At 37.6% G+C, this 281,098-nt stretch overlaps 1 protein-coding gene across 1 annotated transcript; it reads right to left on the bottom strand.

Annotated features, from left to right (window-relative positions):
* Positions 1-59,167: 59,167 nt before the first annotated feature.
* SEMA5A (semaphorin 5A) lies at positions 59,168-239,150 on the bottom strand. The gene is made up of 22 exons (XM_088528915.1): positions 238,995-239,150; positions 235,856-236,054; positions 219,183-219,282; positions 212,262-212,307; positions 174,914-174,976; positions 169,995-170,093; positions 168,908-169,121; positions 158,624-158,909; positions 156,333-156,468; positions 153,813-154,017; positions 137,123-137,330; positions 129,629-129,746; positions 124,991-125,172; positions 124,008-124,151; positions 117,024-117,171; positions 89,173-89,398; positions 79,157-79,375; positions 69,687-69,857; positions 65,435-65,590; positions 62,615-62,662; positions 60,615-60,826; positions 59,168-59,290 (listed from the first exon to the last, which is right to left on the bottom strand). The coding sequence occupies exons 2-22, from the start codon at positions 235,986-235,988 to the stop codon at positions 59,171-59,173; spliced, it is 3,234 nt and encodes a 1,077-aa protein (XP_088385041.1). The 5' UTR covers positions 235,989-236,054; positions 238,995-239,150; the 3' UTR covers positions 59,168-59,170.
* Between the last annotated feature and the right edge of the window lie 41,948 nt (positions 239,151-281,098).

Genomic DNA, 281,098 nt, shown 5'->3' with positions numbered 1-281,098 from the left:
AAAGAAAGAGAGAAAGAGAGAAAGAAAGAGAGAGAGAGAGAAAGAGAGAAGAAAGAAAGAAAGAGAGAGAAAGAAAGAAAGAAAGAAAGAAAGAAAGAAAGAAAGAAAGAAAGAAAGAAAGAAAGAAAGAGAGAGAAAGAAAGAAAGAAAGAGAGAGAGAGAGAGAGAAAGAAAGAAAGAAAGAAAGAAAGAAAGAAAGAAAGAAAGAAAGAAAGAAAGAAAGAAAGAAAGAAAGAAAGAAAGAAAGAAAGAAAGAAAGAAAGAAAGAAAGAAAGAAAGAAAGAAAGAAAGAAAGGAAGGAAGGAAGGAAGGAAGGAAGGAAGGAAGGAAGGAAGGAAGGAAGGAAGGAAGGAAGGAAGAAAGAAAGAAAAGAGAATTTGAGCAAAAGAGCTTCAAGGCTTTATAATTTGCTAGGAAACTTTGGTAATGCCCCTAAGGTACGCAGTAGTTCCTGGAGTCAGAGGTAACTTAGAGACACTACATAAAGCCTAGAAAATCACTCCACACTGGTTTAGCGAGAAAGATTTCTCTCTGGATGTCTGTGACTCTATTTATGGCACTGGTAGCTGCAGTTTTATCTTCGGAATTCTTCCAGAGAACTGAAGAAAGATGTGATTTCCAGGACCCTCAACAGAGAAAGCAGGAGCAACAGATTTTTGTGCTATCCATGGCTGTGTACCGAGGAAATGAGCGCAACTCAATGCAACTCCTCAGCTGTCCATTGAAGAAAGCACTTTTTCTGCTTGAGGATCATTGGCAGTAGCAAAGCCTAAAAAAAGGCCATTTTAGTCGTCAGTTCTGTAAACTGTTTGTTTCAAACAGAGCACCACAGTTAGGCAGCTTTACTGCTCAGTCTCCCAGTTTCTAGACCATTTCTAGCCCAGGAAACTCTGCAGAGATCCCAGTCCCACAGTGCAGACATTTGTCATAGATTCTCACCTTCTAAACCAACAATCTAGTTTTAATTCAATATCTGCTTCTTTCCTTGAAAAAATAATGGAATGTAGTTCTCACACATATCAAAGTCAATGCTGCTGTTCTTAATATAACAGGTTAACAGAATTACTGTTATAAACACTGAATCAATGTCTTGATGACTAATAATAAGAGAATTTCCAGGCTTAGCTTTGTTTTTCATTTGTTAACAGTGAAGCACTGAACTTCAGCACTGATCAAGGAGTTACTTTAATTAATATAAACTCTTATGCAGCAAGTGTTTACCTGCAATAAAGTTTAGTCCTTTTTTTCTGGTATAAGTACTAATTTGACTTAAGATATTCTTAAAGCCATGAATTACTTGTGGGAGTGAATGTTGCAATTTGCAATATCAAGGGTGAGGAAGAGTGCTGCTTTCATAGATGATTAGAAACTATTTCCAACACCTAATACTTGCTCTTATCTTTGCCACGGTTTCTAACAGCACAGTTCTGAAGAAGTCTGGCCTGTTTGTGACCAAATGATCAGGTAACATGATAACTCCACAACCAGCTTTGGGATTCACAACCAGATTTGGGATTTCCAACACTGAGAGGAAAGCAGGAAGAGAGTTCATCCCATGGTTGAACTGACCTGTAAAGACTGGAAGAAAAGCACATCTTTCCTGGCACCTGAAGAAGTTAAACAGTGCAGTCCTTGAATAGGGAGATATGGAACTCCTTAAAGCTTACATGTGAGTACAAGGGGTGATCTGCGGTAGAAAAGATTTTTGGGGTTTTTTTTTGCTTTTTCTTTTCTCTTTGTCTGAATAAAAATGATCCTCACAGAAAAAGAAGGGAAAGTGTTTTCAAAGAAACAAATCCATTTTTGTTTCTCTTTCCTCATCCTGAAAAAATCCTTTATTTTATAAGCTGCTCTTACATTCCTGTGGCATGCACTGTTTTACAGAGAAATTAATCAGCCTGTGCAGAGTTTCAAAACTTGAGAATAGGTGATAGAATCTGTAACTCCTCATAATTTAGGTATATAACTCTATACATTGCTTCAGGCTACTCCTATTCCTCCATCAAAGTGAGAACAATTATCTTTTTTTTTTTTTTTTTCCTGGACAGTGTGCTTCAAAGGGTATTTATTGATACTCATCTATTCCTATCTCAGTTTGGCTCTTGTCACAGCCTGTATAGTCCTGTATCCTCTATATCTGCTGTCTCCTACTGCCTTGAAGATGTTTCATTTCCACAGCAATTGAATTCTTTTGTTAGAAATGGGCCCAGTTCAAAAATTATTCACTTCAGATAGTCTAAATTTAAAGGAGAACCATGGCTGGAATTTTGGATCAATTGCACCTTCCTACTTACACAGAGTCATAAAGCAAAATGAAAGTATCATTCAGACACACATAAACTTGGTCTTTTTGAAAACTAAAGGAAGGTAAGTCCAGATTTTGGTATTCACCTTTACTTTTCCATTTGCTTCACAAAAATACATGCACATGTATAGGAGGGAGGCATTTCAGGAGAACTAGAGAACGAAGAGCCACCTCTTCTTTCTAAATATATTGAGGAATGTATTTGATTCACATCTTAACTTGCCAAGTGGTGGCAAAAACTAGAAAATCATTGTTGACTGTCTCTGTTACATGATCATTTTGACAACAAGAGGTTGAAATCAGTCCTGACTAAAACATTCGGGAGGGATGAGGCCATGAGCGTTATGACATCCTATTCATGACTCCACTCCTCCTGAAGAGCTACTAGCTGGTGAAATTGGTTTATATGGGGTAAATTCACAATCAATGCATGGTACTGGTCTGATTTGCAGGCACCTGATGCTCATGCTAACAGGGGCCTTTGGACTTTTTAACCTCAGATCTTCTCTGGAAGGGACTTTAGAAGCTTTCCTGAGAATAGGATGCTGCAGCTTTATTGCCTTCATGCTCACAGGTCCAATGTCAGATATTAACTGCTGACTGGAGCATTATTTGATAATCAGAAGGAAAAACACTACAGATAGGGGATGCACATTTTTAGAGTGAAATTTCTGTCAGATGCTTTAGAGATGTTCTTTTGATATATGTCTTTTCATCCTGATTTTTAGCTGTCTATACCAATCTATAGCCATTCAAACTAAGCATTGCTGTTTTAAGTCTATCATTAGGAAATGACATTCTGAGCAAGAGATGGCTGAATTCAGTGTCAGATTCAGTCACAGATTTCAGTGACTAATTCATCAAATCCTAGGGGCAAACTTTAGCCTATTTGATCTTATAAGAATTCACTATAAAAGAAAAACAACACACAAGGCAGAGAAAAAAACAAACTGTTTGACAGAAAGAAGTCCTTGAAGTATTAAAAGTTACTAGATAAGACATACTAAAACATTGTAATACTGCAGCATTAGAAACTATTGGCTATCGAAATGTAATTGAAAGACGCTAAGAACACTTTATTAGCTGCAGTAATACAATACTTTAGTATGTCTTATCTAGTAACTTTTCAAGTCCATATACTCTTTTACATAGTATTTTTGCATCCTGCAATACAACACATACACAATCACGTATTAGAACAGGATGAAGAAATAGCCTAGCTCATACAGAAACAAAAGAGAAGAATGTCATGACACAATGTCACCTTCATAGTACAGAAAGATATCAAACATAAATCAAAACATTGATTGAAAAAAACATTGATGGAATCATTATTTCTGGTAAGTATTCCTAAATGGTTTAGCTGCCTCAAAATGAGCATGCCCAGATGGAAGCTATTTCAAATTGATGAGAAACTAGAGTTCCTCATGAATATTATGGGGTGTGTAAGTCAGTTTACATACCTGAAGCATGAAGTGAAGAAGCAAGGATAGTGAAGATGAGTGTCAAACAGGTGAGAAAAGTAACAAAATAACATCTGTTTCATTAGAAGAACAAAAACAAGTTAAAATTTGGAATCATCTTTTTAACAATATCCCTATATGTAGGTTGAAAAGATCTGCTCAGCAAGTAATAAATGAGAATTAGAATAAACAAGGAAATACATCCTTTTAATTCTGTTAACTTGCTGGAAAGTGCTTCTTCTTTTGCCCCAGATTTTTTACCATTTCCACTGATTTGGTTCAGGTAGAGTAGACAATTTTAATCTTTGCATACTCTTAATCGACTGACAGGATTTTAAAGCTATAATCAGAAGGAAAAGGGTTATTTCACAGGCAGCCTTGCTCGTAGAGTATCATCTTATTTATGCATACTTTCTCTCTCCCAGAAGTTCAATTACTACTTTCATGTCACCCTGGGATGTAAACCTTAACCTGTTAAAGTTTGAACTGTTGATCTTTCAGGTTGCCAAAAATGTTTGTGCTCTGTGTTTTGATTAAAAAAGGACGAAAGAGAAGATTCAAATTTTGAATCTAGAAGAACTAAAGCCTAGCATGTCAGGTATTTATTAATTGAGTTATTTTGTTAATCCAGACCTTAAAAAGAGTTACTTAGGAAAAATGATCTAGAATTGATATACAAATCTAATTTTCTAATCATAGGTCCAAACAAAATCTCATCCCATCTTCTTTATTGGTAAATACTGATTTGCTGTGTAATTTCTAAATTATTGTACTGTCATTCAAAAAAAGTGTTTGGTACCAATCTTTTAGTTCAAATAATACTTAAATGCCAGGCTTGTTTTGATATACTGTTTTCAGGCACAAGCAGATGAACAAGCCATGGAAAAAATAAGTTCAAAACTCTTGAAGTTTGAACAATTTTCTACCTCAGCTGTTCACTAAGTTTGATATCACAAGAAAGAAAAATAGTATAAATCTGAAAGTAGCTGGCTGACTTAGTGAGTTAGATGGAGGTTTGTTCGATTTGTCTTTTAAGCAGAAGTGGTTGTCAGTTTGAGGTAAATATTGCTCTCTCCTTCACAGCAACCGAGGGTGTGGAAGCCTCTGCCAGATTGACTGGGAAGAGTGGGTGAGGAGGGAAAGGCAGGGCCCTCCCAGGGCATAACTGTCACTGAGGGAAATGCTTATTACTCTGACTGACACTATGTGATGCCATGTTTTTCATTTAAAAAAAAAATAAAAAGGTACAAGAAATTCAAACTGAGTGATAAAAGAACTTCTGAAATTTTATGTGCTATTTACATTCTGACTGCTGAAGCAGCTTGCTAATTGAAATGGCATACAAGGCATATTTAAGGATCATGGAAGGGAAAAACAAGGAATAAGATTTAAGTCCTAAATAAAAATTCCATTCCTAAATCTTGCTCATTAGGAAACTTAACATTAGGAAACCATCTAGTTGGCATTTCAAATTTAATGATGGCCAGTTAGCTAATTGTTTTTTAACAGTATTGCCTTTTGGTTTAAATCCTTCCTTTAGTTCTTGGTTTCCTCAGTCTAGAAAATCAGTTGATGTAAAATAAACTTCTAGGTTATCTATCTATCTCATGTACTCTGCCTTGGCAAATGTCCATTACATTATCTCCATTTTCACCTCACCTTCATGAGTTCAGTTATACTTTCCTCCAAAATGTGCAAGCACTCCTTTTTCATCCTGTAGAGATTACATTAATGGTGCCATAATTGTCCTGGTTGTTTTTTTCTCCCCTTCTTATATATAAGCACTGCATTTTCAGTTGTTGAAGTGATATGGTACTAACCACAGTTTTGTTAGAAATTCTTGTTCTGAGACCCACAGCTTTGTGTGCTAATTATAGAACTCTTGGGGGGAAGATTTAGCAGCCTTCCCTGCCTACTAAACTGTTCTTCACCTCCAGTATTGGGTATAGGGATCATGTTCCTGGGAAGGAGTCTTGGAAGAAACTGTTACAGATCAAAGTCATGATGATAACAAGGAGCCATCTGTGCCAGCAGGGAGTAATGAGGCTGGTCCAAGGTCAGGAAATGCAGAATTCAGGTCAGGGTCAGGCTTGGCTCAGCGAAGCCCAGGGCAAGATGCCAGCCTAGCAGCAGCATAAACTCAAGCAAAGAGCAAGGCCAAGAGTCTGAGCTTAACAGCTGCTCCTGAATGAAGGAAGGGCAGGTCAGCACTGAGGCTTCTCAAGGCCATGAAGCTGCATTACCAAAACTGGCTCTGAGCCCAGGCACCCCAGCACGCAGGAGCAACAGGAGTATGTTTGTGTACCTGACACTGACATACTTGGCACTGGAAAAGTTTAAAAAGACTTGAAAAAACCTAGCACGAACTCTTCTATGACCACATTCTAATTTTGCCAAAAATCCTTCTTCCATTCATGGAACCCATGCGTAGAAAATTAGGGTCAGTAGTTAAAAAACAAATAATAATAGATTCAAAAATTATCATTAAACCTACTTTGTTAGCTTTGTCTTTTTTTTTAATAATGTAGTTTTTAAAGTATTGTATTGGCACTCAGAAAATCACAATAAGCATAGACTGTCGATAAAATATTGTTTAAGTTTTGCTGATTTATTCCCTGGAAGCGTTATTATTTTAATCAATGCTTTGCTTCTCTTGAGACTCTAGTTTGCCTTTAGATACTTGAGATAAGCTGTTGTGGATTCCTAAAGAATAAGGTTGCAATGGCTGCAATACAGTCTTTGCTTTGATTTACCAACTCTTTTTTTTTATCTATTACAATTAAGCAATAGATATTGCATGTCAACTGCTTGTTTTTTCTAAGTAATTGATTGATTTGGAACTGAGTATTAGATGTCAGCAATTAGTTCTTCCTTTATTTTTAATGATTATCTTCTGTTTCTGCCATTATCTGATTGTGATCTGAATGCTACTGATTACTTGCCATGAATCACTAATAACTACCATTCTTTTCAAACATATGTATTTCTGACATTCAGCCTTCTGCATTTTGCTTTTGCAAATAACTTTTTCCATGCATTTTGCTACCCTTTTGTTATGCCATTGCTTAAATTGCTTTTCCTTTCTGCTTCTTTTTCTTGTTGCTTCATCTTTCATCACCTATTCCGTCAGTCTTTTTTTTTGTCCACTAACAGATTACAAAAATGTTCATCTTATTTTTCCCTTACGGTTGTTGACATACCAATGTGTGTTTCTAACAAACTATTTCCCTGTGTTGTGTACCACAAGTGTGTTTTGTTAGCTGATGATAAAACCCTCCACTTGCTCTCCACAGCCAAAGATCATCCCCTTTGAATTCTGCACAGTCTGTCTCAGCTGCCTCACTTACCCCCCTTACAAAATCCCTAGAATATTTCTGCCTCTTCGGGGTCTCCCTATTACAAAATACTGACATCTCTTCTTTCAAAGGATAAGTTTTGACTCCCCTCTTCTTTGTTCCTGATTTTTTTTCTTTTTTTTTTCAGTTCTTCTCCCTCTAATCCTGTCTTTTTTCCCTCTTTTCTGTCCTACGCCCCCTAACCCAAGGCCAGTTAAAGTATTCTGTCTGTGAGCGATTTGACACCACGTCTCTTTACCATCTACAAACTGTATAGACTTTCATGCATAACTCTCTACTAATCTCTGCTTAATCCAAAATCATCACCTTTATTGTCTGCCCCTTCTGGGTTGTCTCTCCAATAGTTCTTCTGTCTCACTGCTAAATTCATTTCCTGTCAATCCATCAACAAGTTTTCAACCACAATTTCAAGCAGTCATTAGCTCAGCTATTCCAAATCCTCTGCTCCTGTCAGCTCTGTAGAGCCTTTCCCGGAAAACCTTTGCTCTGCCATCTGAATTCAATGCAGAGTGTGTGTTACTTTCCTTGCTGTTTCCTGTACAGAAAAATATAGTAAATGATACCACACATTTTTTTTTCAGACATCAGCATGAATCTTTTTTATGCTACTAACTTGTGAGAAGTGAAATGCTGTTAAGCAACCTGTCGATATAGGTCCAGTTCAAAAGAGCAGTATCTTTATCAGCAAGCACATCTTCCCCCCTTCCCTACAAGCTTGTCATTCTTTCCCATAGAAAATAAAGTTCCACATCTCATTTTCAGTACCTTCTTCACCTTATGTTTCATATTTTGTCTTCTTCATTTGAAAGCCTTTAGAGATATTCACAGTCTCAAAACACTGTATTATACCCTTCTTGGGGAGTAAAGCTGAGGCAGTTGGAGGTGGGCCTAAACAAATATAGCAAGAGTTACCCATCCATTTCAACCTGATGAATACTCCAGGTATAAAAAACCTGTTTTTTTACTTAAACCTCTTAAGAGGTTTTTACTTAAACCTCTTACATCTTTGGCCTGTTAGACTTGCATGTTTGGAGCGTAGTATTCTCCTTTTCTGACAACAATATGATATATATTGAGTTGAACATTACAAAATGTAATACATGGCTAGCTATAGTTTACTAGTTCAAGGAAAATTCAAGCGATTTCTCATCTTTCTTGAACTGTGTGGACAAAAGGAAGAATAAGTGGGAATTAATTATGTTAATGTTCAGGTTAGAAAGCTAATTTGGTCTTTAAGTTTCTTTTTGATTCACCATCACATGGTGTACAATCAAAGACAATAACATTTTTTCCCTGTGAGTATATGTGTATGGTGGACAAGAAAAATCTTGATAAAACCCTTAGGCTCTTATAGAAGGAGCTGATGGACACTTTTCTCATTTGTAGTAGTACTACATTGCATTTGACATTTTGAGAATAAACTTTGTCACTCTTTAGCAGTTTATGGCAGGAAGCTCGTGTCATGAGATTTGGTTACAATAGTAACACAGGGATAAAAAATAAGCAAAAAATGAAATGACAGTACAGAATTGCTAATTGTCACAGATCTGTAATGTTAACTGAAGCACAACAATGAATTTCCATTGTACTACCATATTTATAATGAAACATTAACACAGTATTAAACCATTTTTATTTATTGAACAGAGCACTGGGATATATAGCAAAATAAAATTATCACTGCTCATTAGCATTTTCAGTTTTCAATTGATTTGCCTCAGGCTGAAAACAATTTGCAAACTTCAGCCCCTATGTGTGATTATTTTAAAAAGATTGCTTTAATTGACAAAATACAATAGTGTGAAACAAATTATTGTGATGCTTGGTAGTGGCAAAATATTTTGCCACTAGTCTCTTGATATAACTGACATGTTTTCTCTTAAAGAAAAATAAAATAAATCTATTCATGGCCACACCAAATGAGGAACACTTTTTTTTTCAACAAAAGTTAGAATTTTGGCAACGTTTTCAGCAAATAAATCACCTAAATCTAGAAATAGACACTTAGTCTTAGCTATACCTGCCTGCTGAGATGCACACTCTTTAAGCAGTGCTGAGGGCCAAGGAAGGTTTTAGAATGTATTTAACTCTCTGGCCACCTCTCTGCACATTAATCCATTTCTGGCAGGAATATTTTGAACACTTAAAACCTCTGAGAAGTTTCAGCAGTATCATTTATTATCACATACTACCATTCTTATTCTCCTTCCTTACTCCCTCAAGCCAAAGAGAAAAAAGAGCCTTCTCACAGTTAAGGACAGAAGTGCTCAATCTTGGACTGCTAAAATCCCTGATGTTTGCAAATCCAGAAAGGTTAAAAATAGGTGAAGTTCAACAAATGTCAAGCAGCATCTACCCTCCACCTCCTCTTTGTAAGGGCATGAAGCACCTATTTTCATTTTTAGTTGTCTCCATATAGCCCTCAAAATTGACATTTCAACATTATCACTTAATGGAAAAATAATTTTCTTCAATTTAACTCTGAATGCTATTTTCCTGTTCCTCTGTAGATTGTACAAGCAATGTTATGGCAGAAAGGCAGCCTGTGAATGCAACAGTTAAAAGCAAATGATAGAAGGCCTTTCCTGAAAATGTGTGCTAAGCTTTAAAATATTTCTTTCAGGAAATGGCTGGTTCAAAAATGTTTAGGAATTTTGCAAAATGTTCCTCTCAAAATAAATTGGATGAAACTGCCTGAAATCTCTCTCAGAACATCATTTCTATGAAAATTTCTATGAAAACAACCCTCCCTTCACCAATTTTTTATATAATACTTTTAATATGTACCTTTCCATATCCTTTCCTTCATTCTCCCTCCCTTTCCTTGTTTTAGTCAGAAGCAATAACCTTTAGTATACTTTTGTTTTAGCCTGCTTCAATTCATGCCAAAAGCAACCTTGCCCGTCTGAAGAGACAGTAAAAGCTTCATCACAGATGAAATTTGGAAAAAGACTGCAGCATTGACACCAGTATTCAAACACAAAAAGAGATGATCATAATATTCTGACTCTTCTTTGACAGATGCATATTTTGCAGCTTAGCTACAATTTTGGCGTGTGTTTGACTGACTGATGTTATCTATTTGCAGAACTAAGAAGAAAAAAAGAACATTTTGAAAAGAAACTTGTAAAGACCGAGCTTTTTTGTTCCTTGTGCTTGACTTAGAGGCTTTGTTTTAGTCCATTCGGTGACTCCATGAGGTTCAGCAATCTAGTCACCGCTGGTTCCTAGGATTGTCTCTTCAACTTCAGAGCTATGGTTGTTAGCTCCCTGCTCCTCTCAAAATTTTCCCTCAGAGCATGAACTGCCCCCCTGTGCATGCTCTATTTGCTGTGTTCCTGCTGCCTTCCTCAGGCAACCACGTAGTGTATCCAGTCTTCTCCAAACTTGTTCAGGGAAGCAAAGTGGATTTTTTATTTTGTTTTGTTATTTTTTAAAAGTCTTCATTTTCTGTGGATATTTATTTTGAATAAAATTACATGAGACACTAGAGGTGGAAGAGGCAGAGAAAAGGGGAAAAGCAACTATTTTTTCAGATGGAATAGAGATCTCTGCCTGAACTAGAACATGATGAAAAGCAGAGACAATGAAATTCTGATTGGCAGGATGATGACTAAGAGCTCCGAGTATATCTAATTGATGGTAGGAAGCTAATAGTGTGATACCACTGTGATACCACTTGCCTTTGTGAGGATGCAGAATCCAGGATCTTTGCAGTGAAGGCCTGCACATTCCTGCAGCACCTGGGAATATGGGTCATAGTTAATCTCATACGTACACGCCAATAAGAGGCTTGCAAAGGAGACTGACTGAGCTGGGAAACATTTAATAAAGGTTCTCTGCTGCAGTAGCCGAGTGCAGACAGTGGAAAAAATCCTAACTCAGTGAAAATGCAGAAAAAGGCTTGAAAGGGTTCACAGACACGATGGAGCCCCTCGGAGATCTTAGAGCAGAAGAGTGCAGACTGCCTTCTAGCAGGTTGTGTTTTGGCTCAAATGCAAAAATAACAACTTCCAAATGAGCCAGGATGAAGGTGCTGTGATTCTGAATGGAAGTTACGGCCCTTCACCCTGGCAGCTCTTTTAAGTCTAAAGAATACTAAAGAGCAGTGTATAAACTGAAAAAGGAAAAAAAAAAGTATTTCTTTCAAAAAAATAGTGACATATTTATCTGAAGTATGCACCTAACATAGGGTCACAGCAAGGTGCAGTGCCTAAGCTCTGTTCATCCCCTTTAGAGTTCTGTAGTCACATGTTCTAGGTAAGACCAAGATCTGTAAAATCCTATATCTTCTCACCAGCCATGTCCAATAGTACTTGATAAAGAAAAAAATAATGGAAAAGAGGAAGCACAGAGTGATATTTCCACAGCATAATGTCCGAGTTTGGAACTCAGGAACTATGAGAGCCAGAGATCTTATCTTGAAGGTTGCTCTGAGTCATATTTTCTTCCAAGGATTTCTAGAGTTCCCTTCTTAACTCATGTATATGCTACTATCCCTAGCACCCTGTGTTTCACAGCATAAGACCATTTTCTACGAACAACTTACTCTTCCTTGATTAATCTTGCCACCTACTCATGAATTTAATAACCCTTTCTTCACCAGAAGAGAGAGTGAATTATTGTTCCTTTTTTGCCTCTTCCAAGCTGTTAAAATCTGGATGGGCTTCTGAAATTCACAATTACGCACAATTCTTACATTGCTAGAGAGATGAAGGAAATTAATCTGCAGGTTTTAGCTGTATTTGGTGGTCATTTTGCTTGCAGAGGATAATCAAAGATAAAAAAGGCTGGAAGGACATTACAGCTAACCCTAGAATAGCATTTGATGGCATTTCAGCAACATTCTTCTCTCTCTTTTTGGCAGCTGATAGGTTGAATAAGGAACATAGCTAGACTTCCTTCCTTCCTATTTCTTTTGACCTTCGTAGTTTTTATTTTTAAAAGTCATTTGGTGAACACGTTTTGTATGAAATAAGACAAGAAATAGGAATAGTATGCCAAAAAGACATGAAATGTGTTCCTATCTTTCATTTGATGTGCCTATACCATACATGTCTAATTGATATCAAAGCTGAGATCCAGGTAAAGTTATGCCAATTCAGAGTCTATTAAACAAGCCTATAAGACAAAAACTGCAGAAAAGGCCTTTTGTTTTGCTAATTCCACCTATGAGTGCTGTCCTTATGGATGCACTGCTCTTATGGATGACAATCAGTGACAAAATCTATTAAGGATAAGGAAGTCCCTAGACTTCTCCATTCCTATCCCACTCTTTTATGGAAAATGCATTGCTGATTTCTTCTAGAAGAAAAACAAAAAACTTTTTATAACTTTTTATAACTTTTTATAACTTTTTTTCCTGCACATAGAACAGAAAAAAATAATTACAAGAATAAAAATCTAAATTTTATTTTCATTTTTGTGTAAGACAGCAAATGACTCCTATTTGCTAAAAAAAATGACAGTGCTGTGGGCTAAATGGACTCCAACACGGTATTGATTAGACCTATTATAGCCTATCAAGGGATAAATGGGATAGCACTATCAAAAAGCTCTAGTGTTTCTTGTGACAGAGAGAAGGACAAATTATTTTGCATAGCAACAGCAGAAGCAATTGGCATTGCAGATGAAATGATAGTAATAAAGATACGATATGGCCAAAAAAACTATGAAAAAGAAATTTATGTGTAATTAAACTGAGATAATTTATTCTCATGTAAGTATTTGCTTGAGAATTAACTACTTGATACATTTTAAAGAACTTTTAAAGAAATCTGAATGTTCAAAAACAAGTATCTGTTTAGAGCTTTTGTCCAGCTGACTAGAATATCCTCAGCTCCTCTAAAATTGCACAAAGACCCGTGCATCCCCTTTTGATGTGCACAGCATCATATGCATCAGAAAGGTACAGTGCTTCCTGAATTGCCTTGGCTTTTCCAGTCGCCACCAGTGTTTTGGCATAAGGGGTATGCTAAGGTGTAAGAGATGAGTCTTTTGGGGACAGACATTAAAGGAAACTATAAAGATGAAAAAGATGATTGTGTGTGCCCCAACTTAATTTTCCTGGTTAAAAAGAGAGAGAGAGAAATGCAAGACGCAATGGATACATCTTTGCTGAGATATAACATTTTTTTAACTTATTCTGCAAAATAGGCATTTTGCTTTTTTTCTTTAGTATTTAGTCAATATCTTCAATGTGCAGCTCTATTTTGAGTGATATAAGACACTGTAAGAAATAATATCACAGGACTATCAGATCTTACAAATGCTTAAAAAATGTTAAGGATGTGGTTTTCCTATGTAAGAAAGACATAAACAAGTAACTGAAGTAGTCTCTTCTTTTCCTCCTCTGTCTAAAATGCTAAAAATATAAAGCAGATCACACTTCATGGCTGGGGCCAAAAGCTCCAATGCGGCAGATGTGTGAAGGGAGTCTTAAGCCTGTTCCTAGCAATAGACTGCACTTGAAGCTCTAGAGCAGATATTGGGTTCCTCTTAAGTTGGTAAAAGGTTCATGTTAAATATAGTAGCAGAAAACAGTCTCAACTGCAATGTGCATCACAATATTTCTTGTAAAAGTAGCACCAGCCATGTGAACTCCAAATCTTCCTTATTTACATCAGCCTGTTGAAGCCTGTTGTCTGTTAGAAGCTTTTTGATAGCTACTTAGCACAACTGCAATCAGATACTGTAAATGACTTTTCTCTATTTGCTAAGTGCTTCTGTACTGCTCAGCTTTGGATCTCAGTTCAAAAACCATGCTGTGGCCTTCATTCATGCTTTGCTTTGGTGATTTCTTCCCAGTAGGCACCAACACTTCTTTACCTCCGAGATCAACAGCTGTGCTTATTGTTGCAGGAAAAAAAGGTCCTTATTTAACAACAACAACAAAAATTGTGTTCATTATGGGCATAATAATTTTTGTCCATTAAGAGTATACTATGCCTGTTCAATTATTAGCCCTTGCCCTATTCCCCAAGACAGAACAGAACAGGATGCTATATAACAGCCACAGCAAAAGTGTGCTGGATCTCCACTGGTGCTACTAAGTCCTACTTCAGTGAATGACCAGCCATAAAATACAAATTATTTGTACTATGGCTTAAACACTCATGCTCATTCACGCACATACATGTTGAAAACTCTAGGCTCAAATAATTGAGGCAATTCACAAGGAAGCAGAAGTCATTCAACAGCCCAGGAAATAAATAGCACGGAAGAATTTCAGACCGGTGCGTGCAACGAGATATCTGGAAAGAGGACTAACGACAGGCAATGTGACTGAAACACAAAATACACCTTTATTCCAGTGAAAGACAGAGAAGATAAGAGGAGGTGGTCAATGAGTTCCCTCTAGATAAATTCTCCAATAAATTCCGTAAAAGAGGCTACTTCTAAACAACGGACCAAATGTCCTACCCCAGAATGACACTGTTGTGTTTTGTTGAGAGCATGACTAATCACCTCGCTTTGTACAGTACCCATGGGGCCTGTGGAAAAGAGGCCAAAAGCTGGGCTGCAGTAAGTGACCCTTTAAGTTTAGTGCCAAACCACAGACGATTGGAGAAACATGTGGGGATTTCCAGGGTACAGTTGACTCTTAACCCCAATGGGCCCCATGGGATGGTTCTGTTGTGCCCTCCTCCAAGATGGGGACAGTACTCCTTAAAGGCTGAGTGACGACAAATTACCCCACACAACGTTTGGTGGTTGTGTGGGTAGCAGACTTCGGCACTGGTATTTTTTTTTCCAACTTTGTGTGTATCTAAAAGTCAGAGCTGCAAGCAATGTTTATGAACTCTACTTGAGAGGAAGTGGAGGAAAACATATTTTGAATTTGTATCAACACCTCTCCCATGGATTAACAATTAGACTTCCTGGACTTTCGGGAATCTCCAGCCCTAGAGAACCTCAAAACCTGCATAGTCATGGCTCTGACTTGGAAGATAAAAAAGAGAATTTTAAATACTGTGAATGTATATTACTTCTCTCTCAAGGAAACAATTACTTTACAGTTGATGTCATAATTTTACCATTTTCCTGTTGCTCATGAAATGTCCAGAGAGAATGAGTGAAAACAAACAAAAAAAAAATAAGAATATTTTGAAAAACTATTTATCTAGCTGAACCAAATCATTCTTACAGCTTGACCATAAAAAATAAGGGGAAACAAAAACACAGTCATTTTTTCTTTTTGCAGTTTGCTTCACATTTCATGCGATTTTCTTTTCTTCATGCTCCTTTTCACTCTCTTTCCTTTGTTTCCTCTGATTGTCTTTTAGAAGCAGTTCATTTACCAATTCCCTCTTCCATCTCAGCATAAATGTATCTTTAATTTTGTACTTATTTTTAAAGCATGGACTTTCCTCTTTATCTCAAATGTAGACTGCTAACCTTTTGGTTTTGTGAGTTTAATTAAGACCTAACTTAATTTCTCCTTGCTTCCTTATTAAACAAGTATTGAATGGATTTGTTCATTTGTACCTTACCTGCTTCTTTTCCTTCTCGTGCCTAATCAATCATTGTCTGAGTGCAAGGGCTGAGAGTAGCATGTGTATCCATCATCCTACTAGTGCTTAAATACACAGGCTCTGAAATGCTGGAGGAAGAAAATAAGTGACATCCAAGTAATACATATTTCAAAGTTTCTATCTTTGACAAATATTAATTACCTAGAGGAATTTGCCCTGAGGTTTATGACATGTCCATTCTGGGATCAGATCTTATCTCCATTAGAAAGAGATAGGGTCAGATTCCACTCAAGTTTCAACAAGATTAAATGGGGTCATTGCCTGAGGTGGGGATGCAAGAAATTATTATAAATTATATTATTCTGTTGACCACATCAAAACAATATGCAGTGCACTCAACTCTGCACAATATAGCCACTCTGCTATTAGTGGATACCAGGCAAAAATCCCCCCTCTTACCCTCACTTCTACTTCCTTGGCATTACAGGTGCTTTAATTCCAGCAATCTCTGCATAGTGTATATCTCAGATTTTACGTTTTCTCTTCTTTCCTATTTACCATTTTAACTCATTTGCCATCTCCTAGTAATAAAAGGCACATAAATAATCCAAGATCCTCCAGACTGCAGAGTCATTTCTTTTGAAAATGAAGTTTGTGTAATTAAACTAGTGGGTGAGTTTGGCATGGAATAAGTTTATAAGCACTAATTCTTCACATGTCCTCCATTAGCAATTGCAGCTCCTTAGCTAAAAAAAATGGATTATGCCTGTAGGCAATTCTAGCAGGAGATGTAAAATGGAATATTTGATGAAAGAAAGAAATTCATTAGGAGTGAACACCTCTCAATGGTCACATAGTCTGTTTGGAGAACTTATGTTTATCTTTGTTGAGTATCATTTTAATTATTTGATTCATTTGTATCTTCCAAAGCATATATAATTGTGTCAGCTTTGGAAAATCTCCTGATAAACTTCCCTTCAAGTAAATGTAGAATGTAACACGTAAAACAATGAATAGTAGTGGATCCAGAATGCTCTTTATAGAACCTTTATAAACACCAGTTTGATATTTGGGTCTCAGTGTTTGCTATTGACCAATTTCACATTCTTCTGATCTGGGAACCTTTAGTTTTGATATGTCATACCCTGTGAAACTGAATTATCTGTATTTATTTCAAATGTTAATAACCCATAGTTACTTTTTTATTATAAAATAAATTATAATGACATAAGTACAAATTATAATGATACAGGTATCGCCATTCATTTTCTTTTCTTTAATGATGTGAGTTGTGAAATATGTCAAATGGTAGCAATAGAGCTGCCTAACAAGACAGGACTTAGGTATTTCTGACATGCACAGCTGACAAACATTTTTTTCATTTTTTGTTTGCCTTATTCCATATTTATCAGTTACTTCTTCCTGCCATTCTCCTGTGTAACTTCTTTCCCTTTTCTTATTGTACAGTAGAGAAGATTATAGAATCATAGAATCATAGAATCATAGAATGCTTAGGGTTGGAAGGGACCTCTAGAGATCATCTAGTCCAACCCCCCTGCATACGCAGGGACACCTAAAGCACGTGGCACAGGACTGCATCCAAGCGGGTTTTGAAGATCTCCAGAGAAGGAGACTCTACAACCTCTCTGGGCAACCTGTTCCAGTGCTCTGTCACCCTCACTGTTAAGAAATTTTTCCTTAAGTTCCTATGGAATTTTTGATGTTTCAGTTTCCGGCCATTTCCTCTAGTCCTATCAGTGGCCACCACTGAAAAGAGACCATCCCCGTCCTCTGCACTCCCTCCCTTGAGGTATTTATATACACTGATTAGATCCCCTCTCAGCCTTCTCTTCTCCAGGCTGAACAGGCCCAGCTCCCTCAGCCTCTCCTCATAGGGCAGATGTTCCAGGCCCCTGATCATCCTTGTAGCCCTGCGCTGGACTTCTTGCCCTCTTCCCTCTCACTTTGCACTAATTCAGTGAGAAAACATCTTGCATCTTATGCACTGATAGAGGCTTCTCTACCACTCCCCCAGCAGCTGGCTATTCCAAAGCATTTCTTTGCCATTTCTTTGTATTCATAGATTTGCTAAAGCGTTTGGTGGTAGCACCTCCCTTTGACTGGATCATAACTTTACAGGTACCAGTGGTGAAGGTGGTGATGATGGTTTTTCCTTCTCCACCCTTCACCTTTCATTTAGTTGATCTGGATCAACATAGATGGATCTTGCCACGACTGACTGAATCTGTCACAAAGGGGAGAAATGCTAGCCTTCTTCCACAGGCAAAAACTGACTTGTTCCCAGCTTTGTTCAGAACTAGAATAAAATGAAGCAAAAGAAGAATCCCATGTAACATGGGAAAGCAATTGTTTTTTTTTCATTTTCTTAGAGCCTCTTCTTATATGACTCTGTTTGTTTTCACATGATATGGTGTTGTCTGTGTGTTTCGTTTTTTCATGTCCTTACTTTTGGCCAACTTGAAGGATTTATTAGTTAAACTAAAAATAACAAATACAAGCTTTTAGCTCAGCATGAAATCTTTCCTTCTCCCTTGAGAAAGAGCACAGCTCTCAGCCTTTTCCCACAAAATGACCTTTCCTCTGAGACTTCATTCTGGCCAGTGTTATGTAGATTTACAGTATCTTACGTACAAAGCTGTCAGCAGCAATATTTGGAAATAATGATGGTTATCTTCAGAAGAAAGAAATGCTCTGTTGCTCTTCCAGTGAGGCTTGGGAGAAGCTGGGACAATGCTACGCTGATTTTGCTGGGAAAGGTTGTGAATACACTGCAGAATGCATAGTCACAGGACAGCTTAGTCAAAAGTGAAGGAAAGCAGACCCCTCTTATGGCCCTTCTGCATGTCCTGGTGGAACATACATATACAGTGGCAGCGAGGTTCGGGAATGAGATGGAAAGCAGACCACACAAAAATCAGACCTACACATATCAGCAGGTTCTGAAAGAGAGGGAGATACAAAGAGATTAAATTACATTTATTCTCCATTACCAGTTATAACTGCAAAACAAACAAACAATCAAACAAACAAAAAAAGGAAGCAAAGGCCGATTCAAGACCCTTGTAAAGCTTAAAACCACGGAAAACTCCTTCAAGTGTTTTTATCTGATAATATAGTACTATCCTCCCCTCATGAAAGCCTGGGGTTGTGCCAGCCTCTGTCCTGAGTGTTTCTTCTCATGTAAATGACAGCAGGAAAGAGGAAGGCAGAAAAAGAAGGAGCATAACTGTATATGTACATCACACACTGACATGGAATCAGCATTCAGCTAGAGTAGACAAAGAGATCTGGAGGCTGGGAAGCATCATCACTGTCTGCAGTTTAGATAAACCTTAACAGTAAAATCAATCTCTTCAAAGCTCTATGAAACAATTAGTCAAAATTTAGCTAATCAAAGACCCCTGTTATTTATGGGAGTATTATAATTGCTAAAAATATTTCAGAGAAACAAAAAGGCTAAGTAGAAATATAGGCTGAGTACAAAACTGGGAAAAGAGTGGTTGTGGTGCTGTACTGCAGCTGAGGAAAAATAACCCCCAAACCAGTACAGCCTGTGAGCTGACCCGCTGAAAAAAACACCTTCGCAGAAAAGGAGCTGGGGACCCTGCCTGACACCAAGTGGAACATGAGCCAGCAACGTACTTTTCTGTCGAAGAGGGTTTATTGCATAAAACAACACACATCATCCCTGAAAGTCTTGTTCTGCAGTTGTCCATTTTCCTCAAGTTAGGCTTGATTTCAAGATGCCAGTCTTGGTTTGAGAATATCAATATACATAAGCATAAGTTAATAGTGCCAAGTCTCTCTGTGCTTACAACTATGAATTTCAGTGATGCTTATTAGTTGCATTTTCACATTAGAGCGGTCTTCATATTTCGAATCTAGTCTGAGTACCTTATGTAAATCCATACAATAAATCTAGAACAGAGCAAAGAGCAGGTCTCATGTGTACAAGCTCCTAAGCAAATATCCTGTACTCCAAGATATCCTTACACTTTGGAAGGAGAAGAAGAGTTTCCTCTCCACTAACCTTGGTATGGAAACAAGGGAAAACATACTGTCCAGGAGTAAAAATAACATTTCTTAATTCTCCTTGGAATGACTTGACCTCTGAGCAAAGTCACATTGTTCTTCTACGAAGACTAGATTAAAGAGTGTTTTATTCTACTATACCACTGTGAAAATAAACCTGATTCTTCTGTTGCTTCATGAGGTTTTTGGATGATGACAATGGGTTATTCTGTAAACAGCTGATCTGTTGCCTGCGTCATAAAAATTCTGAGGTATTTCAATGACAATGTTTGCATTCAGAATAAGAAAATCACAGTCATATTCTTTACACTAAAGTAAAATTAAGAATGAGAAAGAATTTCAGCTTGGATAATGGAAGTGAAGTGAAAGAAGGAAAGCAAATATTAACAAATGAGGGTGTTTTTTCCAAATTTTTTCTCAGATAGCTTAAATATCTTAAAGACATTTATTCATCATTGCTTTCATTCTTTTGTCTCCCTGATGCTTTGTACAACTTGAATGCCCTTCATGAGTTCTTCTCAGGACTGGTGTTGGACTGATTCTGCTTCTACAATCTTCTAGTTAAGAGGGCAAAGCAGGGCTTTCTGGGCTCCTCGTGCTGTTATTGCTTCATTTTCTACAGAGATAAGAGAGGAGACAAGCACTCACCATTGCTTACAACATGGGGAGTCTTTGTTTCCTCACTTTTCATGTTGAGTGTACCTACACCTGCAGCTGCATTCCATGGAAGCAAAATGGAAATAATAACTAAAATGAAGAAAACAGACTGCTTCTATGCCTTTCCTATGGCATGCAGTTCATTTTGTGCATAGGATCAAATTAAGAGATCTGATAGCACAAGAGCTGATTTATAAGACAAGCTTACTTCACTGAAAGTCTGCTCAGTGAGCAGGTCAGCGTGGATTCATAACTACTCTGATTCTTCTCCAGTGCAAAGGAGGTGATTTATCTATGAAGAGATTTTCCAGCATCTGTGCCACAACTTGTCCTTAAGTCAAGTATGATTATCACCAGGGGCACCACCACTGACCCACCTCACCGCTGGCAGTCACCTCCTATTAGCCTAGTCCTGGGAGGGCTCAGCTTTGTGCTCGAGGAGGTGCTGTGGTGGCGTGAGAACATGACATTTTGTAGAGTTCTGTACTTGGTCATCCACAATATTCCTTTTCGGTTGAGCAAGACCCTCAGGTAGCTAGCTCTGTGGCATAAGCCTGTGATCTAGTAACCCTGCCTGTCAGGAAAAGTGTTCAAAATTGTATGTATAAATATCTTTTTGCTCTACAGAGAGTTACTTCTGCCTTCTGTAGTGCTCTGGTGGATCATTGGAAGTGACTGGTACAGTTAAAATTTTGCAGGAGCCTAACCTACTTGGTTATTTGTTTTGGAGAAGCACTTGTGATCCTTACTGTCCAGGTGATGTGTGTTTCCTCTACCATATGTAGTTTTTTGTGCCTAATTTGTCTTGCTGTCACATAGGGCTTCTATTGCAAATCAAAAAATCAGTCTGAATTTAACATGGTCTGAGCGTGAGTGGTGGGCTGCTTGAAGTGATCAGACTGGCAGAGTTTCTGAATGCACCACTGAATTTTCAGGCTAAGCAGCAGGCATTTCCAAGATAGTTGTGAGTGGTAAACAAAGACCAAAGGGAATGTAAATAAAATATAAATATAATTATCTCATTAGTTTCTCTCTATTATTTTCTCTCCCCAAATAATTTTTGAGATGCCATGGATGCAACACAGAGGATTGACGGATCCTACAGGCCCTCCATCTACTCATAACATTGCTTCATACATTACCTTTTCCTTTGATATTGCCCTTTTGCCGTAGGAAAGAGCTCCACCCTCAGAGCTCTCCTTATGTTCTCTTTCATCCCCACCCCAAGCAAGGTCATGTTTTTGGCTGTTTTTCAGCATGAACGAGCAGTCTTTCCATCTTCACATTGACACTGTGTGGGGACAAAGGGAAAACTGACCTTTATACTAGATAATATGAGACATCTTAGGGGGCTGGTCTTGCTAGGATTCTTGTATGTAGTGTGTGATCCAAACAGCACTTGGCAGTAGCCAGTAGTGCTTTACAGATATAAGCTCCTTATAGGCTCTATATTGCTGAAGATGAGCCTCTGAATTTGTACTCTTTCATGAGCTTCCTAAATTGTGGCAAATGCCATCTGGGTATTCATCATGAAGAACATCTCTCACTCATACATTGCCACGTGGTTGTGTTGTCCTTTAGTTAGCACTCTCTGCTTATGTAGCGTTGATTAAAGATGTAAGGTAATACTCACTTGGCAGATTTAGGTAATCTGATCTTAACTTGGCAAGTCCTGTCTTTAAAGTATTGTGAAGGTTTTAGCACAAGTTAAAACTTAGACTTTTCTCTTACAATTAAACCTTTTTTTTTCTTTTGTAATTTGTTAGCAAAGTCCAATTGTGCAGCAAAAGTGAGTGCTCGCTATATTGAGAAAAATGTATTTTAAATCACTGTGACACTTTCTGCTTACACTTTCTGCTTGCACAGACAGCACCATGTCCAGCTTGCACACATGGGAAAGTACTTTCAGAAAAGCTAATTAGCGGTCTTATTAGACCACGCAGCACTCGGGAGTATTCTCCCAGACAAGCCTGCAAGGTGCTTAGCTGAATTCAAATGTCCTCCGAAGTGCCAGAAACCAATTAGTGCTGGACATAGCAGAGACAACTGTGAAACGCTTGTCAGAAAGCCCTGCAATTTTCTCCACAGAACCCAGCAGAGTTAAATCTGCTGCATTGCTCACTGTGTAAAGCAAATTGCAAGTGGGCCTGCTCTGAGCACTTCTCCTAGCCCCTGGGTACATTACGCATGGACAACATCATGCTGAAAGAACACACTGGAGCAGAAAGAGTTTGAAGCTTGTGCTGTATTAAAGAAATTATCTCACTGTACCATTTAGGGAAGCCAAATGGCTCAGACTGAATCTTAAGGACTATTGTCCTCAAAACCCCCTCAGGAGTGAGACACACTATCTTACTTACATGACTTCTTTGCCATATCTGGAGGGATACCAGAAGTGAAAAATAAGCAAAAAGATCTTATGCATCAGCTATAGTTCCTTTATTATTAACGAGTAGAAATGAAACAATACATCTGTTGCTGGCTCTCTCTATATACTGCAAATTAAACTTTGGAAAATGATGTGACCTCTGAGGGGGTATTTTTCTCCACTAAGTCATCATTAGAGTATATTTTATTCAAATTAATGCCTAGCTTCTATTTTAAAGTTTAACAGCACAGTTTGTAGAGAGTCAAGAGAATTCCTTTTAGTGTTGGTGAGTTTCTTTTCTCTATTATGTTCAGTCAAAGGCTTATTAAACCCAGATGGAAGGATCATAAATAAAACACATAAAGTCAAAGGCAGTATTTAAACTTAGTTATTTAGTCATCTGAGGAACTGCTTTGAGTCAGCAAAGTGAATCTGCTGTAAGCCTCTTTACAGAACTTTACAGCCTAAGTTCTTTCGTTGTTCAAGAGGAAAACCTGCTGCTGTTTAATAACACTTTATTGTTTCATTATATTATTAGAAGAAATAGTTAAATACAATCATTGGTGGGATACCTGCAGTTTTTATTCAGGTCTTCATGCCACAATTATATTTGCTTTCCTATTTTCGTCTAAAGGCATTTTTACATTCCTCCTTCCCTAGTTTCACAAGAGGCAAAACCCTTCTTCAGAGCTAACCTGATTTTGCATATGGGCTTTGCCTGTTCGCTTGGAAGCTGGCAATTTCTTTAGTTCATATATATGTAATGGGACACACATGCCTTGTGGCAGGAACTCCAAAAAAAATCCTTCAAATTTTAAGTCTTTCTTGTATTTGTTCCCTTTTCTCAGATATTTCTCTGGATGAATTATCTTTTAACAGAAGCTTAGATTCTGTTCCAAGCTTAGATTCTGTTCCAAGTTAATCCAAACATACCTGCTTTTATAAATAAGTCATTCCGAACACTATGTTTAAATTTGCACGATTCTTTAATGATTCTTTCACATAAAAAGTCCCTGAAGACATACAAACAGATCTTTAAAATTCAGAAGAGGAAAGTGCTGTTTATCTTCCATTTTGAAGGTCAGCTGCATAAATAATGCCTTATAGACAGCTAATTCTCAACTGCCTATAAATATAAATATAATACACTGAAGCAGGTTTTCATACTTATTAGTATTACATGTAATTATTTTTAAAAATACATGTGAGTAGTGAGCATTGTATTAATAATAAGAGTAACAATTATGATAATAATTTTTATAGTGCCTAAATTTTTGAAAGATGTATGTATGTATGTTTTCCTAAAAGTTTTCAAAGTCTTCAGTGTTTTTGTAAAAACAACCATTTTCTAAATGCAGTATTTGTAAATCCTTTGTAAGGCTCAAATTGAATTTTTTATAGTTACAGAAAGCAATGGGAAATTGGAAAAGAAAGGTGTCTGCCCCTCTTCTATAGCTTTGAATGGCATTGAAATGTCATCCAAAACAATTTCTTTCTTCTTATTAGGGATAGATGTTTTTCTCCTAAGTATCTTGCTGTGCATGTAACGATTCTTTCATGTTCTTACCATCTCTACAGTAGCTCTTCTCTCACAACTTACAATTTAAAAAGCTGGTGAAAGTCTTCATAGGAAACTCATAATAACTAGGATTCAGACTACTTAGTAAGTAGACTTATTAAGCAGACTACTTAGGATATTACAGCACATCAGAAATACTAAAACCACTGCAGAATTCCAGAGCCTGCTGCTGGTTCCTGAATTTGGAGCCACGGGTTTGCAGACAGCGGAGACTTCTGGAAGCTGCTGGCACTGGAATCATTAGAGGAGCATGTTTTCAACAAGATTCATTTATTATTCAATTTGCATTAAAAATAGAGTAAATTATAAATAAGTGCAGACTGTTGTCTCCCAATATTATTCATGTACTATTAAACATAACTATTGCTTCAAATTTACTCTAAGCACAAGAGAGTCTGTAATAACATGAACTCCACTGAAATAATTTTGTTTAATTATCATCCTGGCAACAATATTAAGTTTTGTATTTTACAATCCCACCTAATTTACAAGCCTTTATATATCAAAGTTAGCAAGTCTCAGAATATTGTTGCTTGTGAAATCTCAGGTCAGGGTCTTGGTGTTAATGTGTTTTATTAGTCTATAATTGCATCATCAGATATATCTTTGTTCATGCCACATCAGCCCAGAATAAATGATGCCTAATTACTGATGAGCTACTTGTTTTGTTATGCTATGTATGGCGCCAAGTCTTATTTACTTCATAGCATTCAAACCATTCTAGAAAGATGGAAATATCAATTTCTTCATAGCCTGTACCATTACCCTTGCTACTGTTGTCGCCAAATATTCCTGAATATCTCCTGGGAGTCTATCATATTCATCTTTATGCTGCAGAACCAAGGCACGGAGGCATTAAAGTGAAAAATAGCCATTAATTACAGTGGCTAGTGTGAGACTGCAGGAGCCTAGTTTTCCTGACTATCAACCCTGTAAAGCACTTTGCTCAAGTCCACCCCTACCTGTAAACAGCAATAATGATGGATACAAAAATGGAATCATGTGTCTTAGAACAGATACCTCTCTTGGAACCAAACTTTTTGCAAATGAGTTATATTTCAGCACTCACTGAAATTTGATCTTTATGGGAGGAATGAATTTTGAGAATGTCTAAATGCCTAGTTTGAGGTTTGATTTTTTTATGGTGCTACAAGTTTTCAAAAAGTTGATAGAATTATTGTATGTTATAATGTAATCTAAAAATGTATTACTCTGTTTTAACAACCTGAAATTGTTTGTTTAACAAAACTTGGCCTACCAGCAGTTCTCTAATCTGAGGAATATATGCTGGTTTGGAACAAATCCATATTTCAAAATCTTCAAATCTTTTAAATTATAGACATTTTGCATTCTGAATTGTGAGTACTTGGCACTTCTGCAAATCAAACAGCAGGATCCCTGTTCAGACACCAGATTTATAAACACAGCCAGCAAACACCTGCGAGAAGTTTAGCTGACTGACCTGCCTTGCAGCATATTAAGAACTTTTTTTTTGGCAGAAGTGCATTTAAAATCCAATGCCATGAGACCATTATTCATCCTTCTCCTCAGTTTCCTTTTCCATTTCCATTTCCATATACACGCTTTTGCTACAAATGAAACAGGGATCTTTCAGAAAGCTGGCATCCTTCATTACATAGCCTTAATTCATCCCAGGAGTAGGTGTCTGTGTGCAAAGAGAAATTGAAATACAGCAGAAAAAGAGAAATGTTGTCATGCAGTGGAAAACCTTCTCAAGGTGATGATATCCTCAGCAAGCCAGATAAATATGGTTTATATAAAACCACTGAAAAGCAGATACAAAACTTATTAAAAACTTCATCCATCATCTGTGGATTGAAAATACATGTTATAAAAATGGAACAATCTAGATTCACAGGAACAGTCTACAGTTCTCTCCATCTGAACCTTGGTACCTCATCCCAATTCGGCCCAGGCCTGCACTCCCCAGACTTCTCAACTTAGGCCTAGGTCTAATGGCCTAATTGTTCCTACTTCAGCCATTCAGGACCTGATACCTACAGCTATATACATAGGCAGCAGGTATGAAAAGGAGAAATACATCACACACAATCAGTTGGGAACAGCTGAACATTACAACCCCTTTAATTGACTATAAGAAGACTAATTCTTGCTGTTCATGCCTTGTTGGAAAAACAAATCTGTTTAGTGGATTCATTTTTCTTGTGGTAACTACAGTGACATAGAGAAGAGTCTTTGGCTTCTGTTTAGTTTACTGACTTGACACTGAGTGAACATTAATATATTACTGCAGTTTACCACCCATAGTTTAGCGGCTTCAAGGGCAGGCCTTTCCAAAAATAAGTGTAGCTTCTCATAGATCTCCCTTGCAATTTTATGAAATATCCCAAGGCTTTCTGAAATAACAGTAATATGTTAGTCTTTAGACATCCTCCTACCCTTGATGGCTTCCCCTGAACTGAATATGTGTTTGAATAAGCAATAACTTTGATTATTTTTCCCATGCACTTTTGAATACTTCTGACTGCTCTGTATATTCTTGGAATAAAGTGGCCCATTGATTTAAAGGGCTGTCTCTGTCACTCACTCACTTTGCTATTAACTTATGATTGCATTCTTCACTGCAAGGAAGGTCCTTCCTTGAGGATCTGCCCCTGTTTTCTGAAACTTTGTCTTTTGCTGGAAAAAGTATAAAATATTTTTTTACTTTTTAAAAATCTTTGTCAACATCATAACAGTGATAAAGACAACATTTTTACTGGCCTATATACATAGGCCCATACACATACTTCATCAAAACACTGACAGCTATTAAGTGTTTCAGTGCAACAGCAGTTTTGGCTTTTGGAAAATGAAATTCCCAGTTTTTTATGCAGATTCAGTTCAGTTCTCTAGTTAATCTATTACCCTTACAAATGTCTATGTCTAGATAGACATAACCAATGCATACACCCATCAAAATTTGTTTTTGTTATACAAGAAAAAGAACATACTGAAGGATTTATTTTTCATGCTGTCTGATAAAGAGCTAAAATGCCATATAAAGCACTTCTTATTCTAACTATGCAGCATCATTCATTACCAGAAAAGCATTCACACTCACTCAAAAGGAAATTGATTCTGTCATTCAGAAAATCTGCATGATCAAGTGGATAATTAATGCTGGGAGAAGTTCATCAATGCATATTGGTTTTATAGCTAATCTGATAATAGCATTTATACTTACTGTTTCAAAGGATGAGTCTGTAGTCTCTCTGTTCAGGACCTTCAAAGTATCCTCATAGCTGCTGTAATCCTCATCTAAATGACAGTAACTGGATTAGATCAAAGTTCCTGCAAGCAGTGAAAATGAGAACATACATCAAGTCATAATATTTTTAGAAGTAACTCAATCAATGTAGGCAAAGTTTCATCTATTTTTTTGTTTTCTTGACCATTAGAAACTCATCCAGGTTTTTTTTTATACTTCTGATGTTATTCTAGTGCTGTTTCTCTTCTCTTCTCTTCTCTTCTCTTCTCTTCTCTTCTCTTCTCTTCTCTTCTCTTCTCTTCTCTTCTCTTCTCTTCTCTTCTCTTCTCTTTTCCATTCACTCTCAAATACATCAGGATTGGCAACAAAAAAATATTTTATAATTCACGCAAATGCAGGGAAAAGGTTTTTATTGTTGTAGAATGTATATCTTGCTGTGAACTAATTAATCATTCTTTAGAGACAAAATTAAAAAAATCTCTATAAACAAACAAGTTCTAGCTTGTGTTACATGAGGAAAGACTGGTCTGAGTACCTGGTACATTTCTATCCAAGATAACTGGATTGTAACATTATTCCTTGAGACACAATGTGTATCTAAGTTTTTGACTCTCCTTGCTGCAGGAGACTGCGCATGATAAAAGCATACATATGTTCAAAGAGAAACCAGTCAAAGCTGTGGAAGAAGAACCCTACCAAGGCACTACAAGGAGAGCTGTCAGGCTCCCGAGGTCCCTGAGGAGTATCTTGCTGGAGCATGACAGGGCGAGAGGGAAAAGCAGCATCGTATCCTTGCCCTGCCCTTCCGCCAGTCCTTAAGCACCTGTCTTGGACCATTAACAAACCATAACAGGAGCACTAGGGGTAGCTGGTCCTCTGGTCTGACTTTGGTATGACTGCAGACAAAAATAAAACACACATTCATACATACAGAGAGAGAAAGAAAAAAAAATACTCAAAATTAAACTAAGAAATAAATAAATAAATTCTAAAAATCAGAGTCTTCTCTTTTAGGGTCCCTGGTGACTGCTTGAAGGGCAAGCACAGGAATCGCTGAGCAGAGCAGAAGAAGACATGTCTCAGGACAAATTTGATTATTTCGCATTTGAAAAAAAAAAGGTAGCAAAACTGGGTAGATCTATGAAAAGTATGCAGGTGTGGTAGCATTTAAACAATTTCTGAAAAATCATATTGAGACCATGTGTGATCCCTGGCATATAACTGAAAGTTCTTTATGCAAGGGCCTTGACAGGCAGGAATGTATTGCAAAGGGAGAGGCAAGCAGTGTAAATATGTCAAGTTAGCATTAGTGATTTAGAAAAAGAGCAAATAAAAACCATAATGAAATTTGCTTGTAATAAATTGTTAGCAATTATGAATACCTATGAGAACCAATGGGATTGCAGATATACAAAGTGTGAGGAAACAAAAAAAGATCCAAATAGAAAAAAAAATGGAAGATAATGTAGTGAGAAACTACCTGAAACTCAACTAGACAGTCAAAGAAGAGGGAAAGTTGGAAAAGAGTTAGCACACTGCGTTGGAGAGGGATAGGTGCTAAACTGATCTCCCACAGCCTAAAAAAGTCTGCTATTTTTTCCCAGTCTGATACTAAACTTTCATTATAAAACTTGCTTGGGAGTTTTCTTGAATCTTGGCCAAACTGAACAAAGTATTTCTGCTCATCAAAGTGCTTCAACTGAAAATTGACATGGAACAGTGAACATTTTAACCTTTTAAACAGGTTTTCAGTCAACTGAACATGAGCTATTTCCTTCAAGTACAGTATTTCTTTCTCACAATAGTGATCAAGATGTGTTTGTGGAACCACACATGTCGAGCTGGGATGACCTTGGCTTTAAGCAACCAGCTTGGGTGCTGCCTTGCCTATTAAAGGATCAACACGTGAACAGCAATGAGAACACAGACAAAACCCCACCAAGATGTGCAGCTTCAGAAAGCCCTGCCCTTAGTCACCTAGCTTGTTATAAGCCTTCCTAACAGGGCTTACTGAAGCTGTCTGAACAGCAGCGTGTCTGCGGGACACTAGGGTGTCTTTGCAGCCTTTGCTCTTTCATCAACTACTTCTGCTGCTGCAGAAATGTGTGCTTTTTTTTCTCTGCACTGTACTTTCTAGTTCAGTTATGTTCACAGTACATGATTTTTTTCCCCCATTTTGGCCACCTTTCGTAATAACCTCCATAAGGGCCTGATGGTATTTGAGTCTGGTTCGCAAACTACATACAGCAGGATCAAGTAGAGGAGAACGGAGGGTTGGTGAGAAAACAGACACACCAACATCACCACCTCCATCCCTCTGGAACAGCTGATCCAGGTGGAGTTCAGTGCTTTGATGCACTGTTGATAGTTCAGCTGAAGATGTGTTTAAAACCATGGCATGGATAGCTGTAACAAAAATCTGCACTTGTTCATTTCCTCCACTGAACTTCCATGGTGCTTCCATAATCCCACGGGCTCAAAAATGGAGGTTTTCCAGATAACTCAGCAAAATGAGTAAAAAATGGCCTTGTTGTCCAAGTTTTCAGATGATGAAGTATGAAGTGGAGAAATCTGCACTTTTCACAAATGTTAATTACACTACTGTCCTCTGGGCAGCTTCACAAATTTTCTTTTTCATTTTCAAATGAGGTATTAAGTACCTTTTAGAACTTGGATAACTGATATCTGGTGTGAATTAGCTCACATTCCCTGGAACGGATCAAGCCAATTACAGTCTCTAATTTGCTCTCATCAAAAAAAAAGTAAATCACAGCTCTAATCAAACTGGGCCTGAACCAAAGCTTTATCAATTCAACTCCATGAATCTAATTCTGCCAAGGAATGAAAATGCTGAGCACAGTTAGGCAAGGACCTAGTAAATTGCAAAATTTCCATTCTAAACTTCAGTAAGTCCTTTGAAAGAGCAGAGCAAGGAAGTCTAGATAGCAAATTCAGAATAAAAGACTGCACATTTCTTAGCCTCCAATGGATGAGAATGTTGTTGACTTCAAGGGCTCCTTGCATTCCTCTGCTCCTTATTACACAACGTCTCTCTCAGCTACCCTCCTCGCCTAAATATTTTGCATCATCTCCAGCCTCCTCTACCTATTGCATCATATCTATAATTTATTGTTACTTCGGGGTATTCTCTCAGGGTCCTCCATGCTGCTCTAAGCGAAGGCTGGGTCCCTACCATTCCTCCTTCTCGCATATCATGTTCCTCAGTGTTTGCTGCTGCCTACATCCCACTATCAGTCTTTCACTCCCCCTTTCATAACCATGACATGTACTCTGTTTTTTTCTGCTTTGTCCTGTTTTAACCTTTTTCAAGAATTCTGATTATGCGGCATTTTTACGTCCCTTCCTTCTACTGAAGTTTCTGAATCTCTTCCTCCTTTAAGAGAGAAGGATTTAGGCTACCAAATGCTCTGTCTCCTTCTTCCCTTCTTCTACTCTTGGTCCTCCTTCCCCTCTTCCTCCATGTATCCTTCCTTCCCTGTTATGCTTCCTGCTCTCTGAAAGATAATCCTTCTCAGTATAGCATATTAAGTGCTTTTGGGAAGATGAGCAGAACTAAAAGTTGAACACCTTCATTGCAAAAAGCCATGGCTATACTAAGTATTTGCAGTGGCACATTTCTTTCCTCCTCATTTTCTCTTTTTAGTGCTTAAATTGCTTCATCAAGCTCAGCAGGTTTCTGCTGCCCGCTGAGACCTAGAATATCCTCTGAAGTGTGGAAAAGAGCAGCGTGCAGTGATAAAAGTTATCCTGTCACATCCGTTTTGACAAAGAAATGCCGCAAAGGTTAATGTGAGGAGGCCTCCCGGACTTGGCCAATGATGCACAAGCTGGTTTGAGCCAGTGTCATCAGAGCTGCAGAGCCAAGATTCAACATACTCCTACACCTGAAATGATACTCCCAGCTCGGAGTGCCTCCTCTGTGGGATTGTGCTGTCAGTGCAGGGAACATGGAGAAAAAATAGTGAAAAGGGTTAGGGTTAGCAACCTTGAGGGGGGTGATATGTGAAAATAGCCTGATCAGGAATTAAAAAGAGAGACTTCAGAGACCTGAGTAAAATACTGATATTTCCAAAATGCCTTTACAATGCATTAGAGGCCTATTTACAAAGCAATAGATGGACCAATTGTTCTGGTGGGTACTCTTCTGTCTTAAAAACCCTTTGGCCTTATGGCCTAAATGTCAGAAGGCTATTTGAGGTAGATTTATGCAATCAACATACAATGACCCAGGTTTTATAAATTTTTAAATTTTTATTAAAATTATTTAAAGCAAAATTTTTCACTAGATTCATTCTTTTCCCCTCTCTGCTTTTATATAGATTACATTACTGCACTTAAATTTATGATGTATTCTTGTATTCCCATATGAAACATGTGACATTAAAGGTGATGATTGTATATTTTGTACAGTGTTAAAGTAGATATTGTCAAGGGATTTACTAAGGCCTTGCATACCATAATTTCCAGAGACCACTAGAATGAAAAATCAGTGAGAACAAAGCACTTGGGCATCCATTTTTCTAGGATAATTTGGAAGAAGAGTGGTAGACACGGTATCTGCTGTTATTAAAGAGAAGCAAATACTTTGCTCCTCATTCACTGCAGTTAAAACTGTCCCCCTAAAACCCACCCTTACCCTGCTTTAACTAATAGCTTTATTATTATCAGCTGTGGAAAAATATATATCCTGCATTACTAATCCGTTAGTGCTTTCAGAGGAAATGTCAGCATAATTAAATTTCTCAATGATCAGTATTCCCCCTTTTTGTCAGCTCTTTTGCATACTTATGCCATGATATGCACTGCCATGACCTTTTGGAAAGCAAGTTCAGCTTCTAAGATGAAAGTTAGTTTTGTGTTAATCTTTGCTTAATGGAAACTTTTGAGCCTCAAAAAACACTGGCATTTAATAGAACCAATAAACACAGTATTCTTCAGGCAAAGAAAATATCTTCAGTGAAGATTTTGGATAATGACAAGACAGTCCAAAAACCAAAAATATCAGCCTAACTTGTACACATGAGCACTTCCCTTGGCAATTAAGCATTGCCAGTGAAATGTGCAGATGTTGAATGGATTCACCCATGCTCTTAGTACGCTTGTCTTTTGGGCTGGCATTAGATGGGACGAATCCAAGCCAAAGCGCTCAGTCACAAATTCCAAGTAGCTAACTCCAAAATGTAAGAAAGCACTTTTGTTTTTTTAAATAAAATTTTCTGTTATTGAAAACATGTAAGCATACTTTAAATATGTATGTAAAAACTACTAAACAAATGTTTAAAAAGATTTAATAGATAAATAAATCATGTCAAGTCAACAAAAGATGAAAAAAAAACTACTGATATGGAAAAACTATTTCTAATTTTGCAAAGTAAAAAATGAAAAAGAAATACTGTTGCTTCCTTAAAGCCAGGTCAGTTGTCCTTCCAATGCCAAGTAGATGCTGTATCTTCGTGTCTGATTTTTCTTTACAGATTGATCTTGTTCTGATAATTAAGGCACTGCTGTCTATAGTGGTTGTATAAGAATATGTCTCCTTGTTGAATTTTATGAAGTGTTTTGACCACATTATTGTAATATTTTTATATTGGTCACTATCACACATGCTAAGAAGCTTCATTTTCTAGATTGGACAAACTTGATTGCACTGTATTGTCAGTATTGAAGCTTGGAGTAAGAAAACAGTAGATTTCTTACCCACGTCTCTAGTCAAGATGCTGAGCATATTTGCAAGTGATTTGAAATAATCTGGTTATTCTGAACGCTACTATTTCTATGTTCCCAATAAAATCAAAGTGAGAAAACATGTAATTATGGACAGAAAAGCCCTAGGACTCCATCTATGGTGGTCTTCTATCCGGAGATCAAAATTCAGCCTTGTGAGAAGGGGAATCTAAAATACTTCTAGCTCCCTCTTTACCTGTTATATCACTAGTTATTCATCCTTTTTTTTTTTTTTTCATTTACTCCCAACAGAAATCTACATGCTGAAATGGAGCCTGCTGAAACCATGCCAAAGAGGAGGAGACAGATGTACCAATATCATTGCTTAATTCAGCCAAAAGATTTGGGCTGACTGCAGGGTACAGGTGTGCAAATGAAGACACTGCATATCTACCGTTCAGCTTGCTGCCTGTGATTGATGGCCCTGGCCCTTTATGCTGCTCTTGGCATCTCCTACTTTATCATCCCCGAAGGGAGGCAAGTAGAAGCTTGAGCTGGGTCTCTCATCATGCTGCACAAACTCCATGACCTGCTGTTCTGGCATTAAAACAAGTTAAAATACGCATATACATCCATACCTACAGCTCCACACAGATATATTGCCTGACCATAAAGCAACAAGTAGAATCCTGTAAAGAAAATGTGAAATGCTCATAGCACTTTCTAGCAAGAAAGAAAAAATTGGTAGTTTGCAGCCACTGGCAATTGAAGTGTACTGAAGTGTATTGAAGAGACTGAAGTGTATTTAGGTGGCCATTAATTATCAAACTACTGAGAAGGACCACTAGGCACAAAATATTAATTAAACTTTTTTTTTTTTCTTATTTTTAGCTCCCAAATAAAACAGACTCTACAGATTTAATGCTAAAAATAAATAAATAAATAAAGCAAAATCCTGTGGGAATTTATGGGAGACAAAAGTGGGGAGAAAGGAACAGAAGGAGGGAACCCTGCAATTGGAATCAATCAATACTGTTCTTACTAGTGGGCGTAAATCATAGTAGTACTAATTTGGCGACCACAGTTTGCGCATAAAAATACCTGCACTAGTGACTACTACCGCTGTACAGCTATTTAAAAACACAGAGATGAATAGTTAGACCGCTCATCCAATGATTACATTCTTTAAGAGATTTTGGCAGTTTTCCATATCAGCAGTTTTTGATCACACAGGTATGTCTCTGAAATGACATCATGACAGAACTAAAGTTAATAATTGAATTTCAGATTTTTTTCTGATGCCTCAAGGCTACCAGCTCATATTTTTGTTTCCAGTACAGGCTACCTTAGTTTGGAAACCAAAAATACATTCTGAGCTTTCCCTTTGAAATAAAGAAGAGCAGTAACTACTTTTTTACACTAGTTACTTCTGGGGTCTGGGCCTTTGCAATTTTCCTCTCTTTATTCTAAAAAGTTATTATAAAATGCCAACCACTGTTTGAAAAGGAGGTAACAATGATCTAAGAACTGGGCCACATTTCTAGAACTAGCCTGATGACTGACAGAAATCTCTGCATTTTTGAAGATGATCACCTTCCATTCCTGGGCTTTATTTAAAGCCCTTTGAAATGCCTGAGAAAGGCTCCCATTGACTTCAAAGAGTGACAGACTAGGTCCCAAAACTGTCTAGGCTCTTAAGTTCCATGTCTGAACATTTACTGGAACACCTCCTACACTTGTATTCATGGGTAAAGAATATAAACACTGAAACCTCCTTGAAAACAGAAACTTGCCACTGACCCTGAGTTGCCTCCCTCCTCATTTCTTCTCTCACAGACACTGCTGAGTGCCTGCCAAGAAGTATAAGCACACTCCAAAACAAGTGTACATAAACAAGACACATAAACTGTAAGATTTTGAGGCAGATGTCTAACAAGTTACAAGTATGTGTCCGGAGCTTCTTATCAAACAAGTGCTATTGACCTGCAGCTAATGGGTAATGCAGAAGATGGGAGAGAAATAAATTAATCTCTAGCCCATTACCTTCCTTTTCTTCATTTTTCATTTTTGTAGATCTCAATGATAGCATGAAGATTGCTAGAAGAAACAATCAAACTCTTAGTCATTCATTCCTTTGATTTTACTCAAAGAAAGTTGAAATTCTGACACCTCTATACAGTGATGTTCTCATCTCTCTTTCCCACTCTTAGAAGTGGCTTGCTGTTTGCAAAATGAGAAATACAGCCCTTTACAAAAAAAAAAAAAAAAAAAAGTTCAAGAGAAACTGGAAAAAAAAAAAGGGTCAAAGTTATTCAATTCCATCTAATGCATTGGGATAGGAAGAATCAACAGCTTCTCTTAGAGAAAATCTTCACAGTGTAGTTACTGCTTAATGCTTTCAGTAACCATTGAGGTTTCTCAAGAGTTTTCAGGGGCAAAAGTGTATGTTGCCGTAGATGCATGTATATCTATGCATGTTGCTGGTGCATGAATGAAGATCCTTTGCAAAACCCACTATTTCTACACTAATCACTAAAAAGGCAGGAGTGATGCACTCTCTTCCCTGACTATCTGGAAGATTGCTGAGCTTTGCAGCTTGTTGGTCTGCAGTTACCCTGAGAGCTAGAGGAAAAAACAAAATCTCCCTGAAATCTCAGGCAGTGACATGATCAGTTGCTGAGTTTAAAAAACAGAACAATAAGAATGGAGAGGTTCTACTTACAAAGGTTGAGGCTTCTCATTGATGACAAAATGATTAGGAAATCTAGAGAAAAACAGTGATTTGTTAAATGGGAATAACATTCTTGTTCTACATTTGCTGATTGATGTTTATGATTTTGTTTCTGCAATGAATTTCCATAAAAGAGCAAAATGCAATGGATCAGGTTCCCCTTGATGACAGACAGATGTATTGCAAGGTAACATAAAATATCTGCATATTACAATGCATTGCAAACAAGAAAATGGGCGTTGCTAGCAAAAACGTATCAGACTTGCTTCTTGAAAGTAAGAGAGGCTGCACCGAAACTTCCTTGAGAAGAAGTCTCTGTGCCTTCGATGTGGCATCATTATTAGGCCTCTTTGACAACAGTGCCCCTGGATACAACTATCTGTGGATGAGGTCTTGAAATCCTGGAGTTAATATTCAGTCAAGAAAGAATCCCATTGGTTTTATGTGGAAAGACATACATAACTAAACACGCCATGCTCCAGTCACAAATGAAATAAAGTTATTAAAGTAGTATGACATACATATAAGATAATTTCCTGTAAAATTAAAATGTTGCTGAGTAGCTGTTTATTCACTTATAAAAAAAAAATTGTGAGAATAGCTTCTTCGTTAAGTCTGGTCCCATTCCTACAACCCCTATGTCCTATACTACCCTTCACAGATTTCTGGAGCTGCCTATGGACTGGATTGCCTATGAACATGGATTATGTTTACTCACTTAAGTGAAAGCTTTTAATTGCCAAGAAGTAGAATACAGAAGGCTGTTACATAAGATTTAATTAGCCAGTCTACAAAGACAGACTAATGCAACTGCAACTCCAGCTAACATGTCCACCAGATTATTAACACTGCACTGAGATGGGGAGAGACAGTCACTCCACAACTGCTCTACCTACTTGCATCTGATAGCTACAAGTATTCTAAAACCTCTGTTTTTTTCCCTGCTTGCAATCTCTAAATTCAGAAGACATTAATTAAATATATTACGTGAATTAATTAAATAGAGTTTACTTGTTTGTGTTTCAGATTCCAGAACTGTTCCCCAGACTGAGATTGTTGTATTCATATACAGATTCTAACAATGCACAGTCTAATATGGCAAAAACTCATCAAAATAATTTCCATACAAAACAAATCAATATGCAAATAGCATGCCCCAGTCCATCCATTTAACCAATACCCCGAGTAATCAAAACAGGAGAGGTATATGCCCGCTGAATACAAATGAATAGAAACAGCTGGTGATGCACAGTTGCACTTGGGCAAACTTTTCCCATAATGTGTTTTCTTTCATCATCATATTGTACAGAGAGTACTCTGAGTTGGTTGTGCTTAAGTCATGTAAACTTTCAAAGAGATAAATAAAAATTACCTGTAGTATTGTTTACCATAGACATAAAATACCAGAAATTTACATATGCTAATATAGGGTACTGCAATTTTGACACCTCAAAGAGCTTATTATGAAGCTAAGAATTAATATCTGTGATTTCTGGTTGTATCAAAACTATACTATATATATATATATATATTTCATTTCTTTTGCCCTCATACCAGATACCCAGTGTGTTTCAAATAGGACTGTGGCCATATGGAATGTCATCTGGCAAAGAAATACCTAAGAATTGTCCTTGGAAGGTGCTATGTGAGCACCTGTAGGAAGCTCCACTTGTAAAAGTATCATCAGGACATTACCCAGGCCATTCTCCTGCTCTAAGGTGGCATTGAGGCGACTTTCAGCTCCTTCGCAATGACAGTGTTTCTGGCTAACATGTGAGAGAGCTGAAAAGCTTTTTCAGCCAGCCAGTCTCTAATTTACCCAGTGCTGGTTTAGCTCTCCTACCTCTTACCTTACTCTGCATGAGCATGCAATACAGTTGAGCCTGTCCTCTTCCTTGGCATATTTTAGATATTTGAAAATTGTTAATCGGTCTACCACTCATCACTTTTTAAACTTACTATTCTCTGGCAGTTTCTGCAGCTTTCATCTTAGAAACAGACACTACCCATCCAGATGAGCTAATGCTGATGATTATATCAAATATCTTCACAATTTTTGTGTTTAACATCTGTTGTGTTATTCAGATCATTTTCAGTCTCTAGTTCACAGTAAACTTTCACACTTTCCACATCATCTGTATTCTGACCTGATTCTTTTTTCTTGTTTTTAAATGTACTATTTTGTATTTAGCCTCACTAACTATTTTTTCAATGGTTTAGAGCTCTCTCTCCAAGTTTTCAAGATCACCAGACCTTTTTGTTTTGTTTTGTTTTTTTTCCCTCCAATTCCTTACCCCTTTGGTGTCATTTTTTTCATTAAAGAAAGTTTTTCATAAACACTAAAAAAAAAAAATCCTTATGTTACGTTATGGTATAGTATTTCTGAGGCCAATGCTAGAAGAATGTTGATGGGGATACCACATTTAGTATAAAATATCTCAGTAATGCTAACCTCTGTGAATAGATTTTCCACAGTAGCAAGGCCCTACAAAGCCTTCGAGGAGGTGATGACTTTGGCAGGACTGGGAGGCAGCAGAAGACCAAGTCCTGGGGGACGTGCAAGTCTTGCAGCCAGAAAAACAGCTGCTTCCACTTCTCCCACTTATGTCTTACCAGGTACATCCCCTCCACACATGTCGAGAGCAGCACTTGGGCTCTGCTTTGCTGGGCTGGGAGCAGACACAGACCAAGTCATCTATCAGGTCATCATGATGTGGCGTAGTAAAGCACACTGCCAGGTTTGGCCCTTCACATGCATTTAGCCTCCTCACTGGGAGATCTGAGACAAAAGTGGCGAAGAGTTAAAGGCAGTTTTTGAACAGCTGGGATTACTCAAGAAAGTAATTTTCCAGGAACTTTTGGTGCATGTGGCTTTATCGCATGGCTGAATCACTACAGCTGTGAAAGCTCCATAGTACATTAGCTGTAGAGATAGCTGAGTAGCTCCATGAGGATGCCAGAGAAGTCCAGTTTAAAATTTACCTCCCTTTTGCCCTGGCTCTGTATATAGCCCAGTACTAATGGTTTTCAGGTTATGGGCTGTGGACCACAGAGATTTATGACTGCAGATGATAAGACATCTGCAAAATATTGCTAAATTTATCTGTCAGTTCTCTCTCCCCTCAATTAGATTTCTTGTTAGTAGCCTTAAGTATGCTATGTGACAAATAAATCTAGGTATCTTGCCAAAATATTGTTGAAGATGTTTAAGGTGCTCATGAATGAATCTATGGCCAATATATCATTAGAGCAGCTAGATATCATTACCTCAATTTATCTTAATTATATTGGTTATCATAGAGGGATATGAAACATCTTTGTTTTCATTTTAAGATAGTTCAGGGCAAACAAGCTACTGGCACAGATAATACTATTTTTAAGAAATGTTATTAATTCCTTTTAATGACAATTAAATGAGCTTATTTGTGCTTTCTCAGAAAATGACTTTCTTGTGCATTCAAAGAATTTCGTATGTTGGGCAACATGCTTCCAATAAAAAAGAAAATAACTCACCAAAACTTGCACTGCATAAATATTCTAACTATGTTTTTATTTTATACATTTCCTTATTCACATTCAGTTAAAAATTTATCTTACTGTTTCACCTCAATTTCAAAAACTTTTAAAATATTTTCAATGGCATGCTTAATGTTTATCAAGAAGAAAAGGATAGAAAAATATCTTTAAGCTAAAAGAAAGAAAAAAAAAACTTTACTGTGAAGTCTTAACACAACTGAATCTGCAAAGCATGAAAGGAAATAGAAAGCCAGGGAAAGTGAAACCATAATGAAGTTCAAATTGTTATAGAAGCTTGGAAGATGGAGATCCAGCTAATAAAATGTGGATGAAATAAGATCCACATAATAAATCTATTGAGACAAAAGGCTGCCAAAAAGGGAGGGTCAAAATATTGTAGAAAAGGTTAGAGGCAGATTCTACTGCTTTTACTGGAAAGTAGTAGGATGTTAGTCAAATAGGACATTATCCTGGGAGCAACATCTTTTAGTTCAGTCTACTACTTGCAAAAAGTAGTAATAATACTACTAAAATAATAGAATATATTAGTAAATTAAAGATTAACAGCAAACCAGTAAGGACTGATGGTATTTGTGCAGAAATTCGAAAGGCATGCAAGAATTCTGTCAGCTCCGCTGTGAATAAAATAAATTTCTCATTAAAGATACTTTGTATACTAGAGGAATGAAGGCAAGTGTTGTTCCAATATATGCAATTATTTGGTCTCTGAAACATGTAGATGAGCTAAACTCATTGAAATAATCATTAAAAAAAGAATGATAAAACTTCATACTGAGCATGGTATCCATGATTTCTTTAAAGAAAATGCTTTTCTCTTATACTGATTAAAGTTCTTTGTATGTATAAACAACCAACTACGAGGATATTAAAAGGCATTTATGAAATGATGGTTTCCAGACGAATAAACCTATTTTTATATTTGGAGATTCCTATGTATATCTTTTTTCTGTTGTTCTGGTAATAACTAGCTCATGCTAAATATATAAATAGAGGCAGTGAACCTCATTAGACCTTAAAGAATTTCCTATAATAACTTGTATGCAACTTTTTGAGAATTGCAGGTGTTTGTTATGAACAAAACGTATGACGATGCCATTTATCCACAGAGATGCTGAGATTCAGTTTAGATGATCCACAGACCCCACACAGAAGTTTTTAATGATGGACTTGTACTGTTTTGGCTAAGGTTATTTCAATAAAAATCTTTATTTCCCTTACCACATTTATGTCTTACCAGGTACATCTTTCTGAATTTGAGGTAGTACCATATTTTGGTCAGAAGGCTGATGATAAAATAGTATAATAAGGTGCTTAGACTTTATTTCACCACTCTCTTCCATTAATTTTGAAAAGGTAGAGTGCTTTTGCCCTTTCTTTTGATACGTGACCATGTCTCCCACGGGCTCTTCTCATCTTCTCAGGACGGCTCTCTGCATTCTTGCTGGCACTGGCACCCAGCAGGAAACCATAGGATACTCTGGTTAATTTAGAGCAGTCTAGATGTGGGGTGTATAATAACATGCAAAAGACACTGAAAGGTTTTGGAGGAAAAGAAGAATAAAAACAATCATAGGTACAAGCTAATCCTGAGCAGCTAAAACAGTTCAGAGAGATATGCTACCAGAACAAGTGAAACCAAACTCTTTCACTCTTAGCCTTAGTTGTTAGCAGGATCAACGAGGGCAAGTTGTCATGTCTTTTCCCCTCATACTAGGTTTTCTTTTTACTAGGAATCCAGTCTGTGGAAATGTTAGACCACTTGACAGTAAGTGGGGGAAGGGATTATGGGAAGAGAGGAAGGAAAAAAGGCAGATATACAAAGCAGGAATTTGGAATACCATCCAAGCAGCACTAAAGTAGAATACTGGTTTGGAAGAAGGCACAGGGAGAAAAATGGAGAGAGAGAGTGAGAGAGAGAGAGAGACAAAAAAAAAAAAGTGTCTTACTTCTTGTCTAAAACCCTTCACATCACAGTCAACCTTAAAACTCCATTAGCTTATCATTGCTTTTATACTTCCCAACTTCATCAGTAACAGTGTGAAAAATAGCAAAGCTTCTGTGTACAGGTCATCAGTTCCCAAGCTATCTGTGTACATTTCTGGATGTACAAGTATCTCACCCCCATTAGACTCAAGCAAACTATGCTAGCAGAAGAAAAAAAAATGATGTTACCAGTGCTTTGCTTGTTTTAGATGTGTTTGCCTTTCCAGAAATCCAAGGATTTGCTTATCTTAAATGAGGTATTACATCGTGTTTTTTTTTCTTAAACCTTTCGATAGAGCATGCTGATTCTGGTTTTAGCATCTTATGCAATTAAGATGATAGTCTCTAAGGCTACAGTTTGAGGATTTAGTTCCTTCTGCTATCTTGTGTGAGTGTGAAAATGTTAAATAGATATAGACAGGCACAAAGGAAAGAAAACAGATTTGTTTTTATTCAGGTTAAAATACTGAGAAATATGGAGCATATAGTTTCCAGACCAATCACTGCCACCTGCCTCTAAATACATTTGGCAAAGAAAAACTTCCTTAAATTGCTCAGCTGCAGTTCTTCATAGCAGAGAGGCATATTCAGTAAGTGAACTTTCAGACGATCGAAATATTAAGGTGGTTATGCAGTGATGCAGTGCCCAGCTTTGCCAAAGAAAAAGAAAACACATTTTTACTTTTATAAAGGCATGTCCTGCTGCTCAAAGCTGCTTCACCCTCTGTGCTGGTCATTGATTTTTTTTATCATTTATCCTCCCAGGGAGGTTGAAAACAGCTTCAGTTAGGTGAAAAAGCCCCTTTGGACTCCCTTCAGTCTTAAAGTAACTTAGTGTTCTCCTAGTGTTCTCCTGTTCTCCTCTTTATAACTTTCAGAATGAGGGCTTATTCACTCTAAAAGACTGAATGTGTTTCTTGACTGAAGTATTTGTACTCAAACTTTTCTCTCCCTTACTTCAGCGTCTTCTTTCACAGCCCACCCTGACCAATGCATCCCTCAGTAGCTGTCAACATTTTCTTTCTGTCCAGAGGAATGAAAAAAATAATAAATCTTCACAGTCAGACCAAGCATCTCATCCAGCTGCCTTCCAAAGGCAGAAATTTACAGTCCCCATTCTGCCATATTCCTTTGTAAGTGCTGCACTTGATAAAGTGCAATGTATCGACCTTTTCCCATCAGGTGTGCTGGAGCTCACAGAAACTGTAGAAATTTGGCATGTCCCTTAGGAAAACATGAAGGGGGTTTTGAGTGAAAAAGATTGAAAACTGAAGCTTCCCTTTTGTTCTTCCTTCATTTGTTCTAATAACCAAACCAATTGTGTCATCCAGTGCAGGTGAGTGATCTCAAATACTTATAAGCCCTTGAAATAAAAGCAATAAATGGGAAAATGTAATGCTGAGAAATAAATTCTAGACAGAAATCCTTCCCCTCTGAAGAGAACTGCCTTTCTTTATTATGAGGAAAACCAAAAGCAATTCATTTTCCATTTGCATCTTTGCCCAGTATTAGTTCTGTCACCAAAAGTGAAAACCGCATTGTCTCAACTTCTGTAACAGATGGTGGATTCAATCTATTGTTTAAAGATATTCTGATAATTTTAAACCTGGTAATTGAGATATTTTCTTATCATCTACCTAAAGATTTCTCAGACAGAAGATTAAACAAAAAATGTGTATCACTGTTGGCACATGATAAAGAGTAGAGAAGCTTGAAAATGTTGAAGAAGTTGGCTTAATGCACGGTCCTTTTATAATGTTTTATTATGCTCAGCAGATATTCCTGTTTAAAAAAGAAGGCCTGTCGTAAAGAGGGAAATGCTTTTCATTGCAACAGCAGTTCAAAAACTGGACCTGCTAACTGTGCACTGGTTTTTGTAGGAGAAAGGAATAAGGGCATGAATTCCTCTTCAAGATTCTCATGAAAGCTGTGAAATAAATACATAGTCCTCTGTCCTCTGTCTGTAAACCATATCAATCTTGAACATCAACCCTGTTCTTGCTGCAGAGCGGCAGTGGCAAGCGATAACCGCTGGGAGAACAGAGAGCTGCTGTTGAGCAGTCAGGTAGGACGTGGGAAAATCTCCTTCAGGGAATATGAACCGCAGCTGGAGCCCTTCGCCAGGACAGACCTCAGAAGAGCTGGAGATCCCAATGTGAGTGAGGTGCTTCCTTCTCAAGACCTGGAGATCTCAATCTGAGCTAGGTGTTTCCCTCTCATGATGTAGCGGGAAAGCAACTGGCCAGTTGGAGAGGAACTATACCTAAGAACAGCACCACCCGAAAGTCACATTCAGGTAAATGATGCAGTGCACTTGCAGTCATGTACCTCTTTTTGTCTTCTCTCTCTTTAACACACAGTTCATTAAAACAAACATCTTCCTGGTTTCACGTGACATATAAGCTCTCATAGCATCAAAATTTTTAGCTTATATTTTCTCTATAGGGTTTGAACCAGTGTTTCATTAGTAACTTAATAAATATGGATGAATATGTTACAGAGAAAGGATTAACTGAACACAAAACTCCTTTCCCCAAACAAAGTGGAGTCCATCTCTTGACAAGTGGAACTATCTCTGAGATGAAATCCTGCATAAACAACAGCAGACACTACAGAAATAAATGTGAGTAATTTTAGGCACAGACACACCTAAAATTAGATTAAAACAAATAAGAAAAAAGGTGGCAGATAACAAAAACAACTTCTTTTTGCTCTAGCAGCCTCAGGTGAGTGGATCTTAGTGCTGTAACAAAGATTTTAAAATCCTAAATGGATTTAAATGATGACATTTATATGCCTTTATGATAGCTGTAAAAAGTCAAATGCCTTTCCATTCACAGTTTCTAAGAATTCCTTTTCTCTTCTACTTTGCATAACTCTGGCCTATGGCTCGTTTGAGGTTGTCTTCTAGAATTGTTTGTAGCAGTAAGAGGGGTTTCACTGTCACATTCACCTGTTCTTCTGCAAGACATAATATTTCCTTTTGTCAGAAAATGTGAATTCCTGAACACTGGAAAATATCAGGTCAGAACTGCTGCAGTTCCTGTGCTACAGGTCTCCACCAGGAGTTGCACTGTAACTAGCTGGTAAGAGCTGACCCATGTACAGAGCAAAGAAGGAGGACGCAGACCTAGATTAATCATTTTCAGGATGCAATAGCCAGTCAGTATTTTGATTTGTCATACAAAACTTTCCAACATAAATATTTCTGTTTTTTGGGAGGGAGGTGGCAGCAGAGAAGGGTATCAGGAAGGAAGCTGGCTGGATAACTGAGATATCATATTATCTACTGTCTGACTCCCATTGCAGATAAACCTTAAAGTGCGGCTCAATTCAAAATGGCAAACTTTGCCTGACTCCGACTTATCCCTAGCTTGGCTTTAGATACTGTTAATGTTTCGAGGAAGGATTATAATTATCATGTAATCTTTACATAAATGCAGACCAAGTTTCAGAGCTTATTTCCAAATGTCCCGACCAGTCTTACACAATCATATCCCCCTATTACATTTATGCCAATTCTGGGCAAACCAGTATAAATATAGAAAATAGCTGGAACCTCTGTTTTAACATATATCAAAAATTTGCCACGTTTTATGGAAGACGTGTTGTTTGCTTTGGCAAGGATTTTCCACTCCCTGTACTCTCTGCTCCCAAGCGAGATAGGGAAAAAGAGCAGGAGGCTAACACAAATCCAAATATTACACATATTTGGGAATGATGGTAACACCTACCTCCCTTACTTCTACTCCTAACAAGACTGATTTGTTTCTAACACAAGTTTCCTGCAGACCTCAGCCCAAGAGTACCAGAGACTTTGGGTCTACAGCAAAAAATTATGTCTTTTCAATTTATAAAATTCAATTATTATATAATATATCATGCATTATGTATCACAGAACTTTTAGAGTATTATTAATCAGTAACTGCATGTACAACAAATGTATGGTTCAATTAATTTAATTGATATTATTCGATGTTATTGAAAAGAAATGCATTTGGCCATCAGTGGAGCTCCCAGGAGTGGCTGTTGTTGCCTGGTTGTTAATCTCAGGTTAGGATGTGACCAAGAAGAGTGTAAAATTATACCTGAGTTACTGCAATTTCATGCAATTCTCCTGGAGACTCGAATCTGTGTATTTATTGCAATTAGCTTGGGAGTGCAGGACAAATAAGCTTTGGGATGGGGGACAAAGAAAGCTCTATGAGGAATGTGTGATTCTGTGAACGACTCAGAGAGAAACATATGTTGTAAGCTTAAAAACAAGGTCTTTTCTTGTATATTTTTCTTGCTTTCTTTTTTAAGTTAAATATATGTCCATGTGGAGAAAGGAAGGGAATATGCATTGCATTTCATCCATTGACAGCTCTCGAAAAATGTATTTTAAAATTGATAGAAGTGGCTTTTCTTTTTTGCTTTGCATTATGACTAATAACTGCATTCTTTGGTGAACTCTATCCCAAACTGAAGCAGAAGAATGACATTACAGAAGGAGCTGCAACTACTAGTCTGTAGGCCAGGCTCTAACGCTTATGAGCAACGTGCTGTTGGCTACTCATTTTTAACAGCAGCAACATCAGGCTGGCTGTGTCCACAAAACCATTTCAGCAGCACTGACTGCTGGTTTCGGCCGTGATTCACCTCTCCATGATTTGTCATGCTGAGATTTTTCAGGCACACACAAAAAAACCTCACAGATCAGAACCCGATGCCCGTTTTTTTGTTCCTTGAAGAGCTGTATGGAGGAGGGCAGGAGAGGTTATGATCTGCCCGACCAACCTAGTACTCAGCAAGGGTAAAAGTGCTGTAGGAAATTTTTGCCTAGGAGAGAACTCCCAAGTAGGGCTTGGATTTGATTCCACAACCCTTCAGGGGAGGATAGACTTTATTGTAAAGTTAATGAGCATGCACTGCTTCATATCAGCACCGACACGAGAGGCAGCCACAGAACTGGCAGCCCCACCTCGTTTTGCCACACGTGCAGATGCGTGTTGATGCCTATCACTGATTTCACAGGCTGCCACCCCCTCCAAGAACATTTCCCATGTAAAATGGGCAAAACTGGAAGCTGTGCATGGAGACACAGGGCAAACAGCAACAGGACTGACCAGTCGCACTGAAGCAAAACTCTTTCTGTACAATCTTAAATGCACAGTGCAAGCAGGCCAGCTGAAAAAGCAATTGCATAAGCAGAAATGAAATTGGAATTGAAAGAATTTGAGAAAACCAAAACCTAAGAGTCTAAGTCAGAACCAAACTGCTATTCTACTTCAAATCTTCTTTTCTGTGTCAAATTATTTCTTCACAACTGATGTTAGCCTGCAAAAGACTTTGATTTTGCTGCTGCCTCTGTTCCCCAAAAATTGCTCCTTCAGAAATTTGAGTGTGTGTGCTGAACTCAGGCTACTGCTCCCAGGGAAGAACTCGGGAGCCATAGGATTACATGTGTGCTTGGAATGAGTTTTCCTACATATCTGTCCAAGTACCTATTGCGCTGGTGTCTCCTATGTGCCTTATGTAGGTTCAGCTGATACTGCCACAATGAGGGTGCAGCTGACAAAGTCATTGTGCTCCCACTGAATGCCACTGATTTTGGTAACTTCTTGTTTCAATATATCCTCAGAATAAACATAGTTGGCATCCTTGCCCCCAGTCCCTTCCTCTTTGGACTCAGTGGGGTACATTTACCACAGTCCCCAAAACCCCATGGATGATGTAGAATTGTCATTTATGAATGACTGCATCTGACATATTGTGCTATAGGAAAGGAATTTATATATGTATATACGTATATATGTTTTTTTTACCTGCTAAATACCGATAGGCTAGTTATCTCTGGAGCTTTGAGATTTTTCAGGGGTGGCAGGTTTCAGAGTCTCTCCATGTAAGTCTCCAGTAATTCAGACTTTGCATGGATAGAAGTCTAATGACTTTTTCCTAAGAACAGCAGGAGCTGGTATTATATTTATTTTAACTGTGGGGGTTTATGAATAACCCCTTTCCAAACTAAAGCAGGAATAATATTGAGACCAAACTTGGGCAGAAACAAGCATTCAGAATGGTTATAGATTTCATCTCAGAACTGCTTTTATATAAAGGTTAGTAAAATTTAATTGTCATATTAACATGACACACGTATCTGTCCACATAAGTAGCAACATGAGATCTGCTGGAGGCAGAATAAAAAAATAGGCCAGTCCTTGTTATGTTTTATTATACAAAAGTCATGCCAAAAGTCTAAGTGACATAGGAAATCGCTGTAATACATATGCATGGCTAATTAGTCTGTTTTTCCTGATCTGGTCACATATAAGAGGGAATCCTTACAAACCCCAGCAATCTTGAGCAAAATGGTGAAGAAAAAAGCCAGCTCATAGAGGACGTCTCTGCCTTTGACCTTCATTAGTTCAGGAGAAATTTCATTCTGACTGGTCCACAGCTGATAACCACCATGCCTTCTGCAGACTGAGATTGCCACTTGCTCCCTGCACTGACAGCTCTGATCTGGGTCTTCATTTCTGGAAATGTGCCTGTTCCTCCTGGTGTTTTTTCACATTTGTTAAATGATCCAAGAGCCAAGCATACATTGAACGAAGACAGACTCTTCGGAAAAGCTGGAACATCCAAATTGCTGCTAAGTCTTATGAGGGCAACAGTCTCCCCCTCCTTCCTTGCTTGACTCCTTTCTTGCTTTCTTGTTATCTTCTGTCTGTTTCCACTGATTTCTCTCACTGCCTTTGTTGTATTCATATTATGTTACTCCTACAGATCTGTGAGAAAAGACTGAGGGCAGGGACAGAAGGACCAGAGACCTCTGTGTCATCTGCTCTGCTCAGACTCACAGCACCAATGTTTGGCAGTTCTGTAAACTATGTTACATAAAACAGTCACCACCAACAGTCAAAGGGAAAGAGGTCTAATAGAGTTCCCCAGGCCCCATTACAGGCTGCTTCACATGGTCTTTTCCAGCTCTTCACAGCAACCACTTTTACCCCGTGTGTGTGTAAACCTCTGCATGGGCATCAGAACAAAAGTCGATTTCTCAGTGCTGAGAAGCAGGACAAACTCTCCAGAGTTTGAATGAATATAAAGCTGAATATAAAGCCTTTGCATTTGAATGCTAAGTGTTGGGCTGCCTCCACCAGCTCTGTCCAAGAACTTCATAGCCACTCCAGGGGCCTCCTTTCATTTTCACTTGGATTTCCATTTCTGCCTGTAGCAAATACTTCTGCCAATCATTTGCACCATCGCTACTCGTTCATCACCTGTTGCCATTGACAACTGCACAAAGTCACTGAAATCTGCTGCCAGATCAGACTGGCAGAATTTTATAGTCAGCCACGAGGCTAACTATAGGTCAACCCACTTAGCAGGAGCTTAGAGAAGCCTGTTGCATGGTTGCCTGGCTGAGGGGAGAAAATCTTGGGTGCTAAAATTGCACGAATACCCTTGTTTTGCATTTGCATATATTTGAGAATCCAAGGCTTCGGCAATAAGAGTTGCATGACTCCTCTGAAGAGTTGTATGTCTTAGTAGGAGTTCTTGTTGAGAATTTCATTGCTTGGGGCATCCTTTTCTCTTATAGCCTTTCCAGAGCTCTTGGATGACTACATTTCTACCTGTTCTGCCCAGGACTTCATTTTTGGTTCTTTTATTTTGTTTATACTCAAAGTGTATTAATTTCTACAATATACAGTAGTCAACTTTTAATTCTCCCCATTGACCATCCTTCCCACCATTTCTAACACAGTTTCAAGGTTTCTAAATAGATCTTTCTGAAGGTCATTTGCTATAGAACACCTGCATTCCAAACTGACATCTTATCTCTAAAGGTATCCAAAAAACAGTATGTTTTATAGACTTACCCATAACATTGATTGCATCTGCAGTAAGGAAGAATGTTAATGGGGGAAAAAAATGTGCCTCTCAATTTCTTATAGGATATCAGCTTCACATAGCAGAGAGGCAAATTAAGGACATAAAATAAGGACATACTCATTAAATAAAGCCAAAATGGAAGCTCAGATTACAGTCTTGTATTGACAGTATTTTATGGGGTACCATCTACCTCCGTGTGAGTTCTCAAAATGAGTTAACCCATTAGAATGCTGAATGACTCCACAACTCGGTCTACAAGCCTCCGATCTGGGTCTTCTTAACATGTTACTTAACAAGTTATATTAATTTCTATGATTTATGCAATTGTTATTACAAAAGGAGGAGACTCAACGAGAACATGATCAGAGCTTATAAAGACCTCCAAGGTTGCAATATTCCCTATGGAAAAAACAATTCATTCTTTTAACTGGAAAAAGGGTAAAGGCAAGGGATAAAATAGCTAAGATCTCAAGGAAGCATTTTTTAATAGCACCTTTGAACATTTCTGTTTTATCGAAGCATTGGATAATCCTAGTGTCAAGAACACCCAGTTCTCATCTTCCCATTCCCCTCTGATGTGGTATTCATATTCCCTCGGACACCCAGGCACCCACTGACCACGGATAGTCACTGGATTTCATAAGGAGAACTGCAACTGGTCACAGCTTCCCAGGGACCTCTGATTTCACATCTAGGCACATTCAGGTGCAGTCATCAAGCTCTGACTGCAGGTGTGAAATTGTGTGTCCAGGGCTGTGCACGAGAAACTGCACACAGCTGGCACTGGCTTTCTAACCTGTCCTGCTTTCAAATACAAAATCAATTTCAAAGTTTTTCTTCTTTTTCTTTTTTTTCCCACTGACTGCAAGAAGCCCCTTCACACTATCTTGTCAGGACTCAGAAAGCACGCAAGAGTTTTTGTCTTACGTGCAGGCCACACTCGTAAAAAGTTTGCAAATTTTTGCATTAAAAATATATATATATATAACTGACATCTAATTTTTTTGGTGCTGTCTTTGCAATTACTTGGTCCTGTATTACTGCTCATCTGCTTAGCATGGACTGTCACGAACAGTTTAGTCATTTGCTTATTAGGGAGACCAACAAATTATAAATAATTGAAGCATATGATTAACTTTATTGATAATATATGCATGGCTCTAGCATCATGAAACCTTCAGTCTTAAATTTGACAATAGAAAGAGAATTCAGGAACAAAACATTAGTTAATGTACACACCATAAGACAGGCAAATATTAATGTTTTGCTACGGGTGAAAAAATAAGAAGCTCAAGAGGCTTCTTCAAGATGGCAACATCAAGTTTTGTGTTCCACCTTTACTTTTTTTGAATTTATTTTTTTCTTACATCAGCTACATTTTGGCATAAGTAAAGGTTGTTTCCAGTGCCTCATAATCTTGCCTTGAGATATGACAAGCAACTGGGCTTTCACTGTAACGTATCTGAAAAGAAGTAAAGGAAATTCAATAAATTAATTAAAGAAAGACCCGAGTTACACTTCCCCCCTTTGCTGAAAATATGATATACAAACCCAGAGAAACACTGTGGTCTTCTGATTTCTATATAACACTCTATAGGACTGCCTTTTGTTTGTTTGTTTGTTTGTCATTTTCACTCTATTTCTTACAATTGTACCTCCCACCAGTACAGAGCTGCAGCAACAGAAAATGATGCATGAACACTGATGCATTTTAATATTTACTTCAAACTCTATTTCAGCAATGCTCTTTGCAACCAGGCAATCAGTGTATTTAAATGGGCTTTCACAATTTTTGCTCAGTAAATTAAACAAGTTCTATTTATTTCAGTTGTTTGCAGAGAGAAAATTTCTTGACAATACCCTGTTTTGTCCCTTGATTTGGCTGAAGCCCAACATATGGAGACATCATTCTGAGCAAATACCTTCTTCAACAGGCAGTATCTGCCTGCAGTTGGAGGGAAAAATGGGATGGTAATGGTAGTGTCTGTCCACCACCACGGGGCTCATGCTCCCAACAGCTGTCCACTTTTTTCATGGTAGCTTTAAGGCCATTTTGCCACGTCTATTGTAAACTTGCAAGACTTATGGTTTAGCACCCGCAAAGGAGAAGTGTCATTGCTGTTGGGTGGCTTTTTTTTTTTTCTGCTAAACCACTATTTTAGCTCTGGTTCAGTGTCTAGGAAAAGAGATTTCAGGTACTCAGGGAAAAAAGGTTTCTTTGCAGAGGGAGAAATTGTTCTCTGCTCTAAGACAGTGGTCCAAAAGCAGCAAAGCATGGTTAATATCACAGCTATAGGAAAGGAAAAATCCAGACATCCAGAAAGATGAACAAATAAATAAATAAGGAAGAACTACATGATGCCAGGGCATCTCCTAAATATTTAGCTTTGTTTTCCATCCTCACACCCAACCGAGAGCTAAGCTGTTTACACAGAGTGTAAACACAAGCGTTGTTCTCCAGCAAGGGAAAAGATCTGGCAGGCCCACACCAGGGGAGCTGGTGCTCTAAGCTGCCATCTCCTGAAGTCTCCTGGGTACAGGGATGCTTCAGGAGGCAAGTTTTACACAGGGCGCTTTAGTTTCTGTTAGTATCGTTCTTTGGCTCTAATTTGAGAAGATAATATTGGAGCAGAAAGCCATCCAGACAGTTTGCCACTGGTCCATTTGACAACCCTCTCAATGGTCACTAAGTGACCCTTGCAAAGCTGGAGATATTTTCTTCAGTGGAGAAATCAGGATGATATTTAACTCTGTATAGACAGGCTGAGTAACCCTTCAACACCTTTTGGTCAGAGGTAGTAACACGTTCTTTAAGCCAAAGGCTGCCAGCAGTTTAATTTCTATGAAAGGGAAGCTAATATTATGATTACCATGTGTCGGAGTATATTGGATGAACATTCCTCTCATTGTTTCTTTTGGCCTTGTTTTTTTTTTTTTTTTTTTTTTTTTTTTTTACAAAGCTCCGCTATGAATTTTTTATTGAGCTCTACTATGAATCTCAGATATGTGACTGCAATTTTACTATATATATTAAGGATAAGTATCTTGATCTGGGAAAAGCGTTAAACAAGCACGTTGGGATTCAGCTCAGGTAATGCTGACACTGAAGACAGGAAAAAAGGAGCAAAGTATTACTGAAGCTGAAAGAAGACAATAAATGTGGAAGGAATTATGAATGATAACCAAGGCAGTAAAACAACAAAATGAATGATAGAGACTAGAAAAGTGAAAAAGCCTCAAGCTATAATCCAACTTGTTAAAAAAAAAGCTATCAAATTAAAACATTTAAACTAGCCAAAATACCACTAGAAAGGGAAATGCAGGGTATGAAGCATACGTTTGAAAAAAAAATTCTGGTCATTGTGATTTATTGCCCCTTTGGAGTACTAAACAAGCATTTGATTTTCAGAAATAGCAACACTGGTAGATTGGCAACACTAAACAAGTCAATGAACAATTTAAGATTACACCTTAGGATATATCTTGTGTTATGGGTCTGTATAGGTTTAATTTGAAAATAAACCTTATGTCAGTGGAAGGGCTCTACAGATGTAACTGGCATTTGACTGAGAACCCTGCCTTCCTGATCCCATGCTTTGGGCACTATATCAATGTTTCTTCCTAAGTATGGCCATTTTCAGCCGCTTTCCTGGCAAGTTTTGCTAGGAGGACTGGTTTTGAAGGAGCTAATGGCAAGAAAAAATCATTCCCTGCAAAGTTCTGGACACGGAACTTTCACCTCCATTATTGCAATAAGCAATAGCATTTTCCTGAGAGCAAACCAAAAACGCTTGCTATTTCTGAAAATACGTGAGCTGTGTTTCAATTACTTTTACCTTGGGTACATCACTTCTAAAACCAATCTTTCTGCAGTACAGGCCACTTCAGCACTCTTCGGCACATGAGTATAAAAGCAATTCCTTTTGCAGATGTACTTGTTTCAAATTTTTTCTTAAAAGTTAGAACTTTGAACGTCCCATTTATTTGAAATTTGATACTTATATTGCTTTTGCAGCTAAGAAAAAGGAAAATGAATCCAAAACTATGGGATTAGGAATTAGCAAACATGACTGTTGAAGCCTGGGACATGTATTTTAATGTTAATCATCTCTCATTGCATTTTTTTAAATGAAACTATTGCTGGATAAGGTTTGTGGATAAATCCTTTGGAAAAAACAAAAAGCACAGATAAAGACTTACTGTTGTATCCTCTGCCTCCAAGACCGAATTGTGAGAAAGCTGAAAGTTACATTGATTCATTTGTTTTCTGAAATGATATTATGAAACTTGTATCTCTGTTGAGATGTTCCTTTCAGTTGAGGAATGACTACATTACACAGAGAAGAATTAAAATAAGCCTGACTAGGTCTAATAGTTTTCAGTCTTTCATCTTAATCAGTTTTGTGCTACATATTTTTACAGACTTTTGTACTGGTTTAAAACCTCACCTTTGAATTAACTTCTCATGAAGATAATCCTCAGATGGGTGGCACTGTAAGCACTTCTCCATGCACAGAATAGGTGAAAGAAGAAGGCAGAAAAGTGGCTAGCCTAGAGAGTTAATTGGAAACCAAGTTAATTGGAAACCAAGTATTTATCTGTTCCTGGTGCACCTCTCGCTGTGCTTTCAACTGCATCATGCAGCAATCTCAGAGGGTGTGAACTGGACTTACTTTTTTGATTATTTATTTTGCCCTGAATGCATGCATGAAACTAGAGGCACACTCTAAACATGTAAAGAAAACTTTCTCTGTGCCTGTCTATGGGACTAGGCTGACACTAGTCAAAAATCCATGTGCTGAGCACCAGTTCTTTTTCTTTATAGGTCTGCTCCTGTTGCCCTACCTTACTGTCAACAGAGATGTTGCTTGGATCTCACCTGTGCTATGCTGCTTGCTGCTGGGAAAAGCATTTCATTCCCTTCTGGTTAACTGGACATGGAGAATGTTTCCAGGTCAATTCCCTCCTGCCTCCCACCTTTGCAGAAGACCTGTTGGAATCTGTCCGGCATGCCCGTTGTTAGCCTGCTGTTTGCTTGAGTAACCAATTAGTTGGACTATTCAGGAGTTCCTGGGTGCAAGGCTTGCCTTACTTGTTCCTAACCAGGCTGAAGTATATGTGTAGTTTTACTGATTAATTTGCCAAGCCACCAGTGAGATTTTTCTGCATTTCTATTGCTCCCGTTGGAGCTGTAATTTTTGCCAAACCTCCCAGGTTAACACGTTTCCCTTTTTGTCCTGTCCCACTTGCAAAACTCCTGTTGCTTGACGATATGATGGAAAGCCTTCATTCAGTTACACAGAACAGTCTGTGTAAGGAGACTGCACAGTCTCCTTAGGACATTTCAACCTCACATGGATTCACTTTGGTGGAGAAGGAGGGGAGAGCAAGGACAGAAAACACATCCAAAAACCATTTGCTAATAGGGAGAACGGCTTTTAAATGAAATCAAGCAGTGTCTGGTTTTATCATTCATTTATTTAGCAAAGAAAAGAATGAATTCAAATACCCCACATAATGAACACTTCTCTATTCCCTGATATTGAGATGCAGATTTGCTTGTGAACAATCTTAAATGAATTAGTTTTGACACTACTGCAGTCATCTTGTACTGTGCATGGATTTGTGCAGAAGCTATAGATTTTGTGCTCAATCCTGTAAACACACATTATAAAAAGCAGCTTATTACCTCTGTACCTTTGTATTCTGTGTGGTTACTTATGTAAAATCACACTTGGCCTCAAGAGCCAATCTAGATTTTGTCAACCTAAATTTAGGCATCTAAAGAGCCGCCAAAATTAGGAGTGTATCTCTCCAGGCTTCCTATACTGTTAGTGGAGAGACACAAGCCTTCTCCAGGAGTCAACTCTGGCCACTGAAGAAGGATACGCTCCTAGATTAGACAAGAGAGAAGGGTCCCATCTCCGTCAGACACAGAGGGTGCTGATGGCAGCTACAGCTGTAACTTGGCCAGATGCCTCAAGCAGAGTGAGATAAACGCAGACTCAAGTGTTTACAGAATTGGATCTCGTATAGCAAAGCCATTACGCACACAATTAACTTCAGGAATGTGATTATGTTATGTTGATTTTAATAAAACTGGTCCCACATTGAGGGATAAGGAAGTGCACATATATATTCTACATTTATGAGGAAAAAAAATATTGAATCATTTTTCTCATTGATATTTTTGTTGCACCTGGGGCCTCTTACTTCCTTTTCTGGTTTGAACAGCTATGTGGTCTCATGATCTGAGAACTCTTTTTATTTCATGTAAGTGCTGTGGTAGCTCTTGATTCATATATTGGCATGGTATTTCCCTCAAGGTTAGTGTGGAATTCTGATAAAGCAAACTAAATACAGACTGTCCTACACCAATCTGAGCCTATGCCAGTTTTTAAAACTAATGCAATCAGTGCAGAAATAGTTTAGGATTATTAAATACTGGCATCAGAGGTAATATAGTTACCTATCCAGAACAGATCACTTTCCCCATGCCAAAAATCCATGCCTGCTACTATCACAAGGCTTTTAAGGGTCAAGGGGGTTAATTCTCCCTTTCCAAGAGCTACTGCTGTAAGAACTAATTTTTCCTCTTGTACAAATCCTATTGGCTTAAATAAGATGTGCACTTTGTTACATTTTTGGGAAAAAAAAATAAAAAAGAGTTATCATGCAGAAAACTACTTTGCCCCAAAGCATGTGCAGCCCGTTTTAGGAAGGAAAAAAACAAAAACAAAAAACAAAAAACCCTACTAAATAAAGTAAATTTAAACCTAACAGAAAACTGCATTTTGCATGGTTCCATGTGTTAAGAAAGGCTGTTTCAAACCACCTGGACAGCTGTGACGAAGTCAGAAGGTGCAAATATTGACAATAGCACATCTAAAATTATCAAAGACACAAAAATCTAATGGCTTTAAAACTTGTTGTCTAAGAATCTAGCTTGAGAAGGACATCCTGGGATCAATATTTCTCATTGAAGAAGTGTTCACATTTACCCTGAAGGAATGTGAAAATCAGACCTCAAGCAGCATCTCTGCCCGCAATTTAGAATTGCATAATTCGGGAAGCTAAATGTCAAAAAAAAAAAAAAAAAAAAAAAAAAAAAGACACTTCTCTGACAAGATGGCATGATCTTTAAACGACATCACACTGGAGTTAGTCAAAGAGTTGGAATTCCAGAAGCACTCCTTTGAGAGATGGAAGCGTGAGCAGACTGGGCATCTGCTAACTGCACTTAAGCCTTGTGCGGCCTGTGCAGACTTAACCTAGGGTATTATCACCATATATATAATGTGTCTCTAACATATGAACCAAGCTGTTCAAGGAATGGAAAACAGATAGATGTAAAGATAGGCACACCTCAGAACAACTGAAGAGTTAAAAAATGCTCATTTCAGATAATTTTAATTACAAAAAAAAAGATTAAAATCAAAATACACAGTTTAAATATTTTAAAAATATTGGACTCATAACTAATAGTCTAAGTATAAAATCCAGAAGCCAGACTAATGTGCTTTTAGTACAGTGGCAGAGAGGAATAGTTTTTTCTGCATTTATGTGTGTGAATATACTGGTGTATTCCCTATGTTGTTCTTTTTCTTGGCACTGATAGTAATATAGTTTTTATTTTCTTTATACTTTTTTAAATTTAGAATTTTAACTTTTGGCATGAACAGAGCAATTCAGACACCATGCTGGTTACCATTTGGAGAGTTTTTTCCTTCTCTATCCATGTCACTGACTTTCCTTGCAGAGAAAATTCCCTCTTGCCCAAAGGCAATTGGCAAGATAATCTGATAATTTCTTCCCGGAAAAATAAATCTAATGTACAGTACAACCACAAATTATAGACAATCAGCATTATCATACTTTTTAATATGGATTGGTGTGAGGGGTAGAAGCTCTTTCTTTTGACATAGTTAACATTATCAAGGGTAACTGTTCAGTTGCAAAAATTGGAAAGATGCTCTCAATTACTTTGATAGATGGTAGATGTGTGGTCACTTTGCAGCTTTTCAGAGAACACCCATTTTGCATTCTTCTCATTTTACTGCAAAAGAGAAGTACGAAGCATAGTACCACACTGGGAGCTAACCCCACTCAAAAATGTTACTCACTGCCATAGCTAGATAAGGTGTTTATTTTTAAGTAAATTGCTGGATCACCAAAGTGATACTCTGATGCTGTCTCACATTGTCCGTGTTCCTTGCTACTTATTGCAATTTTTCACATAGTTTGGAATTAGTATAATTTATACATTTTTTTTTCTGCTATTTGCCTACGGTAGCATAACCTAATGATCTGATACAGTGGAAACATTTGCACTGTGCTTCTCCTTGCATACATTCCTGATATTCTGTGGTTATGATCTTTGTACCAAATAAGTTCAAAACCCAAAACATCCAACTCTTTAATCCTTAATATTCATTTTTAATTTCTTCTTATGAGATTCTGAGTGGCAAATGCCACCTTACTAAAAAATATTCTGTAAAATCTGCCCCAAATCTCTGCCCTTACTTTTTAATTTTACATGTGGAATTTCAGTTCCAAAAATAATAATGTTATAAATGAGGATGAAGACTGAGAGAATAAAATGAAATGGTATAAAAATGTGAAGATCCTTTGTGTTTCCTCACCTGCCACTAGGAAAGAAATTAAAACTGATAATTTAAAACGTAACCAGCATTTAAATATTTACATCAATAAGGTCCAACAAGAAATGCACTTAAAATGCCTTAACAATATTCCCTCACAGGCAGATTAATTTGGATCAAACACATTGGTAAGATGAGACAACGATTTGCAAACGCATACGCATTTTCTGATTTTGCTTTGCTTTGTCAAAAACATGTATATGAATCCAAAGCTGGAAAGAGAAAAGCAGTTCCAGAATAATGCCTACATAACCCCAGAAAGCTTGAGGCAGTAGCAAAACATGGTGCAATCACACCTTTCACTGAGCGGCATGACGGGAGTGTTGCAGCAGGCCAGACACGCAGGCTCCGTATGCACATGCTGAGGAGAAGAAGCCTCTGGACCACCATGACTCATCCAAATCTGCATGCTACAGTGACTCTGGCTTCCCAACAACATGCAGAAACATCCCAGTGTGCCTTTCCTGTGTGTCCTCCTTGCCTCTCTGACACTGTCCCATAAAGTAAATCAGGCATAGGCTTTAGGTCACTTGACTCGCAACTGGAAGCCATCTACCCTGAAAGTTTTGTGCTTCACCACAATATCGTATCACTTGTATGTCCTTACTTGTCACACTCTTCACACAGCTGAACGGAGCAAAGAACCCTAGCCTGTATGATTTACAGTCCAGAACATGAACCTGCTACAGGACATCACTGAACAACCAGATTTCGTCTTGACATTTTTCTCAATGCTCTGTGAGCTGGTTTTGGTGGTAGGACTTTCAGTGAGACTCCACAGAGGGCTCCATTGCCAACTCCTGGAAATTATAATGTAATGCCCAAAATAAAGTTAGATTTGCACCCCTGAAGATTGTGCCAGGGGTAACAGATTTTTTTTTCTAAAAGCTTTGAAATCAGCTCGCCCCTTGTTAGAGAAATCTGACTGAATGCTTATGAAACTGAGTGAAGCAATGCCTTCCTCAGGAGGGGTTCAGAAACATGTAGGGGCTAGAGCTGCAACCTGTACTGAAGGCCAACCTGCAATGAAAACATCAGGTCACAAACAGGTGTTTGGGGGTTTTGGCAGCAATGGGACACTGATGGCTTGGATCGTGCTTGAAATGTCTCTGTGCTTCATCTCTGAAGCCTCAATCACATGAGCAGTCATGTAGCACAGGCCTTAGGGACTGGGGAGTTACAGAAGGCCAAGAAAATACACAAGCCCCTTAGTATTCATCATAATTATTGAAATCTGTAAAATAGGCGTTAGAATAAGTCTTTGCAGTAAGATGGGGATTGAAGTATTTATTTCTCTCCTCCAGAATCAGGTTGTTTTTGTTAAATGCCTGAAAAAAAAGGAAGAAAAGAAAATGGAATAAAGGAAAGATAAGATTACATACTACTTTACTAAGCATACTACTTTACTTTAATCTTGTGGCAAATATTTGTGAACTGTAAATCAATCAAAACACATCCAGAAACACCCGTACTTTTGCAAAAACTTGCATTTGTCTGCTCAAAAGTGTTTTACAAAAAGCAATGCTACTCAATAGAATATAGTTATGCATATAGCTTTTCTCCAGTATTATAAGACTCTATATTCTTTTTAACCATATCTATTCAGTTCTTCCATTATTAGAATGATTCAGTCACTGTATTTTTATTAAGAACTTTTTACTGCATCAGTATATATAGGAATATGTAGGAGAAAAGTCTGAAAGTTTTAAGAACTAAAATATCATTTTATAAAATGACTTAGGTATTTAGAGAAAGATTTTTAAAATATAGCTTGCTCTTGCATGGATCCAGAGAAACATTAAGTGGGATTTGAAAAAGCTTTAAGATAGGCACAAACTCCTCCACTGATGACAAAACCTAGGCTTTTCTTACCATTTCTAATAACATTTCTTAAAATGTCTTTAATTAGCAAGAAAAAATGCAGAAACTGAAAACTGGATTCGCTAGGATTTATGAAAAATACTCATTTACAAAAAGCTTAGCAGCTACACAAATAAACTGCATAGTCTGAAGATGCTCAGCCAGGTATTTTTGGGATGCCTGGTCTTAATTTGGTTCAATAGATCTAAAAAGGTGAGCTAGTTAAAAAGGTCACGACGAGAAACAGTATTTTAGGGACAGTGGTTACATAATACAGGTACAATGCCAGTGTCTCAGCTAATGTATATCTGCACTGCTCATTTTTAGACTACTCTGGGTATGAACAGTAGCTGATAATCCGATGCATATTCACCAAATAAAATCTCCCAAATAGACATATCACCATGCTGTGAACTATACATCTATGCCAAAGTAGGACCATCAGTATGTGTCATGATGGTTGTTAATGGCCCTATTTACTTCTTGAACAAGCTGCTAGGGATTATGACTATGAAAACAAGCAAATAGACACTAGCGGCCTGGTTTCTTTCAGAGAACACTGTATAAACTGCACAAAAAACATAACTTCCTCTGTAATAGGGGCTGACCAAGCAAAGGATCTGCAATTATGATACTTCTAGGGAAATCTCCTTTTTTTTTTTTTTTTTTTTTTTTTTGAGTCAGTAAAATCTGACTCCAAATGTCATTGCAGAAAACCAGTTGGTAGAATTTTTGGGAAGCTGTATAATCGTATATGCTGTGTGTGATCGGGCTCCCAAACCCCTTGCTCACCTTGATGGCTTCTACAGAGTCATACTTGTCCAGTTTGTTGATATGGTTGGTGATGCTGGTATTCAAAGGAGCTGGAGACACAGGGTGGATTACGGTTGCGTCGTGGGACTGCTGCTGATAGCGTTGGCAGTAGGTGTAAACAAGCAGGGTAAGAAGGCAACCAAGGATAGAGCTACTTAATCCCACTGCGATCATATGAAACATGTTGAACTCTGCATAGTGGACAGCAGAAGAGAGCCTTAGTTTTAAGTGACAGCAGAAGGTTCAGAAAAAAAAAAGCAAAAAAAAGAAAGGTAGGGTAGTGCTTGACTCAAAAGGAGGATGAGGAAGATTTCCTGAGTTTCTCAGAAATGTCTCAATTTTTAATTCCAACCATTTATCTCTACAGAATCAAATGCATTTTATTTCCTGGGATGGATCATTATGAAACTCTAAGATATCATGCATCTTTCTGAGTAGTAAGACTGAGATTGTTGAAATGTGCTTAACAAAGAATGCAAATAAGATAAATGCTAAATCCTAAGTGTTGGAAAGCTCATTAAAATTTCTTCATGCACACGCTATAATGTGTTATATATATATATTACGTATATAAAGTACATACGTGGTTTATTTTCAGTGAACTACAGCATCTGCTCCTATGATGTATGTGCACTGTGACTTGAAGCAGAACAAAGCAAACCCCCAAGTCTTGGAATCACAGGTCTTGCTTTCCCTGAGACATTTTTAGTATTGTCTTTATCTGGAACACACCCCAGGCCAAAAGGCCTACTTCTTTTCCATCCCCTGCTTTGTCTCACTGACTTTTTATCTTTAAAGCATGGCTGATTTGCTCACTTCTCCAGTCTTCTGATTTTTTTTGTCTATGTAAGGGGAGAGTATGAAAGAAATGGCAGCATTTAAGGGGAAAATGGGGCGAAGAGAAACTCCGTAGGAGTCTCTCTCAGGATGCTTTTAACCACACCAGCCAGAAAGGGTAAGCAATTGAGATTGCAGCAGAGTCCAGACCTGGGACTCTCCCATCTGTTCTTCCCTTAGGAGACACTATGGCAAATTCTATCCACATATGCAAGAAGTAAAACTAAGAAAGCTCACTGCTGCATGAAATTGTAGAAGGACATCTAAAATGAACCCTCTGAAAAGGGTTCAGTATACAAGTGCCAGTTTTGGGACTCAGAGTCTAAGTTAGAACTTTTACATGCCTACTGAGAATTTAGGAACATAAAGGAAGACTTAAGTGAACAGGCACATTGCCCTATTATGTAAAATATCTCTGAAATATCTTTCTATACTTTTACAAATGTTTTCCGCTGTCATGTGGAATGTTTTCAGAATTCCACTTCTAATTAGGAAATCAAATCGCATTACCTTGATAACAATAGGATAATGCATGTCATGTATGCTCTTCATAACCATGCATATCCCTACATTGTCCATAATTAGGTTAAAAATATAGCTTACTTGTGCATGGAAGAATCCTAGAACCGGCCAGAGTTATAATCACAATCACACAGCCTAGGGTGATAGCTCAACACGCACAAAAAAGGTCGTTTTAAAAAATTATCATTTTTGTTCTGATGCAGTCTGATCTATTACTGGGTTAGCAAGATATTCGCTTGGAGTCCTAAAGAGATTTGTGAAATTATTATCCTGGAAAGGGTACTGCAGCTCTACAGCTGTTGATCTGCCCATAACTAGCTTATGATATGAATTTTCTCTTTGAGGAAAAAAAAAAGGGTGACTGGCATAAGGAAAAAGAAGCAAACAAAACCATATAGTAATACATGCTCTTGTCTCAAAAGTTGGCAATGGCAGCTGGATGTTTAATGAGGAATCATTTAGCAACTATATCTTTTTCTAGGCAAGTGAAAATAATAAGAATGTGACATTTAAAATGTGGGATAAAACTACGAGAGTGCAAAAGGTGAAACAAATGGAAACCAGACAGAATCAGTAATTCAACATTTAATACATAGATAGGAGAGAACTTAAAAGCTTACCGCCACATCGTTTCTCTTCTATGCTGCTGGATCGTGCCACTGTTATTTCTAGAAAAATAAGTAAGGTGGTTATGCCATGGAGTTAAAATGTTATAGACAGCTACTAATTTCATTAACAGAATAAGAATTTCAAAAGTTATTCTACTGTGTTTACTCAGAGTCAGAAATACATAAAAAGGATTTTCACTATGTGATGGAATTAACAGGAAGGTCCCAGGACACCCTCAGCTTTCTCAGATTCCCAAGTAATACCAGCAATGTATTTTTCATCCTTGCCTCAAAGGATCTCCGAAATTAAACAGATCATGTGAAAATGAGCATTTTTTTGGGGGGGTAGGAAAAACATGTTGAGAAAGCACTGAATAACTGAATGATAAAATTAATGTAAATTTTATTATTTTGTTCAGAGCTGAAATGGATTCATTACTTCTTGGAGTCACATGTATTGCTAGCAGGAAAAGATAGAATTTAAACATCTTCACAAAAGACGACTGTTAATTTCATAGGTTTTGACAGTAAACTAATAAATTGTGATTCCAGTCTGTGTCCTGACCACTTTTATTTTGGAGGGATTCCGAATAAACATTCCAAAGAAACAAAGTAGCCTTAAGACATGAAGGACAGTAAACAAAATATGAAAATAGCATTTTATAAATCCATGGCATTGTTCACACCTTGAACACTGTGTGCAGTTCTGGTTTTCTCATCTCAAGAATGCCTCTAGCAGAACTAAAGAGAGTTTAGAAAAAGGCAAAAACGATTGTTACAGGTATGCAATGGCTTCTATATGAGAAAAGACAGACAGACATTTTGGACTGAAAAAGGAGCAGTAGATGAAATCTGATACAAAAAAAAAAATTAGTGGCAGGAGAAGCCAGATAGCAGTTGAAGGTATGCTGCTTCTTATAGTACAAAAAATAGGGTCTATTAAATAAAGATATTAAAAGCTAGGACTAAGAAAAGAAAAGGATAAAAAGAAGACATTGTTTTCATTAAATAGAATCCCATTGTCAAAAGATGAAGCAAGAAGATGAAATATATGCAAGAAATTCTAGTTCTTATGAGTGGTTCTGGCATAAAAATTAATCTCTTCTCCAGCTTGAATTTTTTGCTGAAGGATGCCTTAGCATATTACCAGATGTGAAACAAAGCGCTACGACTTTTGCATATCTAGCATACCACAGACTATTTCTGCTAAAGCGAATCACAAAGTTTTACCCTCTTTCAACTACTAAATCAATGCAAACTAATTTCAAAGTAAGGAAGCATCAGGTCTGACAAAATAGACTGATTTAGACTATTACAGATACTTAATGGCTGGGAAACAGTTAATTCACAGCGCAAACAAAAAGTAGAGAGGAATGGATGCAAAGACAGTAAGGATCCAGAAAGTAATGTTGATATGGATTAACTCAAGAAACACAGTAGTAGCAATGATGAGAAAAAGTAATTTTTGCACTGAAAGAAGGCAGGAGGAGGAGGAAACAATGTGAGGGTGGACATGCTAGGCCACTAGCTGAGAGAAGGAGTGAGCTGAATTGGAAGAAGTTGGGAGGGAAAGAACTCTGAGGAACATTATTTAATAGGGGAGTGAACGTGAGCTGGAAGATCCCAAGAAAAAAAAACTACTTTGGCCAAGGTGAGTAGCAAACAAACCAGAAGGCCTAGAGAAGAGGTGGCTGCTGTATATTCCCCTGGCATTCCTCACTTCAGACTCTGCAAACGCATACTTTCCAGAACAAGATGTAGAGCTTATATTGGATTAAGTGGAGCATTTGCAGAATGTGACTATTAACCAAGCTCCTTTGAAACCCTGAGCAAAAGGAGAAAATACAATGTGGGAGTTATTCTTTTCAACCTGAATTCTTTAGCAGTGGTTTTAGAGGAAAATAAAAAAGGTATTCGTGAGATAAAGAACTTATTCCTATTGTCTATGCACCATTCATAAAGGCAGTTTATATTTGCTGATGTCTTTGCAATATTGCACTGTATTGTACAACATTGTCACAGAGAAAAAGATTGCTGTGCTGAGTAAACATAATTTATTTCAAATGATACATGAAAATGTCGATTCTTCAGCCTGTGAATAGGCTACTGTTTTTCTGTAAGTACTCAGATGAAAAGATGATTGCTAACAGCAGTACAATGTGTCAACCTTTCTGTGAATGACTGCTATGATTCAAAGAAAAGAACTCGGGCTTGGGTTTCAACAAATACTGTGGGGTGATGCATGACATGACTGTCCATCAGGCATTTAGTGGTCATGTAGGAGATATGGATCTGCAGCACACCTGACAGCATTTAACTTTCTAATCAGCTATTAATATAAGAGACTCCATGAAATGATTTCATAACTACTGTGCACAGCATCCAGTTCTGTACATGCAGGTCATAAAAAATAGAGGAACGTTTCTATAATATCCCCAGAACCTCAAAAAACAAACGGACACCCTCCCCGCACCTGCCCCCCCCCCGCCCCCAAAAAAATAGAATAGGATAAAATAAAATAAATAAAATAAAATAAAACAAATTAGTTCTCCTAACTGTCTATTATCAGCTCTGCACCTTTTTATTAAGTAGAGTGGAAGGACCTGGGGAATGCTGTTATACTGAGTAATGAAATTCCCAACAGATCTTCATGAAGAGACTGCATCCAGCAACATCTGCTCTAAAGAACACACCAGAAAAAAGGTTGAGAAAAGGCAAATTCTATTTAAATTCTTGGCTCTCTGCACAGTGCAGCATGAGGAGATAATCAGCCCTGTTACTGAAATGTTCTGAAATATATCCCTTGTGGTTGATGGAGAATCTGGCTCTCACCTGGTATGAAGTTAGAGCTGAAAGCACAGGCTCGCGTCTCTGTGGTGTTCCCAGAGCACTGGCTGCCCACAGGGAAGAGGATAGCGCACTGGCGAACGCGGAACTGAGCTCCGGACGCGTCACACTCAGACCACTCGGACCAGTCCGACCAGCTGTCTGCAGGGAGCAGAGAGAGACACAGGCAGTGGTATTAAATGCATCAAGCAAACGGAGTGAGAGTGAATCATAGAATGCTTAAGGTTGGAAGGGACCTCTAGAGGTCATCTAGTCCAATCCTACTGCACACGCAGGGTCACCTAGAGCACGTGGCACAGGGTGGCATCCAAGCAGGTTTTGAAGATCTCCAGAGAAGGAGACTCCACAGTCTCTGGGCAGTCTGTTCCAGTGCTCTGTCACCCTCACTATTAAGAAGTTTTTCCTTAAGTTCCTGTGGAACTTTTGCTGTCTCAGTTTGTGGCCATTACCTCTAGCTCTGTTGGTGGCCACCACTGAAAAGAGGCCAGCACCTCCTCACTGCCTCCCTTGAGGTACTTATAGACACTGATTAGATCCCCTCTCAGCCTTCTCTTCTCCAGGCTGAACAGGCCCAGCTCCCTCAGTCTCTCCTCATAGGGCAGATGCTCCAGGCCCCTGATCATCCTTGTAGCCCTGTGCTGGACTCTCTCCACATCCCTCTTGTACTGTGGGGCCCAGAACTGGACACAATACTCCAGATGTGGCCTCATCAGGGCTGAGTAGAGGGGCAGGATCACCTCCCTCGACCTGCTGGAGACGCTCTTTTTGACTGTGCCAGGGGGCCTAGCCCTTAGCTTCTGCAAAGCAACCAGGGACAGTTAGTAACATAAAGAGCTATAGAAATATGTATGCCCACTCTAAGAGAGGATGTTTGTTCAACTAAAAAAAAAAAAAAAAGTATGTTTCTTTCCTTTTCTTTCCTTTCATTCTGTTCTGTTTCCTAGCTGTAGATAGAGAAGGCTACTTTATACCTTAGATGGGATCTTGTTCTTTTCCTTCTGCCATGTATGGTTCATTAACAGTTTCTATCATTTCTTTGGATTTCTTCCATTGCCTATGTAGATTTGATTAAGACATTTCTAATTCATACCAGGCAATGTCTTTGTGATCTCAGAACACTTAAGTGAATTGACCCAAATGCCATAAGATGCTGTGAGCTTGCGGAAGTCACCTTTCTTACAATTCAATCACGAAACAAAACAAAACAAACAAAAACATTGGCCTAATTTGTTTCAAGTTAGATTGGCAAACACTTAAATTTGTGAATAATTTGAAAGCTCACAAAACTTTTATGCATTTATTTATGAATTGGTTGGCATATCAGAAGAGTCTTGCCCTACTTGGGCCTCTTAATATATGGCACAGATCTAGCACACATGGTTTGTATTTGCACTTTAATTTCTCCATAACTTTACAGGAAAAGGCTAAAACTAAACCTCAGACTAAGTGGATTACAACAAGAATATTCTAGACTTCAATTTTGAAAAATGTCAAGCAGCAAATGCTTTCTGTGACAGTGTTAGCCATTGACTTCCTAATTAATACCATGGTAAAAAGAAATGGATGGGGCAGATTGAAACAGCTTCAGCACGGAAAGTCTCCAGCAGTGGTCCAAGGACCATTTCCTCCCGCGCTGGAATCCCAGGTGCATGGCATGGGTAGTCAGTGGGTCGCTACCTGTACCTTTATGAAGAGGTCAACCCCATGCCTCCTGTATGCACTTAAATAGACTCAGTTATTCTGTCTCTTTCCTTTGATCTCTTTATCTTTGAGGTATCCAAGCCTGTCTTGAACTCCATGCAGATTCCTCACACCATTTTCTGCTTTCCACCTCATTAAGGCTCCTCTCAACTTGCTCCTGATTTCTCTGCAAAAGTCACGAGGACAGAAAAGAGAGGAAGGACTGGAAAGGTGCTTAACCTGGCACTACCTTTCATCTTTAACACTGCAAAGTTTACTTGGATGTCTTGCCTTCTGCCTTCAGCATTTTGTCTAGGCTTTGAAGTCAGTAAGTCAAGCAGATCCTTTGGGTGAAGAAGGTACCTTGGAAATATCAGGCCACCAGTCTATAAGATCATAAATTTCTTTCATGCAGAACCAGAGCATATTTTCTAAATGCTCAACTGCTTTATCCTTTATTTCCATGTGTGAGCTAGAAGTTCAAGGACAGAGTATATTTCTCCCCCTCATGGAAATTACTTTAAAAAATAAAATATTGCTTTACTCAGGATATTACAGACAGATTATTACAGACAGAATTTTGACAGATTAGGCATACTGATTAACAGTGTATAAACACTACTGATCAATAGTGCAGCTATTTCATTCATACTAATGGGGCTTTCTTCAGATAAAACAAAACAAAACAAAACAAACAAGCAAAAGAACCCACAAAAACATACAGTGATACAGCTCTTAAAATGAAGGATAAAAAAAAATGATGTATGGTGAAGCCACAGGCCAATAACCACGTTTCAGCACACACTTTCAGCTGGTTTTGTTATTAGCCCTTCATATCCTCAAAATTCCACAGCATAAGAACTTTTCAAATTTTAGCTTTTTTTCCAATTTTGTTTTTGTCAAAAAAGCACTATTTCAAATGCCAAGAAAATTATGCTCTTTCCATAACTTAATAAATCTTTTAAATAGTTTCTATTTTTTCATGTATATTTATGTGTTATTTGGCAGTTTCTAGTTTCACTGATATACCTTTCTTGTACCAAAAATCTCGTTCAAACAGCAAATGTCAACAATGGTATTTCCAGATCTACAGTAGCAGGTCATGATCCTCACCACAGTAAAATGCCTCTGCAAGGATGCAGGAATTAGTCCAACCTCAACCTTGTGTAGCACTGGGGTCATTTTTGTCTCCTACCAATGTGAAATAAGGGCAGTGAAGCAGCTTTTGCAAATGAACCCAGGGCTTCATTCTCACAGCTAGTTGTTAGATGGGTTATTTCAAAAACATGTGGTAAATTTTCAGTGAGGCTGAAAGATAAATAAGATACCACAGATGTGTAAAAAGTGTGTTTCACTCTGAAAGTGCATTGCTTTACAAAAATATTTACCTGCCTGAAATAAAATGAAACCAACTTCCCCATTTGCTGCAAAACTTGGTTAATAAGTAGGTTGAAATAAGATGTAGAATTACGTGTGCATTTTTGTAAATTGTCATTTCTAGAAAAATGTTTATAGAAAATAAATGCAGAAGAGAAGTAGCTATAATGCTAGTAAAATGAACATTCCAGTTTTGACCTTTAAACAAGTTTCTAAGTATCCCAAGTCAGCTAAATAACTTCTATGCATAAATATACACTATTTGGTTTGAACAGTCAAGCCATCGATTTGTATCTTCTTTTTCTAAACCCAATTCAGCATGTTATACTTGTTTTAATTTTGACAAAGTAGGTACTTCTGCTGCAAGACATGCAGCATTTGGAAAAGGAAATTAAGTAAAATTGCAGTTCTGTGCAGGTAATAGGATCCAGAAATTCACACAAATGGAGCAAGTGCTTTCCTGTACTTGACCTCATCATACAAGCAGAAAACTTTTGCCATGCAGTTTAGCAACCTTCTGTGAAGCAAGTAATATAATGTGATGACAGAACTACTTGCAGGCACTTCCTTTTACTGTTGTCTATAACCTGATGATAAGCAATAAATGAAAACAAACTTTCCCAGTGTCTTTTCACTCATGATTTTACCTTCTTTTTTATGTTTTTACTCGCTACTTCTGACTTTAATTTCCCCAGAAGTTTTATTCCTTTTATAATTCTCAAAAGCCAAGTTACAAAGTCATGATCTGTTATATAACTAGTAAGAGAGCTGAGACGTTTCATTTGCTAAGCACTTTAGAGTCCTTTAAAAGATAATTCTCTGTTCCTTAACATCTGAAGTTCAATAGCATATTTTGCAAAGATCATTTCTGTTGGTTTTATATGAAAAGCAGCTTAAGCAAGGGTTCATACAAGACAATATACACTTGAAAGAGTGATACTCGTACTGTACATGCCTCAGCAACTTGTTTGCTGGGGATGAGGTGGTGTCCAGGAGGCAATATTCTTCTCTTAATGAATCCCTTGTGAGTGTAGCATAGAAGAGCTCAGTATACATTTAATAAAGGAGAAAGATAATTTGCTAACTAAACAATAGATTAAAGAGAAAGAAAAAGTTGCAGTATTGTAAATGCCTCATTTTGCACAACAGGAACAGCAAAGCCGTTTTTTTTTTGTCATACCTGGACATGGTTGTGTGTTGCACAGTGCTTCTTCAGTATGGAGACCGAGACAAATATCTCCCCCGTATGCAGGAGCAGGGTTTGTGCACGAGCGGGTTCTCATGTAATGCCCTCCTCCACAAGTTGCTGAGCACTTGGACCAAGATGACCAACAAGACCAGCTTCCATCAACTGGAAAGACACAGGATGTCACATTGCTGCAGGTTGACGTGGAAAAAGATAATACAATCCAGTCTGCCTTTCTCATATTCTGTGGATATAATTCATAGCCTTTTAGCTCCCACCTACCAGAGGCCTATGAATTGAATCAATCCACACAAGTAAATTTAAATTTTTATGAAGCCATTGGTATACTGCGAAGTCTAACATTTTTGCTCATCCGGATGACATACCTTCAGAGGGACAGCATAATAGTATTCATGTTAATGTCCAAAAATGTTTTCCTTTTTTTTTTTCTCTCCTTCATGAGCAAAAAAATACCAGAACGTATTTAGCCAAAGTATAATAAGCCCCAAATAAATTTGCATTTATAAATAAAATTTAATCCAATAATATATAAGAGAATCTGAGTAAAGTCAATTTTATTTCCCAAACCCAGGTGAGATTGCCTTGGCTCCACAATCTGTTTCAATTGGTCCATAAAAGTTGTCGGGTTTGATGGGCCAATACAATGTTACAATTGTAACTCATCTCCAGTTATAGCAGAATGATGCCTGTTCAAAACAGCAATAGAAGGATGATCAAAAGGAGTTGTCGCTGTAAGCTCCAAACACAGCTTGTTGAAGAAACTCCAAGATTTTTCTCACTATTATTTACTGCTTCAGGTTAGCCAAATTGTTTTGCAGTTGTGGTTTGAGTTTTCATAAAGTTTTTCTGAAACTTGGAATGGATTTTACAGGAGTCCTATTTGTTGAACAGCTTTTGATACTTAGCCAACAGACATGATGCTATTGAGAGTTTGCCTTGTAGCCTGCACTTGACGGACTCTCTTGCAGCATCTAGCTGTTTTCTAGACAATATTTCTGGTAGGTAAGGCCATATTGCAGTATATCTGCCACAGGTTTCCAATATGCAGCCGCATAACAAAGTCAGATCTATTTCTTCCAAATGTATAACATGTACTCCAAAGACTCTCAGTATTTGCATTTTCTTTCACTAATAATAAAAAACTGTCAAATATTCAAATCCTATAGAAAAAGGATTCCTTTTCAAATCTCTATTTAATGTGTTAAAACTTTCCCTCTCAATACTTAAATAAAAAGTAATTTTTACTTGTCTACATGTCTGCAATTTATAACAAACAATATAGAGTGCGTAATTAAGCTGACGCTGGCAGATTAGGGAAAAAAAAAAGTACAAAGAAACCGTCCATGCAGTATTTGCACTAAAATGATCTCAGAGGCATTGTAAAATGTTAACGAATATCATTGTTGTTTAGATGGCATTGTATATCACATATGAATCTAGTGAATCAAGGAGAATAATATCTATTGAAATATTGTAATTGTTAAAAACTGAGTTAGGAGGTGATTATTTTGATATTAAAATCTATATGTGCGCTTAAGCATGTAATTTCAGATCCAGTATATCCTCATATCTCCATGTGCAAATCAAGCAGATAACTTATTGGTGTATACCTAAGGTTATTAGCTACCTAGTCCTGAAAGTGAAATTGTTGAATAACTGATATTTTATTTTGTATAGTTTTTACAGTATTATTCTATAAATCAAGAAGCCATAAAGTTGGCATTTCCTTGCCGAGAACGTTAATCGTAATAACTGTAAGAAAAAAAGATATCTGGCTTTTGAAGCCTGACTGGACAGAGAGGATTCGAGGAACTTTTGGTGCCATATTCAAAGGATCTAATCTTAAATAAATTATCTCCAGTATTGAGAAACAAATTATTGTTATCCTTTTTTCCAGGATAGATTCACTTAAAACCCAGCCGAGTCATCTAGCTATACAAATACATGAGGTTTACACCCATGGTAAACAAGACTGCATCTCGGTGCAGTGTCTGACTCATTCCCTTATTGACATAACCACCAGAAACAAATACCATGACTATTTGCCTGAAAGGATTCTATTAATTTAGTATTACAGAAGGTGAGAAAGTCATAGTTTATTTGTCTTCAGTGCAGATAAAAATAAAACCTGTAATCCTCAAGACATGGTATCTCTTATCCAAATTTGCATTCCTTTCATTTTTTATTTTTTGCAATGATATCAAATAAAAGCAGAAACTGTTATCTAACTCTTCAATTCATGGGATATGAGATCAGCTTCTAAAACATCCTTCCTTCCTCTCTCCTTTCCTTCCTTTACACCTTCAAGAGGCAGAATAACAGCCTAAGATTGAGAGGATTGACAGATGATACTCTGTCTTATTTGCTGAGACAGTGACCTCCAACACTTCTGCTTATTTATCAGTGGACTTATTTTAATTGAAAGGATTCAAAATACGCTTGCATTTCATATGGACATATGAAATGTCCACAGGTAACCAAGAACAGAGACCTAAAAATCCCAATTTCACATTACGTCCCACAAATACGGGTATCGTGGCTATGCATTTGGATGTAAAGGGAGAAAGGGGTCGGTGAGGGAGATGGGAAAGGACAGATATAATGTAATAAAGACCGTTATTCATAGTTGAGCTAGATGGTACAATGATAAATGTTTTTCTTACTGACTATGTAGTGATAGACTGCCATTCTAAACCTCTAGGCCTCCCAAAGACCAACGTAACTATCTCTTTTATTTGTCCCCAGAACTTTTTCTTTCCAACAAAGGAGGATAATAAAGCATCACCACAGTTAAAGATGATCAAAGGAGTGGGTATTTACTACGTGAGTTTTTATAAAACCTAAACAGAACTCTGTCGTGTCTTTCATCTTTCTTTAAAGTTGCTTAGCAACACAGCACTATCTGTTTTGAACTTTTCTTTTTCTTTTTTTTTTTTTTTCCTCATTTTGTCATGGACTCCTTAATGTTATTTCTGCTTCGTATAGGAAGAAAAATAAAGAGCAGCTAGTAAAGCTGCAGTCACTACAGTTTTTTACATAATACTTTTTTCAAGCTGTTGGACAAAAAAAAGTAGCTAAAGTATTTCCACAATGAAAGTTACAGTCTTTAAGTTTCCTGGCAATTCCTGAGGTGGGTCCCTTTTCGAAGAAGGCCCCATTGGCAAGCAGGCTGCTTGCAAACAGTGCTTTTTCCTTTGTGGTGTCTTCCCAAACAAGCCAATTTTTGCCTTTCTGCCTGTTCTTCTGGATAATAAATATTTAACCACAAAAATGAAAAAAAAAAAAAAAAAAAAAAAAACATGGGGAGGAGAATGCTTTGGGAGAAACCACGTATAGGAACAAGATCTCCTGGGGACGTGATAAAACATCCACACTACTGGAGAATTTACAAGAGACTCTTAATTTAACTGGATACCGTGCTACACACTTTGGGATTTAATAGAAGAAGGAGAAAAATGTGGACAGACATAGTCATGTCCCTTGCTTTCATGAAAGCAGAGATAAGACATGACTGAAGGCTTTCTCATATACTGCCCTGTCTGATTTCAAATGTGCATATAGGATTCTAATATTTATTTTGTTTGTTTTTTGTTTTGTTCTGTTTTTTTTGTTGTTGTTGTTTTGTTTTTTTTTGGTGCGTACCTTTAGGTTTATAACTTTTCATGTTTTGACAGTAGCAAAAGAGAATAAATAATACTGAGAGAGATCAGAGTCTTTTCTATTTGCAGGCAAGAATACAAATAGAGGGGCAGTAGTCCTCTACATTCCCAGGGGATGAGTCAAAGTAAAATCTTGTTGGGCAACTTTTAGCCCTACCACAGTGCAGCTGCTTTCTAGACCCCCTGAGATCACCCCCTTGCACACCACTTAGCCTACTGCTCTTCCCTGCTCCAGTGGGACATCGCTGCATATTTTTTCACTGTGGGAAAGTGCAATTTTTACATGCAAATTTGAAAGTTTTGTTTCTGTGATGCTATAGTTTTATTAATAAAAATAATGTTGGATATACGGCTAAGTCAATCCAGTGCACTGAAGAAACACAGAAAGCAAACTAATGCTTCTTGTGAAATCAGAGCAAGAACTGAGTCTGTAACAGAGGCATCTAAGCTAGCTGGAGTCAAAAAAGAGCAACAACTACTTCCAAAGGGCAGTTCAGCTCTGTCTTCACTCGCTATATAAGAAACTTAGAGAGATCAATGCAACTTAGAGAGATGGTAGTGCAATGGGTAGTGATTTCAAGAGCTTCAGAGACAAGCTTTTTTGACACATTAGTATTTTTTCCCCCTGATTTAGGACATTACTGCAAAACAAGTTTGGTTCATTTCTTTAAATATAATTATGCTTTCTCATGGCCAATTATGACTGCAAGTAAAGAAAAATGGAAGAAAAAATAGTAAACAGCAATAAAGAAATCAGCAAGTAATAACTGGCTCCAGGAGTTGCATAAATAACTTAGTCTTTCAGAATGCTTTCTGATATTTGAAACGCTCTTCATTGCTATTAACATATTTACCAATATGTGGATGCCTGCAGCTATCTGAGTTTTTCTCAGCCAAAATGTCAGAAACAAACCAAACTAAAACTATTAAAAAATTGCAACTAGTTGAAGCCTCAAACAAAATAGCACATTTTGAAATCAAAGGTAGAAACTGTCCTTTTTCTCTGAGCCAGCAATACAATCTGAGAAGAGAAAACAGAAACTCATTAACAGATGATCATGTAGATATGCTTTAACTCCTAATTAAGTTACTTCAGCAAGGGCCTCTATGTGCAAAAGCATAAAAGAAAAGGAGTAAAAGAAAAAAAAAAAAAAAAGAAAGTAACAAGAAACAAGACATAACAAAAGCTAAGAAAATGCTATCTTTTGTTCCAGTGTGAGCCAGGAGAGAATTCCTTTGATTTGGTTATTAACATATTCAAGAAAACAAGTCTTTCAGTTAGTAAATTATTGTTTGTTTTTCTTAAATTAACAGAATTTATCATTCAAACACTACTTCGCTTTATCATGTATTTCTTATCACCATGGAAATATCCCACAAACTCCAATCCAATCTCCAATAATGACTCACTACCCAGATGAAAATATTAGAAAACCTTATTATATAGAGATTCCTTTCTTCTCATATTGACCACATACTAATTACTGATACAACAACAAAAAGCAACATCAGCGAATGTTCACAAATCTTCTCTTTAGTCCCTGAGACTGGTCAGTGTTTGACAGTTCAACTCTATTCACTGCATCTGAATCCTCTTTGGCATTAATCACAAAAGGACCGTATTCTGAACTTTCAGCCATTTGTTAGCAGCTGAAAAAGTAAAGTATGCATGCATGGTACTGCTAGAATGTAAAGGAAGATAAGGGTAGATTCTTGCAAATTGTCTTCCTGGTAGATACAGTAATATGTGGTTTCTCAGATTCTTTTTGCTCTGCAAAGTTTCACTGATCTTACCAAAGCACTTAGCCAAAAAAGGTAAGACTCCTTTTCTTTTCTTTCTTAATTATTACAGGATCTAAAAAGAGGAGTTGTTGTCTAATAGATTCAAATAGGAGTCGAGACTCTTATGACCTTAAGACAATCTGTCTTTTCTCCCAGGTAACTTCCCTAGATAACCTCCCTGTACATTGTTTGAAGCATCTCTAAGCAGTGCTGGTGGGACAAGCACATGAATCCAACCTCACGGAATACTCTGTACCAGGAAAAACCCTGTTGCTGGCACAGAGACCAGTTGCCACAGAAGAGCATACCCATACTACCAAATTCTCCTCTTTGAAGCATTTGGCCCCATGAAGACCAATCTTGTCTTACACTAACTCCCAAACTACTTTTGTAGATTATTTGGGAGAGTGCTAGCTAGCCCTAGCCAAAATTGTATGAGGCATCACTCTAAAACTTGTTCAGTAGAGACAGATCATATTCTCTGGCCTCAGTTCAATTTCTAGAAAATTTCTGGCACTGTTCAATTTATAGTTATATATTCAGCCTTCAAATATAATAGTGAAAAGTAATCTGTTCGGTGGTTCCTACCAACCCACACTTTAATGGATCATTTACTTTGCTAAGAGCAGGAAAAGTCTTATCATTTCTCTCTTATCCCCTAGACTGCAGAAAGATTTAAAAGCAGCTGCCTAAGTCAGGTTCTAGACAGCTTTGGTATTTTTTGTAATTTATGGTATCCTGCAGTATATTTAACAATACGTTACTGGGTATTAATAAGCTCATTTAAAACTAAGGCACAAGACACCCAGACAAGAGTCTTGTACAGTTGGTGATTGCTACCCTGACTTTTTCATTGCAACAGTCCTTCAGAGAACTCCGTATCTGCCAAAAGGCACTGAGCCCAACTTCAATGATTGAGAAACATAAAGTCCTACTGACTTTCAGCAGGACTTAAGAACTGTTGAACATATATCCCTATTAATCATCTTTTCCAACAAGTTAAATTACAAGGGTTTTATCCTCTCTGATAACAGATGTAGCATTAGGCAGTCAGTAGAAGAGCTGAACAAACAGAACCTGAGATTGTGTTTACTAACAGAAATGTTTCTTTACAGATGCCATCTCACGCCTTCTTACTGACATGAATAATGGCTAATAATTACTGGACAGTAACAAAGTGGTTCTGTACAAGCAGGGAGCATGTGAAACTGTGCTTATGTCAAGGGAGCTCAGATATATCTTACAAAGCATTTTTTTTAACTGCATATTTATTTCTAGTACTACAGTCTGTACATCAGGGTTGAGGTGAGACTAAAAGTTCCTCAAATGCCTTACATGCTCAGTCTACATCTTGTTTACTTGGATGGGCAAGAATCGACTGAACACAGTCCCTGTTTTTATATCTATGCCCACAGTGTCAAGAAGGGATTGAAACATTTATTCCTACTTAGTCGCTACATGGCCATCTGCTTTGTCTGTCGAGTAAGTCAGATCAAAGGCTCCTTACCCATATCTTCACTTTTCAGCAAAGAATGCGGGAATCTACCTCAGACTGTCTACAACACATGAATTTCAACCTAATGGTTCTCCATTTTTATCCACCCATTTAACTTTCTGGGATTAGGATCTAGAAAATGAAAGATTTCAACAAGAGAAAAACAACAAAAAACAAAGCTACACCTGCCACTTTCACTGTTTTTCTCTTCAAATTTATCTGAGATCTGACTTATATTTCACTTCAATTACTGACAGATGATAGATCTGTGGCTGAAGATCTTTGTGATTACTTGAAGGTTACATCTAAATACTTCATCCAAACTGTACAGCTTTATTCAAATCAAAATTGCACTAAAAAAAGAAATTTGTCTCTTAAGAAAAGTATTAAATATATCCTTGCTTGATTCAAGAACACTTTGTTCTAACCAATCTTGAAAAATTTCTTCAAATGCAGGAACAGCTGAATTGCAAATCACTTGGAAACAGAGCACAACTTCAAGTTCTATTTTACTATTTTGTGCTTTTAGTTTAGGGTGTTGGCTTATTTGGACAACATATTATACTTCCATATTCCAGCTATGTCTTTTACCAGTTTCCTTCTAAAATGTAACAGGGTACTAGTTACAGAAGTACCTGACATCACTCTGAAAACTTTAAAAACTATAAAAAAATCCAGCACAGCATTTGATTTAAGAATCAATAGCAAGGGAAAACAAGAAGTCTGGACCCATTTTAGAGAAGTTGTTACAGCATGCAACAGGGCTGTGCAAATGTGTGAAGATTTGAGTCACTATCAAATGTTGTTTCTCCTTGCTTTCATCTGTCTCTCACATGACTTGGTGTAGACAACATGTTCACTCTCTACTTATCAAAACATATTATTGAGGTTCAACTTAAGCAGAAAGCATGCTTTTGAAGGAACTACATACTCTTGAAAGGGAAACTGTGCCTCCTGGACAGAGTTCCAACTTGGTTTCTGATGTAGAGAAAGGAAAGCTCTTGTCAAAGGGCTCAGAAAGCTTAGAGAATGCATCTAAATGATAAAACTGGGCAAAATACCAAAAAAAGATCAATTTAAACTCATAAGTACATAGATATGTGTATATATGTTTGTGTTTTTATGACATTAACCATATAGATGTGTGTATGCGTGTTTGTGTATTTTCTACACTAAACCTTCATGTTCATACCACAATCCCACAAGCTGAACCTTCAATAATATACACAGTACTGCTAATGCATGCACAATCAATAGGATTAAAGATGTATGAAAATATTTCTATATTATCTATTGATTTTTACATACTGATTACTTACTGATACAGTATTGAGTCAGTCATTATTTTTCTCCTCTACTGTTCTCAATTACTTTCTACACCTTGCATTCTCCCTTCGTATTTTAATTACACTTTCTTTTCCTCATGTGTTCTCTTGTATCCTTCTTCTTTCTTCTTCTACAAAGCATTCTGCAAGGTTCAAAAAACTTTGAACTTGCATGTCTGCTTTAGGAAGGGTGAGAGGTGACTAGAACCAAGTTGTGTTTTTCCCAAATGCCAAAGATAGCTCAACGGTTTATAACTCAAAGTGGTTTCTTGAAAACATGTGTCTTGGCATTTTTTTTTTTTTTGTAGCATCATAAACCACCTGTTAGTGAAGGAGAAACTCATGATTCCAAGAATAACCTTAACCTCACAGTCTATTTGAGATACCAGCTATTCTGGTGTTTTGTCCAGAACCTTATTTCTTATTTGCTGGAGACTTTATGCTCACAAGTTGGCAAGAATTTAATTTAGCAGCCTCAGCAACCATTGTGATGAAAATTATATTTTCCATTTAAATAAAGACTAGACGAGTGTTCTTATAGCTTTTATTTTCCTTCTTATGGGCTTATTTTTTAAAAGTTACATTTTTATAATCAAATTATCTCAAATGAAAGAAGACATAGCTACATTTATGTTGTTGCCGATAAAATGACTGACATTACGTCGGCATCTTGCCCAAATCCAGTTACGTAAATAATAAATGCAACTAGCTGTCAGGATTCCAGTTGATATTAACACATTACTAAGAAAGCTTAAGAAAATCCCTCTTGCTAGAAGCCAAATCATATGATTTCTTGAAAAGACAACAACAAAAAAGAGACATTTCCATTTAATACTTACCCTTAATCATTCATGCCTGAGATGAATACTAAACTTAAAAATATTTATGCAACATAAAATATAAGAGGTTTCATTGCTATAAGCAATTACCATGACTGGGTTTCCTAATATAGCAAATGATCATTGAGATTTCTGTGTAGACTCTTGGCAAGCTCAGTTGAAACGGGCTAATTTGTTTCCTTGGAAATAAAAAAGGCCAGCAAATTCATCTTCCTGTGCTATAGCTTATTTAAAAACAAACAAACAAATTGAGCAACCAAGTAAATAAAACTATTGCAAGATCCAGCTTTGAAAATAAGTCCAATTATCTTCATATCCTTCTCCCACTTCAGTTGACTCTTACCTGGACAAGGCAAAATGTTGCATTCTTGGTACTCCAGAGATGGGCCGAGGCAAGGAAGTCCCCCATACTTGGGCTCGGGATTGCTGCAGACCCGTTTGCGGTTCCGTATTCCTCTGCTGCAGTCACGACTGCACTGAGACCATGGAGACCATGGTGACCAGGCACCATTGATAGTATGAGCAGAGTATCGTCCAGAACGCAGGAAATCTCCTGACAACCCTAATAAATAATGATTGAGAAAACAATATTGAATTAAAATAGTATCTCCCCCCCAAAACAATCTTTTCCTCTTCAAGTTTGCTGGTAGGCTATTAATAATAAGAGGACAAGGAGCATCACATCCTTTAATCTCACAATCCAAATTCTAGTTTTGTCTCTGCTATAATGGAAATTTAATAACCACTCATTTGCTCACTTCACTGCAGAGAAGAGTGGGATCCAACTCCTTCCTTCAAGTTCTACAGCTGCATTGGAATAATAACAAGTGAACTTCAGGCAATTTATGCCATTCAAGGATGATAAAAAATACCTATCCCCTACCCAGTAATTGACATCAGCAGATCTCCAAATACATTATATAGGTATGGTTTGAAGAGTAAGAAACAGGCATAGCACTGAGCCACCTAGGGTCAATTCATGGAGTCAGTGACAGATGCAGATGCAGTTGTTGTGCTCAAACTTGGGTAAGTCTCCTAGAAAGGAAGGACCTGTGTTTGTCAATACCCAAAATCCTGTTCATAGCATACGTCCAATACGCCTTGATGTAGCCCCAGGTCAAGTTCTTCTAACATTCTGCAGCTAAGATGAGAATCTTGGTCATTCTTGAGCTTGGTTCTGTATGGCAACAAATGTCCTCAACTACACGCAGCCCAACTCTTGACCTGCAGAATTATCTCTACACATCAGGGATACGATTGGGATTTCCTGTTGTTGCCAAAGCAGTTCCCATTCATAAGGGTTATTATGACATGCACATTTGGTAATAAGAAATGTTGAGATTTATGAGGAAACAGTGAAAGAGCAATATTAAAATGTCTAGAAATTGGTAAAACCTTTCAGTGGATATATTGGTAACGATTTTCCTCTGATGAACTAGATTCTATTGCACACTCATGTTATAAGCAGCATTTCAAGAAACACGACACAGATTAATATCCAAAATGGGACAGACTGCAGAGATAGAGTCTGGAAATTAGAATACTGGTCTAATTTATAACTCTGTAAAAGCTTTTTTTTTTTTTTTTTTTTTTTTTGCAAGTTTCTGCAGTGTTGGTCACAAATGTCCAGTTTCCGTGTGCAGTGAGATGTGAGACCAAAACAAATATAGTATCTCAATACCAGAATTTGAAATCACTGTATTTTAGCTATTAAATTAAAAGCAATGCAAATACAAACCTGTTCTTAACCACACTGGTTTATCAGGCCTCCTCTAAATGAAACACTGCAGCTTGCATCTCTTTGTATCAGTATTACAATGTTCTGAAGGCACTTTGGCAGGACCGAATAGGATAGGTTTTTCAGTGCTAAGGTAATCTTATTTGTCATAATTATATTAGACTTCTTGCAATATGAAGTGGGGGGAAGGGGAAGGAATCTTCAGTAGAAAACCTCTGAAGAATTTTAGCTCCAAATCATCTCAAACAAGAACATTCTATCAAATCTTTTTAGTACATAGTTTGGTCAGCAGCAATTGTTCCCTTGTGTTTTCTTTCTAAGGCATTAAAAATTTATTACAGGTAGCAGCCTTTCCACAGCTTTACAGCAATTGATATTGTGTTCATAGAGGGATTTATAGAATTTTCTCTTCTAAATTGGAATACTGAAGAAATATTGAAAACAAAAGCAGAAATGTAAAATCGTTGACCCTAAATCTCTACCTAGAGGCCACCACCTTTACCAACTGTACTCAGAAGTTACCTACAACTTATTGTAAAAGGGGAGATAGAAGAGAAAGATTCTAGACCCATTTTCCAAATTATTCTGGAAATCTTTCTTTAGCATTATAGCAATTTTTGCTGGGCCCCTGATATATGGGGAGAGCACTGGAATCCTTCAAATAAAGTAGAATGAACCTATAAAAGGGACTCCTACTTTTCTCATAAAATTGCTGCATTCTTGCTGCCATTTCATCCACTTGTTTGAGCCTGTAGAGGTCCAACATCTAACTCCAAGAACAGAAAATGGATTGTGCCAGTCATATGAGAAGAACATTAAACCTTCTGTATTTCTCTGTGTACTCAAGGTGAACATCTCTGATCAGCAGAAAATGCAAGGGACAGTACCCTCAGCTTGGTAAAAGCAAAATTCTGTTGCTAAAAATGCCATCTAAACTCTTCTTACACTAGGTTCATCATTTGAACTTGTTAAACTAAATGGTAGAAAGTCTATAGTCAAGTTAAAGCCCCGTGAATTAATATAATGTACGATATGCATTTTTAGCTTCCCAACAAGCTTGATTTTAGTTGTTTGGATGTTGCACTCACTTTACTAATTGCAGTACTCTGAGGTTGGAAAAAGGAATGTAATGGCTTCATTCCAGTAGGATTTTAGACAGGCATTTGTGCTTCCCTAAAGCAAAACTTTCAACAAGTGAAGACAAGTACTACAAAAGTTCAGTAAAAATTCACACAGATTTTATGGTCCAAAGAACCATCAGCTTCTAAGACAGAAGTACAGAGATATGAATAGACATTTAAATGAAAGATTTTACCCTCATTTTAAGTGCTTACTCGTTCTTCACTGTGGAAAAGGGCACACAGAATTTTGCATGGCTTCACTGCTGACTTCCTTTTTCTAGCAGTTGGCAACAGCAAGGTTGTATAATGAATGAAGTTTCCCTATTTAATCTACATAATTCTGACCTAAGCTGAGATGATGTGACAATGTCTAAACTATTTTGTAATACTTCTTTGGTCTTTTAATTCCACTATAAAATAACCTTGTTTGGAAATGTTAATGTGAAAGTCCCCTGTCTTGGCTTGTAATGGAGAAAAATCTGCCTTAGACTTGATTGACCTGATTCTTCTTAAAAATTGCAACATTCCTTGATGAGTTCTATTTTTTTACACTCAGTAAAACACTCTTCTTACATGTCTTACGTTAAAAGCTAAACTACCAATAAAGCTCTCACACATATAATAATTCTCTGGTCTAGTCTCTAGCTAAGGAACACAGCTTCAGATAAGAGAGGGGTAGAAATGATACCTGATATTACTTGACTGATTTACGTCTTAGGTCCTTATGAATAAAATTCAATCAATCAGTCTAAATTAGTGACTATGAGGAAAAGATAATCCAGAGCCAAGATTTAAGTATCCTAAATCATTTCTAAATGACTGTTTAATACAGCAGACAACAGGATAAGCAAAGACTGTTTTCTGAAGATACTGATGGTATCACTGAAGTGTAAGCTTTGCAAACCTACACAGTAAAATTTATGTGGCATTATGAAAGGACAAATACTAAGGCAATGTAAAGATGACATATTTAAAAGGCTGGCAGTTTGGAAGGGGAAGATTTCCATGTTATCATGAGAACTTTATTTCTTGTATCTAGCTTTTCTTTGTTTATGTGCTTAATCCCAAAGTTCCACTGAAGAATTTTGGTTTGTCAAACTCATTTTTTTCACCAAATTCAGATTTAACTTTAACAATTCATTTTGTTCTTATCTCAGACTAACTCAACTTAGCTCCAGTAGGACAGGACAAGAGATAACATGTCAGCATGTATTCGTCCCCACTGCAGAATATTATAGATGTTTTGTTCTCAGCTACATACTTAATGTGCTATAGATTTCCTGTGGGTAACATTGGCTTTATTTTATACTAGAATTTAAGACAAAATTAAAACTCAAATTTAAAAGAACATATTTTTTAAGTTAGGTATAGTGAAAGTAGTAACAAATTGGAACCTAAATCCAGTCTTCCAAGTACGTTTTTCTGTGTCTTTTGAAAAAGGAGGGTAAATTAGTATGTTTGGCGCTTTACATACTTAACATGCTTTATAAGCACATATTAAAGGCCATGGTGACACAATTTCTAGATTGTTCTAATCTTAGACTGTATGGACATTCATGTTAAGTTGTGCCTACAAAATCTCTCTCCATTTATTTCATATGCCTGTCCCTTCCTCAGTTGAGCACTACATAAAAATTCAAATGCAGACATAAAAAAGAATTTCTTTGTCTTTCTATTCAAATTAGTCAGAGAATCATGATTACAGTGTGCAAAAGCTACTGCTTGGTTGATCAAGAGAACTGCTTCCAGTAGAAATCTTACCATATTCAATAGTCCAAGGTTTTTTGGCAAGTTCTACCTCTAGGCTCACAATCCAAAGAAAGTATAGTTTCCTACTGTCTGACAGTGAAACATATTTCTGCTTAAAAAAGCATGACTATAGTTGTAAAGAGGGAGATTATGAGAAATGAGAAAATTACTAATCGCTATCCCAGGCAAAGAACAGAACTGATCTTTGCAGAAGACATTGGTAATGAGGTACGTCAAGCACTCTCAGTAGCATTAATCTTTCAACAAAAGCTAACGAATCGTAATGGTTCAACATGAAGATAATGAAAAGAATCTTTCGTGGTATCCAGGCTCTGGTGAGGTAGAAGTAAATTATGATGTTTCCCTGCTGTCTTTCCAGAAATCATGAGATCCCATTCTCATGAGATCCTTCTGTTCTTAAAGCTATAGCTATACTACCTGGGAGTCGAGGATGAGCGAGTTGAGAGCTTGTGGGTAAGGATTAGAGGGCAGGCTAATGTGGGAGACACTGTGGTGGGTGTCTGCTACAGTCCACCTGACCAAGACGAGGAGGTCGATGAGGCCTTCTATAGGCAGCTGGATGTTGCCTCACGGTCACAGGCCCTGGTTCTCATGGGGGACTTCAACTACCCCGACATCAACTGGGAGGACAACACAGCCAGGCATAAGCAGTCCTGGAGGTTCCTGCAGAGCGTCGACGATAACTTTTTGACGCAGGTTGTGGAGGAGTCGACGAGGAGAGGTGGGCTACTGGACCTCGTGCTATCAAATAGGGAAGGCCTAGTAGGAGATGTTAAGGTGGGGGGTAGCCTCGGCTGCAGTGACCATGAGTTGGTGGAGTTCAGGATTCAACGAGGAGGAGGCAGGGCTGTAAGTAGCCTTGCGACGATGGACTTCAGGAGGGCCAACTTTAGCCTCTTCAGAGACCTCCTCGGTAGAATCCCATGGGCTAGTGCTCTAGAAGGAAGGGGGGCCCAAGAGAGCTGGTTAGTTTTCAAGCGGCACTTCCTCCACGTCCAGCAACAGTGCATCCCTGTGTGTAGGAAGGGAGGCAGAGGGGGCAGGCGACCTGCGTGGATGAGCCGGGAGCTTGTGGCAATGCTCAAGCAGAAGGCAGCGGTATACAGAATGTGGAAAAAAGGACAGGCCCCCTGGGAGAAATACAGGAACGTAGTCAGGGAATGCAGAGATGCGACAAGGAAAGCTAAGGCACGTCTGGAAGGCAAGCTGGCAAGGGACGTTAAAAATAACAAAAAAAATTTCTTCAAATACATTAACAGCAAAAGGAAGATCAGGGAAAACGTGGGTCCGCTGGCGGACGGGATGGGCACCTTGGTTACAAATAACACAGAAAAAGCAGAGTTGCTCAATGCCTTCTTTGCTTCGGTGTTTACCAAGGGCAGCCCTTTAGAGCCCCAGGCCCTAGAGACAAGAGAAGAAGCTGGTGGAGAGGAAGACTTGCCCTGGGTAGAGGAAGATTGGGTCAGAGAGCACCTAAGGAACCTCGATACCCACAAATCCATGGGCCCTGATGGGATGCACCCCAGAGTGCTGCGGGAGCTGGCAGATGCCATAGCTAAGCCGCTCTCCATCATCTCTGAAAGATCCTGGAGAACGGGGGAGGTGCCGGAAGACTGGAAGAAGGCCAATGTCACGCCAGTCTTCAAAAAAGGCAAGAAGGAGGACCCAGGCAACTACAGGCCAGTCAGCCTCACCTCCGTCCTCGGAAAAGTGATGGAACGGCTCATACTGGCCGTTGTCTCCAGGCACATGGAGGACAAGAAGGTGCTCAAGAGTAGTCAGCATGGATTCACCAAGGGGAAATCTTGCCTGACTAACCTGATAGCCTTCTATGATGAAATGACCGGCTGGATAGACGAGGGGAGAGCGGTGGATGTCGTCTATCTCGACTTCACCAAGGCTTTTGACACCGTCCCTCACAACATCCTCCTGGGCAAGCTCCGGAAGTGTGGGATAGATGAGTGGACAGTGAGATGGATTAGGAACTGGCTGGATGGCAGGGCCCAGAGAGTGGTGATCAGCGGTGCAGAGTCTAGTTGGAGGCCTGTGGCTAGTGGGGTCCCCCAGGGGTCAGTCCTTGGTCCAGTCCTGTTCAATTTATTCATCAATGACCTGGATGAAGGCACGGAGTGCTCCCTCAGCAAGTTTGCTGATGACACGAAACTGGGAGGAATAGCCGATACCCCAGAGGGCTGTGCTGCCATCCAGAGGGACCTGGACAGACTGGACAACTGGTCGGTGAAAAACCTCATGCAATTCAACAAGGCCAAGTGCAAGGTCCTGCACCTGGGGAGGAATAACCTCAGACACCAGTACAGGCTGGGGACCGACCTTGTGGAGAGCAGCTCTGCGGAGAAAGACCTGGGTGTCATGGTGGATGATAAGTTGACCATGAGGCAGCAGTGTGCCCTCGTGGCCAAGAAGGCCAATGGAATCCTGGGCTGCATTAAGAAGAGTATCTCTAGCAGGTCGAGGGAGGTGATCCTGCCCCTCTACTCAGGCCTGGTGAGGCCACATCTGCAGTATTGTGTCCAGTTCTGGGCTCCACAGTACAAGAGGGATGTGGAGCTGCTGGAGAGAGTCCAGCGCAGGGCTAAAAGGATGATCAGGGGCCTGGAACATCTGCCCTATGAGGAGAGGCTGAGGGAGCTGGGCCTGTTCAGCCTGGAGAAGAGAAGGCTGAGAGGGGATCTAATCAGTGTATATAAATACCTCAAGGGAGGGAGTGCAGAGGACGGGGATGGTCTCTTTTCAGTGGTGGCCACTGATAGGACTAGAGGAAATGGCCGGAAACTGAAACATCAAAAATTCCATAGGAACTTAAGGAAAAATTTCTTAACAGTGAGGGTGACAGAGCACTGGAACAGGCTGCCCAGAGAGGTTGTAGAGTCTCCTTCTCTGGAGATCTTCAAAACCCGCTTGGATGCAGTCCTGTGCCACGTGCTCTAGGTGTCCCTGCGTATGCAGGGGGGTTGGACTAGATGATCTCTAGAGGTCCCTTCCAACCCTAAGCATTCTATGATTCTATGACTACATCATTATCACACATGTGTTTTCTTCCCATGAAACCAAGGAGTGATGGAGGCATGACGTGTGGATCCAACTTTCCTGTGCGATCAGGAAAGTCCTCCTGGATACCGTAGTTTAGAGACAGTCAGTAAGTTTCATCACATTGACCAACAAAACAATATTCCACTGACTATTCCACTCCATAAAGACTTCCATAAACAGAAAACACACAACAAAAACATAAGCAAACAGGCTGAAAAAAGGACATGGCTACCAGAGACATGACAGTAAATCCTCTATCCAAAAGCATATTAGCTAATGTATCCTCTTGAAACACTGGAGAGCTGGGTTTGATTCTTTCCTTTGCCCTCTGGTATTTGCCTCTTGCCTCAGAGAGAATATATTTGGTACCAGCCTTCTCCTGTAGTTGCTAAAGCAATTTCATTATTCATGAAATAATTAAAGACTCTCTGGCCAATGAAAAAGTCAAAGAATGAGCACAAATTTGTGACACGGGTATGAAGGCACTTATTAGGAAGAATGAACAGATGTATTCTAGTTCCTGCCCTGCTGACTACTCAATATGAAGTATTTAAATATTCAGTAGTACTAGGACTAGTCAGCAAAGATCCTCTCAGATGAACACTCCAATTACCAGGCAACAAAGTCATGCTTATACCTTTGACCAATGATTAATTATTTCCAAAGGAAGAAAAATAGCAGTTTCAGCAAGATGGAGCAAATAAGCTACAATGCCAGAATGCTCAGGAGTCTGGTGTTCAGAAATTAAAAGAAAATCAGACAAGATTCAAGATAATCAGGCAAGGAATGCATGCAGATGCACGCCGTTGTCCCTTGCACTCTGCCTGAATACAATATATTATTTAACAAAAAGTAGGCACTATACTTGGTAAAAAAAGGGTCAGTTTACACACCCAACTCTGGGAAAGGATTAATGATCATGAGTTCAGAGATGAGAAAGGTGTCTCCATCATTAACTTCCTTGTAGCAATGTGATTTAAGATGCTCTGACAGTGGTTTGTGCTACTGATTGACTAATCCGTAGCAAGTGTACTGGCTTTAGCATTCTCCATCCTTATGTGAGACCATCTCACCCCTGTCAGGTCCAATGTCCATGATATCTAAATTCTTCTGCTGATCTCCTTCTAGTTATTTTTGTAAGTCTCCCAGTTTAGTACTATCTGGCTAAAAACACATACCCTCTTCCTCATTTAATCTCATAAAATTTCAGAAAGGTTTCATAAGTGTACTTCAAGACGCACCATCACCCAGGAGGACAAGAAAGGTTGGTCAAAAATCATTACTACTAAAGCACACCTTTGCTAAATGCTAAACTTAATTTGGAAGAAAACAGGAAAATAGTGGAAGCACTTCCTACAAGAATTGCTCCATACCAAAATCTGTTTTACTACTCAGACCTAGAAAATAAACATTGGAGACTGCAGATTGGCTAATATCCTTATCTGGATGCCCACGAGTTTCATTTTAGTATTTCACTTCGTTCATTGTTATTTATTTTTGTAAACATTTATTAACTTCCGTTCAAAGAGGCATAGATGATCACACTAATCAAAGAAGGTTTTACCCAGGATAAAGAGAAGGAGATGCTTAACAGTGCTTTTCACAATAGTTGGATATGACTGTCTGAAAAAATATTGAGAATTACAAAGTCCAAAGACTCAGGAACCTTTTCCTCTTTGTGGTCTCTCTTTAAGTATTTTTAACCTACCTGGGTGTTGTAAAGACACAAAAATCTATATAAGTGGAAAGAAGGTAAATAAATACTGAGTTATAATAATTAAGTATTAGTATTTCATTAAAATATGTAATTATAATACAAAAAGTAATATTGCTATACAAAGAAATGATGACATATAATTATGTAATTGAATATAGTTCAACACTGATATTTATGAAACATATTAATAAAATCTGTGTCAGAAGTCTCCTGCAATTGTACATATATATAATATATACAATTATATTACATTATAGCATGTGCATGCATATATATATGTATATAAATTATTCCAAACTACGTATCACTGTTAGGGAAAAAAAAAGATTTCAGAAATGAAGGAATTCAAATCTAAAGATGTCTAGACTTAAAAAGCATTTTGAGGGATTTGATTTTTCCATCTTAGAAATAATCCGAACTTTAAAATGCTGGCAATAGCGCGATATAAAGTTTTATAACAGATATTACCCACTTCATAGACTGCATGAATCTTACAGTTATTACCTTACTGAGCACATTACTTTAGCAGGAATTACTAAGCAAAAATTTCCATTCATTATCTATACTAAGTGCTCCAGCTAAATACTTATAAAAGACCTTAACATTGCACAATGTAAATTGTACTCTCCCCAAGTAAAATGTAACCAGAACATAAGGAGATGAAAGAATTCCTACAAGAGCTAGACCACCAAGCCACTGATTGCAGATTAATTCAAAGAATGTAAAAATAATGTGGCAAATCTCAGAGTGGTTAAAGACGCCTGATTAGTCTCAATGACTAAGCTATGCCCTAAAGGAATAAAAACTACTTTCCCCATCGCCATCCTCCTGCCCTCCTTTACATTATTTACATTACTGTCATGCAAACCCCAGCCAGGCAAAGCTTACACCCCGTGTTGGAGATGGCACTACAGGCATTTTGCTAGCCAGTGGCCTTGTGCAGCCCCTCCATCTTTGCTCACCGTCAGTCGAGCAGCCGCTGGTGCCGTCGCTGGAGCAGTACCGCATTTCAATCCTTTGCCTCCCCACCTCTAACAGGTTTGGGTCAGGCAGGCGCGCTTTGCAGGTGTATCGGAATCGCTGTTCATAGTGGCCACCGTTGTCCGAAATATTGACCGGAGTCCAAGGGGTCCAAGGAGTTGTCTTTTTTAACTCTGGGCAGGCATTGGTGTTACATGGCTGATATTCCTGAAAGAGAATGGTCAGAATGAATGCAAATGTTTAACATTACATTAAACAGCAAACAACCAGCAAGAAAATCTCTCTGATATTTCTCCATTTGCATCTGCTGTCAAACAGCTCCCTTTGGCATGTTTTATTCTCAGTTCCCAGCATTATCAGACTCACTGCCAGCAACTTCCTTGTGGATTGACACGCACCGAAGGGAATGGACCATATCCAACAAACAAATGTAGTACTTGGCAACATTCTCCAGCCTCACAATATATGCTCTCCAAGGAGACTGTCCAATTTCTGTAGGTCCCACCCATTCATTTCCCAGAATATAATATGCTTCACCTGATGCAATGGAAGTGCTCTGTAAACTGTACTGACAAAACTAAACAAGCATTAAGCATCAGAATGAATTTACATGGAAAAATCATAGAAGTCAAGGAGAAGTAGTCATCGGTGGGACAGCAATTTAAAAATGATCTCTCTACCTCTGACTTCTTGCAGACCCTCCAGAGGATACGTTTCAAGGAAAAGTCTGGGAACTAACTGTTGAATTCCTCTAGATACCAAAAATCACAGACACAAAAATAACACTTAATAGTTTAGTTTCCTTCTTCTGTCACTACTGCCTCTGCTGGTACCACCATGTTTCAATGGGCAATTAATTGCCTGCTTCCATCTTTTCCATTGGAGAAAGGGATGGAGATGGAGATGTCTAAGTCCCTTACAACCACATGTGTAAGTCCCTTACAACCACAACTATTCTGTGATTCTGTGAACCCGTAACGACGACTTTGCAGGGACAGTTAGAGCTCCTAAGATAATGCAGGTTATGCTCCCAACCATTTATTCACCTCCATTGTATGATCTACTTCAACAGCTGGACTACAGTGCATCTGTTAGAAAGAATGCTCACTCTCTTACCCATAATGCACACTTTTAAATACATCAGACATATATGATATGATCAGATATATGATTGCATCCCCACCAAGCCTGTTCCTCTATTTAGTAACACTTCACTTTCTTCCCTAATTTAAATTTCCGGTTATTTAATTTTGCTGTTCCTTTATCAATGATGCTGAAAAAACTCCCTGTCCTGCACTGATAAATGCACTTTTCACACCAAATACCCACACACAGTAATAAGCAAAGTTGATTTTTTTCAAGTTGCATAAGGTATAAAACCTGATCTCTAGGTCTTAGGCATCCCATGTCTCCCTCTGCCCTATTTTTGGATCTTTCTTAGGACTGAAAAACAAAATTTGACTTCTCATTCTAAAGCACTCCTGTCAATACAGCATGCAGAGGTAAGAACTTAACACTATCCCACTCAACAGGTTCACTTTAATATAGACATCTACTGTGTTAATGCTTATCCCTTCCAGAGACCCAATTATCTCTGACGATCTAGTCTTTCCCTCAATCACAGTTTTACAACTCTGTATAGCTTCCTATCGCACCCAAGAAGTTGGTGTTTGGCAATATTAAAACATATTTTATTAGCTTCTGTAATTGTCTAGAAAATTATTTACACCACCACCATTCTCTATGCCATAGTCAAGTTTTACTGACCACGTATTATGTTACAGTCTAGACTGCTAATAAAAATGTTAAGTGCTATTGATCCATGAATTGACTCCAGAAAGATCCTGCAAGAAATCTCACCAGTCATTTATATCTGTCTATTAACACCACATTTTTTCAATTTGTCAGTGGGCCAGCTTTTAATCCATTTAACATTTGCCCTCTTAATTTCATATATTTAGTTTCCCAAATTGACATATGTTTTGTTGCTAATACAAATGTCCTAGAAAACTCCAATGACTGGAAGAAGTCCTGAAAATAAAAGCTTTTATTTTTTAACTGCTTACTACTAGATATAGTTGATACTAGATATAAACAAGAATAATTCAATCAATGAAGCAGTTTCAGCAACATTAATAGTCATTTCACAATGATGTAAAAGCTTCAGTTCCTCTTTGCTATTGATTTTTGTACTGTTATTTTTTCAAATCAGAAAGAAAAGTTGTTAGAAACTGGAAGTCTTTCTGAAGTGAATATGGATTTGATAGTTGAGAGGCACATGAAATAAGCAGAAAAAACACTTTTCAAACACAAACAAGAAATGGAGGAACCAGATAACTTAATGTGTTTAATGCTACTTTGTTAACACATTTCTAAGATGAACTAGTTGACTCTCACATTCTAGAAAGAAAGGCTACTAGCAGCTAATGTGCTTCAAGACATACGGTCCCTACATACATCCCTAAGATACTCATATCCTGTTACCTAAGCCAGAAAAAAAAAGAAATTCCTAAATATCGTAGAGAAAATCAAGGGAAACAAACGTACATGAAGATTACTCCGATCACAGAATACACACAGTAATAAATAATCCTTCTCTGAGAAAAATCACATGGGCTTTTTACCAATGGGCAACTCCAAGGTGTCACAGCACCAATAATGAGAGCTTCACCTGTTGTCCTCGGGAACAGAGCATCCCATACTCACAGTCGGTCTTCTCTATTTTTTTCAATTTTCTTTATCAAGAGCTGTCCTAAAGAAGGTATCAAAATGGCACGCAGGTGCGCATTCTTCAGGTATCTGTTACCAGCGCTTAGCTAGCCTGCTCAGGAGGGAATTCAGGAAATGTTGGGAAATGAGCAGTCCCACTTGCTCAACTTAACATCCATTTGATCCCCGCCTCCCAGATTGTGAGAGGCCCCTGTGACACCCTTGAGCACACTCCAGGGCTTCAGCTCCTCACTGCTTTTTGTCCAATGCTTGAATAATTTACATATCAGACAAGTAGTACTCTCCAAAGCAAGTCAAGCAGCTAGAATGATAGATTCAATAATAAAACATGGCGTGCACAGGTATAAATGCCTCAGATGAAACCACTGAGCCAGGAAACTAACATTAAGAGCTAGAAAAACATAAGCAGTGTTCTGCTTCGTAGCCAAACTCACTATATTGTAACTTGTAGTTTAGCGTGGGTTAGTCAGTTGAGATTTGCCATTTTTTAGTGCTGACAGACATGCAATAAGACCATTAAAGACTAGATTTCTGGGAATAGCTCACCATGTAGAGGGGATTATTGGGCAAATTATTGAATCTGGGAAATTATTAAATCACAAAATACATGCTATTAAAAGTAGATATTAAAGAGAATTAAAAACTAAAGTATCAAATTCTCACATAGCATATTGACAGGAATGTGAGAAAAGACATAGTAAATTAAAATTCAGTTACTTTACAATTACATAAGATTGATTATACTATTAGCCATCTACCTTGTTTCTGTGTTTAAATAATAATGCTTCCTAATATTTGTGCATAATGAAAAAGAATACAAATATATGTTATGTACCATGATTTACTTAGACTTTCTTTGTATTACTTTACAAAAGAATATGTTATTTGCAAACTATATCTTATTTTAAACTGGAGCAGACTACTTCCAAAACGTAGAACAGAAGTCTACTATTTCCACTTCGAGGCAGTAGAAGAAAGGCTTTTATTTATTTTTCCCCCTTCTACACCCCCACTATTTTCAACGGGTTTAGGAATCTGTCTCCAAAATTCTCCTATTTAACTGAATGCTTCAAAAATCATTACAGACAATGTGATATTCTGAGACTCACTTAGTTAGGAAATCAAGCTAAAATCTTATCTGCATTTTAGCTACAATTTTTATCAATAAAAACAGAATACATGTAAATTTCACTATTCCCATTTATATTAAATTCTTTTATTTTGGAAGGACTTCCCTTCACAGACTTGTATAATTTCTTTACTGTATATTTCATGCCTTTTTGAATGCACTGTGTTTTGTTCTCTTCTGATTTTCCTTCTCATGGGCTGATGTGAGAGATTACCTTTATAAAACAGCTAAGTCAGCATTAACAAAACATTGAAACGCAAGCTGATATGGTATGCTAAAATCTTAAATATTCTTTCAGAATTTTTGAATAGTGACTTTGAATGACTTATTGATTAGAAATATTTACACATATTTTGCTTTTTGTTCCATCAGGCCAAACTTCAGTATGCCAGGCCCCATAACGTTATTGCCCTATAAATTGAATGATTTAGTGTGTTACCTGGGACAAGATAGGGCTCATATATATAATAACCTGAGTTTCTGGGCCATCTCTCAAGCTTTGAGCTTGTAACAGCATATGTAGTTGAAAGAAAGGGCAGCTCCTTCAAGCAAATGAAACTCAAGAGAAACACAGCTTCCATTTACAATGGCTTTGTTTAAACATCAAACCATCCACTTCCTGAAGGTGTAATGCAACACCTATCTCTTCAAGAATCAGAAGACAGCGTTTCTATCGCACAGCAGTTGAAAAATACATTTGGAAGAATCCTTTAAAAAGGATTACCCCATTTATTTTCATTACAGAAATGCAGTGCTATGCATTTAGAAAGCATTTTCAAATTAAAATATACAAATGACAAAACCAATGACCATGACACCTAGTAAATATACTAAATGCTATTTTTCTAATACAATACTTCTTCAAAAGCATGATCTGAAAGAATACCCAAAGCCCAGTGCTTCCATTAAGCAAACATCTTCTACATTGCACATTTCAGAGTTATACTTAAAAAAGGATAACTAAAAAGGTTCTAAGATCCTGATCACACAGTAATTGTGAAAAGGCGCATCTATCTCCTACCTTATAGACAGTATTTTAGGTTCATTTATTTTAGCTTTAATTAAAAGCAGTGGGAATGTGTCCATTGACTTCAGACTCCGGACTTTAGAGACTATTTCTGAAGGCAGACACAGTCCCACAGCGCAGTAAAGGAAAGGTTTTAGTAGACTGTGGTCCTAATGGATTTTTAAAAGATATTTTAATGAAGAGAGGGGAAGCAAATTATTTTGCCCCATATAAATGGAGCGTTTTTGATTTTTCTTCTGAAGTGAACTTACTGTTTCTCCAAATACTGATTGAGCATGATCTTTTGGTTTTATTTTATATATTTTTAACAAAAGAATTGCAAAAATTTTCATTATAGTAAAGGGGAAACATAAAAGGAACTGGAGTTCAGAACTATTCTACCTGTTGGGAAATTCTTCAAATTAGGATCTGAGATCTGTATTCAAATCACTCTTCTGCTCTAAACCACCACACTAAGTGAAGTTCCTGCTGTCATTATCTCTTGATAAAACCATTACAATTTGTACAAAGAATTTCAGTATTTATGTTCCTGCCATGCAGTTATCAAGGGAAGAAAACCACCAGTTTCCCCTTACTCTTTCTCTCCCTGCCAATTGTAAAATTTTCTGTTTGAAGCTCTATTTCATGTCAACCCTGACAAATTTTTGTGAAGAAAACTGTTATAAAAGTTTAATCATTTGATTCTGTGTAGCTTAACTGAATATATCAACGGGGATGGAGTTTGTTAGGAGCACCTTCAGCACCATGGGAGCCAGCCAAATTGCTGAGTTGTACTGAGGGACTTTTAACTGCTCTTCCATACATGCTCTAGAATGATGCATGTATTCACATTAGCACCAGAGAACTATTTAGAATAGTGAAAGCTCATGTGGTGTGCATGGCTATCCCTGTTAGCAAAACAGCTCATTTTAATGCACAGATATAGCCCATATTCCAAATGGAAGTGGGAATGGCCGAGTCAGAAACTGCTTCTTTAATTTTGAGGAAGGCTTCAAGACAACACAGGGAAGAGGTACAGTTCTGTGTCCCATGCACAGAGCAGCTTGCTAACATAAAATACTCTTAGTCATCTCTCCATATCCACTTAACTGTTACACAGTAGACTACAAACACTTTGGGACAGAAGCCTTTTGTACCACCTCTGTGGAGATCTTTGTATAATGGGCTCTTGGTTCATCAAGCACCAAAACAATATAGATATTGCTATAATGCTTTAGAGATTAGCTTCCCACTACATGCATGCAACAGACTTTTAATCTAGCAATTCAAATTGAACTGTAAATCAACAGCCTGTGATTGCAACCATGTGGCTTTTCCCAGATTGCTAAGAAGGAAGCAGTTTCCAAACTATAGTCAGTATGGGAATCTAAGCATAAAAATGCCCCCAAATCCCATTCTCAGTGTTTTTATGTTCTTAAAAAATTGAGTATGAAAACATTTCACAATCTGTCACAAAACTGACTAGTAGAATTTATCTGTGTTCAAATTAAGAACAAAGTCTACTAAACCCGTAATGTCTTTCAATGAGATGGACTCCAATTTTGTGTACAGATGTCTCCTCTAGCATGGTCTTGCTTGCCTAATAGGCATCTAGAATTCAGCATCTTGAATAATCTGAAATTATAGACTCTACATTTGTTTTTACTGGATACTCAGCTTCACGGGTGTGTTTAAAGACCATAAGGGAATTAACAATCAATCTGGTTATCCTATTCCTTTTTGAACATAGAATTACCTATCTTGCTAATTCAACCAGAGATTTTCTTTGAATGAACAATACATTCTACTTTTTGACTACATTCATGTAATCTTCCTGTACCATGTTCCTTTCATCCTCAGTACACTGAAGATCAATACTGAACACACTGTTATGAAATAAGAAATGTTTCTACAAACACATGAGCTAAAAAGAAAATTATTCCTCTAATTTCTCCTTTTACTCTATCTCATGATCTATTGCAAAAAAAAAAAAACCCAAAGCAAAACAAAAACTCTCACAAAATGGATAAGCTGTGCAATATGCTCTTAAGGAGCTCAGCTACACCCAAAGTTATTCAGGATATTCAGCTACACCCAAAAAGTAAATGAACAAGGTTTTCCCAAAGTGAAATTTTTCTAGTTAACAAATCTAATTTATTTTTAGTATTTTTACCACATTCATGCAAATATTCCTTTCTGTATTTGTGTGCATTGCTTATTGTTAATGTTATACCTGTCCACCTAGAAATAACTACACAGATTTAACTATCTTGGTTCAAAAACTGATTTCAGTTAAGCAGTTCCGCATGTAGACAAGACCTCAACTTCAGTAAGACACGTCTTACATGATGTGACTTATCTCCAGATCTAAGAAACAACTTGACAAACAAATAGTGAAATGTAAATATCAGTGAAAGTAAATTATGCTCTACTTGTACTTAAGTCAAAATGCATCTTTAGACCAGCATTTTCAGCTAGTGCCTAAACATGAATTCTTAGATCTGTATTTCTACCACTTTAAGACAGGAAATTCAACTTTACTTTGAAAATAAGGGGGCACTAGCTGCAATTTGAAAGGATCAGGGAAAGAAATGCATTTGTCTGTAGGCTGTGATTTTGCCTCTCTGATCACTCACTATTTCATAAGCGGGGAAAGGGAGACTGTTCAAAATCCCATTTGTTAGAGTATGATCAGCTTATTGGAACAATGGAGTTGCTGCAGCTCCATGGATTATCGCTCAGCTAGGCCATGCCAGTGATCTGTGCTTGTGATTTTAGTCCATTACAAATGCAAATGCAAGAGTCAAAGAAGGTAGATTAAGTCATATGGATAACTGGTGGTTTACTTTGCTATAATAACTCAATTGTTTGTGATTAGCTTCATATACTCTCACTAAGAAGCTTATATTTTTCACATGGGCCCTGCCATTCTTGACTGAAAAAAAAAAATCTATTTTATATTGCCAAAATAGTAAATGTACCTTTTTAACTGTTCGGAAACATGGCTATGCAAGTATTTATTAAGTCAGGCTAAAGATGTTAAAAGAAAATTCAGTAGGCAAAAAGGCACGTAAACTTTGCCAACTCTTCAGTTACAGAGATGGATGCTTTGTAAAGACTGCAAAATTGCTATCACAAATGAGTTACTTTGATTTCTACTCCATGACTTAGCTTTTCCTTCCTCTAGACTTCTAGAAAGACACTGAGAGCTGTATTCTTCTTGAGATCCACAGCAATGAAATTTTAGACATCAAAATTGAAAGCAAATCTGGGACTTTGAAGAGATTTTTTTTTAAAAAAAAATTTAGTTTGCTACTGTTCTCTTACTTGCTGGTGAATGAAAAGGAAGGACCTTGAGCAGGTAGGCTGTAGTCCTTTGAGGGTTTTCTGGAAGCCCAGAAACTCTGACCTGACTGTACTGGAAAATGATATTTGTTTGCGTAGGCTTGGAAATGTAGGTTTAATTTTCACAGGCAAAAGTACAACTACTTTATTTGCAGCTTTGTGACCCACAAGGAGTTAGAATATTATAGTCCTGAAAAGGAATTTTTAAGATTTTCACAAGGTTCTTACAAATGTTATCATGGCTTATCCATTGTTAACTATAATTACAGTCAATAAACCTTTGTCTGGATTTAGTAGAGGGAAGATCTGCATATGAGTTTGGTTTGTCTGCTACCACATATCACTAAATCCAGAGGTTGTTACCACAATGTGCAACTGCAAAACAGAAGAGAAAAAAAAACTTAAAAGTTGCATAGCCTGTAATCTTGAGACTGAGGTTAAGGAACTAGGATGGTATTCCTATGGAGAGAAATGGCTGATTTCCTTCACAAGGCTTCAAATTACTCAGTGGAAGAGCAGTTCTGGTACTTCACACATTGAGGACACATTTACTTACATATTTTGGCCTGGAAAAAAAAAAAGGTTTGAAAAGAAAGCCAATAAATAAGGTGGAAAATCAAAACAGTTAATACTGTTTAGTGCTAATCACAGAGCACAACCTCTCAGATTCTCATTGCTTGTCCATAGTTGTCAGTATTGTTTATAAATAACAATGCTCATATCAGCCTACAGCTGCACAATCATTATTCTTATTTCCTACAACTATACACTCTTAGGATTTAACTGAATTTATCTCTAAACTCAGAATCTGAGGGCAAAAATGCAACATACTAATCATATGTATATCCAAACAGACTAGGAGTATGAAACTATTAACTCTTTGTGAAGTCACTTATATTTTGTCAACAAATGAGTAGTGACACATTCAAGGATTTTGATCATCCACAACATCTAATGAAGGCAGTAGAGAGTGCATGTATATTCTGCGTATTAAAAAACAAAGCCACTTTGAAATAATGAACACATCCTTTTGGCAAAAGATGGCTAGCATCAGCCCACCACCTCACAAATTGTTGTTGCCTCCATAAATCCCACTTATTAGGAAGCTTGAGCTATCTACTAGGAGGAAAATAAAGAATTAAAAGTTAATGTGCACATGAACACCCATGTATTCCTAGCTCAAAGGCCACACTAGATCCACAAAAAAACAAATCCATTCCAAGCAATTTTTTTCTCTTTCTAGACAATGAGAGAGGAGAGTACATGCAAGAAATCAGTTTAGCAGGTAGGATAAAAACATTTTTTTAATGTTCCAAACTCTTTTTCAGACCTTGACTCAGGCACATTCAAGCCAGCAGTATGAAACCTGCAGTGCACATAAGCGCAACTGAAAACTTTATCACATCACGGACACCTGCCTTTCCCCTGGGCAGCAGTTTTAGCAGGGCTGACAGAACTGAACATGTGCCCACATCTCAGTCCTTACTGTTATAATTTAATGTATAAACACATATTGGCCAACCCCACTGTGAGAAAACACGACCTCCACCAAAGGGTACCAGCTGTGCTAGGAGCTGCTTATACCACCCCAGTAAGTGTCAGAGCCCTTAGGTACGCTCTAGCAAATGTTGGCGTAGAATGGCCAGTGTTGCCATAAAGTTGTCCTAGCACAAAATTTTACAGGTTGCCTGGTTAAAAAAGTAGAAACCCAGAAACAAACACTTCAAAAAACAAGTCTTTAGCTGTGATAACAACCCTAAGAACATTCACGGTTTTGCATTTAATATGTCAGTGGGTGAAAACACACAGGCAAGTATAAATACATAATTGCCCCTAACTTTTTCATGTGTAATGATGAACTTCCCAAAGTTTGTATCCTTAAGGTAGGGTTCAGTTGCCCAAGTAGAAGGCGCTCTTGCCCTTTCGAGGGCGCTTAGCTTTAGCGCTTCTCCAAAAGAGGGTGGGTCTCCCGCATGGCCTCGGACATCACCCACTTTCCATGCCAATATACTGGATCTCCTACGGCTTCTCCAAAGCAAGAAGTGCCTGTTTTAAGAAAATTTTGAATTCTGACCCTGTGTCCACCAATAGAGCAGAAGAAAAAAAAAACATGTGCACACGAATAACAATCTGTTCTTGGCAAAGCAAGAGGCACAACACTCTTGGGGACTTCTACGAAGCAACATGTCTCTTCTCTGCACAATTTACATGCTATCCATACTGTGAAGAACCCGTGCTTATCAGAAGAACAATATGTATGAAAACTGAACAACAATGTAGAAACTGAAGAATAAACGAGCAGGCTTTTTTGAATCATGTCAGGATTTGCTGTTGATTTATATAACTGTTTCACATTTTCCATTTAATTTGCAGCAAACTAAAAAAAACCTCTCTATAAATCAAATTTTCTCACACAACACTTTATTTTTAGATTTTTTTAATATTGTTGGTTTTGTATAAAGTTTGTTTACAAAGGATTTGATTTGTCTCTGTTTTATTTTTGACTCTGTGGTGGTTGCACATAAAACACTTCAGTTTGATCTCTAGCCAATTCCTAGTAAGACAGATGTTTCTGGGGAAAAAAAAAATGTATGAATTGGTTGCTGGTTTCATATTATGCTGTATTTGAGGATGAAGAAGAAAAGGGTAAGAAGAGCTGAGTAGTTACTTTGCCTGTCTTCAGATATGAGTTATTATGGTCAATGATACAAGCCCAGCATAAATCAGATCAGATCTAATTGACAGTTGCTCACATCTTTCTCTGCCACTCAGAACTGCTAAAGCTCCACTTGCTCTGGGGGAATTCTTTTGGCCAGGAATAAAATCCTTTTATTTTACACCTTGTTTGAAGAATCAGTAAAAGGGCTAAATGCCATATATGGGAAAGGTGGCATTGCTAAAGACATTCAAATAATAAGGCTAATGAAGCAAACAGAAGGAGAAAGCAGACTACACAAAAATATGATGGAACATACTGTGGTAATGAAAATAAGCTGACCAGAAAAAGAAATGCCTCCTGAGTAAAATTAAATAAAAGCACTTTCTCAAGTAGAATGGTGCATTTTATACATTTCAGCAAGTTGAATGTGTAACAATATTATTCTTCCTTAATACAAAGTCAATGTGTGCTCTTACAGAAGAACTTTACTACCTAATGCATACATAGGAACCTTAGCTTTTCTTTATACCCAGCTGTGCTCATCTCAGACTTCACTCAGATCAAACTGCCCCATGCTAGATTTGCCCCACTTAATGTCACATAAGCACATTTCCGAGAAAGAAGAAAGAAGCCAATGAAAAGGGATTGATTCACTGTTGTGGAAGAAACATCAGTAAATACATTATCTAATAAAACATCTTCTTTGCAACAAATCATAAAAATGACACAGAGTGACAAGTTTTAAGTAAAATTCCAAAGATGGAAAAAATTAACAGCAATTCATGTCTTTGGAGTGCTGAAGTTGCAGACTCACACTAGATAATAGTGTTATGTTTACTTAGAGAAGAAATATATAAAGCGCAAAATTACAGAAAAAGCCAAGATTGGGTTAAGCAAGATGCCTATTTCAGTGATTCCTAGCAACCCAGGAAGGACTCAGTGCCACTCACTCTGTGAACACGTCTGGAAAACATACATTAAATGCTAAGCTCTAAATTCCAGCTCATGCTCAGGACGGGCACTGCAAACTGATGGTGGAGGCTTTGTGCTGCAGCCTTTGCTTTGACAGCTCCGTCAGCACAACTCTGACATTTTCAGGCCAGTAACATTAGTAAGTGACACATAAAAGTGCTAGTTATAGACTGCAATTTGCTTTCTACAGAAGAATAATAAAAACTATTTTGTGTCCCTATTGTATTTTGCTTTCATATTGCACTTTTAAATTAAAACATCAGTCCATGCTCTGGCTTATCGAACAAAACCCTGGCAGGGGTTTGCTGAGCTGCCTGATTTAAGCCAACTGTCCTGTAGTGTGAATGGAAAGTTAGACAAGCTCAGAAGAGAAATATGATGGATACAAAAGGCAACTCATCAAAGTTGCACATTTGTAAAGGCAAAAGCCATAATAAAAGAAAGCATTTTTGGTTTGTTTATTCATTTAGGAAAAGCTAGATAGATACACACAATTTTGCTTTTCTACTCATCCAAGATAATTGGCAAACTCGTGATCAAAATACTATGGTTCTAAGAAAAAAACTCTGTGTTCTAGCTACCCACAAACTAGTCAATATCAGCAAGAGCAGTAATGGTCAAAAGGACAAGGATATCAAGATGCTCCAGAATGTGCAGGTAGGCAGTCTGCCTTGTTTTCAGTTTTTCCTTAAGACTCCTAAAAGGAAAAAATAAAAATAAATACAGTATAGATCTTGATAATGAGACCATAATGACATGAGGTTGAGTTTGCATACCTGCAGGCAGGTGTTAATGTAACCTCATAAAATAAAAGCAGTAATACTTCAAAAAAAATTTCAGATAGGAAAACAGTAGGCAGCTTGCAAGAATTTGGGAATGAAAGTGTGAGGACGTAGGCAGTCTGCAGGATTTCACAGGAGAGAAGAAAATGCTCAAATTATTATTTCATTTAATGCCATGTGTAGTAACTAATTTGACTATTCATATTCTTGTAGTTAAAAAAGAAAAAAATGGAAATGTATTAAATCTTTTATCTTTCTAGTTCCATTATTCAAAAATGTACAAAATGTGGGGCTTAGGCATGAAGATTTTTGGAGACAATTTAGAAAGTCTTTGGACATTGACTTCTCAGCAAGATGTAGGTATTTGAGTAGCAGTGATGAGGTATGGAAGATGATGCTTGCATACTGTGCGGTTTATTCTTGGTTCATAAAGGGAATCAAATGGTCAATACTGAACGATATAACTTTATGTATCAGTGGATCCCAGGACAATACGAAACCTAAGAGTTTCACCCACCAGGTGCTATATTGGTAGAGAGATATGAGAAAGACGCCTGAAAAAATTTCAGCATGGAGGAAGCGTACATGTAAGTTTGTTAAAAAATGAAGTTTATAAAAGTTCATGCCTTATTACTTTTTACTCTGAGTTCAAACATTGCTCAGATGAGTTGCTTCAGGACATACGAGGAAAAGGAATGATTTTGCAAAGTTTGCTACCTACGGAGGCACTGTGATGCACCTTTATTTGGATAGGTCTGTGAGAAGTTACAACTTTGCAGCTACTGTTCCTTGAACTGCACTTGACGTAGATAAAATATTTCCAAAATAGAAAAAAAAAAGAGAAAAAAGAAAAAAAAGAGAGAGAGGAAAAAGAAAGAAAAAAAAAAAGGAAAGGAAGAAGAAAAAAAAAAAAGAAGAGTGATCACACTGCAGGATGACAAGGAAAACTTTTGATTTTAGAAAATGTAAAGTTCACTAGCTTTTTCCTTTAGAAGAATCTGGGTGCATAGGGTGCATATGGATAATTTTTAAAAGGACCTACGTGGTTTACATGAACGTCAAATTCAGGATTCTTTTAATGAAGTCCTATGTATCCACCTTATACACAGGAGATTATTTTTATACATATATAAACAGAAACAGAAATAAGAATGAGAGCTGTGTGCTTTCTATCTATTTTAACTGACTGATAACTGAAGAATCTCTGGCTGGGAATGACTTTTGAGCAGAACCTCAAAGCGTAGTGTTCAGATCATGCAGTCCCATCAATACAGTTTACCAACTCATTTCTGTTAGGAATAAAGCACACTGATTTGTCTGGTAAGGAGAGACAGGCCCTTCTTGTTTTTAACTGCTGATTAATAGATAACTCCTCTATCAAATGCAATTGAATTAGACTCATATCTCATTGTCCCTGATGCCACACAAATCTATGTTTGCTACTCTAATCTATTAAAATCTATTCACATCTATCTTTATTTGCTCATGGGATAACACTGCTATCCAGCATTAAGAATGAAATATTTATGACATTATTTAATTTATTCCAGAGGAAGTCAAGCGTAATACGTAAATTCTGAAAATAGAGAAAGATTTTTCAAATCAGGGTCCTCACAATCAAAAGTAGAAATGGGATTTCTGAAACACTGATGCAAATATTTACACATGTAAATACTTAAAATCCAATATTTCTTTTGCTTGGACTTTACATTTATCCTCCACCATTTATCCTCCTAAGACGTACATTTGGCATTCCAGCAAACATAGCATTTGAAATCTGGTCATAATTAAAATGTTTATATACATGTGTGTAGCTTTGTAACTCCGTAATAGGGAGTTTCTGATGTTTGCAACAGTGAACAGGCTTTGTGCTGAGCTAACAACACAGGCCTTTGGACCTGCTGGCCTTCATCTGTGCTTGTCTTGTCCTGCCATGTAACATCTATCACCTAATGCTCCAACCGCTAGGGCCTACCTTATTTTAACCTTGCATAATTGTGCTGTGTAACATCTATTACATGCAACATTCTACTCTGGGTGAAATCTCACCACAGAATTAAACAGATGAGTAGGGCATGGTAGCAGAAGCTCTGAAAATATAGACACAGGATTATACCTGAGGCCCAGGGCTATAGAAAAACTTACCAATGACCAATAACTGGTTATCAAAGGAAAACAATCTTGAGAGCAGAGTTAAATCAGTTTTAGGAGTAACAAAACAAAGAACAAGTACCCAATGCACGTAGAACACACCATATGTAGCAAATTCAACTACAACACGGACTTCTGGAACAACAAATAAAGAACAAGTTGCACAGCATATGAGCAAACATACAAAAATGACCCCAACAAGACCCTAATGCAAGAAGAAAGAAGCCATCGACATCGTATTTCTGGCAAAGCGTTTGGGATACTGACAACTTGCTGCATCCGCATCAACCTTAACACTTACAGTGAGCATAACACCAGAAAAAAGGGGGAGGTTACTAGAAAGATGATGTACGTATGTTAATTGTACAAAACATAAACTGTGTTCATATCACTGCATGTAGACTAGTAGTATTTAATTAGGCTTTAATGATTTTGTTAGATTGTTAAGACTTTAATTGGACTGATACTTGGCTCTGCATGTATGCCGTGCTCCTTTCATCTGCTCACAGGATTAGTTGTGTAACAAACTGGTGGGAATTCTAGCAACTAGAGTGCAATGTATTTCCAGACCAACCTTGTACTGTAAGTGCTGCTAAGATTTCATGTTAAATGATGTCAGTAAAAAGGTTCTTTCTATAGATTGTATATTGGATAGAATCTTAGCTTTCCTTGAGCACAAACTTTTTAACCTTCTTTCCCAGAACACAATACAGCAAGTATCTTGATGTCATAAGTAACATAATTGATTTTGAACTTTATTTCTTAATCCTTAGGTTTAGACTATCTAAAGCCTTTGAATCATTAAGGATACAAGTTTATCATTTCATGTGAGTACCCTTAAACCCTACAGTGGAAATAAGTTTGTGCCATATCCCTCTGACCTAAAGTTTACATCTTTCTCACTAGATTTTCTCCCTCCACAATGGCTTTTTCTAACCTTTAATCTGTGGACAGAAATGTTTAATAAAATTGAATCATCAGACACTGATCTCACTTGCCTGAATAAGCTTTTAAGACAAATATCCCTAGGCAAAAAGTAGCGTTCAAAGCAGGAAGGTATTTTTCATGCATGTTACAGGCAGAGCAGTCCTGATTTGGAGAACTTCATTGAATTTATTGCCAATTACTAAACTTAATTGAGGATTCCAGCATCAAAGGGTAAAATATTTATATGGTTCTTCAACATCTTTAATGGAAAAAGTCCTAGTCATGCTTAACTATTTATGTATATATATACATTATCTATAGTTATTATAAATTGAATTGAAAGCACTTCTTAATATTTGGTCTAAAAGAGTAATGCCTCTTTAAAAATACTTAAGACGTATTCAATAACAGCACTTTGTAAGGTATTTCTAGCAAACAAAATTCCAAACCTTACACAATTAGAAGCCTTGTGTCAAAACATAAATGGACAAATAACTAAATTACCTGCTTTCTGTAAACATTCCAATTACAGGAAAGGTTGTTTGTATTTGAAAAATAAAAATTTAAGACCGAAGGAAAAGTACAAATGCTCACATCAGTGTTCCCTGGTGATATAATGCATCTAAATTGCCGACAGTTAAGTAGACTTACAGGTAGCCTAGAACTGAAAGAACCAATAGCACATTTTGGCAATTATTATCCTAACCTTTTAATGGCTTTCACGATCACTGTCATCGAACTGTTCTCCACATCTAAGCTGACCTGACTGGGGTGTGATATTAGCACAGATCTACAAACATCCTGACACCCCCCCACCAGCTTTTGCTCAGAGCATAGATGCTGTGATTACGTTCATCTACCAAGGAAGATGCAGATAGGAATAAGGTGGAAGTTTCTTAAAAATGAAGATACAGGACAAGAAAGAGTTGAGCTGCTCAAAACAAGCAGATTCTTTCTGAATATTTGGATATTTTCTTAAAAGTCTAGGAAGTGAAGTGATGAAGACAGAGACTAACATTTAACATCTTCATTTGTTTTCCACAGCTTCCAGCCTCCGTTTTCATTTTGGTAAGAGACCCAAAGCTGGACTTTTTATCCCTAGCATATCATTTCAGTGCTCTGGAGTCAAGAAAAGTGACAGAAAGGGAATCCATCATCTCTGTGTCAAGGAGGGTGTCGTAAATCATAAGAAAAAAGAGTGAGGTCTAAACCAGGTGGAGTTGCTCCCTCAACTGCATGCATCCACCCATCTCCTCTTAGGACACCAAAAGAGATGGGTGAGGTTCTACTCCACTGCTTCCCTGTACAAACTGGTCCTCTGAAAAACCTGTGCAGGGATAAAAGGAAAAAGGCTTTCTCTCTTCCTCTTTATGTTTTTTTTTAAAAAAGTTAAGATTATTTTCCTTATTTGTGACTTTGTGAAGAACTAGCATGTCACGACTTTACAAACAAAAAAAAAGTCTGCAAAGTTAAAAAATTTAGAGAAGAGAAGCTTAAGAGAGGACAGTAATAAAAGTCTTAGAACAATTTAATTTCAACTCTAGGTGTTTTGCGTGTGTGTGTGTACGTTTTGCTGTTATTTTTGTTTTAGTTCAAGACCTTTACTGTGACAAAGTGATAAACTATGAAGTTGTATGGCACACTCGTAGAGGTTAGATGCATCATATACCATTGCTCTTTCAACTCCCCACTGGATCACGTTCTCCATACTTGTAATTTCCAAGCCATTTCAAAAATTCAGAGAATTGCAAATGGGTTGAGAATACTTTCCTCTAAGTCTGAAGTCTTTCAATGTTAATTGCATTATTCTAAATCCTCAAACTTGCACTAATTCTGTCCTAGTCAGAATAAGGGATGGAAAATGGAGGCTCTTTCACTACAACAGGGATTGCAGTTATTGCTCCTTGGTACCTAATCTGAAAATAAGAGCATAGTTGCTAGACAAGCTAGTTAATATAGTTGTTTCAGTTTTCTAGTGCTATCTTTCCATAATCTACACGTGAATGTGGAATACTGCCACTATAACATCTAGAAGCTATGTTACATGAAGCTTTCAATTACATGTGGACTGTACATGTCAATAACAACTGAGATGCATGTATTACTGGCAGCAGTTCACAGAGGTCGTTCATGCTTTGCTATCTTTGATGAATGGAACAATCTCAAACTCATGCCATGATTGGTGCTGTTCAAAAATAGTAAAAACATGAAAAATACTAACAATCACACCACTAACTGAAGCTGGTAAATTCATTCTGGCTGTAAGCCACTTTGCTACAACAGAGTGTCTTTCAGCACTGTAGATGAAAGGGCATTCTCCAAAGATGAGCTTGACCCCAGCATGAATTACAGAGATTCAGTCAAGCATCGAGGCTGCTTGACATTTAAACATTTCAGTTTTGTAGTCTCCTTCTTCATTATCCTTTACTTCAGGAAACTGCCCAAACCTGGATTAAGGTAATCTCTAGAACATAGATACCTGCTACTTGCTCCTGACATGGCTGTCCTCCTCGGTTGTCATTAAATCCTTACAAATATGCTCAACTATGTACTTTCTATGTATAAATTTATTTAATAAATATGTATTTACAATGCAAAATATATCTTAGGTATATGCAGTTATATACCTTCTCTTTCTAGTTTAAACTCTATCTGAAAGGACTCCACTATTAGTATATTTGTATTGAAAAATTTTAGTGATGCCTATTAGATCTTGTGATCTTAAAACAAACAAACAAACAAAACAAAGCAAAAGAACAACAACAAAAAATCTGACATGGTGTGAGTTCTGCAGAGCTAAACCCGAATTTTCTGTAATAGCATAACTGTATCAATTCCTCGTCTACTTTTCCAACACTAAAGCCAGAAAAACCTTATTTTGTATTGTACACCTAAAAAATATATGGACATATGGTTTGTTAATTTTAATTAATGAAATCCAATAAGTATGTAACTATTTACGAAAAAGCCTTTCTTTATGAACTTGTATAATTACTTCACCACTTAAAAAAAACAACAAACAAACCACAGAGCACTTAATTTTTTTCCAAGGAAAATGCAGGGAAGGAATCAATTAAAACAGCTTTGTATTCAAAATCATCTGTGAAGCATCAAAGCTGTGTTTTCTGGCATCTGTACTCCAGCTGTTGGGTTTCAGGCTTTTTGTTTTTTTAATAATATTCCTTATTCCAATGAGCAACTTCTTGATTTTGTACAGTTACAGAGCTAGAAAGTGAGTTCAGCAGGGACTGTTTCCACTCCCATTGCCTTTAAGAGCATTGCACTAAAACAACGTGGCAGCTTTAAATCTTCATAGGCCATCTATTTTATTGGATCTCCTTTAATGACAATTTTACAGTATTGAGACAGATTTGTAGAAAACGTTTTGGCTGTATTCCTTAAACTGTAAAAAGAAGAAAACAGACAAAAGAAGAAAACAGACAAAACAGACAAAAGAAGAAAAAGACAAATAAATGAGTCTACAAACAAAAGCATCCCAAATCCAGAACCATAAAAAAAATATTTGTTGATAATGTTAAACAATCCTTTGATTGTTAGGAATCATGTATGAGTAACTGCTTATCTTTATCAAAAAACAGACTGGAAGGAAGTCAGATTGACCCAGAGCCCACTGAAATCTGAGGAAGCCTTAATTAACTTCAGCGACTTTTAGAGGAGGCCCTGTTTAGGCAGTGACCATTAAACACTAACAGCACTCCATATGTTAGTTTGTGACCCCTTAACTCCATATAATACACTTCTGAAGAACTATAGAAATCAGCTGATGAGTATTCTGCATGGCTTTTCAAAAACTACAGGTCCTGAGCCCTACACAGCCACCATAAGCTTATTAGAGTAAAAGTTTGGGGCTATTTTTAATGTAATGTATCCATTGACCAGCTTAACAGTTTCAAAATGCGCCCTTCAGGAATCCACCTTTCACTCTTGATAAAAAGACTAGGATCCCGGTTTAAGAGCCCAAGGTTAAGAAATAGGAATATAGCATGAAACATATATATATATATATAAATATATATATAGGCCAGCATTTCCCGCCCCCACCCCAAGAGAAAAACAATCTTTGCTGTTGTCTCTCTTAAGAGGTGACTCTGCTGACTCTACTCAAGAGAAAAGTGTTGAGGGACTAGTCCCTGACCTCTTCGCTACAGTACAAATGAGCAGGGAAGATAGCTGGGAGCTGAGTACAATCATTGATGACGCATCTGAATCAGCAGATGTGGAAGGCTGCAGAGGTGAGGCTTATCAAGAGCACCATATTAAAGGTGTAGAACAAACGCTTGCTATACAGAAATTTGAAGGAGGACAAAAAGAAACCAGCAGAGCTAAGCAGTAGGGTCATTAAGGTCATTAAAAGCATGAAGTCACTCTTCAAAAAGCTCAAGCTGTGCACAAATGAAAAAATAAATTGAAAGTAGGAAATTTGGCACATTAAATGTAAAAAACACAGTCAGGCCAGAAAGGAACTTAAGGAAGAATTTGTGAAAAGTATAAAAACTAAAACTGAAGCCTATTTCAAAAACATCAGACATTGCTATACAGTCTATAGGTGAAATATATTATAGAGGCACAAAGGAACCTTTAAGAAATGATAAGACCACAGACAGGTAAGTAGACAAAAACTAAACTGATAACAGTGGCCCATAGCCTCCTGCTTAAAATTACCTTTCTGTCTGATCACTGAAAGGTAGTAAATGTGACACTGACTTTTACAAAGACTTCATGAAATTCAGTGAAACTAACAGTGATCCTGACATCTGAATTGGGCAAGTTGGTAGAAAACATAATAAGCCATAAAATTAATGGACACATAGATAAATATGATCTACTGGAGAACATAACATACTATGTCTTTAATAAAAGGAAGCTATGAATCTAGTAAAGTCTCTGTAGAAGTTAGCAAATATATGAATAAGAGGGGTAAGTTGATATAGTCTACTCAGATTTCCAAAAGACATTTGACAACATCTCTCAAAGGCTATTGCAGAAACTTAGCAGTCACAAGTGAGGAGAACAAGTCCTTTCATGGACACTAAACTGGTTCAGAGATAGGAAGACAGCAGTAAATGGTCAGTTTTTACAGGGGAGGGTGGCCAAGAAGGTCTGTGCCGAGGCCCGTTTTGAAGTACTTCAGTATCTAAAACACTGTTTGCTCTTACAAAATATCCTGCCTATGAAATTTAAGGAAATGTAAGTTAATTTTACTTGACATTTTGGGATTATAAAGGAAAGCCAGATTGGACTTTATATTCAGGGCATCTCATATTGTTACATTGCTTTAAGATTTTAGTTATATTTAGAATATTTACACTAACTGGTAAACCTTTTTGAAAAATCATTTTGAAAACAAAATAGTGCAAACATTTCCCTGGCTAAAGATTTCCAAAAAAGAATGCAGTTTTCACTTTCTTAAAAAATTACATTTATATGTCCTACAGTCAGATTTTTGATGGATTAATCCCTGTAATCCATCCTGTTTTTTTTTCCTCGCCTTCTGTGTCATGAATCATTTTTATTTTTCATACAAAATTGCTGATACTAGATTTCTGTACATGTCTAATATTCCTTTTAGCCCTCCATTGCAGGAGCAGATTATATGCACCGATATTAATTCCTTTTCTAAATACTTTAAAGCCTCTTTAACAAAATATTCATGCTGCCAAGCTGCCTCACACAAATGCTTCAATATGTGAATGGGGATTCTGGAATGGCTTTTCAAGAAGGGATAGGACACATAAATCAACCATTTTTAATACAGAGCTTTTTTTTTTTTTTTTTTTTTTTTTTGTTAAGGAAGTTATGTGCTGCTATGTGAATGAATAGAAGTATAATTCTAGTTTTGTGAACAACTGTCTGATTTTTTTTTGAAATTTCTAACTCTGTATCTCTCTAAGCTTTAATTAGAGTGAACTTACTTGATTTTAGATTGAAACATGAATACAGGTCTTGGTTTTCTAGGCAGTGTAACATAAGTCAGATACAGCCCATGACTTTCATCGGGTCACTTCCTCCTGTCCATGACATTCTGTGCTGTGAAAATACCTTTCAAAGTCAAGCAAGGCCAAGAGAGTAGATGTGGGTCTATCGGCCAATTCCGTAAATTTTCACCTAGCTTGTGTGATGGGGAAGGGGACAAAATAAATTCAGCTGTAAAAATAGTATTTTTTGCCTATAAAAGGTGCATCTACACCAATATTATCTCAGCAGCATATGAAGTTGACACAGTCACACTATCAAAGCTTCCTCATTGCAGATATGTGCTATATATAATGTCTTCACACGCATTGACATTTAAATGGTCTTTTACTCGCTGTTTTCAATACCTTAAAGTGCCCTGTTAGAGGACTGCAGAACTATGTCGTGCCCTTCAAGCTGTGAGGACAAATCACTGTGCATACAGGTAAATGAGTTCAGTGTTCCCATGAGCTTCTAAATGAAATGTATAAAGAATATGATACTATCTACTGGAATACTTGGGCCTAAAGATGTTTCAGAAAGCTGCAAAGGACTCAGAGTCACAACATTCTGAATGCACACAAAAATACAGAGAAAACCCAAGTATATGCTCACCTTTTCCTAAGGCTTGTGATCATGCTTTTTCTAGATGAATGTCAGGCCTCAAATGACCTAATTCCTTTGATTTGGTGTATTAATCTGGTATTAGTGCAGAAATCTTCTAATGTGAAACAGAATGTAGAAAAGACGAGGATGAGATAATCAACAGGAATGAAAAAAGAGATCCTTTTAATGACTTCATCCACAAATATTCCAAAGATAATATTTAAAGCGATGACCCAACCTCATACAATCCAGGTAGCATAGAGCCAACCGACATTATTTTCATTGAAAAACAAAGCCCTGTCATAGCCTAATAAATTAAAAATTACTATAATGCTCTGAGACTACATGAAGGGCCAGCAGATGACTAATGTCATGAATTTGTACAGAGTTCTATTTGATTGCACTCTGACGGCTAACAACTGCTGCCAATTAGCCCAGTGAACAAATCAGTCTCACACTCTTCAACAGCTCCTGCAGTAGGAAAGCTATAATGTCAGTGACACACATTGGCTTCACCTATTGCTCCATTTGAAATCCAAGTGAAGAAGAATTCCGAAACAAAAACTCTACTTCGTGTTAACTATCAATCAGCTCTGTGAGCACAGCTCTGTGTAAAAACAGTGATTAAATACATTTGCCCTGGAGCATTTAACTACAGGAGGCTAAATCTAAAAGGAACTAATGATCGAGGGGGGCAATGTCTTATAAGTTGATTTAATATCCACTTATAAAGGGCCATTCTAGATCAGATAGATATGTAACCCCATACCTTGTCTCTGGCTATTGTCAGGTGGAAGTGAGTAGGTCTTGATATGATTGTTAATATTGAGAAGGCAATTTAAAGCTTTACAATGTGATTTACTATGCCTTCCAAAATTTAAATAAAATATTTTGTCTCTTATAATTCAGATTTTCCTGTTATCATGTACACTTCCAGTTATGTGGGCTTTTTGCACTCCGTCAAGTCTCAGCAATTTCTTGCAACAAGTTACCTTATTTAGCAGCTTCCCATGTGAAAAATAGTTCATTTAATTGGCTCCATATTTCCTTAAATTTCAGTATATTATGAGAAAAAGTGAACAGAAATACCAATACTTCCTCTCCAGACCTCTCTGTTTATATATTAGTCCTTCATCCACTGTAATCCTGGCTTCTCTGGTTTATCAAAATCCCAAATTTTTGTCTTTGAGGGACATTTCCCAGACTGCTAGCTCATTTCTACCACTTGCAGTATTCTTTAAGAACTGTGAGATCACAACTGCTTTATATAACAGCACTATCATTTTTCTGAGGTCATTTTCTATACCATGATTTATTCAGGCTCTCTTTTTTTTCTTTTTTTTTCGACTGCAGCTGCACAATGAACTAAGATATTTTTGAACGGCACAAAATAAATATTAAGATTTTTGCATACTTATACAAGAATGAAATATCTGATGGAAGAATTTACTAAAATTAGTAGATGAAATCATAACAACACGCAACTACTGTTCAATCATGAATCCAACAGAGTCAGATAAGTTCAGTTTCAAAACAAGCTTCAGTTTATCACCTTTGAAGGTTACAGTGTAAGTTTACCGGGAGTGGTGAAGAATCACCATCACTGGCAATATATGAAAAATAAAAAGTATACTTTAACTAATTTTAGGCCAGAAGTTACAGGCATCTCTTCTGAAATTAATTTATGTGGTTAGAGGTCACTATAATTAATGGTCATACTTTGAGTTTTAACCAGGGGCTTGTAGGGTTTTTGGGTCACTACTCTGTGACACATTACATAAATTACTGGAGTGCCAGTATATTTGGAGGGCACTCCAGTCTGGTATATTCTGTTTGCCTGATACTAACTTGAAGATAAGAACAAACTTCGTCCAGGAATAGACTGGTAGAAACACCTGGGGTTTTCAGTTTTCAGGAGCTGAATGCTTATTTTTCAACTTTAATTACTTTCAAAATGACATGAATCTTTGCAATCGATTCTTTACACTGGTTTGTTTTGAGCAAGAAAGCCAACATCTTAACTTGAATTTGATTTTCTTTTTCAAAATTAAATAAATCACACTGCAAAATAATTACTAGGTGTATAGTTGATGACTACCTTAAAGCCTCACATCTGGATATCAGCTCACATCAGCATCATCAGGATCACATCAGTTCAAGCAGTTTATGTTTGACATCTAACTTGAATAGGCATGACACCTCACTAAACTTACTCACTCTCTGAAACTTCTAATTTTAGTGCCACATGTACCATTATCGAATTTGTTGCTTAGCGTTTTCTGAAATTATTTGTTGTGATTTTGAGTTTTTGTTTACACTCTGTTAAATTACTTAGCACTGCATGCAATTGCCACAGTATATATTGCATCAAAAAAGCCCGCCTCTACTTTGCTAAACATTTAAAACATACAAGAAACAGTTAATATCCAGAGAGTCTATATTAGAGACAAAGGATAGAAGAAGGAAATGAGCAATGAGGAGGCAAATGTCATAAAAGAAGTATAATTTTTTTGTATCTCATGCTTGTGAAAATGTACTACATGCACACACACAGAAGAAGCATTATAAAACTCTTCACTTCTCACTAGACTAAGCACTTGGAATTTGGTTTGGGAGTCAGGAATATTTTAAAGGCAAACTGTATCCTTTCTGATGGACAAAGCACTTTTGAATACCTTCCGTCTTCAACTTCACTTTAAAGTTTTAATGAAAGAATAAATAAAAAAAGCAAAAACAAACACCAGAAATATTCATGACATATTTTCCATCTGGTGCCGTAACAGCAATTCTGGGATACACGTATTTTTTCTTGCTAGAGTTCTGTTTTCAGCACATTTTCAGAACATCTGGGCAGGGGAGATGCTATGAATGCAACAGTGACAACTAGTTTTAAGAAACAAGTAAAATTCCTTCTTTGTTTTATTCTACAGCAAAAACTTTCAGGCATATGGAAAGTATGCATCTTTTTACCAACTTTTCACTGCAATCGATAAAATTAATGTATATGTTAGTATGACTGAAATGAGAACATGGAATATGTAAAATGTCACCTACTTTGAACCTCAAACTAGACTTCTTATTCTAGCAATAATTCTAAAATGTATATACATAAACATACATATACCTGAGGCAAATTCAAATAAGATTATCATTCACAGTGGAAAACAAGTACGTTGTGAAGCAAATGCAATACTTATCTGAGTATGCTGTAAAATCTGAAGATATTTTTCATTCCAATCACTTCGGTCAACAGACCTAGCTCATGTATCACCTGAATTCATTACAGTAATACCTGTTTTGCGATCCACTTAACCTTTCTACTGCCAGAGTTTGTCTGCTTTTAAATTTAACTGTGATGATCTTATCAGATAATCTCAAGCATTTGGTCTTTGGAAAACTGCTATTTATCTTCCTCATCCAGAGTTTTATTATTATAAGATACTAATATTGCAATGATACCAGGGATCTCTCTAACCAGTCCTGATGAAAATTATTCCAGTAACTTGCTTAATGTCTGCTATAGGACTGATAAATCCAAGGAATGAGCTTATGAGAAACATGCATAAAACCAAAAAAAAAAAAAAATCAAAACACAGCAGTAACCACCTGCTGAGCTACTGCAAACTAACAGCAATACAACAAAGCTGAAAAGGGGAAAAATAAATGATATGTCAAAAACACTTAGTAGAAGTAATTAGGTGGACCCAGATAACAGCTATGAATATGGTAAAAACTTCAAAATGAGAACAGGAATAGATTAGAATTGGCTGTACTACAGTCCCACAATATGGTCTTAGATTGGAAAACAGAAGATGTGAATTCTCCTGTGGCATAAAATCTGCTACACTGATCCTGCTGGCAAACAAGCAGGATTCTTCCTCTCACGAGCTTTATAAAAGCAGTGTTTTTGGCTGTTGTTTTCTCCTCCACTCCTCCCTTTGGAAAAATGTTTTGAAAACAAAGACTCATTGAGTTGAAAGGGCTTCAGAGACAGTATCTAGTCCACGCTACACTTTTGACAGCTCCAAAAATTATTTTCAAGATGAAATCAAGCCTAACAGTTATGGTTTCCTCTTAAATGATAGTTCTCCAGTACTCTATCTTCCTGTTTTTCTCTCCCACCTTTCATGAAAGAAGTCTTGACTACACAGATTTTATACAGCCTTTGAACTATACAGTGACAAAAAATCTATGGCAACTCATGCTATTATGAACATATTATGAATGTTTCCAGAATACAGCCTTACTAAAGGTAAAGATATGGTGAATCTCCTTTAAAACCAATACTATCATCTAAAGGTTGGAAAAGAAAATGCTTTAAGTCCTTCTGTCTATTTTCAGATAGGTCTTTAGATTTTTTTGGTGACAATTGGGCTTGTAACATTTTACATCTGCAAGGCAGATTCAATAACCCACAGAGAAGGCGGAACTCTACCGCTTCCACTGCAATTTTTCTTGAGATTAATTAGCTCTCCAATTGCTGCAAGATCCTCAGTGGAAAAGGCTTTAAAATCAAATTAAATCCAGCAAACATCTTTTGCTACATATTAATCAAAGTTTAGTATTTCCTTACAACACATAGTAAAGATAGGAAACTAGTAGTAACACGGCACAGTAACTTCTCCTTTATTCACTAGTGTAAAAATCCATCTTTTTAATTATTTTGAAGGATACAGCCCTGTAACAATAAAGAGGAAAAATAGTATTGAAGCAGAAGAACCTCTGAGGAATAAGTTATATACAGGCTTTATGTTACTGTCCTTTCCCTTCTGATATTACCCTCCTATATTTATTTATTTATTTCACCCACTTGGAAATTATGAAAAAGCATAAAAATATTTCAGATTTTCTTTTCTATATTAGTACAACAAACTCTAAGACACAAGGAAGGCAGCAGAGTAATTATTATCCAAAGAATTCTTGCTCAGATAGACTTATCCACACAGTCCTTCTATGACTGCAAAAATTCGGACTCGAGAGAGACAGCTTTTAGGTTCAAACTCACTTAAACTTGCTAAGCAAAATACAGACTCCCTACCCAAGTTCTTTGTTTTGGAAGAACGGTGGGGTTTTTTGTTGGTTTCTACCTACTTTTGGTTTGTTTGTTTTTTTTTTTCCTTGGTACACAGTATTAGGCAGGACAAGCCTGTGCTCTAAAACTAAATTTTATTGAAACCATTAAAGCAACAGTTTTCAAAATATAATAATAACAAGAAATATTTGGATTGCCTTGCACACAATCACTGGCTCTGATACTACAGATGCAGCATGAGCACGTAGTGGGACATCAGGAGAGATGAGAGACGGATCTCCCCTTTTCAGTGGAAACCCATCATAGATGTTGCAACATGAAACAAGACTCCAAGGTACATTTTATTTTCACTCACGTTTGCTAAGACTTTTCCTCCACTTCAACCACCTCCTTTCTTCTGGCTTTGATGGGGTTGCCCGTTGAAGAACACAGAGCCACATAAGAGCAGTGCAAAATGACTCTGACAACTCACGTTAGGAGTCGGGCCTATGGGCCATAAGGGACGCGGAGCATGACTTACCACGCTACAGCCAGGACAGTCGGGACCGTTTTCACACGTCCTGCGCCGAGCCTGAATCCCTCCGCCGCACTGCGCCGTGCAACGCTCCCACGGACCCCAGCCTGTCCAAAACACATGGGGAGGGCACAACAAGTGCTCATTGCAATACCTGTGAGAAGGGGAAAAAAAAATTACTACCAGAAAAGATACCTTCCCCCCAAATCCTTCTTTTGCACTATTCAGACAGATGTTCACATATGGAAATACTTCATACAAAGGAGCCCTCTCTGTTTTTAAAGCCCTGTACTAACAGCTGTCACACTGCATAGTGTTTGAACCTTAGAGATCATGATTTTGGCCCAGTAATTGGGAAGAGACAAAAAAATTTCTTAGATTATTCAGTACCTTTATACCACCTATGCAATATAAACACGGTGTTGCACTTGGAACACATAAGCAAAGTTGACGACTACTTCAGTAAACAAATAAGCAAAAGGTAGTGTAGATATAGATATATGGAGTGAGGACTGACTCAACTAAATGAGGTAACCATTTATGCAGACAATCTTCTCTCAATCTCTAAGCCTTGATTAGGATCCACTTATTTCCTCCTTAGTGGAAATGGCTTCTTTGCCTTCTGCAGTACCTCCAAATTTATGCCTAAAATAAAGCTAAAACAGTGACTCTCGATATAAAAAAGTGAATTATTTTGATAGTACTTAATGATGGTATCTCCTAAAAAGCATTTTTACTTAGATTTAGGGTTTTTTAAAAAAAACTATCAAGCTGTTGTTCTAATGATATGTTCAGGTAGTTGGAATGGTCCCAACTTCTAGTGAATTTTCTCATTTTGTTTTGAAAGAACCCCAAACTCCTCATTTTTTCGAGCTTGTCATTTAGTAATACTAAGTATATCATATGCTGCTTGGTAAAGGCCTTCTCCACAGGTATAAAAGATATAGGTCATCAGAAGCTCTGACTAGGTATCTTAAAAAGACTAAGTTTTTATTCAAGATAAATTAAAGTCACGACAGATGCTCAGAAAACAGATGACCCTAAATGGCTGTTCTGATCTCTTGTGAAAGCTCTTGATCCTACTACTTCTGACTGTCCCAAACAGAGAAATCAATCAATTACAGTATTTCCTGGTTTTGCATGGGCTGCTGTCCTTTCGCCTTTCTAGCCAGTTTCCATCACTTTGTGCTCTCATGCAATGAAAACTTAAACAATGTATTTCCTACACAAACAGAAACAAGGCTAGTGTAAACTACTAATATTTTAAACAACAGTAACTATAATCTTTTTTTTTTTTTGTAGAAAGCATTTTTCATTACTGAGGATATTTGATGTTCCAAATTCTGTGGATGTGGTTTTTGTGTTTTATATGTAGTTGAAGGTTTATAGCATATGTTGAAGTCTGTGATTCAAAGATTGTCTTTAGGCCTGAGAACTCCCTTGAAATTTAAAAGGTTGAGTAGGAGATAAACAAGAGAGTAAGATTTGGTTTTATGTTCTGTACAGTTAGAGAAACTACCAAAAGCATGTATTGACCTCTTCTGTGGTTCTCCAGTAAACTGAAACTCCTCTCAATATTTACTAATCTGCTTTCTCTAAATTTCTCAGTGCATGATTTGAGTAAATTATTTACAGTAGTGGCCTGTGCATAGACTATTTTTTCTTTGTGAAGTTGGCAATTACTGATGCATAGACACATGAGTATAATGGATAGTAGGGCTTATCTCACCTAAAACCAGACTTTTACAAAGTTGATGTCTATAAATTGTCATCTAAACCTCAGCAATAGTCAATGGAAAGAAACGGTCTTTTTAAAAACATCATTCATGCCACCCTCAAGTAGGATACCTAATGCAGGTCCCACAAATCAAACCCTCATCGTACCATTTTCTCTCCATTGACTATAAAGGCAGTCTAGACAGATCAGTCTAAGGTAGCTGAGGATTTAATTTTACCTGTCAGTGTCTGCATGGGAGACAGTTGTCTAATCTCCCATTACAGTCAATGGAGACTTCATCAATACAAGCAATGTACACTAGAATGATTAATTTGACCAAGTGCAGGAATCTACAGTAAAGCAAGACAAATGACTCTCTATTCTCCACTGCCTATATTGACCAGATTTCTACAGACTACAGTACAGCTCAGACATCTGACTCTCAGATAAACACTCACACTGTGGACACCTGAAGTTAAGTGTGATAAATCTCACATAGATGAGAATCATTACACTTTACTTCTCTGTAGAGTGCCTCTTTTAATGCTAAAGTGCCATGTCACCTGCTCTGTCACTTGAGTGGGAGACAGAAAATAAACATAACAATTGACACAGTAAGCACTTCAAAGGTTTGCAATGTCAGAAGTCTGTTAACCAAGACTATTTAGAGATAGAGCTGGAGCTGCAAAGGGAAACTGAAAAACATCTAAAAGGCCCATTCAATGCTTAGCTTCCATTTAAAAGAAAAAAAAATTAAAAAGGCTGATTTTTGTTTGTCTGTTTGTTTCTGTTTCTTAGGAAAAAAAAAAAAAGGAACACCAAAGCTGCAATCTTATTTTCACTTCAGTTAGCCATCTTCTGAAAATAGCAGGTATGCTTTTATACTTAGAGACATCCCTGCAACTGGTCTTCGAGAGCTTTGCTACAGCAAGGGTTTCTGAGCCAAGTTTTATTATGCTCTTCTTGGCTGCATTTCAAGTATCTCAGTAACCCTCTTTTGCTCTTTTGCTCTCTCTCCCCCTTTCAGATTTGTTCTCAGGACCCACAGGGCTAACAGTTTAGAGTAATTCAGCAAAGCATGCAACATAAGAAACTTAGATCTGTGAAACGAGTGCCCTCTCCCCTAATCCCTTCTCTGACTGTGCTTAGGTCAGAAGAGAGAACAGCCTAGAAAAAGGCAAGTTTGGTACAGCGACTCTTCCCATGCAATGGGGAATCCAAGTTCAAATGCCTTAAATAAATGACTTGTCATACAGGGGAGACAGAGAGCATCCTCTATCCAGATCTAGTTGATAACCAGTAGTTCATACAGCAGTTTTTAATTTTTACTGAGGCAATTCCAGTACAAATGCAACTGTTGTTCCTATGAAGAACAGATCCTTTATTAATACATGAGTTTATTTCCATCTTGCCACGCAGCACTGAGTACCTCAAGATTATTTTTTTATTTTTTTTTGGAGGAATGCTATTTTATTTAAACACATAATTATTAATTTTGAATGTAGGATTGTGCTAGAGTGTATTTAAGAAAAATAAACCTCCATTACTGCTTGCCTATATCTGTGATATATTTTCTTTGCAGCAGGTACTAGTGGTTACCAGCTGTTGAGTTATGGAAAGCACATTCTATATGCTGCATTCCTGAAATTGAAACTAGACATATGATTCAAACAGATTCCTTCTGGGAGGACACTACTGAAACAACAGAAATCTTCCAGGGTTTTGAAAGTGTTACTCCTCACCTCCAAACAATTTGTTTTCCTGACTGGCTCTGTATCTTTTTCTTCCTATGTCATGGAAGACAAATACATTCACTAAAAACGAGAGCTTCTTGCTCTCATGTCCCTCATTTCTGCACAAAATAGAGAGAGAGATCAGTGGCTTTAGTGGGTCCTCTCTCCACCGAAAGAGGCTGGACAAACATTTTTGCTCAGCAAAGAAATAAAGTGAGGATACTGTAAACTATTTAAACTAAAACTTGAAGATTTTTCCAGCAGCTTCAGGGAATATTCCGCCCACAGGAAAAAATGTAAATTAGTAAATCCCTAAAGAATATCAAGATGTCTTCCATCTTAAGTTTCACAACATATATATTTCTTCTGATAAACAAGTTTTATTAAAATACTAGTTTTACTCCCTTTCCATATGAGGTCTAAACACACACAGGACATGGGCTGCACTTTTGACCTGTTTCTACAGAGCAAATTGGCTTTGCATCACAGTTTTGGTAGCGCTCTCTCAACTATTTTCCATTCCCTGCTTTAGCAAAAGACTATGCAACAGCTTAATCTGCCTGCATGTCTTTAATTTGGTAACTAGTGCCATGGATTTCAAGGGAACAACAAACAAGCACAAACCTGCTTGCTACATAAGACACTGTAGGAATATGGCCTTCATGAGAAAAAAACAAATATAATCTAGTCACATGTATAGCCCTTAATACATGAACATAATCGTAAAACTGAATATTCATTCACATTTGTAGGAGGATTTGCTTCAGTCCCAAGCTGCCTTTTCTGTGTTTACCTCCTAGGGCATGATGCAACGGAGCTCCCCTGGATCCGATGCGCACTGCAAAGCTGTTCAGAACTAGGCACGATGCTGGCTGCAGAAACCAATTTCTGTATTTGCACACCAGAATATGAGAGGCTGGCATGAATATGTATTTTTATAAAGTACAGGCACACAACGTGTAAACCACGTAATCCCATTTTTTTGTTAAGACTCTGCATATATTGATTTCACACACGGGCTTAACTAAGTTGTTAAGCTGTTTACGAACAATCATTATTTTCAGAGAAATCTGAAAAGCTGCTTGCAGATACTCTAGGTGCAGAAAATCCATAGACAAGGAAAGATCTGAACAAAATGATTGCACAGGTAGGATGAAGGAGGCAGAGTACTGTGTGTATGGGAGAAAGGTAAAACCTGATATCTAAATATTTTTATGAATTATGCACATGGACTACTTGCTTAGCAACCCTACGTATACTGAGTCCAGTTTTCAAATGCATGGTCGCCATTTGTTGCAGAGTTAACCTCACTGGTTCTTGAGTTAAGTTGATACTCACTGTTCTTATAGCTCAAAACTCTCTATGAGGCAAGAAAAATATCTTTACTCTTCTAAATTTTACACTGCTTTGTCCTTAGCACTATTTATTTGCTCCTTCCTGCTCCAAAATGATTTACTCAAATACTTACACTGGGAAATAACTACTGGGTACCCCATTCCTCCAGGAGGGCAGCCTTACAAATGATAGGGCAAAAATTTCTAACATAGCACACCTTGAATTAAATTATGAAAGTAAGCCTTTTGAAAGTATCAGTATATATCACGAGTAACCTGAACAAGATCAGAGTAAAGGTAGGAAGGTTGCTGTGAGCCAACTACTCAGTTGGAGGTGGCTGTATATGGAGATGCAATATCCATTAGAGGTGAGAATGCTTCAAGGAGAGAGGAAACAGGTGGAGGAGCTAAGAAAGACCAAGGGTACTCTGCAATAAGCTCACAGGTACATCCATCCTAGACTGCTGCTCAGCCGAATGAGGAGCAAAAGGACATGTTCCTTGCAGGCTACAAAAGCACAGAACCTTAAGTCTGCTGTTTCTTCAGAACTACTACATACTAAAAATCAACCCTTTAAAGTTATTTTTGTTTCAACTCATTGTATAACTTTTTTTTTTTTTTAGTGCATCCATTTTCTTAATAGCAGATATTTTTGCTCTTACAATCACCTAAGCATTTTTGTTTTCTGCATCTCTCTGAATCTCCTTATTGGCCCTTTTTCATGTTAAAATTAAGATAAACAATAATTACTAACATTCCTACTGCAGCACCAAAATGGCTACTCAAACACAAGTCTCTTCTTTTACACTCTCTCTTACTGTGTCTTGCCCTGGACTGACCTATCACTTCAAAGATATCAGTAACTTATTCATGATGGGGAGAAATATGTAAATCTAGTAATTCTACACTTGGTAGTGACAGCTTTTTTGTTGAACAACCTATTTTCAGAAAGCGATTTACAGAAAAACAAAATGCTCCCCTCCGTGATGAAATCACTGTATATAATCATGGCTCTGAAACAGTAAGAAGTTTTCACATGCGCTGCCATACTGATGCTTTACACTTGGAGTTGGAAAGACAGGATCCAGTCCTTGATCTTCTGTTAGTACATAAATATGTGATGCAGCCTCTCTTTGTTGGGATCTCTTTATCTGACAAAATGGTAGGGCTAATATAATAAGGAAATCCCCCACAATCTCATCATAAAGGTTCCTGGATCTTGCTTTTATCTGCCTGCAATATATGATGTTAATCATTCCTTCTTTGCTTATGTGAAAACATTTTAGGGAAACACTGAAGTAAGCTACAAGTGCACACTGAGAGCAAACTTCTCCTCACGTATCTCTTGGAACAATAACTACAGTACTCCAAACGCTAACACTAACCACAATCTTCTGCTTGCAAACTTTCTGGTAAGCCTCAGGAAACAAGATAATACATATAAGAATTATAGTCTGCCTGAATAGATATTAATTTGCTTTAAAGAAATGTTTAATTGCTGTTATAATTCACAGCACATAACTTGAAACATAAATACGTTATGTTCAAATAACTTGAACATAAATTAGAAACTTTAGGATATATGGCTAATGGAATCAGAGACTCAAGCTTTACATTCTCAGCTAGGGACAAAATGCCCAGTCCTATGCAAAGCAGCAGACTGTGAAAACAAATCCTGAGTTAGATGCCTGACTTGATCTTTTGAGGGGTATCTATATATATATATGTATGTATATATACATATATATAAAAAATGTGTGTGTGTGTGTGTATATAAATACGCATATTTTTATATGTAGTATAAATACATATGTATGTATAAACATATATATATATATATATATATATATATACACACACACAAACAATTTAAGTTTTCCTGAAACCTTACTAAAACATTTTTGAGTCCAGTCTGTAATTTTGTGATTTAATATAAGACAAAGCCCCTGAAACTTCCCAACATGTTGTACATAGGCTCAATTCACTCGCAGTATCAGTAACACAGTGTTGTGACCTTACTATATTTTGCTCTGAATTCCAGGTCTTGAGGCTGGGCAAGATGCAGTTCAAGACACCCTGCAATCAATTTTCCAGGAGAATCAGCTTTCAGGGTCTCAAGGGGCAGCAAAGAGGATTGCTTTAGCACAGTGCTGAACATAGCTGAGCAGCAGAAGTTAAAGCAAATGATAGGGAACAGCGAGCTCACCTTTCCTCGCGATTCTGCCCCACGCAGACACGTCCTCCGTGTCGAGGGGTTGGGTTGCTGCAGGAGCGCTGGCGAACTTGAAAGCCTATTCCACAAGTGGTACTACAAGGGGACCAAGAAGTCCACGGCGTCCAGCCTCCATTTCTGGTAGAACAAAAAGCTCAGGCTCTGTCATCTGTTATACATAGCGAATGGCTGATTAGGTGTGACTGGCAACAGAACCCGGCCCATTAATATTTCTGTAGAAATAATTTATTCTGCATGATGTTCCATTTCTTAAAGAATATTGAGCTAAATTATAGGTGCTCTCATCCTTCCATATCCCCTGCACCTGCTAGACAGACCCCATTACATAATGAGTAAAATACAGTGTCCAAAGATATGAAGCTATTGAGTATCTTTCAGTCAGTCTATTCTGGGTAGATCTGATCTTCAAATTCCTGTATCAAAGTTATGAAGATAACTTCAAATTATGTATTTAATTTATTATTTGCAGTTATTTTTACTACTAGGGAGATTAAAATGTCACGTTTTGCTCCCTTTTCTGAAAGGAAAATGATTAGAAAAGGGAAGAAAAGTTTCAAGAGAAGTAGAGTCAAGATGTATTAGATTACAATTTCAATAGGATATTTCCAGTAGAAAAGTTTAAAAAGGAATTTCACACTCCACAAAAAAAAAAAAAAAGAACTTCAGCAATGTCCAGAACTTTCCAATGGCTAGTGTGCAGTTTTTGTATTGATGATAAAACAGAACAAATAGAAAATCGAGAAGATCAAAATCCAATCATAATGAATTCTTGAAGTTTCATCATAAAAGCAAAAGTTAAAATAATGTCTTGTGTGATTTTGAAATAAACTTGTTTTTAAAATTTGAAAACTAACTAGATTTAATAATAAAGAAGATGAAAGATTATTCCAATAGCAACCATGAGTTTAAATGTCATTAATCTTGATGTATCACTATTGTGAAATTGCTTTGTGTACCTGGAGCAGTTGGCAATTTCCATGGTCGGTCCTTCACACAGCCAGCCTCCACACTGAGGAGCTGGGCTGTCACACAGACGAGTCCTGCAGAGGCAGGAGCCAATGCTGGCACCATCCGTGTGGGTGCAAGGTTTCCATTGTGACCATGTCCCGAAACTCCCGTCCACGGTCAAATTCCTGGTCTAGGAACAAACAGAGCAGAAAAGCTTATTCTGAAGCCTGGTAGGTTTCTCTTTGCTTTTTCTTGCCTCCCACACAGCAAACTCGCCTCGCTGCAACTTCTGCAGCTGCATGAGCCCCAGCACCCACCCCAAACCTCCAATTGATATGGGCCACTGCAAGCCTCTCCCGTAGCCAGGAAAATAATTGTAACTAATTGATACCTCTGATAACCATGCTTTCCTACAGTAATTCCACAGAGCTGTTTAGTTTCACTTTCTGAGTTATCTTCTAATAACAGTATTCCATATTTCCTCAAACTTTCCTGTGATTAGGATTAATAAGCATGTGCAAGAATGCTTATGGAAACCTCGATCTAGGCCAAAAAGGAGAGACAGTAGGGGAAAATATTCAAGGTAAGGAAGTGGCTTGAATCAATCTCAAAGCTTCAGGATAAGCATTTCTTTTTTTACAATCTTTTTTTGAAATACATATTTTAAAATCATTTCAAAGGAATGAAATCTATTTTTAAGTATGACTATCAATAAGTATTTTAGGTCATTATATGCATGTGTTCTAAAAACATCCTTAAAAGTTACCATCATGATCATAGTATCAAAGTTACCATCATTCATAACACATGTTAATGCAATTTTTTTCACTGATATATTTGATGGATTTTATTTAACTGTCCAGTTAAATAAAACGTCCTAACTCCAGTTCCATCAGTCTTCCCTGCTACTGGAACCTTTAAAGAAACTGGAGGTGGACATAGGAATTCAGCTCTCTTGGCTCTTGTAATATTAATTTAGTTGTATTTATTTTTACCAGGTGTTTACCTCTGGTTATCCTTATAAATGGAAAAGATGGTCATTTTTCCACTTAAATGTTAACAGACTTGCCAGGTTTAGTCATCACATTTTATTCTTCAGTCAACACAACAGAACTAATAAGAGACAGCTAAATAGTATCTACAGTTATTCTTAAATTAAGAATAAATACATATGTGTTGTATTCCTTCATATCTTACCAAATGTGTAAGAACAATGTAGCACATACTCCACTAGTGGCTACAATTGCAAAATTGTTATGAATTAAATGAAATGGTGTCAATGATGTCTCCCTTGGCTATTTTTAGTATCTCTTCATTTATTCATGGTGGGAAATACATGTTTCACTAATAATTTGAAGATATAAAAACCAAATCAATCACAACACTGACACATTTCCAGTGCCTTACTGCATGTTGCCTGATTCTTTTCACTTTGGTAAAGGTTCTATAATTTCATTATCAATTACTTTTCTCATGATTTATCCTTCACAAATACTGCTACTCCAAGGAAAAGATAGGTTTGTATTCTATTCACTTACAGGTGACATAAGAATAATTCATCATTTTAGAGTTCTGACACCTGTTGATTGAAAATAATGTACCAGTCTTTGCTCACATGCAGTATCTGCTCTTATTTTTCATCATGAGATGAGTTTTGTGTTGTCTAAGTGACAAGCATACTTTCTCTCTTACATTGCTGTTTTTAAAAATATATATAGTCCATAGACCAGTAATGATATTTCTCCAGCCCAATTAATGTCATTAAGTGTGAAAAAATATCTGTAATGCTTTCTTTTCTGTGCTGTATCAAAGCATCTTTGTCATCACAGCTACAATTAGAAACTAAACCTACAGTTGCCTATGGTTACTGTAATTTACATCAAATGACAGGGAAGTTATTCATCAAAACCGCATAAAAGCATGCGCTAGGAAACACATACTGATGGCAGGTTTGTCTGATTCCCCCAACTCCTGTAAAGCTCTTCTCTGGCCAAATGGATGAAGTTCAAAACAGCTATGTGTACTACAGCACTTATTACTGTGCACAGAATTGGTGTACTCATACCAAGCAAAACAATACCTAAAATACCCACTTGAGAATTGCAACTAGTTATACTCTCGTTTTTTTCTTCTTTTCTCAGAGTAGTGAATAAAAAGGCCTCAAATCATTTGCTTTTAGAAAAAAACATGTTCATGCATTTGTCTCACAAATTTTCTGTAACATTAAAAAGATCAGTGTAGCTTACACAGTTAATACATTGGAACCGAATGGAACCAAAATAGATGGTAGAAAGTTTTCTAATGCCCTGGTAAGTTTTGCTTTCAACAGTATCTTAGCTAGATACAGTAACAGCTATGCATGTGCATAGCTTAGCCATCCGCAAAACAGAATAAACAATATCTTGGCTTGTATATCCTGTGAATATAGCATGAAAAATGCAATAAAGACAAATATTTGAAAGCTTTACTAGGCAAAATTGTAACCTATTGCCATTTACCAGAATACACTGCTATTTTTAAAACAAAGTTTCTATGAAGTTGAAAATTTGTGCAATAACAAGCTTTTAAGGTTTTAGAGAGTAAAGTACCACAATCACCCTTTCCAATTTACAGAGATAGTTCATTAATACTAAAAATTTCTTTTTAGTAATTCCAGTCTACCAATTTGTGTAATTCCTTTTGAGGCTTGTTTATCATTTCATCTCTAATCTGCAGAATAAGTCTCAGATACGTGGATGGATTTGTGATCCAGCCTTTGGTGTTCCCCTACTGTGTCTGCACTGTCAGATCCTACAAAATTGACACTAAAAAAAATGCTTTTCAGTTGAACAGGACAGAATTAAAGGTTGTTTCTTAAAGCATGAATCCTTCCTCTTTTCTGATCACTAAAGAAAGTAAGAGCTAATGCCAGAATTCATAGACTAAGCAATAGGCAGACTGCCCATGCAAATAACAAACCTACTCATTGCAGTAATTCTTCCCAACATAGTATTCCCGCTACACCATGAGCAAACTGTCCACGTAACCACATTTATTCTGTGGGATTACTGCAGGGAGATATGATATGCTTCACACTTGGAAGCCAATGTATGGTGCATCTAGTTACTTGACAACGATGGACTTGTTGTCACTAGTGACTGAATCCAGGCTTTCTGCGAGACAGTGGCTATATCTATATTAACAAGTGGCATGGACATAAACCGTTATGTCTAGCAAGTAAAACAGTTGGTGCTGAACATGCATACTGCATATACCATCCACATTTTGTGGGGTTTCCTATGGACTCCCTCTGGCCATGGACCAGTAGGTCCAGGCATGGACCATGCCTGTAAGTAGTTGGAGCACATTTTTATTTTAATTTAACATGAAAGTAAAGCAGCTTACATACTTCAAAGATGGCTTTCCATGTGAGCCAAGATCAGTAAATAGCAAAAATCGAGCTATTTATCCCCAAATCTGCCCCTGATTTTGAACTAAAGTGATAATACAGATGAACCCAGTGAAAGCCTTTTTTATTAAGCCACTATGTCAGAGCATGGATGTAGAGAACAGGACAAGATTTTGTTTGAATGATTAATATTGTCAAGTGCTGACAATTAGAACTTAGGAGCTAGTTCTCAAGGACTTCAGAATCAGTGCAGTGATCTGTATCCATCAGATTGCTGCAACACATGTAGAGATCACAAGCAAGAGTTAGAAGTGTTCCACACGAATCCTGCAAATCTCTAATTCACTAAACAAGCACATCTTAATAGAGATAAATGTCAGTAAGTTTGAGATGAACTAAGGATGAGCTTGTTAAACACATGAAGAATAGGCCATGGATGTCGTATTAGTATAAATTCCTACATATGTGTGTTCCAGTAGCATGTGGGGACAAGTCTAGGAAGCCCTTGTTACTGATGAAGAATTGAATTGTAAAGGTTTGTAAAAATTGTAGAAATTGTAAAAAGACAAAATAGCATAAGGTTACAACAGGTAGAGTTTGGAAGCAGAAGGAAAATTCTTACCCCCTTTCCTGCTCATAGAAGGGAGGGAATAGAATCACTGTTAAAAGAACACTGGAACCACATTGAAAAGAAGGGGTATAAAATCAACTTTGTTGTTATTTATTTCATATTAAATTTATATTCATTTTTTTAAAAAATAGAATTGATTAGCAACTGTAAATATTAACACTCATACTTGCTGCAACTATCACTTGTGTCATTATTTGAGGGAATTGTATTCCAATACAATTTATCTAATTTTTGCACTTTGGAATACTTATATAGCTTTTTTATCTTAGTAAGACATATTGCTAATAGCTATTGTTACGGTCTTTAAAGGAAAGATCTTCCAGCAACTGCACCTTTAAAGTACAAAGGAAAAATGTGCCAACTTTTCAAATCTTTGTGAAGATGTTCACTGCAACATACAGATGTTGCAGTGGAAAAGCAACTACCTTTTGAAAGATCTGTAAATAATTTGATCATATGATAAAGCAGTTTGATAAGAAACTAAACTCTTGGTTCAAATCTGATGGGAAGGCCTGAGGCTTAGAAAAAAAAAATCTTTCTCAGCTTGACAATCTTAGACTATTTTGTTTTTGAGATATACATGGAATCACAAATCTTAAAAGGTAAAGGAAGGATTTTTGGACTTACTGGACACACAGTAATGCTTTGCTCCCACTGACTCATGCTCAGACTTTCTTCCAGTGTTGTACATTTCTTCATCACCATGTCCCAGCCACAATAAGGATCTTGGGATCCAATGCATGCACTGTGAATGAAAACCAGTCACACAACATGAACATTTACCCTTGTCCATACAGACCCCATGATCTCTCAGAAACCACATGGTTTCTCTTCGTATTTCATAGATTTAAAGCCTACAGTGAAAGTGATCTCTCCAATGATGTAGCTGGATGAAATGACAAAGGAGTAAATAGAGAAAAATGAATCTGAATGCCTATACAAAGCTAGGATTTCTTTCAAGCGCAAAACTGAATACCCACCTGCATGAAGGATACGTAGTCAAAACTTAATATTGTACTTAACTGTTGCAGAACTACAGTCACAGAACTTAATTGCTATAGAACTACAGCAATTCAAAAACCATACATTTTCTGCTCCAGGTAAAGGATTCCTGGTAAAGGAACATAGGTTCTTCAAAAGAAATTTGGGATAGAGGGGGCGTTTCCCAAAACAATCTATAAATTAATCCTGTAAACAGGTTAACTCTTCAAACCAAAGTGCCAGGAAATTTTCTATGAGAGATACTCCTTTCATGTGGTCACTTTTTTTTAAGTTACATTCTAAGCAATTGTCCCAGACATTATGATATCTAAGTCTCATACTGTAAAAAAACTATATTTTTTGAAATTATATGCTTCAACAGGTTAATCACACAGTTTCTCATCTGGCCTCTCTCTCTGCCTGTTCAATTCATGATGCTAGATGCATTCATGCAGTGAGGCAGAGCCTGGCATAGGCATTATCCTCAAACAAGAGCTATTTCCTTCTGCCATGTCCCCAGGCCTTGGCACAGTGCTCCCTTTCTGTTCTCCTTCCTCACAACTCAGAGGGTTTTCTTATTCATGTGCTTTCAATCACTCAGAACACAAATAGCTCTGAAAAGTGTGTATATATATATATATACATATATATATATATATATATCTTCTTGCTTTTAAGTAACAAGGACAATAGAGGCTATATCTGCTTAAAAGTTTACTTGAAAATTAGATACTAGTTATCTTTATCCCCTTCTCCTTCATAAAACCCTGTCTAAATTAAAATCATTTTAGATATTACTGTTAGAACATTACATAATTTTTAAAATTATGATTAGATCTCTTAGTTGACAGAAAGACCCTTTCCAATAGGGACAGAGTAACTGGCATAAATGGATAGTATATTAGCTATCTTATCTTATAGCTAGATTATATTAGCTATCCTATCTGCCTTAAATTTCCATTTCATCAGATATAAAAATGAATGTATTGTTTGCTACTCCCAGTAAGTGCCAAACAATATCCCTAACACTAGACATGACTTAATAAAGGTGAATTGGTTTATCCTAAAACTCTAGATGCAACTTATGCTAGTAGTGTAGAGAGCAGGTTCTCTCTGGAGAACTATTCTACACGGTTTGGCTTCTACCGCTTGATTCCAGTTTTCTTCTATGTCATCAATTACTATTTGTTATCAAAAGTAAATTATCAAGTATGTCTTCTGCAGTGCATTGATTTGGTTGTGAAGATTCAGCATGTTTCCCGACAATCATGCAACATTTAAACACTATATTTTTACTGACTAGGAATGGAGCTGTAAGTTACACTAAAGCAGGCTGGCAAGAGCAGTGTATCTACTGAGCTAGCTATGCCTACCCAGTTCCAATTACTGTCCACTGTAATCCACACAGTTTGTTTATTAGGAACTAAACTGAGGTCTCCATCTTACTTCACATAAACCAGATTCCTCACTGGAATATAAAGATAAAAGACTGCCTTAAGTTCCAAAAACATCGTGCCATTCATGTCCAAATGGATAAACAAATCTGATATTAGACATCTATAAACAGGTATCTGTCAGTGTATTCATTATTACTGGTTTAGCACATATATATGCAATGAAGAAGGGGGATCTACAGAGAGAGCTGACTGATGTCAAAGAATATAATTGTAGATATACAATTTACAGGGTCCGATAGGCTCAAACTGCGATGCATATGAAATATTCAGGGTCTTGCCCAACTTTTCCCTGTAATGTTAAGAAAAATCAAAGCTTTTAATCATCTCAGCTACTCTGTGTGGGACTGCTACTGCTTCCTCCTACTTCCATTCCTTTAAGACAATTGGAATAGATCTAGGTACGATTCAGTGTAGCAGCATACAGTGACAACAAGAGCCTTAAATCTACAAGCTGCTCCTTTCAAAGCCAGAGCCAGGGATTTATGTATTATTTATTTAGTGAAGGGTTTATAACTCACAGCCCTTCGAATATGGATGCTTGCAAGTAGCTCTACCATGATCCTGGGAACAAATTTGAAAGCCAACTTTCAGAAAGCTGTGTCTACAAGAGAATGGAGGCTTGTCATTCATTGGAAAGACATAAGACCTGAGGGATCCCAGGTTCGCATCCATGGTCGATCAGTGAAGACACAGTTTCCAAACCTCTTATTAGGAGGTAGGAGACAGGGAATGCCAGGAGCAAATCCATGGCTGACAAACAGGCTCTGAAACTCTGAGTTACCTACATTACAAGGCTATCCCAGAACAAGAGATTTGGGGATTCTCCTACAAGTTCCTGTGAGAAAATTAAAGGCTTGTTTTGAAAATTTATTTCTATGCATCTTTAATAATAAATATGACCCTATATTGAGAGATGTATATACTAAGGGTGTGTGCATATGTGTGTATTAAATGCATTTATCTCTCTATTTAGATATGTAAACTATGAGTTATACATAATGAAAAAAACCCTAAGCCAAAACAAACAAACAAGCTCAGCATTTGCCATAAGGTCAAGAAAGAAATATGGTCAAATTTACCTTTCAATGTTAGTTTTAAACTGTAATAACTATAGAAGCATTTCTACCACAAAAAATATTTTGAAATTAAATAGGATGAGGCAGGGAACAATATCCTCATTAAGTTCCACAGGTTTTCCAAGACTGAAAACATTCACAGAAACAACTCCTTCAGATCTAAAATCACTTCTTGGAAACGTGGCTGCAGTTCACATAGTCACAGCAAGAATACTTTCACTCTCAGACATCCAGGTCCATATAGACTCTCAACAAAAAGAAAATCTCCACAAAAAGATCAAGAGCTACAAATAATTCTCATGAGAAAACAACTGATGTGCAATGCAGAGCACTAAAAGGTAGTGTATGAGCTGGCCTATTTGGGTAGCAATCCTGTACAGGGCATCTTAAATTATTAAAATAAAAATCCTCCAAACTTGCTCATATTTTTCAATCCCTTTAACTTATCTCTTCATAGAAAATACTCACCGAGTATCAGACAATTGGTGAAATGATCTCTTGGAAAATGGGTTGTCTTAAGCATGTTAATCGATTTGCAATAAAAACATATGAGTAGCAACATCGGACTTAAAATTCCCTAAACTTAAACCTCAACTTTTGGTATTGTTTAAAGTAAAGAAATCAGAACTTGGGAAAACCACAAGTCTGTTTTAAATTTTTATATCTTTAGGTCACTTCTAAAATAATAACCACCCATAAAATCTGTTTTTCTTAAGACTTTGCAAATTAAAGGAAAAGACATTTTCCTTTGCCCCCTTAAAATATTGCCTTAAACATACTGTGGACAGGCTGTAAATTCCTAGCTCTTTATCAAAATTACTGCAATAAAATGCATGCACGCAGACATTACACAAATATTTGACCATAGAAAAGAGTTTTGCAGTCCAACAAAATGGGAATACCCAGTTTATCTTTGATGGATGTCATGGAGCAGAAAGACAAAGACGCTTTCTGCAAATACCTTGGTTTTCAGAGAAGAAACACAAAATACAGTTCAGCCTCTAATCTATATAGCTTGGATTGGCTCAATTTCCAGTGAAATTTCTGAATGAAGAAGACTTCCAATTGTTATTTACTGCATAGTTTTATTACCCAGTAATATTTTAAATATATAATGTAAAAACATCTTTTTTTTTTCTTTTACACATCCAAGACGTCATTGTTTTCAATTCCTGATGACTTGCTTGAGAAGATTAAGGAACACGTATGCATAAACTTTCATTGCCCTTATGCCTACTACCGATACACTGAAAAAATCCAGTGCAAATTACAACCTCAATAAATTTGCTGAATTTTGCTACAGCTGCCAATAAAAGAGAGATGACTAGTTCTTTTATTTTAGAGTACTCAGTCCTTATCCCTTACGTTTTGCTCCTTATTACATACATAAAGTCCTGAAAGCCAATAGTAAGAACTGCAGTTTTAGAGATTTTAATAGTTTGTGATAATTATTTTATTATGTTCAATTATGGTTAATTAGCAGTACAAAAGTCAGCTATACTTTATGCTCGGTCTACCCAACTCTGAAGTACAGGGAGCTGGAGAATTTGTAGTGAGAACAGTTTATCCAGCAAATAGTGTTGTTGGTCTTTTGTAAAATTATGATAAGCATGGGTGAAAAGCAATATACCCAAGGTAATAACAGTCTGGTCAAATCAGAAACATTTTCTGTAAGGATAGCCATAGTAGGGCAACTAATATGCTGATGTCAGAGTGCCTTTTTGTTGCACAAAAAGCTTTCTGGTCAACTGTTTGCAATAATTCACATAAGACAAACTTTTTTTTTTTTTTTTTTCCCCCCCTCCTAACTGATTCTTGAAGATAGCAGCAGGACTTTCAAAATACTCAGCCATGGTCAGAGCTCTGATGGAGACACCTCCATGCAGATTGCCAGCCTAAATAAGTAAGAAATGGCAATTCATAAACAGTGAAAATAAACATTGCGGCATAAGGGCAACAACCCTAACCGAAGGCAGGATAATGGTCTCCGCTTGTGATATTCACTGCTGTCCCAGTATTAAAAGATACAATGAACTGTACTTAGAGCAGTAGAAAAAAAATTGAATTCCTTTTCAAATGTAAAATAATATTTTCAACTGCCTTTGATAACAGTGACTGCAGGAGCAAATGCCTACAAAAGGAAAAAAGGGATTATGAAGAGCTGAGCTGATGCTGGTAAAACAGGACTTAAATCACAGAGAATGTTCATCACAGGCTGGTTATCAACCAGAATACCTATCCCAGTTAAAAAAGTACTGGAGAAATAGACTTATAAGGAAATATTAGTGACCTGACAGTATAGCATATTAGAGTGACAATTAAGGGGACACAATAAACTTCTAATAAAGATGATAACGATGTGCTTTAGAATTTGGCACAGGAAGAAAAAAATAGACAATCAAGAAAGTTATCTTGACATTGAGATATTAGATTGTGGAATAGTCTACCTAACAGTAGGACCAAAATCACATTCTGAGGAAGACACACAATCTGAAACTTTTGCAATAAAGCTAAACAAAAAGATTAGAAAAGATTAGACTCTGAGCCCTCTGTCACTGACATAGAAAAACAGATGAGCTAGTACTTCTTCAGATTTTTGGCTTTTTTAAGGCTGTTATTTATATACAAGCATGCTCTATTTCTCAAAAATTATACGAAGCAGATATTAAAAACTACATATTGCCCTTGATCTGTGGAAGAAGCTCCAGTTTTATTGATGGAAGTTCAGTATATAGCCTTGGTGTAGCTGTACAGTCCAAAGCATGATAAATGTGAATAGATAAAATTAAAATAATCAAAACCAAAGAATCATAATGCTCCAAGGTAACTTGGAGTATTGGTATCTTAGTCTATCAATCTTTTTCCCTAGATAAGATTTTCCTCTAATTACCATTTGCTATAGTATAGAAGTAGCAGTTGGTAAGCAATAACAAGAATGAGTAATGCAATGCCTAAGTTTCAGGTTAGGTTTTTATCGTCTACTCAAATTCACAGCTCCAAGTAAAGTACCTACATTCTCTCCGCATGTACAGAACCAAACATCCTCCAAATCCAGCACGATGAGCCAGATCAAGTCAAAGGCAGCCTAATCAAGCCAAAAGTGGCAGGAGAAAGATGAAGAGTTATCTGAAGGGTTATCTGAAGTATCTCAGTTCCTAATGATGGATGTATGAGGAGGTGCCATATTTCATCTAGACTACAGGCCAAAATTTTCTCCTTCCTCACAAAATGGAAAGAGAGGAAGAGTGAGTTGGTGAACTTCTATTTACAATCCTTTTGGTGCAGTGAACACTTAGTTATTCCAAGCAAAATGATACAACTACAGGAGGTATGAGTGAGAATCCTCATGAGGAATAATTTAACTCCTTTGAGTAAGTCTGGTTGATGGAAGATAGCAATTCATATTCCTCTAGGCAGAGGAATAAATTATCAATGGAGCAAGATGGGACTTGCTCTTTCGTTCAGTAAAATGGGAACAGCACCGCTTCTTCCTTCTCTCAGTGCTTTGGTACAGGCCTGAATGCTCGGAGTTTTATACCTCATTAATACCATATGCATTGAGGTGTGCTGGATTTGGATGCGGCCTGGAGTTGCTTCAAGTGGAACGCAGGCTTGTTGCTAATACAGCACACCGAGCTATCGAGATCTTTGATTTTATCATTCCTATCATGTGCATAGACCCTAAGAAGATAAGGGATAACAACCAGTCCTGCAAAATACATCTGTATTCATAAACAGATGTATTCAAGAAAACACATTCAACATCTTGCACAACCAGAATGGCCATCTCACTGGGAGAAGGGAAGAGAGAAGCACAAGAATGTCATTAAACTTTTTCCCTTCTGATATACAGACATGCACATGTATACATACACACACACACAAGCACCTATGATGTCCTTCACATAACCAAATCATTAACCAAACCAAAAAGGGCTATGGTACCACCAAATATCCTGTTTCAACTAGCTACAAAAAAGAAAACTGAACCTTGTACCTGTAATAGATACAAAATCAGCCAGTAGTTTGATGTAGAGACTGGTCTACACTTTTCCTTAAATTTAGTTTTGCATGACTTTCAAATGGGGCTTTGAATCTCCTATCACTTCTATTTTAGCAGAAAAGAATTGGGAACAACTGACTTTTTTAAAGCAAAGATAACTCAGTGCTTCCGTATAAGAGATAGCATAAATGAAAAGGGCTTGTACATAATTTCCCCTTCTCCTAGTCCATCCAGATTTCTACAACAGAATCTGATCACCTGAAAATATCCTAAATTTATCTGTTAATTTTAGGCTTTAAATATATTACACCAGTAGCAATGTTGCACGTTATCAGATATTTATTTGCAATATAAACTATTTCCTGCTGTTTCATTTGTGCAATTCAAAGTCTGTATGATTGCATTTAAATACCAATATTTCTTGAGAGTCTCACCCTGTGCTAGTAAGCTAGTTTACTAAGAGAAGTCCTCAGAGGCTGTTTCGATGAGCAGTGTACATAGAGAGGCATGGCTGCAGAGTAGTAAATAATCTGCAACTACTTTGCCTTCCCGCTTTTGCTGCAAAGCACATTTTTCTCCAAGAAAGCTCAGCTATCCTCTATACCTGTATGTTTTGTAGAAGAGACATCTCTTCAGGGGCACCTTAACTACGTGCTCTTGCAGGCCCACAAACAGAACGCTCTGGCTGTGCAGGATCTGGAGACTCCTGATGGGTTCTCTCTGACTCGCTGGCAAGAGTTCAATTTCCTCGAGCAGGCAGCTGCTGGATGTTTGGTTCATTGGGGCAAGCACTTTCTTGATAGTGCCATAATCTGCAAAAGCAAGAAGAAAATTAGTGATTCTATTCAGTGCCCTTTAGAGAACCGTACTCCATTCTGGATGTTTTCAAAGAAGCTTAAGTTGTGGGGCATTAACTTGAGTTTTCAATGCTTACAGTGCAATCAAAAGGACCTGAAAATAATGAACATTTTTTATACAAGGCAAAAATGAAAAAGAAAAAAAAAGTTTATTAATGTAGGAAAAACTTCACATCAGTAGACAGCAGAAAATAAGCATTGCAAGTTTGGTTATTATGAATGCACATTCACAGAATATGTTTGTAAAATGGATTACTTGTTCCTTTTTTTTTTTAAACCAAATTTTAGTTGATGTTTAAAGCAATTTACAAAACAATGAAGTTTATTACTGCCTTAGTCTGTTTTAAAATTGCAAGTGTTAAAAACTCTGGGTTTTGAACATGTATAGTATTTAATGTGCAAGAATATATGCATGTCCTTCAAGTTGAGTTGTGAAACACCACAGTTCGGCAGCAATGTGGATCATACAGTAAAAGGGAGTAAAATCTCACCCAAGATCTACATCTGTCTCAATAGGCTCCCCTCCTCCTGATCCTCCATATTCTATCTCTGATTACCTGTCTAGTTGGCTTTGCTCACGAGACTATGATATCTGGGGAGGGTATGTAGTTTACAGCTTCCTCAAACGATACTCGACTAAAGTAAACCATTACAGCAGTATTTTCAAAATCAAAGCCAGGGATTTTGCTCCAGTGTTTCCAACTCTATCACAATCACAATATTATAAATACATACCATCCTCAAAAGTGTGGTCTATTCGGCACTGTTCATGCCACAGTTGTAAAGAAAAATAGAGAGAGCAGGGAAACAGATGAGTCTCACATACAAATCTGGGGCATTGACTTTTTCAGACCTGCCAGAATCCTTCAAGTGAATATTTACTTTATAATTACAATGCCTGTCCACTTCTGCCATGGAATAGCTACAGTGAAAGAAGAATAGTAAACACAGACCTTCCTAATGGATCTAACTTCATTGTCATGGATATAGTGAAAGCTCCAATTTCATCACAAATGTCAACGGTGAGTCCAACAGCTATTTAAGACCTTGAATGAATGGCATCTTCACATCCTGAGACTATGACTTGCTGGAACAGATCCAGACACCTGACAGCACTGGTTTCCACTGAGTATGACCACGTATATACAGAAGTAGCATGATGTTAACCAGACTGAGAAAATTAGGTAATCTTTTAACTTGCACTGCTGCACTTCTAAAGAGATCTGCAAAACCAGGAACTGCATGCTAGAAATCTAATCACTGTGAATGAAGATGATGATGAAGAAAAAAATCTATCAAAAATATTACTCTTTAATATATTGGAGTCCATTAAGAACTGAACTGAAAACCCAAGATGAGTCTGAAGATAGTAAGCTTTTAGATTACATAGCACATAACGAACAAGATGATAATTGGACCAAGTTAGAGAACAGTGTTCTCTAAAATTGAAAAGAAACATAAGTTTGATACATAAATGGTATAAAAATAGCCAGCAGAATGTTGCACTACAACAGTGTCATTGAAATCATAATTAAATTTGTGGTGACAATTGCAAAGGACAAGAGAAAATGAGCTCACAAATCAAATACTAAAAACAACAAATTAATAAACTTGGCTTTTTTTTTTCTCCCTACAAAAAATAAAAACACTCATAGAATCTGTAGCAACTTCTCACTATTGAAAAGAATGAACATTTACAAAAACTATTATGTTATACAAGACGTCTGATTTCTTCAAGTAAAGACATCTTTTACAAATCAGCAGGTGCAAGGCAGTATAGGAGGGTACGTACTTATTTAAAAGAAGGAAAAAAAATCTACCTGTTCCTTTTTAGTAGGGAAACAGTTTCAGTCTTAAGTCTTGCCATATTGGCCAGTGAAACAAAGTCTAACTAAATATTCACTGTAATATGCCATATAGCACTCTGACGATTGCAAGAAGCTTCACATTTTCAGGCTTTGGTCCTCATGCGGGACTTTAAACACCCTAATATCTTCTGGAAGGACAATAGAGCAAGGCATTAGCAATCCAGGAGGTCCCTGAAAAGCATCGATGACAACTTCTTAACACAGGTGACTGAGGAGCCAACAAAGGTTCGACGGACCTAATGCTTACAGGTGAGGAAGAACAAGACAGTGATATGAAAGCTGGGGGCAGTTTTGGCTGCAGCGACCATGAGAGGGTTAAGTTCAGGATCCTGTGGTGAGGTAGGAAGATCAAAAGCAGAATCCAAATACTAGATTTTAGGAAAGCAGACTCTGGCCACTTCAGGGACCTTCTTTGAAGAATTGCAGAGGACACTTCCCTGGAGAGAAGAGAGCAGGCTGACATTTAAGGATGATCATTGCCAGGTTCAAGAGTGGTCTATCCCAACAAGCAGAAAATGAAGCAAAGGGAGCAGAAGGCCTACATGGATGAACAAGGAGCAACTGACTGCACTCAGGTGGAAACAGGCACAGGCAGCCAAAGAGGAATACAGAGTCGCTGTCTGAGCATGCAGATCAGGAGAGCTAAAGTTTTCTAAGCAGTATGATTTACTAGCAAAAAAAAAAAAAAACCTTGTAAATTAGTGCCAGATATATCCTCAGGCCTTTTATGTGCTTCTATTTGTGACCTTACGTGTATTCCTGAACACTGGGTGTTTCTTTACATCTGAAATTCCATTGCTTGCACATATCAAGAAAAGTCAACAATCAGCAAAAGCCACTGCAAGTCATAAACTCAAAAATAGTCCATGTGAGAGGAACTACAAAAGGCCTATTAGGAGATTTGCACAATGCTCCCAGAAAACATTGTTTAGAAAATTGAGATGTCCAGTCTATCACAAAAAATAATTTAAGAAATGGAGAAACAGGTTAATACAAAGAAAAACAGCTGTCAAAAGAAGACACAAAAAATGGAGGCTAAAATTACACTTAGCATTTCAAGTGGCACTGTAATTGAGCCTGAGTAAGGTATAATCTACGCAAGAAACATGCTATTCTATGTATTTTATATGAAAACAGCCTAATTTTCCTCATTTATACCTGTCAGCATAATAATCAAATTTGTTGTTTTAAACAAAAGCTTTAAATTAACAGATGGACATCTGAAAAAACTATAGATTACATAGGTTTTCAACTTGCGTAATCTGAACACTTTTGATAATGGTATTTATTAACTGAGCTTTTTTCTCATACACTGCTTTTTGCATATTATTTGTTGGATTCAAAGTATTTGAGAAAATGAAAGCATTCAGACAATAAATCAATGTTTAAATGAAAAAAATGTGTCAGTGCTAAACTTGTATGTTTTATATATTCTCTGTATATAAGCAGGGCTTACATTCATCATATAACATTTGTATTCATTGTACAGCATGCAAACAGCAAAAAAGGATTAATATGGTCTTTTAGGCATAGTTCTTTCAGACAAATAAGCTGAGTAGTCAAACATAAAACTGTCGTACAGAAATACAGAACATGCAAAATGGAAAAAAAATAAATATAACAAAATAAACAAAAACTTGAAAGAAAACCCTATCACAAGAAGAACATGCATTTGTTTAACAGGGGAAGATTATTCTTCTGAAAATATTAGAGAGTATGAGAAAAATCACAGAAAAAAAGGCTCAGAACAGCTAGTGCAGCAGCTGGTTGTGCCTACAAAGGGATTTTGCAATCTCTGTAACATCAAAAGAGACAAACATGGCCCAAGTAGAATATGAGAGGATTTAAAATTTGTTGCTTTTTATAAAAGTAGTTTTAAAATTAGTTTTAATCATCACTAGTATATGGATAATTTAAATCGTTGCTATATCTATTTATTCAATATGGAGGTGGGATAGAATTTGATTTAAAGTAAGGGCATTTTTAGAAAATGAGAGTTGTAAATATTCTTTGTTACTTAATCTGTCTGTTACCTCCTGGTTTCTGAGGCACACTTGATACCCAGAAATAGGTTTTATCACACTACACCTGAAAGGACAAGTGAAGCTGAAAGGACTGAGCTTCAACACTTTCTCCTCTAAGAATTAACAATATATTCTTAGTAAGTGTACTACCTGTACCTATAACATATAATGACATAATGATAAGAAATAAAAAAGAACAGGTTGACTTTAAAATTCCTGTTTTGATATAGGGAGTTGTACCATAAAAATACAAACACATTTTAGAAGTATATTGATCAAATTTTATCCCATCTTCCAGAGAACCAAACCAACTATGAAGTCAAAAAAATCAAATAGGGAATGTTCATGATTCATCAAAGCATGAATTTCAAACTGGCAATCTTTATTTTCAGCGCTGTTTCAATGTGCTACCATTTTGTATTTCCATTTGAAACCAAACTATCATTTGAACAACCTGGCCAGTACCCTAGTTATTATGATGTTCTTTTTCAGGGATTCTAAAGTATTTTTCATTATAATAAAATACATCTGAGGTTATTTTTCAACTAGCATCAGACAACCAAAACTGGAGATTTGAAATTCAGTTTTGCAATCATGAAAGAGAATAAAAACTACGATAATTGCAGGCAGAATTTCAGCAAAAAAACACTTGCTATTATAGCTCATCATCATGATGAAGATGGTAACAAGACAATAGTGGATGTTAACAGAAACACAGATATAAAGCACTTTCACTAGTTTAAAAAGGCAATAGCATAATTGTAAAACAAAAGCTTTGAAACATGTTCTAGCTGGAAAAGCAAACCAAAAAAAGAATTTTGTTGCAATTTCCTGGGAAACATTGTTAGCTGCTATATTCTGCCTTAATAACATGGAGAGTTATTTTTAATCACTAAATAGGCTAAATAAAGTGTCTGATACTGTGCAAAATCATTTATTCACAGGAAATAGTTTGAAAATCAAAAGCTTAAGATGCTTTCTCAATTGTCTTAGCTTTCCTTACTTCATTGTAGGACCCTGCTTTCTGTTGGAGAAAAGTTGCATGTGCATTGTTGGAGCACTCCCAAATCACTTATTTCCTCATGGATGCTTAACTTCTGGCCTAACTGAAGTTCCCAGACCCAATTCCCTACTTTTTTGTTTGTTTGTTTTTGTAGTTCAAATGCAAAACAGCTTATAAGCCTACGCAATACTTATAGCTGAACCATTACAACATCATCAGAGCATCCAATGAAATTGAACTCTACGACACTGTTTAAAAACAGTTGACACTGACACTGTTTAAAAACAGTTCTAACCTACATCCTTTGGTGCATAAGAAATCTTTCAGTTTGTTCGTGTAAGACCTGAGCCCAGAACAGTGAAAACGTGGTGTTCTCAGATGTTTTGGGCCGACGTGTAGTAAATAAAATATCAGATCTTTTACAGTCCTAGGTCTGCTCCAGAAACAAAACCACAGATTTTTTTTATATGAATCCATTTTGAAACCAATCACTGTCTTTCCATGTCACTTTTCAAAAGGGCTTTGGATATCAGAGGCTGTTTATTTGCAATATTTGTAGAGAGTAAACACAAATCTAAGAAACCTAGGTCAAACTGGAGCACAGATTTTTTATAGCTTAAACGCTGTTGGAGGACTTCAAGCAAAAATACACTTACCAATGGTATGCAAATATTTTTAGCGAAAAGAAAAAAAAATCAACAAAAAAGACAGGAAAGAAAGACTACCAGATTTAAGGAAAAGCAACTTCTCAGCTAATTAATCAAAACTTCCTATCTACTGTCACTATGCTGTTTATGGCATCTTCACACGTATACATGCAGTTCTCTGGTGTCTTGACAAATAAAAAGAAAAAGGAAGTGTTAAAATAGTGTGTGTATGATTTCTACACATTTTAATAAAAGCTACATGCAAATTATTTAAAAACAGTTCTACCCTACACCCTTTGGTACATAACAGTTTTAAAGCACAGACAGTATTTAGCTTACTATCAGATTTAGCAGAGACAAGTATTTGGCATTTTCTATGGATAAAGTACTGACAGCACCACTTGAAAATAAAGAAAAGTCATAGATTAACATATTCTCTACTAGGTTAAGAAAAAAAAAAGCATCTTTCCAATCTGTTTTTTTTTTTTTCTCTCAATTTTCAGTTGTAATGAAAGCGCTTTGAAAAACAGTCTATGAAAAAACAAGGTTTGCAATATTTTAGATTTATCTCCTTTATCTTTGGCTTGAACTCTTTTTTTACTCCCTCTTTCCTATTATCTTTCCTATTATATTTCAAGTAAATGTTAATGAGCTTCGCAATACTGGAAATTAACTTGAATTAAAGCAGAAATAAGATACAGTGTTGATAGTGCCTGTTGGCAAGGAAGTATGATGGTGCCCAGGTTTTTCAGGGGGGAAATCATTTGAATTCATATTTAGATACTGAAAAGTCCAATTTTAGCCATAATGCCCTAGTGGCTATTCCAAGAGAAATTCGGTTGGACCTCTAACTAACGGAAATTTTGACTACATATCAACCTTCAAATGTATTTATTTTATGAAAGGAATACATATGGCCAATGATCTCTGCATGCAATTAGAACTGCTGCTTCAAAAGGTTTTTCTGAGTGGAAAGGAGCACAGATCCAGATACACATTTTTCTTAGCTAAGGAGCTTTCTTCAAACAAAAAATATGTTTTTGGTAGGACAGAAGGAATATGCAAGTTAATCATAGAATCACAGAATCCTTAAGGCTGGAAGAGACCTCTAGAGATCATCTAGTCCAAACCCCCTGCACACGTAGGGTCACCTAAAGCAATGGCAAATACTGTCCAACAATGAACAAAATAAAGACAAAATAATGTAACATTGCCACATTTTCTTGAAAATATTCAGATTATTTGTTCATTGAAGATTAGCTCCCATTCATCCAAACAGAAATTAATTCTGAATTCTAAAATATAAGGAATTTGGAATACTCGTGTCAAACGAATTTGGGAAAACTACCACCTCAATCTTCTATCTTTCTCAGAAAAAGCACTTTCTCAGAGAAAAACACCAAGAACATATTCAATTTTCAACTGAATCAGCAAAAATTTCTGCTAGCAGCTGTCATGAAAATGTTAAATATTATATTTTATATATTTTAATGCAGATAAGATCTACTGCACCTCAAAATACAATAGGTTGTAAGCTTGTATTAAGATTGTAAGTTTATATTAAGGATTCCACTAAGAATGTTTCTTGGAGAGCAGCAGCACCAGTAAGGGAGCATCACCAACCCCCTTCCTCCTTACTTTAACATCCTGCAAACAGAGGCATCTTTCATGTCCTCAGGCAACTTCTGGGAGTATTTAACCTCCTTATATAAAAAGCCTTTGGAAAAATAGCATAGTAGTCCCTCCACCCAGGATGGGAACCAAGACATTGCCTTTCTAGTTGAATTCTCTACCTGTTTGGTTGGAGAGCTGTGCTCCTTCTCTCTGACCAAATGAGTCCTGGGCTCTTCTGCAGGTTAAAACCTCTTCAGACAGTGGAAGCAAGAGGCTGCTCCATGTCCAGAGTAACCATTTATCTAGTGGATAAATCGGAGGGAGTCATCTAAATGACTCCTTAACAAGGAGGTGGAAGAGATGTCTTTAAACTCGTACTTCACAGCCAAAATAAACTGCACATATTCTATGTCTTTAAACATAGTTACTCTATTCGAAAATAGCAGATACTACCAACATGCACATCACCTGTGAGTATTTACTGTGAGGATATTTTTACTAAAAAGCCCAAATACTTTTTTAGGTCTCAAATATTTTGGTCTATGGCATATAAATTCTTTTCTAAATCAGAGTATTATCACAAGAAACAAGCTTATAAGGAATGCTCTTGTTTAGACTCAAACCCCATGATCTGAAAGCCAAATAAAGCCAGGCATGAGCTACACGTGAATAACACATATTCTACAGAATCCCTATTTGACAATGTATTGTAATCGCTCCTTTACTGGTTGGCAACGTTAATTTTTTCCTGAACTAAAAAATTTACATGCACATCCAACACCTAACACCCTGCGGTAAAGCAGACATAAGTCATATGAATTCTAAAGGTACAAAACGGCAAACATTACCTCTATCAAGGTATGCATAACTTTGGTCATGTAGATTTTGAAACGAAAAAGAAATACAAGTTGGAACCGAATAAGACAACTACACTGAAATAAACCTGAAAAGCCTACATTTCCAGAAGCTCAGAAACCTGGGAATAGCAAGAAGAGAGAGCACTTACAGTTTAGGAGTGGCCTGAAAAAAAGGTTTAATAATTGCTACCACTGGACTTCCCAAATAGTGGAGATGAGCATCTTTGAAGAAATGTGCAACCTCAGTCTGAAGTAGCAGAGCAGATAATAAACAATGACAGTTAATTGCAAGAAAAACTGGTTCCTCTGATTTAGGGCTTGTTACCTGACACAGCCCTCCAGTGAAGAATGCCACACTGTACACAAAGGATAATATTACTATAGACTACAGACCCTGGCTCACTGACAGTCTCCCAAAGTTGATATATATTAACTCTGATTGGATCTGGCTGGACAAGGAGTGCTTATTGCTGCTATTACTTTTTATTGCCTTCCATTTGTGCCACCACAATAATAAATACCTACTGCTATCTAAAGCACATTATGAATATGATAGCATTTTCCCACTGGAAAAATCTGCCAGTGCCCAGATCAAAAAAGCACTTAAATGCATAATAAATCTTGTCTGATTTCTTAACTGAGTCATATGTGGCTGTTTTCACCAGAAATGTCAGAAAGGCACCTAACTACTGTACCAATCCCAAAGTATCGTCACCTTGGCTCACTTGAACGCCTCAGTGACTCTTCTTATCCTCTCCACCTTAGGCCCACCGCACACGCCTCTACACCTCAGCTCCCAGTGAGCCAAATCCAGTCCATATTTATTGAAAACAAGTCACGCCAGGAGCAATTTCACCAGGAAGCACAACAACAGCTTTTTCAGAAATAGAGAAGGAAGGACTGCTGCTGTCATTCATTTTTTATATTACATAACTTGAAGGAGTAAATGGAAAAGGGACATATACAAAGCTGAATGAACCTAGGATTCCTTCCAAAGGAGATGGTCATCTCCCAACTCTGAAATTAAAGAAGTGAGAACCATAGTATATAATACTTAAATTATATTCTTTATATAATAGTCTAGGTGTTTGAGCATGTGGCAATGATCTGGACAGCCGACCCAGTCTTGTGCTTCAGGTTTTCTTTTCTTTCTCCTAGACAAGTGATTTCACCACCAAATTGATTGTGGTCACTCCTATTCTTCCTGAAGTTGTGCAGCTATGCAACAAATTGTCAAGAGTCATAGAATGAGAAATAAAAATAATAAAGGAATTAAAAAGAAGAAGAATTAATCTGTTGGCAAGCGAGTCTGCTCCAAATGCTGTTTCTAACCCTGCAAAGATCTGGTAAAGAAAAAAGCATATGGGATCTATCTATCTTTTTGTGAATCTGCCCGCAGGTTATGTGACTCCTCACATACAGGCCACTGCATTGGGAATAACACTTTCTTACATTATGGTGAGTCTTCCAAATCACAAAACAGAATAAGAAAGATGTATTTTTATTGAGAAGTTCTGTTACTGATTAGGATGCAGCATGTTCTATGCGCAGAGCTGGGTACAAACACATTCACAAATACCATTGTGAAAAAAGTCCCAATGATTACTAGTGGCACTGCCTGCATTAGCTCAGTCACCAACATTTGGATTCATTGAGGTTTATTGGAAAAAACATTGCAGAATGAAGGTGGACATAAACATCAACAAATCATGAATTTACAGTTGGTTCAAAAGTCAAACTTCCCCCAGCATAGATAATGCTAATTCCACTGTTTTCAAAATTAGAACTGAGTTCTGTTGACTAGCACGGAATCCTTAGCTCTGAAGGATTATCTCTAAAGCAGGAACACCAGTAAATGCCACGTCAGAGCTGGAATATAGCAAATGAGTGTGTGAGTTAGCAGGCATGGTTTCCCTGCAAGAAGAAGAGGCAATAATCCCTTCAAAATTAGAAAGGAAGAAGGAAAGGCATTTTGGTAATTCTACCTTTACAAAGTAGTCAGGCATGATTTGAACATGAACTGTTAGCAGGACAAGAGGTCTTGTCTCTTTTTAATGGAAGGCGGTGACATAAAATCTTTCCCCTTTCTAGCCAGCATACCTGTCTTGCTAACATATATTTTCTGACTTTCAGAAGTTCACACACCATATAAGTTCTTTGGACATGTATTTACATTCTTTGGCCAATAGAACTAGAGAATTATAAAGAAATAATGATAACCTGTGAAGAGAAAAAAAAATTTTCTACTTTATTTGTCCCATGAGAGAACAGCTGAAAATACCATCTACTTGCAGCAACAGATTCACAAACATGCTAGCTAAAATACGAACAAATTATCCAAGCAAATGTGAAAAATGAACTAATCAAAATCATAACCTATGTACAGGTTGATCATAACAACAAAAAAGTTTAAAAATGAGTGGTGGTTAATTTGTGAAATGAATAAAGAGCTATGATTCTCACACATAAATTGCTGTCAACGAATAATTTAAGGTCTCCTGTTAGTGGAGGTCCATTTATCAAGGAATCTCTTTAGCAGTACAACTTGAGCTTGCAGAATAACATCTCTATATTAAATGATAGAGTCGAGGGAAATCAGTACTACTGGAGACTTAAAATTCTGGATTTGATTCTCCAGAGCCCTGTACTACTACTTATAATTACACAGACTGTGCTGCAGACATGACTGTTCTCATCTGGTAGTATTTTAAAGCCACTTTACCCATCACAGCTGACAAAATACACCAGATTGGCCTTTTGGTGCTTAAATTGCAACAGCTAAGGTTTAGACTACCCTTCTTTATTTTTAAGATGCATTACATACGGAAAATAACAGAAATATTCTAGGAGTATATAACAAGACCTAGATATTAAATCACTTCATACCCTTTAAAACATTGAAAAACATTATCAAAAAATAGAAAACAATGCTAAATTTTTATCAATTACGGAAGTTTACATACCAGGTTGTAACACGTAATTTCTGGGAAGGAGAAAGGCTGGCTATAATGTATTTTTAAAAGGTATAATACCTAACAGCTCAGGACTTGCCACTGATATCTTCGATACCATCAACTCAAGTTGTAGCGAAAGCGTGCTCAGGCTCCCCCAGCCTCATCAGAAATTGGAGCATGTCCAGCTTTTATGTCCAGCAGGGCTGGTCACCAACAATCTTTCCTCTTTCCGTGTCTATATTTGTATCCAGCAAAAAAGGCCAGCCACATCAGCCCTGGACCACATTAGCTTCACTAAAGGCTAAAAACTTTCCACTTTGTCATTATCCCTCAGCAGTACTCCGGGGGACATAATTTAGCTCTGTACATTTACTGTAAAGCACTCATGAGAAAAAGTTATAGTTTGGGGAGTACTTCAAACACAGCAAGTGACCCACATGTGCCTTTTGAAACTGTATTCAAATAGATTCTGGTGGGAAAAAAAAATGTTTCCACATTAAGTTTAATATAAGAATGACACTTACCCTTTGAATTTCCCCAATTCTATTGGGAAACAAAAATCTAATCAAAACCTGATGTAAATGCAGGCATGATTAGCACATTAGCATAAATCCCAGAGTGAACATTAGACTCTTGAAGGCAAACTGATGCAACTCTTTTAAAGCTTTGCAGGAAACTGTTTCCTGCAAATAATGTTATTAAGATAAACAGTTTACTCATTCATATGCTAAGGTTTCCCTTTATCAATGTAGTGGTCACTGTGAGAGGAGTAGAGAATAAAATTATTAATATTGATGATTTCTGCCTTTTTTTTTTCAAAAAGAAGTTCAAATCACATTGTGGCTGTTATGACCAGTGTCCTCAATGTGCACCATTCAAAGACAGTAGAGCAAATGGCGACTGTATTCATTTCAAGTCTCAGAAAAGATTCTTTGAAAGAAGGACCTAAAGGCCTCTGTCTAAAAAGGATACATAAAAAGGTCAGAAGGGTACGGTGTTACAGAGAAGTAGTTTTAAAAACATTGCCAGGTTGCTTTACAGCTGTGTAAAGGCGCAGTATGCCTTTGTGAAGGACAGGTGTACCCAAAGAAAAAAAAAACAAACAAAAAATACACGAAGTCAATAGTTTTAAAGGGACTGTTGCCTGCCATAGTGTAGATGCCCCATTATTTGTCTGCCCTCTGATCTTCCCTCCTGTTCTGCTCTTGAATCAGAAAAAACTAATACACAGAAATAGCCTAAGTTGCACTTTTCCAAGTCAGGACTATTTCATCCATTAGTATTATTGTATTTATATTGTACAGATTTCAGAATAAAAAGGTGCTTCTCAAATCAAGAGGAAAGGTCTAGAGCTTTTTTTCTACAGAAATTACCTCCCAATTACTTCCAATGACCTCATCACTCTTGACACACTCTGGTCAGACACAGCAGCCACTTAGGAAAATTGCAGACAATTTAAGCTTTGTCGTTCTCTTCACTAGGTATGAAATGCATATAGGTATTTTTTTTTTGCATTTTAACATTCACAGCATAACATATATTTTAACATTCATAGCTTCACACTTACTGCATGTATTATGACATTATGCACATTAAATAGTGGAAGATGTGCCCTTTGATCAAAACCTGCAGACTCTTCCAGGAAAATGACAATATTTCATCCAGCATTATTTAGCAAGAAAACCACCTGCAACATATGCATATATACTTATTTATTCTTTTTTTTAACCACTTAGGTTGTTTCAGAGCAGAAAGTGCAGAGTATTGATTATATAAATGGAAATAAAAAGATAGAACCTCAACAAAAAGTAGAGTGGAATCAAAGCTTGCACTAACTTGCATAACTGGCTGCTCTCTGGATGATGACCCACAGCACCAAGGCTTCATTAACAAATACTAAAACTGTGTAATACTCCTGCTAGGGGCAACTGTGGGAAAAATCCATCTGTATGCTCAAAAAGTGCTGTGTGGTTTTTTTCATCAATCTTTGCATTGCTACCTTAGCTATAAGGTCTTAAGGGAGGGGAAAGAAAAATGTTTCCTGGAACTCCTTGGAAAGGGAAGTTTAAAAACTGCTGCAGCACACTCAAATCATCTTTAAGCCTCAAATCACCACTGGCTTAACCATATAAAATTCAGGTTCAGTTCAGAGAAACATCCGCTTTTTCAGTGAAAAACAATTTAGCCACCAATAAACTTCTCTTGAGCTCTCAATTTCCTCTTGCCAGGTTAACCACAGCCTAATGTCTAACTTCAATACCCTAATCACTAAACACTAGATCCCCATAACCATGACCCACCACTGGGCACAGCCTCTGCTTACTGAGGCTGAAGAATAGAGGTGGGAGCTTTCCACCAAGTCATTTCTTCAGTATGATCTTCAGTTTTTTGTTTTTTTTTTTTTTTTCCCCCTCTGGGTAGTGCAAACATCATTTTTTTCTGTACTCTCAAGAACTCTCAGTTTTAAAAACCAGCAACCAGAAACTGTTTTTGGAAGGTTCTCGTGCTAGGTGGCATAACTACAAATGGTCTTATTTATTCTAGAAAATCAATGCATTCTGTAGCTGCCTTTTATACAAAAGTCAGCTGGTGTATATTTTCTCAAGATTTTTGGAGTATATGTTCTAAAGATTTTGCTCAAGGGAACCTGTTTTCTGAAAAAATACCACGGAAACCTTTTTCTATTGACAAAGTTTTTAACTAGAAAACACAACAAGGGTGAAGAAGGTATAAAATTGAAAGAAAGAAAGAAAGAAGGAAAATGCAGAAAAGGGAAAGCGATTGAAAATATGACATATACAGCAGCCTTTTCTTTGCCCCCCCCCCCCTTTTTTTCTTTTTTCCTAATGAGAAGAAGGTTTTTAAAGTTGAAAAGTTGACAGAAAAAATGAATTTTGCTCTAGTCAATTCTACTGCTAACCTGTTATTAGAGACGACTTTTTAATTCACAGCTTCTATGAATGTTTTCTTTGACTTTCCTTTCTGAATCATTGAGAATTGCTATCCTTCCTAAAGTCAAGAGCACTGTTCTTGTTCAAAGCAAGGTAAATCTGCAGGAATTCATATATCACTTCATTCTGCACTAGAAGTCAGTACAGTGAAAGATTAAGATGCATTTCCAAATTAGTTAAAAACCTTTCTGATACCAGCAAAAGTTGCTAAATTCCAACATATCGGACTCTTCTAGCAGACCTATGACTTGGCAGAGGTTTAAAAAATGTGAGGGCTGTTGACACAGCATTTTAATTCGTTTGTTTGCTTATTTCCATTCTCTCCTAAAATAACGTTATCTATTTTAAGGATTTAATAAACTGTGCATAAGAGAAGGAAAGAGAGAATGTTTTCTTAACTACTGCCCCTCTGCTTCAAAGAATGAGGATTTTGCCTCAGACACCAATGACTGCATTCAACCCAATCTATATGCTTACTTTCCCAAGAAATCAGCTCATCTCATTTTCAGAGACATTTTTTGCAAGAATGCTATAATGAATTGTAGCTGCACATGTTACACAGAGTACATCCTGCACAGAACAGAGGTTGGATCCATCCTGCTTTATTCCAATAGGTGCTTACTACCAGCATTTATCTCACAGCTGAACATGCTTTCCTTTTGGCACAAGTAATACAATAACATCTACTATCACAGGGTTCCGTAAACATGAAATTTAACCCCATGGCTTTCTGCATTGCATGGGCACATCACAGAGGCAGAGAATCACAGCATAATTCTGGTCCAAAGGGACAGCAGGAGGTCTCAGGCCCAACCTCATTATGCCATCAGACCAGGTTTCTGTCTATTCTTGAAAACCAATAAGGATAGAAACCTGTGTCTCTTCTACAGCAAGAAAGAAACATAAAAAGAACCTAGAACTTTTACTGAACACAATTTATTAATGAACCATGAAACCTAAAATTTTGGCTCCTTATTCCTTTAATCATCCTTTAATCAAATGTAATAGGAAACATGGGAAGCTAAAATAATCAGATTTATGAAAAACCGCATCATTATAGGTGCTATTAAAATGTAAATGTTCCACAATGCCAGTGTCTTCATATATGAAGCCAATTCAATACATGCTTCTGTAATTCAGTTTGTTACAATTCTGCAATATAAACAGCTATCTGTAAAGGCACAATTTCAGACAAAATGACATAATTTTCCAGCTAGCATGTTGTTTTGCTTATAGCTGGCCTAATTCCAGCACAGCCTAAACCTATTAAAAACTATTGAAGTTATTAAAACCAATTAAAACCTATTTTACTGCCTATCTTTCAAGGAGCGTAATTAGAAAGCTTTATCCACCAAGATAACAGCCCAGGAAATACTGTCTCACCCACATATAGTAAGTTACCATAAAATTTATTCAGACTCAAAAAGAAGCAGTCTTCTATCAGAAACGAGTAACACACTTTCAAAAGAAAATCAAATCATATATTGAAGCACAACACACATTTTCTCAGTTTCTTTAAACAATAAGTTATGGAAGAGGCAATTTTCATTAATAAATGATAACTTCAGCAACCAAAATGACTTATCCAGTTTCTATTGAACTGATGATATTTTTGAGAATGACTTCACTGACTGCAAGATTAAATCAATAGCTGCGCAGGGTTCTTTTCCTGTTGCTAATCAAGATTTTTCTCCCCTAAATTCACCATGGGTGTTGTCTAGCCACCTTGAGACAAAAATACGTGCATTAGCAAACCATTGCTTACATGAGTTATCCTCCAGCAAGGTGCAGGGGATTAAGTATTTGGGAATGACCTTCAGATTTTTGCCACAAGACCCTACACCTGTTGCTCCAGCTTGTCAGTTAGGGACATTCATGTCTATAAAAGTAGTTCATGGAAACCCTCAGTATTTTTTTAAAGTTTCATTGAAATTTTGAACCAAGTAATAGCTGAAGAAAGTAATACTTATAACCAAGGAAAAGTTATCTAGAGGGCTATTTTTCATCCATCGCTAAACTTACAAATAAAAGGACAAATAATAATGTAGGGTAAAAATGTGTAAGAATGGAGGACAAAGTGAGATAAAAAGGAAATGTAACAAATGTGTGAATAGAAGGCAGAGAAATAGCAATAGGAATGACTGTATTTGCTATTTGTAGATTTTCTTCAATCTCAAAGTATTCTAAAGCATCTTACGAACCCTGGATGAGATCACGCTCCATAAGAAGAAGAAAAATGAAGACACAGAGGAACTCAGTGAATTCCAGTTTATGCATTTGCCAGGCTTGTGCTCCCATAAGAGCATGTCGGCTGCTTCCCTTCCAAAGCATGGAGGGCACGGAGACCAATATTACAGTTCACAATATAAACAAACACTTAGCAAAATGCCCATCTATCCTCTTGACAGAGGAAAGACAGAATTATCACTGCTAGGGAGGAAAAACTTGCTTTAGGTGTTATGCAGAGTGCAGAACCAACTCACACACTGTTTCAATGCTCTGCAACACAGCCCTCATACCTGTGGCAAGGTAGATGATATGGAAAAGCATGTCCTTGCCCTGCACCACATCCACCACCACGTGGGAGAATCGACTATTGTCTTCCATGAAGTACGGGATGGGAGTAACAGGTTGGACCACCTCATGCATTAAGAAGAATTTTTGAGCATCCTGAAGATTTCTCTCAGTCAAATTGGCATACAAACCCTGGTCCATGGTGCCACACTGTAAACATGGGGAAATAACATTACTATACTTGATAGCAACAGATTTGCTCTCTAATTTACAGTAAAAGAAAATAAATACCAACAGTATATCTTGCAGTGATATTACAGTATTCCAAATTCAGGTCTCATTTTGAAACCAACCAGATTGTCTACAAAGCAACTGAGAAGTCCCCCCCACTGCCTTCCTGATGCAGGGAGAAAAACTATCAGCCAGCAAACTGCAGATATTTTTCCAGCTGGATTTCTTTACAATTTTACACTCAGCACTAAAGACATGACAATTTTTCAGAGAACATCTCATGTCTTACTACAGCCAGGGATTGAAATCCCAGGTTAAAACGTGCCGTACAGTCTGTAAGCTTTTTCATGTTCATTAAGCCAAAAATTGATGGTGTGGAGTTCTAACTATAAAGCGTTGTCCACAGTAAATATATATTTACTTTAGAACTGACTGTACTAGATAATAGAAAATTGTACTAATTTCTAAAAGGAGGACACTCAGTAATTGCGAGCACAAACTCCAAGCACAAATAAAACAAAGTATTTGTCACCTAATTTGGCATCTTCACATTTAAGATTTCAGCTATGTAGAAGATGCTAAGAGTGCGTCATGTGAACAGGTAAAACCGCTGACACTTCTAGGCTATTGTATCAGGAAAGTAAGACAGGACCTCAGAGCTTCATCAAATAAGTTAGGGATATGAAAGACATGCAAAAGACATATATTTTCACCGTGTTTTACTTGCTTGTTATGATGCTTCTGCATCATAAATGATGTTATGAATCATAGCACAAACTAAATGCAATGTTTAAAGCCTTGTCACTTATTTTGGAGTAACATTGCCACGTTTTCAGCCAAAGACTAAATGATAAATTCAAATCCACAAATGTTAAGAAAAATTCAAATTAATAACTTTACAATGAGACATCAAAAATTCCTCCAATTTTCACAAACTGGAGAATAAAGAGGGAGAAAATAGTTAGGCAGGAGAGCATTACCTGTTCCTTGGGACCCAAGCACATCAGTCAGGAAAAAAAAATAAAATAAAAAAATAAAAAATATGCACAAGCCTTTCTTCAGGCATCTTCCTCCACAAATGTAGTCTCACTCTGACTCTCTTGCTACCAACTCTTCTGGCAATACAAATTTTACTACGATATATACAAATCTATAGACAAATATAGCCTGTTTTTGCAACAGAGCTTGCATAAATGGTTTTCTCTCACTTGGGCATAAGACAAAACACTGTTTAGAAAAGATAGAAGGGCTCTGGCCTGTAATTCGGAGCAGATTCAGTGCTTTATTCTCTTTTGTTTGCATAAACCACAAAAGCCCTAAAGAAAGTTGAAACTACTGGCAAATCCCCTGCGGGAGACTGGGTTTCACGCCTGCAAAGATCTCATGACCCTTCCAATAGGGGAGGCAAAGCCGCTACAGGATTCACTGCTATAAGGCTGCTGAACTTAAGAAAGTGCCCAGTGATGAAGAGGGCATGGAAGAATGACCTCCACTTAAGCGTTTTAATGGAAAGTTATTGTTGTTAACTAAATTCATGTTTCTCTTTCTATTTCTCTTGTTTGAACCACTCTCTCACGAACGCTTTCCTGGTAGGAGGGATGACTGTGCAGCAGAAAAAAAAAACACACACACACCCCTCCTTGAGACATCCTCTCCTTGTAGAAAGTTATCCTGACTGACCCACCTTGGACTAATCAGTTTTACGCTGTCAGCCAGCTTCAGAAGACAAAACACTCAAGAGGCTGACAGGTTCAAATGAGGGGCACATTGTTCCACAAATCCTTCTAATCAGGTTCTTTCAAGGAGTGCAGGCAAATCTGCAATTTACCAACTCCTACACTTCTTTTTTTGCTTGTTGGGAGTCCTTTTTTTTTTTTTTTTTTTTTCTCTCCTGTGTCAAAGAGGGTTCCTTTCCAAACCCTAACATCCTAACAACACAAATAAAACATAAAAGAGAAAAGACGGTTGATTACTCTTCAGCCAGGAGTCAACGTTACTTTGGCATATGACTATAATACTGTTTCATTTTGACAGAAGATCAAAGTTGAACCTTTATATTTTTACCCTTCAAAGCACATCTGCTTTTCAAACCACACAGTGTCGTGGAAGGGTAAAATTAAGTGTGATTAAGTATGACAAAACAAAATTGGGAGATCTCCTAGGGCTTTTTTTTTTTTTTTTTTTTGTCATTTTAGGCTGTAAGACTGTGGTATCCTGGAGTTGTTAACTATAAACCATATGACATTCTGAAGAAAACTCATGTAAACTACTGTTCAACCCCCACATACTTGTACCTGAAAATTAGGGTTTGGATTGGGATACGGAAGCCAAGCAGAGCGAGAGTTTTCCTGGTATTTGAAGGGTCCATTAAAGGCCTGAGTTATGGCACTCAGGTTGAAAACACAAACTGCTGAGGCTGCTATGCTGTTCCTGAAAGATAAATACAAACATTAACTTAATTAACAACATTAAGTAGTCCATTTACTGAAAACATATATATACACACATATGTGTGTGTGTGTGTGTGTCAATATTTTCTCTTGTTAACTCTCCCATCCTTCAAGTAATTAGCAAAATGCATATGATAAACCAAAAGATGATATCTTAGGGAAATGATGTCTGATTTAGGCAGAGAGTTTGGACACAAAATTTTTGTCACCTTTGCCAAGTATCTGGCAGTTGGAGAAATTCAGAATTTCTTTCCTTCTGCTACTGTTCTCATCCCACAAGGCCACATTTTACTCCCACACGTAATCATATGCATCAAGAACATCTTTCTTCCAGTTCCAAAGTTGATGAGATTATTCTCAGAAGTCATTAATATTTATTTATACAATCAGCTGAATACGGAGTGTAAGGCTTGTTGACTCATGATGTGTCCCTAGACCCTATGGAAGCTGGGTAAGACATCAGAGCAAAAAAAAAAAAAAAAATCTTCCAAACAACCTTGTGCAGCAATATAAGGACACAAGTCCTAGGAGAAAATAACCTGGACTACATACTTTATAAGATCACCGGTTAGAGAAATAAGCAGTTGCCAAGCAAAACAATTTCCTGCTCTGGTGTTCAAAATCTGTTAGATGACAGTAAAGTAATTCTGCGTGGTGTAAATAATACAATCAAGTGACTGCGGGAACGTTTAATACGGAAACGTTACTTTGTGAGCAAATTAAACTTCAAAAACCTGCAGTATTTAGGAGCTCTAAAATGTATATAGAAAAAAACTCTCAACAGATCTAAAGAAGCTAAAATATGATCAGCTAGCAATACATTAAAGCCTGAAATAATTCTTTTACAACACATGTGGCACAGAAATGAGCTTCTGCATTATTCTTTTCCAAAACACGAGACAAAGGAATGAAGAGCGAAGGTTCAGGCAGCTGCACAAATTTCCATTGCAAGTAAGACTGCAGACATTACAAAGGGCTTTAGAAGGCCTGCTATTGACACTCCAAATAGATGGAAAGGAAAAATAACCCTCGGGAATCAAATCTACCAAAAACTGAAGACAGTAAGGCAGTATGAACCTAATAGCAAGACAAAAGACTGATTTGTCACTCCAAAATCAGAAGTTAATAATGTTAATAATTATTACAGAATCAGTTAACATTGGATTTGATAAAGCCTTGCCTATACAAACTATAATTGAAGTTCATTCATGTGATTAACAATATGAACATTTTCTTGAATTTCCTGAATTTCCTTAAAGGACCTGTGCTTAGAAATCTTCTGATGGTCTGAAAGAAGAATGCTGCTGGATTTAACAGACAGCTACAGTTAGTTATGGGCCTGGTTTTGGTCTGACTCTATATCTCTATTGACAGAAAAGGTGTTGGCTGCGGAATTTTCCCAAACAAAGTGATTTACAGAATATCAAACAATTATTGGAGGAACAATTTTATAAAGAACTTTTTTTTTCCTAAAAATTAAGCTACTCCTGATATTAAGTTCAGAGTGTAGGAGTGTCTATGTCCATAACGCTTTAATGTTAATCAAAAGTTAAATTTTAAAATTGAACTTTACATTTTAGAATTTTACCATGTTGACATAACAACTTCAGTTGAAATTAAGATTAAAGAAGATTAAAAATGGAGTTTGACTCTCAGATGACTGTAGGATATGTGAGGGATACTTAAGATATTTGGGATACTTAAGAGCACCTCTCACATTCTCTTGAGATAGGTGAGCATGACATGTTTGAAATTGTAGGACTGACATGATCCAATTATGAAATATTATCATAATTACAATTACATACTTATTTATAATAATATATGAAATTGATAACCATACATCTAGAATAACATACAAAAAAATACGAGAAAATAGCCTTTAACACAACCATGCCCTTGCTGTAAGGAAATATTAAGAATTTTTCTTTTTTTTGCATGCCTTCAACAATCTAATGCAGAGCATTTGGAAATGATGGGAGTTCAAAAAGGAGAGGGGACTGGAGAAAGCAGTTGTTTGAATTTATAATGTCTACTTTGTATCTTTTTGATCTACAGAAAGATTTAGCTAAAAAGCTTTAATTTTTACTGTTATAAATCTTAAGAAAATAAAACGTGTCATGGAATTTACTTACACATTAGTGGTAAAAATCCCATAGATCAAGTCCAATTCTGGCAGGAAGAAAGTGCTCTGTAGTTCGTTGTAGTAAAACGGAATTTCTCCCGGGCGAGAGCAGTTGAGACGAGCTTTCATGAAGGTAGTCCACGTGTCCTCCAGCACAAACTTGCCACCGATATCGTTTTTACACACCCGAGCGGCACGAGAGAAGACTGTTTTCCCACAGTCATGCTCCACCGCGTTCTCCCGAAAGAAGAAGTAGGTAAAGTTCCCAATGTCATAAGACGACACAAAATTTGGCTCTGAAAATAGTCAAATAAAAAATTATGCAGTGTGTCCCACTGACGTAAGTGGTCATATTAACATGACAGTTAGGTTCAACTTCAGGCATTCATACAACATAAGAGACTTATTGGATGTGTTAATCTGATTTTGCTTTGCCACTACTCCTTTATTTCAGATTAACAGAATAACCAACCACTGCATATGACTAAGAGTGTGCCCAGTCACTTAAATAAGGAGCGACTTCTCAGCTGGCATCTGACAGTAAAGCAACCACACTTCAGTCCTATCTCATTTAAAATTTTTGATAGTTTTATGTTTTGAAAAATACGAAAGAAAAGTGATGGTGATGCATCATTTTTTTGGATATAAAAATTATTATACAGAACACACACACAAAATATAGAGCCTGTACACACACACACACACACACCAAAAAGGCCATGAAAAGACAGATATTTCTTAAAAGTAAAAATGGGAAACAACAGATAATAAGTTGATATCCTATTTCCTATAAGGATTACTAAAACTAAAGAGTTCATGAATGTAAGAGAGAATGACAACTTGATGAGTTCTCAAATGAAAAGCAAGTTAAATAAATGAACATGTAATACAGCAGAGGGGTCATGATAAAACACTATTTTCCCTGCAAAACTAGCATTTTTCTTTTCATTCCAAATTTTATTATTCTAACATACAAAAGGTCGGCAACTCAACCTGAATTAATTATGCTTATCCTCTGTAATACAAAGGGTCAAAGGAATTTATTAGCATTTCACATGTAACATTTATTAGCAGAAGAAACATGTCTTAACAGCACCGTTTTATTGAAAAAGCTGCTGTAACTGAATCAAACTTTTCCTAGGAACACATGAGATGTGTCAAAACATGGTGGGGAAACTAGGTTACCAATTTACCTAGTTTTCCTTGAGCTTGTCTGTAACCCACTCCATTTTTCTGGAACTCAGCTCCCCCAAAGGATTTACCTGGGAGTTGGCACCCAAGGGGCTTTGCAGTAAAATCCCAAAGAAAGAACGGTTTGACAAGATGGGTGGTGGCAAGAAAGACAAATTTACGCTAATTAGTAACGGTTTCCCTAACGGAACCTCACCTCTTCATTCCACGTGTATGTAAAATTTTCATTACAATAGGAATTTTGCTTCAAAGGCTTCAAAAACCTTTCAACTTAATTATTTGAGCTTACAGAACTGTAGAAATAATTCTTAGCTGCTCACGTGTTCCCATTCTTTTAAATATAAAATGTAATACTGTTACATATATACATCTTGAACACTGAAAGTAGAGGAAGCTGAAACAAAAACCTTACTTTTTAACTCTGTTAAAATTTTCTTCTGTAAAAATGAGCTTCATGCAGAAAGGGTAGCAGCAGAATGATACATATTTTAATGGCCCCTATGCATAATTACAAGTATTAATACTGAAACGACATCAGTATGTTGCTGAAAAAAATTAATCACATTTAGGCTAGAGAGTTTTGGAAGGCATGAAATGCAAATAAATATCAATGGATACATGTATGCAAGGTTATATAATTATTATAAACCTTAACTATGTTTCAATAATTCCACAAAATATTAAAGTTTTGAATTCTACTGAACAAAAGTATTTAAATAAAACAGGCTAAAAGTAAAATCTTCTTAAGAATACCAGGCTAATGAATAAAAGAACCCTCTGTTTCTCATTGACCAACTTCAGTATATCCATAACACATTTAGACATTTTTCTCCTGATTTGTAATGTGTGTTACTTTTCTGCCTCACTCTGAATAATATTCCATTAGAAAGTTTTTACACTCATTGAAGAAAGAAAAGGAATTCCTCAATCTCAGTGTAGACTTGAGCTACTTGTCCACAGTATTTAAAGCAGAATAGACTAACAGTAGATGGTGGAAAAAATAAAAAATAAAAAAATCACCTGAAATAGCAAGGAAAAAAAAAAGATTTTCTAAGTGCCTTTGATGTTTCATAGCCTAAAACCATACTAGCTCTTTGAAAATAGCTCAGAAGAGCTCCAAATAACTTGAATGAGTTAAAAAAAAAAAAGCTACTTATTGGGCAAATATTCACCATCAATTTGTTCCACCTGCAAAAAAATTCTGCAAAAAATTCTCCCATTAAACACATTTGACCTAGCTCTGTCAATCTGACCAGCTGATGCTTCTTCTTGTTGGTGGCTCACTGAAATAAAAAGGTCTCAACATTGCCACAAGTTCTCATTCCAATGGCAAAAATTGAAGATTTTATGAGTTGGGTACTGGAAGTACCCAAGGGGTGAAGAATTATGAACTATGGATAACATGTACATGAACTGTAGGAATAAAGCGATATGAAATGCATTCAGAATATTTTTAGATTTCTTGGATAATTCCACATCAATCTTCCATACTGTAATAATTTTAAATTGCACTGACAATCACACTACATGTCTGATCAAAAGCTAATAATGATATTTCATTGATTCCAATCTGAGAAATGATATGTACATCTGCAAACACCTGTGTGCATGCTTCACTGATTATAAAATGCTGCAAATGGGACCCGCTGTTGAAACTTGTGAGAGCTGCTTCCTTTTGCATGAAATGTAATAATCTCAGAGCTACCTCGGGGAATGTGGGGGATACTGGAGGATTATTGTGTCACACTTCATTGATTTCATTCTCTCTTGGGAAAAAACAAACCAAATCACTTCAAAGTTCCAAGGGAAAAAGGGAGATTCTTCTCTAGGAAAAATTAGTTCATATTTCCAAATATTGTGCTGTGAACTGCTGTTTGTTGACATAGAGGCGTTCTTCTCACAAACCTTTTTATTATAGGATACAAAGTGACTTTTTTTCCTGCTGAAGCCTAAAATAAGGAAATCTAAGCACCAAAAGTGCTTTATTTTCTTTCACCTTACTAACGTTAATGAAGTCCATTCCCTGTTTGGGTTTTGCCGTCTCAATATTTCTTTTTTTTTGCTAGGTGTGTTTATTAATGTAGTCCAGCTGTTGGAGAACAGTACAGACCTTGTTTCAGGGTGACCCAGCTATTGTTACTCATAAATACGTACAGGCAAATCTTAATCCTAGAGCGAATTTTTCCTCCAATGCTAAACACATGTAAAGTAATATATAACTTGGAGTCAGCATAGTTAAATCCATCTTCAGGAGCTGAAAAGTGAAGTCCCAATATAAATGGTAGAAATTTTTTGATTATTAAGAGCTATTTTTCCTCTGTATTTCATAATCACTAAGATACATGCTTAAAATGCTAATCTGGCATACTATAGCTGGGTAACATCTATTTTGACTACTCTTTCTCCTGCAGTGCCTCAACTCTTACTAATTTTTTTACAATCCTTTCTTTTTTGCTAAATTGAAGATTTTATGAGTTTGAAAGAACAAGGGCTGCAAAACACACTAAAAATATGTATACCAGGCTTCTCTCCCTCCCTCCTCATCTTCTCTTAATATTGCTTAATATTTAGAAGAATATTAATATTCTTCTAAAATATAATTCATTATAATCATAAAAGTAGATGCACTCATTACAGTTTACATGTTACTGATGTACTCTAATAAATTCTGAAACATAATTATTTCCTTTCTGAAAAGAGGCTTTCAAAACCAGTATTAAAAATTTTCTTTTGTATAATCCATTGTTTATTGCAGAGAAATCTACTTGGTTTTCAAGCTGAAGTGTTCTTACATGGCATGACATTTTGCAATATATAATACCATTTTGTTGATGCAAACTTGCCAGTGGTAGAAATTCAGGAATGGGAGCCCTTCTCTACTCTGTGCTACCAGCGGCCTTTGAGTCACCTGCGTTCACTGGAGAGACACCTTGTGCAGCAGCACTAGGGCTGGGGGGAATATTCAGGACCATCTCCATGCCCTCAGAACCTCCAGAACTACATGCTGCATGGATCCATCGAAAGAGGCCGAAGTTTGAATGCTTACTACGGACTCAGACTCCTAGCTATCCAAAAAAAAAAAAAAAAAAATAAGCAGATTTTGCCAACTAGCAAAATTTCAAATCCACTGGGCATTTCCATCCAATTTTAGGCTGTTGGCAAAGATGACTATGCACCCAAAGAAACAGAATCAAGGTTAGGAGTGATATAACTAAGGCAAAATAATTATTCATCTTTTTGCAAAACAAGCGATGACTGGTAGCACACACTTTACATATCAATCAAGTCTCTTATCTGAAAACAGAAGACAAAATTGCACATTGCCAGAACACACTATTTTTGAGTTATGTAAAGTATTGCATAATAAGAAAAGCTCATCATAGGTAATTACAGGTTTTCAGTAAAAAAAAAAAAAAGATAACCCTGAATTATTACAACCATTTCCATTAATCCATAAGGAAAAGTGAAAGGATTAATCTTGATCTTAGCTGGTAATTTCTCTCCACACATCTAGCTACCAGCAGGAGTTATAATAAAAGTGCATTAACAAACCATAATCAGAAATGGATTCAGAGCTGCATTAAATCTCTCTAACCAAGCCATCATGATGGTAATTGTACTGTTACTAGCAGAGCCTGAAAGTTATATGTCAAATACTTTTAAAAATGCTCTCTAAAGAACTATTGAAGATGGATAAGAACTAAATACTTAGAGCATCAAGAGGGAAAAGTGATAAAATTATGTCTACCAGCAGAGCAGAACATCCCAAATACTCCTATGGTCTTCTTAAATAGAGAAACTTCTGATCTGTTTGTTTTTGTTGCTGTTTTTCCTTTTGGAAAAATGCTACAAGACATCACTTTAATCATCCACGGTCTAACAACAGGACTTATACATTTAAAATTACATTTTTATTTCTTTTATTTGTTATTTCACATGTTCCAAGAGCATCTGCCATTATAATCTAAGACTGGGAAACCAACAAAATGCATTTCAGAGTAGTTAGAAACCCAAGCAGACTTAATATATAATTGTAGGCAAAGGAATCTGGCAAAGAATGAAACCAAATGTTCAAGTTCTTCTCAGGATGATGAAATAGGAAGAGAAAAACTGGAGTTTATTTTTTTCTTAAATCTGTTTCGCCCTTTTATTGTCTGAACAAAGCAAACAGACCCGTGTAGCCCAAAATAAACATTGATCATAACCAAACACTCGTCACTTTAAGGAGGTGATTTGAAAAGAGAAATGCCACTACGACCTGTAAATGCTGGAATGGAGAAAAAAGTTTTCAAGTGTAAACAACAAACCTTTCCTCTCAATCTGAATCCACTGGAGTTGGTGGAATACAAATATAACTATTTAACTCTACCCAACAGACCAAACAGTGACAATGTCTGCCCCTGCTGCATCTTGTAGATCAGCTCCAAAAGGAAGCCCAGCTAGAAGAACACTAGGATAGTCAGCTCTGGATGTGATAAAACTGTGTTACACTGAGAGTCAAACTCAAATAAACAGCATGCTAGCTGTAAATCAATCAATTTTTTATTAACGAAAGATTTATTTGCTGTCATTTAATATCTTCTAAACCAGACAGACTACTCATTTTATGAAATACAACTAAGGTGATTTTAACAAGTTCAAGCATCATGCTGCCCTTTGAGCTGAGTGACTGGCTGAAGCTCAAGGCTTTAATGATAGCTCTGGTCAAGGAGAAGAAATAAACAGAAAAGCTGCCTGCTTGGAAGTAATGTGTGCTGTATGACCTCATATCATTTCTCTCAAGCAGAGAAGTACTTAAAAATAGACTCACAGAAAAGCAGTATATTGCAGAATTATCTGCTATATATGGACAATATATGGGCAAAATATCTTAAGAAATAAGTTATAGTTTCTATCTTCTTCAAGTTTTAAGCTATATTTATAGCTATCTATCTGTATTTCTGTGGGTAACTTCAAGCATTATTTATTTCAGAACATGGGAAAAGAATCAGGATATCATAAGAGGGAGAGGTGGTTTCTCCTTTTCATGCTTTCAGATTTAGCATCGTTCAGGCAGCTGCTGGTCTGCACCAGTTGCTAACTGGCCAGGACAACAGGATCCTTTTGGATGAGAATAGTGACAGAGATGGAAAAATTATATATAGATAGATAGATAGGACAGTTGAGTGACTTTAGTGTCAGCTAATAAATTCCTAGTGAGCAAGCAGGTCTGTAAATTCCTGAACTATGGTGAACCCTCAGGTCGTAATGTTAAGTCTAGTTCTTCAACCACATCTTACGGAGTCGAGCAGATCATTATCTGTCAAAAATCTGCTCACTGCATCTGGTCAGCTGCATTCAGTGTTGCCTATAGGAGCATCAGAAAGCCAAAAACAGGCTCTGTGAATAGAGCATTAGTTTCTTTTTGCAGGAGAGGAAGGAAGTACTAAGGTAAACACTGTCAATATATTTAGAAATAATGAGGGCATGACTATTTACATTCCAAAAAAATTAAAAATCAGAAAAAAAAACCTAAGAGATGGTCAGACAGCTGTAACAACTGGCCAAGTGCTCTGTCTGTCGTTAAAACTGACAAAATGGAGACAACGTAGCCAAGTCAAAACTTGAATATTCTGATCATCTAGTGGGTGAATAAGCAGCATATTCAGAAGCCCTTGCACTGTGCCTGCACAGTGCTGCTATGCTGTCCCCTTATCATTTGTGCTAGATCAGGATATGGATACTTCCCATACGACCATGTTATTGAACTTCAGTTTTGCCTCTTAGTTATACTCTCCCAGTAAATTCTTGAAGCTTAATTTTACATGTGTTCTGAATAATTCATATTCTTATCCAAGCTATCCCAGCTCCTCACCACACCAGATAATTGAGTGTTGAGTGCATCACAAAAATGATTATACAGAAATTGAAGTGCAATGAGTCAAGAAGTTCAATGCAAGTTCATGCCCTACTAAGGTTAAGCACCTGATGAGAATGGTGCTCAGTCGTGTATGCTGAAAACACTGCTTATGTGCCTAGTCAGCTGCCATGGACTACTTCCAAATCCCTCAAGAGTCCAACGGAAGGGAGGACCTAATCATAAATACATGACTTCGACTAATCCAGAATGAACTTGGAAGTTCAGCAAAGCCAGCAATCCAAACTTTTCTATTTCTGATCTTTGTGATTCCACAAATTGAATTCTCAGCATGGAACATGGGCTTCGGCCCCAGCCCTGTGATACAACAGCTCCGTCTCTCCTTTCCACTGCACGTATCACAGTTCCAGTGACTACCGACCTTCTGGCAATTAAGATTAGAAACAAGATTTCTTCTATACTGACAGGTCCTTCACTGAAAGACCTGATGAGTGGTGACAGCAGACCTCCAAAGTATTAGACACATCCCTTTGGTTGGACTGGAGGGTTTGGAAACCGCTCAGTACATAGACAACTCCCCGAGCCACTAAGACAACGGTGTCGCTATATGCTGGCAATAAAGCACAGAAGAGAGTTGACTGAGTTTTAAAATATTGCTGTCACCCACAGAGACCATTTAAGTCAGTCCAAAGTGATTTACAGAGCAGCAAATCTAATTGGGAAAAAATGGAATCTCTGCACAGACCACTTCACAGACACACACACAGACCCCAGCAACACAGCTCCGTTAAAGCAACTGTCGTCTACCACTGCCTCATGGGTATGGAGTAGGATGCTCCTCTTCCTGCTGCTCCACCTGCTTTATTTATCTTTTATGCTACTTCCCCCTCAAAAGTTAGCAAGAGTCTTCACTTCAATCCAAGCACTGAAAAACTAATGTAGTTTCTTGGCAGAATGGGAGTCCTACATGAGCAGGCAAGTAGAGCTAAAAACAGATGAGGCCCCCCCTGAAGAGCTGCTCTCCCCCTTGTGCTGCTGGGCTGCTTCCATCTTTTTATTGGATTTCCTTGAATTAGTGCCAATTACAAAACTCATCTTGTTTTTCCTTCCAAAGATAAAATCCACACTCTCTTGGCAACTTAATTCTAAACACCCTTTTTGAGGCAGGAGAATGAGGTTTAATGGAAAATTTATAGGTACAGCTGAAGCTTTTAATAGACAAAATGTAAATATAGGCAATGTGATAAATTACAGCAGTTTTGAGAAAGGAACTGGGTAGGAATGTTGTTGTGTCCTTTGACAGAAGACACAGCCAATTAAAATGAAAACGCTGTAGAAAGGGTATTTTCACTGTGAAAGAAGTACCCAGGTGCAGCACAGCAACTAATTCCTATATCATAGCTGGGCCGGTAAGTGCTGCCTGAACACAGATACCTATGAGTCCATATATGTGGACTGAAATACTTAACATGAAGTCTATCACTGACCCTAATGTTCTGAAGTTAGAAGGGTTTTATATTCCAATTTCAAATCTGAGAAAAAAATCCCATCATAACATGAAATGCACTGCAGGAACAGGGCCTGATGGTCACTGCGATGTCACTTAGTACTGGTTATAAAATATGATTTTTTTTTTCTTGCAGGACTAGCATGGTTCAAATTATAACATACGTAATTGTCCATTTTACACTAAATGGCAATTTCATTTTATAAGAATCTGAATCTCTTCTTTCTTTGCAACACATAAATTAGCTGGCAAGTGGTCCTGCTATATATCAGTATATCCTGTCAGTTTACTGCTTCTCCCAGCTGGAAATCTCCATGAGGTGATTAATACCCTGACATAGGAGGCATGGCTGCAGCACGACTATGATAGGTGTTACACTCCAGTCTCCATTGTTCAAAAATGCTAGTCTGCAACGTAAGCAGTTTGAAAGCACAAGGGTTTTTTTAGTTTTATTTTTTTTAGTTTTTTTTTCTTGTCAAGACTAGGACCTATAGAGAAAAGGCAGAAATATTCAGTCTATTTTAAACTGTTCAGTTTTTGTCTTGAATTTCCAAAGGATTTAACTACAGAACATTCAAGCTACTGCTCTTGGCTGACTCAACCTCTCCATGTACCACACCTGAAAGAGCCTGTGTGGTTCATCCCTCCACTTGCAAACACAATTTAAACATCTAAGCGCGCATTTCTACAAGCTGCAGCTATATTTACATTTTGCTACACAACACTGAGCCTTCACTGACAGCAGTAGTTCTGCCAGCTCAGCTCCCAAAGTACAAGTCTTACACCTTTTCATTTCAAATCTTCATATATCTGTAGCTGTTCATGTATTTGCAAACCTGCTGCACACTCCTGCTCTGGATTAGGGATTTTAAATATTACTCAGAGGCCTGCATTTGTTTTTGATGAAAACATGCTTCTGTAGGAAGGCTGCCATGTCTTTTTTGGCTCAAATAATATTTAATTATTAAATTATTGCATAATAATAATTATATATAATTATATCTATTATAAATTATTATAATTGTTAAAGAAACCAGCATCAAGTCCATTGTTACTTTACAAACTGGATTTTCAAACCACTATGGTTGCAATTGATCCATGATGCCTTGGAAGACATGAAGGAAAAAGTGGACATGGATGACTATTAAAGTGGTAGCTTCTCACCTACATCAGGGATTCAGTTTATTCCTCAAGGAATCATTAATACAAAAACAAAAAAACTAACCAAAAAAAAAAAAACCCTCACACTTTTGAAGTTAACTATCACATCTGCATTCACAGCTATTACTCCTTTTGGGCCAAAATGAGGCATATCTTACGCACATGTTCATGCAACACGTAGTCCATAAAGTTAATGGCACTGCTCCTATGGCTAAAGATAAACACGTTCTCATATATACATTCATGTATGCATCTTCTACGAACTGTAAGATTTATGAGAAATGTATTTGCAGTTATATGTATTAGAAGGAAATATAAGCAGCTTCCCTTAAAGATATGCTGCATCAAAGTACAGAAAACAACATCATATATGTTTGCTGGCTTCTATACCACAGTAATTCTAACAGTAATAACTGCAATAGTAATACTAGTACGTTCAAAATGCATCCTGCAAAATAATTTTAAAGGGAGAAAACAATATTCCAGTAATTTCACATTCTCAGATAGAGTTTTCAAGAAAATGAATCGGACAAACACAGGACATAAATGCAGGAGCCTCATGGCTTAGCAGTACTCACCATTCAGCCACTTGGAGTTGTACTGTGCAGTGCGGAGAGGAGGAAGGGCCCCCAAACTGCGATAAATGGCAGGATCCCTTCCCGGAAAATCCATGGCTGTAGCAGCATATAACTCCCCACTGGAAGTGAGAAGAGCAGTGGAGTTGTGTTGGGGACTATACGGACAACGAGCCATGCCACTGATTTGGTCATGTATCTCTGTCAAGTTACTTAACTAAAAGAGAGAGAAGAAATTAAAAATCACAAGAAAATTATAATTTCAGCCAAGATGCATCAACTGTGCCAAAATCCTACCATACACACATATTATCTGCTTTGGTATTTGTGGCAGCAATGAGCTGACCTTTCCATCTATCTCAAACTATCTGGTACAGAAGATCTAATTGTAATGTTGTCTGATCCCTCTTTTCCACTTTGGGTGGAGAATTCATTATTAGTTAACAAGCTAAAATGTTTTGCATTAGAAGCAACTCCAAAATTAACTAAACTGATGGTATTAATAATAGCAAAGCATATATATTTTACCAGTAGCCTGGTTATTAAACTTCCTATTCTTTGGCAAACAGAACCCAAAATCTACATATATGGTTACAGTCTGCTGCCTTAAAATACAAGCAGACAAACAAAACAAAGCAAAAAATTGACTGCCAGAATCACCTAAGGAAAGAACCACAAATAAAGAATATTTCTCCAGAAAATAGGCTTTGAATTCAGTGGAACTATCTGTGTGACTTACTACCAATACTCAAATAAAGTTGCGTTATGCTATAATGCTAATATGTTATTTCAAAATAAAGGTGCAATAAGATTAAATATGGTAAATGTGCCAAGGAGTTTTTTTAGTCGTTATATTTTCTGTATTTAGACTCTTTTCTACTCTTGAAATAAAGAATAAACATAGTCCAAACAGTGATGTTTTGATTATAGTGGTCATTGATTCTTAACGGGCTCCCTTTCTTGGACACACACACAATGTACAAAAAGGGCTACTTGCAGAAGTAGCCTGGACCCAACCATAGCACGTTCTACCTCATCAGCTGGTCTGGGACATGCAGGGGGCTTGCGAGGGTCAACACTTAACTCATACCGTGCGATTGGTGCAGATGGGAGTGAACGCGTTGGTCCCGCAGGTGAAGAGGTGGTTGCCTCCAACAAGGAGCACACGAACATAGTTCTGGCATTCCTCCTGCCAGGCAGAAAAGAGACCACATGTTAGGGACACTCTGCAGGAGAGGGGAGACCAGTCACCACCTGCTTTCCGTGACTTTGTGTCCACACATTAAAATTCACATGAGCAAGACTTAAGTTTAACCATGCTGGTATCAATCATGACATATAGAGATGCCAAATGATTAATCCGTGTAAAAAAGCTATGAGTGGGATGACAATAAAACTCTTCAGTACTGATGAGATCTATAAATGTGCATTTTAAAGGTTTAGCTATGCTCTGAAGTAATATATATGGCCTGAAAAATAAACTGATGCCTCAAGATATCAGATGACTGTTTTTCAACACAGGCGAAGAGAGAAAGTTCGGAGAAAGACAAGAGAAAGAACAACTTGACCCTAGCAAGAGTAAGCGAAACTGTTACAAACGAACTTCTAGAAAAGATGTTCAGTTGCAGATCTATTACTGCTAGTTTCATGCTTTGCCTAGTATATTAAAAGCATACTTAATTACATCCAGGACACACACAACTCAAGAAAATCTCCAAAATTTAATCACCTCAATACATATAAACTCACCCCCAGGAATGATCTTAGATGTTTTTCTCTTCAAGGCTATTGCTAGTTTGTGCATTATTATAGAAGATATGTATTTGTTTTTGCAAGAAGATTTTTGTGCATAAGTTTCCTCTATACACTTTGGAGAGATTGTTATTGAACAATAACAATCTCTCCAAAGTGTATAGAGGAAATATGCAAAAAATCCTTCTGCAAAAACAAATACCTCTCTTATATAATAATGAAAAATAGCAATAGCCTTGAAGAGAAAAACTTCTTGCCATTCCCCTTGCATGCTTCTTTGAAGTGCTTTATAGCATTCATTCACAAGACAGCCTCTGATAAAACAATAAAATCTTGTGAAAAATTCAGCTACATGACTCTAACTGGTATTAAGTGGAAATATGCAACTCCATCCATATAACTGTAGTAGCATAGAAGTCCCATTCTCTGGCCTACAGCTATAATAAATGTGTTGCTTGTGTATCTTGCAAATAGACTTTAATCCTGGAAAACAAAAAATTAATCCTGAAGAAAATGAACATCTAAAAACAGACTGAAAAGCAAAATATTGTTTCAACCATACAGAAGAAAATACATTACCATATAACAGAGTTCAGTGGCGCAAAAAAACTCCAAAAAATGAGCAAACCAAAAAACCTAAAACCTTTTAAGAAAATAGTATGCCAATTATGGACATTTTGCTTGATGTAAATTATTTTAACTAACAAGACATGAACTAAGGTTTTGGCTTTTTCTTTTGTGAGAAGGATAGTCAAAGACAGTTCTATAAAATAATTTTTTTTTTGAACTTTTGCCATTTTGCTGCCCTTTGCAGCAAGTCATGGAATGTAAGTGTAGGAAAAAGAAGTGGGTTCTGGCATTGCAATGTAGACAACCTCTCCTCCTCATCTTCCAGAGCTCCCTGAAACAGTGCCTTTGCCAACTTAATTGCAGAATAGTCACCCACTCTTTCTATCCAAAAATAATGTTCATTTTTTGAACACCAACATTCCGGGAATTCATAAGATTCTTCTTGTTCCAAAGTTCTAAGCCAACTTTGCAACAATTCACAGTGCAGGGAAAATAATACTTCTCATGTCAAATTTGTTATCGTATAATCAAATCAAAACACAAAGAATTACTTGAACTATCAGATATTTTCTTCATACAGCAAAGGCCCAATAAAAAGAAAACAAATTAAACAAAGAGCCATGAATTAAGCAGCTCCCGCCCTCCTCCAAAAAACATACTGAAAAAGCAGTCAGTTTGTTAGTCATTTGAGTAGTTCAGAGCGAGTCTTCCAGCTCTGGGGCCATGCTCAGCTATGCTGGTTCACTTTTTGGATATGTTAAAAAGAAGTCTCTGTCACAAAAGTGGCATTTGTGAATTCAGTAGACTTTAAAAGCAAAAGTTTTTCAGAGTGCAGGATGCTGCTATGTTTGAAGAGCCTCTTCTCCATAGCCTTATTCTGCATCTGATTTTGATCCCATTGCCATATAATTTCCCCTTGAAAAACACTAACATTTTAAATACATTTCATTTTATTATACATTCTTTCATTTAAATATATTTGCATTATTTTATTAGATTGTATTAAAAGTTGGGGTGGTGATGCACTCAGTCATTAGAATCCTGAATAAACAAAGGGAAAAGACTTTTCTATAGTTTATTTTTCCAATCTTTCACTGGTTTACTCTACTTTTTACCTTATGTACGCTTTTCCTTTGTAATACCTTCTTCCACAAGTGCCAGACCAAATCCTCAAATTTATTCTCTTAACTTGTTTTAGACTTCTAAATCCTAACGTGTGCTGGCCACAAGGACATCACTTTCTCTATCATCTCCTTCATCCACCAGCTAGTTTAAGCAGCTGCTTATGGTGGATAAAAGTATGAAGTTGAAGTAACAAATAACAGCCTTTGAAGGTTAAGTGTGCATCACACTGTCAAATGTGACAGATGTCCCTATATGTTTTCCTCTCCAACACTTTTCCCGCCTTGGCTTCAGAAATCTCAGAATGGCAACTATTGATAACTGCTAGAGGCAAAAATTCAGTGCCGCTTCTTTCAAAAAAAAAAAAAAAAAAGCCGTGAAGTCATGTTTAACTGACCATATTGAACATTATCCAAAAATTACTAGGGCTGTATTGGAGCTTCTGATTTCTCCACAGACACACAATTAATATGCACTGTAGCATATTCCTTCTGAGCTGATAATTCCCAGTTTTTCCCATGAGAAGACTGGCTTGACCAAAAAGAGGAAGCACGTCACAGACAAGGTGTTCTGCTCATCTTTATGCACAAGTTCTCCTTACGCAGAGGGCATGGCTTTTAGGAAGTATATCCTATGTCATAAGTTTGTTTTGATCTTGGACATAAGGTAATAAAAGACGGAAACATTTTCAGGCTAAATTTATCTTTTCATTTTAACTTTCATCACCTCAGTGAAAGCAAAAGAGACAAAGAAAATTCCAAACTCAAGAGCTGACCCTCTCTTTTGGTCAGCGGTCTCCTTTAATATTGCTATGCTCTCCAGCGATTCCCACATGAGGCTTTCAGGCTGTGAGGTCCTTAGCAAAGGCTGTCCACCTGAAAAAAAACTACTCTAACAATAACCAAAGACTTATTTTCTCCCAGGAATACAAGGGAAATCCAATATCTTCTAGATATAAATGAGGAATAAGGCTATGTATCCAAATCAAACACTGAATCTCTATCCAATACTATGAAACAATATTGGAGGTCTTTATTTAAAAAGTGTATGTAGCATTGTATGGTAGCTGCGTCAACAGGGACAGTGCACTGCTGTGAAGACACTCATTACTTTTTTGAAAGGGTGCAATAAGCAGGAACAAAAAAAAACCTATTTATGTGCTACACTACTAAGGTCCATTCTTATACACATGAATGTCAAGTATTTATCCTAGCAAAATTATTTAATAGAAATGTATGCCTCTGTGTTGTGGAATTGAGTCTGGATATTAAATCACACACAGTACTGTCAACGTAATATTCAAAGTAGACTAGTATACTTTCAAATTTACTTCTACTTTAATTCATCATGTTAGATTACAGTCACTGCACTGTGACTTTCAAACATGACATGAATGTCATTCTCAGAGCTTTAAACTTCAAAAATCACATAGTAAAATAGAGGCATAAACTTTATCATGAAATTGGCTTCTGGAGCTACAAGTCTTTAAGTAAAATCTCACTCATTCCTTTCCTTAAGTAACTGTTAATACACGTAGTATATCCTGCATGCTAATGTGTAGTGACCAGTAGCTCTTATATAAATGTTTCCTATACTACAACAGGAGCAGAAGGATGGGAGAACAAGAAAGTTCCCCTATTCAGGCTCCCAGCCTTTCCTCAAGACTGCAAGCCCATTTCTCTGGCGCAAGCTGTTCCTCCATAAAGGCAACCAACTTTCATACATGAAGCTTTATGCTGAATATTCACTATACTCACTCTCTCTTCCTCTCTTTCTTCCTTTCTTTCCCCAAATAATCCTGCCTTTTTCTTTCCTCAAAATATAATTTGGTCATGTGTCACAAATTAAGCCTTGTTGTTCTTCATTCTCGGAAGGAAGCGGATATCCCAGGGCTACCCTGGTACATTTTTCCAAGCTTTGCTAAGAAAAACTGGTATTAACTGTTTGAAGAGAGAGATTAAAAGGCAGTAATTACAAGTACGCAATGGACGAGGCAGAAGATACCCCAACTCTACTCGATGACAGAAGCATTTGGGATATATTTTTGAAGCTTGCATCTTTTCAGATTTTGGGGATCAATACCATATTCTGGCCTGTTCTACTGAATGGAAGTCCAGAAATCAAGGGTCAAATTTGTAGTTAGTGCTCTTCATGCATTTCTGAGTTTTTTCTTTACACTTGATTCAATTAATTTTAATTATTAAGCAGAAAAATAATTAACTGCATGGACTTCTGATTTCATAATTATTTTGATAATTAATTTCAGTTCAGAACATTCACTGAAGAATATAGCATCAAAACTACCTATCTTCATATTGCACTTCAATTTGCTGTACAGAATAAATAAACTGTAGCTGGCCAAATAAGGATTTGATTAGGAAAACCAAAAATATGGCAAATCCCATGTCTACAGAGTTAGTGAATATTATTTTCATCAAAGCCTCAGTAAATATGAAGTAAGGAATGGGTCTTAATAAGGATGCAAAAAGGAGAGGTGAGCACCGAGCGACACCTGCTATTGTAATACAATTTTTTTTTTATGCAGAAGAGCTGTCATGGACTTACCTTTGATTTGCCTTTACTGTAGCAGGATCTTTTAGTAGCTTCATCACATCCCCACTCCACGGCCTGTAACCAAAAGAAATAAGTTATAAATGTGGAGAACACCAAAAGAGCGAGCTCAGCGATACCCAGGCCCACACCTGAACAACGGGCCTAAGGCACATGCTCATCATTGACTGGGGCTGATTCCAGTTATATTTGCATCTAAGCTTCTTCCCTTCAGAAAAGCAATTTTGCTAGTGAGAGGTTTTCAGTGAAAATAAATCTGGTGATCTCCATCTGCATGCACAGTTGCATTTGATACTGTTTACCCTCATTTCTGAGCTGCCACTCGTCTTTCACAGCTTTCCGCCAGGACTGTTAAGATGTGTTTGCATTGCTACAGTTTCACTGTGCATGAGCTAAGCCCAATTATTTCCGTATTTAACATTCAACAGCTATGGATTACAAACACCACGGCTCAGCAGAGCAGGTCGTATGCTTAGTGCTGATATTCCAAAACAGGTACATCCCTGACTCCCATAGTGGGACCTGAGTGCATTTGATACCCGCCTCCACTATTTGGCCTCATCTGTGTGTTCTTTGGGTGAAAATGCCACAAAGCAGTGTTTTTTTTTATTATTATTATTATTTTATTTTAAATCAGGACAAACTGAGATTTCTAAACCAGCCACTGTTGCCTAATAGCTGAAACTACAGCTTTTCCGCTTATATTTACCAGGAAATTATGAAAGATAATTAATTCAGATATAATATAGGTAGTTTTTGTACCTGCCTTTTAATCAAGACTGTACTAATAGCAAGCAGACTCTATAGCTAATTAAGAAAATATGGTGAAAAACTGTTTAAACAGAAAGGAAAATGCTGATGCAGTACTCTGATTTGCTTTTCAATAAGCTCAAGGCTGAGCTTTAACAGGCCAAGAAAGACAGCCTTATAAAACTAACACCATCATTGCTCTTCCTCCACCCAAAGCCTTCCTATCTAAAGCATTGGCTTTTGCAGACTACTGACTACAGCACATAGAGATACTCGGAAAACTTCTGGAAAAATCAACGTATGAATAACCACAACATTTATAGCAAATTTCATCTAGCAATGTGAAAGAAATCTCATCCTGTTGCTGTTGCTAAATAGAAGTCAACAATAGCTCGACTCTTTTGACTCCCATGCAAAAAGCAACTTATTTCCATACTGTAAAACACGCAGCAAAAGGTCTAGTCAGCTCCCAACCCAATCCAATAGGATACACTGAATCTGTATGTCACGTGGCACTCAATGTAAATATCTGACACTGAATATGTTATCTGTAAATTCAACTAAAGGTTCAAATGCTTGGAGAAATACTAGAACTACCATCAGGAGGTCAGAGGAGAAAGATTTACTGGAACCTGGGTACTTATATTGCAGGTTTGAAGGAAAGTTCATGCCAAAAACAAAATGAGAGAAATATGCCAAGCAATGAACAGCAGTAACAAAGATAAGGATTGAATTGAAAGTGAAATGTTTATCAATAAATCAATTTTCAGTGACAAAATAGCCAGCTTTCATTTAGCTCAGAAATCCAAGGTAAAAGAGTAGTTTCAAGGAGAAAGATGTAAAAGACAATAAGTACACAATGTCACAAATCAAGCAAACTAAGGACATTTCTTGGGTGCTGAAGCTTTTTGGAAAAGAAAGGCCAAAGTCTTTTGGGAGGAGAAGCTCAGAAGCCAAAGAAAACAGTTCTTCAGGCTTTCCCTGCAATCCAAGAAAACTACACAATGCCAGCAGCAAACTGGTCAGGAAATCACTAACATTGTTATTAGCAGAACCGGAAGAAAACTTTTTTCCCTTTTTCTGGCACCCATGAAATGGATATATTAAAAGATGGATATGAAATGTTAAATCATCCTACGATACTTCTGGATACAACAGCAACTGATTCAGCAATCCAGGTAAATGATAATGATAAATTATTACAACTAAATATGTTTGCAAGCTAACCAAATGCAGTATTTCTGGGAAAATCCTGCTGATGACAAAGCATATTGTCTGGAAAATAGGAAATGGGTGCAATCACACTACCAGGTCATACTGTATGTGTGTGTTTGCTACAGGCACACACAGTAAATATAAGTGTGCTTGCTGCAAGGTCATGCTGGGTTCCATTGCTGATGGGACAATAATAAAGCAGGCTCCAAATGAAACAGGTTACAAAGGCATCTGAAGGGAGCTAAGTGGTCCAAAGTATTGCACTGTGGCTGTGTATGGAAAGATTTATATAGTTGACTTTGGATTTTCAGGGAATTTGTAGGAATTTTCCACAAAAGGGAAATTCAGACATGCCACAAGGTCTACTGATAAGGTAAAGGGAGAAAATAACATGGAACACATCTCAGGTAAAACGGGGAAGGAAAGAGAAGAAAAGTGTCTTGAATCTTTCACATATGAACACCAAACAGAAAGTCTCAAAATCTCAGAACAACAATAAAACCGTTCTTTTAGTGTTTTTTTTTTTTTTTTTTTTTTTTTCCCCTCTTCCCTCAGGAAAAGATTAAGGCTTTTAAGTTTTAGTTCTGAAATATTAGACTGGCACAAGCAAATTGTGTTATTTATGAAAACAAATGCAAAAATTCAATTTACTTAAAACTGTTAGTGTCATCTATTCCTCATGTTAACTGTCATATTCTCTTACTTGTCACTGTCTTCTAATAACTCTATGAAGTTCAGGTGAGTGGCGCAAAGAATGTACACTATGTTGGCTATTTGTTCCAAAATCAAGGCTTGCAGACAGACCCTAAGTTTGTCCTGTTATGATGCTTAATAAATAGCTCTAATTTTCATTTAACAAAACACAGCCCTCAGCATTCTATGTAGTCGTTTTATAATTAATTAATATTTTAATTCTATCTAATGTGGCAACAAAGTACACAAGCAAATTACAGGTGCTCAAGCTTGCCTGCTGTAAGGAAAAAGGAAACAGGGATTTGAACATTCATACTGAAGAAAACAAGAACAGATCATGCATCAGCTAAGTGCTACCTGGGCACCATGATCGTACCTGCGTTTAACAACAGGGCATCATTCTGTCTCTGATAGCAGGCTGACAGTATTTATATGCACGGCTTTTACAATTCAGCTATCAGTAAATTCCTTCAATGCCTTTATAAAGCTAAAGTCTTGGCTTGATTTGCTGTTTTCCAGTTTTCAGCATAATTACATTCCATGAGACATAAATAAACCTTAATTCTTTAAGAGACATCAGTAGTGCAGTACAGCATCTACAGTGGGATCTTGTACCCTGAGAAATTCAGCTGGAGTGGTCAGTTATGAGAGCTGAACTCACCCCTGTACCCAGTCATGGGTCATCTTTGAAAAAACACAGATTGCTTTCTTCTGTCAAAAAATACGCAAAACACGAAGCTCCATACAGATTTCTGACTGAACAGAAACACATCTTTGGTGCACATTCAAGTCTAGGTTTATACTTCAGTCTCAAGCTGATGTCAGACATGTTTTTGTACAAGCTCAGTAGCAAATAACTCTATCAGTGTTTTCAGACATTACATCACTGATGTTCGTAAGGCACTTCAAAAACTTTGGATGAAATTCCCCATGGAAATTTTGAGGGACTGTGGGAGGAGAGAAATTCCAGAGAGGAAACAAGTTCCAAATCAAGCTACATAGTGAAACTATTATGTTCAAAATGAAGAAAAATCTATGTCCAGCATCAATCAGCCTTATGTAAAGATTACAATATTAAAAATAATTGTATTATTTTGCACAGTAAATATATTTTAGTAACTTCCTTGCTGTCATCAGTGTCAAAATCTTGCTCAAAAGTCATCGGTTGTGTCTTTAGGGGGCAACCTACATGAATGTAAAGCAATTAGCTCCAAAGGAAACTGAAATAAATCTCCAATCTAAGCAGACTTATTCAACTATCATACAAGGCATCTAAAAGAAAACTGTGAGAAGTGTGGAAGCAGTGAATGATATTCAAGTCCTCCTCTCATTTCAAGATAGTTCTCACTATTTTGAGCACCAAGATAGTTCTCACGGGAGACATCTGGAGACCCCTCCTAATCTAAATTGTTCTCCGATTTTTCAGAAATATTACAAACTACAACAGAAGAAACAAAAACCCAAACCATGTGCAGCTAAATCAAATATAGTCACTTTATACACTTATAGCTTTAATTACTTTGACATAAGTTTAGAGAGAAAATTTGCAATGTAGGAACACAATCACGAAGAGACTAGCCAATCAATTTCTATTTGATGTACAATTAAGGTAACTACTAGCTATACTTACAGGTAAACAAAAAGCACATGGCTTCCACCTTCATCACCAGAAACCACACACATAACCAACTGCATGCTCAGATTTCTTGGAAAAACTGCGCTCCCATGGCTAGGTGGATACACACAAGGGATGGGGTAGGCGAGTACAAGTACGTATATATTTATGTATATGCACTCTTTTAAAGTGTAAAAGAAGAATGTATTATTACATTTCACAGTAAAAGAAGTTAATTAGCCAAGGACTAAAAAAAAAAAAAAAAAAAAACAGAACAACATTTCAGACAGATGGTCCAGCGCTCCTTCGGCAGATGGCTCTGCTAATTAGATACTGGCAAAAAAATAGCATTAAAGAAGATGGTTTAATTACATGGTGCCAAAAAGTAACAACTACATGAGATTTCCTTTTTTTCTTTTTCATGAGATGTTTGCTTTCATCTCTGCTATCATGTATTTAAACAATGCTTTGGGGAGCTGGGCTATAAAGGCAGTAAATGCAATAATATATGCCAACAAACAGGAGTGACGTGCCCTTATTGCACACGTCAGTCCAGCAAGGGACTGTGTGCTGTGACTTGCCTGGCTAGGGTTTCTCACAACACATAGAATTAGCTCCCAGTGAACATGTATGCTGGAGTTCACAAAAAAAGAAGCCATAAAGAAGAATATCAGAAGAGCAAATGTGAAGCATGAAGACACAGAGATGTATTATGGCCACAGAACAGCAAGAAATAAGCAGAGGTAGCGTTTGATGGTTTACCAGGATCTTTAAGGCATGTTTTGGTATAATGGCATCCCTAATCTTGCCATTAGACTTAATTAGACTTAAAAGTCACATTTGGAGGGTGGACATTCTCTGTGGAAACACTAAACAAAAAAGATACTGGAAAAAAAGGATTTCCCTTTAACAGAGGTTCTTCTTATGGCTCACCTGCTTCCTAGGGACCAAAGGCATCCTGGTTAGACCCTCTTAGAAAGTGATAGGCCAGCAACGTATATCAAATTTCCAACACGACAGGGACAAATTCACCAGTTGGCTACATTTATTGCTGATACATTGCAGTCAACCATCATGTATAACAGCCAATTCTCATGGGAATAACATTGTGTTGGTTTTCATTTATTCAGAATCAGCTTTTACTATTCAACCATAATTTAAAAATTAGAGTGAACATTTATATATTTTTGATGTATAGCCGAACATATATTGATATGTGTATATATTTACACATATGAAGCGAGCACTGTAAAATATATGAAAATGGACACAAAATTATGCTCAAGTTTCCCAGGATTTGATATATATTATGACCTGTGAATGCCATATGGATATGTAATTTCATACTTAAAGCAAGTAATATATAAAACTTTATATGGCTTTTAGGATAAAGTTGATGTCAGCTGAATTTTGTTTCAAATATTCTAGCTTGAAGTACTTAAATAAAACCAAAATAAAAAGCAATCCCTCCTCAGAAGAGAAGTATGTAGACGCATTAAAACAGTCATTAAACCCCACCAACCCATGAGGTGTCCAAAGGCCATAATAGGCCTACTTTATTAACTACACAAATAAGTAAGTATTGAAAATTGTCAGAATTCTGTCAGAGTTGATATGAAATAAGTAAGATTTTTTTAAAAAATTGGAAAACAATTTAGATTTACTAAATCATTCACAAACTCACAGTGCCAGGCTAATCCACTAACTTTAATGAGACAAGATTTTGACCAAAAATGAACACTTTCCCAAATCCGCTCAGCCACCAACCTCCACAGTTCCTCCTCGTGTTCTTCAGAGCTTTTTGAGTGACACCAAAAATCCAAGTAGTTTATATTTCATAGGGGAAGGTTTATATAGCAATGCTTAGTTCCAAACCCGGGTGCCAGGAGCTCAAAACTTGAGCATGTTTGGAATCGGCGCTTGGGGCCTTGCTCATGAGGAGTTACTCAAAAAAGTAAATGAATGTGACAGTGGAGCCTCCAATGTTGTGAATATTCAACCACAATATTTGGAGGCTTTTCTGTTACTTAAGATAATTTAAAAGTAAATGCAGGATTGTGCCAAAGAGGTAAAACAGCACAAAATGTGCTTGCATTCCCAAACCTGGCAGCCATTTGTCAGGTAGGAACGCAGGTATTTCTTAACATGTCTTTAACGGACATTATAGAATTATACTAGCTACACTAAATTTAATATAGCGTCTGAATCAAATGTGAATCATTTAAGATTAATATCTGTGCCAGTAGAGTGTATTTTAAAGCATTCCCTGCTTCTGGCAAATCAGACTGACCTTACTAGGCTCCATGACCTTTTGCAATGTTCTTATTTATTTATTTATTTTACAAATAAGGTTGTAAGCATGGAAATGGGGAAGCACGGACCGGAAGGTGCACTGCTTTACTGCATATTACCTTGCAGTTCAAAACACCTGCAGCATTAAAGCGTGAGCCAGGCTACCAGCCCTCCTCGCCTCCGAGGCAGGGAGCAACAAGGCAGGATTTGCTTCACACAGAGCTCTGTGCAAATCCTACCCCTTCCTGAACCCCTCGTCAGGATGCACTGCTACACAGCCCTTGTGTGGGGCTGCTGTCCACACATTGCCCTGGGACACCCAAACAGCTGGATTCTAGCTGCCAGATGTGCAGTACAAAAACAAACACAGGAAGCCAAAAGATATGGCAAGGAATGAAAATTGTAACATTTTCTACGTGTTCTGAAATAGCTGAATGCTATTCTGCATGATTCAGAATAGAAAAAGAAAAGTATTTATCTTATATGTGCGTAAGCAATTTTGTACATAATGAGAAGAGAATGAAAATTGTCATGTCTATTTGTGTGTTTTTTACTTATTTATTGAAATACTTTTGCCATTAGGCTCTACATGACAGCAGGCTCAATTCTGATAATACTGGCTCCCACCTATAGTTCTGGAGAAACTACCACAGAGTTACTTAGAATAATATTCTAATTAAAACTGGAAATACGTGAACAGTGTAGGTAAGATGGTTTTGGACAAACGAAAGTAGAGGGAGAGCAAAATGATAAGAAAAGTAAAAGAAATGTAAGAAGAACCAGTTTGCACAGCTTGTATAATGAAAAGCAACTGAAAAAAGGAATGATTCAACAGCAAAGAAACAAAACCCAGATTTTCTACATCATTCTAATTAAATGGAATTAGCACTGAGGTGATTTTTGGGGGAAAAAAAAATGTTTTCTTCTCTCCATTTAAGCACAGATAGATAAAGTTATTAGAAAGTGACTGAGACAGAACAACAGCATATAATAATAATAATAATAATAATAATAATAATAATAATATCATCTTCACCACCATAAAAATTTCTAGGACTTGGCAGCAAGAATGATGGGAACATGACCGGTCAGTCACTCACGAAAAGAAGAAATGAGGTAAGAAACAGGCTTAATTTTTAATAAGTAGATTTAATTTAACCAAAAATAAGATAATCTGAGAGAAACAAAATCTCAAGAATGTGGAGAATATTAAAAACAAAAAGAGGTACATGAATGAGTGCCATTGGCATAGAGATATTATTGTGAGCTGTGGAGAAAGGCAAGAATAGCAGGTTGAGAGTAATACTTAAATACACAAAGCACAAGATGTTTAATACAACAGAAAATCTTGAACCTCCAGCTATTAGGAAAATCACTGGAGTGTAGCTATATAGATAAATTATACCTAAATCAAGCATTGACGAAGACAAACCAACGAGGACCAGGATTAATAACCACTGACAATATGAGAAAAGGCCTTCAGGACAGAATCACACATCCCAGTTGCAAAAGAATGAACATAGGGCACAAGGAGGACAGTAATGAAACCTGAAGTCATAACTTTATGATGAAAAGCTGTAAAAATGGCTAAGGCTATGAAAACAAAATGCTGAATAGAAGTTCATTTTTCTTGTTTTGATAAAGTAGAACCGAATAGTGTGGAGTCAGGTCAACAACCTACAGAGCGTTTCTCCTCGACGTTGTGTTAAATGTCATGTATGTTGCTAATGAGTGTAGGTCTGTGCTATTTGTATTAGTTGGGTGATACAAGGTTATTTCTGCTGGGCTACTGCTACCCCATTTCTGGGAGACAAATGTTCGGATCAAAAAAGATCAGTCACTGGCTTTTTAATTTTTATTTAAATATTAGTATATTCTGCAGAGGCAACAGAGAGATGCTGCTTAGAAAAAGATTTAATGTCTAAAGGTGTTTCCCTCACTGTGTGTTAATAAAGGATCTGGGAAAAGCAAACAGTCACTGACACAGTCCTCAGCATCGTGTCTTAATGAATTGTATAGCGTGCTTTTCATTTCCAGAGCAGACTCCACAAACAAGCCAACTGGACTCTCAATGCTGCACACTTCAGAAAATAATCATTATTTTGTAAAAATGTTTACTTCATTAAATTGCTTAGTCTTATTTCTCACTGAGATTGGATTTTTACAGATTCAGTAAATGGTTAAGCAGTTGTTATGAAATCTGATAAATCTGTTCTAAATAATTATGAGTTCATCTGCAGAAAACACTACAAACCTCTACGAACTATGTGTAACCCATTATCTGCCAGACTAAGTGATCCTCTATAACAGTATATTGACTATGCCTTAAGTGATCCAATTATTCAACATATATATATATTCAATATATATCCAAATGTAGTCCAATTATTTATTGGACTACTACTGAAAATTAATAAATAAAACACTGGAAATGGAGCATGGGAAAAACAGAAATCTGTATGATGACTGGCACACAAACTACACAGAACCACAGAATTGTTAAGGTTGGAAGGGACCTTTCAGATGATGTATTTGATATTACTGCATGATCCATAACATTAGAAGACCACAAACGAACGAGGAGAAAAATAAAATCATTAAAAATGGATGCCTAAATATATCAGACGTTCTGGGAAGAGTTTTACTGAGAGATGAGAAACTTAATTGAAGAAATTAATTTCTGAATTAGCTGTTCTTCTCCTCCCCTTCTCATGTCTTCTTTTCCATTTTCTGTTGTTAAAAAACCCTTTGATTTCTTCAGCTGAAGAACAATGCTGTACTTCTGTATTTTTCTCCCAGAAGCTGCAAGCTCAGTGGGGATGACTACAAAACCAAGATAAATAAAGCTTATTCAACAGGATGCCCAGTGCAGCTATTAGGGAAGCACTTCAGTGCAGCTCTGGGGCTCTTATTTCTTTCTGCAATGCCAGCAGCCATCCCCCATTATCAAGTTATACCTTATTAACAATTTTTCTCCTAGTGGGTATAATTCTTAGCTTTCTGTCATGGGTAAATATTGGAGTTTAATATAGCATAATAAAGGGAAAGCAACAACAGCAACAACAAAACCTCCTCTTTTTATTATAAGGAAATATTTCTTTAAAATTCTCCTGTGCTTTCCTGCTCAATCAAGAGTCCTTTGAAGTGAGTGTTCCAAATCCCAGAGCATTTACTATAGCAAAATGCTCTGAAATCAAAGGGAGTTTTGTCTAAGAAGTGCAGAAAGGAGGCTAGAAATTGTAAATATACCCAAAATTCACCAATGAAAACAGACTTGTTTTTGCACAGTAGCTTATAGTAGGGAAAAACCTTTAGCATATGCCCAGAGAACTAAAGAACTTCAAAATTAGATGTGAACCTATTCATGTACAGTAGTTACTTTCTTGTGAATAGTCAGATTGGCTTGAAACTCAGAGCAGTCTAATTCTGAGCACACTTTTACAAAGACACAATATGAGACATTTCAGAATGAACTTGCTATTATAAATCTAACGTATGGCAAAAGAAAGATTTTCCACATTAAAGCATGGGGAGGAATTTACATTATTTTACAACAATTTAATGACACAAACATTTGCTGAGCAGTCCTCTACAACATTCACTCTGATGCGCACCTCAAATGCTCTAGATTTTTAACAGCAACCAAAGTCAAACTCAGAGTCAAGAAATTATTTAAGGAATTAGACTCATTGTAGTGCTGAAAGATATTACGGGTTTTTAATAGCAGCTTCTGAACTGTCTGTCTCCTTGCAGAGCTGTGACACAGAATTTGGTCCCAGGTCGGCTCAAGAGGAAGTCTACTCAAAATAAAGTAGATTTTTTTTTATCTCAATTCACACTGAGAGCCCAAGACTCATGGAGAAAACATGGAGAAGACTCTTAGATTTGTTGGGCTCTTCAGGGAGAGAATGGAGCTCTGCCTAAAGTTGCATACACGACTACGATCTGAGGCTGTGTAGCAGGAAACAGAACTTGCAAAAGGAGTAAAATAACAGCTCTTTCCCAGTTGCCTTCTCAGGGAAAGCAAAAATCATGGCCAAGTTTGGATATTGCACTAAATAATAAATACGCATGTAGGCCAGCAAACTTTTGGAAAGAATCTTCCTTGCATTTGCTATAGACAAATCGTCTGGGCCTGTGCTATACTGTAAATAAGGAAGTCAGAAAAACAGTCAGAAAAGTCTCAGAAAAATAAAAACCATTCTCAAAACCTATCCTGGACAAAATTTCTGTCAGGAAAAGGCCAGAAAACTCAAGGAGAGGGTGCTTTTAGTCACTAGCAACACTGAGAATGCATGCCAAGAGGTCTCCACCCAAAACAGTACATGGACCCTGTTGAAATAAACATCCGAATTCTGAATATTATCTCCAAATATTGGCAATTAAGTATGGGCTGTATCTAGTCAGTGATCTAGTCAGTGAACTTCATAAAGCTAATGCATGGACAATCTTGCAGCTCCTTAAATAAATAAATAAAATGATTGCTAACTGTGCTAACCAGCACTGATTACTACTGGTACTCCATGAAATCAGAGAGCTGTTTTGAGATATATGTTATATTTTAACATCCAGAAAATAGGTCTTACTACTTTAAATGCCTCAGCACGGTGAAGGATCTCAAAAGATGATCTTACCAGCATGAACAAGCAACATCTTTATTAGTTATATTAGTTATCTCTCCCACCCACCAAAGCACACTTGTTTCTTTAATCTAATCTGATCTTGAAAGCTGCAGCTCTATTAGAAATCACTCCCAAAAAATCCCACAAAATCTGTACTCTATGAAGTTGGCAAGATTGGGCAACATGAGCTGTGTGCAAACAGGGACCAGCCTATGTGCTAAGGAGCAGAAACAGCAACCAAATAAAACTTGAATGTCATGCCACTGAATTGCGATTACACAGATGTCTTATTTTTTTTCCCTGAATTCTGCATTGCGGGTAATGCTTTACACACTTCCCTTATCAAACCAGCTAAAATCTCATGTGAGTATTTTCATTCATGATGCTCTGAGTTTGCCAAAAATCATCTTAGGGATGAGGGGAAGTGTCCTTTTCACAACGACTTCAGCTCTTCTGAGTACTGATTCTGACACAAACTTAGTTTGCTTATTTATCACCCTTCCAAAACACATGTATACGTCCTATTCTTACACAAGAGATTCGATGATACTGAAAACGACAGTGGTCCACTATTACAGGTCATATTTTTATGACCAATCAGTAGTTCTATCCCTTAGTAAGATTATGTTTCTAGCTCTTCACAGCATCTTTTGCACTTCTAATCTTCACACCTTTCTGAAACATCTACCATTTCTACTGAAATTTCCCAGGCTTAGACTCTGCTAGAGAGGAAGATAATGAATAAAAACAGTTATTTGTAAATGAAAATAAAATGTTTCAATCTTTCTTATTATAAAACTCTTGAGAATCTCTTTCTTTCTTCTTGCATACATGCTATCATAAAGTGATGGGAGAGAAGAAGACAAAATAGGAGACAGATTTCTGAGTTCTATTCTGTGCTCAACTGGAAAAGTCAATTGATGTTACAAAGTTACCAGGGTAATAAAACTTAAGCTTATATAAATTCATAATTAAAATACTATTCTGGGCCTTGGCCTTTTTTTTTTTCTTCTTCTTTTCCTGGGGCTATGATCTGCATACTTGTAACTTGATTGGAATGGTTGGCATATCCTCGAGATGGAAAACACAGTTGTTCTAGACACATGCACCAAAAACAAAACCCTTGCAAGAATGTCATGCATCCCGAAAACAACACAGCTAACAACAGTAACAGCAATATAAGGAAGGAAAGCGAGGTATCCTGACATAGGATAGGTATATGCTTTTCTTTACAGTCTCGATTGCTCCTCTTTACCCTCCTCTTTTTCAAAATAACTGCTCAGGAAGGAGAGCACCCGAAGCACAAATGTATTTGCAGACTATGAAAGCAGCTGAACTAATATTAAACAAAAGCTATCAGTAAGCAAAAATGAGAAGAGGGAGAGGCAAGTCTTTAGTCTTTGCTGGTTTTCATCTCGTCATTTTCCCACTTTCCCAGATCCTCTACTAACAAATTACTGCACTGAACCGCTGACAGTTGGGAATTATGTGTGGGAATTCCTTCCTTCCAAACATATCCGTGAGCTCCTCTATAGTGAAACTCTCTCTGTTAATTTGCACATTTTAACTAACAATTTAATTCCTAATGCTAGTAGGAGTATTTTTTTTCTCAGTACAAGGCAGTCACAGCATCAATAAGTAAAATCTTGTCACAATAATTGCATAGATTAGGTAATACTCTAATTGTATACAAAATCTTGTTTGATGCTGTGTTAGCTGAAAGGAACTTTCTAATACATTTTTTTCCCCTCACTCTAGGGTGGATAAGGTTTTTTATGCCTTACTGTTGAGAGACTGTCAACTTTCTAAACATGATAAACTAACCAGGAATCTCAACCACTGGGTTGTTGCTCTTGTTTTAGTGAAGAGAGATTGGTATCTAAAAAATCCCACAGAGATTATATAAATCTGATGCCAGGGAGAGCCCAGATAAGCACTCTGGCTTGGCAGGAAGCTGCACATAGTTAAAATGCATGCTTTAAAATCCCTCCCACTGCCCTCACCACAATAACATCTCTTATTGAAGTCTGAGCAGTTTTAGAGGCGACGTTCTCCACAAATGCTGCTCCAGTTCCAAGCTGAAACATGCACTTGTGTAACTTAAAACAATGCAATAAGGCATGCATTTCCGTGGGTTGGCTGCTTTCTTTTCATGAGAGAGTATGGAGGGACACATCTCCACATCTTACCAGAACAGAACAGTGCAATTTCAGTTTTAGTCGCCCCCTGTTACCTGTTTTCTACATGCTCCCCAAGCAAAATCCCCCAGTTGGAAGCAGGACAGGGTGAAGAGATGGCACATACCCTGTGCAGGCACCAGCTAAATCAATGGTGCTCACAGAAAATAAACATGCTGTAGCCCTGAGAAGACTTTTCAGGATTAGCAAGTATCAGTGTGTTTTTCACTGTAGGCTCATGGCAAATGGCATGAATCACCCCCCAGAGCAGCAGCTCTAGGACATGGTTCCATACATACCAGGACTCTTGTATGTACTTTGATAATGAAATAGTGAACCCTCCTTCAAAGACAGGATTTCGGACAGCAAACCAGTCCGATGTGTACTGCCACCAAGTGAGCGCAGCTGTTTATATTGCCTAAGCACAAAGCACAGGACTGACTTACTCAGCACCGCACCGGAGACTGCAGACAAAGGGACTGCAGTCTGCTTGGCATAGAATCATAGAATCACAGAATGCTCAAGGTTGGATTGGAAGGGACCTCTAGAGATCATCTAGTCCAACCCCTCTGCACACGCAGGGTCACCTAGAGCACGTGGCACAGGACTGCGTCCAAGTGGGTTTTGAAGATCTCCAGAGAAGGAGACTCCACAACCTCTCTGGGTAGCCTGTTCCAGGGCTCTGCATTGTACACATTATCCTGCTAACTCTGAGTGAAAACATGAAGTCAGGGATGCTCTCAGAATTTTACTTTATTTTATTTTAGCTTTCCCATGCATGCAGCCTTTTCCTCCCCAAGATACTTAGTATTTATACAAGTATTCAACATAAATCATCCAAATAAAATAATAATAATAATAAAAGCTAGATAAGCTCATGATTAACAGATATTTTTTGTCTTTTCTGGAGGAAGGAGGAAAAGATCGCTGAAAATAACTATACAAAACACTAGTACAAGGTCTTGAGGATAAAAACACTTGACCTCCAATTAAGACTAATGTTAAGGCACCTAAGATACTGAGCAATGCAGGCAGCCACAGACCTGTTCTCTCAATAGTGTTCTCTGAAATTCTCCTGCATGCACTATGAGCCACGATCACCGATCCTCAGTATCCTCCAGGAGATAATACAGAGATAGCAATAGTCAAAGAGAAAACAAATGACAAATGTTCAGAACAGATGTAGAGAAGGGATCAATTAAAACAGTGGTATACAAGCTTTGCACAAATGTGAGAAATCTAACAAATAAAATGGATAGAACTGATCTAGTTGAATCCTAAATGATGATATTGACCTACTACATCTATGAGAAATCTGGTGGAAGCAAAGCTGCGGACAACAAACTACAGAGATATAAAGTATACACATATGCTGATACACACACATATATAGCACAGTGTGCTGTGCTGATGGAGGAATATGACTATGTTGAGGTTTATTTTCAAATTAGATTAACAGGCTAATTACACAATGAGAAACACAAAATGCCTGTGGATCAAAATTCCACATTTACCTAGGAAAAAATACAGCTCTGAGTCTTTAATAGCAACAGTCTAACTAGGCTGATGAACTTCTCTGCAATATTCTGGAGGAGACCAGAAGTGTCTCATTAAGTGGAGAGGAAGCGCAGCAGCGATGTCGGGCCTCAGCTACCCTCAGAAAGTTTATCGAAACCTAACACTGAAGCCTGGCATCAAGAACAAATTTTAAGCCCAAATCAAGATCTTCATGAAGTAACTCAAAATGGGGTCCATGTCTGAAAAAACAGCTCTTCACTAGGTCCCGAGCAGTGTGCAGGACCTGGTGCAAAACAACTATTCTGTGACAGCAACGACATTGTACTTAGGTACAGCACCAATGCAAGAGCAACTAGGGCAACAAATCCTCTCAGAGTGTTCAGATTCTAAATAGGGAACTTTGGGATGAGGAATTTTGAAAAAGAGAGGTAATAGAGGCAGCTAAGATTTTGCAGGCAGCATTCCAGTATACCTAGCTGGAGACACAGGACAATGAACATCACCAACCCAAAAAAAAGACACAAGTGAAAGGGCAAAAGTAAACTTGATATGGATTAACAGTGGGATAGCAGAAGGTAATAAAAGTAAGAAAGCATCTTTCAGAAAAATGAAGCAGTGTCAAAATGAGGAAAACAGAGCAAAAGTCTGGCAGGCTAAATCTAAAAATCTAATAAAGTAGTGGAAAACAGCTTGAAAAACCATTTGCAAAAGCCATGAATACTACTAACAAAAATTTTTTCAAACACATTACAACTAGGAAGCTTAGCAGTTTATAGCACCAGTACATGATCAAAGGAGTGATTAAGATAAAGATAAAAGAAGACAAAGCCATAGCAGATTTAATTTCCCCTTGCTCCCCCCACACCAAGTTCATCATGAAAACGCTCAAGGAAGAATGGAGGTAGCCACTCAGCAAAAATTCTGCCTTAAATCACAGTGCTGTTATAAGAAGTTATGGAATAGACTTGCAAAATGAAAAGAAACAAATTTTAAAGATAATTATTTGTCCAAGAGAGTTACAGGAACTCAGAGATAAAATTACCAATAAATGCCTGGGGAATTACAGGCCCATCAGCCTCACCTCGGCCCCAAGGTTATGGATCAATATCCTCTTAGAAACTACTTTCAGGCACGCGGAGGACAGAAATGTAATTGGGAACAGCCAGCAAGGTCAAACTACGCCATATGAATTTGCTTGCCTTCTTTAATGAGGTGGCTATCCTGCAGACATGAGGAGAGCAGCAGATGTTGCCTGCCTTGACTTTAGGATAGCCTTTGGCACTGTCTTCTGCACCAGCCTTGTAGCCATACTAGTGAGATAAGACTGGATAATAGGTGAAAAACTGGCTGAACTTCAAAGTTTACAGGACTGTGATCAGTGACACAAAATCCAACTGGCAAATAACTACCAGTCATTCAAGGATTAATATTTGGGCCAATACTTTTTAGTATCTTTATTGACAAAGCAGAAGGTGAAACAGAGTGTACTCTCAAGCAAGTTTGTAGATTATATTAAACTTGGGGTGCTGGGGGGAAAAATCAATCTGCTGAAAATCTGTTATTCAAAGGGATCTCAAGAAGAGAAATGGAAGAAATAAGCTGTCAAGAGTCTCGTAAATCTCAACAAAAATAAATAAATAAATAAAAAATAAAAAGTCTTGCTTTTGAGATAGAATAACCTCCTACAACAATCCAGGCTGGATCCTAACTGTCTAGAAAACAACTTTTCAGAAAAATGATGTGGGAGTCCTAGCAGACAATAAGCTGGATAGAAATCAACTGTATCCTGGCAGTGAAGAGGCCAACCACACATAACAGAACTGAACACATTCTTCACCAGAGAATCTTTAAGAACCTCTTTAAGAAAGTATGCAAGCAGAACGTAAGAGGGAAGGCTCTTTCATAGATAAAGTAGAGGTGGACTAAGTATATGGGCAGTTTTCAGAGAGGAGGAAGGCCAGCAGGTGAGTTCCATAGAAACCTATGTCAGAACACAAAATGCTCAACATATCAATACCCTCAGGGCCATAGATGGATCTAGAAGCAATAGCATGGCTTTTTTATCTATATTGAATTTCTTTTGCAGTTCTAATAAATGTAGAGTTTCACATCAGGGGAAAAGAAAAAAAAAAGACCTTAAATACCTTAAAAGACATTACTTAGCTTCATATGTTCAGTTATGGGCTCTGAGCTGAGCATTTCTATTCAGGAATAAAATCTTGAGTTGCAGTAATAAAAATGGATTTAATTATGAGAATTATAGAAAATTAGAGAGCATCACTGTATCACTGAAAACATCCATTTTAGCCTCTTACTTTGAACAGTATGCAGAGTTTTCATCCAACCCCCAATTTCAAATTTGAAAGCAGAACTAGGAACGATGCAGGGAAAGGTGACAAAGACCTCCTCCTTTTTGCTTTTCCTCTACAAGGTAAGATGAAATGGACTGATATCCTAGCCTAGAGAGAGGCAACTAAGGAGAGAGATAATAAACAGTTATAAAACCATGAAAAAGGTGCACAGGGAATATTACTCACTGTTTTTGAATAGTAAGTTCAAAGCATATTCATTGCTCTTTCATTACTAAAGAATATTTAAAGATACAAAAAGAAAGAAAGAAAGAAAAAAAAACCTCACACCATGAGCTACAGAATCCTTTTCCACAGGACACCAAAGATATAAAAAGTACATGCGAGCTGAATATAACAGGATGAAGCCTACCTGAAAGTATCACTCAGGGGAGAACTTGACTAACTGCCCTGCTCTCACTACACAATTTTATTACGTGCTTAGAAATCAAGCGAAACACAGATAAATTGTTAAGGGGGAAGCTTACCCAAAAGCTCTGGTCTGCCACCGAACAGAGTTATTTCAGTCACCACAAAGATTCAGTTTCTCCTCTGCCCTCAAAAAAAAAAAAAAAAAAAAAAAAAAAAACCTAGCTGAGGCCTTCCCCTAGATTAAGACATTCCTGTCTCTTTCTTTAGACTATTTATGACTTCCAATGCTCACCTTCCTACCACAAAGGTCCTGTGATTATGATGTTGAGTAATTTTAAATGGACCCCCACTTTGCTCAGAAACGTCCTTTTGTGAACACAGCAGATAACCCCAAGTGTTTGCCCATGACAAAAGCAGATGATAAAGAGAACAAACAAGCAAGTAAAAAAGTAAGTGTCACCAGATAAAAAATAAAGGGACTGCTTACTTGAGGTCTATGTGGGATATTTTCCAATCAGGAAAATTACTATTTATCCTTTCTAAAGATAACCCCAGGAACCCCACTGAAAATACTGAATATCCTCCAAAAAAGTGGGAACTAGACACTGCTCCAAGTCAGCAGGAGCTAGCAGGCAGGAGCAGACACATACAGTTTAAGATCAGATAAACCGATAATCTGATCCTCCCAACCGGAACTGGAAATCGGCTCAACAGAAGGGAACACACACATAGTTACAGAGGAAGACTGATGCTATGATTAGAAGTTAAACAAAAATAAACGCCTTGCTGTTGTTTCTAGCCTCACCTTTGCTTTGTATGTTTACCAACAGTCTGATTATAACGTTGGTTAGGACAAGTTTACTGGTATTTTTAAAAAAAAAAAAAAACATTGATATGTCTTTCCATTTTGTCTTCCCATTTCACTCCAAATGACATTATTAGTGATGTCAATGTAAAATGAATTAAGAAGAAATAAAATTGGATGATTACTTCCCCCAAAAAGTATAAAAGAAAACAACATGGGATTTTGGCTTTCAGCTTGAGCACCACAGTTGGAAAAATGGTATTTGATGATGTTCGCCCACATGACTAGGCATAAACATAAATGAAAAAAAGCCTATCAATCCTCTGAGCAGTAGCTTTACATGTGTGATAACAGGGATGCATCATGCAAATACTCTGCTTGAGTCTTGCATAATTGCTGGTTCTTACTGCAATAGTTACAGACTTCCTGCTGGGATGCTCAAGCAATGGCCCCAATTATGCAATATTAATAGCAAACACAGTTGCAAGTTACATAGATTTCTAAGACTTGGTTTAGTGACAAACTATTTAAAAGGGCATCTCATTTTTGAGAATTCTTTTCCATTTAGGGGTTTTTTTTTTCTTTTTTCCTTTTTTTTTTTTTGATGAAAGATTTTGGCACCAAAACCCTTGTTTAAGGCAAAATTATAATTTTCTTTCCATTTGAGATGTCATGATGCTGAAGACAGGATGCAGACTTAAAAAGAGAACCACCCTGTTCCGTCCTAGACAGTGTTTCTCACAGGGATTGTACTGGACTGATTTTATTAACAGACCAAAACCAGGTCCTTGCAATAAAAGAAATGAGTAGGTAGCCAGGATCTCCTTCAGCTATTTGCACATCGGACAGAGACCCAAATGTCTTTAAATTCAGCCAACATAAAGGACAGAGGAGCTTTTCAAAGAGCAGCTGCAATTGTTTTTATGGTAACTACTATCCAGCTTCTGCTAGCAATTTAATGTCAGGCTAGACCATAGTACAAATATATATAAAAAAGTGCATCTTAACTTAGTTTGTGTCTGAAAATAAAACTTGAAAAATCTGAAAAAATCAACATTCAAATACTCTAGAGGGTGAATATTTTGTGTCATTGTTTCTTAGTTGCATATTTATAAGACATCTTAACATCAACATATTTTGCATTAGTAAAAAGAAATGAACTCTCTACTTACTTGGGTGATAGTATTTTAGGAATCTCCAAATTCACATATATTATGTGGATTATGAAGATAGGTGCCATGGAAGAGCAAAGATTACTTAGCCTTAGGGAGAAATTGGGGATAATTCTGTTTTGATTCTCCATTGCTCTTGTGTCAGGGCCAAACCTTGCAAATCTGCCCAAAATTCTTTGGAAACTAGATTTCATATCATCGAATTGAGAATTGTTTCCTCCACTCATTTTAGGAGCTCTGGTTTGAAGCTGGTTTTGTTTTCTGATTATTTTTTATTCCCTTCTCCCTTTCCTGCGGTCTTGGGCCAGTGTACTTCAAAGTAATTAAATGCCGAAACACCCAGCAGTAGCTGACCATTTCACTTTGAAGAAGCACAATGAGAAAGCAGAGATTATAAACTGACAAAAAAGGTTTTCAATAGAAATAACTTTGATTGAAAAGGAAATAGTTATTATCTTAGGACGCTTTCAATCCAGCTGCATTCAAAGATACAGATTGCGTAAAACACCAGGAAATAAAAACCTTCGAGGACAAAGATTTAAGAGGAAAAGTGATAATACGGATTTGGAGCCTTAGAAGTAAAGAAAAATCAATGCTATTTACTTTCCCTCAAGCTCTAAACTGTCCAAGTTTTAGGCCATTTCAGGCTGTGCTGCAATCTCCGGCATAAACATTTGAAAAGAGCAGCTGAAAGGCAGGGCCATTTCTGCCTCACTACCACTTTCCCATCTGGGAAAGTGCCAGTAGTAGTCCCAGTTGACTACCCATCTATACTGATTTAGCTCACAAATTCAGATTATTTTTCTCTTTAAATTTTCACTTAAAAAAAAAAAAAAGGAAGTGCCATTAAGACATTTTGTGGAAAAACTGGAAAAACAAAAGTGCTTGGATGGAGCAAGGGTAGGAGCAGTGACGTCCCTAATTAATTCAGATCAAATACAGCCTGGGTAACTTGGACACTTGTGGAGCTCACAAACTGAGACTATAGTTATTCTCATCACCCTTTGAGGAATTTCATTTACTTACTCTTTTGAAATCACTCAGTGGTCCTTCAACGGAAATTATTAGATTAGTTATTATGCCTAATTTTTGGAAAACAGGAAGCTAAGATATTCAAAATTAGGAAACCGCTGCTGAGTTGGAGGCAGCCTCAATTTGCAGGCGAGAGGGATGGAAACGGAAAAAAGCCACCTCAACACATCCTGTCCTTTGGTCCCTCTCCACAGCAAATCTGCTTGAAAAAAACACCACGACCATCACATTGATTCCAGCAACTTGTGCTGCATGTAATGGGCAGGATTGAGCACACAGCATGTCGAGTGCTGCTTCTGCAGTGCCAAGGCAAAGACTGCAAAAACAGGTCTGTTCTTTAAAACAGAGCAGCAGAGCAGCCAGAGTTCTTAATACAGCAGATCTGAAGCCACCTTTGGTATAAAGGCCCAAAGTCACGGTGACATCCTCAAACTTTCAGTGTATTAAAAAGGATTGCAGTTTCTGAAAATAATCAGCACCCGTCTCTGCCCTAAAGTTAACCATTCATATGTTGCAAATTATTTTAATGAGCAATGCAAAGAAGAGAAGGCAGTGACAGGTAGCAGGCTCCTGCAAGATATCCAGCTGTGGAATAAAAAGTTGAATGTTTGAGCAGTGTCACCACCATTCTTCTCATCTTTCCTGTCCATGCTGGCAGTGTATTATAGTTTTCAAACAGCAGAACATAAAATTTGTCTCTGCACTTTAACTAACTTTCAGAGAGCTATAAATTCCCAATTTTTTGAACTTCAAAAGGTATATGGGACCTAATACTTTGTGATTGAAACCTTAAGAGTTTAGGCTTGAAAACCAAGCTGTTTGAACACTATATAGTAAAGAGCTTGTTATAAGAAATACAACTGATAATGTAACTTGATGGACCTGTGAGCCGTGGTTTTATAAAATAAATGATCAAGAGCCAGAGCAGAAGGATTTCATAAGCATCCTTGAAACAATAATGAATTCTCCTCTGCTGCTAGCTGGTATATGTGGAAAGCTGTGCAAGTGAGAAGGTCAGACACACAGTAAACACAATATTATATAAATCTGTAGAAAATTTGAGTTATTACTACATTCTGCATAACTCTCACTGTACTCACAGATCTTGTTAAGCTATGAACTTGGTGATTTAACTGTGAAGTCTTCTTTCACACATGGTTTTGACTTTCCCACATTGTCAAAAACATATGCATGCAAGTGGTAAAACATTCAGGTCAGGTACATCAAGATATTTGATATTCTTAAACCATAGAAAGAGGACTTCTTCAATAGATTTTTCTTTAATATTAGTAATGTCGAATGTTGGGTAGAAATAATCAGCCTTGCACTATACACAGAAGAAGGCTACAGCTCAATGAATATTAGCTAAATTTAGTAGCAAGGAAATTAACACATGTATAAATCTGTGCTGAGAAGCCCTATGAGATTGTTTTACAAAAAGACCACCTTAAGTGATAAAATTAAGTTTTTAAGGTTTGTTTGGTTTGGTAATTGCATTGTTGCATTATGCTAGACTTATTGAATACTTCCTGCATTAGAATGTAAATCTAGGCATATGCACTGCATTTGTTGTGCAACCGGTCTTGTATTTTTTCCTTCTAGTCCTCTGTTTACAAGCAGAAGTAGGGAAAGGATCACAGATGCACAGCAGTCCCTGGCAGCTACAATTCCACCTATTGCTTGGCATGAGATTGCCTCACAAGGAATTTTACAGGAGGCACAGAGATATAAGCACAGCTTACCATCAAATGACACATTTTTACATAGTTTAAGTGCTTCCTATGCATAGCTAGATTAGCATCTTCTTTGTACAATCTTTACTCGCACTAACTCTATTTTCCATCCTCACAGGGCCTGCACTTTTGTCAACAGAAATTCTAAGGACAATTAAGAAATTCTAAGGACACCATCCTGTTTCAAGTCCTGAATATGGTATTGATGTTTAAAACCGGCAGGACAAGAATGGGACCATTAACACTATCTCACCATAATGTAATAATATGTGGATGCCATGAATGGGTCCAGAGAGAACTCTGAGAAAAAAAAAAAAAAAAAAAAAAAAAAAGGGACTGTAGCACACATCTTTATAGCAAAATCATTTGTTAAAAAAAATCAATTAAAAATCAATTGTTAAAAAAACAATTGTATAAAATGTATAAAATCAATTGTTAAAAAAACACCCGTAGAATTGACAACACTATGAAAGAGCAACCTCAGCTCTGTCCTCTCTTTGCATCCCAGCAGAATTATCCATCAGATTCCAAATCAGTCTGCTCATTTTTGCAGGGTTCTTTGTCACTAGTGTGCAACTCCTTCTGATGGCACCACCACTTAGAAATCAAACATCTTCCCACGATGACCTTGTTTTCCACTGTCCAGAAGAATTAAACATCCTCTGTAGCCTTAGAGGCTTCATAGCGGCCTCTGACAACCAAGCAGAAGAGAAATAGTACAAATAGGCAGTCCACTGCTCTAAAACCTTCATGCAGGAATCTGTAACAACCCACTTCAAGTCAGGAAAAGAGAGAATTCATATGAGATAGGCCACATACATGGCCACATACGTGCATAACCACTACAGTGCTTCTAATGCCATTTTTAGTGTATTAGTGCATTAGCAGAGCAGCATGATCCAAATCTGCCTCCCCATCCACCTATTGCTCGAAGTGCAAAACACACCAACTAAATGAGACATGGGAAGAGTTAACAAACCTCAGATAAGCTATGTGAATGTCAGCACCATACAGAAAGTTATCCTGGTTTAACTGCACAGCAGCTTCTGGCCCCAGAAACATGTCACTGACACTCAAAAGTTACTATCAGTTTCTCCTCCTGTACAGACATAATCTTATAGCATACAAAGCCATTACATTTGGTCAAGACTTTTCCAACAACATCAAAAAAAACACCCAGAGAAAGTTGATTGGCCAAAAATAATACAAATAATGCAAACAACATTTCAAAGTTATGCTGAAACTTTACAATCTAGCTTCTTGGAACTAGACTGAAACATCTGCAAAATGAGAGAAAAGCAGAGACTCTCCGTCCTACTGTTTAGGAAACTCAACTGAGACACAGAAGACAAGAAGGTCCAAGGCTATGCTGTGCATGAGATGACAAATAAAGACATGAGCCAGAGTTCCTTACGGTCAAAGGCAATGTGCTATTAGACTATTAACTCTGCTCTCATCTCCTAACTCTCCCTTTTGAGATGTTCCACTTCAGGCAGACAATTAAAACTGTTTTTCAGGGCTACAACAAACTAATTCAGTCTGAGACAGAAAAGCAGTTAAATTGTTCTAGTATTCTAATGCACCATATTTCTACTAGCTATCTCTGTCCAGTTTACTGTCAGGATTGTGCCCATTTCTGGGAATTAGACGATAGATTGTTTAGATGGTACCAAAATCTAATTAGATTTTGATATAGCCCAATTTTCCTTTTTTTTTTTTTTTTTTTTTTTTTCACTTTACTGTTTGAGAATCATTTGGTTCAGACGTTCTTCTTTTCCATTTTTCCTTTTTTTTACATTTTCAACTAAAGGAACTTTTCCTTTAAGTGCTCCGTTCTTTGCAAGACTTGCCTTGCCCAGGGGCTCTCTACAGGTAATAGAGCAATTGCCTTGGGCTGGGGTATCCCAGGTGGGAAGCACAACAATGTGCCTCTCCAACTGCAGATTTAGGAGCTGTGGGTAACCTTGGTGAGCCTCTGGGCTTCACTCAGCTCTCTGCGGTCCTGCGCCAGGAAATGTGAATGTCGGCCCTCAGGCCCTGCTCAGGCGTTTGCAGACGTCTGCAGAGATGCGCATCTGGAGCACCTCAACCACCAGTTCCACGGGAATTTCAGCTAAAAATTACACATATCATCCTGGTAAACACCGCATGAGTCTTGCTTCTTCAGTCTGTTCATCACGCACTCGTACTGCTGTCCATCCTGTTTCTGCTACTTCCCGAGTGCCTTCTCTGCCACGATGACAGCGTGAGGGGTGCAGGTCCTTCGCTTATGTCTTTTGCTGTTGGCTGACCTCCAGGGAAACACTGGCGGTACCTCCATTCTGAAACGGTCACATTTACCGCAATGTTTTCAGCCAGACCAGCTGTCTTCCTGAAGAAAGCACTGGTTTTAATCCTCTTTTCTTCTCAGATTTTATCTCCCAGAACTCCATTTCCTAGGCTAGGCTGACGAAAGCTCTCTCATCTGTTTCGCTTGTTTGCTACATAAACCCATAAACCATATTCAATCTGTGTTCTCTTCTTTTTTTTTTTTTTTTTGTTTTGTTTTGTTTTGTTTTCTTCTGCTTTTTTGAGAAATTACCAGCAGTTTCTTGGTCCTTTCCTCAGATGGTTACTTGGAAGCAGTAGGGATTTTCCGGCAGGCTGGTTCTCCCAGCAGGGCTCCAGGAGTTCGGTTGCATTTGACGTTGCACATATAAATGCAGCACTGGAAAAGTCTGATAAATACTACTGCTTCTTCACAACTAAAAGGAAGAATACACTGCAAGCAGTAAATAAGAAACTACTGTTAAGCCAAAAGGATAACAAACCTTTCAGAAACTGGCTTTTCATCATGCTATACCTTGTTTGATCAGGGCTATTAATGAAGTTTTGGTAAATTTGGAGAGGACAAGATCAATACTTGCTTAATGTCTGCTTGCAGAGATCTAGCATTATTTTTTCCTTTATATAACAACATGATGAAATTCTGTATCATGACAGCAACTTTTCCTTCAGGCTAAAGGAGGACAAAAACGGACAAACAAACTAAATCAAACATCCTCTTTAAAGCAGAAGACTTGCACTATAAAGCAAAATATTGACAGAGGATTTGATACAAACAGACCTGTACAGTAAGTCCAAGAGATTTCCTAGCAGCGTGATAATGAAAATACAGCGAAGACTGAGTCATGTGTCTGCATAAGTAGGAAAGAGGACAGATACACCGGGGATAAATTAAGGCAGAAAGTCACAGCATGGTCCAAGATACATTACTGTCTTGGCCTTGAGAAGCTGCTAGGTTTCTGTGATGAACGATGAAGCGAAAGAAGCTTAATACCAACAAAACTGTCTCTAGCTATTTGAGTATCACTGTACTCAGGCCTTTTGCATGTTTTCCCTAAACAAAACTGAGCTGCAGACAAATCACCTTCTTCCAAAGCAGAGGAAACTAATGAGTTTCAGTTAAAAAAGGTAAGAATTGCTACATAGAAAAAGGAAGTTTTATCAGAGGTCATCCTTTGATGCTTTGGCAGTTCTTCTCTATAGTACATTGACTTGCAGAGCCTACAAGTATACTAACAGGGAAACAAAAAATCAAGCTTAAAAAAAAAAAAAAAAAAAAGAACTTTTCTGTAAGAAGATCTGCAAAGGGCACTCACATACACTTCTGCATACAAACACATACACACACACGTACACACATGTACATGAAGAGAAACAGAAAGGTGAAAGGAGCTTTTGCGAACAAAATCATTTGGCAATGTGGATCCATTAAGACTCTAATTCACATATTGCTTTCTAAAAGATGGAAGTGGGAAAACTCCTATAAAATCATATATTCTGCTACATCTGAAGGTTGTAACAAATAAAGCAAAAGAAGAGATCCAAATAATTTTGTTGACCTTGAAGACCTCTGACTGATGTTAGAGAAACAGTATGATTAGACATACAGTATATATATTATACTTGTACATTCCAAGTATTAAGTCATTTTCCCTCAAGAAAATTCTATTTGCCTTTTTGATTCACCGAAGATAAATCCTTCGTCAGCATCAGAAAGTGACAGTGGCTTTTTGTCAAATGCAGTGGGTCACAGTATCATTCTTTCATAGTGAGAGAATTAAATAGAACAAAATTTCTGGGTATTTGATCTTTCACTCTGGAGGCACGATCCAATGTAATAGTTTCTGTATTTAACAATCAAATAACCTACAGCTCTATAGAGAAGAGAGTAGATAAAAATATGCAAAAGGACGAAGATGTTAATGCTTGAAAAGCAGAGAGTCAAAGAACAGAACTGATTTTGGTCATACTGATTGTAAAATGAAATTACCCTTCTATTTGAATTTATTTTTCTTTCCAATTTAACTTTTAATTTCATGGCTTTTCAATGACAGAGGGCGATTTTACATGTTAAACACCTAAAATACTCTCATAAAAGCTTTTCTTCTTAAAACTGCAGATACACATTGCACATGTACATTTCATCTACAGATTTTGTTCTGCATCAACACAAAGCCTAAAAATGTCACCACAGCATTAATGTCTCAATTCATACATAGGACAGATACCTCCTGGTAAAATATTTTGGGATATGCATAAAGCACCACAACCAAAGCGGTACCGTTTACCATCTTAATTCAGATCTCATGTTTTAATGCACATGGTTGCCTCTCACTGTGCCCACAGCCAAGATAATGCTTTACAAGTAATGTAAAATCAGCAACTTGCACAAAATATTAAGCCTATAACAAAATACTTTTCTGCAGACAAGCAAGGCATCATCATCTACTGTTACTTTTCATTGCAAGGTATGAAGTAACCAAGTCAGATAGCTATGAAGGGGCAAATCTGCAGATAGAGCAAACATCAGCTTAGGCAGACAAGGCTACTTTGCTTTCATATTTCAGGAAATTAATTGCTTAGGCTTAACTCCTCATTATAATATTCATTTTACATTCCTTTTGAAATAGATGTGCTTGAGGAGTTTAAAATGTTTTACACAGCTACAGGAAAAAGTAATTTTATAAAATTATGGTTTTTTAGCAGAAACATGGCTTGCATTGATTTTTTTTTCTTATTGTTCAGTCTGGTTTTACTCTTCATTTGTGTAAAATCACTTTGATATTCATAGGGTTTTATTAGCACCACTTTGTCATTCTCTTTCACCTACAAAGCAATCTCCTCCCAAGGAATTGTTGGCAACAACTCTTGCCAGCTGAGACGTCCTTTCCCTCTTGCCCCCATATCTCAGGGAAGTCAGGGCTTTGTCCTAATGCTGTTTTGTATCTTCCTTAAGAGATCACTTTAACTGCCGAAACTCAGCAAATAAGTATAACAAATTGCTCATACAGCTGTATTATGGAAAACAATAGCCAAAACAGCTGTTGTCTACAAACACATGAGCACATTATATTTTTCACTCTGCTTTCGTCTATGCATACGCAAGGTTTTGCAAGTTCACCTCCTTGAGCTTTATTTTCTTAGGAGTACAACATTCTATGAGTTTCACTATTGAAGGTCATATAAAAAAAGTCTGGGGAAGCAAGCATAGAGTAGCTCTGATAAATACACAACAACACATCTTTTATCTGCTATGAAATTAACGCATTATTGTTTCCATAGACCTCTCCTGCTATTTTATTAAAGCTTTAGTAATAAACCCTGAAGCCCAATTAAAGTCAGGAAAATGCCATTGCAAAAGGCATTGTGTATGTACTTGACAATATAAAACTTAATTCATATGCAAACATTACTAGAATTAAATCTGCAAGTGTTGCTTTATCCTGGATGTGGTAGGAGTATGGAAGTTTGGGACTGGCCACATTTCTCATTATTGCAACAGTGACGATACTCTGGGAAAGCCTAGTGGCACTCATCAAGAAAGTAACTTCTCATAAATGAAAATATACACAAATGCAAATAGAAATATTAACCTCTAATCAAATTCCTTTATGACAAACTTATTAGGCGTACAAATAACCAAAGGTAGAGTGTAAAGAAGACAGAGTCAGACTCCTTTCAGCGCTGACTGGACAAGAGCCAAACTAAAAACACAGTCAACTTCACATGAACATAAGAAAACACTTCTTCACAGTGAGGGTGATGTGAAAGTGAAAGAGACTGCCCAGAGAGATGGTGGAGTCTCCATCCTTGGAATTATTCTAGAGCCATCTGGATAATAGTCAAGGGCAATGCGCTCCAGGTGACCCTTGCCTGAGCGGGGCGCTTGCACCAAGTGCTTTCTAGAGGTTCCTGACAACAGCAACCATTCTGTGATTCAAGGTTTCTTTGAGCTATATGAATGTCATTGGTTATTTCAGTTTCTATAAATATATCAAGGAAATATGATTAGGTCCAAGTATACACCCTCAAATGTTTTATTTTCCAAGAACTCCATAATGATCTGTTCTTATTTCTGTATTTTGTTTAACTGGCAAGTTAGTTTACCAACAACCATTACACCACAAATTTTTACAGATTTAGAGAATAAAGTAACCTAGAATATGGGAAATCCATAATTAGTGACTTGGGAAACTAGTAAAAAAGCCAGAAGAAGGAAAAGAAATCAAACAAACAAAAAAGCAAAGATGTACAGCAAAGACAACTATAATGAGATTAATTATGTAATAGTGCATATATTACATAATTATGTAATGCAGCATATATTCAGTTAGCAATGAAGCCTTACTTAAGACGGCTTGTTAGTGGTTAGAATCTTCAACTTCATACTGTTAACCGCCATTAGAAACTGTGATAGGGGAACTTGATACACCTTTTCATAGAATCATAGAATGCTTAAGGTTGGAAGGGACCTCTAAAGATCATCTAGTCCAATCCCCTGCACACGCAGGGTCACCTAGAGCACGTGGCACAGGACTGCATCCAAGCGGGTTTTGAAGATCTCCAGAGAAGGAGACTCCACAACCTCTCTGGGCAGCCTGTTCCAGTGCTCTGTCACCCTCACTGTCAAGAAATTTTTCCTTAAGTTCCTGTGGAACTTTTGACGCTTCAGTTTGTGGCCATTACCTCTAATTCTGTCAGTGGCCACCAGTGAAAAGAGGCCAGCACCATCCTCTGCACTCCCTCCCTCGAGGTACTTACAGACACTGATCAGATCCCCTCTCAGCCTTCTCTTCTCCAGGCTGAACAGGCCCAGCTCCCTCAGTCTCTCCTCATAGGGCAGATGTTCCAGGCCCCTGATCATCCTTGTAGCCCTGAGCTGGACTCTCTCCAGCAGCTCCACATCCCTCTTATACTGTGGAGCCCAGAACTGGACACAATATGGACACAGATGTTTACTCACTATGGAAGCATGTAAGCCACATGGACAAAATCCCTATCATCAAATTGCATATGCCTTAAAAATGCCTCAAAAAAAAAAAGTGATATTTATATTTTGCCATATCCTCAGTACTCCTCATCAGCTGTACTAGAAAGCTCAGAGTTCAGATGTCTGTGGATCCTATTCTTAGCTACCTAGCTATCCCCACGCACCAACCAGAGAGTCTCAGTACCTAACCTAGGACTCCAAGCTTCATTCTGGAGCCAGGCACCTAAAAATACTTTGATGCAGCAGTTAGGTTGAGCCACTGAGTAAGTGTATGTGCCAAATGCCTATTATATCAAACTGTCATCTAAAACCAGTAATGTTAGACATAAATCAAATACCTAATTTCAATTAAATGAAAAAACATAGCTTCTTATGATATTGGGACATCATTTAAATACAGCATCTTTTCAGTTTGTCTGCCTTAAAATAAATCCAAAATAACATATGAACGATTGTTTCAACATAGAAATCTCATATCTATGTCTAACACCAAATATTTCAAAGCACTTATAGTTCTCAGTTTTAATAAAGAAAATGATTTCCCTATTTGGAGATGATTTATAGCTCACAGACTTGACAGCAGAAGCATCATATTGTAGTACCATCTGGGATGGGTAAAATAATGGATGCCAAAAGAGAAGTTCTACAGAAAAAAAAATGGGAGGGAATTTCAAGGGCCAAAAAGCAGTGGCAGGGGATGCTAAGGACCATACATTGTCCATAGGCTAGGTAACGATGACTACTAACATAGAGGTGCAAGCTGAACATACCTCTTGTATGTAAAATTACCTGAAAGACTAGCACTTGTAACTGAAGAGATGTGTCTTTACGCCTATTCTTTGAATGAGTCTGACATATAAACTCTGGTTGCACTCAGATTAGTTGTCACAGTCAAAACCAAACAGTGGTTTCATACTGAGGTTTGTAAACATTAAAGCAGCATTCCTTGGAATAGACTTTTCCACTAAGAGTGATTCAGAAATCATTAGTTTTAGTGCATGTAACACAGCCTGGTTTACTACTGCACATACCAGGAAAAGTTAGCAATAAATCTGCCAAAAAAAGCTGAATTACCACTCTAAAATCTACGTTTTTTTTTAATCTGCTCTCTAAAATGCACATATCTTTTCATATCTCTCTTTCTCAAGAGAACAAATGCATTCATGTTATGCATTCAGGCAATTCAGGTTTCCCCTTTATATTAGAACTCTACAAAATATTTGATATTTAAAGAAAAAAGGTCTTCTGTAGTAGAAGTGAAAAATTCCACTACCTGTATTTTTTTCTTTATTATGAAACCAGAAGAGAAAATTATTGTGAGGAAAATGAAAAATGCAGCCTAGCATGCAGAGGTATAAAGAAGATAAAACAGAAAATAAAAAGCTAAGTTGTTCTAGGATGTTTTCTGTCTCATTTGTTTAGAAATGAGCCTGTCCTTATATTTCAGTGCTGGCACAAAAAAAAAGACAGTTACAAAAAAACAAATGACACACAGTAATGTCTCTGCCTTGCCTCCTTTTTTTTAATTTCTCCCACTCTCCCCCAAATCCTGAAACATACAAATAAGCCAAGGCAGCAGCAAAGCCCTCCCCATTTGCTAGGATTCTTTGATCTTAGATTCTTTCTAAATTGAATGAAAAATTTCAACACTACCAAAGGGTAAGGAAATAGAGATTCTGGAGACCAAAACCTCCCAATTACTTAGATGCCAAGGGTAAAAGAATAACAAACGAGGCTGAGCAGGAGAGGAGCCATACATCCAACTAACCTTCTTATATGCACTCTGCATAGAATACAGCTTTGTAATGGAAGTCTGCACATCTATTCAGAGTATCACCAAAATATACATATTTTATATATATATATAGTGTATATATATTAATATATATTTTATTTCTATATATTTTATGTATATATATATATATAGTGGCATAGATGCCACAAAGGACTCACTCTAGCTACAAAGCAGCTCTTTAACCATTGTGTACAATCCCAATTGCCTAATACTTTGTAGACTTGTGCAATAAAACCCAATGCTCTTTGCCATCAGAAAAGTCTCAGCAAGACATACCACGGTACAGAACTGATATTGTGACTACTAGCATTGTGACTGTATGAAAGGCAAGCACCTTTTGGGATTTGGCTTGTCCCTTTGAGCCTACGCAGAGGCTCTGTCTGCCATCCCCCGTATAGTTGCCTGTTCTGTTCCCTTTTCTTCACTTTTCTTCAACGTGCGCACCTACATCTTCTCACCATCTTGCTCACCAACTCTTCTCAGAAAACAGGTTTATGAGTGGTTTCTTGCTCTTTCTGCTTCCAAGCTGTTGAGGAAGTAAAGTCTACTTTTACAAGACCCTCCAGCATCTTGACATAGGAGGGATCTACTCCATGCAACATCCTGCTGCTTGTCCATTTTTCATCCAAGGAGAAGGACCCAAGCAGAAAGGACTAAGTGTTTTGGTAGCTGATGACCCCTTGTGAGAAAGAAGGAAAGAAGTCTACACAGGGAGGAATACTCACTCTCCTTCCACCCTTATGCAGCTTCCACCTAAAACAGGTCCCAATCTGATGTTTCTCCTAAGGATCCTAATAGAATTTTAAACCTCAGTATACTTTAGATTTCACCACTGTCAACCTAAGTGCGTCACAGATATCCTTCATTTCCTTATGCTTTCAAGTGTGGAATCAGATAATTTTTCTTACATCTGACTTTCTCCACAGTTTGTTTCACCCCAAGATAAAATGATTCATCAGGTTTCTCCCATGTATTTCACAGATCAGACAACTGTGAACACAACTAACAACACCAAGAAATACACAAAACGAAAAATAAATTTCAGCATGAAACTGCCATTTACTGTCTTCTACTCACTTGGTAAATCAAAATTAAATGACCCAAGTTCAGTTTCTTTATTTTTAAACTTATTATTGATTATTTTGAATTTTTCTTTAATTATTATTCAAGGTCCCAAAATCAGCATAAGTTAAGGACTTTAGAATGTTTTGGACTCTACATGATTAGTTCTCACAAGTTTTTGTTGTGCTTATAACAAAGAGAACTCACAGCCATTGCAAAAATAAACTGAGAGTTTGGGTGATTTTAGGATATATTTACTAGTAAAGGGTCTCAGTTGTGAAATCAGTTTCCTTCTATTTTATACCATGAACATAAACTCTCAGGAGACTTCTGCCTGTACAAGAGAGGGTGTGATAGGTCCAGATCCAAACCCTGACATTTCTGACACTGACTAAGCTCCACAACTGGAAGATCTGAAAGAGAAAGGCCAACTCAAGTTGCTCAGGCTTTGCTAAGGGCACATGCACCCTTTCTTCATCGACACAAGTAATCTCTTTCTAGGTGCTTCAACAAATAGTTCAAAGCTTAGGCAGGTAAACACAAGCAAACCTAAGAATTCAGCAGCGCTCTTTTCCAAGCATTTGGAAAAAAATGTTGAAAATAGTCACATTCATCACAGCCGTCCTCTGCCTAATATCCAAGCCCCACTGTTAATCTAGTCATTGTCTAGAAACCGCTTTTCAGAAGGATTAAAAAAAAAATCTATTCACTTAAAGACTACTGCTTAGCTTTTGCTTTTGTATTTTAAGAGACACATATGAGATTTTAGGAAATCTAGCTTTAGTCTTGGCCTCCAAGTGGGTAGCAACAGAACAAAACTCACAAAAGTAAATGACTTCCGAAGTATGCAAAATCAAGGATTCTATAATAAAAAAAGGAGTCTATAAGCCTACTATTTTTAATGACAGATATAAAATATTTGTTCTTCGACAACTATAGCCCAGGGAGGGCTTCTTTCCTAATCCATAATCACCACACTCTCATTGTTGCAAGTCTGCTTTGAACAAGTTGACTCATATGTTTCTCCAGCACAAGATTAAAAGGCTTTGGCTGTTTTTACTATTCTTTATTCCCCTAAACAAAAGAAATCACTGAGACATGACAAATACTATCACATTAAACTTGCTTACTCAAACCAAAGGATTTTCCTATAAAGTAGAGGGCCCAGAGCCACAGCACGTTGGATGACAACCTTGACGTATCCACAATGGGCAAGGATGGCTCAGTAAAGAGCCCCCCTTCACGTTTAGATCCACATCCTGCCTGACACAATGCGGTAACGCATTTGCTACCACTTTCACTGGGGATTTCCATTCACTGAACCGATGGGAACGGCACCCTTTTCACAAATAAATACCTGCTCTGCACATTTTTTTTTGCAAAAATGCTTGCTTGTTTCTTTTAGGAAGGGGCTTACTTTATGTTTCAAGTAATATTTTTCAGGTATATATATATTTGTAGAAAGTAGGGCATATGCACATCTTGCACTTTTTTTTTGTTTTTTAATAAACTAGCTGTCAGTATTATACTTTATTCTATTTTGGATAGCTTTTCTATTACAAAATAATGCTTTATTTATGAAATGGCTCTTCTATCTTTTAAAATGCATAAGGAAAATTGTAAACGCAAGACTCTCAAAGCTGCTTTGTGAATCATTTTAAATTGATTCTTTGGATTACACACTTTGTTATGTCTAACATGAAGCCTTTTATTTTTATAACAGCATGTAAGCAATCTAGGGACACATTCCAACAGATATTTCAGCAGTGTGAATGGGAAATATTTGTTTATACAAAGGCAATAGAGGTGCATCTATTGTCGAGATCAAATTTCAGGCACTCCCATTCAGGAAATGTACTATAAGTAACCAAGATTACATTAATGAATCGAGCTAAATAACAAACAATCAATGTAAACAAAATAAACGGTTGCAAATGTCTGATTAAAAATCTGCACAAGCAGGTTGCAAATTCTAGCAGTCCCCATTGCTTCCATGGTGGCAGCATCCGCTGTGCAGCAGCGGGGAGAGGCAGCACTTTTCCTCCTCCTTCGGACATGAAACAACAATTATAGAACTTATGCGATTTTCTAAAATAATTTAACAACAGATCTATGGACTGTATGGTCTCCAGCCCTTTTGTGTTATTATTACTCTACACACAAAACTTCTTACTGCAAGCTCTTTACTACACACCTTTTCTCCCAGATGTGAAAACACTTATATTGGCTTGCTAAACAGCTGCATGGTTTTGTTTGTTTGTTTTTGCAAAGTTCCCACAAAGTAATCATAGTGAGCAACGTAAGCAGAAAACTTGGACTGATTTTTTTTGTTATCATGAACAACTGTGCAAAAAAGGAATACTAGAAGAAAATTCTACTGCTGCTACAGAGAGTGTCAAAGTCCTCAGTCACTTAACAAATGCAAACTAGCACATATGGTATTAATGAGCTAAATTGCAGCATACTTTTTCTCTTGTGAAATTCTACCATTTTATTCTTCAAAGTGTTTAGACAATTTTTGCTCACTCTTCATTTTTCCCTCAAGCATTGCAGAGTTACAGGTTTGAAAGATTTCCGTCTTCAAAACATTGTTAACTTTTAAGCACTAAAATAGTAAATTCTAAATCCACTAATCTTACAGTCATTTGCTTATGCAAATATTATGTTTCAGTTCTAAAATATTTTTTCATCCTACGTGAATGAAGTAAATTTCATATGCCTGAAAGGTTCAAAAATCTACTTTAAAAAATTCCAACTTTTTTAATTCCTGAGGGAATCTTTTATTATATTATGGACTGGCATTGCAAACTAGGATTATGAAGCGAAAACTAACTTGACCCAGAAAAAAATTATCTGAAAGGCATGTAAATCTTGGTGAATCGTTAGCTAGACACAGTCTTGGCTTTAGATGGGTTTCGGGTTTGTTGCTGGCAAGTGCTGAATGCTTAGTTTCCATAGGAATGGTTATCACTTCTTTAAGAAAGAAGATCTGAACAAGTTCGTCAGACTTGAGAGTCCTTAAACAACACACCTGACCACCTGACATCACAGGTTCCTTAAAACAAGACACACTCTAATTATCTCGCAGATGGTTTGGAGCTGCCCTAACAGGCACTTTTACCAGCCTACAGGAACTCCAAGACAAATCTTGTCGCTAACCTGGAGCATTTTAACAGAAGCAATAAGACAGAATCAGAGAGAGGAGAGAGAGAGAAAGAATCTGTGAAGGACAAACATGAAGGACTTGTTACAGTAAGCTATGAAAAGAAGGAACAAAATTTGAAAGCTTGGAGCAGGGGTAGCAAAGATGCGTTGCTAGGAGGAAGGAAAAAAATTCACGCTGTGGTTTTGATTTAGAAATTCAGCCTCCGCAAAGGGCTTCCCCTAAGGAAAAGGGTCTGAAGATACAGTGACAAACCAGCGGTGTGTCAGCCTCATACAACAGCATAAGTTACCAAAAGCTAACTTGAGACAGACAGTCTGCTTAAAGGGTTCTGCATGTTCAGAGGACTAAAATCTAGTATAACATGAACATTATAATTTGTCAAGGCTTTTGCAGATCACCTGAGATTTTTTGTTTTAAGTCAGAGTAATGACAAATGTCCATAATCCATAGATTCCTTTCTCATTGGTGACCTCAAGCTGTTGAAACCTACCCCACAGAGGAAAGTTGGGAACTTCACTCTATGAATTGTCACTACAACGCAGTGTCACGTATACGCACCGAATGCATCCTGTGAACAAGCATGTCTACAACTTAACCCAAAGATTCTGTCAGAGCATCAGATATGTCAGGATGGGTCAGCCATTCTGAATTATTGATGAATAATATTCACAGGGTTCAGCCTCAAACACTAACAACAAAATAGGCTATTTATCAAAATTTCCATTTTGGTAAATTACAAACCAGCCTCAGATCTTCTTTCTGGCAATCTCGGAAGGTGAGGGAAGTTTTCAAGCATAGCTGAAGCTTAACATGTAAGTGATAGGTCTTTTGTGCATCAGAAAGATAAGATTTACCTGAACGTATTTTACTTTTTCATATTCAACTGTAGAGGGTTACTTTGTGGAATAACAGCCAAAGCCCTAAATTTAAAGATTTTAAACTAGCATAAAAAAAAAAAGAATTTCTATTTTATTCAGATTTTCTATTTACATAGCTTAATTAGCCAACTTAATTCAATTTAGTAAAAGAACGCTTAGAGCCAAAAACACAGAAATGTTGGTGCAGGTTAAAAATTACGCCAACATGGGAAAAGAAAAAAGAAAAAGAAATCCAACAAAATCCAAGCAGCGAACACATTCAGATCAGACCAGTGGGGGAAGATAAGACTGATCACAGATAACAAACTCAGTATAGATGTAACATGAAGTTCAAGGTAAGCAAAGCACTTTGGCATTCTTAGTTACTCTTTCTATGAAGCCTAAAAACCTCTAAAAAGTTTCACATTTCACCTTCCAACCTTTAACAAGTTTAACCAAATTGGCTACCTTAGAATTTCTATTTATAATTACTTTAAAAAACAACTTTTCTCTAAAATAATAGTACATTTCTGAAAACAGCTTTAACAAAGTACACGATAAGAAGTTAGACCATTCCTCTAAGAGAATAAGACCCCTTTTCCAACCTTCTTTTTGTAGAAATTCATTCTAGTAAAATCACAGCAAAAAGCAAGGTAACATGAGGTCTGCATGGCTGGGACAAGGGCTAATGTGGAATTTAAATGGATACTATCAGCTGCAAAGCAAAGGAAAGCAAAGAGGACAAAAATAGATGCTTAACCTACATCACACACAGGAACTAAGAAAATTAATAGTAAACATACCTGTATTAGTGAGAGATCCTCAAGCTGCAACCTGAAGAGGTAGTTTCTGGGTTGAAAAAAAAGAATAATTGTTACTAGTGGTTAAATAAAAACATAATTTATGAATATAAAAGGCAAAAGCAATAAAAATATGTCTGGCAGTCAGGACTTGAAATCTTTCAGCACAAAGCCCCTGGACTAAGGCTATTTCAAAAATTCTGATTGAAGGACTGGATTCACATGAAAAAAAAAAAAAAAGTACATATTTATGCTTTTGAGCCAATCACTCCAGTCTTTCTTTAGACTCAATGGAAGGAAATCCATGCTGCTCAGGCAGATTCCCCTGGCCAATGTTAGACATTCAAATAAGAACAAGACGCCATGTGGAATAAAACTGCCTGCCTCTCCCCAAACCAACAGGGCCCTGGTGCCAGGAGCTCAGCCACAGATATGCCATATGCCTTTCTGGGCTTATTTAGTTGACATAACTGTAAAGTTTTGTTTGTTCAGAAAAATCAGTTTTGCTAGTAATGCCTGTGATATCCATTCATGATCCTCACAAAAATGAATGAGCAGAACACCAATTTTGAATAGATTTGACTGGTTTCTTATCTCCTTGTTACAGCTTCTCCTTCGTGTCAGGTCTACATGCTCCATTTCCCAATTCCTGCTGCTCACTGGCTTTTTTCTCCATCTTATCCTCTCCTTAGATCTACTTTTCTTCTCATTACTTATTATTTTTTCTTTACAGTTTAACGTACAGAAATTTCTTCAGTCCTCTCTCCCTTACCTTTGATCATATTCTGCCTTTTCCAACATCAGTGTAGTTATTAAGTTTTATAAATGACCATGAAAAGTCATTTTTGAAAGATGAAAACATAAAAATTACTTCCTTTTTAATTTACTCATAATAAATCTCTAAACCTTTACAAACAACAAATTCATTCTAACAAAACAAGTACACATTATTAATAAAGCAATAATGAAAATTAAACTTTAAAAATTTGCAGATCATCTGCAGTATTACATTAATGTGACTTCTACAAGCATAATTCCAATTGAAATGAGGCCAGATTTTTGGAATCAATAATCCTATTTCTTTCCAAAGAGGCATCAGGTATCACTAATGGGCACAGATGGTCAGGACCTCTATTTTACATCTCTATTAAATATTTTAATGAGCCTTAAAAATATCAGCCTGTGCCTGCACAATGAAAACTAACTTTGTCAAGCGTTTTTTTTCTTCAGAAACACACGCGGTATCACAGCCAGCTTTATTGATGGACTCTGTAGTGCACATATGTGTATTTATTTATTGTCTCTAGAACATATATATCTATTTATCAGAATCAGGTCAATCCTTCCTATTTACTAGTGAGGCTTACTTATTCAAAACATGAAGGGGAGACTGTATTCACGAGAAAACTAGTAACAAATGGCAGGGCATTTGTTATTAGCACAAGGCAACCAAAGAGAAATCACAAAATGCCCATTTATGAGCCACGAAGAGATCTCAAAGGGCAAATAAGGAAAGTAAACATGGTAGGACAGTGCTTACCAAGGGCTCCACCAACAAGTTAAACACAAGTTGGCTTGAAAGACTCTTGGTGAAAGTCAGAAAATGACACATTTGCTCTAATCTGCTACATCCATACCACCTCTGTAAGGGCAAAAATACAATATTGAATAATTTGTCCTGTCCAGGCATATTCAGCAGGGAACACGACCACGAAGACCAAACTGCCCTTTGTGGATACTCTTCATCAGCCCTCAGTGCCTGCATCTCACACTTTCAGTCCCCAGATCAGGACTCCCAGCAGGGCCATGCCTGTCCCTGCACGCGCGTCCTCCCAAGATCTCTACTGAAGATTTATCCCTAATGGGGCATTTTAACACAGAATTTCTCATTACTCATAAGGTCTTTTCGCAGTGTTTCCTTCTTGCATCATTTCAGCCTATTGTCTCAAAAGGCAAAAATTCCAAATGAATAAATAAGTAAAATTGTACCATCCTGAAGAAAAGCAGAATCTGGAAATTTTTGATTCTACAAAGTAAGAATTATTCCCTGTGTAGGAGAACACAACACTTTTCCCCTCTGAAATATCCCTATAATTAGAAATTATCCCTGGAACTATAAATATTGACCATGGAAGTGTTAAGAAGACTAAAATGTCTATATTCGCATGAATAAGCCAACACTCGACACTAATTAATACACACTTTTCAGTTTCCAGTGGCTGTCAATAACCGATCAAAATAGGACATCTTTTTTCAGTTTCATAAAGCCACCAAGAAAAGAAAGAATAAGGAAGGAGAAAAAAAAAAAACCACAGGTTTAATACATTATAAAAAGCATCGGTATATTGCAATATACCAGCATACTGGGGAACTGGATGGTATACAGGGTTCGTTATTACATAACCAATGCTAGGGGAAAAGCTGCAAGCAAGCTCTTGGAAAAGCAATCAGAGATGTTCCTATCTAATTATATTCACTACAGTAAAACTAGCAGGACTACATTTCAGTTTAGAAATATAATAATAGTTTCACTCTCTAAGATCTTTCCTGTCTATCTATTTTCTTTAGTTTGCTTCCCTTAGGCTTTAAAATCAATAAGTGAAGTCAAATAAAAATTACCAAGTATCTTTTTGAAACATAACATAGACAAGAATAAAATATCACGCTATCTTATCAGTTTTCTGAAAACTGGATTTATAGGTCAAAGACTAACTGCTCTTTGTGTTTTAGGTCTCTGAGTCTGAATTGGATGCAAATTCCACTTCCTTTATAGGAAAAGATGTAGATCCATAACTGAACCAGTAAAAAAACAAGAAGTGGACACAAAAATAAGTACTATGGCACCAAGCACAGATTTGAGTAAGAACCTAGGGTGGAAAAGTTAGAGCAAAAATAAGAAAACTGACATCACTTTATTTCAAGATGTTTCTACTTATGAACCTAATAAGTCTTTAATCGTATGATTCCTGTTACTTCCATAGGACCCAAACTGGTCTTGCCTTCTGAAAGAAAGCATTATTCAGTCACAGCAAGTATGAAAAGGGCTGCGTAGGCATATGCAACATACACATGTTTTATTGAAGAAGACAGTTATAATACCAAACTGCCATGAAACAACTCTCTTCTGGTTGTGTTCCCTGTTAGATATGCAAAGATTTAATTAATTCTCTGCCTATGTTCAAATTAAATGAAGAAAAGTCCTCCACAAAAGTGGAGTGCAAAGTTCTGTACCATAAGACCAGGCAGAAGTAGACCAGTTCATTGAGCATGCAATGGTCAGCAACATGCTCAGTCAGACATCCACTGCAGAAGGAAGGAGCTGGTAGATTATGTAGGAACACAGTCTAACAGGGAAGGTCCCAATTGCCGTAGTCTGCAGTCAAGATACATTCCCGGACTAGCACAGATGATGGGTATAATTTAATTAAGTCTTCGACCTAATGTTTAAGACAGATGCCTTCACAATACCATTCTTTCAATATGATTTTTGAAGATGACTTGTACTGAAGTATCACTGCACTCTGCCAAAACAGGTTTTACCCCTGCCCTAATACTCCTCCTCTGCCAGCCATGTACTCACTGCCATCAACCTGCGTCAGCTCTGAAGTTTCTCTGGTTGTGCATCATGCTACTTCCACAAATTAAAATGTCAAAATAACACTGACCCAGCAAAAGAAAGTGAGCAATTGTGATCTGACTACTGCCAGAGTTGGTGCAAAGGAGGGGAAATGGCAGAGAAGGAAAGGGAGGAAAAGAGACAGGAGAAGCACCAAGTGTTTGCATGTAAAAGTATTTAGGAGCAGGTAAGGAAAGGAGGTAGGAGGAGGAAAAATAAAATACTCCATTTCCAAGAAAACTGGTAATTTCTCTTAGATTTAACAAGAAACCATACCTTAGATGAGATCAAATCAATTAGGGGAAGGATTGACACTGATTACCCTTAATCAAGCATTAAGTGAGTGATAATACCCAGATGCATATTAAAAGTATATAGCAGCCCATTTGTGGTGCGCAAATATTCTCCCAATATGCAGTGCTCAGGGCACCTCATTAACAAGAAGCTCTCAGGTTCTCCTGCTGAGAGGAGGCAACAGGGAGAAGCAAACCTGTACAGTTAGATACTCCTTTATTAAAGACATTCTCAAACAATCCTTAATGAATCCTTCAATTTGTCTTTTCATTATCATGGCAACCAATGGTAATGGTTCAAATAAGTGTTCCCGAACACACACCTAATTAAGAGCAAAGGCATACTGCTGCAGCCCTTCATCAGGCAGATAAGGACTGCCTCCAGCAATAAGCTACCTCAAAGCAAGCTAAAATCCTCCAAGTAAGCTTAATTAACTTCCAGGAGAATTTAGAAGAGAATGACACAGTTATTAGGATGCTGCTCTGTGTAAAAAAAAAAAAATAATAACCTAAAATACGTCTAGATATATAATATTCAGTTAAAAAATGTGGAAGCATAGATTTAAGAACCTTTTCAGATAAGAAACAATGTATTTTGAAAATCCAACTTGAATTATAACAACTAAATTACCACAGTTAAAGAGCAAGCTCCAGCTAGACTCCTACCAGTTCATAGTTTCAAATAGAACAGCTTTGGCAGGAGGGGGGCTACTTAATTATCCCTTTAAACACACAAGTCACTTCAGATATAATGTTTCTTGCATAGTCTGAATAGAATCATTAAAAAAGAGAGAAAGAGAGAGAGAAATTAAGAAGTTATACACACACATGCACACAAAGAAAAGAAACAGAGGAAACTAAACCTAACTAATCATTTTGCACTTCAGCAACTTTTCTTCCTGACTGATTGAATTTGAGACCTTCTAGCTGACTCTTGATTTACCCAAAATGGCCAGAACACTCCCTGCACTTTTTATTTGGATTATAAGAAACAGTTGGTAGGAATTTAGTGCACATTATTAGGGAATAAGAAGAAATGGCAATGCACACTTTGCCAAGGCAATGGAAAGACTGCTGCATCCTCCCCCTGAACTCATCTTTCCCCGTTAAAATGACCTTTCAGGGAGGGAAAAAGAAAAAAACGGTGGAGGAAATATGCAAAATTACTCCGCTGAGGGAAAAAAAGAAGGTAAGGTTTCTCTTGGGCAAATCCATGAACTTTCGTGCTTACAGGCATTTCACGATGGAGCATCTAATCAAAAATGGTGATGATTACTCTATGGGGTGCACTAAAAACACATACAGGAATATTCCTGCAAGTGTTTTCAGAATGAGACCCAAAAAAAGCTCCTCATTTCCTTGAGCTTAACTGAGGAGCTAATGCCCTAATCCTTCGCTGATGCCACTTAATTATAAAAGTAAATACTGTCTGGCCATATGTGCTTTTCTGTTTGTTTTTGTTTTGTTTTAGAAAAGAATTGAATACGTTAAGAGGTTTCAGATGGCAAGAGAGCTCACTCTCTTTTTTCTGTCAGGTCACATGTGACCTAAAATAACGCTCAGCACAAATTTTAAAGATATGGATTCGTGTGAAGTGCTATATTGCCCTATGTAAAAAAAATCAATAATAAATAAAAAATCTATTTTTATATAGCTACTACAAAATGTGCCCAGATATCCACAAGACCAACATTATTCCCAAAACTGCAAAATCAAGACTAATCTTAGCAATATAGGACCAAGAGGGACCTTTACTGTTTTTTACCTGATACAGCAAGTAGTACAACACAGCGTCCCTTTCAATATTTAGAGATTGCCTTCTCAAAAACAGTTCTGTTCTTGTTTTATTTGCACCAGTAAACTATTCCCAAACTCATTGCTTCTTGAATAATTTAACTATGGCAAATATGATTTTTTTTTGACAACACTACTACGTAGCTTACAGAGCTATTAGTTGATGAGGGATTTACAGGCAGTAACTGTGCACATCCTCAAGTTGCTTATTCATGCCAAATGGCTACTGCATGATTGGGTAGAGAAAGGAAAAACATCTTGTGAGACTACAGTTATTTTCCCAACTGAACAGGTATTTGCAGATTTTTTTTAATAAGATCACTTTAGACAGACCTACTCGCTTTTCTGAGGTGTTAGCACAAGGACACAGGAAGGTAATGGAAGCTTAATTCGTTGGAATAATCCAAGAGAAATAGCTGCATACCAAAAAACTTCATCTGTGAGTAGGAATTAACACAGGTTCCTCACTATCTTTATGAGAGAACATTTGAGGATCGGGACAGAAGTGGCTTCTTCTAATGGCTCTTCAGATGCAAACAGCTCAAGGTGTTATTTGGTGACTCACAGCAGAGCAAATAAACATGGATAAACAGTATATTCCTGTTGCGGGGTACCATACACACAGCTGCCAAGGAAGTTATGTTTTCTGACTATGTAGTTTGAACTTCATTTTCAGCTCAAAACTAAAACAGGAAAAAAAAAAGTTTAAGGCCTGACACAGCTTTACTCTTCACACCCAAGACAGTTTGCAAATTGCGACCAATAGTGAAAGTTCTGTCTTACTGTATCAGAAGTATGTGTATTTGTCACTGTCTAGTTCTGCTCTAACTATTTATTAGGATCACCTAAACAAGAAGAGCGGTTTTGAGCAGTCAAATTTGCATCTGTCACAAAATTTATACTAGACTAATTTTTGCCATGTTGTCATAAAGCATCTGCCTTGCTTTTCTGTCCACACGGAACACAGAGCACTTCATAGGAGTCCTCCTAAAAACAGGAGGAGCAGGTTTTAAGCTATTAGGCTCCTGGAAACCAGGTCTTCCTCTTTTTACTTTGGTTAGGAATAAGAGAAACAAGCAGAAACAATTTTCAATCCAGTGGGTCTGGAAGGCCAGGGAGTCACATAAGAGTAAGTTGGTGGTACAATCTAGCTCAATATTACTTGTCTACAAAGAACAAAACTCAATCTGACATAGCATGAAAAGAAAATGCTTTTCTCACCTTGCTCCAGCAATAAGCTCCTTTTGTCCTGGGTCAAACGTTAACTGTGAGAAGTCTACAGCATCTTCTGATCTGAACATGTATAACCAAGGGGCAATTTCTAAAAAAAAAAAAAAAAAAAGAAATGAAAAAAGAAATATAGTCAATATTGTTGATACTGTAAACACTTATTATAAATGTCATAGTTACTTAGGACATCAAGTAGCCAACAGCACATTTGCAGGTACCATGGGGCTGAGTTTTCTCAGTACGGTTATCTCAAGGAACGCAGGAGCCTTTTATCACCGTAACACATAATCTGCCCTATGATATTATAAAGAATAGCACCCAAAAACGACCAAAATAGCAAAATCTAGTTTTTACTTATAAGCCAGGTACATTTTTTTTCCCCCACTTAGGTAAGGAAAACAGAGTACAACAACGGATCATTGGTAGATAACCAAATAAGATCAGATTCATTACCTATATCTCAGAAGCAAATGCCTACGGACAAAAATAATAAAAACCAGCACGTTTGACTTCTGAAGCAGTTAGGATGAGGAAGGAAAAAGGGAAGATGCCTAACACTCAGAAAAGAGCATTTTTTATCTACCATTCTCAGATCAACGTAACACTATGAAAAGCAGATAGCAGACACATGGGAAAGCTGCTGAAATTCAGCAGTGGATGTTGTTTGTATTTGGAATATGATTTTTCTGCATCCATATCACTCAAGGGGTACCCCAACTGTGATTGTACTAGCACAAATGTTGTTCCAGAAGCACAGAGATTTTCTTAGGCAAATACATGAAGTAACACTGTTTATGAGGTATAACGATATTAATCATTCTTAAAATAAATGCAGCTGTACAAAAGCTTCCAAAGTTTGTCTTCCAATTCTCAGGATATCAAATCCATTTTATTACTGTTTTTAATGTGCCTACAAAACAGTATTCCACAACATAGGCAGAAGGTGAAGAGGATAATGTATCTATGATGATACGATGGTGCTGTGGGCATGCCCATGTAAAGTCAACGGACGTGAAAGAGGCGAATAGAAGGATCAAAGGTGCACACGTTGTGACAGCCATTTGGTACATGCTGACAACACCAACCTCTCTAAGAGGGCCACTGCCCTGTAGTTTTTGACATTGTGATTGCCACTGATGGCTCAGGTTGCCCAAGAGGACGCCCTATTAAGTCCTAGTTTTACGCTCACTTGAATATTTTCCCTTGCAAATGTCTGGATTGAAATAATCCACATCTGGTGCTTGTTTCAGGGTGATTTGTTCTTAATTCAAATATTTAAGTTTTAGCACAAATAGATTATTCGTTTCCAAGGAGAAGACCAAGGTGAAAAACATTATTTTGTGTCAGAAACATATTCAGCAACTCCTGAGACCCCTCAGACGTGCTGTGCAGAAGCTGCAGCAGCAGTTGCTTTGGGAGAACAGACGGACCCTTGCAGTGCAACCACACGGGTGTCAGAAAAGCAACGTCTGCACTTTTAACAACAGCCTGTGTGGATGTGGGCAATCCCAGGCCTGGGATGCCTGTCTGTGCATGCTCAGCAGAGTCTGGTAGCTGTGTTCACTGTTAGCTCCCCTAGCTGTAAATTCCCCACCATTACCGGGAGAGGCTGGAAAGGGTCCGCTGGGTCAAGGCACAACCAGACTAGGGAGCCAGAGGGTCACGAGGACCTGCTGAGAAACCTCTCTGAAATCAGATCCCCTCTCCTCCTACAAAACATGAATTGTGTGTGCTTGGCTGGATTTGGTACTGGTCTTGCTTGGGATCAAGAGCAAACAGGTTCAGAGAGGACAAAGGGCAGCAAGAGCAACTGTTATTCTTTGCCGCAAACACTCTGAAATAGCCAACTCTGCCTCCTATGGTGGCATTGCAAGGCTCACAACAGTAAGATAGTAGGGGATGAAGTTACACCTTTTGTGACATTTCTTAAAGGAAAATATCTTCTAAAAAGCAAGAAAAAAAAGCACATCCAAACAAAACCCTACTTAAAGTGTAAGAGTAAAGTATATTGGTGAAATTCTGTTTCCAGTTACACTACTAAAAAGTAACTAAATTAATAGAATAATTTCAGATTTATTACTATCTAGACGGTAAAATATAGCTGAAGAGCTGTAAACAAAACATGATCATTCAGTTTTGGTAAGAATTATCTCCTTAGAGTCAGAAATGAATAAGAAGCTATTAAAGGTCTATCAAACATTTTTCTTTGATTTAAAACTCAAGGTTACGTAATAACAGCTTCACTTAATTAACAGTTTTCTGGCAGATGCAATATGATGTGCTTTATACGATAACACAGCTATAGATTTTATATACTGCACAAGGTCCCAAAGTAAATGTGCAAGTTAATTTTGCAACCTGCTGATATGTAGCCTAATTGTACAGCCTGCTGATCCCAGCAAAGCAGATGACAAACTGCCCCAGTCCCCCTGCTTTCCTGCTGCAGCTCTCCTGGTGCTGGTGTCCCCCTCCTCTATCCCTGCTCCCAGTTACTGTAACGCACTCAAACACTTTCCATCACCTCTCTCTCCTTACTGTTGATAGTGGAGACACTTACTCAGGCACAGCTTCATTCTGGCGGAGGTTTTGGGGTATGTTTTCATTTGAAGTCAAGCTAGTATCATTTTGAAGGCATCAGCCTCGGACTTTAAGCTCTCCATGCAAAAGCATTATTGCTGCATATATGCAATCGTGACAGCAAGTGGAGCCCAACCTGGGCCCTTTTAATACAACCACTATGCATATCAATCAGTTATCAGTAAATAAAGAAAAAGCATTAATATACAAGTAAAATCTGCTACAAGTCAAAAGCATTCCTGAATTAAAACGCATGTTTTCTGATGGACTTAAGAGATACGAATATTGAAAGAGCTGGAGATTCTGAGAAAGCTGCAGCTCTCATTTCACATGCTGTGAATCACAGAGTTATTTCAGGGTCTGGTTGACTTTTTTCTTTTCATCAGCTTATTTTTAATGGGAAACAAAAGTTTGTCATGGTTCATAAAGCTATGGCAAAGCAAACACAGGGAAGCCCACTCCCCTTGCCATAAAGGTCAGGAGAGTCTCCCAGAGAGCTTTATAGGCAAACGAGGTTAATGATCAAAGCTGGACGGAGGACAACATTAGACACTTGTTCAAATGATGAAAGTCCAGAAAGTTGTCTCAATCTTACTCTACAATTAATGTCTACCTAACAGGCCATGGCTCGTTTGGCTCACATTTGCCGAGGACTGCTGACCTCTACATTTCTTTGTAAGTGAAACAAAGTTGTCTCTCAACTGGCTGGTTTCATCATTCAGCCCTTCAAAGATAAGTAAACAGAAAAACAATTTGACAGAACACCAGCACAAATAGAGTAGTATGTTTAGAGATGAGCGCTGAAGTGATCTGACATGGTGAAGAACAAAGTTAAAGATGGGTATAAGGAGCTCCCATCTGCATTTAAAAATTAACAGAGATACTAAAACTTTCAGCAGTGCTTGCACGTAGATATAAAGCGACTCATGCCATGGTGTCCTTTTGTGCAAATAGTGACCACAAAGTTAAACCATATGGGCAGCCCCATCTTCTTGGGGGAACTGCTAGCAGAGAAATGCTACTGTTTAAAATTACCAGCTTTGCAATATTAGCAGATGTCTCTGGGTGGCATCGGTACCACAAATTCACTAAGCTGAGCAGAGGAAAACTAAAGCATTCTAGCACATGCAAAAGGGATTTTATAATCAAAAGTACCAAATCTAAGGACAAAACAATAATTTCAGCCTTCCTAAAGTTGTGTAACAATTTTAGCGTTGTTCAGCTCTTTTATTCCTGCGATACTCATGTTACTCATGGGTTATCTTCAAAGGCAAAAGACGAGGCAGAAGTGTATGCTGTGATTCACTGAGCCCATTACATCAGCTCTGGTGCCAGCCTCACTAACCCCAGCTACTGAGCTCGCTGAAGATGTTGTGAAGGGCTTCCGTGCATCACTGGTATCACTATGAATGCAATTGTTAATTTTTTCTTTGAAGCTTCCCAGTATCACATAAATATTGCCATGAATCAGAAATTTGCTCAAAACAACTTCATACAAACAGCCACTTCTCTGTGCTAGAAAAAAAAAAGAAAAAGAAAAAAAAAGAAAAAAAGAGAAAAAAAGAGAGAGAAAGGCAGGCATCTGAGAGTGTATTTTGTTTCTGCAATCAACTTTTTCTCTATGTGCTTTCTTTTTTGTATTTCCTTTTACCAGTCGTCTTTTCTACCCCTTGCAGTGCAAGTCATTGACTCCCAGCGAAAGGAGAAAGGTATCACAGCTAGAGGGAACAGCGGAAACATGAGCAAATACTGTCCAAAAAGAACGAACTCCCTCAAGAAAATCCAGCCAAAGAATGACTGTATCTTCTCTAAAAATAAGGTTTTCACCCCTACTTATCCAAAAGGGGCTGAGGCTGCAGTACCATGCAACTCCACTGCAGTCAACGTGTTCTTCTTCACAAAGAATAAACTCACACAAGAACAAGTCACTCTTTATACAGCTCTACTTTTTTGGACTAACCCTGTTCTCTACATATCTAAGCTTGTGTTGCAAAGCAAGTCAGAAAGGGGTTTCATGGAGGAAACTTTACAAGTGCCTTTTCAAGCAAATTTTTAAAAACTAACTCCATTTAAATGTAGCAAACACAGCAAATACTTTTCTATTTCTCTCACACACATACATAGCACATATGTACTCAACCAAGGATGAGCTGCAGTCCATGAACGTGCGCCTGGTTCCTTTTTCATGATTTTTTAGTTTAACAAAGGGACGCAAGCTACTGCATTAATCAAAAGGACAAAAAAAGAAGATGGTAACTATCTAACTCTTTAAAACTCTAGAGAGAAAGTGATTAGAGGGGAAAAAAAAAAAAAAAGTGAAGTTGGAACAGGGTTGTATATCCACTCTTTTGTATATGTGGTACAAACCTTTAAGGTTGCATATATGGTATAAGCCTGTGAAGGCTAAGGAGGATCAAATCCAGGATGTAACTCAGATCTATCAAGTTGTGCCAGCAGAAGTCTCTGTCTGATAGTGAAGACTGAGTATACAAGAAAGAGTGGACAGAGATACTTGTAGAAAAGTACAATCTCGATCACAGTAAAGGGGCAACAGCTTACAAAATTTTATGGTTTTCTCTAAAAATAAAAAATAATAATAATAAAAAGATTTGGACAGGTAAGTACATCTTCAGTATGGCATGTAGCCATTCAGTTATTGCATGTAGCTTGCTCCATATAGAACGCATTTAAACTGTGGCTTAACGCTTGCACCATTGGCTTTAATAATGCAGAATAGAGTCCTGTGCATTTCCCCTGTAACTGGGAAACTAAAGAACCTGTATTTATAGCAGCTAATTCACAACATTTAATAAAGTTTATTAAGAACATCTGTTATTAAAATTAAGAAGATTCTTTGATCTAGATAATATGTTGAAGTAGACAACATTCTAGTGCTTAACCAGCAAAAGAAAACCATGCAGTTTCTCAAACAGGCATCCAGGAAGAAGCAAAAAATGAAATATATATTTTTTTTCCCCGCTCCAAGGAGGGGGGAACAAAAAAGACTACTTTTTATGCAAAGTTAGCTAATGCAATCCAATCCTGCATAAAAGAACCTGCAGGAGTTACTGTTTTGCCCACTAAGATTAAATCAGCAACCACAAACTAAAAGATTCCTCCTTTATGTCTTACAATGCTACATTTACAAACATGGAAACAAGTCAGATCTACATCTGCAGATCAAAGCTTATCTTTCTTTATAGGAGAAAAAAAGTCATGCAGAGAACAACCCCCCAAACTATGGCTTCCTTTCAAAACCCAGGAGTTTCCTGGAGCTTCCTTCAGCTCACCGAGCAGCTGCCTTCCTTACACTATCCAACACAACCTACTCAGTTCCTGCAGCCTGCCAAAGAGGACTCAGGAAAAAAAGCACAGCAATAAGAAGGCACTTCTTGCCTTATCTAGAGGCTTTACCCACTTCCAGAGCTCCTTGCCACTTTAAATCATCTACAATAAAACCAATCCCCAGAGCATAAACCTCTATAAACTACCAACCAGTAAATTCACCACCTGCTTATTGGACTTTTGTTTATTAAACAACCATTATCAGCGAGAGGGCAATTTCAGAGGTAATGAGGCAGGGCTATAAGTAGTTTATTATTAATGAGAGAAAATAGAAGATAAAGTATACTTAAAGTATGTTTCTTCACTTTAAACAAGCTCTGTATCACAGAAGAACTTGTGTTTTTAAGCCTGCCTTAAATTTACTGCCTTGTACCCTCCTCCTCATGTTTTATCTTGCTTGCCTCCTTATTCCCAACAATCTGCTCACAGCGAGGCAGGAGCAATTGCCCTGCCTTGTTCCTTGACCTGTTTTGCGCAGTTTGCTCCAGCCTCCAAAGTCTCAAGGTCTAGGATCCAGCTCACATTCCTCTTCTCTTGTCCCAGCAGAGCTTCTGCCCCCACCAGCAGTACCTATTTCTGTGCTTTTATGGCCACACATGTGTCTGTACCGGGATAATTAAAGGGAATTTGGGTTCTGACTGTCTGTGCCCTCAGGGAGAAGACAGCAACATCTGCTACGGTGACGACTTACGCTTTTTTCTGTTTTTGTTTTTAATACGGACTTGGAGTTGTTTATGTTTTGTTGTCCAGAAACACACACGTTGCATACAAATGTGAGGGAAAAAGGATGAACTCCCACCTAGATGAAAGAGGTTTTTGGCATTACAAGCAGAGGTTTTATACACTTAGAAATAGTGAGGAGCTCTACAAAACTCGAGCAATGACAAAGTATCACCCACAATACCCAATTAGAGCCCTTTGGAGTTTTCTTTTTCTCTCATGTACAGAAACAGCAGGAAATTGAGCCTCAGATCACTCCACAGCCCTTAAAGATATTAGCTATGTTTTACAACAGCTAAAGTTGCCAACAGTTGTGCTGAAACACTACCAGTTGCCCAACCTGGTAGCTATATTTTAAATAATAATTCTAAAGATTTGCACTCTGTCAGATAAGACAAACATTGAATCAGGATTTTCAAATCGCAGTTCATTTTAAAGCAAAAAGCTTACCACTATTTACTAACCACCCAAAATATGAATCACTAACAATACCACACAGGCAGGCACCTTAAATATATATATATATATATATATATATATATATATATATATATAAAATAATTATAATAATTAAAAGTTAATGTAAAAGGAGAAGTGATGGTAAAATGGGTGCATCTGTTTTTAGAGCTAAGATCCTAAGATCCAAGTTTTCTCCCCCAGTTCATTTAAATGCAGGACTGAATTGTGAACTTTCTACTTGCAGATTGCCCATGACCCTGCCTCCATTACTTTACTGTGTATTTTCACTCTCCTCATTTTCATTTTGCAACAAAAAAATTTATAATATATATCAGCCTGAATGACATGACCCTGAGATAAATGCAAGCCCATTGCTGCAGAAACACTGTGGGGGATTGCAGCCTGCTCCCTGACTCTTCAGCTCCTGGTGGGAACCAGTTCCAAACTGCTGTCCTCCTAGCAGTCAATAAACTTTTTTTTTTTTTTTCTCTTGAAGCTGCCAGGGGCAGATTTAGTAATCCTCACTTTTACTGAACTGCATAGACACAAGGCCGTTGTATAGATAGGTGCAACGGAGTCAGCTCTGCCAGAGTTCACAGCTACAATGAGTCCTCTCTACACCAGCAGGGCAGCTACTTCTGTATACTCGTAGTGCTTCTGTTTTAGTATCCCACTTGCACCAGCCGTTGGTTCAAGGTGGCCCAAAGAAAGGGATAAAACTCATTCAGCAGACATCAGAAGTACTATCAAGTCTTAGCAGGATGTCTCAGTCCCAACTTTACCCACACTGGAGAAAGATGTGCTTTTCCTTGGGGGAGGTTCTGCTAACTACTACTCCAAAGCAGGCAAAAAGGGCACCTTGACACCTCCAGCAGCACAGGTTACATTTTCCTCCAGCCAAGCATAGGCTCTCCTGGCAATTACTAGTTTTAGTATCCTACACTGTCACTACTCCAATTCCCAAAACTGACACAGAGGTCAGTCACATAGGAGACTATGCAAAACTAACACCCTTAGCCACCATGCCCTCTCTTCACAGGAACACGGTCTTCCACATTTTGCTATTAAAAGGGGCTTGGCAACTGCCCTTCAGATTTATTTGAAAGAAATCATCATCTGTGGTTAGGGGAAAATTGGTCTAAACAGAGGATGTTTCATGAAGAAACCTGCTCAGTTTTTACCTATTTATTATGAGGAAGAGGAGAAGCATAAAGGCAACAGTCTAAAGCAAGTTGGAAAAAATCTGATCCAATAAGTAAGATCTTGTTTCTCCAACTCACCTTGCCTTGCCATGACACATTTTTATTTATGCTGTCATGACAAACTAAACTTCTTTACTTACATTGTTTTAACCTCGTGAAACTTCTTGATTCTATCAAATCTATCTAAGACTTACAGCTCTTGGAATGTCTTGTTCAATGCAAAAATAAATAAAGAGCAAAAAAGTAAGTCACACTGTAATACAAAGTGCAGAGGCAAAGCCTGACAGACTCTCGGTAAGAGCTTGGAGCTAGGATTTCAAAGCGGAATAACCCCACCTCCATGCCCCAAAACATATGCATACACCCCGGGGGAGAGGTAGAATGAGGAAGAAACCCACAACCTCACAAACAATAAGACAGTAATTTTTCAAGAATTATTTTTATAGTAAAGGGCACTATAAAGTTCCAGAGGTTTATGATTATTAACTACTTATTATTAACTTAACTAACTAATTACCAACTACTTCAGTAGTCACTTCACTCTGGAGCTGAATGTAAAATGGTGAGCTCCTAATCCTCAGAAATGGTGAAGAGCTGCCTTGTCTTTTCATCTGGAAAGTCATCATAGCAAAACCTCAATCAAGTAGCAGGAAAGCGGTTAGCTTTGGACAAGTCCAAATGTGAGAAATTGCCATGTAACACCCTCGTATCCTCCATGTTGAGCCACCCAGGCAAAAATCGGCTGCTATCGAGCACCCCACAGCCCTGCCAACAGCAAGCGAGTGCTGCTAATGGAAGCAGGACAGAGAGCATCTCAAAGGTGCTCTGCAGCAGCACTGACTACGCTCAACTTGCCCTCAGGGTCCTGCATGAACACACATTTATAATTACCTTTTCCTTTTGTTTCTCTGGTGAGAAAAGGGAAAAATTTAAAAAAAAATAAAGAGAAAAAAAAGTTTTTTCTCTACACCCGTATAATTGCTGGAAACTGCAGAGCTCCAGGCAAGGCAAAAGGATGGGCCAAGGATGCCCTCAAATATCTTCACTGATACAGTAGCCAACTACATTCAAGGGACAAGTGGTGAAGACAGTAGGCACCACACAGGGCAAGAGACACCCCATCAAACTAGTCAAAACACTGTGTGGAATGGAAAAAAGGAGGCCTGTATGAGTCAGTGGGAAAACCAGAATCAGCCTTTGCAGTAACTGGTCACTACCATGTTTAAAAATACCAAATAGCCCTGCATCAACAGGCTGCAATTACTTCCACAGGAGAGTAATGGCGAGGCAAGGCGAGAGCTCAGGCTTTCTTCTAATTATTTGTTCGATGTTAACTCAGCCATCTACGTGCTGCCCTTCTTTAGGGAAGAAAAGTTGGCGCTGGACATACTGCAACGTAGTCCCTGAAGAGGGTGAAGAAACAAATTCATATGAGCCAAAGTAGCATATCCAACCCTGACAACCATCCAAAGACAGGATACAGAGTTCCTTAACCATCTTTAAAAATATTTTTGATGTATATATATATATATATATATATATATACACACACATATGTATAATATACATGTGTATACACACACACCCCACTTGGTAGAAAAAGTAAATACAAATGGAGAAACTTCAACCAATAGTGTGTCATATTCTCTTTAAACACATCAGAAGTTCTAGAAAAAAGAAGACCTCAGCTGTTTAGGAGCATTATTTAGGGGTAGCAGAGTTGCCCCTTTAACATACCACGGTTTAAACCTTTGCAACCTTTCAGCAAAAAGGCCCATCTCCATTAAAAATGTATATCCTTGCAAGAAAAATCAAATTCTAACTCTATCTGACTGCTGCGTGTAGATAACTGAAAGCTGTAGCAGACCTTCGCTTTCTGTCTCTTCTCCAAGAAGCATGAAATTCCTCATGAGCCATTAATATTAACATATTAAGGCACACAGCAAAGGAACCGGCCATATACAGATATGTATATTAAAAGATATAAGTGGAGAAAGAATCAATTTCTCTGTTAAGAAGGGCTGGTCCCAGACAGAGTAGTGTAAGTAATCTCATAGCCCTGTAGTCTGGGCAAACCCACACTGCAATATCTAGTGAGCAACTCTTCTACACCCATGAATCATCTTTATTTAAGAAAAACAACACCAAGAAGGATAGGGAGTGGAAAGCAGCACACCTCAATCCCACTGCTGAAGTTAGCAGGAGGTCTTTAAAATGTATTTTTGAATAGCAGAAGAAAGGAAGGGGGTGGGGAAAGACAACAAAAAAAATGGATAGGTTAGGAGCCTGCTACTCATTTAAACAGTAGTTTGTAACCAGACTGGGAGAAAGAGGAGAATGCAAACAAAAACAAGTTCATACAGCACGTAGCTTTTCTTCCTGCAGCCCACAAGCTATTTCCTCTTGGCAGGCATTAAGTGCATGTGCGCCACATACTATTTTGTGTGATAAAAGGAGAAGCGAGATGTACTGACTCTATATTACTTAGACAAACACCAAGTGAGGGAATTCTACAGCGGTCGGACAGTAAGGTTAAGAACATATATTTTGCAGGTTTCCTGAACCAAGAAATCAAAAAATAACTAGGCTATTTTTCTCTTCTGGTTAACCTCAAGTAGAAATGAAGGGTTTACTTTTGCTTCTTCTATGGATTGAGACTTCATGTTATTTTGAGATGTTTATTCAGCAGATAACCTCTGCACAGCACAACATGTATTTAAAATATCGCTAAATACAATTTCTAAAATTACATCAACCACATTTCTCTTGCTGAGATAGCACTGTCTTAAATCCTGTTTACTTTATGAGAGTTTAAAAGAATGGGATTTGCCTCTGAACAGATGATCTCTATAACCTGGACATGAAACAACATGCAGTCGAGTACAAAATTGCCACAATTGCCTTTTTTTTTTCTTTTTATAGAAAAGCCTAAGAAATTAGATCTTATGCAGTTGAAATGCAGAAAAGCCAATATGAACAATTTCACCCCAGAAACTGGAGCTGGATAATATTTTTCCAGCTTATTTTTGCCCTCTGTCACTAATGAATGCAAATGCGACCCTGTATTCCAGAACTGTTAAAATTCACACCACAAATCTATCAGCAGCACACGTTGCGTCTCTTACTACACACACTGCTCTGCCAGTGGAGCAGTCTTGTCACCGATTACTCTCCTATTTAAACTCAGTTCAAATTGTTTGAAGTGACTTAGCTAAGTTTGCCTGAAATAAAGCAGGAAATATACAGTGCCATCAACTGAACTGGAATGACAACCTGCAGAAAAAGACAGTGCTAAACATTTGGTATGGTCCTTCAGCTCTCCCTAATAGAAGGTGTCCATCTGAATTTGTGAATTTAATACACCTGAGAGAGATAGGTGTGTGTACAGGAAGGGGAACAAGGTGCCACTGCAACTACTTTTATGGATTTTATTCTTTTCTTTTTTTTTTTCTAATTGGAAATAAAATACCACCTCTCTCTCCATCATAGAGTTTCTGTAGAGTGGAAGGTTAAGAGCTTTGGAACTCATGGAAAGATTTAGACAAGCATTAGTCTACTGTTTCACTTTGTTTCTGCATAAGAATATACTTTGATAAACAGTTTTTGTTTTTTTTCCATAGACACCCATGTTATTTCTTTAAACACTGTCTGCATATGATTTACTCCTCACTTATCATACCCACAGGAAGCTTGTTTTCAATAGCCTTTTCTAACTAGTTATGTTAAACATGTCCCTTTAGTATATTAAGCAGGCACATTTTTTCCAAGAAACGAACAAGCTGGCCATCAATAAACCCCAATACACATTACACAGTTAACATTTCAGTTTCTCTATGGACACAGAAGCATAATCAGATGAAATAATATTTAATAAAAACTGTAATGCTCTATTTTTTGCCTTCTGCCAGCTTATTTCATGTCTTTTCCTAATTTATTTCAAGCATTTCAACTTTGTTTCCTTGTACCCAATCCCACAATATGCACAGGTTTTATAGCCTCTTGACTCCAGTGCGTCCATTTATTTTTTCCACTTACATATGTGAGGAATCTTGGGCACATGTGTGTAATACATGCAGACAGAATTTCAAAAAACAAAGAGCATACACATTTTCACGGGTGGAGGCAGGCACGCTTCTGGAAAGAGGGGACTCTTAAAAGGGGACTGCGCATCATCCAGGTTACTCCCACCACATAACACACTCCAAACTGCACAATGCAGGGGCTGATCCTCTCAAGCCGTCCTATACTTAGGGGCCTGCTTTTTATAAATCTGATTCCTGTAACAGCTCCCACCAATTTTAAACAACCAGAAAAGGAAGTTTCCAGCCTACCACTGAGACACAAAGTGCCTCCTTCTATTCTAGAAAAGGCTTAAGAGAATTTTACAGTTGAAACATGTTCATACCTAGAATAGGTTTCCCCATTTGTTCCTTTAGTTCCTGGGAGAGATGAAAGGCTCATGATATATTCATAATGTTAATTGCGCAGATGAACACCACCAGGATTATTAATACTGTGAATGTAAAACAACTACAGTGAAAGAGATTTTTAGGTCATAGAGAAAAACCACTGAATGTGCGTACATCTCCCCCACTTCTACCACTTCTTTTTCCTTTCCTCTTTGACTAGAAAACTGAATATTTGAATAAAATTTTGTAATTGGTGGGTGGGATTCTTGCTATTTGAAAGAGAAGATATATCAGAATCTTTCAGCTAAAGATGCTTAGTTGAGAAAAATCAGTGATAGAAATAGTACTTTCTACAAAAGTTAGCTTGACAGGATCAGCACGCAACGTTTTTGCAAGGTTTTGCTGGGCAGTGGGACAGACAGTAAGCTCTTTCAAAAGATATGCTCCCTTTCCATATTTCATCATGACAGGTCCTGGGGACTACTTTTTATTTGTTTTCTGCAGCTGTTCATCCATACGCTACAGCAGATTCTCACTCCATTAGCTTCATATAATAGTTTATAGTCCATCTACCGTGCATTCACATAGTCCTCCCAAAGGAAAACAGACCAAGTAAGTATATTGCTATTTTGGAAAAACTACAGAACCCAAACCTAAAAAGTAGCTTTAGTCAACTATAAATAAAACAAAAAAGTTTTTACGTCTGTAAAGTTTGGATTGGAGTTCACCAAAGCACTTACCACACAGTAACAATTATATTCAGCCTTGGTTAGTGCTCAACACCCCACTCAGCATTTAGCACTAGCAGATATGAAATTATTATAAGGTAAGTTTACCAAATGAGACATCTGTTTAGCAGTCAACTAACAAGTTTCTTAGTTGCCAAGGCTTGATTTTAGGAACCTGCATGGCTCCAGCAGCACTAATATTGCCAACAGCTATAGCATTCTCTAGGCATTAATAAAGGTATTAAATGCTGCAGGAGGAGCAGAGCAATCAGGAAGAGGACTGCTTAAACCCTAACAAAACCGTTTCACAGCAACATCATAAAACTCCTACAGCAGTACTCATTCATAAGTTCTTCCCACACATATGTCTTTTTCATACTTTGGTACCTCAACCAAAGAGCCAGTAGTCCATTTCTAACATACAGTTTCAAAGAAAAGCCTCTGTCCTACTCACCTTTTCCTTTGGTCTGTCATCATCTCCTCTTTTCCCTAGACTAGAGGCACTGCATTTATTAGTGAATTGCCACATGCCTACACCAGCTATGTTACCTAGCATTCACATATTATATGCTGCATTGCAATTTGTTTCTACGTGTATTTCTCTAAGATTTTCTGAAGGTTTCCTAAAGATTATTCTGTTGTATATGAGCTACAGTATGTCAGTTCATAAAGGCATGTCAGGGGTATGGATATGATTGATGAAACTTCTTCTGCAAAGGTCAACAAGGTGGTCTGATATTGAAAAATCAGAAATATAATATCAAAAATCTTACATCAACAGTCTGAAAATAAATGTTTCTACATATTTATGATTCTTATATGTATTAAAAAAATATTCTTTACATCCTAAACAGACTTCAATAAACTTTTGGGATCTTTTCAACAAAAGATAATCGTCAATCTTCACTGTAATGCTATCTGTGGCTGCACCAGAAGATACAATTGAAACAAGATGACAGAGAAAGTCTCTATCCCTATTCCATAGCAAATGATCCTTAGTATAACTAACTTGCAATTGGTTGGACACAACCAGAAATTAAACATGACAGGGAACAATAAAGAACTTAAAAGAAGGATTGTGCTAAATTCAAGCTTCTTTCCTAAACACTGACTGAAATTTATGAACAGTGTCAGATTCATAAACTAATTCATTTCTAATCCAATTCATTTCTAATCATCTTTCAGCATGCTGCTGTAGTAATGAGCCTCAATTATTTGCATTTCCAGTTACATACACAAAAAAAGATGCAATGAATGTTCAGTTTTTGAGCATGAATTATTAAGCAGTTAAGCAGCAGAATTTAAAACTTTACACTTTTTTTTTTACATGTTATGATAAAAATTATGTTCACTCTTTTTACAGACACAAATCTTTTAAACTGTAATGCTTCTTTTAAATTTCTGTACTAACTGGAAAACCCAATTTAAATAAATAAAAACTCAAATTAGTCATTAAATGCCTCAAGTTTTTGTGTAGTGCTTCCTCCAATTGGGAGGACCATCTGTGTCAATACTTAGGAAGACAAGCATATTTATTAAAATACTGGCCTCGCTAAACAGGGAACTCATGATGGAATTCCAGTGCAAAATCGGAGTATGCACAAGGTGGAAACAAGGACAGGCTACCAACAAGGAATTGTCTGGGCACATGAGAATGACATCAAGACAAGCCAGAATTCAACTAGAGTTGAGACTTGCAAAATGCATCACAGGTGACAAGAAGAGTTGTTAATAATACAGAAGAACTGGCCACTCTCTATCTCCACAAAGTTGCAGAGACTGGGGAAGGTTCCCAGTGACCGCAGGAAAATAAACATGGCAAGTACACGACATTCAGTCTCACCTCAGTTTCTGACAAGGTCATGGAGATAGTGTTCTTAGAATGCATCTTTATGGTCAAGCAAAGATGATGATGACTGGAAATAGTTGGGGATTTACCAAGGGTAAATCACATCTGACCAATCCATTTGCCTTATGTAATAAAATGACAGGATTCATTGATGAGAAGAGCAGTGGATGTCATTTCTCTTGATCCCAGTGAGATGTTCAACACTGTCTTCCAAAATATTTTGGTATGCAAGTTAGGATGTTATGGTCTGTTTGCACAAACGGACAACCAGATACATAAAAACCTGGCTGGAAGAATAACTGTTTCACGGGCTGTACACTCTACCTATATGTTGGTAAGAAGCAGAGTATCACAGAGATCAATCCTGGAACCTGTTCTGTTTAATGTCCTCATCAGTGACATGGAGGAGATGACACCACGGAGTGCACTGATGGGGATAGAGATGAGCTCTGTTGAAAGGACGTGGATGTCCAGGTAGACAGCAAGCTGAACATGAGACAGCAAGCATGAGTGTGGCCTTTCAGCAGAAAAAGTGAATGGCAACCTGGTCTGTATAACAGGAACATGGCCTGTCTAGGGAAACAGGATCAAGGGCAGAGAGTGTAAAATCACTAGAAGCAACTAAGATACTGCATCCAATTTTGGACTCACCACTACAAGAAGGGCATTCATATATTGAAGTGAGTTCAGTGGAGGGCCAGCAAAAAGGCTAATGCCTGAAGCACCTAAGGTACAAGGAGAGGCTGGAGGAACTGGACTTGTTCAGTCTGGAGAAGAGAAGGTGGTGAGGGGAAACTAACAGCAATTTCCAAAACCTATGAAGTTATCATGAAGATGAAAACAGTACATGACTCTTGTTCTTAGTATGCAAAGACAAGAGACAACAGGTCAAATTTGAAACACAAGGTTCAGATATAAAGAAAAAAACTTTTTCACCACAAGGACAGTCAAGCTGTGATTGTCCAGTCAGGTTGTACAGTCTCCATCCTTGGAGGTTCTCAAGAACAGATTGCATAAACCCAGGAACAGCCTTTTCTGATCTCACAGGTGGCTCTGTTGTAAGCATGAGGTTGGACTCATTGACCTCCTGAGGCTTTCTTCCAATCTGCCCTATCCCATTAGAGAATGATCCTAATTCTGTATTTTAATTGCAGAGGAAAACAAACAATTCATCTTCAACTGACATATTCAGCACCAGATTGTGAGTAAGCTTTGTAAACCTGTGTTTAACCTGTATGGAATATAATAAACATGATTATATAACATAACTGTATACAATATTTTTAATATTATTTTATAATATCAAGAGAAGTTCCTAGGAATGGGAAGAACTACATGAAAAAAAAAAAAAAAACACTTTTGCATTACTCCATACCTTTGTATGCAATAACTGGGTGCTCAGCTCTGTGGCAATGGGTGTCTTCTTTTGTTGTTGACTCCAGTATTCCTAACACCCCAAGTCCTGTCAGCAGCAGTGCAAGAAGGCAGCTTCCTTTCATGGTTGTCATGCTGTCCTCCACAGCAATCGTTTCTTCTAACTAGGCAGTCTTCTTGAACTCATGTGTGAAAACCACCTGGAGAATTCAAAGAAATCTGAATAGAGTAACTGCCACAGAAAGAGAAAAAAATAAATAAAAGGACAATACTTTATGTTTAAAACAAAAACAAATTGTCAAATTGTTATTTTCTCTCTATGTAGAACTTGACTTCTCAAAAGTGTGCTCCTACAATTTCTTCATAGGTTTACCAACAGCGATACACATTTGGAATGATTATTTCTGTCACCCAGCAGTACTGTTACTCATCTTTTTTTCTTAAAAAAAAAAAAAAAAAAAAAAAAAAAGGTTTCATTTTATAATTCCAATATACTGATGGGGGAAAGATCATATACCATAGCTATTATTATTATTTTAAAGCTATAGCTAGTGAAACAGTGCCTTTTAAAGTAAAATCTCCCCTGCTCAGTGAAGACTATTTAAAAGACTATGACCAAAGCATTGCTAAAAAAATAACATGTTCACAGTACTTGCTTTCTTTTTGACTATGCCATTTTTGCCATAGCTACTTTTACATAAGATACCTAAAGCTAAAGATGCACCTAGAAAAACAAAATCCTGCATTGACAGGAATTGTGACCTCAAAGAACAGTGGTAGACATATAGTTTCCACTATGAATACAGATTACACTCTTTCTGTAGAACATAACTGGGCTTCAGTCATCTGAAACTCCTTGTTAGCTTAACAACTGGAGAACACCTGTGAGCTTCTATCTACCTACCCCTACAATCAAAAAGGTTAATGGCCTGTTCAGTCCCACTCAAACTCCATGGAGACAGTCCTGGAGGAACCAGATCTCAGTCACACCACATTTGGGCAGTGAGAAACCTTACGAAATTCAACCATGCCAAGTGCAAGGTCCTGCACCTGGGGAGAAATAACCCCGGACACCAGTACAGGTTGGAGACTGACCTTCTGGAGGGCAGCTCTGCAGAGAAAGACCTGGGTGTCATGGTGGACAACAAGTTGACCATGAGGCAGCAGTGTGTCCTTGTTGCCAAGAAGGCCAATGGGATCCTGGGGTGCACTAAGAAGAGTGTCTCCAGCAGGTCGAGGGAGGTGATCCTGCCCCTCTGCTCAGCCCTAGTGAGGCCACATCTGGAGTATTGTGTCCAGTGCTGGGCTCCACAGTACAAGAGGGATGTGGAGCTGCTGGAGGGAGTCCAGCGCAGGGCTACAAGGATGATCAGGGGCCTGGAACATCTGCCCTATGAGGAGAGGCTGAGGGAGCTGGGCCTGTTCAGCCTGGAGAAGAGAAGGCTGAGAGGGGACCTGATCAGTGTCTATAAATGCCTCAAGGTGGGGAATGAGGAGGATGGTGCTGGCCTCTTTTCTGTGGTGGCCACTGACAGAACTAGAAGTAATGGCCACAAACTGAAACACCAAAAGTTTCACAGGAACTTAAGGATTTTTTTTTTTTTTTTTAAAAAACAGTGAGGGTGATGGAGCACTGGAACAGGTTGCCCAGAGAGGTTGTGGAATCTCCTTCTCTGGAGATCTTCAAAACCCACTTGGACGCAGTCCATGCTCTAGGTGCGTGTGCAGTAGGGTTGGACTAGATGATCTCTAGAGGTCCCCAATCTTAAAAATTCTATGTTCACAAAATGCTTGTTACTCTGGTCCCAAAGTGTCAGAGTAGGTTCCCCCCACCCAGAGTGGGGTGACACACTTGATGACAGGAGATCAAACCCACTGTAGTGCTGATTATGCTTGCACGTGGAGAAGGAATTTTCAGGGACTTCTAAAAAAGACAAGTTTTAACCTTCACTATCAATACTTGGACTGTATATAATAGAAAAAGTTCATCAGAAAATTCCAACCACCACACCTCTTCCATGCTCACTTGGATCCACTGTGAGTATTTAACTCCCTGTGACTATGAGGGAGGACAGGACTTGGTCTTTCATGTTACTGACCATTTCGCCAAAATAACAGCCTTACAGCTTGTATCCTCTGCATATCCACAAAGCACATTCAGCACAGAAGCAGCAGGGCAAAGCTCACCTCCATGCTCTTGACATACTTTCATTGTTACAGAAACAAGAGTTGTTGTCGTCCTGACATTTGCTTTATCCCTACCTGCTTGATGAAACCAACTGCCTATTGCAACCAAGTTCTAAGGCTGGAGAGACTTATTATTCTATTAAAATCTGAACACTTATCACCAAAAATAATAATTGTATTCATTCGGTACCAGAATAAAGTTGATGAAATCTCATCACACAACTTTCTGAAACATCCAATAACCAGACACTCGTTTTTGTAAGCAGCAAAGCATTCACAGTGCCAAAGCGATAGGGGATCCAATTAATTTTTCTTAGATTTACCAAAATAAACATTCCAAGTAGCAACAACCTAATAGTGTGACTGTTATAAGACATCACTGCCTTTTAGGAAAGGAAGACTGGAGACTTGAGGTAACTCAGCAATGGCAGAAATGTCATTTTGCAAATTAATGGAGCCATTCAGGAAAAAAATAATGAACTCATACATTTGATCTCACCAAATTGCACTATGCTGTTTAACAAGGTGGAAACTTTCTATTTATTTAAAGTTAACATCCTAAACCCAAACAAAGGACTGTTAATTAATAAATATTCACTCCACATAAGGCCAGTGGGTTTTAAAAGTTACATTTAAAAAGCAGCATAGGCAATAAAACATCACTCCATAACATTGCTCTATAGCAACTGCCTAGGCTAGTTATAGAAAGGACTGACATAAGAAGAACTGTTCCTCTCTTACCGCTCTATATATTCTGCCTCTAAAAGCTTTTCATCTAAGCACTGAACACATTTAATCCTTATTAATGCAAGCCAGAGCAAACAGATGATGGAGATAAATTTATGTACTGCTCGGATGTATTAATAGCCGAATTTGTTTCTCTGCTAAATTTGCTTATGTTTCAAAGGAAAAGGTGAGGGGGGTGCTTGTGGTCAATAAATGTAAGTTCCTACCTATTTAAGTGGTATGCCTTACGATGCCATGTTCCGATATGAATTTGTCCCTGAAAATTGCCTGTGGCTCCCAGCCCACAGTATCTGCTCATAGAAATTCTGGGCACTCATGTATATAGGGACATAAAGTTCCTGTTCCAATGTTTCCGCAGTTCATTTTCCGCAAGGATGATATTTCAAGCATTATGCACCATTCTCATCCAAATTCAACCAGTTTATGTGGCTATAGTAATAACCATTTGTTATAATATCATATGGATAGTACCAGTATATTACAGCCAAGTAGTTCTAATTCAGGTTTCCATAAGACTATTTACCTGTATTTAGGATGCACAATGAAGGACAAATACCACATCAGAGACTTTCAAAAGCTGTTTTTCTTGCACATAGTGCAGTACAGGCTATTCCAACACTTAGGAATACACTGAAGAAACAGAAATTTCTTTCTTTCAACTTTTAAAGTCTCAGAAAGATGTATAAATATATGAAAGTACTGAAAAAAATGAGCAGGAATGAAAGTAAATATTTGTCCTGGGAGCTCAGCATTCCTGAGCCACTCACTTTCACTGAGTGAAAATGAAGCATCACCTAGTCAGGCTCCTATATCCCAGCAAAATCTCAAGAAATAGATCTACCAAGCATGCACTAAAAATGGAGATCCCTCCAGGGAAGGAAAAAAAAAAAAAAAAAAAGACTGTTGATCTTCATCCATTCATCTATACATATTTATGGACGCCTTAGTTTCCATTACCAAAAAGTTATTGACTTCAGTGGGGTTACTCGTGATATTGCTAAGTGCTAAGATATAAGCAGTTATAGGTTTGATGCCTTGCATGCTGCAAGCACTATTGAGTGTGTGTAAGAGACACAGTCAATAGCTGAAGAACTGAACACCTCCAGAAAAATTACTTTTCTCAGTACTAAACAACTAAATTCAAACTAAATTCAATTCTTGGGAAGGACAGGTTAATCAGCTCACACTGTTAGTGTGAAAAAATGTTATTTAGATGTTTCATATCGCTGTTTGGAAATTTTGAGGTCAAAGAACTTTTAAGCCCAGCTGTATCCCTTCTCCCCCTTCCTGTAACTCATGCAGTAAGAACAGATACAGCAAGTACTTCTTTCTCCCAACTGAAAGCCCCCACCAAAATAAAAAGTAGACTTTGAAGGAGCGGAAAAAGAGATGAAAGCACTTCCTGATAATACGTCTCAAATCAAAACAACAACAGATAAGTAGCTGATCTTTCCCTCTCAACCTCTACCTGTTTAAATGTGCACACATATTGTGGATAATTGCAAGTTGAAGGTCACTCGCAACTAGCAGAGCAGAGGCTTCATAGCCCCCAGCTAAACCAGAGAAGAGTAAATCAAGTTAAGAGAGAGAGATCTACTCATTCTTGCCTGAAGACAGCTGCACAAGTTCCCTCCTTTTGCAAGCTACTGGTGCAGACAGGCCCTGCGCTCTGGGCACCCACACAGCTCTGCAACAGGGCTCCTGAAATTCAAAAGTCTGCATTAAGACATAAGGGCCCCCCCCACATTCACCCTTTCTCCTTGCTTATGCTAGAAAACCATACTTAGCTGGAGGCATAAGGCTCAAAAGCCAAGGGGATCATAAAGATGAGAAGTTTAGGTTAGTTTCCTTGTATAACTTTCATAGACAAATCTCTTGCAGAGGAACAGGACAGTAACAGTAATACTGACACACTTCGTAACTACTGTCATATTTCTAGAAGCCAGCACATACGATCTGTATAGAGTTTCTAGAATAATTTTTTATCAGATATCTTACAAGCTGCTAGGCATAAGGTTATCTGAGTATGCAAAGACAAAAAATAATTATAAAATTTAATATATTTCAAAACAGGTTCAGTTTATTATTTTATTTTCATATGTAGAAGGTCTTGTGTGCTTACTCTCTTTTGCTCATTTACTTTTTTGGATCTAGTTTACCTAGAAGAAACCTGAGGATGAATGAAGGCTGTTAAGTTAGCCCATATTACTTTCATGAAGGTAATATTCATACAAGCTTTTGAAAAGCTCTTTCAAGTTTTTCTGTTTAACTGAACCCACAAAAAATGCCTATTCAAAAAAAAATAGTAATGGTTTAACAGCAATTTCCACTGAAGGACCAAGTACCAAGTGAACTTGTGTCAAAATGAGCATGTGAACAGAGGAGCCTGCAATGGTCCTGGGTAAGGGCCACACAAGGTGCTCCAGAGTCTCCCTCTGCCTGCATCAATGTCTGCTTTAGGGGGTGCTGAGGCTGCACCCTGACATGGAAGATTCATTTCTTCTTCTCTTTGTGCTTTGTTTCACATCAAAAAAAGTTCTCCTAGACAATCCTCTTTGCAATTACCCATTGCCCGGTATCCCTGCTTTGGATCATCTTTCATCACTTATTTATCTCTTTTTCCTTCAAAATGAAAAGCTTTTTAGAATGAAACAGGCAAATTGAGTGCTTGAGGCCTGACTAATCGAGAGGGACCACATTCAGACACGCAGAGGTGACTCTCCCAAGGCTGTACACACTTACATGATGGCAGATGGCATACTTCTCTCTGAAATTAAGCTGGCCATTAATGAACAGTATGTATCCAACATTTAATAAGACTGCAATGTGTGTTAATGTATTTCATCATATTTCAAAAGCCAACTACTTGCCAAAAAAAAAAAAATCAGATTGTAAAACATATGAGTTTGATAAAATTCTGCCTGGGGGGTGGCTACCAAACACATAGGCAACCCCAGCTTCTGCACGAGGCAGCAGATTAACACAGTCACCAGTGAACACTGTCCAAAAATCAATCCTGCAAGTCACAGAAATGCTCTGCCAAGAGCCTGCTGGTTACTGCAGCCGATACCAGAACTACAGGTCTGAGAAACAGAGAAAGGGAAATAAGGAGCGAAAAGAGAGAAATAAAGCAAAGGAAAACGAGGCAGCAGGGGACAGAGGCATCGATAAATGCAAGAACAGAAAAGGGAGTGGCAAGAATGGTCTCAATTCAAAGATCCACACACACATCCCTGTATTTCATCTTCTCCTGTCCCTCTCCATCACACTGGCCTGCTCCTTTTTCAGCTGATAGCATTACTGGAAACTGAGCACCTGAACAGGGACAAGACTGTCAGGCTGGCACACAACACAAGTTGACTTGCAGTTTTTGCAGGCACTCCTTACCACCGGATCCTATGGATGTTAAACCTTACATAGCTCCAACCACAGCCACACCACGGAAAATGGATCCCTTGACAGTTACTTGATACCCAGACACTCCCACTCAGCAAAGTCAAACTCCTGAACATCCCAGACCTGATACAAGAGCAACATTTGGAAAAAGTAACCCTACATGTTTGCCTAGCTCTTACTCACTTCCTTAAACATGTGCTGGTGGCTCCTGCTGGAGATCAAATGCTGGCCTCCATGGATCTCTGGTCAAGTACAGCCCATCTCATGTTCTACAAAGATCTGAACTCTGTCCTGTGTAACATTCACAGGCTGTGCTTTATTAAAATGCATTGTCATGTGGCACATGCAAGTCAATATTTACCTATTATTCAGAAAGTCTAGTGGAAGGTGAATACACATACCCAGCTGCTAGGGAAAGAAAACCCTCTGTGCAGCTTTTTATGAAGTTTGTGTGCTACGACCAGATGTAGAAATCGCATTCGGAGTAGCCAGCGCACTGCGTTTTTCCATGAATACTCCCTCACCCAATTACTAAGGAGCCCTATGACTTTTAAACTGCTACTTACTGTCTTCTTGTAGAAGCATCTGTGCTCCCTACATAACAGCTTATGTTCAGAGGCATCTGCTGTTTTCTGGACCCACAGAAAAAGCAAACCTCGAAGTTTCTCCACTGGAAATCAGGAATCTGTGCTGGATCATAGTTGCTATTACAAGTAAAGCTGCCTCTATTATTTCTTTTGCATTAGCAGTGCACTAACACTTCACAATACATAAACCAAAAATTCCTCTTAAATTACAAAAGCTCACAAATTGAAAGCTGGTTATGCACTTTGTTTTCTGTCAGAACCTCCATCCCAGTGCAGGTATGATGCCGGATAGGACAAGGAGGTCTTCCAGCTTAGAATGTTTTGTCATCGTTTCCGTTTCCTCTCATGTTATTTTAAACTTTCTTGTATTGGCCAGCAGGAACTAAGAGAGAAGATCAACACATCACAGAGTATCACTGGAGCCTACAGACACACTTTTTTTTCTATTTGCAAATGGTACAGGATCTTATGTGAGGATGGTCTCTTCCACGGATGCAACAAAAGACAGAAGACAGCCAGTAGTGCAGGAGCTTCAAATAGTTCCTTCAAATAGTATCCTGCTAAAAACAGCACATGTAAAGCCAGGAAAAAGAGAGACAGACAGACAGAAAAGTTGTACTACGTAGTTAAGTCGCTTTAAAAAAATGTTTGAAAGTACTTAGGGATTAGTTTTCATCAGGACTTAAAATAAGTACATTTTGAAATGTGAATGACCAATCTAAAGGACAAAACTGCACCGCTAAAACAAACCTATTAGTGGACATTCTGCACATTAATACCAGGCAGACTTCCAAAATAAAGATTATGTTTAAGTAGCTAGTACTTGAAAGAACTACTGGATGAGCTCCAAAATGTCACGGAATGACTGCTGTGACAGTCCGCTTCAAACAAATAGTACAGAAGATTTTATCCTTCTCAGGGTGGATTTTGTCCTATAGTTCTTTGGTAGTTTTAGCAGTCATGTTTCTGAAACCAGTTTCAACCACTCATGGTGATCACAACTGACTTACTTAAATGAGCTGCCATTCCCACATTAACATCATAGAAGACTTTTTCACCCCATCTATTTATACGAAATTCTCCTATCAGGACAAGCACTCAAAGCCAGGTGCTTAGGTGAACTAAATCATCCAGTGTCTCTCCAGTGTTCTCCATAAGGCTTAGGGGAAATAGGCTACTAGCTCAGTTTTCTTGGCTTTGCACCCTTAACACTGCAAAGATCATTTAGATGATTTTTTTTTTGGTATACAAGCAAATTTTCACCACATAATTATAAATGAAAGCACTCTTTAATGTTCGTTCTAACCTCATCATTACTTAAGGACCATAGTGGCCAAAGGGATCCATAATATTCTTCCATAACAGATTTTGCATTTGATCTCTCATTCAACTGAAGTGCAGCAGAAAAAAGGCAAACAAAACAAAAAACAATAGACACAAAAAAACTGCACAGTAGTTGACATTTTCAATCAGCCCCACACTGAATTACATGAAGAGCCACTGATGTCTCCACCATATCCAAAAGTAGTTTCTATACCTTTGTAGTCATTGTTTTTCATTTTGCATTTTGTTATCTTATAAGTTATATGCATAGATTGTCTACATTGAAAAACACAGACTTTTGAGGAGTCTAAAAATTCAAAAAGCATTATGTCAGTCACCTTTATCTCATTAATAGAAACATGTAGAATGATCATATCTTCCTTTTGATTTTTGGAAAATAAAGGCCAAGTTTCAGTTGTTTTGCTTGCATTCACATTTTTCTCCTTGTCAGCTCTCCTGCACACCACACGGAAATGCTGGAGAAGCCACTTTCAAGCATGCCCTCACTTTGCATTGCCTGAGACCACCAAGATATATTTTCAAAGGCCACATAATGTAGCCTGCATCCCATATTTTCACAACTTCCTGCAGCATCTCCATCCCCTCACATCTCAGGCGCCTCAGGAAACCACACCACACACAGCACAGCCAGGGTTCCCGTTCCCTGTGACAAACAAATGATTACAACATGGCACAGGCCCTGACACACCACAGCCGAGTTTCACACACACTTTCCTAGGACTACCACATGCTCCGTAGACAACCACATTCTTCCTGTAGATCACAGTCCACAAAGCCTAGTACAGCCTCCACTTTCCTGGCTTGTTCATTCATCATTTCCCCATCCCTACTGAATGCCAAGGACACTCTGCACTCACCCACGGTTGGCCTCATCTTCTCCCTCAAGGCCTCTCCTATCTCTCACAGCCTCTCCTATCCCACATAGGAACCAGATAGCAGCAGCACTTTTAAAAACCACCACACTCATTGTATATAGGAAGGATGATAAGGAAAAAAAAAAAAAAAAAGATGGAAGTTGTGATCCTCAGAAAGCAAACATCTTGTAACACATAGTGGAGAAAACAGTATTTTATGAGTCCAGTCGCTCAGCTCGCCCTGAGCTACACGCCTGCCAACCAAGGTACTCAGCGCAGCTCATACCAATCTTTTACTGTAGTAGGCAAAAGCTTGGCATACTATGTTAGATATAAGTGGTTACTGCAGGGAAGGATGGGTTAAAAGACAGAAGAGAACTGTCTGCTTGACCATGAGTAACACTACTCCCTCCCACCACTCCAGCAGCTCTTCCAAAAGAAGCAGACAGGCCACTGCTGAGGTCAATTTTAAAAGACAACAGATCCCAAAGTGCCCCTTTCATGGGATCCTTTCAAAGTAACTTCACACTGACAATCCTGCTGGAGAAACCCCTTTCAAGTACGCCTCTCTGGAGGACTGGAAAGGGAGATAGACTCGAGAAACGGCTTCAGGCTTGAGAAAAATCTGAGGGATGTACCTCATCTCCCTGGAAATTGCTGAATTTAAATGATGAGGGATGCCTGAGAAATTGTAGCAATTTCAGTGAAGAGGCAAGCTGAGGAGGGAAGGTGGAAAAAAACAAAGAAATGAAAAACTTTAGTGAGGATTAAGATGTGAAAACACAGACACTGAAGAAAACTACAGAAAAAAGTATGGAAAGAAAGAATCAGTTCACCAGCAGCCTACTGGAGACCTGTAGAAGCTTCTTACCTCCCTTTCATTACAGATTGTTGGCAGATAATGAGAGCATCCCTCATATCAGAATCAAAACAGGTACCAGGTGCAACCAAATAAGAAAGTTTGTCAAGTCCTACCAAGGGTACTGCAAGCTGTTGTGGGACAGCTCATGCTCCCACTCCCTCCTGATCTACTTTAACACAGGTAACTAACCTCCAGTATGAATGACCCCTTTCACTGAGCAAAAGTGGATTACTACTTTTAACCCTTCAGCTCAGAGTAAAGGAATGCATTAGCCCCTTGCAAACCAAGGCATATGCACACTTTCCTTTAGCAAGCACTCTTTTGTCCAGCAAGAGAGGATATACATTTAAACACAAAGAAAACACCAAAATATTTTCTTCACTTTTTCACATATTTCTCCCTCAGCATGTCAGTAGTACTAAGCATGCACTCTTATATCTTCTAAAGTGGATCTTTTTTGCTCTTCTGTAAACTTTTCACAGTTACAGTACTTCTCCTTTGTATATCGGGTCCTCACTCTGATGTCATTTATATAGTACTACAGAAGGACTCTCACAGCTACTTCTAGAACAACAGTTCAGACATAAAGGTATAGAAGCAATAACAAGTAAAGGAAAACAACCATTAAAAAAAAAACAACAACTTTAAAGTGGCTTTGGTCAATGACATGAGGCATGTCATTGAGGCAATGACAGAAGTAGAATAAAATATCTCACAAAAAAGAACAAAAGCTACTAAAAACTGCCTTTAGATCGCAGATGTGGTGTTGAAGAACAATCAAGTCAGAGAAGAAAACAGTGTTAGTTTATGCAGCAGCAGTGCAGTATGACACAAGGACCATACGTAAGCACAAACTGAAACATGACACTCTCACTGTACAAAAGTATCTGCATACCTTCAGTGCTCTGTAAATAATAAATAACTGAAACAGAGGTCATCTCTGTGGGTTTAACAAGAATGACATGGCCCAGGGTATAGGGCTTATGCCAACTCGTCTATACTACGTAGTGCATGGTTAAATAAGAATTTCAATTTCCACAGCCGTCAGTCTTGCATGTTTTCCAACAGTGGATTTCACAAAACATTCCATAATGATGCAACTCAAAGCTGAGTGAAAAATAACTCAAACTCCTTTTGAGTGTTGTTGTAGAAAAGGCCTTCTATAGCAAACAAATTATACACCCTGTGTAAATGTACACTGCAGGCACAAAAATCAGTGTCACGTAAAACATACGCACAGAACTTGCAAAAACAGAGTATCAGAGTCTTAAAAACAGTGCTCTTTTCAGAAAAATTCTTTAACATTTTCAACAATCTATACAAGCAAAAGTAACTTGTGAGATTAATGGCAATTGAGAGATATCAAGGCTACTTAAAGGCAGCGTCCCAGGGCCAGGAAGAAGAGCAAGTATGATCTTGGTAGGTGGGAAAGAGTGAGCTTGGGGAGGTGGGAGTGAAGAATTAATTCTTAATTAGATATTCAAGGAAAAAACAAGGAGATTAAAAATTATAAATCAAAGACCATTTAGTTTCACACCAGGTGTTAAGACCCATCTTCCAGATGCCATTAATCTTAGGGACTTAACAACAGGCTTTAATGCGAAAAAGCTCACTCTCTGCAGTTAGAAACAAAGGATCTTTCCACTGGGCATAGTGACCCCAGCCACTCCTCTCTGATCCTCCTTCACCTAACAGGCAGTGTCAAGCACAGCACAATTCATCATTTTGGTACAAAGTCATTTGCAGCTCAGTAGTTTGCAATTATGTTACATCCCAGGCACAGAGCTCCTAGAAGGTCACTAAGTTCCCTCATTCCAGCCTGAACTTGCTATTACTGCCTTGAAGCAATGCAGGTAAATTTTAACATAAAGAAAATCAACAAGTATGAATTTTTCACTGTTAGGCTTCATTTGCTGCAATGCCTCAAAACTGGTCACTAAGGTAGGCCTCCCTGCGCAGTACACAAGGGCCAAGGAGGACACATGGCCAGAGAAGGCACTGGAAAGAAATCTCCCCCATCAGCAAAATTGGAGAAATAGCCTGTTTCAGAAGCGGCTGAAAGCAATTTCTCTTCTTCATTCCCTCTCCCTTGTAACTGCTTCTTATTCTCATCACTTCCAATTTAAAAAATCATACCCCTGCACCCTCTGCAAAAAAACCTGCTCTTTCCTCACAACTTGCCTTGACTTTCCTCGTTATTGCCTGACACATTCATGTCACCTTTGTCTATATCATTTTTGGTTGTGTTGCCTAGAATTCCCTTCTTAAGTCCCATTTCAGCTGCTTTAATTATGTTTCTGCTACTGTTTCACCAAAATTATTCTTTATCAAGAGCAAAAGCCTTCTTTAATCTAGTTAAAAAAAAAAAAAGAATTGTTTATCCTCTCACTGATTACTTGATTTGCAGTCTCCCTTGGAAACTTGTCCAGTGAAGTACCGCTAGTGGTACAGCAGGTTTAAGGAGCCTCTGTTGCTTTCATAGATACAGCCATGAACAACTGAATCAAAACTACAGACTTGGGTTCTTTCATTTGCTCCTTTCTAAGCTCCTGGAACTGAGCTGTGCAGTCCTCATTGCATGTTTTGTTAACACTCAGAATCCTTCTCCAGAAGTTTCTCGTGCTCACTTATCACTTCCCATTCAATTCCCTCTTTTTCCTTTACTACTCATTTTTCACTAATCTTCTATTGCTCTCTGTTTCAGCATCCATTATTGTTTATTACCATTCCAACTGCTGTCATTTTGCAACTCTATAGCCTTTATCTTTTCTTTTCTATTCTTCTTAACATAAGTCTAACATTGGGCCTCTCATGCAAATTCACAAACCCAGAAGTCTCTCCAAATTTAGCATTTTTTTCTCATTCCCTTTGAACTCTTGCTAGGATTTGTCATTTCCTCTCACAAATCTTTCCCCTCAAAAATCTGCCTTCTCCACACATAAATGTGTGTCATCAGGAGTAATGTAGGAAGAAAAGGTATTCTAATAATTCCTTTCTCTTTGACAGGCAGTACAGACTGTACAGAGAACATAGGAAAAAAAAAAGTGAGATTTTGGACTAGGAACGGAACTCTCAGGGAAACAGCTTGAACACATTAAGACCAATTAAATTGTAATTTATCAAGTGCCAAAATAAGCTAAAAGGCATTCATCTTACATGGAGGGAAATATCTGAGTGCAGCACATAACCCCAAATTACATAACAGCTTGGGATTTTTTTTTTTTTAAATGCATATACCAGGGTTCTCTGCTGGGACAACACCTTGCAACTTTCCTATTTACAAAATGCTCAGTGCATGCAAATGGCCCTAGTGGGCCAGCCTGGGTGTCCTGACTGAACCAAGGACCCCACTGGTTCAGACAAAATATCCAGTCAGACCCAGGCCCCTCTTCTCCAGGAACAGCCATAACCAGAGCCCTGGGGAACTGGTGGTGAAATGGAGGGGAGAAAATGAACACAGAGTAATTGCATGGAAATGCACTTTTCTTCTCGACCCCAAAAACATGCCCCTCAATTTTTCCACATTTTGCAGCAAACAGCTCGCTACCCATGTGGTAATATCTACAGGCATGTCAGTTCTGAATTTTTCTTCTTCTTTTCTAACTTCTCTCAGTAGCTTTGAATAACCAGGCAGCATGCACATCATGCGGTAGCAAGTAATTCCAGAGCTGACTTGCATAGTGGGCAAAGAGCAATTTCCTTCCCTTTTTCAAGCTACTACCTGCCTGCTTTACCCGACAGTTCTCCCATTAGGAGCATAAGGTGATAGTAAACAGAAACAGATTCATGCTCCTCACACCTGATGATTTTGTAGGCTTCTAGTGTTATCATCTGGCTATTGTCTCTTTGCCAACTTAGAAAATCTGGTTTATAGGAGTTGTGCTTTGCCCAGAAGTGGTTCTGTGCCCTCTCTAATTCTACTCTTTGTTTTTTTTTCCCTAAGAAAAGGAAATCAGAGCTCTGCACTGTATTCGAGACACCAACACACCACTGATTTAAGGAATGGCATGATGACATTTCCATCTCTATCTTTTCACAGCCATTTCTGATATAAATGTTCTTTTTGGACTGCTATTAAGCCCCGAGATGATTTTTTTCCCCATGAAATTACTGCTTCTAATCTCAAGATCTCAGGCTTGCCTGGCAAGGGCTGGCTCTAAACATTTTGCAAGCATTAACCTTTAATGTCATCCACCATTTTAATGGCCACTCTGCTCTCTCTTCCAAACCATTTATGACTGCAATGATTCCTGTGGGCACCACAGAGATCTCTGTGGAAATCCACAGATGATTTTCTAACTGCTATGAGAACAGATCACACTACTAAGACTGTTAGCTCTGCCGTCTTCATAACTTCCCTCTGGGCAGCTGTAGGCTGATATTAGCTTGTTTGTTGAAGCTTCTCTTCAACAGGGTCCTCTTTACAGAAACCTTTCACAGTCTTGTTGTGTCATATTTATCCAGTCACCTTTCTAATATACCCACTTATTTAATCTTTCTTTTTTTTTTTTTTTTTTTTAAGTAACTGATTCAATGTAAACAGCTCCACCAAGAATACTTTCAAATACTTAACATCAAATTAGACAACTGCAAAACTTCAGCTGAGACCCTTTTAAGCAAGAGGCTGCACACCACAGTCTGTAGTTGGTCTACTTCATCCTTCAGTTCCTTAAAGTTTTGAGTGAGTTGCATCTAATCCTAGTAAATTAGGAATGCTTAGTTTGCTCTATGAACTTGCCTAAATGCTTCTAGTGGACAAAGATGACCCAAGAAATGAACCCAAGAATGCAGTTTCCAAAACAAGACCCAGCCCAAGCATTTCAAGGGGGAGCGGAGACACACACAAAACTTAAATATTTCATTTTCTCCTCTAGCTTTATCTTAGGTTGTTTTTTCTATAACACATAAGCCCCACAAACTCTTCACTAGGCCTCCTGCTATCTCCTGCTTCAAAAAAATAAAAATAAAAATATATATAAAAATAAAAATAAAAACGGCACTGATTTATTTCATCAATTTTAGCCTGACTTTTTTTTATATGTACTTTCTCATTTCTATTTTCATCCTTTGGATATAGCCTTAGCTTTTGTAAGAGTGTCCTCTTGCTTTCCCCAGTCCCCTGTACCTTGTCATTTAGCTCTACTGGCTTCCTTTTCCTAGGTCTTTTATAGGCTGAGGGTAAGCAACAGCATCCTGAAATAGCATCTCTGCCACCTGCAGACATTTTACAGTTGTCCTTTCAGCTTTTCTTCAGACAAGCATCCTCACTTTTAACTACTTTCCCTTTTTGAAGTGGGACATAATTTGAGAGCGAGAAGAAAAATGAATAAGTGTCCTGTTTTCTTGCATTCCTCTCATCCAAGGGATGAAAGAGAGGCAGAATAGTGGCAAAGACCTAAAAAGTTGTCTCACTACCCTTTTTTTTTTTTTTTTTTTCCTCTTCCCCCGAATAGCATCTTGCAATATGTTCATGGCACTGCTGAGCAAAATACAGTTTCTTACATACCTGTGAGGCACCATCACTCTGCAATCGTCTACTGCCTCTGGTCTGTGCTTGCACAGAGCCGAGCACAGCAGGGTCCAGGGTTCCTCACATCAGCTCCTAGGTCATAAGGAAAAAAAGAAATAGTAAAAATTGAAAAGAATGGTTGGGTTAATAGTTATTAAAATCCATGTGACACAAATTTGAGAAAAACTCTCCACATCTCCCTTAGTGCCCTAACCACTGTTCAGATTAAATAGGCCTCCAAAACAGGATGAAATGTGGGCCCAAGTGAAATCCTCGACAAAATTCAGGCAGGCAGAACTTCAGTATTTGCTCACCTGCCTAAAATTTGAAAAAGTTCAGGAGAAAAATGCTGTTACTGTCTAAGATCTCAAAACAATACAAAAAAATCATTAAGAATACTTCAAGATGTAAGCCCATTGTAAGAATCAAAGAAAAAAAAAATTAAACACCTAAATATATTATTTTTCATTTTTGAAACAGAAAAATGTATAGCTGATAATCACTTACTGTCTTACTTGAAAAGGCAAGGCAAGCACCATGCAGCAACAAGACACACTTCAACAAAAAGTGTCACAAGTGAGGAACAGAAATTGTCTCGCCTAATTCAAGCATTCACATCTTTTTTATGGAAGTGTTTTGGCACACAACCAAGACACTAACAAGGACGGGCTCACCCTTGAACCTAATCAAAGGCATGACGCTGCCAGAAGTCACTGTTTACTCACTCACATAAAGTGACTAAACTAGGTGACTGAAAGCACTCACACTTTGTTTTTCCAATGCTTTGCTGACCTACAAATGTCTCAAGAAAACTACTGAGAGAGTCCTTCATAAAAGCACTCTGCATCAAAGAAACTTACTATACGCAGGGAGAATCATACAGGCGAGCCAAGGAAGAAACCTACATTTACCACGCCACGCTTTCTCACCAGTACCCTGAATGCTATCACAAATTTTTTGAGCTTTTTATCATTTACTTGCTTCTAGACACCAAATTCATATCCCATACACGCACAAGCACACACCACCTTCCACCAAACCTGACATAGTCTCTCCACAGCAGAGGAACCAAATGAAGCTAAAGGAGGGAAGCTCATCCTGAATTGCAGCATCTAGGCACTGGCTGAAGCTCAGTATTGCTGAGAAACCAATGCATTCGCATCCAACCTGCACACAACCACAACCACCATGTCTCTAAAGTAATCCAGTGACGCACGCATATGCTCACTACGCGAGAGTAAGAAGCTGAATTTTTAATCTTTGAAATATTACACAAAGGCCACCTCCCCCCCCTATTTTTAAATATAAATAAACCTGGCAATATCAGTGCTGTCTACAAGCACGTCAGCCCCTCACCACTCTTTTCGAGGTTTGGACTTCTGCATAAAAGTCTCAACTTTTATTCTAGCAATGTGTTTAATCTAAACAGTTACATAAACACAACTTGAAAGCAAAGTCTGCATTCGCCTTAGTGATTTAGACAGAACACACACAGAGAAACAAGAAGTAAAGTTTGGGATTTCTGTGAGTTCACATCTCGCCTGCCTTGCAGCTCCTAGCACAGCTCGCCTGCCTTCCCAGGAGCGCCAGCCCTCACAGCTTGCGCCACACACACACTGTGACTTGAGTCGGAGCATCCTGAAAAAGGGATGTTGCTGATGATCGTGGTCTAGAGCTAAACAGCTTCAGAGGGTTAGGGAGAACGGGGCGGTTGCCCACGTCTGTGCTCCCACCCTTTAGCATAACACAGAAGAACTACTGAGCACACAGGAGTTAACACAGAAATAGATTCTACTTCTTTCTATTTGCATGTTGAAGAGGTCCTCAAATAAGGCAGGAGATACCATCAGACACAGTTTATTTCCTGGAATAAAAAAAAAGGGGGGAAAGACGCCAATGATTAAAGCTAAAGTTGAGCCACAAGGAACATGAAAGAAATAGAAATGCCCCTCCATGCTGCATTTTGTTTATATATTCTTTCAAACCACAATATGCAATTTGAGCAAAATATAAGCAAAAAAAAAAATTAAATCTTTTAGGAGAAAAAAAATACAGAGAGAATGAAAATCAACTGTGTTCTCCCCCATGTCATCAAAAGTTTCACAGGAACTTAAGGAAATATTTTTTAACAGTGAGGGTGACAGAGCACTGGAACAGGCTGCCCAGGGAGGTTGTAGAGTCTTCTTCTCTGGAGATCTTCAAAACCCGCTTGGACGCAGTCCTGTGCCACGTGCTCTAGGTGACCCTGCGTGTGCAGGGGGGTTGGACTAGATGACCTCTAGAGGTCCCTTCCAACCCTAAGCATTCTGTGATTCTATGTCCCAGAAGCCACCACTGGACACATCCCAGAATCCATCAACACACTCGCAGCTCCCAAACAGAACAAGATCCCTGAACACGAGCTCCCAAGCTGAAGGCCAAAGTATGGAGTGGTACCAACATTGCCCTATTTGTGCCCAGAGCTGCTAGCTGTTTTCACGGATGTGTCTTCTGGATCAACTCAGAAGTCACACCTGGACAAAAGAGGAGCAGTGCCAAGCACCCAGGCATTGGAAATGCTCTTACTTTGTTACCCCAATCATTATGAAACTCAGATAACGACATACATGTATACATCCTCTTGTAGGCAATAGATTCAACTCATCCACACTTTGCCAGACTTCTGGCATCTAACATAAGCAGAACATTCCAGACGCACTGCTCCCAAGAGTCCCATGTCCCAGTCCCAGTCCCCACAAACTCACTGTGTACAGTGTAACATGTGCCAGTTCCCAGGAATACGAGAGCATGCCATAGTCTTTATGCTGATGTGTATAGTACTGGTTCCCTTCTCCCAGTTCTGCTGGAAGACAAGGGCTTAAGGAAAATCAGATTCCTCAGTTATCCACAGCTTTAATTGTAGCATTTCTTTATTCTCTGCAAGTTTGCTGATGACACGAAACTGGGAGGAGTAGCTGATACCCCAGAGGGCTGCGCTGCCATCCAGAGGGACCTGGACAGACTGGACAACTGGGCGGTGAAAAACCTCATTAAATTCAACAAGGCCAAGTGCAAGGTCCTGCACCTGGGGAGGAATAACCCCAGACACCAGTACACGCTGGGGACTGACCTTCTGGAGAGCAGCTCTGCGGAGAAAGAACGAAAGAAAGAACGAAAGAACGAAAGAACGAAAGAACGAAAGAACGAAAGAACGAAAGAACGAAAGAAAGAAAGAACGAAAGAAAGAAAGAACGAAAGAAAGAAAGAACGAAAGAAAGAAAGAACGAAAGAAAGAAAGAACGAAAGAAAGAAAGAACGAAAGAAAGAAAGAACGAAAGAAAGAAAGAACGAAAGAAAGAAAGAACGAAAGAAAGAAAGAACGAAAGAAAGAAAGAACGAAAGAACGAAAGAACGAAAGAAAGAAAAAGAACGAACAAATGCAGACACCAGAGTGCCAGGGCGGGAAACATACTGCTAACAAGGAAATCATAGATCAAAACATATGAAGTCACCAGTCAGAGTTCTCTGGCTGGAAACTATAAAACTGAGTGACATAACATTTATTCGGTTTTGCAGGGCTCATAAAAGTCTGCTTAAGGCTGCCCAACCTACTCTTACTCCATCTAGGCTAAAGTGACAAGACACAGTAGTGTAAGTTTAACCATCACAGACCTCTAGTTCCAAAGGATTGCTTAAGTAATCTCCATTCTCCTCCTAAAGGCAGTGCTGTGCTGCTTCTATCTCTTCCACCATTTTCACTCATAAGAAGAAAAAGCATCATCAATATTATTGCATCCACTCAGATAAGAGAAGATGCCTTTGGAAGATGGAGTTATTTCTCTTCTGGAATTCTACTGGGTTATTTCATGTCCTAACTGATCCTGGAACCTAATATTCAAAGTTGATGAAATGTGCAAATCTTACATTGTGTTCCGTGAAATTTAAATTTTTCAGCATCTATGCCAATTTAAGAAAGACAAACCAGAGAAACCCCAAAGATTCACTCATGCTCTTTCACTAACCAGAAGAGGGCAAGTAAGCTAAGAATGATCAAAACAAACGTAAGGACGTTATGTAAGAGAAATGCTCACCAAAAGCATTTTTAGATAGGCCACAAAACACATAAACATATTAAACTTTATCTGATAGTTTGAAAGACTGATTTTTGCAAAAGATTTTTTAAATATTCAAACAAAACGTAGATCGCTGACACTTTCCAGAAGAAGAAAAAGAAAAAAAAAAAGAAAACTATCTACTGGGGGTTTTCCTTTATCTTCCTACCAACTATTCTGAATATTCTGAATTATTTCTTTTCCAAACCACAGGATACCAGCTGGTGTATTTCCTAAAGCACACTTAATTCAGACACATCTGCTTCCTAGTGGACCAAGGAGGATGCTTGGTATTATAAAGCCTGGACTGTATTCCTGGCTAAACAAGCTAATTGTAGTGTGGCAGTGCTCTGTCCCTCTTTTACCATTATCGAATGGGAAAACTACACACAGCTGTTTCAGAGCTGGAGTTTTAATATATCCCAGTTTGCATGAATAAGGTACAAGTTTTAAAATGTCTCAGCAAGCTGCACTGTGCAAACTGCAGTTCCAATCGAGGGTGACAATTTCTGGAAAAGCTGCTTTATGGTCGCTTTCTCCTATCAGAACCCAGCTGCCTTCTGCAGAAACAGGACTAAACAGATTCACGTAGGTACTGCAGATGCCAAAAAATAATGAAAAGACTAATCCTGAATATTGCAGCTGCTGCCTATGTGCATTACCTAACAATGCAGAAAGTCTTACTGCCACGACTGCCTTCAGCATGCACCGCTTTAGCGGAGTAAAAAAATATATGTATATCTGTAGTCTGGTAGAATACAAGATGATAGTCTGAAGAAGAAAATAACTCTCTGCATACAGCTTGAGGTTACGAGGAAAGCATCTGCTAATATGCAGCAGGCTCCCATAATTGTGCAGCTGAAGTAATAATACCCTAGCAAAATGCCATTAAAATGTTCAGTGTTTAACAACTGTGCCAATTTTCATGCATGTCAGTTCCTTCCACAAGCTGGCTCATGCACTTCAGTAATCTAAATGCTCCAAAACGATTAAAAAAAAAAAAAGTCATATCTACTACACTTTAAAGACAGGAAGCCAAGTTTAGGCAAGCCTATTAATTTTAATGGGATACCAGGGGGGGAAAAAGGGATCCAGAATTTGACTTTGGAAAAGAGGAGAGATGTTTTAAATAATATTAAGGTTTTAGGCCCCTCAGTACTGCAGATCATGAGCTGACAGGTGCCACCACTGCACCCACCAAGCTGCCTCACCGTCTTCCTCTGACTCCTGTGTGAAGCTGAAGGTTGTTTTCCTTGCCAAGGGGGCTGGGGAAGCAACAAGGCAGCCACAAGGTGGTTGTGATTGGCAACATTCCAGCAGCTCTCTGAAATACTCTGAAGGACTTCTCCAGGGCAAATATTTTCCCCATCAGCAGCAGAGGCCTCCAAAGCTCTGGCACTCCTCTCGCACACCATCCCTGCCACAGAACCCATGTGCGTGCTACCACGTCCCAGGTTATTTGCAGCGCTGAAGCGATTGCAAATGCCTCAGGCAAAGCAAAGATTTGGCGGTAAACACTTCAGTCCTGGGCATCATCCCAGCGAGGGCACGCAAGGTAAGAGCTGCCAAGCTCCTCCTCAAGCCGCAGACTGGAACACAACCTTATGGTTTGTTTTCTTTATTGCTAAGAAAATCAGGGAAGGAGAAGAGTTTGATGGATAGTAAGATCAAGAATTTCATTGTATATCCCAGGTTCTCATAAGCTGTTTTAATAACAGCTTATGTAGATCCTCTGCAGTGCGCCAGGTTTAAATGGGGGAGCAGCTCCCATGCCCCATTACTGTGCCTCATGCCCACCACAGCCCTCTCCCATCCAGGATCTCCAGCCTTTGCACAACATACCCTACTTCCATACCAACATACCATACATACCATACCAACATACACAACATACCATACTTCCAGGTCACAAACCTTATTTATTCACTATGCTTTATGCTGCCTCCATAGTTTTGTTCATTTTTTGTTGTTGTTTGATTGCTTTTAGGAGCTTTTAGGACTTGGGAAAAGTATGGTTTGCATTTGTTACACTGACGTTTCTCCCAAAGTAGCAAAATGAGAATACCTAGACCTGACTTTGCTCCTGTATTTCAGATTTTCTCCAGATACTTGCTGCGTATGAAAACATAACTGCACCCTACACATCAAAAGAGAGGAAAGATTTTGGAAGTCAGTGTTAGGGTTGACCTGGATCTTTGCACTAAAGGGGCTCTATTGGATGAAATGCAATGTTAACTTCAGTATGTGGTATTTGCTTTCATTATCTTTGACAATTCACTATCCAACACTTACAATATAGATGTTAATTTACCATTAATAGTACAAATCAATAACATGTACAGAACTAGCAGCAGCAAACTGCCCAACACACAGGAAACTCCTACTATAAATGCCTTGGCAACATTCAGTTAATCCAACACAAAAGATTTTGCTTACCAGGACAGGATGGAGGGAGATATGCCCTGTATGCAAGCACTTCTCCAATTCCGCTCTTTCCAAACACTTGTAATTATGTACAAAGGAGAAGACATCTGATTTTGTGCATCTGCGCTAGAGCATGTCCCTGAAATCTTCCAAGAACAAGTGTGGGTATAAATAGCACAAACGAGGAGAGGAGAAGACGCACCCAGACTTGATATGGAAATCCTAATGCTAGAACCAATCCTCCCTTCAGAAATATAAATAAGACTGATAGAAAGTTGCCATGTTCTAAAATCATCATCCTTCTTCAAATTCAGGAGAGCTTGACATGACACAACACAAAGAAAAGAGGCGTAGTGCAGGTAATTCTGCACTATATTCAAGCTATGTGTGAGAAGAGGGTTCAAACCTCTAACAGTGGCTGAATACATGCCCTGAGCCTGCAGGTAGTTGCCCACACTGCCTTTGTCAACACTTTTCCCACCCTGTATCTTACCACAGTCTGTAACTTTCTACCGCAGGGATTGATCTTTTTCAGAACAAATTAATTTTGCTTTCAATTGCCTTATGGTTGAGACAGGATTGACACATAGCAACTGTAAATGTAAGCTGGACTGCACAGAAGGGTAAAACTATTCCAAGAAAAAAAAAAAGTTTAAATTGTATTTAAACATAATATTAACAAAATAACACTGTAAAAAAAACTATGCAGAGTTTTCTACAATCTTTACCTTGGATAAGATGAAACAAAAACATGAATGTGTTAGGAAATGGGAAACACTCAGTTAAGCCCCTAGACTGCTTCAAAAGTTCTGCTTTATTCATACTATGCACTAAATGTGCATATAAATAATGCTTGTGGCTCCAGATCAGATGCAATTACATTTTAAGATAACTTTGGCTTCTCCTATGTTTTTTTCACATTGCTTCTCACATGATGCTCCTGCTTTCACAAAGATTCTGAAGATTTCTGATAGCTAATTGACATATTTTGGACTTTTCTGCTCTATCTTAACCAATTTAAAACGACTAAACTGTTGGAACCAATCTCAGAACTATACTATCCTGTTAGTAGCAAAATACCTCAAAATCAATTCTTACGGTCTTGGGATATTTTTAAAAGCACAAAATATCTGTTTTTTCTTTTTCCTGAGATTTTCAGTGAAAAGTCTTCTCTCCAAAAAAAGAATTTTAATCAACACTTGTGCTTTTTGTGTTTTTGTCTGTTTGTTTGTTTTCCATTTCCTTTTTCTCTCCCTTTTCCCCCCACTTTATGCTTCCTTCTTATCCCACAGTCCTCCTCTCTTCTGGAAAGGAAATCAAAACCAGGCAGACATGTCTATTACCATCACCATTTATTACCAATCAAACAAACACAAAGATGACAATGTCGAATATGCCCTTTGCCTTTGTTTGCCTCTATAGGTTTCCAGAATTAACTTGAGATGGTCACTAAAGTGAGATAGTTACTCCAGCGAGTCCAGATACCATTCAACCTATGAACTATGTTGTATCTAAAACATGTGCGTCTCAGATCAAACATGCCACCAGCTACTCAAAATCCAAATGTGAATATGTAAATATTTGCATGTTCTTTGTTACAGTAACTTTAAGCTATTTCACAGTGCTTCCCCATTCCTTGAAATTCTTCCTAAATACACTGATCACATTCAGCAATTTATAAGAAAATTTCCTATTCAAACTTTCAAAAAGAGATTTTTCAAACTCTTACAAATCATTGCAACAGAGATAAATCTGAAAGGTTTGTCTTTTCCCCTGTTGGTCAGATTCTTCCCATAATATCCACGGGCCTTGTTCTTTGTGTCTCAGGTCTGAAATTAGGCAGAAAAAAGAGCTTATGGGGAAATCAGCATGATTTGGGACACAAAGCTAGGCAGTTCTGGAGTCAGAGAGCAAGCAGAGCAAGGATGATAAATGTGAGAACTCTATTTTTACTTCATTATGCAAATCTCTCTACAGAAGATTGATCATAAGTCTCTGAGCAGTCAGAATGGACTTTATATGCACAAAACAAAAGCTTAGTAATTACTTAGCCTCTTATCCACTAAAAGGTTGTGCTTTCCGTTTCAAATAAATAAGAGCAACAAAAAAAAGCAATAAACAGTTCTTTGTACATTGGTGCTGTGTACAGGTTGTCTTCCTTTTCACAAAGTATAGAATCATCTATTTTTTATGCTGAGTACCGAAAAGAATGCCTCATTTTCATATATAACATTAATGGGAAAGAATATGAGAGCCTCAAAATGCAAAAGCAGTCCCCATCTGAGACTGTGAGAGGATCAAAGAAAAATTCCTGATTCAATAACAGAAACATTGAAGAAAAATAAATAGGCAATATTGAAAACTTATGACAAGACTTCTGGTGTCAGGTTCATCAGCTTCACAACAAGAATCTTCTTCCTACACACTTCTGGGGATGTAAGACATTTCTTACCATTACATGATTAAGTGCTTTGCTTGCAATTCATAAATTAAGCCCTCTTTATCAAAATAATAATAATAATAAAAAAAACAAAGCTATAGTTACAAGTGAAAGCTAAAGAAGGAAGTTAGTCAACAAGTATTTTCTCTAGAGACCTGAAAGCCTATTGAGGGACGCCTTCAGAAATGTCAGAAGTCTTCTGTAATGCTGTGGCAGGGGCACTCCAACCTTCCTCACCTCCTTTGGTGAAAAGGGTTAACTCTGAGGAGCTGTAAGGCAGCTTAGACCTTGAGACAGTGACTCGCACTGAAGCTGCAAAATTGGCTTGACACAGCGTACGTGCTTATCAAACTGCAGAATGTACATGGGAACATCACATACCTACCTATGGTATGCTGAAAACATCCACCAGAAAAAACATTATACCTAAGCTGAATCAGGATGAGGTCAAAACAGACCAGAGAGGTTGTAGAGTCTCCTTCCTTAGAGATGCTCAGGGTTCTGGACAACACACTCATGATCCTGCTTGAACAGGGGAGTTGGAGTAGATCTGCTCCAGCAGGCCCTACCAACTGCAATCTTTCTGTGATAAACTGTGACACTGTTCATGCCTTCAGGCACCTTTTCCCATAGGGGATTAGCCTGTTTTCTATTAAACAGATTACACCAAACCTTTATTAAAATACTCTTTTACTTGCCTTTGTATTAAAGCTTTAAAGGAAGGAAAAGGTGGAAGAAGTCAGGACACAAACTTAAGTTTCGCACCTTTATAATGTTTTTCATAGAAGTTGTCTCAGAGCAAACATGACCTTTATTAGCACCAGCATAACCAAAGGGAACCATTCGGTTTTCTTTCTTTCAACTTATTTTTTTACTGACACACATTTCTGATGTGTGGTCTAGTTACTTAGAGAATAAAATTGGTTAAGAATGCCAGAGCTGTCCCCTTGGTTGCAAAGGAACAAGGAGAGCTGGAGAGTTTCAGCCATGGTAAAAATTCCATTCAGGTCGCTATAAGAATTCCCACTGCTCTCCAGAAGAAAAAAAAAGAAAAAGAAAAAGAAAAAAAAGAGAGAGATTGGAATTCGTTCAACTCCAGCTTCAGCCTTTCAATGTCTATAATTATTCCCAAAGGACTAATGAGGAAGCTAGTTCTCTATCTCATAAGAAACGCTGACAATCAGAAAGTGAGACATTGGATACTGTGCAATAAGATGAAGCTAGTCCTTAAAATACTGGGAGAGGGAACGAGGGAAGTGAATTTTCAATGAATGTAACATTTCCAATATTTCCTTTCTAAGAAAGAAAATCATTCCTCTGCTCAATCCTCCTAAGGCAGCTCTATTTTTAAACTATTTGTTTCATGGAGTGGCTCTATTTTTTGTATGTTAGAAAATGAATGAAGACCTTCTGAAACTAATGATGTGAAAAAAGAAATAGGGGAGAAGTATGTTGCAGAAGGATGGCATGATTACATGATTCCAATTCTTTACTCATTCAAATGGGAGTTTAAGAATTGTCCAAGATAGACTTACCTACAGATATCAGTAAGCTTTTCTTTGTAAGATAATTGCATTTGGCCTTCAAGAAAAATCACAAAGATGTAAAATTTCTGATATTTACTGAAATATTAAATGCTCTTCCTCTTTAACAATAATAATTTAACTCTAATAATAAGAAGAATTATACTTGCCCAAAGATTCACTGCAGGAATGCCTTTTTTTTTTTTTTTTTTTTGAATCATGACTTACATTGGACTCTCTGAACTCCAGACATAAAAAATACAGCAATCAACATCTATGAAATCTTGAGCAAAATCATTCAAAGCAAACCATCTCCCAAACAAAACTAACTTAGTAAGGCTTGAGTCACAGCCCACTTTTAAGAATACTCAAAATTTTATTGCACAGTTCTAGCGATCTAACTTGACAATGCACTTTTTCACTATTCATCTTGGTTCCTTAATGAGAACCCTAAGTTGTCACTTCAACAAACAAAATGTCAAAGGTGATATGTCTTCCAAGTTCTCAAATACTTTTGAATAGCAAGGCTGTGCAAATTAAAGTATCATAGCAACTCTTTCAGAATTCCTCTTTAATATATTACCTGCTGCATTCTAGAAGGCGAAGAGCTTTCTCTACCAGATGTTCGAAGCACCAGCTAATTTAAAAATGCTAATACCTCATGCCGAAGACAGCAATCTGAGTTCTCTCCTGATTTTTGGTAAACAAACAACTTGAGCCTGCCAAACAGCTCATAGAACCACTTCTATATCATGGGTTATTAAACAGAACAGAAAGAATGAATACTTTTAAATGATAACAGAAGGCTGCAAGACAGTGAAAATGGTCCAGTGAGCATTTACTTCACTGAACACTCACTGAACACCTAAAAAACATTTGGTCCCCTCCAGCCACAAAAGGAAGACAATATTTTACTTACAGTCATTTCTGTGGATGCCCTGACCCACATTTCTCAAATATCTTCTCATCTCCTCGAATGCCAATCTTAAAACTAAGGAGTAAGTAAACAGAAGCAAAAACAACAAAAAAATCCTAAACAGAGAAGTTGATCATTTAATGTTATTTTACAAGGTTTACCCAATAGGTGTAATCTACAAAACAGGAAGAAGAGGCAAGAGAGGCATATATACTATTTTTAACACCATGGCCATCATCACTATGTCCCATAAAATTCTAACATAGATAGATTTCCTCATCATAATCATTCAAGCCATTCCTTAAAACACTTAAAAAGACTTATCATAATAATAATTAAAAAACTGTGCAAGTTCATCATTAGATAACTGAAATTATTCAGTGACAAGCTATTTCCTCTAGTCAAGTGCTTCAGATACAATGTTAACATCAACAAGCTCATTACTTCCAGGAATAAAATGTTGGTAGCATGCACTAGAGCAAGGAACTAACAAAAATCACCCACACACTCAGGGCAGGATTTTAAAGAACCTTAGTTTTCTAAAAGGTAGGCACCCATCCTGCATTATTATATAGACTTCTTCAATAGTTCTCAACTTGACAAGTCAAAATTTGTTACTTGTGCAGAACTGAATACTATGTAGTCTATACTGCCATTGATAACCATTTTCATACAAAATTTAGGAAAAAAAAAAGAAACCAAGTAATGATGACTCAAAGCAATATGGGAACTGGAGCAGGAGAAAGAACTGAGGGGTAACAGAAACAAATAAAAGGGAACACAGTTTGCCAGTAGTTGCAAGAAGCAAATATTTCAAAAAGGCAAAGAAAGCCACAGCTTCTGCAGCAAGCATGCAAATAAAAATTTTCAGTTTCTCCAAGACCAAAAATTAAGGCTGGGAGTAGTGCTTCTATGCATGAGGAAGAATTAGGAACCAATTCTTGGAACTGACCTCACATCATCATCGAGTTGTTTAACCCTAATCCATTCATAAGGTGTCAGTCACAAAATACAATTTACTGAGATTTGATTAAAAAAAAATGGCAGAATGACAAGAATTAGAGAGTGACTTGTGTTCAGCCTGTGCTGTTTTCCTAACTAACAGTCCTCAGACTTGATCTGAGTTCCCTTTTTAGCAGCAGCTGTTTGGAAGGAAGACCTCTTAGAGAAGCTGAACAAGGAGCTGCTTTTTGCCAGACATAAGCACACAAACTTTTCAATCTGGGTTTTGAAAGAGCTAAACACTCTTCAGAAAAAAAGGCTGGAAATAGCAACTTCTTAATACTTTAAAACCTCCTCTAAGCACGAGTAAGAGTCAGAGAGTCATAAGTATCCAGCACTTTGCCAGATGAAGGAGGACAAACAAAATGGTAACAGATGCAAAACAAGACTTCATTTTCTGTCTTAGTCTGCAAGAGAAATGAAGGAACAAAAATAAAGTACTAGAGCTTTTCTCCTCTTAAGTATATCAGTAATAACCAAGGACAGTCAGAACATCTAGAAAAAAAAGCAGAACACATGTTCAGCCACAACCATCCTCCTACTGCTTCGTTCCAAACTTCACATGGGTTGCATGAGCTCCAAGGTAAAGAAAAGTTTGAGGGGAGAAGAAAACTCGAGGCCAGAAACAAGTTTAAACTGACCCATCTGTAATAACAAAAGCACACAGGTTTATAGAACAATAACTTTTTAATTTAAAGGAAACATCATCAGTTTGTTTTATAAAAACAACAGTAAACAAGTTGCGTTGTAGACAAAAAGTCGAATGAGTTGGTTAAAAATTCATTGACAATAAAATTACCAGGATAAAACTAAACAAATATCATGGTTCTCTTATGATGCTGCCAGACGCCCTTGCCCTCCATTAAAATTCCCAGTAGGTCCATCTAATTATTTAGAAAGGAAAGGTATCAACAGGCAAGAGAAGATGGAGCTACTAAAGAAAATTCTTCCTTAAAAAAAATGAAAAAAATAAAAAATAAAATCCTTTTGTAGTATAATTCAAAATCCCTTTCAGCAAGAAACAAGACTTCTAATACTTCTAATTTTCTACTACTGTTATTATAGCTCAGTGATCAAAAAAAAATCTCAAAATCAATGAGATTAACGAATACTTAATATGGAACTACTTTAAGATGCACAGATACAAATCCCAATGAAATGCAGCTAAAATATCCATCACCATATTTAAATGTTAAGCATTTCAATTTAACACACACAGATAAAATACTCCACATAAGGCATCTGCTTAATATGAAAATAATGGGTCATCTTATGACACTAGAGTCACAATGATCAGCATAGCAGGTTTGTACATTTAGAAATAAGCAATATTGAGATATCACTTAGGATCACAGAATAAATGAGGTTGGAAGGGACCTCTGCAGATCACTTACTTAGCCTAACCCCTCTGCTCAAAACACGGTCAATGAGAGTAGGATTCCTAGCTAAAGAGCAGTTCAAAAGCAGAAGCATGAGCTGTCAGACACTGGGAGAGAGTAAGAGCAAAGGGGGCAGAAAAGCCTTGCGTTCCCATATCAGAAGGAAATTACACTCCAACTGTACGCTCTGTCCTCCATCTCCTTTGTATGTCTCTCCACTAGTCAGCAGGGGCATGACCAAGAGTCATGTAATCAATTAAGGCAGAAAATCAACTGTCTGATGGATCCAGTAGGTCTGTCAAGTCAGTAGCCAAAGTAATAAATCCTTCCCCCACATTTTTTTTTTAAGTTCTGAATTTAACTTCTTGAAGTGTTACATATAATTAGGTTAAGGTCTAGAACAAAAAACCATAACTCCTTTTAAAGTATGAAATATTTGACTACTATCTGACTAAAATAATTTATTGTATTTATTTATGATCTTCTCTTCTTGTACAAATAAGCAGAGTTTATACAGTATTGGCTGAAGAATTATTTGTCAAAGGCACTGACAAAAAATGCATTTAATAGTTGTCAATAAACAGCATGAAATAGAGATATGTATAATATAAATTAGATAGATAAAAATATTAATCATGACACCAAGTATGTCAGACAATTGAAGACTTAAGTCATTAGTGCCTGTGTATCCACATACAGAAAAAAAAAATAGACTGCTATGAAGTTTCTAGACAGATACAGAAAGGCAACATGCCATTTTTAGGTACTTGACTTCAATCTTTTAGATTCATCAGTCTCACTTATATTGCCCCTATGACCAATTCATCATGCCTTCATTCCTTCTCTAAAAGCATGCCCACTGTCTCCTTTCAAAAGGAGTGGCAACAAAGCTTGTTTCTTTTCTACTGTAGGTGCCAGCTCACCAAAACTTATCACATATACAGAATATTATGTTCTTCAGGCAGTTTATTCCCTCAACCAATACACTTGCTGCACAGCCAGGTAAGTCTTGGCACATCAAGTACTCTAGAGGCTTGATACACAATCCAGCTACCGCTGCTGATGAAGAGCAAGTCTGCTCTACTTCATGTTTCAGAGGCAGCTCTCCACGGGGAGGCAAAAACAGGATTTGGTTTTAAAGAGAAAAATCCCAGACGTGACCATATCATCCCAGTTCTGCTTCAAGAACTCTTCTACTCTGAAGGGGTTTAAAATAGAGACACAGAACATCTTATCCTAAGCAGCTCATTTCACTGCCCACAGACTGTCACTATCATCTAGTAATTTGAGTGCTGCAATGATGGTCATCTTACGGACTCACCATCTAAAACTATTGGTTTAAGCAAGCATTAACTTCATTTACTGTTTCTTCATAATGAACAAGATTATTAGGGAAAAATCATATTCTACCTTTATATCATTACATTCCCTATATGTGCTCAGACCTCCCTTCCACTGACAAAGCTATATCACACAAATGTACAGGTTACAGAGAAAATGGAAAAGACCTATCAAGTCACCTAACCTAGTCAGTGATTGCCCAAGAGTCAATGCAATACTGTTCTCTGCAGTATAATTCTAGTTAGATAGGCTTATGCATGTAGACTTCATAAAAATTCCCATAAAGAGAGCTATTCCCATAAAAGCCAAAGAAATAATTCCCTTCATTGCAGTGAAAAAGAATATATTGTTGATTTTACAACCTTACTAGACCTCTGCGAGGAAAACAGACCTGATTCTTAATGTAATCAGGGAGTTCTTATATCAACATTTTGCTGAAATAGAGTTTAAAACGTTAAAAGTCACTTAAAGTTCATTTACTGCTAAAAATGATACCTTGCTATTATTAATCTTATGCCATTAGAATAAAAAGAAGTAATTAAGAGTGCTGTCTTGGTTTTCCATCCATGCATCTAACTGCCTTTTTTGAGTACAATAAATGAGCAAGGGAGTCCCCTTCCCCTTGTGTTTGCCTGGATCTTTCATCTATCTACAAGGAACAGAAGAAAAAGTTAAAGGACTGTGTGAAAAGTGCAAACGCACAAACATTGAAAATACCTCATCTTGGCCACACTAGTATCGTGTTTACATAAAAATATCTAATTATTTGAAACTACCTATCACATACTTTCAGAGTTTGAGAGGGCTGGGTCTTTTCATCTGAATTGCTGGCTGAAAAGATCAGAAGAGAGATGCAACAGAAAGGGAGGCAGGCACAAAGATGACAGGCAGTGTTTTTAAGAGTCTTTGGGCAATTTCTGGTTACACATCATTATAGTCCTATGCATCCACCTTTTTATGACCCCAAGTCATTGCTCCTGTAGCTAATAGACTATCAGAATGCAAAAGTGTTATTTCTTGCCTTCTCCCTCAAATACTATCCCAAATTCAGGGCTGGAGCTGTAGCCAGCTGAAGGAACTTCCCATTCCTTTCTATTAAAGAATTCATGGAGAAGAATTCAGCAAAAGCCTTAAAACTTGTAATGTTAAAATGTTCCACAGGTGTCTCAGTGCAGTTTTATCTCAGAACATAAGAAATGCCTCACAGGGTCCCCCTGCAGAGGTTCATTCTCTGTCTCCAACAGAGCAATAAGAGATGCTTTTGCAGACTACCATATTTCCTACAGTCTATTAGCTCATATTCTGCTGGCATCTAGCATGCTTTAATTAGAGATTTTGGAGGTGAGTACTTTTAGTATCTACTTAGGATACTTTCAGTACTTATATTTAGTACTATTTATCTATAGAGGGATAAACAGGTCTCCCTGAATTTAACAGACGCATCCTTGATCCTGTCCCTTGTCATCTGCCTCCACAACCTCCTGCAGCACCTTGTGCCAGTTCACCGCCTACCAGGGCTTCAAGTTTCAGGCTCCTCTTAGGTCTTCTGTTGCAGGAAATCAGTGAGCAATAGCTCCACACCTCCCATATCCGCTGCCTTCACAATTTCCTAAGGCTCAGTCACCTTTCCTCCCACCACTTAGTCTATTCTCCACAGCGAAGAGTCCCAGGCCAAAGTTCAATGTTCACCTCTTGATGTTCACTCATCTGTGCCTCCTTGCAAGTGGCTCCTGACCAAGGGGCTCAGCTATTCATCATGCATAGTATAGCCTGTTCAGAAATACATTAAAAGAAAAATGTTTTCAAACATCTAGCAAGAGACAAAACAAAGTACCCTTAAAGCTATTTCATTTAAGTCTCCCATGCTGGACAACAGCTCTAGATAGCAAAAAGTGCATAATTCAACATTAGAACGGAGATCATTCAATAATATTAAATATAAAATCTTACCTACACCAAATAGTTCTCTAAAAATACATCCTTCTTTCTGTCGCCCTTCCCTACAGAAATATTTTTCATACCCATTCTTGTCAATGGAATTAACCATTTAAAAAATAAATAAATAAAATCAAAAATGCACAATCGCACAAGGAGCTGTTTTTCTGTGCTGTCTTACAAAACCAACGCTGTTTTACAGTTGGCAACGTTTTACAAAGAAAACAGATTACACAAACTATAAGTTTGCAGAAAAATGTCATCACAGCAATTTACAGCTGATTGAAAAATATTAGCAGCCTCAGGCAAATCAGTCATTAACTGCTACTGATTTGGAGGGTGATATAGCATTAATAATTCAATTTTTTTTTTTTTTTAAAAAGGTTTCAGCAATAAAAGCTTTGGGTTATTTATTTAACCAGTTAGATGCTTGGTAGCACCCCTGCTTTGGTAACCATAAAAAAAAAACATGCATGTTCTTCATTTAATTGTGAGAAATCTAATCTGTAGGGTCTGCTCCCCAATCCTGCAGATACGCAGCACAAACAACCCAAAAGCTTGAGGGAGAAAGCAGCAGAAATTATATGGACCAAAAGGAGCTGGCACTTGAACATGTGTTAATTAGTAAAACTTGGCTACCAGCGCTTAATGAGCCGCTCCTCACATGCCACGCGCCTAATACACCGAGAGACAGGTACAAATCACACCTATAAAAAGTTATAATGAATTAACATGCATATAAGACACATCTTACTGCCACTAATGTTTAACAGTCTGCTCTACAGGATGCAAATATGCATCTAAAATGCTATACTGAGTTACAGATCATGTCATTTATTAACAGCTCTATTTTATTTGGAAAGCTCATCTTGACAAGCCATGACTGTATTGGCAGCTTGAAGCCATGGGTGTCTCCAGTGCCCAGTTTCCAGTGGATTTTTGATTTTCTCTTATTCCTTTCACAAAACATTTTCATATTGGTCCTACTTATTTGGACAAAAGCCTGAATTAATCATGACAAATCAAACAATCTACTTCCATAACTGAAGTGACTTCAGCAAATGGAAGACTCGGCTGGACTGGATCTTGAAGGCTTTTTCCAATCATATCGATTTTATGATTCTAAGAAATGGGAATACCAAACAAGGGTACCAGGCCTCACAATGACGTCCAGTATCACTAAAATCAACTCATTTGATATTTAAAATGAGGTGTTTTGGGAGATGGGGTGGAAAGCAAAGCAATGTTTACTGATTTTTAAGACTGTTGTACTAAAGAGCAGGATTTTCGGAAAAAGATTTGCAGGAAATATATACATACACACACACACACATAAAAATTCTTGAATGCAAAAGCAACATACTACTTCCCAGAGTAGACTGAAAATCTCATCTCAAAGCTATTTTATTCTAATCCAGGAAGATTTTTAATTGCACTGGAAGCGAGGGTGTGTTTGTACATTTTTAACTGCCCAGACATCATTCCTCTGTGCTCTTTAAATAAACTGTTATATTGTTTAGGACACCACTGCTGCTAATCCAAAGCTTTCAAGAAAGTATGCTTATACCACATCCGCATTTAGCTATATAAGTGTAAGTCCTAGCTTTCTGAGGGCAGGATCAATTTGGGCAACCAGCAGAAACATCAAAGGACTTTTAGGGCTCCAGCTGCTAAGAAAACTCCAGCCTCTAGCTATTTATCTCTATGAACAGAGGCTTGCAGCCCTAGTCATAAAAAATGCTTACTCAACTTAAGTATTTAAAAATTGGGGTATGAGGGCCAAACAACAAAAATTTAAAAAAATTATTTTTTAAGAGAATGTTCTGCACTATAAAAAGCAAAGAAATACTTCAAAGTGCAAATGCTTGAAAAAGGACTGGGTGATATATGTAAACACCCAGCAATTTATAGCACTATAAAACAAGATACACATCTATATTCCAGCCTTCAAAGATCTCTTTTATGGAGATTTTAGGTATTGCAATGTTCAACAGCGAGTTCTGTGATGCCAAATTTGAAAACAAAGATCATCATTAGTAGTATTATATAAGTGAACCCCTACTGTGCTCAAAGCACAGAGCTGTCCTAGGAGGAAGAGACTGTGCTTCTTAAGGTCTTCTTAATTTTCATGAGGAAGACTCTGAAAAATAAGGAGCACAAGTTGTATGTACGCTGGGTGCCACTCAGTCCAAACAGACACTTCTACACGTGGCACCCAGCACTATTGACTGAAAGAAGCCAGAACTTACTGCAATGAGTTGCATCTATTTTAACACTACTCAAAACCATCTCTTATTCTGTAGATATGGACCCCCTTGTGTACACAGGCATAAACAGGCTTGTAGGATCCACCAAAAAAAAAATAAAAAATAAAAAGCCTATGATCATGTGGTCAAAAGGCTACTAGCATTGGCTCCAGGCCAAAGTTCTCCACGAGGATGGAAACGGCAAAAGCACTAAAACTAACCAAGTACAGAGCATGTTGAGCCTGCTGTCCATTTAAGTTCATCCTGACAGATGGAGAATCAAGTAGGAGAGAATTAAAAACACAAAGAAAGTGCTAATAGATATTGTTAAATCATGTTATTTTTTCACATAGTTTGCAAAAGAGGATTGGGTTTTAAGAAACACAACTCAATTACAGTTTTCTCTGGATAAATCTATCACATTCAAGAATTAATCTAACATACAGAAAAGGGAAAAGAAGGGAATGGACATAATAATATAATAATTCTTTCCAATATTACAAAGTAAGATCTTTTCTACATTACCGTTTCTTACTTTCAACAGTTTATGGGTCAATCCACAGCAACATTTGGGGGACAATTTTCCAGTTCACAAGGAACACGTATTAGCTTACTAGCTATAAATTCAAAAAGAAAGGTTAATAACTTGACATGCATGTCAAAAGAATTTTTCTGGTCTCTCTGAAGCTTACACAGTAGCATTTCCTTAGAACAAATATTCCATATATTCCACAGCAAGGAGAACAAAAACAAAACAAAAAAATTAAAAAACACACCCACACACTATTATTTCTATTTCAACTTACCTAGTCTAGTTGTTATTCACATAGGAATTACCTAAACTGCAAATCTACACTGTAGGTAATCAAACTGCTGGAAGCAAATGAAGAACAATTCAGAGGAATTATTTTAGCTTTCTAAACATGCTGATGAAATGGTGCATTGCAATGGCACTGCTCCCGGAATTTCGCTTCAGCATCTGTTCTGCTAAATGACGACTCCTTGCCACTGGTTCTTCATGATGCACAGACTAAGAGTGCATAACTGGGAATAAGTGAAGCTTTCGAGTCACCAACACCAGCAATTTCTGTCATCCCACTTCCAAACAATTTGTCTCCTGTTTCACTCCTTTTTTCAGCATCCTCCTCCTGTTACAGCTGTTCCTCACCATCTACCACCTCAGGTTCTGCAGGGATTCCATTACTTCAAGTCTTGTATGACCGTGGCGGGAATGCTGCAGATGTAAAATATTTTTTTCTTCCTTTTCTCCTCTAGCCACATAAAGGAAAAAGTAATCGTGAAAGTGAAAAAGCTGTTGATTAATATGGATGTGGCCCCTAGATAAGGTGACCTTCATTTTTATTACCACTACATTTAAAAAATACTTCATGTGAGGAGTAAGAACAGGAATGACATGACAGTTCATGACTAGAAATGAGACTGGCCAAGGAGGACACAAACTTACATGAGCAAAATGAACTCTGAGAAAACAAACAGTAGCTTTCATCCCGGAACTCAGAAAGAGCCAGCCCATGAAGTTAAGGATCAGATATCCAAGAACTCTAAAAGCAAATCTAGCAAGACAAGGAAAAGCACTATTTGAGTGGAAAACCAAAATCCTTCCATCTGTTTTAAGCAATGAAAGAAGAAAAAAATAGTGATGTGGACAACTACACATCATTAAGTTTTACTTTAGAAATACCTAAAAATTTAGATCAAAGTTGATGGAAAGAATAGTACATAAAAGGACATAGAGCTCAATAGAAAATGAGCTAAGCAGTATTATGGATCACCCCAACTACAGCAGACAGTATCAGGAAAGAGAACCATACAAGCTGACAATCAAGATCATATCACCTGTTTTGATGATAAACTGAAATACAAGAAAAAAAAAAAAGGCAATTATCCAGAGGATTCCTATGAGACATCGAGATCTTAACTACCCTTCCAACAGAGGCAGTCAGGAAAGCAGGAAACTACTTTCAAGACTGAACTTGCTTCACTCTAAAAAATGAAAGAATACCAGAAAAAAACAGACCCCAAATGCAAATAAACCAAAGTATTTTAAATGTGCATGTGCATAACTTAAAAAGAAAAAAAAAAAAAGACATTGAGAAAGGAAGACAGGAGAAACTCTAGCAGCGGAATTTGTAGCTAGTTTCTATGAAAACTTGTGGCAATCAGATAATGCTACTTCATGAATAGTTACATATTAAATGTGAAATATGAATATGAATACTGTCTTTAAATCTCTGTAACATTTGAATACCACACAATTTCAAAGACAGAAATGTTAACTGCAGATTTGCTTCAACAACTTGTCTTTACTCTGCACCAAATCCTTTTCAGCAACCTATAGTCCTTTCACATTTACAGTACATCCTACTTTGCACTTATCATACTCTTTCATATAATTACAGTAACCTTCGGGTTGGAAGGGCCCTCAGGTGGTCTCTAGGTCAATACTTTGCTCAAAGCAGGATGAATAGTGAGTTTAGACTACAGTGCTCAGAGTTTCGTGCAGTCTGTTCTTGATAACCTGCAAAGAGGAGGTCACCTCAACTGTAGTGAAATTTTAAATCATCACAATGATATCTACATACCCAGGTTCCCCCAGCAAAACAACTGAAGCTCTGATTCAGCAAATTCAGCTCTGATGCTGTTCGGCAAACAAATGAACTACATTATAATTATTCTATGAAAATTTTCAAAAAATAAAAATAAAAGTAAAAGACTAGTTAGAAAAAGAATAGATCATATTCAAGCACCATGACTGGAACAGAAAAATATCTCTCTAGAAAGAGTATGGGCAAGCTTTGGAGGATTTTCATAGCTTAACACTTTAAAATTTCACTATTCCAAATAATGTCAAAGCACCCCTAACATCTAAACAGATTATTAACATTTTAACAAACAATAAGAATATACTCTGGTGAGTAAAAGATCAGAAAAAAAAAAACACAATCTGCTGGATTATTAGGCTTGCAGGATATCTAAGTATCTTCAGATTTAAATGAATCTAATACATTTAAATTATCTACTTAGACCAATAAACAAAATATTTTGTCTCGTTTTTAACATCTTGCATAAGCACTAATTAATGTCATAAACAGAATAAAAATTACCCATATGAATACTAGAATAATTCTTTGTGCTTATAATTTGAGTTATATATTCTTCTTAGAGCAAGTGCATTAACTTCAGCAACAAAACTAAATGCTTAAAGGATTTGAACTCCATATTCATGAAAAATTAAGCTGACAGGCACAACTGGTTTTCACACTACAGTTTGACACTGAACAATAAAGTCCAAACAATTCTCAGTCTCTGTTTCAAAAGTGTTGCCATAAAAAAAAAAATCATCACATTGAGCATTTTTTCCATAAAGAACAGTGAACATATAGCAATATTTGATAACAAAATCAATTTAGAGGTCTGTATTACCAGAACTACTCCAAAACTTCAACACCATATGTCATTCTCTACGAAACAAGAGCAGTAGATCTTGTTCTGGGCATTTTTAATGTCCGTGGCACCATGATCCGAGGAGAAATGAAAGAAAAATTTCAGCAAACTGATCAGTGAGCAAAGAAAGAAAATTATTGCTACTTTGGCTTTGTCCTATCCTTCCAAAACTAAACTCCCTCCCAGTTCCAACTGGTACTTTGTTCCCATTAGTGGCAAACTGGATTAGAAGATGTAAAAAGATGTATTTATATGGGTGCCTGTACATAAATTCAGTATACTACCAGACCAAAACCATGAGAAATAGCTGCATATCCCTTTGTAACACTGATGAGCAGCTCAGCATAAATAGGCAAGATAAGCTCCCTATCAATTGTTGCCAATTCGAGTGATTCAGGTATAACAAAGTCCTCAACCATTGCACAGAGATCTTCTAGGTGGAAAATTGCCAGACTGGAGAATTATCATCTCACACACTAAAACAGATGAGATTAATAGCATTAAGAAGCGATCTTCTTCATGGTCTGGATAATCCTTGTTGCATTCAGGAGTTTTAAGCAGGGTAGAAGGTTCTGAGTAACCACCTAGAGGACAAGATGCCCCCACAGCTCCCATTTCCATTGCCTGGTGCAAACACCACCACTCACAAAACCACTAGGTCAGTCACATCAGAAACTAATCTCATGAAAAAAAACACTTATTTTGTTTCTGCTTCTATTCTTCCCTAGTTTCAGGACCAAAGAAAAATACAGTGCACAGTATAGCTTGCCACACACAATTTGACAAGATGCACCAAGTCAAGATAACAGCTTGCTGGCCATGTGGGAGAACTTCTTTCTGACAACTAGCAACCCACTTCTTTTGTGGCAATTCTAGTACTCAGCAAGTTGCTATTCAAAAAATACTGCTTGTTCTTTTCATAAGACGATAAAGGTCCAAAAATAAGCCAAAGATTCAATGTGAAAACATCTGCAACTATTTTAAGCTCTTTAGATCTCGAGGAAATAAGACATTTGGTTGTGGCTCACCTTCCTTACTTTGGGAAGAAGGTTTTATTTTAGAAATATTTCTACTGTTTTCTCTTCTGCCCCCTAGTTCTACTACTTAGCTATTTCATTCTAAGATCTCAGATCCTACCACTAATAATATCTTACATCCAATACCGTAATTACCATCAACTTCAAACTCAAAAAGATTACTACCATCTATATTGCAGGCACCTATATAATCAGCTTCCAAAGAGAACTTCCAACAAAACTAGGGGGCAACTCCTAGAAGGTTCCTAAAAGCCTTCTCAAATGGCCCAATATCATAAAATGATAGTAGGTAGCTGTCAAGTTTATCTGCATCCAAATTCTGGGATGCATTAACATGTCAATGAGTCTCTTTAATGTAGGAATAAATACTGAAAAGGCAGACAAGTAGATATTATAAAACAACAAGCAACAACAACAAAAAAAAAAACAAACAAAAAACAACCACCACTAACTTGTACATATTAGGATAGATACAGACTTTATCAAGAATATGTTTCTATCACTGAACTCTCATTCTTACCAAGTTAATCCCAAGCACCAGTAGAGATTAGGGTAACCAGTAAGTTAACCATGAGGCAGCAATATGCCCTCATGGTGAAGATGGCCAGTGGGACTCCTGAAGCAAAGAAGATTCTTTCTAGAAGTTTCTTCTTAATCACTGGATTAAGGGACTCAAACAACTATTTTATGAGGAAAGACTAGGCAAGCTAGGCCTCTTTAGCCTGCAGGAGAAGACTGAGAGAGAATCTGATCAAGATGTATAAGTAGCTAAGGGGAGAATGTAGGGAGGATGGGGCCAAACTCTTCTCAGTAGTGGTCAGTGACAGGACAAGGGGTAATGGGAATAAATTAAAACACAGGAAATTTCCTCTCCATGTGAGGAAGAACTTCTTGACAGTGAGGGTGCCAGAGACCTGGAACAGGTTGCCGAGAGAGGCTGTGGAGTCTCCTTCTCTGGAGATCTTCCGAACTCGCCTGGATGCCACCCTGTGCCATGTGCTCTGGGTGTCCCTGCTGGAGCAGAGGGGTTGGCCTAGATGATCTCTAGAGGTCCCTTCTAACCTCAACCATTCTGTGATCTGACTTTTCTTATTAGAGAGTTTTTCAGAGAAGGCAAGGAGGAGAAACACATAATAATTGCTTTAGGAAAAAAATATATCTGCTTTACCTCCCAAAGGAAGTTTCTGTATGCCAAAGCAAAACTAACCCACCTATTTCCACAAGGTTGAGGAATAGTTATGTGTATATTTACATGTACAGTAACTCTGCTAATTTAGATCAAAATCCATGAATACACATTCTTCTTAGTGAAGACAGCATCCACTATACCAGCTTACTGTATTTTTTTCTGCAGAACAACATAATGTTTCGTAACAAAAGAAATTTCAGCTCAGTTTAGCAGATCAGGGTTACACATTTGTGGTAGGCATTTAGCTGCACTCTTCTATTAACCACAGTTCCAATATTCCAAAGGTGAAAAGTGTTTTCAGTGTATGCCAGTTTTAAAGCACCAAACATCCTTTCAAAACAATAAATTCAAGCAAAATATAAAAACAGCTGGTTATTATTTAAGAGTAATTTTTCAAAAACTAGTATTTCTATTGCTGTCAGCTATATTTAGGGTGAATGAATATGCCCTTGCATTTCAAGTTATGCAGTTACAAAGCCTGTTGTGCAGCTGTTTGCATGGGATGGACAGTGCTGGGCATATTGTTGGCACACATACATCAAAACGCAGCTCAGCAGATTAACAGAACCAGAAGCTATAAAAAGGATGAGTGGGAAGGAGGAGTCCAGAGTAGATAGAGGGGAACATTGTTTAGGAGGCAGTTTGTTTGATTATCTGTGAAGTTACTGATGCTGCAGGAGGAAGCAACATAGCAATTGTTTTCAATTTCCATAAGCAGTCAGCACACAGTTAAAAAGGATGCTAGTGCCCTTAAAAGCAAATGGAAAGCTACAAACTCTTCAATGCTGTAAAGTACACTCAGAGCACTCACATTTGCACATGTCAAGTCTACCTTAAAATTTTTCATACTGAAAATTAGTGCAAGGTTTTGAAAATATTCTCCTACTTTTCATGTTAAAATTTCTCAAAATTAGTAATGTTGAAAGATGTTGTTCTTTCTACAGGTAAGGACTGGTCAAACTACAAGTTTCTGGTCCAGTAGTTTTCAACGGACCCCAGAGAGCCACACAAGTATTTGACACATCAACAGTTCTACATGGTGAATAACAGAATATTAGTATAGACCCCAAGAACCACAAGTTAGGGACTTTAAAGTTGAATCCCATTCTATAAAACTACCTATTTCTGGTTTTGTTTTGTTTTTTAATTCTTTTTAAGTGTTGGTTCAACTCTCCTGATTTCATTTGCAGCTTCTGATCCTGGGCAGCAAAGCTAACCCAAGCTCCTGCCAGCACCATTCCTCTTGCCTCCTAGCAGCAGAAAGATCACTGCATTTTGACTAATAAAAAACAAGTGTCACCATTCCCTGTGCCCTGAACGCCCCTGAATTAAGCTGTAAGTTAAGAAATTCTTGTCGCATATTGCATCTTATCTACAAGATATCAAGTCCAAAGTCCCAGCAATCTGGCCAGGAGCTGCACCCATGCAATCTCGAGTGGAGGGCTGGGCCGTTTACACAGGGGAACGCGCACGCCCAAGCCCACAGCTATGGTGAGTGCATGAGGCCCGCGCAATAACCCGAGCAGAAAAGCAGGGCTTTTCTTACCAGTTCTATGGTCTGTACTGGAAAATAGCTGAAAATTGATTGATAACTTCTTCTGTAAACATTTACCTTTTTGCCCCCCTCCTCATATTTGAAACCCACATTGAGTTTTCTTCATTTACAAACCCTCAAGATGCACATTGCAAGCAAAGACAGAGTTTTCTTAAGTTAATGGTTAACAAAGAATAGCAAACATACATCCAGAAAATCCCTAAGCCTTTATACCAGAAAGGTTATTTTGACTATTGCTAAAATTATAATTTTCTCACCTGTTTTAACAATATGCTTCATGAAAGTCTTTTCTTGCCTTTTAGCCCTTTAAAGTCAAGAAGAATGTACAAAATTATTATTTTTAACATAATATCCTGAAATGGGAATTCTTATTTTGCCTATTTAGGAGTTCAAATATCTTTGCTACAGATCATGCCTCAGGAAAGCAAAACTTTTTCTTCTAGGAAAAACTAAAAAGTTTTCCTGCTCCAAGCATACACTTCTAGATATGCCAGATTTATCTTATCTTGTCAATTAGTCATCTCTGGTCAAGTATTTCTTTAGTCATTTCATCAACCTAATATTACCTCAGTACTCTATTATACTGTTCCATTCTCAGTCCCCATGTTTCATATATTAGTAAAATATTTCAATTGCAAGTAGTTTCCCCCATGAGCACTACAGAGTGAGATTACTTTTACATCAGGGTCAGTTTTTGGCATGTAGGTTATAATAGCAGCCAACAAAAGCGACAAGCGGTTAAGAAGACTTGGGGGTCTTCAAAAATTTATTTATTTCACAGAATACTTAAGGCTGGAAGGGACCCCTAGACATCATCTAGGCCAACCCCCCTGCTCCAGCAGCAACACCTAGAGCACGTGGCACAGGGTGGCATCCAGGCGAGTTCAGAAGATCTCCAGAGAAGGAGACTCCACAGCCTCTCTGGGCAGCCTGTTCCAGGGCTCTGTCACTCTCACAGGAAAGTTGTTCTTCCTCATATGGAGATGAAACTTCTGGTGTTTTAATTTACTCCCGTTACCCCTTTTACCCACTTTTCCCTCAGATATGAGTCTGCTCACTTGAGTGTGTTTTACTTTTATAATAAAAGCATTCTAGAAGATTAGAAAGTATATATTCTCATTTGAGAGTATCTGAATAAAGTGCTATTTTGACTACCCAGTTGCATAATGACCACTTAAGCTTCTGTTTTTGTCTTTTTTATGATAAGAAAATGTAAGTAAGCATGACGAAAAATGTCCACACTGATTAGGAAGAGAACAATGATATCAGTGCGTGACGGGGTAGCTGGCAAAGCATTTCACAGCTGACACTACTCCCCAGTTTAGCTTCAACTGTTAGTTTAGGTGTCTTTTTCTTGGACTACTCAAATACAGAGTACTACAAATATTAGCATCAAAGCACACAGTGCAACTGAGAACTTGCTTTCACTCATATACCCTTAGAAGTGAACATGAACATTCTTTTCCTCCATTCCAGAACTATTTTGTTTAAAACTGGCAAGATAAACAGATCCTGAAGCTTCTGAAAGGAGACAAAATATACTTTTCTACCATGTCTGCACGTATTTTGCAGTCACACAAGGCTTCTGAAGGGCTGCGCAAGTCCCTTGCTCAGTGCAGAATTCCACCTTATCTTGGCACAAGATTACACCCATTGGAGAAAAGTGGAAAGAGAACAAAACAAAACAAACAAAACCTTGTGTGTTTTATATAGCCCAATACAGGCCAATTATAGAAACAGAGCCCTCAGTAACTCGGTCAAGGAGGCAGCACATCAGAGGTGACGACAGCACTTCTTGCCTTTGGCCCTTTCACACCATTCACGTGTCCACTACCTATCTTTGGGTTTTGATTCCAGAAGAAACCAGTCATTTAAAGACCAGCCTTACTTAGGGTCTTAAGGGCACTAGGAAGAAAACAGTTCATTTTGGCAAGGTGAAGAACACTCAGCTCCTGAGTTTTATCCAACGGAGCAAGAGAGGGCTGAAAAGAGCTCCATTTAAGTGAAGCCAAAATTTGTCAATTTGTCAAAATGAAGGGAAAAAAAAAAAAAAACTACTACACATATTTTGGCACAGAAGTTAGCAAGCTTGTTTCCAGAACAGCAATATCCGCTATAAACAAAAGCTTCTGGTTTTCACATTAATGTATCACACTTGTCACACACCTGCCAATAAAAGACTTTCAGATATACTTTTCCCTTATCAAGTGCACAATAAACATATGCGGAATAAGATTCCTCAGTCTTTCTCACCTATAGGCATGTTAAAAATCAAAAACAACTCTAAAGCCTGGATGGCCAGGTTGTCAGCACAGAAGGCTCTGTTAAATCCCAGCCTAGGGAAAGTACAGACAAGCAAAGTGCTGCTTGCCCTGCAACACCCTCTCTCTCTCTGTGCCCAAATCCTAGCTGGGAGAAGTGAGCTACTGCAAGACAACCCAGATACAAAAGCAGGAATATACACAGAGTAGCATACGAAGAAAAAGCGGCTATATATTATATCTAAATTAGGACTGACTTGCTAGCGGAGGAACATTATTCCAACAAAACCCACCCAGTGGTGGCTACAGTGAAAAAAGTTATGCTCAATACTGCAAAGTTATGTATCAATTATTTATTATATTTTACTCTGCAAAATTATAACCAGAGCCAAAAAAAAAGTGAAGTGAGTCATGTTCCATTCTACCGCTCTACTTTTTCCCCCTCTAGCAAAAATCTCAGTAACAAATTCCACCTCAGCATATCTACACCAGTGAGACAAATACAAGGTCAATGGAGGCCGTGTAGGTAAATGACTAGATAAAGCTGCTACATGAGCCTGTCCTACGACGTGTGATAAATCTGATCAGATCTAATGAAGTTGGCAAGCACGATTCAGCAGACACGTGACATTTTGCAGACCACGCAGAGCTCTATGCTCGTACCAATGGGTACATAGTCAGCCAAGCCACGCCAAGCCTGACCTACCACCCGCAAGACTAGGAGGGGAAGCAACTCAGGTCACCCCGCACAGCTGCTCAAAGCCTGTAGCTATCAGATCACCCTGATCTGCAATCGCTTCAGAGGGCTCCCCAATAACTCATTGGTGATTGGGTCCCGAATCAGAATGTAAATCTCAGTCTAGATAAAGTGTCCTGCTACTCATTTAGAGTATTTATTATTTAAATAGCATCTGACATACCTACCATGTCCTGTCCATCTCTGGTAGTGTTATT

The sequence above is a fragment of the Tinamus guttatus genome, unplaced genomic scaffold (genome assembly GCF_059628265.1).
Source record: "Tinamus guttatus ecotype Peru unplaced genomic scaffold, ASM5962826v1 Tinamus_guttatus_pri_ptg000315l, whole genome shotgun sequence".
Taxonomy (NCBI): domain Eukaryota; kingdom Metazoa; phylum Chordata; class Aves; order Tinamiformes; family Tinamidae; genus Tinamus; species Tinamus guttatus.
This window is presented reverse-complemented; position numbering and strand designations above follow the sequence as displayed.

Excerpts from the sequence above, each read along its gene's own strand:
- SEMA5A (XM_088528915.1), bottom strand. The coding sequence starts at position 235,988 with ATGACAACCATGAAAGGAAGCTGCCTTCTTGCACTGCTGCTGACAGGA. Across the intron at positions 156,469-158,623 it reads GGGATTTTTACCACTAATGT|GAACAGCATAGCAGCCTCAG; the intron begins GTAAGTAAATTC and ends TTTATCTTTCAG. Across the intron at positions 65,591-69,686 it reads CAACACACAACCATGTCCAG|ACAGCTGGTCGGACTGGTCC; the intron begins GTATGACAAAAA and ends TGCTCCCTGCAG.